At 37.9% G+C, this 276,626-nt stretch overlaps 7 protein-coding genes and 3 long non-coding RNA genes across 15 annotated transcripts; 6 read left to right on the plus strand and 4 right to left on the minus strand.

Annotated features, from left to right (window-relative positions):
• Window positions 1-1,186: 1,186 nt before the first annotated feature.
• On the plus strand, window positions 1,187-24,602 carry FMOD (fibromodulin). Its single transcript, XM_034414527.3, has 3 exons — window positions 1,187-1,546; window positions 10,529-11,536; window positions 22,523-24,602. Exons 2-3 carry the CDS (start codon window positions 10,552-10,554, stop codon window positions 22,672-22,674), a joined length of 1,137 nt encoding a protein of 378 aa, XP_034270418.1. The 5' UTR covers window positions 1,187-1,546; window positions 10,529-10,551; the 3' UTR covers window positions 22,675-24,602.
• Window positions 24,603-27,136: 2,534 nt separating this feature from the next.
• On the minus strand, window positions 27,137-39,380 carry LOC132710666 (uncharacterized). Its single transcript, XR_009621351.2, has 4 exons — window positions 35,526-39,380; window positions 34,906-35,045; window positions 30,232-30,368; window positions 27,137-27,571 (listed from the first exon to the last, which is right to left on the minus strand). It is a non-coding gene; the product is annotated as an uncharacterized LOC132710666 (long non-coding RNA).
• LOC148114573 (uncharacterized) lies at window positions 39,290-41,698 on the plus strand. Its single transcript, XR_015733052.1, has 2 exons — window positions 39,290-39,419; window positions 40,969-41,698. It is a non-coding gene; the product is annotated as an uncharacterized LOC148114573 (long non-coding RNA).
• A 17,164-nt stretch (window positions 41,699-58,862) lies between these two features.
• Window positions 58,863-63,603, minus strand: BTG2 (BTG anti-proliferation factor 2). Its single transcript, XM_034414531.3, has 2 exons — window positions 63,190-63,603; window positions 58,863-61,626 (listed from the first exon to the last, which is right to left on the minus strand). The coding sequence occupies exons 1-2, from the start codon at window positions 63,359-63,361 to the stop codon at window positions 61,289-61,291; spliced, it is 510 nt and encodes a 169-aa protein (XP_034270422.1). The 5' UTR covers window positions 63,362-63,603; the 3' UTR covers window positions 58,863-61,288.
• A 97-nt stretch (window positions 63,604-63,700) lies between these two features.
• On the plus strand, window positions 63,701-69,086 carry LOC117663926 (uncharacterized). 2 transcript variants are annotated; one of them, XR_004590877.3, is made up of 3 exons: window positions 63,701-63,936; window positions 66,749-66,866; window positions 68,588-69,086. It is a non-coding gene; the product is annotated as an uncharacterized LOC117663926 (long non-coding RNA). The 2 variants fall into 2 exon arrangements; XR_004590876.3 differs by having other exon boundaries at window positions 63,702-63,936; window positions 68,593-69,086.
• A 28,479-nt stretch (window positions 69,087-97,565) lies between these two features.
• On the plus strand, window positions 97,566-139,658 carry LOC117663923 (chitotriosidase-1-like). Of its 3 annotated transcripts, none has more exons than XM_087889519.1 (11): window positions 97,566-97,682; window positions 122,812-122,841; window positions 125,300-125,501; window positions 125,874-125,930; window positions 126,491-126,656; window positions 127,705-127,829; window positions 128,377-128,467; window positions 131,353-131,535; window positions 132,166-132,282; window positions 133,219-133,363; window positions 136,924-137,422. In XM_087889519.1, exons 3-10 carry the CDS (start codon window positions 125,425-125,427, stop codon window positions 133,357-133,359), a joined length of 957 nt encoding a protein of 318 aa, XP_087745645.1. In that variant the 5' UTR covers window positions 97,566-97,682; window positions 122,812-122,841; window positions 125,300-125,424; the 3' UTR covers window positions 133,360-133,363; window positions 136,924-137,422. The 3 variants fall into 3 exon arrangements, with proteins under 3 accessions (XP_087745645.1, XP_034270420.2, XP_034270419.2); XM_034414529.3 differs by lacking the exons at window positions 97,566-97,682; window positions 136,924-137,422 and adding exons at window positions 117,882-117,954; window positions 139,253-139,658; XM_034414528.2 differs by lacking the exon at window positions 97,566-97,682 and adding an exon at window positions 117,882-117,954.
• Window positions 139,659-143,154: 3,496 nt separating this feature from the next.
• On the plus strand, window positions 143,155-159,809 carry LOC117663927 (chitinase-3-like protein 1). Its single transcript, XM_034414534.3, has 10 exons — window positions 143,155-143,744; window positions 144,119-144,148; window positions 145,876-146,077; window positions 147,950-148,006; window positions 149,221-149,371; window positions 150,250-150,377; window positions 151,265-151,400; window positions 153,951-154,133; window positions 156,405-156,521; window positions 159,282-159,809. The coding sequence occupies exons 1-10, from the start codon at window positions 143,720-143,722 to the stop codon at window positions 159,414-159,416; spliced, it is 1,164 nt and encodes a 387-aa protein (XP_034270425.3). The 5' UTR covers window positions 143,155-143,719; the 3' UTR covers window positions 159,417-159,809.
• A 1,418-nt stretch (window positions 159,810-161,227) lies between these two features.
• CIMAP3 (ciliary microtubule associated protein 3) lies at window positions 161,228-180,211 on the plus strand. Of its 2 annotated transcripts, XM_034414537.3 has the most exons (8): window positions 161,228-162,243; window positions 162,882-162,931; window positions 166,096-166,263; window positions 170,390-170,532; window positions 172,840-172,938; window positions 174,599-174,732; window positions 177,252-177,369; window positions 179,266-180,211. In XM_034414537.3, exons 2-8 carry the CDS (start codon window positions 162,913-162,915, stop codon window positions 179,335-179,337), a joined length of 753 nt encoding a protein of 250 aa, XP_034270428.1. In that variant the 5' UTR covers window positions 161,228-162,243; window positions 162,882-162,912; the 3' UTR covers window positions 179,338-180,211. The 2 variants fall into 2 exon arrangements, with proteins under 2 accessions (XP_034270428.1, XP_034270429.1); XM_034414538.3 differs by lacking the exons at window positions 161,228-162,243; window positions 162,882-162,931; window positions 166,096-166,263 and adding an exon at window positions 168,291-168,472.
• A 546-nt stretch (window positions 180,212-180,757) lies between these two features.
• LOC117663928 (acidic mammalian chitinase-like) lies at window positions 180,758-199,436 on the minus strand. The gene is made up of 12 exons (XM_034414535.3): window positions 199,311-199,436; window positions 198,966-199,004; window positions 197,846-197,875; window positions 190,900-191,101; window positions 189,474-189,530; window positions 186,852-187,017; window positions 185,515-185,639; window positions 184,834-184,957; window positions 183,773-183,955; window positions 182,889-183,005; window positions 182,097-182,232; window positions 180,758-181,149 (listed from the first exon to the last, which is right to left on the minus strand). Exons 2-11 carry the CDS (start codon window positions 198,988-198,990, stop codon window positions 182,098-182,100), a joined length of 1,164 nt encoding a protein of 387 aa, XP_034270426.2. The 5' UTR covers window positions 198,991-199,004; window positions 199,311-199,436; the 3' UTR covers window positions 180,758-181,149; window position 182,097.
• Window positions 199,437-203,146: 3,710 nt separating this feature from the next.
• On the minus strand, window positions 203,147-213,748 carry TAF8 (TATA-box binding protein associated factor 8). Of its 2 annotated transcripts, none has more exons than XM_034415262.3 (8): window positions 213,658-213,748; window positions 211,322-211,478; window positions 209,766-209,864; window positions 208,812-208,874; window positions 207,754-207,878; window positions 207,302-207,449; window positions 205,845-205,987; window positions 203,147-204,735 (listed from the first exon to the last, which is right to left on the minus strand). In XM_034415262.3, exons 1-8 carry the CDS (start codon window positions 213,727-213,729, stop codon window positions 204,592-204,594), a joined length of 951 nt encoding a protein of 316 aa, XP_034271153.3. In that variant the 5' UTR covers window positions 213,730-213,748; the 3' UTR covers window positions 203,147-204,591. The 2 variants fall into 2 exon arrangements, with proteins under 2 accessions (XP_034271153.3, XP_087745647.1); XM_087889521.1 differs by having other exon boundaries at window positions 213,621-213,723.
• Window positions 213,749-276,626: the final 62,878 nt, after the last annotated feature.

Here is a 276,626-nt window from a genome sequence, read left to right on the forward strand (position 1 = left end):
ATGCCTATTATAATTAAAGAGAAATATATTTAAACCTCTAACTCTCATTATTATTATTGAGTCTGATCCAAAAAATATTGCAACAATTATTATTATTATTACATGTATTTATATGCCGCCATTCTCCCGAAGGACTCAGGGCAGTGAACACAAGTTAAGAAACAAGTACAATAAAATCATAATTTAATCCAAATAATTAATTAGTAGTAAATAATAAAGCTCGGAATCAGTCTCAGCCTATTTGTTTGAAAAGCCAAGTCTTCAAGTCCCGATGGAAGGAGCGGAGATCAGGAGCCGTCCGGAGCTCAGTAGGTAATTCATTCCAGAGGGTAGGAGCACCCACAGAGAACGCCCTACCCCTGGGCACAGCAAGGTGACATTGGCTCGCCGTTGGAACCCTGAGGAGAGCGGCCCTATGTGAGCGAACAGGGCCAGTGAATAGTGGAAAGAGAAGAGGGAAAGATAGTTATTCAACCAGGGCCTCACTAGCCAATAGGCAGCAAGCTCTGAAGAACACAAAATACTCCTGTACCTGGCTCTTTCTTCCTTATTTGCTGTATAGCATGTTGCTGTCCCCACAGCAGCACTAGCCACTCCTATGTTACAGCAACCATTCTACTGGCTTTCTTCAGGCTGCACAATAGAATGTATGTTGTGAGGGCAAGAGATTTTAAAGACAGAAGAAAAACACATTAATGAGCTGTGTGGATAAGCTCATAATGTTAACTGCCTAGCCATCTTTTGTGTTGTACAGAATGGCTGCTAACATATAAGATTCTCCAGAAAATCATCCAGATTCATTAGACAACTTGGTTAAACCATCTTGATTAATCATCCACTCCTGCTGAGGTTTATAGCAATTAGCAGCCTAAAACTGACCAGAGTTATTACAAAGAACACCTTCAACACTTTCAGATCATTGGCTCCAGCCAACCAGATGACCAAACCCAGCATGTGGCTTCAGTGGAGCCAGATACCAATTAAGACAAATCAATGGTTGATCATGGCCAGCATGACATTCTAAGTTACATTTGGTTGGTCAACCTCTCTATGGACACTGAAGAATCCTGGTGCTTGGAGGGAGAGCTGCAATTTCGTATCTTTGTTTCCACTTCAATAACTAGGAGAAAACACAAGTTTGAAGCAGCAAATTTCAGCCTCATCTCCTCCCCACCCCCCACCCCCCAATTACTTCCAGCTTCATTGTTTCTTCCTGATAGAAAATTCAGGCAGCTTTTGAACAAACTCTTTAAAAACAAGGTTCCCCTAACCTATTAAACAGAAAGAGGATGAAAAAATTGCCAAACCTTTTGCAAAGAGAGGGAGGAAAAAAAATCTTGGATTATTTATAACGCCAAACGCTTTAAGGTCTCTTCACTCTGTCTGCAAACTGCCTGCTGCTTAGAGGCCACTCCAATATTTGATCAAGAGTCTGGGCGGGCACCAAGCTTGGCAAATTGCAACTTGCACACACATGGTTTTTAGTACCCAGGAGGATCACACAGTCAAACACTGAAGCTCTGGAAAAAGGAGTCTCTGGGTATAGGTGAGTTGATTTTTCAACCACATACTTTGTAAATTAATAAGAAATTCTTGGTATGCTGCACCAGAAAAATAGTTCTGGTTTCTTATCATGGACTGGTAAAATATTAATCTTGGTGGTCAGCATGAAATAAAATATGAATTGTATATTGAAAGGGTGCAAATGTTTTAGGTTAAGAGAGACATTTTCACTTTGCTAATAATGGTGAGGTTTGGGGGGGGGCATAATTTGCAAAATTCTTGGCAATAAGTAATGACATGAAATAAGCTGCCAATATTGCCAGACCCCCTATTCAGTCTCCTTCCACTGGATGCTCAAATCACTCTGGCTGCATTGTTACTGTAACCATCTGCCTCAGATTATTGGTGCAGATTATCAAACTATAGAGAGGAATTAACATTTAGTAAGTACTGAGTTATAACTAGAAATGATCAGACCATCTCAGGCAAGAAATCAGAATTTCAGTTCAGATCAATTAATTAAAACGTGTTCATTTAATCAGTATGATATAAATCCAATAGCTAATATAATTGGATTGTAGAAGGATATCTATAAGCAGAAGGCAATGCAACTTCCACAAATGTAGGATTGGAAGGAGAACTTGTGCAAGAGAATCCTGCCAGGAGTAATAAAGTAGAGAAGAACCCTTTCTTAATACTGTTTTGAGGATGTGTAGAATTTTTTTTTTTTTTGAGCCAAGCGAAATGTCACAAAATAGTATGCAAATTTTAAAGTACTTTAATGCTCTTCATCAGGCCAGGTAAAAAAAAAAAAAACTGGAGGTGAGAGGGGGAAAATGATTAATGATAAAGCATTTGCATTGACCTGCATTTTTTAACCAAAATGTTGAAGGAGATGTAACTCAAAGAATATGGAATTCAGCAGCAGGATCCTATTGTAAAAGAAAAATAGTTTATGTCACTGAATGAAAGGAGATGATTCCTAAGAATAACTGCCTTCCAATTGCTAGGTACTAATCTCTAAGTAGTAGTTCTCTGATACCCGCACACTCACACGGAAGAGATTCAACAAGAATTCAGGCTGCACCAAAGATAATTTTAGGTACAGCTAATATGGTCAAATCAGAGCAGCTAGACATTTAGGTGTAGCCTAAAGCCAATGCTGGTTGATTATTTCCACCTCCCATCTCATGATGAAATGGCTCGAACATCAATTCACTGGTCACCTCATATGATTACCATGTAGCTTGACCAAGAGTTATGAGGATTCGGAAGCTTGCATATAATTTTAATATTTGAATTGGCATTTAAAAAAGTTCTATAAAAGGGATTTGAGTGTTTTTTCTAATGGCCAACACAGCAACCTTTATACTTCATTTTTTCAATGTGGACAGTAGTGGCACAAGTCCATTTTCCAAGCAAGGAGAGGAATGTCTTGTTTTTTTTGGGCAAAGTGACACTGGAATGGTATGAGAAGTGGCATTTACTGAAAAGCTGTTTGCACATCAAATTTCCCTACAGCATTTAGTCTAAACAACCTATGTAATTCCTCAGATATAGTTGTAAGAGCTTTTTGTACGTGCAAGCAGAGTCTATTCAGAATTAGTAGGAATCGGTGTAAAACAGATGATTAATAGTTACTAAGCCAAATAAAAAGCAGACGTAATATGTCTAAGTAGCATTTTTTTGTGAAATTATATTTCTCTCCAAAGAATATTATTCCTTTGCTTCAAGGCTAGACATCTATTGTAATTGTGAGCATATAGTTGTGAACTCTTTGATGGGCAAATACTGGCAATAAATATAATAATAACTAAATGGACTACAGCTGCATAATTTTTGTGATACTTATTTGGCTAGAGCCTCTGACATTTTAGAGATAGCAGCACAACTTCCTGCTTCCAATTTGTGGGCCTTGTAAAAAGAAGTTCTATGTGTTCTTCTAACTACCACTTCCTAGTCTAATTTTCCATTTTCTTTTTAAAAGATCAAGTGGGGTGTGCCCATTCTTCCTACAGACCTATTGGATCATATAGTGGAGGGACAGGCACTCTGGTGCCTTTAAATAGTTTGGGTGCCACATCAACAATCCCTTGCCTTTTGGTCTTGGTGGCTGGCAGTGCTATATACAAAGCATCACAAATCTATTTCCTCCTCTCTATGCACAATAGGCATTCTTTGATCACCAAGATACATGCTTCCCAAATGATTAAAAATCCAGATTAAAGGTCCAAATTATTTGAGCAGCAGATGCAATACTGCCTCCTGTAAGACATCCATTAATTGCCCCTTCCACAGAATTATATCTTCCACATTCTGGGCTCATCTAATCAACCTCCTTTTATTAAAACCAATCAGTTACGAGGGGGCAGAGATTGTAAAGACATATAGGCATGTATGTATGTATGTATGTATGTATGTATGTATGTATGTATGTATGTATGTATGTATTTCTCTTTAGCCAGGTCCTTCCTATGTAAATCAAGATTTTTATGCAGCCCTAGTTCAGTGAAATCACAATCCACTAGTTTCTAGGCTTTTTTCAGGCAGCCAGCAAGCACCCTGCTGCCCATTGGGAGACTAAGCAGGGTGCTTGCTGGCTGCCTGAAAAAAGCCTAGAAACTAGTGGATTGTGATTTCACTGAACTAGGGCTGCATAAAAATCTTGGTTTACGTAGGAAGAACCTGGCTAAAGAGAAATACACATAAAGCCTACGAAAAGGAAAGAAAACAAATACTGTACCTTTACAGGGAGGATACATGGGATGAGGGTGTAGCTAACTGATGAGGATTTATAAGTCCGAAATAGATCTATCTTAGTCTCCTTAGTCAATATAAACTTCAAGCATTTTGTTCATATTCTTAGGCCTCAAATGCTGGTAAATACTTCATAAAAGTAGATTAGACATTGGACATCTTCGTTTGAACCTGTATGTTCTGTGGCATCCAGGTCACCACTGAGAAGAATAATTTTATCTCTAGAGCACTTTGCAAATGAGCACGGCCAGTGCCTATAGGCTCCAATGTTCATTTGGAGTGATTTATGTTAAATTCTCCTGCAACACATGAAAAAAATTATAGCTGGATGCTACAAGATGAAGTGTTGGCAGTGAAGAAAATCTTTGCTGACTTCTTTTACAACATGCTCCCTCATTCATATTCTGTTGTCTTTGAACTGAATTTTTGCCACCTGTGCTCAAAATGTTTGTTTTGGAATATACTAATTATTCCTCTTGGGAGGATTCTCATCCAAGATTTCCATCTAGAAAAGCTTTTCTAGCCTAACATGAGAGGTTAATAGAAGAGGATTCAATCTCTCATTCTTTAAACAATAGTGAGAAGCTCAAGGGGAAATAGCAATATCTACTTTGTCTACTATACAGGATTCAAATGAAAAAAAAGTTTAAAAAGCCATAAATTTCTACTCCTGGCAAGCCACAGAATTATATGTCAACATAAGAACATTAGAAAAATATGGAATCCATTCTGGAAGGCTTTATGGATAACTGCAGCATTACTCAGTTAGGAATATTCTACAGCTTTTTCATACATAAGAATGAAAATCGTTCTTCCTGCAATTACTTTAATGTGCATGAAAGGAAACTTGTTGGCTAGGATGGTCATTCACATTATACATGCTTTGTTTCTACTTTGTCACAAGGACATTTTTTTACATAAATTGCAGGACTGATGCCCCCCTGCCCAAGTTAGTGTATTAAATCATAGACACTGTGCATTCAGAAAGTATTCAGACCCCTTGACTTTTGTTAATTTTGTTATACTGCAGCCTGATTCTACAGTTGTTGAAATTCATTTTTTCCCCTCATTAATCTACACTCAGCGCTCCATAATAGCAAAGTGAAAACAGAATTTTAGGAATGTCTTTAGAAAAGTCCAACCACTCATTTTATTTTACATATGTACTAGGAGTACTGTTCAGTTTCTGCTGTTAGTGGGTCTACTGTTACTATGTTATTGCACTATAGTTGGGAGTACATTTTGGATGATTCTTTGGAGAACAGGGCATTTATCATCTTGGTCTATATTTCCCTGGGGTACAGTATATCTTTAGCTTGTAGCTGTGTTGTGAGTCTTTGTTTAGCTTCTAGGGCTTCTGAAAGAATCAGGCCCTTGTATTTTTCAGTAGCTGAGCCTTATCCTTCATTTCTACACCCTTCTGCAGTTTCACAGCTGACTAATTTCTCTTTGAGTTGCCTTGATTTTAGCTACCAACCTTATTTTCCAAGGGGGTGGAGAGCTGTAGTGCTGTTCTCCAGGGTTACATGGCTGTACTATATACCAATTCATTGGTTTGAGTTATGATGATAGTAAGGATTGTCATGAGAGTTCTATTGACATCTTCTAGCATACTATTTGATGGAACGTCTCCACAGTCTTGATAATTAGTCTTGAGGGTTGACTATAGTTAGTTTATCCATGATTTTATGCTTTATATCAGCTGCTGTGCATTGTAGTGGAGGGAATGGCTGTGATGTTCCAATGTCAAGTATTGGCTGCATATCCAATTGTTCTTCCTAGTCTCCTTCAATACAGGGTGTAATATGTAGTTGGTCTACCTCAAACTGTGACAGCAATTTCCTCTTACGCTATGTTGATAAATAGGGTAACTAGCTGTATCTCACTGTGGATATAGGTCTTTTGTCTATCCATCATTCCTTCATACATTTTATATCTCCCTTCTCATTAAGTCTACTGTTATAATAGCAGTAAGATTAACAGTAACAGTAATAGAGTTGGAAGGTACCTTGGAGGTCATCTAGTCCAACCCCCTGCTCATGCAGGAGACCTGAACTAGGGATTCAAACCGCCGAACTGCCGACTTTTCTGATCGACAAGCTCAGTATCTTAGTCACTGAGCCACCTAGTCAGAGTAATGCATGCCATAGATTCCAGGATCTCTTCTTTTGTCCATGTATGGTTTGTTCCATGGCCCATTTTTCATGAGATTGTCTTGGTTTGTCTTGGTTTCCAACATCTGATACAGGTGTTGTTAATCAGATTATGTCCAAATTGGCATAAATCTCTTAGTTCATGTCACTCTCATATCCAAAGAAGGGAGGTATAGTGTCAGAGAATCTTTGCCCAAAGACCCCTACTGGTAATCCAGTTGGGATTCATCTCAAAGAACAGTATCTAGTTACTATGCTACCCAGCCACTAGATAGTATACACACATTGCCATGTGCACACATATACACACACACACACAATGTATGTATATATGTATCTACTGTGTATATGTGATTGTGTATATATTTACATACATTGTATAAAATATAAGTTGTATGTTACATGTTGCATATTATATGTGTGTGATGTATGTGTGCGCATATTTATATATGTGCTCAATATACATACGATTTGCTCTGTTTTTCTCTTTTTATATGGGCAAGAATGCAGAAAGATTTACCATAAACTCTCTTGCTCAAATATCAATGACATTCCAGAAATCTGATGACTGCCCAGCCAAATAAAAGTATTATAATAAGGGACTGTGTTCAATTAACCTTTGATGCCTACATCTACTCTAGACAATGTGCTGTGCTAAATATGTCTATCCACTGAAGCAGTTCCCGCCCTACCACAATAACATATTGGTATTTGTTCTCAGTTCCCCAAACACTGAGAAGTTCCAAGGACACTGTGTAACAGGGTCAGGCTTCCTTTGCAAGAAGAGATCATTGGAAATTTATGACACTTGTTATAGTTGAATTTGTTTTCCACATGTTGAAAATAGTGGAAGCAAACAGCACAGCACTTTTTACAATGCAAAAGTCCCTATATTCATGGATATACAGTAGAAGATCCCCCAAAAGTGACCTCAACTCAGTTTATGGAGCGACCACAGTGTCTTCTTCATTCTCAATCTCAAAATTCTCTTTAAATCCTTTTTTCAGTTTCTGAGATGAAATGTTCTGCCAACAACTTTCTTTGTCATGGTGCCCAGTGATAGGAATGGACTTCCCTGGAACTGGCACCTGCATTGTTTTCCTCTGATGATGGCAAAATTATTTCTGTTTTCTTGAGAATTTCACGTATAATTTCAATCTTGCTATGTTTTCTATTGTATTTATTATTTTCTGGTCTTTCATATAATTCAATTTCAGTGTTCATATTTTCATTCTTTTATTCATCTTATAGATTTCTCTGAAACTACAGTTGAAAGATGGAATAAATATATATATACAATAAATAGAGATTGGAATGTATAAATAATAAATAAGGAATGCATTGCTACTGATCATTAAGGTAAATCACCTAGCTGTTAACTTTTTTTAAAAGAAGGATATTGATAGGATGGCAAGAAGTTGCCAACTTTTATAATGATGCTGTCAATCTGAACCTAAAGAAAAAAATTACAATGTATCATCTAAAATAGATAACCATCCTAGTCAAATGTAAGGTTAACCAGAATGCAGATCTTGTCATCTTTGTTGTTACATCTCAGGAAATGAAGTTTGGCATCAGTTAATAATTCTTATTTTTGTATACTGTTTTGCACAACAGTGATTAGATGAAGACATAGTTTCTTATTCAAATGAGGAAGTTTCCTTTGAAATAAAATATAATGGGGAAATAATCCAATAATATAATGTGGAACTCCTAGAATTTCTGGTATGATGGGATAATAATTTCCATCAACCCCCAACCAGTACACCAATGATAAGGGAGGCTGAGAGTTAACACAGATCTCCTATCTTTAGTCAACTCAAATGACAGTTTTACAAGCTTTCAAGCATAAGTAATTGCCCAACATGACTTTTTACTCTAGATGCCAGGGAGTTCCTCAAGCTAATAAGTAGAGAAAGTAGTTTCTCTACTTATTAGTACAAAGGAGCTGAAATATACTTTAGTTCTACTGACCAGAATTAGGGAGATGATGGAAGTCTATGTTTCCTCATTTCATTCCTTAAATGCTATTTTTTTTCTCACTTGCACATTATTCTTAAAACAATGTTGATCTTTTCAAATATCCTTGCTATTTTAAGAAGTCTTTTTGTTGATGTATACTGGTCCATTAGCTGCTAACTGGCTAATTTAAATTCAATCAGCATATCAAAGATTTATTAATCAGATTTTCCAAGGTGATGTTCTACAAATGTGTGGATTGTCAATTCGCATAAATCAAATTGGCAGGGATGACATGAGCTGCAATCCAGTTCAAATGAGTGGCATTCCCTTGAAGAACATTGATATAACTGGTAACATAAGTAACATGAAACTAATTGTGTTCCTTAAAGTGCTCACTTGGTGAGGTTGCCAAGGCATCTTGAAGACATTTAAGGTAACATGCAACATTTTTCAGGGTGAAGACTTTTTTGAGTGGTACAATGAGGTTGCAATAAAAAAAAAATAGAAGGAAGACAAACCTGGATTATTGTAATTTTTTTTATTGAATTTCATTTTATTTTAAACACAATTGAAATCATTACAACATGTCTGCTTAACAAAGTTCTTTTTTGTTACACTAAAAATTACAGTGCTTGAAAGAAGTATTGACCTGTACTCCAAGTCCCAAGAACCTCATGTTATGCACCCCTCTTTTATTGGTATTCCTATCAATATGAAACAGAAGCTCAATCCTTATTGTTTATAGCATCCTATACTGCAATATCCCAAATAGGACCATACATTTGGAATTTATTCTTATAATATGACATGTGATCTGAAAATGGAGGACACAGACATCAATTTGTGGTCAAACATATCTTCATTGCTCTCCCTGACTTCTGTAGATATAGTAGATCAATTAAGATGGTCCATCTCAGGTGTCTGAGAGATCCAAATTAGCTTTTCATTATAGTTCCACCTTGCACCTGGTTGCCAGGTTGAAAATGGTGGCCGAGGTGTTGGGTGTAATTGCTCCTGAGGGGTTTTCCATCAGTTACATATCCAAGAAGCATCTTTGTTTCCAAGGAACTCCAGGAAATTATGTGAGTGAAGAGATGTGCAGTGTAACAATGGTGAAAGAAAGGGCAAGTCCTACTTGCTCTTTCAATACCTCCTCTGCTGTGAAGAAAAGAATGATGAAGCCTGCTTAGTTCTCTTACTCTTATGATGAAGCCTGCTTAGTTCTCTTACTCTTAGTTCACTTGCTCCATCCGTAGATTTTCATTCAGTGGTTGTGTTCAGGATAGTTCACTCCCTACTACAGAAGGCTGGTGAGTTCAGCATCTTAATAGGCTGTTTTGTTGGTCTGCTACATTCTACACTGATAAAACCATAGGTATGTATATGGAAAGACAGAGAATAAAGAAGATAAGCAATATGAGGAAAGTTCTTAGATCAAAATTCTTTTCTCTAAGAATTGGATAGACTACAACACAATGCTCTATTTCTATCATATCCAGTGTGTCTGTGTGCATGCATGTAAAACCAAGATACTGAGAAAATGATTTTAGTCTACTCTTCTGGGAAGGAACATTTTTAAAATACAGTCCTAACATACAAATTGAAAATGGTATTTCCAGAGGTCATCTCCTACATCTACAAAGAAGGGAATTATATATTTCTCAGAGTTGGTTTTGACTGGAATAGTTTATAAACCTTACAAATTAAAGTCTCTATGCCTGACATTAAAAATCTAATAATTGCTTTTATTGGTTCCATAAACCTGACTCAGATTAGTAAGTATTAAAAGCATATATATTTAACTCATAAGTGATCTCAGTCCCTTTTATACACATTAATAGCTGCTAATTAGCAAGGCGCTGTGTGGTACAGTGGTTAGAATGCAGTATTTCAGGCTAACTCTGCTTACTGCCAGGAGTTCAATCCTGACCAGTTTAAGGTTGACTCAGTCTTCCATCTTCCTGAGGTTGGTAAAATGAGGAGCCAGATTGTTGGCGGCAATATGCTGACTCTGTAAACCACTTAGAAAGTGCTGTACAATACTATGACGCAGTATATAAGTCTAAGTGCTATTGCTACTGTGGCTTTGTTTTCCTGAGTTAATATTTTTGATGGTTGTTTTTTTTCTCTCTTTTTCTTACTGTACTCTATAGGTTAAACCAAAGTTTGCAGCACAATGCACTGGGCTTCTGTTTTGATCCTAGTTGGCTTCTGTGGAATATCCTTGAGCCAATATGATGATCAGTACGAGGACATATTCTGGTTACAGCAATATTTACGCAGCCAATCTTCCTACAGCTATTCACCATATTATGAAGATGAGATTCCCCCATATTCTTCTTACTCTTCTGAGCCAGTTGGATCCTATGTCGGAGAGCCTGTCCCTGAACCACCTGTTTCTAGGGAGTGCCCCCAAGAATGTGAATGCCCCCCTCATTTCTCTTCTGCCTTGTATTGTGATACTCGCAATCTTAAGTATCTTCCATTTGTGCCTTCTCGAATGAAATATGCCTACTTTCAGAATAACCAAATTGTGGCGATCCAAGAGGGAGCTTTTGACAATGCAACCAACCTCGAGTGGTTAGCACTGCATGGCAATCAAATAACCAATGATAAATTAGGCAAGAGGGTCTTTGCCAAGCTCAAGAATTTAGAAAGGTTGTACCTTGACCATAACAACCTGACTAAAATGCCTCACCCCTTGCCACAATCACTGAGAGAGATTCACCTGGCTTATAATCAGATCTCCAAGATCCCATCCAATGCTCTTGAAGGCTTAGACAACCTTACTGCCTTGTATCTCAGCCACAACCATATACAAGAAATGGGATCAAATCTCAAGTGGTTAAACTCTCTGATCCTTGCAGATTTGAGCTACAACCAGCTCACAAAAGTCCCCGGTGGGCTTCCAAGCTCCTTAGAACAACTCTATTTGGAGCACAATCACATAAATGCAGTCCCTGATGATTACTTCAAGGTCTCCCCTAAATTGCTGTACGTACGAATGTCTCACAACATCCTGACAAATGAAGGCCTCTCCCCAAATGCTTTCAACACAAGCAGCATTCTGGAACTTGACCTCTCTTATAACCAGCTTCAGAAGATCCCACGAGTCAGTACAAGCCTTGAAAATCTTTACCTTCAAGGGAACAAAATAAATGGTGAGCTTTCATGTTCTGAACAGTGAGCTATTATGGGGTGGCATTGAAGCAGGATAGATTGGGTGGATAAGCTGTTTTGAAATGACAACAACTAGGTAAAAGGATATCAGCTGCTTTCTTGGATGCAATGTTCAAAAATCACTGTACAATTATCCCATCTCTGCCTCCTTAATGGCTTTTTCCTTGATAAAATCAAAGATGGAAGAAGTACTAGGAAAACATGGGAGATTTACAAATAAAAGAGAGGCTGGAGGTTACTAGACAGAGGTGCAATCTAATTTTGACATGAGACAAGGCTTGCTATCTGAACAATTGAAATACATCTCAGTTGTTCCTTGTTAAGGCAATGAATAGAGAAGAAAGGTTACTCCCAAACTTCCAGCTGGGAAAAAGTGGTGCCTGAAGCCCAATGCTTTGTTCCTGAGAATTTACAGGATTCTCACAAAGCAGCCCGAAAAGCAGACAGAGAGAGAGAGGAGGGGGTTGGCCAGGGGGGAAATGCTCCCGGTTCGGACTGAATCGCCCGATCCGATAGCGATGGCAGCAGGTGATTCGGAGAACCGGTAGCAAAAATCCCTGCACACACACACCCCACCCACCCATGCTGAGCTGAGCCGCACGATCATCAGAGGCTTTTTTTTTTAACTTTTAAAAGCATTTTTTCTACAACCTCTTCCGATGAAAGAATGCTTTTAAAAGTAAAAAAAAAAGCCTCTGATGATCACGCGGCTCATCTGGGATCATCAGAGGCTTTTCAAAGCATTTTTTTCTGCAACCTTTTGGCCGAAGAGGTGGTTAAAAAAATGCTTTGAAAAGTCTCTGACGATCCCAGCTGAGTTGCCTGATCGGCAGAGGCTTTTCAAAGCATTAGAAAAAATGCTTTGAAAAGTTTAAAAAAGAAAAAAGTTGGCCACACCCACCCAGTCACATTACCCCACCACCACCAAGCCACGCCCATGGAACTGGTAGTAACAAATTTTACATTTCACCCCTGGGGTTGGCTGCTGGTTGTGAACCACAGAGGGGGCATCCAGCAAAGCTGCTGGAAGTTCTTGAAAACTGACAATCAATATGACTTTCTCCTCAACTGGAAGTTTTTCTTTCCCATATGATAAGGAGGAAGAAAAGGGGGCAGTTCTCGCAAATTTAGTCAGAAAGTACATAAAACAACCTTGAACAGTTTGGGGGTTGGGGGGTGTTTTAAAACAGATTCATAAGGATAAACTTCCCACTCACACAACTGCTCTTTCTCTCTTTTTCCTTGGGGAGGGGGAAATGTTTTCTCTTTGATTAGTTCCTGTTTTGGTCAAAGCACAAAATGACAGTACAGGAAATTGAAACCAGAAAGCAACAGGTCAGTTCTTCTCTTGATTTTTCAGTTTAGGGAATATTCTATGTTCTCCAAAGTCCACAACAGATAGTTCTCAACTTACAACCATTCATTTTAGTGATTATTCACTGCACTGATGATGTCACCTATTTTAGTAATGGAATGTCTGCAGGGAAACAACAAAGTTCAGAGATTCGTGTGTTTGATTACTGGCGTATATTTACGAAGGTTGCAATGTTCTGGGGTTATGTGATCACCATTTGCAACATGCCCAGACAGCTTCTGACGAGTGAAGTTAATGAGGAAAGCTGGCTTCACTTAATTGACTCTGTGATTCATTTAACAACTGTGGCAAAAAAAGGTTGTAAAATCAGTTGCAGTCATACGATGGCTCACTTAACAACTGCATCCCTTAGCAATGGAAGTGCCAGCCCCAATTATAGTCATAAGTCAAGGACTACCTCAACATACAGCCATCATGGAGCTTGATCATTATGGTAATATGTCACAACAGTCATGAGACCAAACTGAATTTATGACTTTTTGCGGCAGTCATTAAGTGAACATAGCAATAGCACTTAGACTTATATACCATTTCATAGTGCTTTACAGCTCTTTCTAACCAGTTTATAGAGTCAGCACATTGCCTCCAACAATCTGGGTCTTCATTTTACAGACCTTGGAAGGACGAAAGGCTGAGTTAATCTTGAGCTGATCAGGATCAAAGTCCTGGCAGTGAGTAGTGAGTTCACCTGCAGTACTGCATTCTAACCACTGCACCACCACGGCTCTCTTGCTTTCCTTAACAAAAACCAAAGCAAATGCCGAAGTCATTAAATGAGCTAACACTATCATAAAATGCGGTCACATGACAGCAAGATACTGCAAATGGCCATAAATGTGGCCACAGTGCTGAGTGTCCGAAGTTCAGTCACATGACTGCAAAGGTAACCCGACCATTAGAACTTCAAATCCAAGTCATACATCTCCTTTTTTGGGGTCAGTCATAACTTGTAAGGGTCGCTAAGCGACCGATTGTAAGTCAAGGACTACCTGTATATTTAAACAGGTCCTTCATGAGAAGGAGGATGGCTAAGAACAAAGGAATCAAAGAATGGCAGACTTGCTGTGGGCAAGAGGAGCTGTTCTCCATCAGCCAATACCGCTGACACAGGAAAAGATCATTCCTTTAATCACTGTCATCAGAAATTGAAGCACAGCTAGAAAGGAGGATGTGGGGGCAGAGTTTCAAAGTAATACAGACTTTGTAGTTCCTGATACTACTCTAAGGTGTTTGAAGGCAATGCTCATTTTCTTCAGCCATTTGAAAGCCACTACATTTAGAGAAGGATGTGTTACAGGGGTGGGATTCAGCTGATTCAAACCAATTCAGGCTAACCGGATGTTAATTTTAATCTGGTTCACCGAACCAGTAGTTGCAAGGACTAGTGACCCCGCCCACCCCGCCCCTCCCAGGAGTCTTCACGCAGCCTGTTTTGGATGCCAGGTAAGTGCAGGGCCCATGCAGTGGGAGGGCAAAAAATTGGGCTTCTGGAAGTCCGGAAACGGGCACATTTCCAGCTTCCAGAGGGCCTCCAGAGCGCGGGGGGCCTGTTTTCGGCTTCCTGGAGGTTCAAGGAAAGCCTCCAGAGCCCAGGGAGGGTGAAAATGGGCCTACCAGAAGTACCGGAAGTCCAAAAACGGGCCTGTTTCCGGCCTCCGGAGGGCCTCCAGAGCCCAGAGGCTGTTTTCACCTTCCCGGAGGCTCAAGGAAAGCCTCTGGAGTCTGGGGAGGAAGGGCAAAAATGCCCACACACACACACACACACACACACACACACACACACATGCAGGAAGCCAGGTAGACCACACCCAGCAACCAGGCAGAGAACCAGTTGCTAAAATTTCTGAATCCTACCCCTGCTCTGTTAGTGCAGGGGTCCCCAATCCCCGGTCCGTGGACTGGCACTGGTCTGCGACATGCCAGAAATCAGTCCACAGAAACAAAGCCCCATCCATGGGATGCAGACAGCACATGAAACCATGTCCCCTCCAGTCCATGGAAAAACCTCTCTCAATGAAACCAGTCCCTCGTGCCCAAAAGATTGGGGGCCGCTGTGTTAGTGTGTAGAAGGCAAGAGATACAATGATTTTTTTCTATCACAGCCCTCATTTGTGGCTTAATTTTCTCTCAATATTTTCCATCTAGATACATTTTCTAAGTTCAAATTGACAGTTGATATCCAATGGCAGTTTTGCCTTAAGGGGAACTATAGTTTGACTTTTTAGCATTTAGCATTTTATGACATAATCCCAGTCATCATGGATACCAGTCAGTAACATACTCAAATTTCAAAAAGAAATTAGTGTAGGTAAAAGAGGTTTTTTTTAAAAGAAAATACTGCCTAGTAGCTAAAACTTATGATGGGTGAGTTAAGTAATTCAAAAATGACAGCATAAGTAGAAGCAAGCGGATAAGAAAGAGAGCTAAAAGTTATTCCTAATCTTAAAATGATTAATGTACAATATAAAGTTCATTTTTTTCACTGATCAATGGAGACAAACATTAGAAAGATCATATTAATAACACATCAGTTATCTTTCTGACATAGTTTTGAGTGTTCATATATGTTGGTTTAACAGGAACCTCCAGGAATGCAAATGAGATTCACACCAGATTATGAATGTGTTAAGACTGCTACTTTAAGCGTTGGTTTTATATCTACTTGCCTGGGAATAATCCTTACTAAATTCAAATGGGGCTTTAAATATGCATGCACAGAGCTCTCTTCCCTATTTTTTAATATTTTAACTGCATTGAAATTCTGATTGCAATAATGTTTTATAGGCTTGATTTTTCTAAAATGTTTGGTTCTGTACAAATAAGATATCTACAACAGGTGAAAAACAATAATTTTGAGTTGGAGAAAATATTTGGTTGTTGCATTCCAAGCTTAGTGACAAATCCACCATAGGCTTTGTGTCTCATGCACCTCTTGAAGAAGAGACAGCAGTCTGGCTTGTTTTAATTATTTCTTTATCTCTAACTGAGGCTAACATAAGGTTATTTACTACTTTGCCTTATAAAGGCATGTCAAGTATAGCTTCATTTACTTGACCTCTGACCCCTGAGAGTTCAACCTCTTTTTTCCACTGCCCAGATCATCTGGACACAGGGAACCATTACTGTTCCCCTGTTACTAATTTTAAGTTCTGTCCCAGTGATTCCAGTACAACCAAAATAGCTACCCACCCCCCACCCCCACCCCCTGCAAAGTAGCTCTATTACTTAGCATTGGATCGCTGGGCAGAAGGGATGTAAGAGAGAAAGAGGAGTTAAAGTCTTCCCTGTTACGAGACCATCTCTGTTCAGTTTGTGTGTATATGTTTGAATGCTTGGGGGGACAGGGAGAAAGAAGAGAAATCAAGTGAGAGAAAATAAAAAATATATTAACAGATTTAGTGTGAGAATGGAAGTCGTAAAAATGTGTATATCTGTGAATGTGAGGTCTGAGTGCACAAGACCATATGTTTTACACATAGTGTATGAGACTTAATCCTGGCTCTGTCCATTGGAATGCAGCCCAATCACACCACATCATTACCCACTCCTGGTATATTGTTAGGCGGATAAGCCGAAATAAGCCATAAATTCACACAGAAGGTGAGAAAATCTGGAGCTTGAGTTTGCCAAGTCCCGTTTTATCTAAACAAAGGAGATTGTGGCATATTCTTAGTGTAATCAGTTGATAAAGCAAGACTTCAAACTAACTATGGACTGTAGAAATCAGTTTAAATAGGAAATGTAGTTTGTAACAAACTGTATTCAGAAGCATTTCTATCCATCAGGAAGGACAAAAGCCTGAAGCCAATATAAGAATATTCTGATAATATGCAATCATATTTCACAATTACAGATATCCTAGCACAAATCATAGCACAACCACACTGCAATTTTTGCTGGTTTTAGAAAAGCACCTTTTAAAAACTCAATGAGATAGTCATTAGTAAATCATAAACTGATGACATAATTCAGATTCTTCTTCTAAGGACTATAGCTTCTAACCAGTGGAACGTCTATCCACAATTTGTGAGATCCTTAGCAGGTAAATTGAAGATGGGGGACATTTTACATCAGAGGTCTGTCTGGACCAGTCCCTGGCAAAGATCCAAAATGTAGCACAAGATGTTGACAAAATCTTAGATGTATCATTAGAATTTACCAAGATCTTTCACTAGATTCCCCCCCTTTTAAAAAATATTTGGGTGGGCTTGGGAGCTGAGTAGACATTCTGATGCCAATCTCTGGCTAAGCTTTCATTTCCAGAGTGGCATCAGCTCTAAAATAAAGTCCTTTTACCCCAAATCAGTTTGGAGTTATTCCTACATCTTTACTGATTATGAATTTCAGACAAATTAACTGTGCCCTCCTATTTTTTCTTGGTTCTCACTTGTTGCATTTATCTGTGTACGTATGTGTAATTTTTATTAAAGAATTTTTTAAAAAGTTGGAAAACTAAGAAAAAATAAGAAAAAAATCAAAGAAAGCTAAAAGTGCAAGGAAGGGAAAAACTAAAAGAAAAATAGAAAAGAAAGAAAAAGGATACAAACAGTAGCTTCAATTCATCTTGAAAGCAGTAATTAGTCCTGCTTATTACTTTGCCTCTTAGTCTATGGTTACACAACATATCCCTCTTCTTTATGTAGCCTGTCTAATCTTCAATAGTGATGACTTTTGATGTCTGTTTATGTCTTTTCTACAAACAAAATAATTGATTTAGCCATATTGGCAAGTTCTACCCTCTTTCCACCTATTCCTCCATTATTAGTAGTGTGAATCTTTCCATCTTACAATAATCTTGCTGCAGTTGCACTGTAGAAAACAAAGTTTATGACTTTTTTTCCCCCAATTGTTTTCCATCAATCCCAAAAGAAAAACCTCTGGTCTTAGTTGTATATTAATCTTTAAAATCCTCTGAATCAGTGTGCCTATTGCATTTATCAAGTTTACTCCTGCCAAGGTCTAAAAAAAGTATCATCAAGTCATGGAGAAAGTTTATAAAAGTTACACAAACTTTTCTTCAAATCTCTGACTCTGTGTGACAGACAATTAAATTGTTTCGCCCTCTTTATGGACTACCTCATTTTTCAAGGAATTCTGTTGTTAACCTTTGACATATTTTTAACATTTTTTCATAAGACAGTTGCTGTTTTTCTTCCCCAAAGTAAAAGAGGAAAACAGCAGAACAAGAAGACACAGGAGCAAAATTAGAGTTGCATATAGACCTGATAGTTGCTAGGCTTTTAAGATAAAGCTGACTTTTATCTCTGACGCAGAATCTTTTTTTTTTTTTTTTGCTTTAATTTATATGAATCTTTTTGTTGTTGTTCTTTTGGCCTCTCAAATGAAAATAGTCCATTTTCTTTCACCCGTTTTCATTTCAACTCATCTGCAGAGTTCAAACTGTAATCTCAGCTAAGGCTCTGAATTGAAAATTTGAAGGCTAGAGACAAAAAAATAGTTATTGCAGAAGGATGAAGGCATTTTGAAAACAGTGTATACAGTGTTTGTCCTGTTGCAAACATTGTAGTAGGATACTATATTAGATTCAGGCAAACAGGCTTTGGGCCAGAACCGTTTGGCCCAAGGCCTGTAATACTGCAAAAATGCAGCAGTGTGTAGCAAGTCAGGTTCCAAAAGCTCTCAGCTCTCTTTAAAAGAGAATGCCTGCTTCCCATTTCAGGCCTTTTCCCAACTCCTGTATATCATTGGGTGCAGCACGAGGCTTAACAGATGGCGTGAGTTACTATTCTACTTTCTCTGGTAGTCCTGTAGAAACATGCAGAGTTCTGCACATACACTGACGAGTTCTAAAATAACAGCAATTTGATAAAATAGAATGGAGGACTTGTGCCAGTGGTGTTTTTACACACCCCGTTACAGTTTACTATGGAAGCAAATAAAAAAAATTGCTCTACTTCAATATGTCATTATATAGCAAATTGAAGTTATGTTAGACTCCCTAATGTTCCCACTCCTGATGATTGCTGCTCCTCCTTACATTTTACCTTTTAAAAATAGTTCTAAATATTGCTGCTTAAAATGCAGCTAATGGTTTTTCTTTTAGAAACTGTTCAGCCATCATGTAGCCAATGTAGTTTGACTACCGAGTGACATTTAAAGGGCAAGTGAAGTTTCCAGTCCATGGCATTGGTTTATCTTCACTCAAACCATAATGAGGCCAAGTCTGATTTGACTATTTGTAGAAAGTGAAAGACTAAAGATCTGTAAAGCATACGGGTAGTCCTCGACTTACAACAATTCATTTAGTGACCATTCAGAGTTACAACAGCACTGAAAAAAAGTGACTTTTGATGATTTTTCACAGTTAGAACTTTGCAGCATCCCCATGGTCAGGTGACCAAAATTCAGGTCCACGGCAACCGGTTCATATTTATGACGGTTGCTGGTCATGTGACCATTTTTTTGTGGCCTTCTGACAAGAAAAGTCAATGGGGAAGCTAGATTCACTGAACAATTGGGTTACCAACTTAACAACTGCAGTGATTCACTTAACAACTGTGGCAAGAAATGTCGCAAAACTCATTTAACAAACGTCTCACTTAGCAACAGAAATTTTGCTCAGTTGTGGTCGTAAATGAAGGACTACTTGTATTTCATTCTTCCTCATCATTACCATCAACAACCATTTTTTTTTTACCTAAGTCAAATTTGAATGTAAAAAGAGTGTAGCAGAATTGACCTACAGACTGACTGATTTCTGTACAACACTGCAGGATTGGGGATTACAGAATAACAAAATAGTAGAGTTGGAAGGGACCTTGGAGGTAATCTAGACCAAGCCCCTGCTCAAACAGAAGACCCTATATCATGTCAGACAAATGGCTATCCAACTCTTCTTAAAAACCTCTAGTGATGGAGCACCCACAACTTCTGAAGGCAAGCTGTAATTAATTGTTCTGGAAATTTCTCCTTAGTTCTAGGTTGGATCTCTCTTTGATAAGTTTCCATCCATTGCTTCTTCAAATGCTTTGGAGAATAGATTGGCTCTCTCTCTCTTTGTGGAAGCCCCTTAGATATTGGAAGTCCCCTTAGATATTGGAAGTCTACTCTTAGTCCTTTTCTTCATCAGACTAGACATACAGGTAGTCCTTCACTTACAAACAACAGTTCATTTAGTGACTTTGAAGTTGCAACGGCACTGAAAAAAGTGATTTATGACCATTTTGCACACTTATGATCATTGCAGCATCTCCATGGTCACATCATCCAAATTCAAACGCTTGGCAACTGACTCATGACGGTTGTAATGTTCCTGTGACAAGTAAAGTCAATGGGAAAACCAGTTTCACTTAACAACCATGTTACTAACTTAACAACTGTAGTGATTCACTTAACAACTGTGGCAAGAAAGATCGTAAAATGGGGCAAAACTCACAACTATCTTGTTTAGCAACAGAAATTTGGGGTTTAATTGTGGTCATAAATTGAGGACTACTACCTGTATCCAGTTCCTGTAATCCTGTTCCCACCTTAGGTCCCACCTAATTCTAGTCCCACCTTAGGCATGAAGACGGGGGAGGGTGTGTGTGACCTTGGGCCAGTCACTCTCTCAGCCTTTAGAAAGAGGCAGTGGCAAATCACTTCTGAAATCTTAGCAAGGTAACTGCAAGGACTTGTCTACACAATTACCAGCATTCAAGATTAATGAAGAGTAGAATCTGTTTCAAATAACTAGGCCTTGGATTCCCTCTGGCTGCTTAAAAGGAGCAATACAATTTATTCCCTCCAGCATATATCTGTCTATCAATCTGCCTTAGAAGCCTTCAGAATTTCACTGTAAAAACCATCACTTAAGAACAGCAGAGAAGAAAACAGGACTGGTTCTTAGATAAAGAGCTTCTGAGTTACTTTTATTCTTCAAGGCCTCTGTGATCTTTGGGCAACACAATACATATATCTCCCAATTACCTATGACGTTTTTAATTCAGTAGTCGTCAACATTAATAGTACAGATAGATTAAATCCACAAAGAGATTCCTGCCCAAATAATTTAAAAACTAAACTCCAATCCAAAAGAAAATAGAAGAGATAGTGAATAAGAAAATAATAAATTATTTAAAACTCTGAAGTTTTTTTTTCACGGAAGTAGTCTAATAAAACACTGCTCCCATAATATATCATTTGAAGTTTCTCAGTAAATTATTTATTTCTCCCCAGAACCCAAGCTAATCTCTACATACAAAATAGCTTTTCAGTTGACAGCTCCAAAGCCTGAATGATGCCTATTTCAATTTACAGGTCTTAAAGTAAAGCTTGCTGGTTTTCTTTTTTCCCCTTGGTTTATTTAAATACAGTTTTAAACTGCTTCTGACCCATTGTGGTGATACTTTCTTTCAACTTTGGTTTTAAATGGATTTTTTGTCATTTTAATATTATTTTCTTAGTTATGTTTCATTAGCCTTTTTGAGTGCTTCTTAGAACGCAACCTATTACTAGTTTGACAAGTGATAAAAAAAAAGATCTTGGAATAATATCAGTGTTTTTTTTAACCTTGGCAACTTTAAGATATCTGGACTTCAACTCCCCATATTCCATAGCTAGTCTATACTGTGGCCATGAAAACATGGCTCAATCCAGGTAGTCACTAGGAGTCAATTTGACTCAAAGGAGATTTTGACTTTTATTTAATATGAAATTGAATTTAATAACCTAATGATCCTTTTTAACTTGTTTGATTCTATGTTCATGATAAAAGCCTCCAATTAAATGTAACAATGATGCTTATATATATATTACATACATATTTCATGAATTATGTGCTGCTTTAATCACCTATGAATAAGAATTGCTTTGAATAGGTACATTGATATCATTAAAGGAAAATGGCACAGGTGGGCTTTCATGATGAAAATAGTTGTGGAAGAAAATTATCCTAGTTTCAATTTTTTTGGATTTATAACAGCATATTATACAATTCAAATAATTTTTCTATGATTTATATGGAAATGTTTTAAATATTAATCTCCTAGTAGCCCCAACTTTGCAGCTAGAAATGCACTGCTTAGCCCAATAAAATCTTGATCAGAAATGCTATTATTACATAAAAAATTGAGCTACCATATTTGGGCTGAAAATCTCAACCTCTAGATGGCAGCAAAGATATACACTGGCTTCTTTTCTGCCATCTGATGGTCATCCAGATGTGTGCAGCCTAGATTGTGTATCAATAGTTAAAGGCCAAGCATAGCTCATTATATATTTGTTGCTTCTTCAATCTCTACCCAATAGGGAGACTAATAGCCTTACCTTACACCACAATCCATAATACCATTGTTGCCTTGCAGACCTACTAGACCTCAAGGTCTAAAATACCCAAGATAATGTCCAAAATCCATACTGACTTAGGAAATTTTGGGGTTTAATCCAATAGTTCTGGAAGGCATTAGGAGAGGAATGCTGATTTATGTCTTTAGAGTAACTGAAGCTCCCTTTGAACTAGCTAATCCCTGAAGTTACATAAGATATCTGAGCTAATGAGATTTGCCTCTGTTGATAAGAATGTGACACCTAATTCTTGAGCTACATAAAAGAAAAGTGTAAATGAGACATAATTCTTTCTTTTTGTTCCCAGAATTCACCATCAAGAGTTTTTGCAGCTTTGTAGACATCATGAATTTTTCCAAGCTACAAGTCTTGAGACTGGATGGGAATGAGATCCGTCGCAATCATATGCCCTCAGATGCCCCACTATGCCTGCGGTGGGCCAATGTCATAGACATTTAACTACTACACTTGTTTCTTTCCTTAGACCACCTCCATCATAGGAACAGGGCCAAATACTTCCTGCAATCCTACGGCACAATGAGGATTCTTCCTCACTTTTTTTTTACTGCTTCATTTGACTGAGCTTCTACAGTGGTATAATGTAGGGAGAATTGGTAACCTGAACGCAGAGGTCTTGTTTATAATAGTCAATTCAGTAACGACGCAAAGGCCAACCAAATCTTTGCTTACCTCTTTCCCACTTTCTCTCTACCGCACTCTCATTTTTTCAGCAATCACTTACCCGGTTTTCATGTCATGCTGTTGGGTGGTGCTCATTCTCTTTGATGAGCAGTACAGAAGTATTATTCTTTACAAGTGTTTCGTGTGTGTAGCATTAGAAATTCAATGCCAGCTAGGATACCTTTGGGATTTAGTTTTCCATGTAGGGGGACTGCAATGAAAAAGTACTGTAGCATGTGTGTAGTGGCAGTGAATGAGACTAAATCCAAACAAAACTAAAACAGATTAAAGAGTTGACCACCCAGCAAGGAACTATTAGAAAGATTAGTTCGGGAAACAGAAAAAAAGCAAAACCAATGGAGAAAACAGTAACAAGTTAGTTGACAGTATAACTCTCCAGGTATTAGTTGCCAACTAAGTAGCATCATTTTGTTTATTCTTCTTTCTTGTCCATTAGTTTTAACATACACAATACAACAACACACATTACCAGTGAGGAATCAAAACTCCAACAAGCTTAGCAACACATAAGAATTGCATATTGAGCTAATCATGATGCTGTACGTCAAATGTCACCATTATATTTCCAACCCCAATAGAGGCTTGTTATTTATAATAGTCATAATTTAGCCCCCAGAAAGACCAAAATATAGTTTTGCACTTAAATAGTTTCAGCAAGACCCTTTGTCACCATCTTTTTTTCATTTTTACTTTGTTCTAATGCTCCTATTTAATCTCTTAATGTTCTGCAATCAGTGCTGTGGTAGCAGAAGGATTTTAAGTAATATTTCCGCCTCAGATTTGGAGACCATTGCACTTTGAGAGATTAAAAGGAGTAACGGAGCCTTCAAACCTAACATTTTCTCACAGTTTGAGGGCAGCCTTACATCAATAGAAAAGCTTCATTCATATCACATCCTGGAGGGGTGGGAAGAAAGAGTATCTTTTTCATTTTCAGGAAAAAAAGAACATTTTACTATGTAAACTTCTGATGGCATTGAGCCCCATTTGTGGCTTCCTACACACTGCATATTATTAACCTTTTCCAGCCAACAGGTTTTTTTTCCCCCTTTCTTCTGTTATAGCGCAATGCAATTCATTACTCAATGCTTTCATCATGCATATTTCATATTCCTTTCCATGTGCTGCTTGAGTGCATATAAACAATGCTACTGTTTGAAGGCATGTTTCTAGATAATAATAAAATGCAATGAGAACCATAAGCATTAAAACGGTTGGTAAGATTCAGTATCATTCAAGCAAGATATTTAGTCAGCATATAATGAAGAACTGAGGATTTTAGGCTTGTACTACTCTGTATGTTCCCATTTCAGCACAATAATCCAATAAAAGGTGCATCCTAAATCCTTGTTATAATAGCATTGCTTTCTTGGTTCCTGTAAGTCTAATTACATTTGCTATAATTCGCTTGCTTGACTATAGAACTGCCTGTATTAAATTTCATGCATGCCATAGTACCAGCTACTGCCATAAGAATCTATGGTGCTTTTGTCTATCATCCACTTTCATTTCCATAAAATTCATGGAGGGAAAAACAAGAACAAGGGAAAAATAGGTCTTGGGAGATTCTGAGATGCTCGAAACCTTTTTGTATATGTAAAATGCATGCTGATAATATTTTTAAAATGTAGATGCATGAACTGTAGATACCATTATTGTTCAATAAAATCCTTTTTATAATTGCATGGAATGACTTGAAAACTACCAATTGTTGAGAGGAAGTCTGAAACATCTGATGTTAATGAGTAATTATCAGGAATTAAATCCACCATGGAAACATTTAATACTGCACATTTGAAAGGAAGGTGTCTGCATTTAGGGGATCAGATATGTTGATTTAGTGAATGGGTTCAGTAAATTAAATCAAGGTTTTATAAGCCATGATTTGCTAGGTTCACATATTGTAAATGTAAAAAAATGGCTAGGTTCATACAATATGTTAAGACACAAACAGACACAAACACAAAATATCTATTATGTTTGGCTCAGAGATAAGCAACTTTTCTAAGCAGACACCATCATCACACGGTTTTGCATGGCACTTGCAAGCATCAAATGATATAAAAGAAAAATAGCAGCTGGAATGTTGTGAGACCTTATATGAGAACACAGGTACCATTGTGATTACTGGGAGATTTGGGGAATGTTAATTTTTTCCCATATTTTGCTATGCAGTGGACTCTCCATTCAGGTATCATAGATCCCAAAAATGCTTCAGTTCTAATCTGATATATTTCCTTAGCAATTTCATTCTTTCCAGCCAGTTGGGAATTAATGATCACCAAGCCTAAGTAAGAGAAATGTTCTCATTTGTAGGAAAGGCTTCCCTCAGTAATATATTCTGGGAAAAGCACTGCTTCTGCTTCTCATGCTTTAGCATTAATATTTGACTGCCAAACTGAATGGTTCAAGGCAGATGGATCTTATAGGGGATCAGTGTAACCATTATAAAACTCTGGTTCAAAAAATCAGTCTTTCCCTTGAAATGTCACCTCCATTGGATTTCCAGGTAAGCCTGTCAGATACTGTGCTGCAAAATCTGAACAGCTAAAATTCTAAGTAGCTCTTCCATCTAGTGTTGGTTTGTTGGTTTGTTGGTTTGTTTTTTAGTTTCTGCAACCCAAATCTGGTAGACCAGTGTTTTTCAATCTCACCAACTAAAATGTTGGCTAGGGGATTCTGGGAGTTGAAGTTCACAAATCTTAAAGTTGATGAAGATGAGAAATACTGTGGTACAGTAGACCCTGCATATGAAATTGTTCAGCAGTAGCAACAGTGATAGAAACAGTGATCTAACTTTGCCCTCTGGTGGCTGAACTATGGAATTTCTTACAACATATACCTATTCTTCCACCAAATAATGTTTCATCTTTAAATGCTAATGTTTCACCATAATTGCAAACAAGCACAGCTACTTTTTAGATTAGGGGTCTCCATCCTTGGCAACTTTAAGACTTGTGGATTTCAACTTCCAGAATTCTGGGAGTTGAAGTCCACAAGTCTTAAAATTGCCAAGGATGGAGACTCCTGTTTTAGATGATATTTGTGTTGAGTTTATGACAATACTATATTGCCAAAGATGAATACCGTATTTTTCGGAGTATAAGACGCACCTTTTTCCCCCCAAAAAGAGGGTGAAAATCTGGGTGCGTCTTATACTCTGAATGTAGCCCCACCCAGTTTCTCAAACGGAGGTGTCAGAGGCTGAAAAAAGCATCAGAAACGAAGCTTCAGAAAAGAAGTCCCCAAACAGACCTTCAGAGGCTTTTTTCCTCAAGCTCAGTTTCAGAGGCTTTCAGAGGCAAGAAAAAAGTTTTTTCTCAAACGGAGTTTCAGAAGTTTCAGAGGCAGAAAAAAAAGCCAAAAAAAGCAAGGCACAGAGCTCACAACCAAGGAACCTGTTGCTAAAATTCATCTCTGGGAACAGCTGATTGGGGGTATTCTGGGAGGCCGATCCACCTGCCAATCAGCTTTTTTCTTATTTTCCTCCCCAAAAACTAAGGTGCGTCTTATACTCCGAAAAATACGGTATTTGCTGGGAGGAACTGTCTTATCTACATTGCAGTAAGAATTCCATAGTGTACATGAAATATGCACAAAGAGCAAGGCTATTTCTGGTTTCTAGTTATGATGGTGAGATGTTTTTCTACCAGTAGCAGAATTACAAATTTGAGAGTGAAATTACACATACTGTAGTCCTTGATTTACAATAGTTCATTTAGTGACTGTTTGAAGTTACAATGGCACTGGAAAAAGTGACTTATGACCAGTTTTCACACTTATGACTCTTGCAGCATCTCCATGGTCACTGGATCAAAATTCAGGTACTTAGCTACTGGTATGTATTTATGATGGTTGCAGTGTCTCGGGCTCATTTAATCACTTTTTGTGACCTTCTGACAAGCCAAATTAATGGGGATTTGCAGTGATTCGCTTAACAACTGTGGTAGGAAAGGTCGTAAAATGAGGCAAAACTCATTTAACAAACAAAAGCAATAGAAATTTTGGACTCACCTGTGATCGTAAATCAGGGACTACTTACTGACTACAGTAAGTCAGGGACTTACTGTCCCTTACATTGTGGCGGGGGGTGGTTTGCAGATTTTCCATTGATTTCAGTTTGCTATTGCAGGTGTAAAATTCTGGAACAGATGACCTGCATTTTGATCCAGCTCAGCTCTTCTGAGATCCCAAAGCAAACGGCAAGGGCATCAAAATCTCATGTTCAGCATAATTTATTTTCTTGTCTCCTAGATAATCTAGCACACACTAATTTTATTCATGCAGGGCACAGGTGTCAAACTCACAGCGTCACATTTCCATCACATGACCTTTTGCAACGTTTTTCCCCTTTGCAGAGATGGGGTGGGCATGGCCTGAGTGTGACGCATCCAGCCTGAGTGTGATGCATCCGGCCCACAGATCACCAGTTTGACACCCCTGATGTGGGGTCTTTCACTGCAGTCCCAGAAAGCATGATGCTGCTCCTTTTCTGGTGCAGACATTATTCATTGGTAAGGTTTCATAATACAGCATTAGAACTCTATCCATAGCAGGGCTTCTGGTGAGGATTATGGTGGACTTGATGTCTCTGAAGAAGCAGTGACGGCTGACCGCGTTGATTGATGGGCAGATGCTGGCTGACAAAACCTGTCTGGATGAAGGAGAGATTGTGAGATAGTCCACTTGTACTCTGAGCAGCTGCTTCTCATGAGTAAACTACAGGACTAGAAGGTTTTGTGGTTGACTCATAAATCAAACAGCTGGGAGTCACAGAATCCCATCTAAGCCCACAGCCAAAGTGTAGCTTATATACACAATAAATTCAGCCAAGTTAATTTTTTAATTCTTAATTTCTTAACCACGTTTCATTTAATCAGTCTACAGATAAACAGATTTTCTTTGTGGCAAGATACCATTCCTCTTGGTGAGTGCAACTTTTTTTTTCTGGATTACAATAAAAAAGAGACTTTGAAGATTTAAAGACTCAAGAACTTTTGACAAAAAAACAAAGAGATGATTTAACAAAGTTTAAGGTGGATAAAGAAAACAGTTATATTTTCATTTGTACTATTTTTACTTTTGGTGATAGTGCTTTTGCATAAACTTGAATTAAACTAGACAAATAGACCAGACCTTTCTGGAAATGCTTTCTGTTTACTACTAAAGAGTGCAAGTGATTGGCAGATTTAATAAAACAAAAGATAAAGGTAATATCAGCCAGACTGTCATGCTTTGTTGCTATGGGTATGTGGATTGTGATGTGGATTGAAAGGCACAGAAAGAGAAAAGCGAGGGGGAAAAATCACGAGATCTTGTTTTTATACATGATAACTACAACCAGACTAGTATTATTGTCTGCACAAAAGTGATATATTTTGGCACTAACCACAATGGTGGAAAGGTTGGTGAAGATGATGGAACTTGCAGAAATGGCTAAATTTATTTCCTTGATTGAAGACATTAGACAGTATCTGTGCTTAGTATTGATCCGAAATCCCTTATAGACTTTTTGCATGAAACAGAAAATAATGAACTTATGATTTATGATTTTGATTATTTAAAAAAAAATAGAAAAAGAGAGATTTTTGTACTATAGAGGTAATTTTGCACTATACTTGTACTTAAAATTGCTGTGAAGAAAATGGAAGCTATTTCTATTACTTTTCATTGTTTCTTATGCTTTTTTTGGCTTTTTCTCCACATTTTTTTCTTTTTCCTTTTATTTACTTTGCATTAGTTCTTGTTAATTTTCATCTCTTTTAAAATATTTAATAAAAATTATGTGAAATAAGAGGGGAAAAGAATATCCGGAGCTATACAAATTAAATGTATTAAGAGCCTTGGTAGTACAGTGGTTTAATGCACCCTGTAATTAACACAGCTGCCTGCAATTTCTGCAGGTTCGAATCTTACCAGGCTCAAGGTTGACTCAGCCTTCCATCCTTTCTAAGGTAGGTTAAATGAGGACCCAGTTTGTGGGGGCAATAAGCTGACTTTGTATAAATATACAAAAGTATGAAGGCTATTGCTTAACGCATTGTAAGCCACCCTGAGTCTCCGGAAAAGGGTGGCATATAAATCAAATTTTAAAAAAAAAATACATTTCAACCACACCACCCAGTATATTCTGGCCATTTTGAAACTGGAGTTTTCCAGATATGCTAGATCATAGTTCCCATCATCTCCTTTTAACATTCAAAGAATCATGAGCAATACATCACATCTCCATCTTCAATTCAAAACCTCTTTATTTCTGCCACAAGATGTCAATGTTGTCATTCAAAAGCAATGGCTTGGTAGGGTCAATGGTAATAAATTCTAGGATCACAGCTGATTTTGCCTGATGCAGCAAAAGCAAAATAGCTTAGAGGTGAAGAAAGATGCATGGCATTTATGTGCCTAGTCTATTTCACAAGCAGAAAAATATCAGGAATAATTGAGTAGGCAAGGAAGCTTTTCTTATGAAGGAAATGCTCTTTTTTCCCTTGATGCTTTATTAATATTGGCTATACCAAAAGACATTACATGAAAGAAGCTCTAGGAATAGTTTTTTGTTTTTTTTTCCTGGAGCAATGATAATTAGTTCATAAAATAATATATATTAGGCAGAATACAGTGTAGAAGTCTATGATTATGTAAGGTATGGGCAAGTAAGACTGGCTCTAGGTCCCGTAAATGAAATTGTGCAAACACACTCCTTGCCACTGTTATCACCTGGGGATTCTCAAAGACTGATGGAGAAGAAGTATTCATAGACTAAGGGCATGCTCTTCCAGCAAAGATCAGTCCCACTTAGAGAAGATTAGATTCCACTTTCCTATTGGCCAATAGCCAGTAAGAATCAGCAGTGCACAGAAGCAGCCAAAAAAGCTAATACAATCCTTGGTTGTATAAACAGAGGCATAGAATTAAAATCACATGGAATTTTAGTACTGCTTTATAAAACCTTAGTAAGGCCACACCTGGAATACTACATCCAGTTTTGGTCACCACATTACAAAAAAAAGATGTTGAGATTTTGGGGAAAAAAGTGCAAAGAAGAGCAACTAAGATGATTAAAGGCTTCGAGACTAAAACATATGAGGAACGGTTGCAGGATTTGGGTTTGACTAGTCTAGAGAAAAGAAGGACTAGGAGGGACATAATAGCAGTATTCCAGTATTTGAGGGGCTGCCACAAAGAGGGGGGTCAACTTATTTTCTAAAGTACCAGAGGACAGGACAAAAAATATTGGATGAAAACTAATCAAGGAGAGAAGCAACCTGGAATTAAGGAGAAACTTCCTAATAGTGAGAACAATTAACAGCTTACTTTCAGAAGTTGTAGGTGCTTCATCACTGGAGACTGGACAGACACCTGTCTGAAATGGTATAGGGTCTTCTGTTTGACCAGGGGGTTGGTCTAGAAGACCTCCAAGGTCCTTCCAGATCTATTCTGACATCCCAATCCTGTTTGTATTAGAAATAAAGTAAGAAAATGAGATTCAGAGACATTCAAGAAGCAAAGAGATAGCTGTGAATTTTTTTTTCCTCACATGTGTGTTTTTCCACATTCCAACTGCCATCAGAATAAAAACATCAAGATAAATGAATTCTAAATTAAGAAATTGTGGATGGGATAGAGATTAAACATCTTCTCTGTTGCTACATTTCCTATATCAAATGTCTCATTCATTTTTTTTCACTCGTTAAAGATTATATGATTGTATGTAATTTGTAGCTGGGCCCCCATTGCCACATTAACTTTTGTAAAGTTTGTGCAGCCTCAATCTTCTGATCTGCAACAACTATTATTTTCTTTGGAATCACTTACAGATAATAATCAATTGCCTGTATGTGGAGAGAAATGCCATCCAACGCCTATATGTTTTCCTGAATACAAAATAAAAATTTCCCTGTGATATTTTAACAATTAGTTGGCTCTGTTAACTGGGAATTGTAGATGCTCTGTTCCCAACACAGGTGGAATATCAATCTGAGGAAGCTTGCCTAGTGGATTTAATAAGAAGTCAGCTAGTCAATTCACTGCTAACTTCACAAATTAGTTTTAAATTGGCTTTATTCTATACAAGGATAAGAAAATCTGGAGGTATAGGAAACTGCCCCAAACAAGTCGGATGTCAGCAGCTACATTATCAAATTCATTGTTCATGTTATTATAGTGTTATAATTTTGTGGTTTCTTTGATTATGGTTTTGCAGTCATTCTAGTAAATTATGAACCAACAGAGTTTTGACTTATGTTTATATACAAGCCCATAGTGACTTAGTCAATAAACCATGGTTAAACAAAACATTGATTCGTGTGTATGAACTCAGTGAGTATATGGATCACATGCTAGGCCATGGCCCTGCTAGGACCTTGCTTATACGTTATTATCCACAAGAAGTGCACTGCCATATATCTTTTTTCCCCTTTAGCTTTAGCAGCATTTGGAACTGTAATAAAGGAGTTGTGGGGGGGGGAATGTCACCTTTACTGGCGTTTAAAAGTTGCATAAAGTTTCTCTCCCCTCTCCTAATCACTGCTAGTAACAGATCATCATGTTTGGCTACTTGATCTTTTTCATTACTTAGTGTCAGTATATTCAGCCTGCATTCCAGCCTAAGTGAGTAGGCTGGAAAATATGCTGTTGTGGGTGAGCATTTGTGTCACAGACTACTTGTGCTTCAAGTAAGATTGCAGATTCTTAGAGCTGCCAGTGCCATCCTCCCTTTTCCTGTGCTGGGAAACCCAATATGCTCTTGCCTTTGTTCCTTGGGCAGAACCTTACCTTTGAATGCCAAGTTCCCTTACAAAACTAACACATTTTACAGCAGCAAAAGAATGTAGACAACACCCTGGCACAAAAATGTACATGTTTCTAGTAGAGGACTCCTCCTCTTCTGAGCCACTCTCTAGCCTTAAGGCCCTCACTTTTGGCTTAAATACAAGAACAGAAGCAAACGGGTGAGTAATATTTTTGGGTTGGGGAGGGGAGAGGAGTTCTACTGTGGTCCACCCATCTTTTTCAAAAGACTTGCTCTAGAAGGGTTGGAGTAGTTGTACAATGTACAACTGTACATTGTACATTGTAGTTGTACAATGTAGTGTAGAGATGACTCGTACCATCAATGAAAGAGATCTTAGAACTTCACACTCTAGATCTTTGAGTAAGAAGAATTTCAGCTCTGAGAGTTGAGTTGTTTCCTTAGCATGAAATCACTGGAGGCTTATTGTGATTTTCTGAGATGCAATTTATTTACTACTTGTCAAGATCTTTACATTAACATCTCAACAAATACCAAACCACTTATCTCTCAATCCTAGACTCACTCCAGTGCAGGCTGTTCCCTTGTTTCCTACTTATACAAAACAGTGCCCTGGCCTCTCCCTGCTGTTGAATCATGATGATTTCTCTCTGCCCATCATTTACTAAATTCTGAGGCCACCTTATCTCCTGCTAATAGACCTCATCTCAATACTATGGGCTATCAACTATCTTATGACAAAGCCCTAAATGCATTGCTTCAGGGCAACCCCATTGCCAGCTCTTTTCTCAGAATGAGATAAGAATCATGGAACTAGAAAATGTGGAGCAGACCGCAACCTATCAAATCTTGCTCAAAAGGATGTAAACCAAACTCAGCTCTTCTTTTTTTTTTGCAAAATTTAACATAAACCATCAGTATAGTCCTTGAGGAGTGGTCAACAATGAAATCATTTTGACCTACACAGAACATGGCCATCACAGTAAGCAAACCATTCTGGATATATATTTATTCCTGAGAACAATTCAAATGCTAATTATTACTCATAATATTCTGGCTTAGTTTAAGTCACCTTGGAGCAGGAGTGTCACATGATGTATCACAACTTTTTTTCCCCTCGCTAAACTGGGCGTGGGCTTGGCCAGCGTGTGATTCATCTGGGCCGCGAGTTTGACAGTCCTGCCTTAGACAATATCTTATCCTTTGAAATCTTTCTGTTTCTTAAGACCTGGTGCTAAAGCATTCATATGTATACTAAGACTTTTTGAGTACCGTATGACTAATAATAACATGCAAAAGGTGTATTTCTGCAACAGTGGTTAACTGTATTATCTCCTGTGAAAAGAATATTCTTTGGTTTATTGGAGTTTCATCCACTTTTTTAAAAAAGAATTATCTTTTGGAAAGCTTTTGTTATTATTCTTTGAAAGTTTTGGCTAAGTAGTATTTCATAATTTACTTCATTTTTAACCATATGTTTTATATGTATGTGTATTATGATTAGGTTTGGAATTTCTTAGCCATTATCAAGAACTTTATTAGAAAAAGAAAGCATAGTAATTCTCAAGAATCTCTTTTTGGTGTCAAGTTACTGTTTTGATATCAGGAAAATGCACTGAAAACAATCACTGTTCCAACTGAGATATAAACTGTATTTCACAGAATATTAAGATTTACAACCAAAAAAAAAAAAAGTAGGAAATTCATGTATTTTCCTTTCTTTTTTCAGGAAATAGTCAGAAACCGTTATATAAATCAAACAATTACAACTATAAAAATAGCAGCAAATTATCACACACATTATTACACAAATCTGTAATAATTCTTCAAATAATCTTAAAATAAATATGCCTTCTCATAAATTTTTTAACCCATGATGAAGGAAGGGATCTTTGGGAGTAGAGGGAATCATTTTAAACTGACTTTTCCCAGCATCACTCAAGAAATTGTGTGAAACCTGGTTGGAGTGTACCCAGCTTAACCTGAATAAGTTTATTATACTAACTAAGACACAGTCTCATATCCAAGTTTAAGATGCAGAAGATCCAGCCAGTCCTTTCTCTAGGTCCATTCCTTATGAAAAAATCTAAGATCAGAAAGTTCAGATATATGTGGAAATCATCTAATCCAATGCCACTCATTGTGGGATCTAGCCTCTGACAACCTCCAGCAGAGAATTCAATCCTTCATGTCACAGCACGTTCCACAGGTTGATGACTTATGCACTCGGGAAGTTCTTCCTGATATCTAGCCAGAATCTATTTCCTTGTAATTTTAACCAGCTGCTTCTTGCTTTGCACTTTGCAGCAACAGAAATATGTTTAGCCCCTCTTCTATGTGACAAGGTAGTTGAAGAATATTATCATATCTCTCCTCAATTATCTCTTCTGTAGGCAAAACACATATTTTAGCCAGTCCTTATATGGCTTGATTTTGAAGCTGCTCACCATCTTGATAGCCCTCCTGTTGAGTCACTTACTCTAATTTGTCATTTTCCTTTCTGAACTATAATGCGCTGAACTGGGGTACAGTTTTTCAAATGGCCTAACTGGAACAAATGGTTCTTATGATCTGGCCCCTATAGCCCAATTAAAGGCACCCAGTGATAATGTTTGCCTTTTTAGCAGCAGGATTCCACTGTCAGCTCATGTTTCACTTGCAACCAACAAGACACCTGAATCTCTTTCACAAATGGTACTGCCAAGTCAGGTCTGCCTATCCTGTATTTGTGTTTTTCATTTTCTACCCAGAAACAGATTTTTACATTCTCCCTTTTAAATACCATCTTATTCACTTCACTCATTCTCCAAACTGTTCTAGACCTTTTTGAATGTTCCTTCTCTGTACTAACCATCCTTGCCAGCTTTCTATCACCTGCAAACTTGGTAAATATATCCCTCATCCAAGTCATTGATAGGCCAGGTTCCCAGACACATCTCTCAATACTTCACTCCATTAATGAGCGCTCTTTGGATACAGTCATTCAACTAATTCTGAGTCCAACTCACAGTAGTTATCATCTAACCCATATTAAACCAGTTTATTAAAGAGAATGTCATAAGCTGTCCTGCTGAAGGCTTTACTGCGGTCCAGGTGCACTATGCTTAAGAAATTCCCATTATGTATTAACCTAATAGCTCTGTCAAAGAAGAGCATGGATATTGAACTGCTCACAAACATACTGTTTAATAATGTGTTTGAGTTTATTTAGAGAAAAGTCCTCTGGAGTTACATACTTCTTTAAACTGCCTTGAGAAAATCAATCCATTCCCAACAACTTTAATTGTATCTTCTTTGGGACTTCCAAACTAATTTCTCCATTCTGAGTGATCCATAGCCACTAACATTCCAGTGCTATTGTGTGAGTTTGTTTCATCTGAAAAGCAAGCAAATAAAAATGATTGTAACAAGACTTGAGTTACTGGGATAAAATATGTACTTTAATTCAGAAAATTCTTAAAATAATTGAATACATAAGTTTTTCTTTTTGGTTTGATGGATAAGTAATTGGAGAAAAAAAACATGAGGCTTTGTTTTTATATATGATAATGGCAGCAAGACTTTTGTATAGATAAAGACTTAAAGATTTCCACAATGGAAGAATGGATGGTGAAATTAATGGAAGTGACCAAGAAGATGAAATTAACTACTTTGATTAAAGAATAGGCTTTGTCTAGCTTTGTTTCTATTTGGAAATCGTTTTTTGCTGGAAACTGTAAAAAATGTTGTATTAATTGTGGAATTATAATGATTAGAATTTTTTTATTATTATAGAAATACTGTTAGTATTGAGTTTTAGATCAAAAAGTTAATATATTTCATATTTGCAACTGTATCAAAGAAAATTGGAAGTTACCTTTTTTCTATTTCTTTTTTCCTTATTCTTTTGAACCTTCCCCTTCCCTTCTCAATTCCTTTTTTTTCTTGTTTTTTATGTTAGCCTTTGCAGAAATTTAGTAAAGTATGTTTTAAAAAATTGATTGGAATGGAAGTAAATGCTTGATCCCAGGCTGGCTGGAGCTATACTCTTCAAGGCTCAATCTAGCTGCATCAGCACAGTTTAGAAGGGTGGGAAAGCAAAGAGGGAAAGAGCCTTTCATGCATAGCTCAATGAAACAAGATTAGGCCTTAGGAAAAGTGGGGTAGAGGTGGGAAAATATGCCTCGACAAGAAGCAGCTGCCAACCACCCCTCCCTAAGCTGCCCATCAGGCTGAATCTGAAAGGCCCCTTTCCCCTTCCATAGCCCTGGAGGAAAAAAAAAAAGAAATCACGCTTCTCCATTTTAACCCTCTAAAGTGCTGAAGCCCCAATTGGCCCACTGGCTTCTGCCAACCAACCAATCATATAACTGTTGCCAAGATAATGCAGCTGAGTTGACTTAGTGTTTGCTGGGAGCGGCAAGGGAGAAAAAAAATCTTTCCCCCCCCCCCCACCTTTCCTGTTTCTGTTGCAGGCAGTCTCCGGAGAGAGGAGGTGCCTGATGCAACAGGCGACCCTGCAGGGTTGGGTTGGGCAAGGCTCCATCCATCAACAGCTTGTCAGCCCAGCAGCTTTGTTTCCACCCTGTGGGGGTGGAGTGCAAGATCTGTGGATTCTTCCGCAAACACAAGCTCAGTAACACATCTCCGCTCCCTGCAGCAACTGAGAAGTTATGTTCCTTCTTCAAGGGGCGTTGTGCATTCTGTGCTTTTAACATTTACATCTTTGTCTAAGTCTCTGATCAGACACTTGTGCTGCCATACAATCCAAACCACAGGAGAAACACAAATGAAGCCCAAGAAACTTAAGCCTCTCGGTCTGGATTTTGCAATCTGATTCGGGAACCCGACTTAAACCCCATCATAGTTTTAGTACACAGATTAGAATTAAATTCTGATTCTTCCCAGTCCTAAATGCTTCATATAATTTTCTTCTGTGGTACTTAAGAACGTTATTTAATCATCAAGCATATGTAATATTCCTCCTGTTCTTGTAAAACAAACAAGCCAAGAAATATTTTTAGACTTTGTCAATAAGAAATTTCCATGTCTCTTTAGTTTCTATTCATTCCTTCTCTCCTTTGTTTAAGTGACCATCTGTCAGGCTGTACTGTACACCATGTGTTTGCTCCATAAACATCAAGATAGGTGCTTTATTTGACTGTGAAAAAGAAAGATAGGTGATCTCTTCCTTGGCTCCAAAAGGGGCCTTCGAAGGATAAAAGGTAAGCACTGGCATCACCTGCAGAAAATCCTTTTCTGTGCTGGCTTTCCTGGGTAATGATACCTGATGGGGGTCAAGATTCTGGCAATGTGGGGCTCATTTATGCTCTTTAACATTGGCAGTTTTTCACTCTGACACCTGGGGAAAGAGGACAATCATTCTGAGTCCCCACTTGGCTTGCATTTGTTTCCTTGCTGCATAACAGGCACACTGCATGAGACGAGTGAAAAGACACCAGCCCTGCTGGCTGGAAGCGTGTATATGTGGCCCCTGTGGTTACCCTTGGAAACGGTGTTTCAGCTAACATCTGCCATGCCTGTTCTTTTAGGGAGGGAGGGGGAGAGAGAGAGAGAGAGAGAGAGAGGCCTTTCTGCCAGTTCTTTTTCCAATGCTTGAAAGCAGAGGTGTGAAAAAGCCCAGTATTTCAGGCTTTTATCATAAATAGCTGGTCTTGTTCAACTTATCTAGGGGTAGCTTGATATCGCTGATCTGAAAACAGCTGCACATGCTCACATACCACTTCTCCAAAGCACCAAGAGCAATGTTACACGAGAATGGTTAAATCGTTAATACAGATTTCCCACACCTCTCATTCAAATGTAAAGTCCACATTGGTTAGAATGGACCTTTCCAAAGGAAAACAGATTCGTTTCTGCATTCCATCCTAGATAAACAATCATATGCACTCAACCAGTAAAAACAGTTCTCAGGATAGGCTTGGCTGACTATTTTCTTGTTTATTTGGAACAATTTTCCCTTACGTCAAATAAAAGAAAGGAGGAAGTCATGCCAACTTTTTGCTATCTTTATCTTTCTGCAAGGATATACAGGACATGATAATAATATTACGACATAGATGAATATATTGATGTGCAAATCTTTTTGAGAAATGTAGAAAATATTTGTGTGCATGGATCAATAGGGATCCAGTGCAATACTCCACTACAGTGTCAAAACACAGAGAAGATTAACTATTTTGCTTCTTGTTTTTTTTTCTTTTTTAAGATTAGCAGCTCCATTAGTCATTGGTATGCCAGATGCTATATTCAAGAACTAGCAAGATCCAAGACAAGGAACTTTATTGGGCCTGGTCAAAAGCCAAAATTTATGGACTAATCCCACCTCAAGGTTTCAATAGTTTTCCTTTTTGCACATTAACATTGGAAACTTTGTAGAAAAATTTAAGGTTCTCTATAGGGAAAGGTTTATGGAAAGGTATAGTTTGCCCATCTATCCTAAAGATTTATGTTGTTTTCCTGGGTAAAACACATGACTGAATCACTCCTTTAAAAAAAAAAAAAAACCCTGTCCCAGGAAGAGCTGTGCCTTTTCTAGACAATAAAACAGAAACCAAAATGTGGAGGAGTCAGTTTTTAGATCAAAAAAGTCCCTGATCTTTCCTGGGTATATTCTGAGTTGGTGATAAACAGGAGCCTGTTTTCCAATCGTGTAATTCCCCTGAATGTTAAATATGCCCAGAAAATTGGAGTGAGATGAGATTGCATTGACTCCCATATGTTAACTTTATGAGAGGAAAGAGTTGGGAAATAGATCCTTAATTGCTGAGGAGAATAATTCCTACAAAAATAACAGCTGAGGGTTCATTGAGGGTGTCTGGCAGTGCCTGAGAGAGGGAGAGCACTTTGATCTCACCTCCTCTGCCAGCTAGCACCAGGTTACTTCAAACTGCCTTTAGGGCACAGGGTGATGTAGTTTCAACGAGTCACTAAGGCAGGCAGAACTAAAACAGGAGACAGAGAAGAGAGCTTGGTGTGTGGAGATTAGTGCAAGGATTACAATGATATCTGCTGAGCCAGGATTCTGAGCCTTAATACCCAAAGCACTCTGAGAAGGGGAAAAAAAGAGGGGGAAAGGTAGAATCAGTGAGGCCCCAGGGCTAAAAAAAAAAAAACCAAAAAAACACGGTCCATTCTTTCTAATTGATAGTTGATTCAGTTTGTGCCTGCCTCCTATACCTCTCTGCTCAGTGGGTTTATATTACCTCTTTTGCCTTCTAAAGATTCCACTTTTTCAAGGTACCTCAGGTTATTCGGATGGGATGAAGATGGATGGGAGATGATCATAAGTTATTAATTTCCTATCTGGACACCTCTTGTGTGGGAAGGGAAAGAAAGGGAAGGGGCCTCTTAATAATTTTATACTGCAAGGAGAATCAACCGAAGAACAAAGAGATACTGTAATTGCAGTATTACCTTGTTTGCCCAAAAATAAGACAGGGTTTATTTTCTTTTGAACCCCAAAATAAGGGCTTGGCCTTATTATCGGGAGTCTTATTATTTTGGGGATCTTCATGGTTGCTGCTGTGTTGCACTGCTGTGTTGCGCTGCTTGTCAGCTGTTCGCCCAAGGCCATGCCCTCGTCCTCACGTCCCTGTGACCAGCTCTTTGGGAGCCTGCTCGCAAGAGAGCAGCCGCCCGGCACCTCCAGCCACTTGGTGCCCACCCAGCAGACAACCCCCCCTCCAGCCAGGCAGAGCACCACTCACTGACCGAGCAGTATCCCAGGATCCTGATGTGGGCAAAGCCGGTGAGCACCAGGTCTCAAGATATCAAATGTCTTTAAATGAAGGATTTAAGAAAAATTATGGCTAGCATCTTTGTTTATGATTTCTGATACAATATTCACTACTTTCTGGAGCAATACCCACAAAACAAATCTAGTTAGCTATTAGTTACATGCCAAATTAGCTCACTATGGTGGGGGGGGGAAACTCTTGGCATCATGGTTAAAAAATGGATTGACTTACATAAAAATACAAGGACTTTGAATGGATTCTGTACTTGGGAGTTGATTAATATAGTTTAAGTAGTTTATTTACAAAACAAGGATTATAGAAATAATTATTTTCATTATGCATTATTTTCATGGCTGCAATGTTGTATCATTTCCTGAGGGACTGCCAAACCCTCAGTTGGAACTTAACTCCCGACAACATATGTAAGACAGTTTAGTGTAAAAACTGTAAGTGCATTTTTGTACATATTGCCACGTTTGCTATTTTGGGATATATATATAAATGTAAACAAGTCAGGTAAAAGGCAGAAAGAAGTCATTTTACAATAAAAGGTAAAATTAAAGAATATAGTTTTATAGAGGTAAGAAGCATGATGAAAAATCTATGAATGAAAGCAATCTAAGTCTTATTTTTTTTTTAAAAAAAGTGAAAATATGTTTAGTCGACAAGAAAATCATTTTTCAAAAACCAGGGTGAAAGTGGGGGATGGGGAGAGAATGTAATGGTATGTGGGAATGACCTTGAAAGACAAGAGGAAAAGCCATAGATTGGGCAACTGTTATATAAAAATATCAGAGCCCACAGAAAGAAGGAAGGCATAATTCAGAAGGAATTTCTGTTTCTAGTTTTCCAGAAAGTAAAAGGAAAGAAGGGGAGAAATTCTTTCAGTCTTGCGAGATTCTATTAAATACATCTTATTAATAAAGGTAAAGCTAGAGTCCTGGTTGTGGTGCTTGTCTGGACTACCTTGTAGGGGGCTAACAGAGAGGCAGGGGGTAATTGCACCAACCGATTTACCCTTCAGCAAAACCTAAAATCTATTCCCAGAGAACACTGTTCACACTTCGATCATGCACATAGTACACTGCTGATCATTTAATTCAAATCTTTAAGAAGAGATTGGATAACCATTTGTCTGAAGTGGTGTAGCGTTTCCTGCCTAAGCAGGGGGTTGGACTAGAAGACCTCCAAGGTCCCTTCCAACTCTGTTATTCTATTCTATAAAGTTATTCTTAGCTATATCTAGGAGATCAAAGGATCAGGCATAGTAAGATGGTTCTGTTGTAATTATAATCTCCCCTCTATCAAATATCTGCCAAGGGCTATATGATCTATGAATGACTCAGAGAAGAAGGATATTTGGCTGGAATATATTAACACTGCAATACTTCATACTCTGTTAAGTATTATGTCCTAATTTTAGAGTATACACTTATTTATTTTATTTATCCTGCCCTTATTATTTGTATAACTAACTCAAAGCAGTGAACATATATATTACTCCTGCCTCCTGTTGAAGAAATGACTAACTGAATTCTGTGTGATTTTCTACTGATTAAGAACAAATATTTAAAGACAACCACCAAACAACAATGAGATCACCAGGTAGTCATTTGCCAGAGTTACAAGATCACAAAAGGGTTTTATCACTTCAGAGACTCCACCATTCCAACTGAAACTGAACTTCTATATGTATATTTGTATACATACAAATGTTATCTGCACCTCTATAACTGTCTGGTTTGGTTCTGCAACCCAACAAAACAGACACAGACTTCAGAGGATAATTAGAACTGCAGAAAAACAATTGCTACCAACCTGCCTTCCATTGAGGACCTGTATACTGCACAAGTCAAAAAGAGGGCTGTGAAAATATTTACAGACCCCTCGCATCCTGGACATAAACTGTTTCAACTCCTACCCTCAAAACGACAGTATAGAGCACTGCACATCATAACAACTAGACACAAGAACAGTTTTTTCCCGAACGCCATCACTCTTCTAAACAAATAACTCCCTCAGCACTGTCAAACTAGTTAATAAGTCTGCATTACTATTAATCTTCTCATCGTTCCTATCACCCATCTCCTCCCACTTATGACCGTAACCTTGTTGCTGGTATCCTTAAGATTCATATTTACTGTTTCCCTATGACTATCATTAAGTGTTGTACCTTATGATTCTTGACGAATGTATCATTTATTTTATGTACTCCGAGAGTGTATGCACCAAGACAAATTCCTTGTGTGTCCAATCACACTTGGCCAATAAAGAATTCTATTCTATTCTATACAGTATTTTAGTCTTTTGACAAACATGAAGACTGGGGGCAGTACCAAAAAGCACAATCTCAGTCATTCTTCCTACTCCACAGATTCATATTGGATAAGATTACTAGTTGGCTCAGGTCAGCATCTCAAATGGAAATGTAACAATTAGCATTTGAATTACATCTGGAAAAAACTAAGGACAAAAAACTAAGGACGAGTTAATGGAACCCGTGCAGTAGAGAAATCACATGGAAAGACTAGAAGTTCCTTGACACCACATGACCTACTGCGTTGTGGATCAATTGAAGTTTCCATGTAATCTTCAAGGGCAGCCCCATGTAAAATGCATTGCAACAGTTCAAACAAGAGGTGTTTAAGGCATGAGTAACTATGACCAACACCTCCTAGTCTAGGAAAAACTATAACTGGCACAGTAGATGAAGATATGGCAAGATCACAATTAGTCACAGTTGCCAAATTATTTTCAAATAGATACATGAAACTATTGGGAAAAAGTCACCTGGAATTTTAACGTTTGGTTTCATACCTGAGAGCTAGTTCTATTTGTTAATTATTGCCAAGGAAACTGCAAATTCTGAGCTTTTGTTTGGATGGAGGAGTTTTTTCCACTTGCATGTAACAATAGCACAAGTATGCCCTAGCACTATCTTTTTCCTGCTGTGTTCCACAACTTTATCTTCATTTTGTCCCCAGCCTAAGAGTAAGAGAAACTTAAATCATTCCTTTCTGAATGCCCCATTGATCTATGATTATGACTTCTGGTTTAATGTATTACAATGTACTATACGATATACTACTAGTGAAGATTATTGGAAATCATTCCAGATGCCAATTTGTTTTTCAGCACAGTTTAAACTGGTGTTTCTTAAGTGGGCTGGAGACAGAATATATGTAAAATATTTAGCAAACCACCAAAAAAATGCATACAAATAAATGTGGACAAACATATGGACTATGTGAATATTACAAGAGTGGATATTACTAGAAACCTTTTTTTTTTTTTGCTTCTTTTTAAGTAAGAAAAGATGAAGGGCTGGTATTTTACCAGGAGCAGGAAGCTGAGAAGGGGTAATAAACTCAGCAGTGAGCAAGTTTATACAGGGAGCATTGATGGCTTCTGGCTAATTTGGGCTCAGCAATAATTGGCGAAAGGTGTTGCCTTGAAGCTCCAAATTCACAACACATAGACAGCACCAAACTGAACATGTCTTTGATCTGCAGATGGTGAGGAGAAAGTGACAGAAATGCAGCTGGATTGGAAATGTTTGCATATGGAATGAATGTGTGGAACAGAGTTCATGAAGTGATAGCTACAAATGATTGCGACTTCACAGAAGTGAGGACAGTGACAGGTGCAATATGGCTTACTGTGACTTTAAAAAAATCTCTCTCTCTCTCTCTCTCTATATATATATATATATCCTTTTGTCCATAATATTAACTATTCCTAGAACCCAAAGTGGGAAAATGGGTGGAATCTAAGTGGTAGTCTTTTCCCAATCTGCACTAGCTTTGAATTAAGAAAGGATTTAGACAATTAGCTTTTTTTCCTCAGTCTGCACAGACGTTTAGAGAACAATGGGGTTTATTTTCTTTGAAGGATCACAATGCTCACACTGCTTCATAATCATTGCTTATTAAACAGCCTATGAAAACTTTCCCAGTGATTACTGGAATCCATTGTGCATTCAGACTATGCTATCCTTGAATTTTTTTAAAAAAATAATCACTAGAGGAAAAATAATTGTGTTCATCATGATGAAATTTAAAAAGGGGCCATAGGAAGTCCATTCCTCAAGGGATGTGCTCTGATCAGTCACAGCTTTACAGTGCTGATTTTTTCCATATAGCTGAAATTAAAACAAAGATGAACTGTTCCTCTTCTAAATGTCTGTGCTTTTAAGAGATCTGCAAAATAAAAAACTCTTGGCAACCACAACTTGCCAAGTTCAACTTCCTTAGTTGTGGATATGGGAAAGGGCTAGATGAAAATCTGACAAATTGTATATTATGTTTACATATCTTGTGATATGCTTCTAAATAGAACTATCAACAACTTTCCATCATGTTAGGGTGCATCATACAACAACTGCCTTGCTGAAACAAACCATCTGGATGGGAAACTGGGAATTCATCCATGTCACCTTCAGATCTATAATGGAAAAGAGATTTGGACATAAACAATCATACCTGAAACATCTCTAATTGGCAAAGCAGTCACATTCCGTTGTGATTCACATTGTAGGTGATCCTCGACTTACAATAGTTCTTTTAATGACTGTTCAAAGTTATAAAAAGTGAAAAAAGTGACTTATGATCGTTTTTCACTCTTACGACCATTGCAGCATCCCCATGGTCATGTGATCCAAATTCAGATGCTTGGCAACTGACTTATATTTATGACAGTTGCAGTGTCCTGGGAGGGGTATCACCTGATCACCTTTTGCAACCTTCTTATAAGCCTAGTCAATGGGGAAACCAGATTCGTTTAACAACTGTGTTATTAACTTAGCAACTGCAGTGATTCATTTAAGAACTGTGACAAGAACAGTCGTAAAATGGGGCAAATTCACTTAACAAATGTTTCGCTTGGCAACAGAAATGTTGGACTCAATTATGATTGTAAATAGAGAACTACCTTATAGGATTCTTTATTTAGATGACATCATTATACATGACTCTAAGACACACAACGTAGTACCTTTACATTTTGGCTTTCATTCCCATTAACTTTAGTCAGTTTGGCCAGTGACAAATTATTCTGAAATGAGAGTATTTTAAAAGAGAAGATACCAAGCTGCCTTTCCCTGATGAGACTTTATAGAGGAATTCTCAGTTTGGGGCAGAGGGAATGAAAAAGCACCAGCCTTTCCAGAGGTAATAACCGCTGTTACTGGCTCAAGAGGATGGGTGGTAAGTTAAATACATCAGACAGACTTCAGATAGAAGAAGATTGCAATAAAAGAAGGGGAAGACAATGGAAGATGGAGCAACAGGGAAGAGCAGCAAGTTAATGGCACATTTTTTTTTTTTTTTGCCCATAAGCCAAATCATTCATTTCATTTTTATTTCATTTTTTTGCTTGTCTAGACCATAGGATCTTTTTCTATAGCCCCCAGTTAACCTTTCGGTTCTGCTCTGGCAGTTTTCTCCTGGCTGGCTGCATCTTTTACTCCCTTAGTACATGAGAGACATGGTGAAACCTGAGCAATCATTTCTGTGCCTTTCTTTATATATGTAGTACATCTCCCTACCATGATTCACACGTGTGCTTTCTAAACTTAAATTATTTTGAGCAATTTTTTGCAATCCATGCTTAAAGATTGTTGCTGTGTTTAAAGACTACTGACTCTTTTTATATTCACCAAATAAGGAACCACCTAAAGGAAAGGTGTTGACATGCTGAATTGACTAGTTACCATCTAGGCAATTCAAGGCACCTCACTTTCATTTCCCCCCTGTACAATGGGAAGAAACTGCCTTTAGCTTCAAAGGGATTTTGGTTAGGGGATGATTAGTATTAAGCACACCCATCTGACTGACTAATCTGCTCTGCACAGACCCATTCCTTGGTTGAGTTCATTTTTCAACAGACCCATAGTATCATTCTAGGCACTGAATGAATCCAATAAACCAGTCTTCTCCACACAAAACCAAACAAGCTAAAAGGAAAAAAAAAAACCTCCCCGAAGAAAAGCAAAGAGGTTGTTTTTTTTTTTTACCCCCTTTAAAAGCTCACCCCTCAAGCCATCTCAGGACACAGAATCAGAGACAGGGCAACCAAATTCAAAAGAGTTTGCGATGGATGAGAAAAGGGAGCATCAGATATGGCCCGGGTAGGAAATGAGGATTGAGTTTTGCCATTCAGCAGCAAGCCCTTGAAACACTTCTGCACACACACATCAACATGCAAATCCTGGAGATGCGAGCAAGCTCTGCTGCCCTGACCTGTATAATGCACAAATAAAAAGAGGCCACTTTGCTCCCAAGCTCCCTTGGCCCATTTACCCTCATCCACCTCCCCAAAAGACAAAAGGTGCAGCTTAGTGATGCATGAAAAAAGGAACAAAAGGAAAAGGCCTCCTCCCCAGTCCTGCTTCTAAGCTCCCCAACTAGACAGATGGCAACAGTTGCCCCCACACCAGTTGCATGTGTCGCAGTGAACAAGCCTCTTTTATCGCCAAACAGGTCATAAATAAGAATGGTGCAGACAGGGATGGTGTGAGGAGGGGGCAGGGAGGCAAGTCCGCTCCTGTTTCAAAGTCCAAAGGAAAATAATTCAAGCAAGCTCAGAGTGGCTTACGTGTGAGTCCATCTGTCTGGTTTGGAACTGATGACTTCTCCCATGTGCTTTTCAAATATATTGTTGTTGTTGTTGTTGTTGTTATATGTCAGAACTCATTTATGTACAAGTGACTGTTCATCAAGCTAAGATAATACTCCAAGCTTGCCTTCCCATTTATAATCTTTTAATTTTCTCAGCATGGTGCCTAATATGATATTGCTTTTAATAACAATCTTAGCTTCCCCATGAAATTTCACCCCCTTTTAAAAGAAGTTCTTATAGCTGGATCAGTCTGGTGGGAAGTTTTGTTCAACTATAATTATATTTGCAGTTGGGTTTCTGGTGATGTTTGAGTTAATAATTTGCTATTTTTTTTACTGCTGTATCCTAGTTTTGAGGTTTGATTAAAAAAAAATGCTGAGATGTATATATATACAATATTTAAAAGCTTCTTAAGGACAGTTTGCAATAGAAAATTAGGAGCTGAAAATAATGGTAGTTTATGCAGTTCAGCCCAGACTAACAGTCCCAATTTTATATTTTCACATTCACCCTAACCAGATAACGAACAAAAGTTAATGTAAAATTAACAGCAGACAATCCCATTTGTGTTACTTAGAGATACATTCCACTGAATTCAATCACACTTACTCTATACATAGTTGGAAAATCAGGCTCACACACACAAACTAAGGGACCTAAACACGTGTCTTGCGTATGAGTATGAATGCATGACTATATGTTGAACTGCAGCAGAGCCTACAAGATCCGCAAATGCACCGAGGCAAACACTAGACACTGCTTAGGCAAAGAACAGGAAAATGCCTGCCAATGGGCTTTGATGTTAAATATGAGACAACTGCTGAGCACAAGGAACGAGACAAAGCACAGCAAAAACAATGAGACAATATAGGTCAGCACAATGAGTGTTAGAAGCCTCTGCTTATCAGCTGTCCAATCTATAGCACTGCTTATTTAATACTGTATTGTTAATGCTCATAAATTAATTTCAAGACTCCTGCTTTCATGACACATGAAATGTATGCATATCAGCCTTCCACAAACTGCTGCCCTACCTCTTATCCCTCCAATTCAAAGCTAGCATAGCTGGAAATTATGGAAATTGGAATCTGACACATCCAGAAGGCACCAGGTAATGATGGCTTATCTTGAATTGAGGGGATAATAATGAAATAAGATCTATACTTTCCTGTATTTCAGCATAAATCATAAAAGATGTGTTTACCATTAAGTGTTACGTTCTGAGTTTGTATATCCAGGAAACCACTAACGGTTGCAAAGTCCTAGTGATGAGTTTGAAAACATATGAATAAAAATGCAGGTGCAAGAGCTCAACAATGTGGTCACTGTCATTATATAGACTTCTGAACTTCTCCAGCTTTTGAGATATTCTTGATGTAGGTTCCATTATCCTAGGGCCGTGATGGCGAACCTATGGCACATGTGCCACAGGTGGCACCCGGAGCCATATCAGTGGGCACGCGAGCTCAGCTGCGGCGCACATGCGTGCTGGCCAGCTGATTTTCGGGCCTTCTGAGCAACCTGGAAGTAGGGAAACAGGTTGTTTCCTGCCTCCGGAGGGGACCGGAAGTCGGCAAATGGGCCATTTCTGGCCTCCAGAGGGCCACCGGGGGGGGAGGCCGTTTTTGCCCTCCCCAGGCTCCTAGAAAGGCTCTGGAGCCTGGGGAGAACAAAAAACAGACCTACCAGGCCTACCATGCCATCACGTGTCAAAAGTGGGGGGAGCACAGGGGGGTCGTGCGCACCTGTGTGGGGGTGGGGCATATAGAATGGGTGTGGGCACGCATGTGAGTGACCCACCCGCACTCCCCCCACTTTTGGCACACGATAGCAAAAAGGTTAGCCATCACTGTCCTAGGGGCACAACTACTAGTAGTCTTGGGTGGGAGTGATAGAGATAATAATCGGAGAAACACATAGATAAACTAGTTGGGGAAAGATTTCATACAATCTGGGACAAGGATAAAAATATTTTGATACTTACCTGAGAACTATCAAGGGAGCCTTGATAGTACAGTGGTTTAGTGCACCCTGTTATTAACACAGCTGCCTGCAATTTCTGCTGGTTCGAATCTCTCCAAGGCTCAAGGTTAACTCAGCCTTCCATCCTTTCTAAGGTAGGTGAAATGAGGACCCAGTTTGTGGGGGCAATAAGCTGACTTTGTATAAAATATACAAAAGAATGAAGGCTATTGCTTAACGCATTGTAAGCCGCCCTGAGTCTCCAGAGAAGGGCGGCATATAAATCAAATTAAAAAAAAACAAAAAACAAAAAACCCGACACTTCTAAGCCCATTTTAATTTAACAATAAAAAGTTTAGTTATACAGTTTGATGTTATAAGATTTAAATTTCCTAACTTAAATTATATATTTTATAATCTTTGCCACCTAAACTGAAAATATTCTGTTCAGTCTCCTTTGAAGCCTTTGAGAGAGGTGATCCACGCATCCACACTTGGTATTAGTCATATGATGCCTCCCTATAACCTCTATTTGAACCAGTTAAAGTCAACATCACATCTACCTATTGGTAGAATAGTGTATTGGCTCCACTTTTTTCTGCACTGCTTTGTTTGAAACTAAAATAAAGGAAGCCTGGCCTGAGGCTCATTATGTAATTAGAGCATGGGTCGAAATCCTGACAATGGTTTTGCCAATTTTGGAGGAATTTGCAGGCAGTTTGAGCTCATGGAAATCCTTCCCTGATATCAGGATCCCTATTTGGAAACCAGATTGGAGTGCAAATTAGCACATTTGCAATTCTTGAAAGCAACCATGTCTTTTCTCCTGAATTTCTCTGCTCTCTAATGCTGCCACCTGACCTCAGGACAAAATGTGGCCACTTTAATGAGCTTCATAGAGGTGTGCCTGCATGCTTTAATGTATATTGTGGATTTGAATCTGGTAATCTGAGGATATTTATTGCTACCCTAAAACTACTTATCAAGAGGCAAATGAGAATTTATGACCAACTAGAAAGGAGCCTGTTTTGAAGGCAAAGAGAATGAAAAGAAGGCAAAGAGTTGACTTCCCTCTCCACAATAAATTCTCTGATATTATGAGTTGCACTAGAATCTGATGAAAAGGAGAGTTTACTAATTATATGAGATTCAATAATCAACTCATTTTCTCTCTGGGTATCCCTAATCTCCAGATAAGTCAAGTAAATTCTGGGTCAATAATAGAGCCCTAAGTGTTCCAACACTCAGAAATGGGATGGGTGCATACGTGCACATGCAGTAATACACAATAAAAAGAGTCAAGCATCAGAATTGCGGGCCCCGCTGTGACCTTGTACTGCAAAAGTTTTATGGATTGTTGTTTTCCTTCAGTAATAAAAATAAAGGCATTCTAATATGGTTCTTCAGTGTTATCTTCTTCAGTGTTATTTAAACTGAAACACTGGGGGAAATACTCATTCCAAAATCATAATTTAGCTACCACTGATGGGAGGATAATTTATGAAATCCATAAATTTCAGGCATGTAAAATAATTCTCATTGGATATTTGAATGATTTTTGATACATTGTTATCCCCCCCCCAATGAGTGGGAAAGGAAGCACTGAAGCCATGTTGTGAATTAAATACTTCCCCCTCCCTAGTAGGTTTCAAGCAGGCAGGTGTTGAAACTGTGCTCTAGGCCACAGACTGATTTCCCCAGATACAAGAGTTGAATGCTTTGCTCAGACGGTTGTCTGACTGGTCTTAATGCAGCCCAGAGTTACTCCTCCTCCTCCCCCTCCCCCTCCCAACTCTCTTCATCGGAAAACAAAGCAAATGCAGGAAACATCTGGAGGCCAACTCTGACTGAATGGAACATGCCACTCGAAAGAAAGCCTCTTCAGCTGGTTTCTCTCTCTTTCTGCACCAGCTGCTTAAAAATACAAGCTGAATCATTCATCAGTGCCCCACTCCAGGGCCATGAAATGTTTGCCTCTGATATGATTACCAGCTCAGACGTGCTTTCCAGGACTCTAATGCGCTCTCTTATGGGAATGATAGCAAGCCAAACACATGCAGCTGTAGTCAAAACAATTGGTCTGGCATTACCAGGTTTCCCCAACCTGAAATTCAGTAATAACAGAATATGCACATAAGTGATTGAAAATATGGAGGTGAAATTATTTCTACAGTGGTCTGATTCTCTGTTTTAATTAACCAGAATCCAAAGCCCTATTTAGAGATTCAAATGTAATGCTATCTTGGTACATAAACTGGTACAGTTATACCTCTTTGGTACAGAGAGCTGAAATATCTACAGAGTCAATATCATAAAATCCTACATATAAAGAGTCTGTCTATGCAAACCTTTACAATGGATACATGTATAACAGTCAATAGGGCTGGGCATATATGATATCTGGACCATTGGCCTTGCTTCATACCCATCTGTGAATTAATACAACCCAAAATTCACAAAGAAAACCATACTGAATGTAAGTCATTTCCTCTACCGTACCATCTGTTGACCCAATACCTAGCATTCCATAGAAATGTACAATAGAAATATGATAGGATGACCCATCTATTTATTATTTCTGAAACAAAAGAATTTCATACATATCTAATCATGAAAGTTTTTTCATTGAAAAGTCTGCTTAACCACATATTGATATGAACTATATAGAAATATAAACAATATAACACAGAGAATCATGGATATCTACAGGAAGGAAGGAATGAAATGTAGATATTGTTCCACAAACTCCTATCTTTATGTCCCTCATACAACATTGCAATATAAATAGAACCTATTCTCCGAAACCCTTGAAGGACAGGACAAGAAGCAACAAATGGAAACTGTTATGAAGGAAAGATTCAAGAAATAAAGAGATATTTCCTGACAGTGAGAACAATTAATCAGTGGAATCATTGGAGGTTTTTAAGAAGAGATTGGACAGTAATTAGTCTGAAATGGTACAAGGTCTCCTGTTTGAGCAGGAGATTGGACTAGAAGACTGCCAAGGTCCCTTCCAAATTCTATTCTATTCTATTCTATTCTATTCTATTCTATTCTATTCTATTCTATTCTATTCTATTCTATTCTATTCTATTCTATTCCATTCCATTCCATTCCATTCCATTCCACTCCACTCCACTCCACTCCACTCCACTCTATAAAAGCTATAATATACTGCTCAAAAAAATAAAGGGAACACAAGCAGAAGACATCCGAGATCTGAATGAATGAAATAGCCTTATTAAATACTTTGTTCTGTACATACAGTAGTTTATACGCTGCTCAAACAACTAAAGGGAACACAAAACTACTGTATGTAACGAACAAAGTATTTAATAAGGCTATTTCATTCATTCAGATCTCGGATGTCTTCTGCTTGTGTTCCCTTTATTTTTTTTGAGCAGTGTAGATTTAAGGAGTTTTCTAATGGGTAACCATGTTGATCTCTTGCAGCAACCAGAAAAAAAAATCTTTTGCATCTTAAAATTTAAGGCAGTAGTTGTAATGTAAACTTGTGAGGATTACAACCCACTAGTAAATATTTAAGGGCATAAATTTATTTGCAGATTTAAGAAGAGGCATTATAACCAGTCTACGCTCTCACTGTTATGATCATTAACTCTCAAATACAAATTCTCTGGGGAAGCTCCCATACATAGATTAAATTCACGTACTGCATTAAATCATGGTTGTTGCAACCAAGGCTTGTTAAATAACCCATAAGATTGGCTAATACACACTACATCAATCTTTAACAGAGCATAAACCATGCTAAAATAGAGTAAACAAACTATATCTTATGAAGTGAATTTTCACAGTCACTTTAAATAATAGAATATATGACTGTCAATAGCTTGTGAATGTTACAGATTTGCTTGAAGAAATGGTTTGTTCTGTCATGAGACTTTGCCTGTAAATTTCATTCAGTCTAAAGAAAACAAGAATAGGGGAAAAAATGAAAAGAAATGCCTGGCTTTTCATTTTCCTGCGGAGCATGTTTTCCTAACTATTTCAGGCGTTCAGACTGGACTACTTCCAGGATGACCAAAATCACATAAAGGATCAGGATTTGCTGAGATGCATTCTATGGTATACATAGCTCTAGTAGATTTCCAGGTAAAGCAAACCTACACCTGTATTTTTCATTTCCAGCTGAAAGCAAGACTGAAAATCATTCTGCATGTGACAAAATAAGAGAAAATCTTTGTTTTACAAATAAATTTTAACCTACATTTTATAAAAATATCAAAATCATGACTGAAAATGGGTTTGAAAGTAAGATAATCTCGTATTAACAGGGCCATCATTATTTCTCACAAATCTCTTTGCATACAGTTTCACTGTTTGATAATAAGGACCTACAGATGCTGCTGTACAAGTACACTGGTCAGAAGTACACTGCTGACTTGTTCCACCCAACCACGTCCTATTTTACTCCTCCTTTCTTGACTCATCTGGGATTTCTGCTACTTACAGATTATGTGGGTGTCTTTACAAAACTAGGCGCCACCCTGTATAATTTAAACTTTGAAGTGTGTTTTTGTAAGGGCCATTTTCTCTCTATCCCACAGATATAAATTCAAACATATATAATCTAAGTGGACTGCGGTGTAGTGTTGTATGGGTGGAGAAGGTTCCTGGAATAGATAAGGATGTGAAAGTCACATGCATCTATATTCTTTATGAATTTAGGAGGCTATAAAGCAGCTCACTACAATAATTCTGGCCCCAGTATTTATTCATTCAGTCCATGTCACATGTTGAAAGACTACGTGAGGGACAAGCTGTTGTACTGCACAGCCTTGTCCTCCTTGCCCCACTGAGTCATGCACTGGCAACATTCCCAGTGGCTATTTGAACAGCCTTTCATAAAGAACTGCCACTATGCATACAGTATCAGGGGTAAACATGTCCACCCTCGTATTGGATGAATAAGAAGGGGAGGAACCACTCATCATCAATTGACACAAAATGAGATAGATTTTTTTCCTGTTGTGTATATGAATAATTTCTCACACTCCCTGAGCAGTTTCCTAAAATAAGTGATTACTCTGCGATGTATCTTTCACCCCACTTGTTATCTGCTGGCATGATATTTCACCAAAAATGGTGAATTCTTGTATCTCACAGGATTGAACAACATATTGGAGAGAAAGAAAAATGGAATAAGGAAGTAAAGAAAAACTAAAAAGTTGGCTCATAAACTTGACAATTACATATTGCTCTAAATTCTAGAATATAAGCATTCTTACTTTTGGGACTATTAAGTTATTATGGAAACTGGGTTTTTTCCAGAATACAAGCACAGATTAAGAAGGTAATTGCCTTTTTCTGGTTGCTTGCATTGTTCATTTCCATAAAGCAATTCTTTAAACAGACATTTATGTGTGTGTGTCTTCTCCTTCCAAGAAACTCAAACATGTGATGTACATGTGATGTACATTTACCATGCTTTATAAATGCCTCTTGGTAATAGAAATATTTACCCATGTATCCCAGTAATTATTTTGTTATCAGTATAGACCAATCATAATCATATTAAACAATTATATGCATCAAAAAAGACAATTAGAGGCATAGGCAGTGACATCGTGGTGTGATAACTATTGTAGAACATACCAGGATGCCTGAAAGAGCAGAAATGCTCCTACAGCATTTTCTTAGTTATGTAAAAACAAGTAAACACAACAAGTCCACTGGCCTCCTGAAATAAGAATGAGACGAGATGAAATTCTTTGTCTGGTATGTATTATGAAAGAAGAGAATATGCACCAAATATTGACCAGGTGGAAAAACAGATCAGCCATTAAAATTAGTGAATCAAGTAGAAATTGAATTGAGCATCTGATCTAGAGCTTAACTGAATCTTAAACTGCTTGCCTGGCATAGAATAATAGAAAAGAGCCCCAGAAGACAGCTCAGCATATGAAGCCATTAATTTCCTCACATAGATGGGGACATAGATACAGGATGCAGCCTATATCTTATTAAGTCAACTGGAAACTCCTCCTGAATTACTGGCTTTAGATTACATTCACATAAATTATCTCTAAGTACATATCAGCAGTAGACAGCTCATGACCTCTTGGATCATCTCTTCAGAGATATTTTCTTACCTACAACTCACAGCATCTCTCACACACACCTTCACCCCTTTGCACACATTCCCCAACTCACATGATGCTCTTGCACACACCCTTGCACCATCCCCAACCATGCAGTGCCTCTTGTACACCCACAGGGACCTTATCTGAACAAAATGCTGCCTGTTGTGCACCTCTTGTACCCTCACACTCCTCCCTGAACCCACATGGTACCTACTCTACACTCCTTTGCACTTCCATGTACCATCCATGCAGTTCCTTGAGCACCCCTGAGCACCCTCACTGATCAACACAGCACTTCTCTCACACCCCCTGCCATTCCATATCTGGCAGCAGCTACTTACTGCTTGCCAGCCTGGGACTTTCTACTCCTGCTGGTTTCCCCAATGATTTTCCTGGTGGGAAGCTGGCAGGTAGTTGGAAATGATCCTGTGACCACAGCTGACCACAGCAACGCAGCAGCACTGAAGTGGCCACAACTTTGCTAAATTTTAAACACATGTGTGCAATGGGACCCATATTTTGCCCACATTTTGTAAATTAACCCACTTGCTCTTCTCTTGTTCTATAACATACTGTTTCTTCCATTTGAAGGTTACAATCAGACAGACACAAGAGTTTTAGTAGTAGATAAATACTATCTAGTAGTAGATAAATACTATCTATGATGGACTTTAGACTCAGAACCATAGTGTAGACTTTAGACTCAGAACCATAGTGTAGAAAAAAGAGCTGGACATAAAACTTTTGTCAATTTGGACAGTGTCCTACATACATCAATTCAGGATAGGGTTATAAGGTACTCAAATAGCAATAACATTTTGCAGACCAAAATCCCCGTAACACTGCTAATGGACTCTCAAAGGTCCATCTATCTATAAAAATCATATACAAGCATGATAAATGTTGATACAGCAGAATGTTAGTAAATTGAGGGAATCATGTTAAATGCTGCGTAAAAACTACTGTATGAGCATAAAACTGCAATTTTTAATAGCCTTGTTCACTAGTGACTCCAGATAAATCATGGTGAATCATTCTGTCAACTGAGATTATTCACCCAAACATTTCTATCAGGTGGAAATTCTTGGTCAATTTAAATAAAGCTTTGATAACTACGGGACTATTGATAATCAACCATTATTTAAAAAAGCCCTATTTCATAAGTCTGTAAAGATTTTTAGCATCCAGGTCACGGTTGTCCCAAAGGTGCTTTTTCAGGAGGCAACTGGACTGGTTTGGTTTTTTGTTTTTTCTTTGAAAACATTTTGCTTCTCATCCAAGAATCTCATTCTTCAAAGAAAAAACAAGGAAGTCTAGTTGCCTCCTGAAAAAGCATCTTTGGGAGTCGGGATCCTATTTAATAAGTTAAGGAGAAGGATTTAAACTAGGGTCTGATATGGAATTGTTAAAAAGTTGACCTATTTTTTGAGTATCCTATTCTAAACTCTTGAATATGAGCATTTCAAACAAGCAATGATAAACCTGTAAAATCTGTAAATGAATATAAATACATTATCTACTTCATATATTTCAAGATTGTTTTTCCCAAAGTTGTGCTTCAATGAGAGATGCAAATTATGTGCTCTGTTGTGAAGCTTCAGTTGCACGATTATAAACTGCCACCCAAAAATGTATTATTGTGCAGGACCAAAATAAGTCAGTACAGTAATGTAATTGGATCTTATGAAAGCAGAGTTGTTTGAATAAATTAATACATGTTATTATGTTGCAAACAGATATATTTGCATGATTTCTTCATAATGATTTACCAATCATTTATCACAAACCCACCTGGACTTTGTACAGATATTACTGCAATGGTCACTTTATGTAGCCTCTTCAGTATGATTGCTATGATATCTATGATATCTAAAAAGCAGATAGGGCTTCTGCAGGGGGAACCTGAACCAGTAGTCTAAGACTGGTTATGTTGTAAGGACTATGGGTAAGCTGCTTTGGCATGGAGGTTAAGATGTTGGACTGATACCAGGAGATTTCATTTCATGTCAACCATAAAAACTCATGCTGATATGTTTAACTAGTCACATTCTTTTAGCTAGAACTACTCACAGGATTGTTGTTGTGGGGAGAAACTGGAAACTGGAAGAAGAAAATATTATGTATCTTGAACAAAAAAGGGGAATACAAATCTAATATGGCACATAATCAAATTGAGTTTTTTTTAAAAAAAATTATATGCCACCCTTCTCCGGAGACTCAGGGCGGCTTACAATGCGTTAAAGTCACCTTATTGCCCCCACAATCTGGGTCCTCATTTCACCTATCTTTGAAAGGATGGAAGGCTGAGTCAACCTTGAGCCTGGTGAGATTTGAACTTGCAGTAATTGCAAGCAGCAGATGTTAATAACAGTGCTTTAGTCCACTGTACTACAGGCTCTTCTCCTGGACCTGAAAGCATATGTTGAAAGCAGCAGTGATAAATGGAGATGAATGCTTATTTACAAAATATTAGATTAAACTCTGTAATAAAAGTACAAATATCAAATATTTTATTTTCATGCTTGTCTTTGGCAGTCGTAATCTTGTATCAGGCACTGTACTAAGTCTTACAGGCCAGATAAGATTTTTTATTTTTATGTGCCAGATCCTATTAATCTGCAGAAAAGGATGCATAATATATTGGCTGAAACAAATTTAGTAATATGTAAGTGGAAACCTACTGAAATGTGTGTTTTAAAGTAAATGATGGCAAATTTACAACTCATGGATTTTAACAGGTCTTATTTAAAGTATGAATTCAGATAAAAATGAAGTCTCTTGTTAAAATACAGGAAAATACTTTTAAGTTCTTTTGATCATTTGCAAATCTGTAAAGTAAATTTTACTTGAGTCATATTTAACCCTTTTTCATCTCTTTTGTTTATATATGTGCATGTATTTTATCAGTTGTAGTTTCTGCCTCTATCCATCATTTTAATTGTATATTTTAAAGGTTACAGCCTATGGGTTAAACTAACAAAAGTCATTAGTTACTACTACTATTCTATTCTTAGAATGCTATTCCTAAAGAATAGTTCTCTAAGGCTTTCCTTAACTAGTTATTTGAAATTGCAGTCTTGGCAAGAAAGTCAGCATAATGATGGGAAAAATAGAATTATAGTAGACATCCAGCTGTTATTTCCATGACAACTGATGAAAGGAATGTGGGTTGTATGTATTTTTTTAAAAAAAGTTTCTTTTGTACTTTCAAACTATCCAAATACAACCTTGAGTTTTGCATCTATATGTAGATAAGTATTTATATGTAAAAGGTGAAAACAAAGGTAAGAGCAGGTAAGCAAGAAAGGTAAAAGCAAATAAGTGAGCCTCTAAGGAATTATTTAAGATTTTAACTGGAAACAGTAACAGCACACATATATCCTTGCAGATAAAGTACGTATCTAAAATAACTATTGTATAAAAGATCACGACTAAGGCAATTTTCAGTGTATTTTGGGGGGGAAGTGCCACTATCTGTTTCCACTGTTTTGCACATATGTGTAGTCCTACAGGACTGTCTATGTACTGGCATCACAACTATGTCATTAGCTTTTCTTTCTATCAGGGACTTGCAGATCTTCTGCAGTCCTAACAGAATACAGTCTATTAGTCAATCTTATCATCCAACATATTTTGGGCTAGTTAGCTGTTTACCAGCTACTTTTTCCCATCTCAAATTATTATGCATGTGTACATGAAGTTAATTGCAATTGTCATACTCTACAAATGAATCTGAAGTTTCTGTTTGGGGTTTTGTGTGCACCGAAAATAGTTTTTTTTTTCAGATTTCATTCACACACTTTAAGCTATGATGTTTTAAATATGGTTAAAGTCAGTGTCAGTATTGTATACAAGCAAAATAATTTTGGGGTGGGGTCAACTGCTGATCTATATTCTTTTTTGTTTTAGCTCCTGTTGTCTTGTACTTCTCTATATTATTTGGTGTACTGGAAGGGACAAAAAAGAAAACCAGGAATGTGGTAGGAAATCATAAAACTTCCACTCACACATCATGCTATGCCACAACTATGATCAATAAGTGAACTACAAATAATGGTGTTAAATTGTGGAAAGGGGTCCTAAATGAAATTAAAGTAATACAAAGAATAAAATAAATGTTATAGATGCACCAAATACATTTCTGAAAGTAATCTCATTTTTTGGGTTCAAACTAACTGTAAAGAAATTCTAGGAGTCATATTTTGCAGTTGCAAACAACTTGAAACCCAAGGCCAGTTATGTGTATTTCAACTATTCCCAAACAATTGTGTAGTAAATAGACATATGTCCTAAATACATACATACACACATGCACATTCTTTAAAAACTTTCAGGAATACTCCTACAGTGCTTGGGACATCAACTGAGGACCACAAAATGTCACAAACTTCCATCAAAGCCAGAGAGAAAGATGGCCTTAATTTACACAATACTCCATGTCTTTGCTTTCTCAATACCCAGTAAACAAGGGCCAGCAACTTGAGTTAGCCAATTTCATTTCCACTGGTCTCTCTAGAAGGTAAAGCAAAACCTCAGACTGAGGAAAAGAAAAACACACACAAAACCCTATCAAATTTGCTAGTTTGTAGGAGGTAGAATTTTGTGTTTTCCTTTTTTATTTCTCAGTCTGAGAAAGAAATGTAATGATTCATCTGCTTTGACTCTTCTTGCTTCCACATAGAGACAGTTGCTTTCCCATCATGTTATTCTTTAAGAACCGAACAAGTAGGACCTCATTTTACAAAGAATGAGCCAATCCCTTTGATCTTTTCAACAATGTATTTAAATTGCTACATTTTTATTAAAGTATCAAAAGTGTACATTTCTCAATATATCTGTACATTTTGCATATAAAAACACCATTGTACAACAAACATCCTTCCCCCACACAATAGCTTACAAATGTGATATTATTTTCACCAGTTATGAAACTAGGTCCCGCTCAACAGTCCAGCTCAAGTTTTGCAAACATCTTTGAAAAGAGGCAGAAAAGACACACACTCACAACCCATAGGCAGTTTCTAGTACACAGTTCTTCAGCACTAGTTGTATCTGACTTAGAATCCGAAGGCAACAAAGAGCACACATCAATTCACAGCTTTTACATGCACAAGTTACACAACAGATTGTGTCCAAATTTGGTTGTCTTAATGTGGGGGGAAAAAACCCTTAATACTAGATTCAATGCCAAGTGTAACACATGGTATTTGGTAACCTTTTCTGTTTCTCTATTAATTCTTCAAGGATAGTAGGAAAGAAAAACAAAAGAGATGGAATAACAGTTTGGTTTTTACAGAACACTTCGGTGGTAATGAAAGACTAAGGGGTACCATCAATTTACCTGTAATCAGAGTTGCTTTCAGCACACCAACCCAATTACTGGCATTTGGGAAACTCTAAATAGTGGCAAGGAGCACAGCAAAACAAACATTTGTTTCAAGCTATCTTACAGTTCCCACTTCTATTGGGTTTTACAATATTAGAGAAGGAACATAGGCAGACTTTGAACAGCAATTTGTCTTGAGAGGGGAAAGCTACAGTGCAGAAAATGTTCCCCTTTGTGCCACCAAATATTGCACAAGTCTGCTAACGGAGTGGCAGCACTATTTTTTTTTAAGCTTTTTTAGCTCATAGGGGACTTTAGTGCTTTACAACCTTTGTAATAACTGAACATAAGCTCTGGCCTACATACAAGAGCTTTACATAATAAATTGGAAAAAATCAGATGGACAATTGTAGCGGCTAACATTTCAATGTTGGAAAATTGGGGGTACAACTAAGTGTCTCTATGCAACCATTGAAATGAACCAAAATTTCACAAGGTGACTAACCATGTCCCTTGTAGAACTCTTTATCTCAATAGGAGTTGCTCAGGAAGAGAACACCCCAGCAAATTCATGCCTTTTCAAAAAGTAAAAGTAAAAAGGAATTGTAATGTGTTCTTTTTAGAAAAAGCAAAAATCTTCACACCCCATAAAAGATATGCCATTGTAGATTTTAGATTGCCTACTCTAACCTCTGACTATTCAAGGATATTTTTGGAATTATTTGAGCAGTTTTCAGGAGAAAAATAGTCATTTTGCAAATAGGAAATAACTCTTCATCTGGGTGCCCAAATTTTAGGATTCTTATTGCACAGTATCTGATAACTCAATTCAAACAGGCCAGGGAAGAGCTCTGGAGAAGCAAATAAAGAAAACCAAGCCGATTATGTGTTCTGAAGACTTAAAAAAAAGTTAAGTGCCCACACAATTATTGGCAGCATTGTCAGGAATTTTACAAGATTGTATTAAAGGCAGTGGAATAGACAAAACTGTGGTGAAATCATGCTTTCAGTAGATACAGTTCATAGTGGCCTGGCCATTGAACCTTTGTTGAAAAGGAGTTAACTGTTAAAAGTAACTAGCCAGCCAGTTACAGATCATATCCTAGAACCTTTTAATCAACAAAATTCCATATACAGAAACCACACGTTCAGGCACCAATAGGGATTTTACATGAGCATGAAATTTAGGATCAAGTGCAGAAAGAAATTGGGTTTTTGTGCAAAATTATGGGCAGATTTTTAGCAACCCATCACCCACTGGACAAAAAAGAAAGTTGCTGTTGTGACTGGGTATCTAGATAAAATGTTTATGCCATAAAAAGACAAAACTGTTGCTGAAAATTGGAACATGATATAAAGTTGGTGATGTAGTGGCTTGTCAGTATAACCAATTGAAAAGGAACATTTTATGGAAAAAAGCGCCACGGCTAGAATGAAGTCATACCATTGTGATCCACCTCCACAGTTCTGCACTTACTACCATCCTGACCTGTAGATTCACAGTTGTAGTAGCATTTACCCCATTATTTCTCACTGTTTAAAAGTGCTAAGCCCTGCCCAGCCCCTGTACTTTTATTTTTAACCCTGCATTTCCCAAACAGGCAGGTCAACATTCCAGAATTGTCAATCCAATGCTAATTAGGTAGATATTGGCTTTTTTTTTAATAAACTTGCAAGCCTGCAGACAGCTTTTAAAAGGCACCTTTGCACCACTCGACAAAAGAGTAGTACCTGCTACTAAATTTCAATTTGGATTTCCTTTTTTTTAAAAAAAAAATATAAATAGCTCTTCATTTTCTAAAAAAATACATCCTCAAGTTGAGGTATACAGTAGCCCATGTCTTGGCAAAGTAAGGATAAGGAGTGCTTAGCTGGAGACGGTCATCATGTAGCTTTTGGAAGGGCTAGTGCGCCCCAGCATCATTTGATTTTTGCAGGTGAGCATCCCGTAGGAGCTCACAGGTGCCGCCGATGCTTCATACAGAACGCAGATGGAACCATCCTCCCCTATTCGGTAAGATACTTCATAAGGGTCTACCCAGAGTGTGAGCTCACTGGGCAAGAGCTGGTAGAGTTGCTGAAGGCTGAGTCCAATCTGGCGAGCTGCTTTGCTGATGATAGGGTCCATTTTATGGTTGATACGGATGCAGCGGTAGCCAGACCCTTTGAACGGTTTCTCGGGGAACCAGTGATGTTTGTAATGCTCTGCAAAGGAACAAGAAAAATATCACAAATGGTAAGAGATCACTGGAGATAAAGGACAAACAAAAAATAGAATACATTTTAGAATGTATTCTACATTCTACACAAAGAAACATTCAACTAAAATTGGTGGCATTTTTTAAAAAGTAGAGGCTCCCATCATGAGTTTTGGGTCTGATCTAATCAAACTCTCATTTTTTTTCCAAGCAATATATTAAAGTTCTAGAATTGGAAAATCGTAAGGATGGAAGGAATCTTAGAGTTCATCTGGTAGAATCCCTTTACAATGTAGGATGCACTGGGATATCTCTGATAGATGACCCAGTCTCTGATCTCCAGGTCCCTCTTTCTTTTATAGAATGACAGCACAATGAAGAGTTAAATTGTTGGTTGAGAAAAAAAAGTCATTTCCAATAAGAACTGTAAAATAATCCCTACACAACAAACAAATAAAAGCAATTTATCTAAACCATGGCAATAAAAAGCCTTTTTAACTCAAATAACAAAAACTCCAAAGCCTGGGGGGAGTCCAAAAGATTTAAACTAAATGCATTATCCATAGCATTTCAGTAATTACTGAAATCTCCTTAGCAGACAATGCAATTAGTATATAGCCAGAGCAACCTCCTCCACACTTCAAGTATATAGCTCTATCCCATAATAAATGTGGTTATAAAGCCTTTCTGAGTATATTTTATACTTAATAGCACACTAGTGTAACCAGATGAAGAGAGCCCTGTAACCTGAAACTAGTTGCAATCTTAAGTAGCATGCCTGAAATTCTGCACTTTTTCCCTGACATGGAAGTCAGGCCTGGTGAACGCAATTGTGCTTTTAAAGGAGCTGTGGGGGAACCTTTCAGATATGATTTAAGATTAGAGCAGTAATAATAATTCCATTCTTATTCCAGGGCTTCAAATATTTTTCTCCCTTTTGTTTTGCTGAGACTGATGTCTCTGCAAAGTCACTTCCCAATGAATTATGAAAGCTAGTTTCCTTGTTCTATCTAGTTTGATCTAGTAAAAATCTAGTTTCCTTGGTCACCAGAACAAAGGACACTTTTTTCCAGTCTAATTTAGGACACAATTTTTCAATCCCAGGGCTGCAGTGCAGCAATCCCCAATGTGGTGCCTCTAGAAGCACTGGATTATAGCTTATTCTCATAATGTTGGGCAAAAACAGATTTGTAAAAGCAGATTATAGTTGCGGGGTGAGGGAACTTGTCACTAATCTGGGTTAGACATATGTTTGCTATCCAGGAGTAGCTATTACAGGAAAATATATTCTAAAGAATGTATTTTTTTTTAAAAAAAATCTCCAACTAAAGGGCATATTACAAATAAAGGACAGGCAAATACTGAATGCTGAAAGTAAGTATTTTGTGTGATAGAAAATTCACAGATGAGACTAATTAAACTAAAGATGGGAAGAAAGTAAAGAAGAAAGAAGAAAATAAACGGTCCGGTGAATATCCCACTTTTTTTTAGGGACAGAAAAGTTAAGCTTGATTCCCCAGACTTGGTCAAAGATCGCTAGGATACACTTCAAGGAGGCGCCGTCTCTCACCTGTAAGCGCCTCTTCAAGAGCCTCACTGAAAACCTGAAGTTGCTGTTCACTAACGCAGCCGCGGGTGCGGAATAAGCTGGACACAAAGCCTACGGCGGCGGCGATCTCCGGTACCATATCCGCCCGGCTGTTGTTAACGTAGCTTCCATTCCAGCGCTGGCTTTGGCTCATGTCTGGCTTCGTATAAAGTTAGCTCGGTGCCCTGAAGGCTCCGCAGTGCTTAGAGAAAGGGGACAAACACCGAAACGATGAAGTAATTGGCCGGTCCGGCAGTTCGTGGCTGACCCGGCTGCGGTAGAAGCGACTGCTTAACGATGGGTTTTGAGAAGGCTTCTCTCACGTCCGCCACTCGCCTTCCATTTGACATGCTCCCACTACAAACAGGACTCTTAATAATCTTGGAAAGTGCAGCCGTCACTAGATGGCTCGCTTCTGATTGGCTGAGCTTTCCTTGATATGCTAATAGTAGGTGACCTCAGCAGGGTGGAAGTAGTGACGCGAGTACTGGGAAAGTCACGCCTTGAGAACATGGTCAAAGCAGCTGGAGGGGGGAAGGGAAGGAAAAATCGCCTGGTTTGGGGCTATTAATAGGGCTTTGCCTAGCAGGGGAGAAATTGTATCTTGTCGGAAGCGCCCTAGTTTAACAGTTCGACAAATAATTACTGCAGCTACTTATTATCAAAAGACCACAGGGAAATCAGGACTTTGTCAACGGTTCCGTATTCCCAAACTGAAACACATTAAAGGTATATCGTCTGTCTGTTCGCCCATTTTACAAAGACTCGTTTCTTTGTAAAATAAAATGGGATGGATCTCACAGCAGCTTGTGCTGGAATACATCTGTTAATTTTTAAGATAGCAATATAGTCTGCTCTTGTGTTTGTTGTGATAGGTTAAGGCTACTGCTACTCAAGAAATTATTCAGATTCATGTGTGGGAATAAGGTTAGTTAGGCTGTCCTTTTTAAAAGAAGAAGTTGTCTGGGGAGATGCTTTTAATTTAAATTGTATTCACGCCTTTGTTTCTTTGGAACATTGTAGCATGAATTAAACTAGATGTGAATGACAAATAAGCAATTTTGAATCTGTAAAAGATTGAAGCTGAGGTTACAATTGAATGGTATATGTTTAAAACTCTACACTGGAAATGTTGCTTAGCTCAACAAGTTGAGCACAGATACAAAACATAATCCAGAATTCAAGTCAAAAGGCATAAAGGCCTGATGATAAACAGCTTTATGTTTTTGTTTGTTTCACTCAACTTCTCCCCCCTGGAACTCAAAGTATAAAGTTGTTGCCTACCCTCATTATATAATAACACTATAATGGAAGTTCCACTGAGAATAATGGTTAGAACATAGAATAATAGAGTTGAAAGGACCTTGGAGATCTTCTAGTCCAACCCCTTACTGAAACAGGAAATCCTATACCATTCTGGAAAATGGCTGTCCAGTCTCTTATTGAAAACTTCCAGTGATGGAGCACCCACAACTTCTGGAAGCAAGTTGCTCCATTGATTTAATTGTTCTCACTGTCAGGAAATTTCTCCTTAGTTCTAAAGATTAAACATCTCTCTTTAATAATCTTCCATCCCTTACTTCTTGTCCTGCTCTCAGGTGCTTTTGGAGAATAAATCAAACCTCTCTTCTCTGCGATACCCCTTCAAGTGCTGGAAGACTATCATATCATCTCTAGTCCTTCTCTTTGTTAGACTAGACATACTTAGTTCCCTCAATTTTTCATCATGGTTTAATCACCATCCCCCTTATCATCTTTGTTGCTCTTCTCTGCACTCTTTCTAGGGTCTCAGTATCTTTTTTGTATTGTGGTGACCAGAACTGGATGCAGTATTCCAAGTATAATCTCATCATCTCATAAAGTGGTAATATCACTTCATGTGATCATGAGACTATCCCTCTGTTGATGCTAGCAATAACCAGCAAGCTCCACAGATGATTGGTCAATCTGGACATTCATCTTTTAACTCTTCCTCTAAAAATGTTAATTTCAACTAGAATTCCAAATATTACATTCATGAATTAACATATCCCACTCTGATTAAGTGTTAGACATTTGTGGTGTTATTTACACTTTCATACCTGTCCTGTCTTTTTCTAATACTTCACTGGTCTTGTCAAAATTTATTTTTTTAAATCTATATATACAATTAGCATTTTGAATATTTCTCACAGACACTTTTTAAATAAAAGCTCAACAATTCTATCAAGATGCTAAATACTTTCAATGTGCTGTTCAAGTACAATTAAATATCTCCATCTTTTTGCAGGTCAGACTATATTCATTTTTACTAAGAGTCTGCATTTGTTTTTATGAACATCCTTTGTCTATCAAGTCAAACTATAAATAGACACAATAACAGCACAGCCATGTATTGTGAAATCCTGAACAGCTTCTTCCAGATTATCAAATAGGAACAGAATATGGCATGCAGTGTCATTCTTTAGGTGTCTGCTCAGTAGTAAGCACCTTGCATTTAAAAATAGTAACTCCTGGATACATAGAGTATTTCAGCTTTCTTATGATTCTGTTTCTTATCTTGATTTCTTTCTGGCCTATTTGCCACCTCATCCTAAAATTTATGAGAACGCAACTGTTTTAGTCTTGAACAGACATCATGGAAACTTTCAGTATTAGAAGTAACTGGATTTAGAACTAAAAGTTTGTATTTTTAGACCTCTGGGTGACAGTTTGACTGCTGGATTTGTACTGGTGCCACGCTAATAAAAAATGGTATGGATTTAGTATATTTATTGCAATGGAGCACTTGAAACAAGGGCAAAAGGAGACAGCAAGATACTATGAACTATGTGGGAATTGCTCTTACCAAGAAACTATGCAGAATGGCCACATATAAACTACAAAGGAAGTACAGATATACATGTCTCTTGAGGCCATTTTTAATCATTTTCTTTTTATTTCTTCCAACCCAATGAACTGTTGGAAATATATTATATAAAGGGGGGGGGTTGAGATGCTGTCCATTTGTTTGTCTTTTGGCAAAACAAGTCTCTGAAAACTGAACAGCAGGGAGCCAAGGTTGCTGTAGGCGGAAAACACCAGCAAAAGAAAGATTGAGTTTAAAATGGGTCATATTGAGCCAGGAGTTGTGAAGGAGGAAAATGAGGAAAGCACCATAATGAACCATACTAAAATACAAGTGTGGCAGTTCATCTATCATAGAATCTAGCAATCAACTAATATTACACTAATATAACACATTTTCAAGTAATAATTCAGAACAAGTAGTTTCAAAAGAGTTTTTGGTAAAACTCTTTCTCTTAAAGGAATTAAAAACACTTTGTGCATACAATAATGTTGATTGCAGATGAGAAAAAAATATCCATGCTAGTCAGTTACAGATCATCCTCATTAAACATAGTGCAAATGGAAAGCCCTAGTTTTCCTTCCTCTCTTCATCATCTGCATCACTGAATTGGAGGTATTAACCCTATTTTTCATGATAACTAGTTTTGTCTCTAGGCTTTGCAACAAACCAAAGCATTAAATTCATTTAATGGCTTTTTATTTTAAATTGTAGCCCTCTCAGGAGGAGTTCCTGTAAGCAATTACAATGAAGACACTGACAGTCATCAGTTGAGGCGCCTTTGTTATTTAGGTTACATTTCTACCAGCAATACCTACAATTGGTCCTTGAGGTAATAGTATGAGTCAGATATTATTATTGTAGTGTGACTTTACCCTAAAATGTTGCGACTGATTGGTTGAGCTTCCTTAGCTTGTACTGTAATGCATAGATTCAATTTTTTAGCTTGTGCCACCAAAATTCTAATTCCATCCATGCAAGTCTCAATTGCTCTTACATTTTCTTGCATATTTAGTAGCAGCATACTATACTTAAAACGCATTCCCACCTCAACATTTTGTTTTATAAACCTATTTCCTCAATATGCCTATAAAAACCTGCAGAATGTTTTCAATTGATACAATGTTATTTGATTCTCCTGTCTTTTTTCCCCTTGCCTTTTATTATACATACTACAAATGTATTTTTGCAAAAGCTGTAATGTGGGTCAAATTTTAGACTGCCATAAAGGTTTCCCTCCCCCCCAGTACCAATAGAGAGTTTCATACTACATTTTTTAAGCTTTAAGATAAATAGATATAGAAAAGGGTCATAATTTAAACCAACATGAAAGTGATGCAAGAATATAAATTTCATTGACCAGTTAAAATGATAAGAAGTCTAACTGGATAATTGCTTATTTTTTGTTTTATCTGTGAAAATATGCTTTGTTTTCTAAAGGGGGAATTCTATGGCAAGATATGCTAACCCCTATATAGTAATGTGGGAGTAAATTCCAATAAATTCAAAGGGGCTTTTCTTTGATAGGCCTGCATCAGGTGATACATTTGCACAACGATGCTATTTACTGAAATGATGAGGAATTCTGATGTAAAGGGGAACACTTTTTAACATAATTATTTTTAAAAAGAACTTGCTTCTAGTTGGAAATTCTTGGACTGAACTGTGGTTTAAATTTTTTTGCCTTTCCCCCCATCAACCATTACCCACTTTTCTTCCTTCCTTAAAAATGTAAAAATATGAGTTTACCTCAACAAATAAAACTGGCTCTGAAACCGGTCCTGTGGGGGGAAGGGAGGATAGGAGAGTCTCTGCAACTGAGTTCATGCTTGTAATTGTGTATATGTTTACCAGCCAGACCAGGTTTAAGGCTGGCTTAACTGGAATCATTTATGAGCATCAAAAATATTATCTGGCCTTCAAAACTGAGGTCAGAACACAATGACAATGAATCAAGTCATCAAGCTACAGAAAGTAGAAGTCAAACAATGGTAAAAAAATATATTACAGAGATTCTGCCTGCATATTCAGGCTTCATTGCCTAAAAACTTTTAAAACAGATCAAATTCTTACCAGTTGTGTTTGTGTACCTATGTGTTGGTCACTGTCTTATCCGAAAAGATAATTTACAAAATTTATAGAACAGATCTAGACATGTTTCATTAATCTATTTCTAGATAAGCGTATATAGATCATAATCTCATACCGTGTTTCCCTGAAAATAAGACCCTGTCTTATAATTTATTGAACCCTGAAATATGCACTTGGCCTTATTGCCATGAGCTCAAAAGCCCAATTGGGTTTATTATCAGGGGATGTCTTATATTGGGGAAAACAGGGTATATACGATCAAAGCTTGGCTGAGGGGAAGCAATACCCTTCAACAAGCTGAAGGAACTCATCAAGATGGATTGTTAGATTCCACATACTTCTAGTAAACATTCTTGAGATTGTCAGGAAGAAAAGATTTTACTTGATGCCTGAAATTAAATAGAGTTTGGTACTACAGTTTAATAATTCTGGTTTGTATTTTGCTATTTTTTTTTATCGTAGTATAGGTCATCCTATGGACTTTGAATAAGCAGAATAGGAAGACCGTTGATCCTTTTGAACTTTGGTATTGGAGAAGACTCCTGAGAATACCATAGAAAGCCAAGAAAACAAAACAACAAATCATTAAACAAATCAACCCTGAGTTCTCAATTGAGGCCCAAATGATCAGTCTCAAATTACCCTACTTATGCAAAGACTTATTCCTCTGGGAATGCTCTAATGCTGGAAAGGTGAAAGGAAAAAGAAGAGGATGACCAGCAGAAGATGGACGGACTTAATTATAGTGGTGATGAATGCACCATTGAAAGACATGAAAGACCTAGTTAAGGTCAGATTGTTATGGAGAAAATTTACCTATGCGGTTGCTAAGTCTTGATACTGACTTGATCATATATTCAGTAATATATCAGCTGATCACAACAATTATAATGCTGGGTTTTTTTTTTATTAAATTACTTTGATTTTTTTTAAAAGCAGCCCAATAAACAGAAATTAAACTGATGAAACTTGTCCCTTGATATTTTTTTCTCCATCCTAAAATGGGCAAAGAATCGTCTCCTTTATTTCCTTGTGTCAGGCTTCAAACAGAGGTGCAAATGAAGAATCTATGAAGTAAGAGAAAGGAAAAATACAATCCTAGTGAGAGTTTTCAAAAAGAACTGGTAGAAGAGTAGAAAAAGGACAGCTGGCTTTTGGGTGGGAGGGTTGTTGCTCATGTTTGTGTTTTAAACAGAACTTGTTTTGATCCCTCCAACCAGGATAAGTCTGTTCATTGTACTCTAATAAAAACGAGGTCAAAAAAGTAATAGATAGAGATGACAGGGCTGTCCTAGATTACTGCTTCAGCAATAATAAGAGCTTGTCAACAGCTCAAGCTTTCATAATATATGACTTCTACTTTTTCAACATGTACAGTGTACTGATTCTGCCTTAAAGACATTTGGTGATACTGGTTTTAGAGCAATCGTCATTCAAATTATGAATTGGTGACATGAGAGAAGGGCAGATGTTCCTGTCTTTAAAATGGGAAAATAGGAGGATGAGGGAAACTATAGAGAAGTTGGTTGACACTAGTACCCTGTTTCCCTGAAAATAAGACATCCCCTGATAATAAGCCCAATCATGCTTTTGAGCGCATGCACTAAAATAAGGGGGGGCTGAACGCCACCACATGTTTATTGGACCCGTGTCCCTCCTGGTTGGTGCTGGCTTCCCGGGAGGTTACACGAGGCTGGCTCCAGGGAATTATCAACGTTTCTTTGAGTGAGGGTGTCCTGCCGGCCGCCTTGAAAGAGGCGGTGGTGAGGCCTCTCCTCAAGAAGCCATCCCTGGATCCGGCTGTTTTGGCTAACTATCGTCCAGTCTCCAACCTTCGCTTTATTGCGAAGGTTGTTGAGAGTGTGGTGGCGCAACAGCTTCCACAGTACCTGGATGAAGCTGTCTATTTGGATCCGCTCCAGTCCGGCTTCAGACCTGGGTACAGCACGGAAACGGCATTGGTCACGTTGGTGGATGATCTCTGGAGGGCTCGGGATAGGGGTTACTCCTCTATCCTGGTCCTGTTAGACCTCTCAGCGGCTTTTGATACCATCGACCATGGTATCATGTTGCACCGGCTGGAGGGACTGGGAGTGGGGGGCACTATTTTGCGGTGGTTCTCCTCCTATCTCTCCGACCCGTCGCAATCCGTGTTGACAGGGGGGCAGCGGTCGACCCCAAGGCGCCTTGTTTGTGGGGTGCCACAAGGGTCGGTCCTCTCGCCCCTCCTGTTCAACATTTATGTGAAGCCGCTGGGTGAGATCATCCGTGGTTTTGGGGTGGAGTTCCATCAGTACGCTGATGATACTCAGCTGTACATCTCCACCCCAAACCATCCCAACGATGCCTTGGAAGTGATGTCCCAGTGCCTGGAGGCCGTGTGGGTCTGGATGGGGAGAAACAGGCTTCGACTCAACCCTTCCAAGACCGAGTGGCTGTGGCTGCTGGCGTCCCGATATAGCCAGCTGACGCCATCGCTGGTTATTGGGGGCGAATCATTGGCCCCCACAGAAAGGGCCCGCAACTTGGGTGTCCTCCTGGACGCACGGCTGTCTTTAGAAGGGCATATGACGGCCGTGGCCAGGGGGGCTTTTTATCAGGTCCGCCTGATACGCCAGTTCGCCCCTTTCTGGATCGGGACTCCCTACGCACAGTCACTCAAGCACTCGTCACCTCTCGTCTGGACTATTGTAACGCTCTCTACATAGGGCTCCCCTTGGGGTACACCCGGAGGCTCCAACTGGTGCAGAATGTGGCCGCGCAGGGGATTATGGGAGCGACTGGGCGCTCCCATGTGACTCCTCTCCTGCGCGAGCTGCATTGGCTTCCGGTGGACTTCCGGGTGCGCTTCAAGGTGTTGGTGATCACCTTTAAAGCGCTCCATGGCTTAGGGCCAGGGTACTTACGGGACCGCCTTCTGCCACCAATAGCCTCCCACCGGCCAGTTCGCTCCCACAGAGAGGGCCTCTTCAGGGTGCCGTCGGCTAGACAATGCCGGCTGGCGACCCCCAGGAGGAGAGCCTTCTCTGTGGTGGCACGTACCCTTTGGAACAATCTACCCCCAGAGATACGAGTGATCTCCGACCTCCGGACCTTTCGTCGGGCCCTAAAAACTCATCTCTTTCAGTTAGCTGGTCTCTCTTGATTTTATGATTTTATGGTTGGTTTAAATTTTGATATTGATTTTAAATTGATAAATTTTAAACTATGGGCCAAATTTAATTATTTTAAATCTATTTTTTAATCGCACTTATGTATAAATGTTTTTTATTTTGGCTGTTCACCGCCCTGAGTCCGAAAGGAGAAGGGCGGTATAGAAATTCGAATAATAAATAAATAAATAAATAAATAAGTGATTTTTGCCCCATTTTAAGACTTTTCTTGCCTCAGTTGTTAAGTGAATCATTGCAGTTGATAAATTAGTAACACACTTGTTAAGTCAATCTGGCTTCCCCATTGACTTTTCTTGTCAGAAGGCCACAAAAAATGGCCACATGAGCCCAGGATTCTGCAATGGTCATATGTATGAACTAGTTGCCAAGCATCTGAATTTTGATTACATGATGCTGAAAGGGGATGCTGCAAAGATCGTAACTCTGAAAAACGGTCATAAGTCACTTTTTTCAGTGCTGTTATGACTTTGAATGGTCACTAAATGAACTGTTGTAAGTCAAGGACTACCTGTAATATAATGATTACCAGATATCAAATAGATTCATCAAGAATAAATCTTGACAAACTACCCTATGATACTAAATATTTAATTAAACATAGGCTGGATAGCATGACAATTAAATGATTACCATACTTTTCGGAGTATTAGACACACTCCTCCCCCCAAAAGTGGATGAAAATTGTGGTGCGTCTTATACACCGAATGTTGCCGAAGCCCCGCCCACCCACTGGCCCCCACTCTTCGGCCATTTTTGGCCTCCGTGCATCGTGTTTTTGGCACGCCCCATTTTAGACCCGTTCCAAGCTGCAGGGATCACCACAGTACATCACCACCAATTGCCACCTCCACACGTCAATTTTTCCGCCTCTGCATGCCCCATTTTTGGCCTCCGTGCGTTGCATTTTCGGCTGGTTCCAGGTGGTGGGGATAGTGCAAAGGCCAAAAACATGATGCACGGAGGCCAAAAACGCTATGTGCAGAAGTGGCGATGGGCTCTGGCGATCCCCACAGCCTGGAACAGCTGATTGGCGGTATTCCAGGAGGCCGATCCAACCTCCAATCAGCTGTTCGTGCTAAATCAGGCTGCAATAACATGCTAAAGCTTACCAGGTTGTTTGCTGTTTGCTGCAAGGATGCTAGCCAGATGAATACCAATGGATGCTGGTAGGCAGAGGCAGATTTTTTTTTCTTGTTTTCCTCCCCAAAAACTAATGTGTGTATTATACTCCGAAAAATACGGTATATATCTGTTTTAAGAACGGTACTCAAACATGCAGATTAAACAAAATTTCAATATCCTAGTAAAAGTAAGAGCAGGGTTGGCAAACTTTTTTGGGGGAAAGGATCACATCTCTCTCTCCTCAATGCATCAAGGATGCTTTTTTAATTTGGAATTCTAAGCTGAAATGAGTCTGGGCATCATGCTTTATAGAATATTCCAATGCTATCATTTTAATATAGGTAAATACAACTTTAAAATCTTGCTTAGCAAAGCATATCATGGTCTTTTCAAGACAGAGTTAATAGTTTCTCTCAAATCTTCCCAACTAGAGAAAGCAAGAACAAAAGCTGGAACCATCTTCAGGGATCAACAATGCAATAGCTTTGAATCAGGCACTGGGCAGTGTAAATTTCTAACAGTGCCCTGCAATGATGCTCCAAGGCATGATGGAAAGTGTGAAATAGTGCTTCATAAGGGTCTGCAACTGCAGCCTGAGGGGAAAATGCTTGACACTACAGGTAGTCCTTGACTTACAACCATTCATTTGTCGACTGAGGCTACGATGACAGTGGAAAAAAATGACTTATGACTGGTTCCCATACTTAACAATTATCACAGCATCCCCTTTTACATACCAAAAGGCGGCGAAAATAATTTGGATTAAGGAGTGGATCATGTTACGAAATAGGAGAATCCTGACATTAGAAGGATATGACCTATTGGAAGGATGGCATGCTCACCTGTGGGACACAAAGAACAAGAAAAAATCCTACTTTTATAAACACAAAATTAGGGAGACACTTATACGCACGTGGGAGGAAATTAGATAGAGGATTTATACTAAGGTACCTAACTGGCTTTCTATTACGGAAGCGTTGGCGGCCCCAAACAGGAGAGATGATTATAAATTGGGCACATATAAAGATATTCTTGATGAAAAGGGGAAGTTCAAATCTTTGGATTTATTGAGGGACCAGGGTTTCAACTTGGATTGGTGGAATTACCTGCAGATTAATTCAAGATTCCAAAAAGACAGAGACCAATTTGGTATAGAAGCTAAATATGGAAATTTTGACAAAATTATTTGGGGAATAGATAAGAAAATGCTAGCAAAAATATATAACTTCTTACTAGATGAGGATAGGGCAGAGATTATAGCAAAAAAATCAGCTAAATATTTGGGAAAAAAACCTGGGATACAGATTAAATTTTAACGACTGGGAGATGGCCTGGAATAGGAATTATAAAATGACGAAATCGGTAACATTCAGAGAAAACCATTATAAAATGCTACCCAGGTGGTATCTAGCACCAGCTAGGTTAGCGAAAATGTTTCCCAATCTCTCAGCCACGTGTTGGAAATGTGGAAAAACGGTCGGCACCTTCTATCATCTATGGTGGACCTGTCCAGAGACCAAAAGGTTCTGGTCAAAAATTCGATATTGGCTTTGTGAAATAACGGGACAGGAGATAGTTCTATCTCCAGAAATCTTCCTCCTGGGTATAATCGGAGACGGCCTCAATAACAACAAAACTCAACTCATAATCCAGATTACAACTGCGGCTAGACTAGCCTTTGCGAAATACTGGAAAAATAAATCCATACCCTCAGAAGAAATACTAATAAACAAAATCCTAGAGTGCGCAGAAATGGCAAAATTGACGAGTGAGATAAATAATGAGGAGAAATCTAAATATTATGAAGTATGGGGAAATTGGTACAATTGGTTGAAGAACAAAACAAAAACATGATTTTAGGATATGACTTGTTATTCCCTGATTTGTAACTCCAGTTTGCAGGTATTTCTAATCTAATGATTGGTATTTAGGGCAGCTTTTTGCAAGCAAAGAAGCTTTTTGTATTTTTGTACAGGTAATCCTTGATTTACAACAGTTACAATGGCACTGGAAAAAGTGACTTATGACCATTTTTCACACTTATGACCATTGCAGCAAACTGTCATTAGGGCAAAGAAGCGATGCCACATGACCACCTGGCCACGCCCACCCAGTCACATGAAGCACTGCAGTTGTGAAATGAGTGACACGGTTGTTAAGAATGCTGCAACGGGCATAAATGATGACCAGTCATAAGTGCGAGGACCAGTCAAAAGTGCGAGGACCTGTCAGAAATCACTTTTTTCAGCCCTCTGGGTAGTCCTTTTGTGCATATGGACTACTCAGAGGGCTGAAAAAGTTATTTTTCGCTGGTCCTCGCACTTTTGACCAGTCCTCACCCTTACGACTGTCCTCACATTTTATGTTTTTTGCCCTATCTTGTCACCATGGTGAAAAGAAGCAGTTGTGAAATGAGTGACATGGTTGTTAAGAATGCTGCAACGGGCATAAATGTGAGGATGGTCATAAGTGTGAGGACCAGTCAAAAGTGCGAGGACCAGTCAGAAATGACATTTTTCAGCCCTCTGAGTAGTCCTTATACACATAGCCACGGCCACCCAGTCACATGATCAGCTAGCCACGCCCACCGTCACATGACCTCCAAGCCACGCCCACCCAAATAAGCCACACTCACAGAACGGTTGTTAAAAAAATTGAATCCCACTACTGGTACTACTCCAAAAAAAAGTGGTGTTATTAGCTAGTTTTAGAAAATATACTTTTCCCAAAAGGTTTCCACAATTTTGGCCACTACTGTAACTACAGCTACAGCTACAGCTACAGCTACAGATACAGCTACAGCTACAGCTACAGATACAGATACAGATACAGATACAGATACAGATACAGATAGATCAGTTATCTCTTTTTTAGAGCATTCCTCATGTCCAGAGACTGCAAAATACAATACCTAGGTATTGTATATATTTGCCTTGGTGAGATGGGTGACTATATAATTTTGATTAATAAATAAAATACCAAGCATAATTACTGGGTATTCAGATACCTACAGTAGATAGATATTTCAACTGAGTAAAAAAAAAAAAAGAAATAAACAAAAAAGAGAAAGGAATATAGTACATACATATAAATACATACATAACATTACAACACCTAACTCATCTATTATTGTTATATATCTTTTTGTTGTTCTTGCTGTTGGTCCTGTCAACAAATATGATGGATTTTTTACACATTACAATTACTGATAAGGTAATTGATTATGCGTCTCATGTGTGATCTCTGTGTAAATTTCTTTCTTTTCTCCCCACACCTCACCCCATCTTAAATTCTATATGAGTCTAACCACTATATGCATCTGATGAAATGAGCTACATCTTACTCCTTTTAATAAAATGTGTTAGTTAGAAAAGATGCTACCAGATTCATTCTGTTATTTTGTCATCTACACCATCCTCTAATAATTATTCCTAGACACTTTCCTTCTCCATGGTGTTTTGCTACTGCTGCTGTACACTTTTTCACAGAAGAAATTTGCAAAGGCACAGGCTTTTAGTTAGCATAAAAAAACTTGGGAGAGCAACTAAAGAGTTGGGGAAGCTTGTTTGAACTAGCTCGGACCAGAATACTTAATCAGAAATTGGGGAGTTGAGAGGGGGAGTGGCCCTCAAGCTACAGGTCTATGAGGGCATTCCACTTAAAAGTAAATGTGACATAGAAAGGAAAGAATCTAGTCTGGTGATATTTTAGACACCCAATAGTTACAAGAAGGCTACTACATATACAAGTATGTGTAGAAAGAATCTCTGGCAGTTCTTTAAAATCTGGAGTCCATGTAAATCATGTCCATGAGACATAATGCAATGCTTGGCTTCTCTGAGTATTCCAGGCTATTCTTTCTACTTAGATACTTCCCTTGCACTCATGCACATTCAACATGACATTTTTACAATATTCTTCCTCAGGCCACAGTGGATAAAAATGATTGTGTTTAGCAGCAGTCATATTTATTGTACTTATTTCTCACCTTTGCTCTGGAAATTCAAAGCATCGTACAAAGCATCAGATTCCTCTCATTTTAACACAAGAACAACTGATAGGTAGGTTGAAGTTCCTTCCTCTACCAGTTCCAAAATAAAAATCCATCAACCCAACTAGGATAGCCTCAACACTGTGGTCCACTTTGAAACCAGTTGAAATTGCTTGTGATAATCTACTGCCTTTGGGGTTGTCTGTGGTTGAAAAGCTGTAATGGAGAAATCTCTTGGTCATCTTATCAATACAGAAAATTAGAGACCTGTGTCTAATTAGCCATTTCTGAGAGATCCAGTACAACTTTCTTTAAAATCAATCTAATAATTACTTTCTTTTAATGAGGAAATACCCTTCCAGGCATTTATGATGTCAGCCAAGATGTCTCTAATAACAGTCAAGCCAAAAGTTGCAAGCAAACTGGGCAAGAATCCAAAGGATTAGTCATGGAATGTAGCAATTCAAGCATATATACTTGGAAGTGATTCCCATCGAGTTTAACTGGACTATCTCCCAAAATAAACATGTGTAAAATTACAGCCTATGCAGTGCAACAGTAGTTAGGGAAGAGGCCATAATAAACGCCATTGTTTTATGGCTTAGCACTTGCCCTACGTCTAAATATAAATCTGGGAAAGATTCTATCTTAAATTCCTGGAAATTAGCTTCCAAATCATTACAAAGTGGGCCAGTGGTCTTAGACAACCTATTGTGTTGGATGAGCTAAATAGCCCACAGATCTAACATAGCATAGTATGTTCTTTTAACATGTATATAGGAAAGAGAATAAAATGTAAGCTATAAGAGATAAGATAAAAAAATTGATTAAGTTTCCTCTTCTACTTAGTTGCTAAGTTAAGGTGCTGATATGTTTTACATCTGGTTGCTGTAGAGCCAAGCACAAAGGCCGGAATTCTACAAACAGAGCAAAGAATGTTATGGCTTAGAAGTAACAGCTGTGGTGATACAGCTATGCAACTACAGAATTTTCCCCTGCCATCGGGCTACTAATGACCCAAGAGGGGCTTAATTTACTGAGCACTGGAGTCATTGGTTTAGCAGTGAGCAAAAGAGCAAGCAAATGCATTTCTCATGTCTAGTGCTACAAAGGTTTCTGTCACAAATCTTTCCTTCTTCAGGGAAAACAAAACTTCTTAGTGGAAACAAAGGTGAAGGAAAAGATTTCTCCAGATGGATGACACAGAATGTCATCCTATTCTGTGCAAACCAGTGAACTATTGCTGAGCAATATCTGCTTCCCTTATGAAGGATTGATGCAAACTCAATAGACTCAAAGACAATCTAAACTTGATGATTTCTAATGAGAAAAGACAATTGCATCCAATCCTAATAGCGAAACATATTAATTTAAGAGCATTGCAGGTTTCCTTACCTTATTGGAGGTTGCCAAATGTGTGGTATGATAATTAAGAGCCGCGTTTGACTAAGAGCTTATTTTGTCACAATCACAGTTCAACATTCAGAAACTCACAAGATCGAATGGAAAGCAATATTTCACTATTGCTCCCCAATTCTATGTGAACATAGAAGAACACAGAAGCAGAGGTGAGACAGGCCCCCACTCTTCTGGCCTTCTGGTTCTGCCAATTGGCATGGGGGGTCCAAGAGAGGCTTGAGGGCACTCCTTCTGTCTTTAGAATCTTTTTTAAAAAACTTTTTAACCTCATTTTCATTCTGTTTTTAACTGTTTCTTTTTATATGACTCTGTGTTTTTATTTGTAAACTGCCTGGAGTTACATAAGTGAGATGGGCACTTGATAAATACATTAGAAAAATGTAAGAAAAAATAACGTGAGAAAAGGTCAGTACATTCTTTAGGAAATTCATGTTGTTTCCAGCAACAGAAGCAGTGGTGGGATTCAAGTAATTTAACAACTGGTTCTCTGTCCTAATGATTTCTTCCAACAACCAGTTTGCCAAACTGCTGAGAAAGTTAACAACCGGTTCTCCCGAAGTGGTGCAAACTGGCTGAATCCCATCACTGAACAGAAGCCCGTGAGTATTAAAGATTAGTTGCTGAGATATATAAATGGGAGGATGCAAATGGTTTCATCTGCTACTCAAAGGTTTCTTGGGTGCTTCTGTGGACAATCATGGGAAACAGAATGTTGTATTTGAGAGGCCTTTGATTTGAAGCTCTGCATGTGTTCTTACAAGCTTGAACCCAGGATTTAATAGTCCTCCTTAGGATAATCTTTTGTGTATAATAAATTTTAACAGTCCAGAGAATCAAGAATTCAACATTTGGTTTCTTGTGGACTTGGTACCACTAAAGTCTTGTGAGCATGTGACTTATACATCTATTACTACCTAATTGTTTGTGGGCCAGAATCAGGGGTAGGTTCTACTTACCTTTACTACCGGTTCACAACGGGAACACGCACTCGCTTCACTCGCGCCTTACTCCTGCGCATGCGCAGATCGCTTCTGATGACATCAGGGTCAGTGTGCGGAGCCTCCCGCCAGATTTACTAACGGTTCTATAGAACCGGTCTGAACTGGGGGCAACCCACCACTGGCCAAAATGTATACTAGGATCCATTTACATGCCGCTCTAAAAAATTCATTTGAACCTAAATGCTTATGAATTCTTAACTGAGAGATGAAAAGAGAAAGAAGTCTGACTTAGTCCTGAAAGTATTTGACAGTTCCCAACACCACCCTGGGATTGTTTAGGGAGAAATGAGGTACCACACCTAGGTACTAGATTACTCTGAAAGCTTCTATTGTCTGCCAGTGACTGTGTAACTGGGCTTGTCACATGTATTGTTAATTGTTTATGAAAACACCTGGCAGGAGGGACTCAGAGCAAATAAGGGACTTCTATTAAAGAAGTGACATTTGTGAACTATTCTGAGAAAAGGGGCAGCCATCCCTATCACTTTGGAGTCAAGAAATGATAAAATACTTGGATGTATTTAACAAGGCTTTTTTTTTAGTTGGCATACTGTATAAGTCTACAACAGTCAAATCCTGTTTCATTATTTTTCCCAGTTCAGGTTTTACTTAGAGAGCTACAAGTGGCAATAGATACTTACCACAAGTAAGAGATAGTCATTTAGATTCACACAGCCTTACCAACAAGGTTCTTTGAATCTCTTAATGATTCCCCAGATTCAGTCTTGTATTTAAAAACTATCTAGTGCAGGAGTGTCAAGCTCGCAGCCCGTGGATTAGATGGGTCACATGTTGGCCACCCCACCATTTTAGCAAAGGGGGGAAAAGTTGTGATACATCACGTGACGATGTGTCATTGCAAGTTTGACACCCTTGATCTAGCATAGAACATAATAATGATATGGATATCATTCACACTGGATATAGTTCACTATAACATGGTATATAATATATCACCTTTTATATTTTGTAATTATAAACTTAATATTTTCTGGGTTACAGATACTAAAATTTTAGAGTCGTTTTGCTCTAGCAATATGACAGGATGAGCTACTTTCAGATAACAATTGCAATTCTTTCACTTTTATGATGAAAACTAGCTTTCATTAAAACATCTGTCTTGCAAAAACAAAATCCGCCCTTTATCAGGTCACATTAACATAGGAAGGTCATTTTTACCAAGTTAGACTGTCTGGACACTGAATGGCAGCAAATACTCCAGTATTACAGAGCAGAGTTCATCTAAAATGTAAAATGGAGTTATCAGGATTGAATCTTCTACATACAAGGCACAAAATATTTTGTTCACCCAATCCCTTTTTCAAGATTGCCACCTGAAACACACACACATTACAGATACCACAATGTAGGGGGTTTTTTTAATTGAGAAAGCATTTTCTTGCATTTAATAACTTTTATTGTTGCCTTTTTCTGTAGAATGATTGCAGTGTCTTCTAGCAATGTTTTCTCATGAAAAAACTATTATCCCAAGTTTATAACTATTGCGGGGTATTAGTACTGTAAGAAAACTACTCATTATAGAGTATGAAAGACTATCATTCTCTCTACTTGAAAAGAAGCATGGGGGCTCATACATTGAGTTCCTGGAAGATTATCAACTTTTGCTGCTGGAACACAATGCTCCCACAATGTTTTCAATTATTACACATACTGTATTTCACTAGTCAGTATTTTGCTGTTCAGAAGCACAACTGCTAATTGGATAGCAGGGTCTACTGACATCTGTGATGGGCATTGCTATCTAAACAGCTGTAAAACCAACATAGACAGATGTTGTATCTCCTTCCCCAATCAAGAGTGCTCAACAGCTGAGCCAAATACCCCTGCATCAGTAGCCACTGCCTGATACAAACACAACAGTTAGTGCATTCCAGTTTCTGTTTTTCTGAGTAAGCCTGACTTCTCTCTCTCTCTTTCTCAAAGGTTCTGTCCCTTTAAATTAATTATAGCGTGTGTGACAACAGGTGTAACTCCCAATCTATAGCAGGAAGATACAGCAAATTACATCTGTTCAACTATGTGTATAAAAAGACATACAAGAAGGGTTTCTCCTTTCCTTTCTAAATAATTCCTCCCAATCTACAGACTCCAAGGGAGCATTGTTTTCTCGGAACCTAAATAAGGGCTGTTTCAGGTTCATAGGTTTCCTTACATCAACCAAGTTCAGTGTTCCAATTTTAATTTTTATTTAAAAAAAACATTTTTAAAGAACTTTCTTTGGAGCTTTGAATTGTCTTAACTGTTCTCGGTTCCTCACGTTATGGAAGGATCCTACTGTTGAACTTGAGAGAACTACCTGCACATAAATATCAGTCATCCAACAACTTGTCCAAGATTAAGGTGACCATTTACCCTCATCAAAGCCAGGAAGACTCAATGTTATATAAATGACATGTGCTACACAATGATGTAATAGAAATAAAAGCCATCTCGCCTTATTGAGAAAAATGGGGCAGGTGGTTTGTATTTCCTTTCATTTACCTCACTCTAACCTTCTCTAAGTGTCTAACAGTAATACCCACCTTCCGTGTGTTTCTCAAGAGATCCAAGCTGAAAATCTAAGAAGGTATTTTTAACTCACCCATGACAACTGGTACAATTTGATAAGATGATTTGTGGGAAAGACTTTGGGATCTAGTAAGTCCAGAATCCCAAGCTGTTCTGAAAATTCAGTTTAAAAAGAATGCATCAGATAGCCAATGCTATTGATTAATCAGTTCCATTTTAGGCAACTAAAAGGAAAGCTAAGATAGGTCTCCACAAAAAATGAAGAGGTTTTGTGAGCAAATCTAGAGAGATTGAAAATAGCCGGAATGGATGCAATAGTAGCCATTTAAGCCATAGGCCAGCAACCTTTCCAGGCTTAAGTACCAGACATCAGATATGCAAATTTAATTAAGCTTCCAAGAACTTGGAAACAGTAGGATTTCTCTTGTTTTGATGTTTGTGTCTAATGGTCTCAGAAGCTATTGTAAGATTTTGATTATTCCAGTGTTGCTTTTTATCTCTTTCTAGTATGCCTATAATAATCAGTCAAATAATTTTTTTTGGCAACCATCAAACCACAACAAGCAGCATGACTGGATCTTTGCTTAAAAAGCAATAGCCACGGTACAAGGAATACTATGGCATCTCAGAAACAGTTCAATCAGAAAATCCAGAATCAAAAATGGGGCAATGTCCTTTTTTTTTTAAAGGAGAAATCTAATATCAACAACTCATACTTATGTAAAACTGTTAACACATTCAAGTTAGTGCTTCATATGCCACATTGTTTGACATTTGTTCCCAGCTTGGCACCTAATAAATAGGGACTAGGCTGAGGAGAGATTAAATTACATGACAGTTGATCTGTATGAAATGGCAGCAGTAACAGTAAAATCTCAGTCACATTGTGCTTGACTTCTGGTGACTTCATGTTCATGTAATGTTCTTGACAACTATATGAAATTAGTTTGTCACTGCATTTTTCTAGAATGTATCCTTGACTTCTAAGCTTAGACTGCAGCTCCAGATGTCCTTATCATCTCCTGTTAAAAAAGTTTTTAGTTTAGGTTGTAGAGGTCAATAAGATCTTGGAATGTCCCAGCAGCTACAATTAAGCCAGATTTCTTTTATCAAGAAAAACTTTAATTGTTTATTTAAAATCAATAAACTATTTACATTTTAAATCACAGAACATTGTCTCTTGGTCTTTAATTATTTCTTAGCTAAATGTGCCTAGAGCATATTCCCTTCTTATCTAGCCATTTTGACAGAGACAGAATGTCTGTTGTTGAGCAGCTGTAAGTCTGTCAGGTCAGTGTATATCCTTCTTCTTCTTTCTCTCTCCTCTCCCTTTTCTCCTGTGTGTGTGAGTAAAGGGGGTCATATTTATAGGGTGGCTAAGCCACTCCCCCTTCAGTCCCTTAGACAAAATGGAGGGAAAGTATAAACACAAAACCATTCTTCCAGTATAGACAGTGTAGTTCAGTGGCACTATTTTAGATTATTATCTGACATCTCCCATATAAGTAATAACCAGATTCAATCCTATTTATCTTTTTTAAGATTGACTAAATGCTGCCAGCTCCTGCACACGTCAAATATTAAGCATACTCTGAAAATGGAAAAGCCATTGATTGAGGAAATCTATGTACTCTCTAATTATTGTAAAATAATTCTGTCTGTCCCTTGATAAAAGGGAAACTTCAACTGGGACTGAATATGTGGAGGTAGTAAATGGTCTCAGATATACAGCAAATATAACATTATTTCTGTGTGAGTTGCATTGGTTAACATTGTATTTCTGGGTGCAACTCAAGGTGCTGGTGGTCACCTTTAAAGCTCTACATGGCTTGGGACCAGGTTACCTGCGGGACTGCCTTTTTCCAAGAGTCTCTACCTGTTCAATCTAATCTAGCAGAATGGACATGCTGCAGATCCTGTCAGCCGAAGAATGTCAGCCGGCAGGAACTAGAGGATGGGCCTTTTCTGCAGTGGCCCCTGCTCTATGGAACATCCTTTCTTCACAGATTAGAATGGCTACAACCTTATTAGCCTTTCATAAGGCCCAAAAATCTGGCTGTTTTTGAACCTGGGGTGTTGAATGTCTTAAGGGCCCTGTTTCCTGGCTGTATTGCTAACTGGCCAAGTATCTCGGTTGCTATATGTATTTATTTTTGAAGTTTTTATTGTTTTGTTTTAAAATATTTTAATGTTTTAATTGTAACATTTTTAATTGTATGCTGCCCAGAGTCATTGAATGAGATGGGAAGCTATAGACATTGAATAAATGAATAAATAAATAAAAGGATATCTATAACGTGAATTGTTATTGATGACTCAATTCACATATCAGTCGAAAACTTGATTTAATTGCTAAACAAATCATAATTATCTAGGTTGAATATACTAGGCTATAAGCTATAGTTATAAACAACAACCTCATACAACATACTATCAAATCAATCACATTAGGATTAGTAGATTAGGATTAGGTATTAGGTAGGATTAGTAGAATGTGTTAACTCCCCCAGTAGATATTTGTTTATTACTTCAAATCATACTACTAAGAAAATAATCTTTGAACAGCAACATAAATCTTTGAAATAAACAGTCCCACTAAATAACAGAGTAAATAATATATGTGACTGATACAAACTACCATTGAGAAAGAAACGTTATCTGAAGGCAAATCCTAATCATTTTAGCATTATGTAATCAAGACTTCAGTCTCGCCACATCTTTCTCAGAACTCAGCCAATAGTTTCTGTCTGTCTCTCAGAACTATGCAGGCTGCCTGCTTTTTTAAGGCTCTGACTTACATCAATGTCTTTCTGACTAGCATAAGTTATATCACCTCTTTAGCTAGAGTTCTCTAGATGTATTCAGACTTCAGCTCCAAGAATTATGACTATTGATTATGTTGGCTTGAAAATCTAAGAATTGTAGTTTCAAGAGCCTTAGAACAGAGGTAGATTTCTAGAAACTTCTGGTGAGGATTCATAGCAAACTAGACATCCCTGAAAGAGAAGGGACAACATTGCGGTGGTGATTGGTAATCAGATGATGAATTCTGGAAAAAGGAAAGATTAAGAGACCACTACTTTTTGTACTCTAGACCAGCCAGCTTTGCTGGCTGGGATATTCTGGTAGTTGAAGTCCACCAAGCTTAAAGTTGCCAAGGTTGGAGACCTCTGCTCTAGACTGCTATTCTTCATGAGAAGACTGGAGGAACTGAGTTGAGCAGCTGGGAGTCAAGAGATTTTCTAATTTCTAAGTTCATAGCCACAATGTAGCTGGATTTGTTAAGAGATGACATTGTGGAAGAAGAGATCATTTGTTGTATTTTAAAAAGTGATAATTACTAAAATTGTTTATAATTTTTGGGATGAAGGGGGAAGTATATAAAGAAATATATAAAGAAATATATTTCTTTATATATTTCTTTTCTTCTTCTTTATTATAGTAGATTCTTTTTTCTTTCTTTTCTATTTTTTTCTTTTGTTCCTTTTCTTAGTTTGTATTAGTTTTTAATCTTTTTAGTTGTAATGCTTAATAAAATTATTATTTTTAAAAAACAGACAATTTCCAAAAACTTAGTCTCAGGTGTCACCTAATTTGTGGGTCTTGGTCCTGGGGAATACAGATAGTTTTCCAGCAAGCTATGGCTGATAATTTGTGCCAGAAAGCAATCAAACTAGAAAGTTCAAGAACTATTCATAGATGCTATGATAAATATGAATGAGCAAATGAACATTTTCCATCTCTTGCCTTTCTTCCATGGTTATCATAGTACTGTAGTTATTGGTTGGACATCATGAGACAGATGGATCAAAGTAAGCAACAGAAAAGAAGGAAGAAGGTGGGTCTTCCATTTCTTCTGATCATGTTCGGTGCCAACAAGCTCTGTCATGCTAACAAAGGCCCTCAGATCAGAAACATTTACCTGCCTATTCTTGGCAGCAAGGTTTCAGTGATGGAGCCAAAGAAAAATGGCAGCACCCGGAATAAAAGCTTGTATCCAATATAAAACCTGAACATTTTTCATATTTTCATGTTTGCTAGCTTATTATACAGAAGGTAAAATTATTACAGGGTAGCTAAGTTAGCAATGGTGTCTGCCCAATTTTAATTTAAAAACTGAAACTTGTCCAGCTACTTAAACTTGGGTTGGGCTATTTAATCTTATCCATTCAGTCAATAGATATGCTACTGGGGAAACACCCAGAGGAGTTGGGCTGACCACAATCTGCTTCACACTCACTACTGTTCCAAGTGTTAGAAATCTCAGAGCCATGTCCCAGGTTAATTTCCTTGAGAAAAATAATCTGGGAGCTACAGAGCATTTATGTAACATTATTTGTTTATAAATGGATTAAACCCAGCAGGCGTGCAGTTCTTGCCTCATTCTCCTCCAGACAAGGGACAAACATTCTATGGCAACATCTTTTTTTTACCATATCTCTCTGGTGACACCAATCCATGTGTGAGATAGTTTTAAATTGTCCTTAGTTCTACTGGGGTTAAATTGCTGTTTTCTCCATTAAACTGATGGTCATCTCAGCCATTCCGAGGTGTAAAATAGTCTCACATAATTTGCCAATTATTTTGTCAATGTGTCAGGTGACACATAGACAGTGGTGTACTTAGAGGTGACTTGCCCCAGCTCAAAAGCGAATTCTGCATGCCAGCTGAGAGCAAAGCTGAACCTCAATGCCTGGTGCCCTAATCAGCTGTTCCATTGTTAGTGGCATGATAATGGAGCCTGCAGTAGTGATGTAAATACATGATGTATTTTGTTCTTCTTGGGATGACATATTTTCACAGGGGCTAAAGATATTAACAGTATCATAGCAAGATGTTCATTGGTTAAAAAAAAGATAATTCTTAATTGTGTTGCAATGGTTTTTCATCTGAACCCTTATGTTATCACTATAAATCCAAATTACAGGTTCTGCCCAGCTAATGCAATTCCAACCCATGTTTTAAAAGATGGCAGCATGTATATTCCTAATAGCATTCTAGGAGTGTTCTACCCAACATACTAAGATATAAAGTAGATTCTGTGCTATTGCCTTGAAGTATTATCTGAATTTACCATTGCAGTTTGTAAAATATGATTTATGGCTTAGTGCAGTGTTTCCCAAACTCAACAGCTTTAAGATATGTGGACTTTAACTTCAAGAATTCTTAGTTATGAGCATGTTGGCTGGAGAATTCTGGGAATTAAAATTATACATCAAAAAATTGCTGAAGTTGGGAAACATTGGCTTAATGTATTGCATGAAGTCAGCTAATAGTAGTTTATATACCAAACACTGGCAACAAATATTGGTTTAATGTGAATTAATTGATGTGACTTCAGACTTCTTGAAACATTGTATGGGGTTTTCCATCTTCTGGAAAGGCTTCCTGGAAGGTGCTTTTGAGTTGAAAAAGTCAATATACTCTTTCCAGGCCTTCTTTCTATAGGGGACTCTACAGTAAAAGTTATAGTGAGCAGAAGTCAGGTGATAGACCATGTTTTATTCTTATAGCTCTTCCATTATTATGAGAATTAAGCAATAATAGTATACTTACATAAGTAGTGCTTTCCTTCATCATACGTAACAAACAGAAACTGGAATCATTAGACAAATGGCATAGGCTAATTATATGCCATTGAGACTGTTTTGCTTAATTTATGAAGCAACCTAAATGTGGTATTTTATGCAGTAATTTAAAGGAACACGCCTCATCTTGATAAATTCATAACAAAGCAAACATCTGGGATTTCACAGATGACAAAGCAGATTTAAATATGCTGGCTTTGACATGATCTTCTTCACCATAGTATAGGAAACAACTTGCAATATCTGTAAAAGACCAAAGTTACTTGGTAAACATACTGAAAACTGCATCTGTCAACCACTTCCATTGGAATGTGAGATAATAACAGTAAATACTCAAAGTGAAAGGTAATAATCAGCAACTGTGAGAGAATGGAGGGAGAGCCAGCATTTTTACTTGTGAGAAAAAAATGTTTATACTGTAACTAAAAAGTAATATTACCTCTTTTAAGAATCTTGCAGCTTTCCTCAACCTAATGTCCTCAGGATGTATTGGACCAACTCCCAACCAGCATGTCCAAACTGGCTCTAATTCTGGGCTTTGCAAAAACTTGTGGAAGATTTAGGTTGGGAGAAGTTGGACTGTATGCTGCTTGGTACAGTACCTCGCAGCTGCTCTCCGACAAAGGCCTTTGTCAGGGGTCTATCATGAATGTTCGCTGCGGCCAACTCGCTACAGCCAACTCACCACAGTCAACTTGTCACAGCCAACTTGCCATGGCCAAGTAGCTACAGCCAACTTGCCATGGGACAACTTGCCATGGCCAACTCACTGCACGGCAACTCACAGAGAGACAAGAATTACACTGATATCAAAGAAATGGTGGAATAGAATCATTAAAGAAAGGATGCAAAAAGAGGGACAAAATGAAATCTGAATGACAAAAATTAAAACTATTTTTTATTTATTTTAAATAATTGAATTGATAAATTGTCCTGCGGCGAGTTGTCCCACAGTGAGTTGTCCATAGCAAGTTGTCCAATGGTGACCTGGCCGTGGTATGTTGGCCGTAATGAAGTGGCCACAGCGAATTGGCTGTGGCAAGTTGTCCCATTCCTTTTGTCAGGCATGCTGGGGAGGAAGTATCTCATTTCGCATATAAAGATGTTTTCTACCACTGCTTTGCCCAAAGCAGCCCTCATTTGTTTGGGGGGGGTGGATTTTTCATTTGTCTCCCACCCCTAGCTTTTGAAATCTTTTTCAAATTCATTTGTTGAAAATCTGTAGTGCATTTACCCCCATTTGAGGGTGGAAACAGAAAATCTATTATATAACTTCTAAAGGAAACAAGAAACTTAAGTATACTTCTTTCCAAAGAAAGAAACCAACTTTACCTTCTAAAAAAATGAGGAAAGTAATGAACATTGATGAACATTTTTTATAATTGGTCTTCCTATTGCAAACTTTTCTTAATTAAAAATTGTTAATGAATCCCCATTTTCCAAAAAAAAAAAACCCTCAGTTATAGTGTGCCATGCATATTACTTTCGTATCCATAATTCATTTGCCTCATGTTGATTTCTAGGCGCCAGTCCTGGCTGGAGAGAATTAATGAGGGATCCATCTGAATCTGTAAATTAATCCAACACCTTTATATAATAGCCATGTGCTCCAGGTATTGACTTGCATTTATTTTGCCAATTATTGTTATTCCCTCTTTGTGCTTGTGCTTTGTGCCCTGTGTGGGAGATTCAATTTTGTCTCACCCCATCCCCTGAGCAAAATTCAGCATTGTCTTCCTGGGGTTGCCTTTTCTTATATGCACTGTTTAGAACTGGGAACTGATCTCTTCCCTCTCCTCTCCTAATCTCACTCACTTATAAACATGCAACCTCACCAGAGTTATTTGGAAAAATATCCATACTATAAGATTTCCTCCACAAGTCACGTTTTTTTTAAAAAACTGCAGGCAGTTGGGTAGTCATGAAATCTATGACTTTGGTATTTTCTTCTCATTGTTTACTATTAAACTTCCTATTCCTTACATGGTAATCATTGCAGAGGGGGTTTTGGGGGGGGGATGCAAACCAGCAGATAAATGCACACGAATACATATAGCTAAAAACATAGCTATCAGCCTATGTGTGGATACTAACAATGTATTTATTTAATTCATTTTTGTCTGGAAAGGGTACGAAGTTTTTTCTTTTTTAACTTGGCCCCCAGTGATACTTCAGAGGGCAAGACCCTGAATATTTTTCATTTCCCTGTTGGTCAGTTGGGAGGAAGATTATGTTCTCTGCATTTCAAAGTTGGGAACAATAGACAATTGGGATTGGTTTCATACTGCTTTGGGTGGATTAGTGGTAGAAATGTGTTCAATTTGAATAGTATTCACAACACATTACAATATGTATACTGCTTAAAAAAATAAAGGGAACACAAGCAGAAGACATCCGAGATCTGAATGAATGAAATAGCCTTATTAAATACTTTATTCTTTACATACAGTAGTTTATACACTGCTCAAACAACTAAAGGGAACACAAAACTACTGTATGTAATGAACAAAGTATTTAATAAGGCTATTTCATTCATTCAGATCTCGGATGTCTTCTGCTTGTTTTCCCTTTATTTTTTTGAGCAGTGTATATAGTTCTATATCGAGAGGATTTTTTTTTCTTATGAAAAGTATTCAGGAAGCAGATGGGTTAGAACTGAGGTTTCACTAAGTATTTGTTAGGAAGTTTCGAAGCAAATGAAATGTTTCCACTGATGAGAAAAGAGATCTTGAAACTTATTGGAAACAATACATTATTCCTTTAGTTTTGGCTTTAACAGCTGCTTTGATATCCTTTTATTATGTACTTTTTAAAAAATCCCTTATTGGAATTTTGATTAAGATAACAGGAATGCTGAAATAGCAAGCAGTTTTTCTTTCCTTTCTCTGCAAAATTTTAGTCAATCACTAAACAGCAGCAGAGATTCAAACCTTTTGTTTTGTAGTGGTTGTTATTTTGCTACTATCCAGTGGCTATCCAGATTTTTGCAGACAAAATCTGGTCTAACAGAATAACAGTGTTTGGAAGGGACCTTGGACGTCTTCTAGTCCAACCCCTGTTCAAAGCAGGAAACTTATACCATTTCAGACAAATGGTTGTTCAATCTCTTCTTAAAAACCTCCAACTTCTCAAGGTAAATGGTTCCGCTGATTAATTCTTCTCTACCAAGAAATTTCTCCTTAGTTCTAGGTTATGTCTCTCAATTAGTTTCCATCCAATGTTTCTTGCTTTGCCTTCAGATGCTTTGGAGAATAGGTTGATTTCCCCTCTTTTTTGGTAGCAGCCCCTTAGATATTGGAACACTGCTATCATGTCATCCCTAGTCCTTCTTTTCATTAAACTAGACATATCCAATTTCTGCAATCATTTTTCATATGTTTTATCCTGCAGTCCCATAATCATCTTTGTTGCTGTCCTCTGCATCTCTTTCTAGAGTCTCAACATCTTTTTTATATTACGGCGACCAAACCTGGATGCAGTATTCCAAGTGTGGACTTACCAAGGCATTATAAAGTGTTACTAATATTTCATGTGAACATGATTCTATCCCTCTATTAGTGCAACCTAGGACTGTGTTGGTTTTTTTGGCAGCTGCCGCACTTATATTTCAATGATTGTCCACTAGGTCTTCCAGATCCCTCTCACAATTACTACTCTTGAGCCAGCTACCACCTATTTTATACCTGTGCATTTGTTTTTCCTTGCCTAAATGTAGAACCTTACTTTTATCACCATCATTCTCTACACCAGTGGTGAAATCCAATTTTTTTTACTACTGGTTCTGTGGGCGTGGCTTGGTGGAAGTGGTGTGGCTTGGTGGGTATGGCTTGGTGGGCCTGGCAGGGCAAGATACTGCAAAATCTCCATTCCCACCCCACTCCAGGGGAAGGATACTGCAAAATCCCCATTCCCACTCCACTCTGGGGCCAGCCAGAGGTGGTATTTGCTGGTTCTCCGAACTGCTCAAAATTTCCGCTACCAGTTCTCTAGAACCTGTCGGAACCTGCTGGATTTCACCCCTGCTCTACACCCAGAAAAAAAGAAAGATAAGAAAAAGTATTGCTTCTCATTAAAAGTCTGCCTAAATGTGGCTTTCAATTATTTTTGAAGAATCAAAAGACATGGACAGAAAATGCTTCCTAAGAATCTAGAATTTGAATTGAACAACAAAGAACTCCACTATACATATAATCACCAACTATTCCCAAAACTGTAATAGTTGAATTCAAAACAATTCCTCACTCATACCTTGGTAGATCAGGAACATGTATAGCACTTGCCCTGTTGTGGAATATTTACTGTTTCCCTCAACTACAATCTTGTTGTCATAAAACTGTAATGATGGATCCGTTAAAATGAGATTCTTTAAAGTTAGGCCAGCTGTTTGGGTGGGGAACATAAATTTTGCCAAACAGTTAACAGGAGAACAGAAAGTGCAAGCCCAGAATAGTGCAAGAGGCAGATGATGTACAGGATTAGAAAAGGCAGATTGTTCTGCCTTGCTCAGAAATTACATATTCTAAAAGGAGTTTTGAACATGGTCTGGATCCAAAAGACATGTTAGATATGCCTAAAAACTTGCACGTCCTATATTTTTATAGCCCAGTCCCACCCTCTTTTGAACAGCAGCCATCCTGCCAAATCATTCTTTTGTAACACAAGTTCAAGTCTTCCTTGGCTGCAAAATGTTCTGGTTTTTTTTTTATCCTGGCCTAATACTTTTGGCTCCAGATATCTAAATTCAGTGACAGGATAAGATGTTCTTTTGGAGAAAGGACATGTTTGTTAAGATTACAAGTCTGTAAAAGTTCTAATGTGTCATCGGAGTTTGAGGCTCAAAAATAATAAAATCTTAAAGGGGCACAAGTGGGAGTAGCTTCTCCACTTTCAAATATTTCCAAGTTTTGAAACAGATCCCAAATGGAAGCATCATATATATCTTGTAAGATCAGCAATTACCACAAATACTCATAGTTCACTTTTTAGTGACACGCTGAATGTCAACCAGAGATCACTGGGTAGCCATTTTTTTCTATACTACACAGAAAAACTATTTTGATTTGCAGACACACCAAGTGTTGATTATTGTGGGGAATGCTCTGAAAAAGTATTCATCATGTGTTGGTATAAAGAAGCCTCCTTTTTATAATCCTTTGTCTTTTTTCAGGATAGTCAGAATTGCTGGGGTTGTACAATATTCTCAAAATGAAAGCAATCAGTCACAGAATCCCAACCCATTAGATCATGGCTAATCATAGACTGCCTATTGAGAGGGAGGAGAACAGAGGAAGAAGACAAAAAGTTGTGCTTAGAATAAATTCTAAGCTTGTAATGGTATACAAGCTTGTTGTAATGGTATAGAACAGGGATGTCAAACTTGTGGCCCGCAGCCCAGATGAGTCATGTGCTGGCCACCCCCGATTTAGCGAAGTGGGGAAAAGTCGCGATACGTCACGTGACAACGTGATGCCATGAGTTTGACACCCCGGGTATAGAAGTAAGGTTGCCATTTTGGGGTGTAAAATTCTGAACATCCACTAGATGTCAGCAAATTGCATCTTTCCATCTAATGGAATCTAAATGGTCTGAACAGTATGGGGGGGGGGGGTGCTGTATGCGGCACCATTTTGTATAAGTCATTAATACATTAAAGGCCTAATTCTCAGCAATTATATCAACAATATACAATCATCAGGATTATATATCCAGATATCTATTTTCTGCTTCTGCTCCACATTTATACAAAGCTTCATATTAATGTTGATAGGAAACTATTCATTTGATAGATACCTAGAACCAAACTGTAGCTAAAACCTTTGCTATTAGAAACAGTCCTGTATACCAGTACAATCCCAGCAACTTTATGCATACTGGCTTAAGAATTCTGGGAACTGAAGTTCACACATCTTAAAGTTACTGATGTTGAGAAATACAGTGGCCTTTGCCACTGATATATTGAGGAGGCCCTAAGTCAGGGCTGCCAAACTCATTGGCCCACAGGACAGATGTGTCAGGCGCTGGCCATGCCCATGCCGAGTTTAGTAGAGGAAAAAAGTCCCAATACGTCACATATGACACTGCTGTAACAACTCAAGTTTGACACCCCTGCCCTAACTCATGGCTTCTGTGAGATTAGAAAGCAAAGCAAAGCCTGTAATTTGTGGCAAAATGGTCATTACCAGGAACCAGTGTTGCAGATTAGCCTCAAAAGAAGAAAGTGGAGATAATTTTTATCTACTCTCTACTAGTTTAGTCTGGTTTCTTTTCAGATGACTTGCAACAAAGCTTTACTTACCTAGAACTGTGAATTCGTTCATACAGAAAAACTGCCAGGTAAATGGATTCAAATCATTTTGGATTAAAATAAATGCATAAACCAAGTTATCTTATTATACTCAGTATATTCAGAAGTAGTTCCACAAAGTCTGGTCTTCTAATGCAAATGAGCTATAATCTATTAAGACATTTTATTTCACTCAGAGAAGCTTGTTTTATTCAGTTACTTGGATCTCACAGAACAAGAAACAGTTTTGAAAGGACTTTCAAGTGGACAGGAAAACCTTTAAGCTCTTTACAGTAACACCAAAATCCCACCGTGAAGGGCTACTATATTGTGGCTGCAAGTAATACCTTTTTAAAAATCCCTGTTCATAATCATTTGTGAGTCATTTCTAATTTGACTTACGTTCTAAGTATCTACAGTACCGGTCCCAGATACTACCAGATAAGCTTTATATTACATAACCGGTTTTCTTAATTCACAGAATTTCATGGGGAACCCAGATATTGTCATCTTCTGCTGATGAATCTCCAGGATATTCCCACCACCATAATATTTCTTACCATGGCATATCTGTCAAGAAGGAAAACACAAAATACTAGCAACAACAAGGTTTTCGTTGTTAGTACAAGCAGTTTTATTTTTTCTGAAAGTGCCCTTTTCCCCCTTAAAAATATAAGTGAAGGTGGCAAGGAAGCTTCTTTTTATGGCTGGGCTCATGCCCTGCACTGTCATAATGAAGTGTGACTTCAAAATCATAATGGTTGGATTCACACAATGGCCTAAACCCCTAAACTAAAGCAAATTATAACATAATAGCATAGATGACTCTATTGTCTCTAAATATGTGGTGCTACTCTGCCTTCGTCATTTGCAGAGGCCTGGTGGCTTGGAAAAGTTAAACTGTAGAATTGTTGATGTTTGCAGACTTTTCACTATCCAACTAGATAACATCAGTGCACAGCAGCACTGATCATGTTACCTACTTGGGTAATGAAATGTCTGCAAGCAAATAACCAAGCTCAGAGAACACCAAGAACTTCACAGTTCTCTATCCTGAATGACATATATTATTTTCTAGAGTTAAATTAACTTAAACAATGAAGAATCAGACACAGACAAAACTGTCTTCTGGTACTTGAGCTGTCACAGAGAAAAGGGGGTTGACTTATTCTCCAAAGTACCTGAGGGTAGGACAAGAAGCAATGGGTGGAAGCTTATCAAAGAGATTTAACCTGAACTAAGGAGAAATTTGCTGCCAGTGAGAACAATTAACCAATTCTCTCAGAGTTGTGGGTGATTCATCACTGGAAGTTTTCAAGATTGGACAACATTTGTGTGGGATGGTATCAAGTCTCCTGCCATGGGCAGGGTGTTGAACTAGAAGTCCTCCAAAGCTCCTTGCAGCCTCATGATTCTATTCTGTTCTTCTGTTGGTTGTTGTTTTATGAGATGAAGGAAAGTTTCAATCAGACTATAGCAAGCATAGAATAGATATTATTGTTTCTATCTTACCGTATACTAGATAGCAAATTAATGATTCAAAAACATGTTGGAATTTTGAACTTTGAAGAGATTCCCAGAGTTTTTACAGGGAATGTTCCCCCAGCCTTTAGGAATCACACTAACAAAATTTATATTCCCAATTGTTGCAAAACTCAAAATCCAGGATAGTTTTTATTCTTTTACTCTAGATTCCAAAGAAACATATATTTTTCAGTATCTTATAAATCTAATTCCTGGTGGAGTTATTGTATGATAACCAATTACAGTACAGCTCAAAGGTTACAACATTTTGTTTTTAAAAAACAAGGCCTCCCTGTTTACACTATATAGTTCAAGTTACCTTTTGTTGAATTGTGTAACGACATACTGGAAAAAAAATAGAAGGCCTATCAGATCTTAAACTGAGCACATTTTTAACTCCTTAATTGCAGGTTTTCTTCCTTGTGGTTCAGCAAATGAGAGAACTAAAAGGAAAATGAAATCGGTTCCCTTTTCAAGACGCTTGCAGATATGCTGGGAAGGAAGAGAAAATTATATTTATTTACTTATTTTTGAAGGACGCTAGAAACAGTCTGCGAGCAAGTAAATTATCAACAGGCATCACCAAAGGCTCATATTATGCTGAGCTAAGGGCGGGGAATTTCCGAGTCTCGGAAGAGTTTATGCACTCCATTGTTGAAAGGATTAGAGTCCAGTAACTGAAGCCAGCTGTTCGCTCACCCGCCCCACCTCTCCTTAGCAGCCAATCAAACGTCGCCCCATTCCGAGCCCAAATTAGGAATTTATTTCCCTTCCTGCTTCTTGACGTGGCAGGCTCTGCGCGTCAGCAGCCACGGCTTACCCGGAGGTGGTTGGTAAGAGCTTTTGAAAAACATGTGACGTAGGCGACAAACAAAACGGGGCTCGCCGGTTGTTAACCTCCCTACTTTTTTCAAATGATGGGAAACATCTTGCTGTAAATGAGAAAGAAATGATCAGTCCAAACTGACGTGCAGTTTTCTTTTAATGCCAATCAGATTTAAAAGACAAGATCTTCTAACGCGAACCTTCTTTGCACCTAGATCTTTTGGGTACAGGGTAAAATGCAAGTCTTGCAAAGCGACCTGTTTGGAACCCGTTCAATTTGATACCCAGTCCCCAAAGAAACCTGGTGACGCAGCTCCTGCCCTTTCTATCCTTGCTCACAGTTGATATTATCTGTAACTTGCAAACTACAGAAAGAAGAGGGAGTGGGTTATTGATTTTGTGTGTTTTAAATCAAGCTGTCAGGTGTGTAAAAGTGAGCCTTGCTATCTGAATAAAGAGATGTTGCCATATCAGTTGTGTTCAATATTTGGAGGGAAATCAAGCTACCGGTACTACAGTGTGAATTAAACAGGCAGCAAGGTATTTATGAAAACCTTGTGCCCACATATATCAGAGCCAGTTTGGTGTAGTGGTTGTGGCATCAGACTAGAAACCAGGAGATCATAGTCCTGCCTTACACACAAAGCCAGCTGAGTGACTTTGGGCCAGTCATTCCTCTCAGCCCTAGGAAGGAAGCAGTGGCAAATCAGGTATAAAATCTTGCCAAAGAAACTGCAGGGACTTGTCCAGGCAATTGAGAGGAATCAAGGCTGACTCAAGTGCACCAGAATGAAAAAAGAAAATTAGACCCTTCTCACTGGACCACTCATATGTAGATCCCCCTGACTCAGCCCCATCCTAGACCCATGCTTGGAGGAACAGCCAGATATTCATGGCCTTCCAGAAGGCTGCAGGATTTTTCCCCATGAAAATATTTTATTTATGGCAATATCTAATATCTAAGTTATTTTTACATGATTCAATAAATATTTTACAGATGCCACCATTTTATTTTTTTAATATGATATTGATAAATATAACCCATACAAGCAATATCTCTTTTTGGGTCTTCCATAATTTTTTAAAAAATGGGAAGGGATACTAAGAGCAGAAAGTTTCAAAACCACTGCCTTAAGGAATCCTTTTTGTGATATGTCCCCACAAATGTGCCTCGGGTTGCAGTTCAAGATGTCCTCAGTCATAAAGCTAATCAGAAAAGTTTAGACCAGCCACTATTTTCTTAGAGAAATGAAGGGTTATAAGTACTTTAAATAAACAATTTGAATTTGCCTTGTACTGGATCACATTACAGTTTCATTTTGCCTGGTATTATCTATTCTGACTCCAGTGCTTTTCAAATAAAGATATCCTCCACTCCTACTGTAATTTGCTTTTTGTTTTGTTTTAATTAAACTAAGGAATACATCAGGAATTTTCTGCCTATACTGAATGATAACGTCATTTCACTTGTTACAATCCCTGTCTTTTCTGCTTGATCTTACTGACCATTGGTCCCACACAGTGTGGTTTTCCTAGCCCATATTGGTGTTTGCCACAACATTATTAGATCTGTGCCTTTGGGATGAGAGAGGTTCCCATGAAATTTAAAGCATTCATTCATAACCAGTATATCAGAAGGAATGCAAAACCAGGCAGAGTTCTTTAACTGGAATCCAAAGAAGTTAATGCAATTTTCTAAACATGTCATTAAACTTATTGCTTGTGAAGTGATGGTAGACATTGTTCTCCAAATCTTTTTTTAATTTCCAGTTACCTTTATCAGTGACTAGGGGGCTTTCCTCACATTTATCTTCCAGGTGTTGTTTGGGCTGTGTTGTTTGGGCTATTTAAAAGCACCCTGAACAATATCTCTTAGGCAGGGAGGGCTGCATTGTGATGTGGCAAAAAGAGGGTAAACTCTCGCAATTCTACCCTCCCGCCATGTCTGTCAACTGTTGTTTACTGTCAGCTCTTCAGATGGATCAGCCTTCAAACTGGGTATTAGATCAGAGACCTGATGGGAAAAGAAGATCTTCTCTGACTTTACCTACCACTCCGTTCATTCTAAACAACTGATCCCCAGATCCATATTGGGAGATTTGGTAAGTGAAATGTCCGGGGAGGGGGGAGGAGGGGCAGGGGCAGGGGCAAGTTCCAACAGATAACTAGACTTGCGGTCTAGTCATCTGGCAAAACAATTGACAAAAGGCTTTCCTGCTGCCTGATGATGTTGCATGCCAGAACACAAGGAAATGGGATTGGCTTTCGGCTGGCTCCTAGACAGGAAGAAAGTGTTTTAGTTAAGGTTTGGGGAAGAGCTGTGTGAAAGTCTTTTAACTCAGGTTTGAGAAGTGCTCTGTAGTAGTGCTATCTAGGTGCTTGAAGGCTGTAAGGGTCTGGATGGGGAGGAATCAGAATCAGAATAGAGCTGGAAGGGACCTTGGAGGTGGTCTAGTTGAGCCCTCTGCTCAAGCAGGAGATCCTATACCATTTCAGACAAGTGACTGTCCAGTCTCTTCTTAAAAACCTCCAGTGATGAAGTACCCACAACATCTGAAGGCAAGCTGTTCCACTGGTTAATTGTCCTCACTGTTAGGAAGTTTCTCTTCAATTCCAGGTTGCTTCTCTCCTTGATTAGTTTCCATCCATTGTTTCTTGTCCTGCCCTCTGGTGCTCTTCTTTGCACTTTTTCCAAAATCTCAACATCTTTTTTGTAATGTGGTGACCATTGTTGATCAGTTGATCAGCTTCAACTCAACCCTGGCAAGAAAAAGTGACTGGGTTTTTGATCCCCCGGGTCCAACTGATATTTCATATCTGAGTCTGGACAAGGTGGCACACTTCCACACTGAGTAGGCGTCAATGTGTAGGTCCTTCTTAAGTTATGGCAGCAGGAACAGGTGGAAGCTCTGGCTAGGGGGTCTTTGCACAGATTCCTAGTGCATTAACTAAGCCCTTTCCTGAACCGGGAGGCCTTGCTCACTTTCTGTTTGGATTACTACAATCCACTTTACATGGGGCAGCCTTTGAAGACCATCTGGAAGTTACAACTGGTTCAGAATGTGGCAACATGTGCAGTAAGGTTTGCCGAGGTTTGCCCATATAACACCTCTTTTGCACAAGCTGCACTGGCTCTGTTTCCTTCCAGGCAATTCATTCAAAGCTTGGGGCTACAGGTAGTCCTTGACTTATGACCACAACTGAACCAAAAATTTCCACTGCTAAGCAAGAGAGTTAAGTGAGTTTTGCCCCATTTTATGACCTTTCTTGCCAAGGCTATTAAGTGAATCACCGCAGTTGTTAAGTTAATAACACAGTTGTTAAGTGAATCTGGCTTCCCCATTGGCTTTGCTTGTCAGAAGGTTGCAAAAGGTGATCCCATTACCCCGGAACACTGGAACCATCAAATTCACTGTATACATACATACACATACACACATACACACATACCACACACACACACATATACACATATATACATACATATACATCAGAGGTGGGTTTCAGGAGGTTCTGACAGTTCTGGAGAACCGGTAGCAGAAATTTTGAGTAGTTCGGAGAACCGGTAGTAAAAATTCTGACTGGCCCCGTCCCCATCTATTCTCTGCCTCCCAAGTCCCAGCTGATCAGGAAGAAATGGGAATTTTGCAATATCCTTCCCCTGGATTGGGGAGGGAATGGAGATTTTACAGTATACTTCCCCTGGAGTGGGGTGGGAATGGAGATTTTACAGTATCCTTCCCCTGCCCTGCCCACCAAGCCACGCCAGCATGCCATGCCATGCCCACCAAGCCACACCCACAGAACCGGTAGTAAAAAATTTTGAAACCCACCACTGATATACATACACACACACACACACATTCTAATTTTGCAATACAGTGTGCAAAAACTTCACACCTGGGACACAGGCATATGTGTATCTTAGGAAAATACATTTACAGAATCACATGGAATCAGGCATGATACATTTTTACCTATTTAACATAATAATATGTTTTTCAACAGACAAGTACTGGTCATGAAATTTATTACAACCTTATGGAAACTGGTGCACCCTCAACAATACAATTTGTTCTTTAACTAACATACACCAAAAATGAGCCTCTCCTAGATGCAAATGCAAACCCATTGCATACATCCCAGAATTAGATGGGAGGACAACTAAATGATAAATTGTGAGGCTACTTCAACCTTTAATCATGCAAATTAAACTTAAGATGACAACAGTGTTTCAGTTAAGATTATTACAGTAAACAGTTGGTCTTTCCAGATCATAAACAACAAAATATTTTTTTCTCAGCACTGGAAGAAACAGGAGGAAAGTCCTATTAATAAGGTATCATAGGATATTGTGCAAACTTGACTGACAAATCTTTAAAAGAATCCATTTATAGAAAACTTGAATTTAATACCATTCACTCCTAGTTATTTTCTACTCCGAAAGCAATTCTTAGAGATTCAGAGCAATTCATATTGTGTTATGTAAATCTAAAGAATTACTCTAAATCCGCACAGGTTTGACTTTGGCATAAAAGCAGTGAATGACAGGATTTGTGTGGGTGTGCGCTTTTCCTAAGGCTAAAGAGTTCATGAGAGGAAAAGTAATCTTCAGTTACATAACTGAAGAAAAGGTAGATTTTTGATAGAAAAAAAATCTTCAATTAATTATCACTCGGCTTCAATGCCTTATAATGGTTGTGTTAGAATTGTTTTACATATATTTTATCTTCTGTCAATATTTGCTAGAATCAATTTTTTTTTATACAACAGTAACTAGGACAATAAGAAAGGGGATATCATATTCTGCTTTATTGTCATACATTTTATTCCTGTAGAAGAACATCAGTAGCATTCCTTACTTCTGGGGTTCTCAATAGTATTTAGGATACTTAATCTAGAATTTTGGCTAGAATTACCTTCCCATGCCTCTCTGCTCCCTCATAAATGGCTATTCCCAATTTAAATCCTAGTGTGTGATTCTGCTTTTTTTGATTTTGCACTCAAATGTCTTGTGTATCTACAAAATGCAACATAAGTATCTAACAGCATCAATTCTAAAGACAAGTTCAGAAGAACACATAAATTGATCCATGTGTACCGTATATTATAGTATTATTCCACTTTGTAATGTCTCATAAAATTGGAGTGTCAAAAGAAAAAAAAATCCATCATAGATTTATTTTAAAGCAAGTTTCATTACAATGGAATCTGTTGCCACATGAACCAATAAAAGATCCTAAGTGTGTTCTAGGATCCATTTAAAAATATTTCCCTTTTCCAAAGGTTAATTATACATACATTATATAAAAATATGTTTAAAGGAGTATTTTTTTTTATTTATATAGAAAAGAACACATTCGTGTAAATTGCATACAAAAGTCCCACAAGGTGTATGTATTGGAGAATATTAAGCACAAAAATATTACTTACAGTTTTTAATCTTACAGCTTTTAAGCTGCAGAATATGAAACTTTGGTGAAAAGGGTATCTCAAATATGTGTGAGATACTAGCATGAAATTTATTATTTATTTTATTTTATTTATTGAATTTGTATACCGCCCTACTCCCGAAGGACTCAGGGCGGTGAACAGCCAAATAAAATACATATAATACAAATGTTAAAAAAACATTAAAATACAATTAAATAATTGACCCGGAAAACGAAATTTAAAACACCCCAAATTCATAAGACAAATTTAAAATTTAAAATTTTAAAAAGTTTTAAAAAACAGTTTAAAAGAGAGGTTAGGCCAGGCCGGCCTGCTGGAAAAGAAATGTTTTGATGGCACGGCGGAAAGTACGCAGGTCCGGGATCCTCCGTATCTCTGGGGGGAGCTCGTTCCAGATGGCGGGTGCCCCCACAGAGAAGGCTCTCCCCCTGGGGGCCGCCAGTTGACATTATTTGGCTGACGGCACCCTGAGGAGCCCCTCTCTATGGGAGCGTACTGGTCGGTTAAAATCCTTTAGATTAAATTCATAAATTATTATTCCAAAAAAAATTCCATAATGTTTTAAGCACAGTGTGGTATTCCAGTTTGAAAAAAAAGCATTTCATAAGGATTTCCATGGGCAAGAGGGGAAAGACAGACCATTTACAGATTTTAGGGGATTGTGGGCAACATGCCTTGTTGAAGGCATGCTGAAAAGCTCCAATTAACTAGTTAGCTAGTTGGAGACTATTATAACTTTAGAGAAGTGAAAACCAGATAAACAGCATATGATTTAAAATAGTTTTGTTATTTTCTTCCCAGCATTTCTAAACAGATTTTTGGAAGTACGTTAAGATTTATGCTGTAGCTCTTCCCCCTTATTGCTCTCCTAGGATTATGGTCTGTTTGCCCTGCTGATCTATAGATGAGTATGTATTTTGAAAAGAAATATTACTGAATATAAATGGGATTATCAGATGTGCTAAAATTAAATCTGCTTAGAGAGTGAATCAGTCCAAAGCTATTTTCCCATACAGCAGCCATACTATATGCCACACGTATATGGTTAATTTTGGAGAATCTTTCTACTCTTATTCCATTCTGATTTATTTTTGCTTTTTTATTGCCTTTGGCTATATACTTTCAGACTAAAAATACTTTCATTTAACTGCATTTGAGAAATATGTTGTTGTTGTTAGTTGCAAAGTTATGTCCAACCAAGGAGTGGGTTCTACTTACCTTTACTACCGGTTTGCAACGGGGCTGCACATGCGCTCTTCTGTGCAAGCACAGAAGCTTTTGTGCATGTGCAGAAGCATTTTGATGACATCAGGGTCGGTGGGCGGACCCTCCCGCTGGTTTTACTACCAGTTCTATAGAACCGGTGCAAACCGGGGGGCAACCCACCACTGGTCCAACCCATTGCAACCCCATTGACAACTTTCCTCCACACCTTCCTGTCCTCTACCATCCCCCAGAGACCATTTAACTCATACCGACTGCTTCAGTGACTCTATCCAGCCACCTCATTCTCTGCCATCCCGTTCTTCTTTTGCCCTCAGTCGTTCCCAGCATTAGGCTCTTCTCCAGTGAGTTCTTCCTTCTCATTAGGTGGCCAAAGTATTTCAGTTTCATCTTCAGGATCTGGCCTTCTAAAGAACAGTCGGGATTGATCTCCTCTAGGACTGACTGGTTTGATCGCCTTGCGGTCCAAGGGACTCGCAGGAGTCCTCTCCAGCACCATAGTTTAAGAAATATAGACTAATAAAAAAAATCTCTTTTCAATGGTTATGGAACAAATATGGATGTCTAATACTATAAGGACTTACTTAAGTAAAAGCAGTTTCTGCCTGGAAATATGGGAAGGGTCATGTTTGTTGAGAGCAGGGCCCAAAGAACTGTTAATCCAACCGTGCCCACACATGGTCTCTTTAATTCACCTGCCAGCCTACGATCTCTTCCAGAATATTTTGTTTTGAACAGATGAAGAGAGATTGTTTATGCAGTGAAAAGGGGTAGATATAGAAACTGTATTTTTCCAGCCTCTTGAATTCACTCAACATTGGAACAACAGGAAAGAGGCCCTAGATAGGTAATCTGTGGTGATTGATCATAAAATGAGCTTTTTTGGATCAATCAAAAGGTGAATAATTCAGCATTCTATTCCCGTAAGAGCCACATGGGGATGTATGAAAAGCTCCATGAGGGCATAAGCACATCATGTGAAACACACTGCATGGATCAGAGGCAGGACAGCAAATTTCATGCCAATATATGTTTCTGCCATATGAAAGAGGAATGGATAGCTTTTAAATTACTAGAGTGAAATAACTCTAAGAGTGGAATAATCAAAACCAAGCTACTCCCCATTTAGATTTAACTTTGCATTCACTTTTACTAAGATTAGAAATCAAGGAAATCTAGATTTTCTTAAGCATCTCAGTCTCACTAGATAGGCTGTGTAAAAGTCAGCACATTTTACATGGGTAAGGGAGCAGGTATATTTGATTCCATCCTTAACTATCAGTAGATAGTTGAGTAGATGAGTAGATATATGAACAGAATGTGATCTTACTTATATTCACTAAAATTACTTTCTCTGATGAAAGTAGAAATGAACCTTTTGACACGCTGGTATTTGATTTCATTAAGTAAGCGCTTCCTTGCAACAAAAATAAGATAGCCGTGTATAACCTATGAAAAATAAGATAGCAGTGTATAACCTATGAATAGTACAGAAGACATTTGAATGTCTCCCACAGAACCACCTAAACAGAATTATTAGGTTACAATCCACAAGTCTGAGGTTCAGACGAACCAAGCCCAGAGACCCATAATATCCTATAACTTTATAATACCCTATTGTTCTGAAAACAGATTTTAACCATACAAAGCAAAGTAAATATTCAAAATATATATTTTCTATTCTAATACTGCAAGTAAAAACTAAGAAACTGAAAAAGGAAGGGAAAATGAAGAGACTGAATGCATGCATGGAAAATGTAGCAAGATGGTATGAATGCCATATGCTTAAGGTCATTGGGAAAATATTACAGATTGTAAGTGCACTTTGCTTATTGATAAGATAATAAAAATGTCACTAATGTCAACTCAGCAAAACAGGTTTGTAGACAGAAGAGATCTTTAAAAAAAAAAGCATTGCCAGAGAGTTAGTTGTCAGCACCTCCTTGTGGTTGATTAGTGAAGCTTCCTGGAAGCACATTTCCATTGTACCAGCTCTCTTCTTGTACAACTATGAGAGCATGAAAACAACACTCAGCAATCAATGCTGACTTGGATGATGGGAGCTTTGACTTTGATTTTTCCATCCCATCCCCCATACAGTTTATATACATACAGGAATCATGACACCAGTCTATTTTAGAAATGATTTATGTGCAAGCCATGATTTGGAAAAAATAGCATTCCATTTCTTGTTCAGCTATGACATTCCAACATTCCAAACCTAATCCAAAATATAATATAAAGAGTAAGGCTCCAAATGTATGGATTTTTCAGGTTTAAAAATACAGAGCCAACATTAAACAATAAAGTACATAGGCCACAAATTGGTTGTGTTGTGTCCAAACTACTATAATATTTGAACAGAATTAGTTTTTTCTGAAACTCTAATGGTATATATAGGAATAGCCTTAGGAGACAGGAGGAAGAGCCGCAGTTTAGATAACAATCTGATAAATAAAATCTGAATTCAAGAGAGGTGGAGATGAAGAAAATGCCTCACCAGAGACCTTCCTTAGTTTTTGGGAGAATAAAAGTAAATGAGGGGAGAGGTGCTTCCAGACTTGAAAGATTCTGTTATTGCAACCTTATAATAAAGAGTGTTTATAGTTAAGGTTGGTGTTTCCAATCTGGATTACCTCAAAAGGCAGACATCAATCTTGCAAATCTCAAAATTCTCTAAACCCCAAAGTTTACCCTGAGCCAGCTTTCTACAATATGGCTGACTTTCAGAGTCTCTGACATATTTGAAAAGTACCAGATTGGAAAAAGATGACTATATTGATTGGTTTAATTATATCAAGTTTCATCTAGTCTTTTGATCACCTTATTTTTCTTTGGAGGGAAGGGAAAAATGCTTATATCCTGTGTAAATGTCATGCTATGAATATATGACATTTTAAAAATTTATCTTCAGATGAATCTCTGTTACAACAGAAGTCCATTTTCTAGCCGTGCTCTACCAGTTTGTTATCTTTAATCCCTGAAGCTTCAATTCACTTTCTTTATGGGTCATAAATGTTCGATAGGAGGCAGCTGATCTATCCTATCTCAAGAGGTGCTTTAGGTTTCCAAGCTTGTCTGCAAGAATTAATTACAAGCTGGCAGATGTTGACTGGCTGCACCATAGTGCTGTTCAGAATAAGAGCTTAATAAGTAAGTAATTAGAGATAATGGACAAAACAGTGTCATTCCAGTTTTCAGAAAGGGAGGGGCAGAGATTACTAATAAGAGGCCTTTGAAAGGTTTTAACTTTGAACAGGTAATTTAAAACTGGAGTCTTTCTTAGACTCCTTTTTCTACCCCCTCCCTGATTCAACTGCATCTTCAAAGTCCATTGCTTGTCACCTTCTTATATGTTTAGACTTTAGGGAAAGGTGTTTCCAGTGTGGTAAATCTATTAAATTTGATTAATTGTTGGATTTTTATAACAGAAAATCAGAGAGCATCTAAAAAAGCATCTAATCATCTATAAAATGAATTTCAACGACTGTAGAAACAAGCTGCAGCATAACAAAATTGACAAAAGTGAAGGAGGTCTGAATATTTTCTGAATGCACAGTATGTTTTTCCCTGCCTGTACACAGAACAGATGTCAGGGTTTTATTGTTATTGTTTTAAGCATGTGTATTATTATTATTAAGCACAAGTAAATCTGCATTTACTTACAAAGAACAAAAGAAGAAGCAAAGTCTTCTCCAATCAGCAAATTTTTTTCATTGAACAGACAAGAAGCAGCCTAGAATCTGGTTTTGCTGACTTCACCTTCACTTTACAAAATTCATGGGAAACCAGCTTTAATTTTAAAAAAAAAACCCCTAAAAGAATGCAATTGTTCTCCTCTTTATCCACTTCAATTCTATCAGTTGGTCAATTCTATCAGTTGGCATGAGTGACTGTGCCCTGCGCACAGTCACTCATGCCCTCGTCACATCCCGTCTGGACTACTGCAATGCCCTCTACATGGGGCTCCCCTTGAAGAACACTCGGAGGCTCCAGCTGGTCCAGAATGCGGCCGCGTGGGTGGTTATGGGTGCGACTTGGCGCGCCCATGTAACACCCCTCCTGCGCGAGCTGCACTGGCTCCCATTGGTCTTCCAAGTGCAATTCAAGGTGTTGATCACCACTTTTAAAGTGCTCCATGGCTTAGGACTGGGATACATACGAGACCGCCTTCTGCCATCAACAACCTCCCACCGGCCAATACGCTCCCATAGAGAGGAGCTCCTCAGGGTGCCGTCGGCCAAACAATGCCGACTGGCGACACCCAGGGGGAAAGCCTTCTCTGTGGGGGCACCAGCCCTTTGGAATGAGCTGCCCCTAGAGCTTCGTCTTAGCCCGACCTGCGTACTTTTTGCCGTGCCCTAAAGACTTTCCTGTTTCAGCAAGCCGGACTGGCCTAATATGACTTTTAAGTGGGTGTATGTGTGTTTTAATTTGAGGGCCAAATTGTATATATTTATTTTTAATTGGTTTTAAATTTTATAAATTCATGTGTTTTAATGTAGCTGTACACCGCCCTGAGTCCCCTGGCAGAAGGGCGGTATAGAAATCCAATAAACTCTAACCACACTGGAACTGGACCAGGGAACTAAATCAGGGTTAGAATCATGATAGTGAGAAGGCAGCAATTATTTCCTTTTTTTTCTTTTTCTTGGAAGATATTATATATAAACTAAATGAAAGATCCAAACAAGTAAGTCATGGTTTTAAGAAGCAAAGAGAAAAACCAAAATCAACAAAGAAAAAACAGTTTAATAAACAGCATTTAGTTTATGAAATCCCTGAATACTAAGGTCATGGCAATGAGGGAGAAAATATTAGTTCCTCTGTGAAATGTCAGCGCATTGCCTAGATACAGAGGGCAGATTTACTTGGGAAAATTGTACCTTGACAATTCAAGCAAACACATTTTGCAACAGTGGAGGAAATTGCAGCCTGTCTTTACTAGACCCTAATTATAGCTGCTCTCTTTGGTATGGGAAAAGATAAATGCCTTATTGAGCTCATGAGACCAAAATGTGATTCTATACATCATTGAGCATTGTGTCAAGTCTCCTTTCCCACTGGGTTTGTTGCAGTGCATATGGTTCTGCACATGGGAAGCGTTCACCTCATAAAATTGGGAGTATTGGATACCCTTCAGAAGGCATTTATGAGAATGCAAGTTTTCAAAGGCAGGAATTCAATGGGTGCCAATAATGGGAACATTTGGCAAAAGTCCATTAATTAGCATTGGTCTGTTACCCTTAATATAGGGAAGCCAAACTTCAAGGACTAAGATGAGCATCCCTTCTTCCTGAGAGTTGGCATTGGGGAAATGGCCCTAAGTGCAGAGTAAACTAGCAATTGCCTGCTACTGTTAGGTGCTAAAAATGATGGAACAAGTAATATAGTATAGCTTTGCTGTGACATTTTCTTGGCAATGTTCAGAGAGAAATGTAAATTCTTGCTTTTTATCCACCTAATTTTTAAAACTGTAATAATTATAATTGACATGTTTCTATCTTACCAATAACTCCTGAAAATATATCCCTTGAATGACCAACAACTAAGCTGAGCAATTTACACAGTTACTTTCACAAGGAAATAACAAATCAAAATTCTGCAAAGGTTCTAATTTCTCCTTACTTACTTTTTCCCCAATTCTTGCCAGTCTGTTTCAAATGTGTGTATTCTGAATTATGCAAAACCTAAAAGTTACACTGAGAAAATATTGTCTCTATGAAGAAGAAAATACAGACATCTATAATAGACTTGGAAAAAGCATGCCTACAAAAATATTTAAAAGCCAATGATTGGGGCCCAGCTTATAAAAAGTTACAAATGCAGACTTGAATAAATGGTTATGTATCTCTATGTATAAATATTTCTTAAAATATTTCTTAATATTTCTTAAAATATCTAATTTTTAATGAAAAAAGCAACATTGATTGTTTGCAGTCAAGAGATATTTCCTTACCAGATTCCTTAATGCCTTCAACAAAGACAGCTTCTACACTGGAAAAGGTGGGCTACATTCAAAGATGTATCTGACTTGAAAACAGCCCTTGTTGAATGGAATAGAAGAGTCAAACATCAGCACAGGAAATGTTTGATGGTATTAACCCACAAACTGTTTGATGATGATGTTTATGTCATAAAATGTTTTATAAAATTTGTCAAATTTCAATTCCACAGGAATCATGGTCCTAGATTTTGAATACATTCTGTAAACTCTAGCTCATTTGACTAGCTTGGTTCAAAACGTTTTGCCTTATGGTGCACGGTTTCAGTTAAAGGTTACAGGAAAGAGTTTTAGTAATATATATATTAAAATTAAAGGAGCCTTGGTAGTACAGTGGTTTAATGCACCCTGTTATTAACACAGCTGCCTGCAATTTCTGCAGGTTCGAATCTTACCAGGCTCAAGGTTGACTCAGCCTTCCATCCTTTCTAAGGTAGGTTAAATGAGGACCTAGTTTGTGGGGGCAATAAGCTGACTTTGTATAAATATACAAAAGTATGAAGGCTATTACTTAACGCATTGTAAGCCGCCCTGAGTCTCCGGAGAAGGGCGGCATATAAATCAAATTTAAAAAAAAAAAATCAGATAAACACCCCCCACCAAAAAAAAACCCTATTACTCTGAATAACACTGTTATTCTCTTCTGTTCTTAAATTAATCCAGTAACTTTGCACATTGCTGGAAATGATGCAAATGTCCAAGATTTCAGAATCTAAAACAGCAGTCATGACTGCTGTTTTGGATTCTGGAATCTTGGACATTTGCATCATTTCCAGCAATGTGCAAAGTTACTGGATTAATTTAAGAACAGAAGAGAATAACAGAGTTGGAAGGGATCTTGGAGGTCTTTTAGTCCAACCTTCTGCTCAAGCAGGAGTCCCAATACCAGTACAGATAAATGGCTGTCCAATCTCTTCTTAAAAATCTCCAGTGATGGACCACCCATAACTTCTGGAGACACCTTGTTCCACTGGTTAATTGTTCTAAATGTCAGGAAATTTCTCCTTAGTTCTAGGTTGGATCTCTCCTTGATTAGTTTCCATCCATTGCTTCTAATCCTGACTTCTGGTGCTTTGGAAAATAGGTTGACCCCCTCTTCTTTGTGGCAGCCTCTCACCTCTTGGAACACTGCCACCCTTTGTTAATCTGATTCCCTCTTAAAAGTTCCAGCATCTTAAAATGGCATGGATAATGACCAATGACATGTTCAAGGTCATCAGATTAAAGAGGGCTAAACTAGATCAATATCTGATTAATCTGTGAACGATCATTTTATATGATTTTTATCATATAAAAATAATTTATATGATAAAGCCTAGAAACTAGTGAATGGGATTTCACTGAACTATGGCTGTATAAAGATCTTGATTTACGTAGGAAAAAACCTGGCTGAGAGAAAAATGCATACATACATACATACTGTACGTACATACATACACACACACACACACACACATATATGTGTGTGTGTATATATATATACATATACATATACATATACATATACATACATACATACATACATACATACATACATACATACATACATACATATATATATATATATATATATATATATATATATATATATATCCTCCCTGTAAAGCCTAGAGAAAAAAAGCCTAGAAACTAGTGGATTGGGATTTCACTGAACTAGGGCTGCAGAACTTGGTTTATGTAGGAAGAACCTGGCTAAAGAGAAATACACATAAAGACCTACGAAAAGAAAAGAAAATGTGTGTGTGTGTGTGTGTGTGTGTGTGTGTGTGTGTGTGTGTTTTGTGAGCCAGGTAGGGACTTTGAAAGATTATAGTGGCGTTATAAAAAGAGCCAAGGTGGCGCAGTGGTTAAAGTGCAGTACTGCAGGCTACTTCAGCTGACTGCTGGCTGCAGTTCAGCAGTTCAAATCTCACCAGCTCAAGGTTGACTCAGCCTTCCATCCTTCTGAGGTGGGTAAAATGAGGACCCAGATTGTTAGGGGCAATAGACTGACTCTGTAAACCACTTAGAGAGGGCTGTAAAAGCACTATGAAGAGGTATATAAGTCTAAGTGCTATAGTGCTATTGCTATAAATATATATAAAGTGTTCTTGTCCTACATTTTTATTTAACTTGCTTTCTGTTTATTTTGCTGGTATGAATTAGAAAGTTATATATAAAAACTGTATGGAATAAATAAAAGAATATACCATTACTGTCATTTGATTTGTGTTATGGTTTCTGGATGCCATTTTTAGTCCAGGAATCAATACAGCTACAGTACAGTAAATTATAGGTATTAGGCATGCATGTTCAATACACTTCCTACTCTCCAAAGCCTGCCCAAAAATATTTAGAAAAAGCAAAGATCCTTTCTGATGTAAAAATGCTCTTTTGTTACTATCCATTTCCCTCAACATATCAATACCCTGATCTTAACTGTTCCAAGGTGGGGGGGTGGGGGGGTTCTGGCAGGGAGAGTGAACAAGTTTATATTTTCAGTTAGTAACAATAGTACATCGCTTTAAGGGGTGAACAGCAGTGGAAGGAGTGCTCTCTTCTTGATTAAGTTCTCACCATGGCTGCAACTTTTAAAGTTACTTAAAGGAAGGACTGAGGCTGCCTTTTGCATATACATACACCTTTCTGTTCTTCAGTGCTATATTCACTGACCCTTTCAGAAAGATGATTGATTTTAAATACATCAATTAAACACAAAGCAAGCATTTATTGCAACTAGTTCAACATTGGTCTTAGTTCATCACGGGAAAGCTGAAGGTTGATTTCTATGATCCATAAGCTAAGTATTTTTAAGAATTCCCCCTCTCCTCCCCCCACTTGTTATATTCAGTTAATCAGTTTGCTGTTTCCCCAGCTGATAATAAAAGGGGGGCTCTGCTGTCTTTTCTTAGGGTTCATCTACCACTGTATAAAGACAATAATTTTAAAAGAAATTAAAAAGAGAATGAGAAGTGTTTGTTCTGTTCCTCTGAGTTTACAGTGGGATAATTTTGAAACCTGGAAAATGTTTATCAGAGCAAAAAGTTGAATGAGTGTTTGTACTTCAGATAATAATATTTAATGGCAAAGCATCTTCCTGGATAAATTATTTTGAAATATGAAAGATTATTTCTGACATGTAGATTGGAATTTGACAGTCCCGATTGAGAATTAGGTCTAGACTTAGTTGTCTCATGATGTAAGGCATGTTGATATACTGTTAAGTTTGCTGCAGTGTTTCTGAAATCACAGCAAAGCTAAAGCTGTCATTTGAAGCATTGAAATTCTGCAGAAATCATGAGTATTCTACTCTCCCACCCATGGGAAATCACTGGGTTTTTGACTCCCATCACCCCTTTAGATATTCAGTGACCATAATGTTGTTCTCAGATTTTTTTGGTGTTGACAGAAGTAAAGATTATGAAATCAATTGTGTTCAGCTTCAAACTAAACTCTTTTGAGAATTAGGGAGTAGAAATGATGACAGTGCAATAGTAGCCAAAGAAAATAAAAGTTCAGTTCTCTTCAGGAATTTGACCAGACTCCAACTATTCTAAGAGGGCATTGTTAAATTGTATCAACAGATAGGTTTTTTAAAATGTGATATCCATTTTCTTGAGCTGTAGGGGAAAATGCATAGTTTTGGCGGGAAAAAAATTAGTCTATGGACATACCTAATTGAAGGACTAATTTTTATATGACCATGAAGTCTTTAAAGTGACCTCACTTGCACCAGAGAATTGGACAGCTATAGGAGAAAAAACTTGATATGTCTCCTTTGTCATTTTTCAGGCTCTTTGCCTCAGTTCACTCACACACTCTGCTAGGACATTATAAGAAAACAGAAATTATAAAAACCAGATGAGCAGGTTTCTTGGTTGCAGGAACTATCGGTACTTTAATTTTTTTTCTAAAAGTTTACAATCCCCAGCTGGACCTTGATGCAAACAACACATACTTAAGTAGTTTTTGATAATTAATTTATTATAAGTTACTGACACAGGTAAAAAATTCACAGTTCAAATATTCTCTCTTAATGACTCTAATATTATTTTCATTTCTATAATATATGGTAAATTACTGAGGAAAAGTAATTTCCAGTAATTATGCTACTGTTTTGGAGAGTTAAATTATGTTATAGTATTTGATTTGCTGCAAAACACCAGTAGATCTATTTTCCTCCCTCCTATCTATCACTTGCCCTTAGATTAAAAACAAAAACAAAAAACTCTGCCCCAACTGTTGTAGAACAGATAAAGCATCAGTAGATGGCATCATTGTGTTATAAGCAGGGTTTTTTTTCTGTTTTCTCTTGTTGACAACTTTATTTAGTAATTTTCTCTTGTTGGCAACTTTATCTCTACTCTGTTCATTTTCATATTTCGTAGTCTTACTTTATAATCTAGGATAACTTTGTACGGGTGGTAGTTTGCTAACATTGAAGAAAGTGTACACAGCTTTTTTTTAGGCCAGTTTATTTGGATCTTCAAGTGACATACCAGGGTCACAATCCAAAAAGTAAATGGAATAAAGAGAAAGAAGAAAGAATTCCCCTGGCTGCGGAAAGAATTTGTCTGGCTGGGGAATTTTGGGAGTTGAAGTCCACAAGTCTTAAAGTTGCCAATGTTGGACAGCCCTGATTTAGAAAATGGTTCGTGAAGATGCTGCTCAGGGCCAGTTCTGTCCACCTTCTTCATTGTCGCCATATTCCAGATGATGATTAAATACTGCCTCTCCAAACTGCCTCTCCAAATCCTTTTACAAAGACAGATGAATCATATCTATGGGTTGTTCCTGTTATGAGGAACAACTTCATCTTCTTGCACCTCTTCATCCCTTTCCATCACACAGCATGGAATTAGTTCCTTCTTTCAGACTATTATTCAACAATGCATTAGTGGATTTTTCCATTGTGTATCTTACTTAATAGCCATGTACACAGACAATTCATTGTATGGTGCAATGATCTTTATTTTGCAACACTTTCTTCTTGGAGTCACCCTTCTCGTGTGGTCAGAAAGGAATAGAATAGGCAAATCATTTTTCAACTTTGATAAAAGACAAAGTAATTGATAGCTAACTCCATTACTCTTTACCTCCTTTACTGAGATTTCCTTCAAAGGAAATGTTATGTTGCTCTCTGCTATTTAAAATCCATGCTGTTCATTTTTCTTTGGCCATTATTCAAATGCCTTGGTTCTGCCTTTCCAGTTTGTTCTAGAAAAGGTAGCCAAGCTAAAAGACTTGTGAAATCCTAGTACAAAAGGTGTGTCATTGCTGATGCTTCCTTGACACTTTTAATACTTTAAATTAAGGAAACTGCTGTGCTTTCTCCACTAATTTAATTAAAGGGAAATCCCCAGGGAGGTTCCAGGATCTGCATGTGATTGTAACTCTGCATCCTGCCAGTAAATAGTATGGAGAAATTCATACTGATTACTGGTCTAAATCCTTAGTGGGAAAACATAGACGGTTTGTAAAGTGTAGCTGCCTTTCTGGCAAATTAAGACCAACGGTGCACAGGTCTGTAGTTTCTGTGAAAATTTTCCATTGCACTTTTCTTCATCCTGATGTCTGTGGGGTTCATACCTGTGCATGTCTGTTTGCGTGTGCATATGCAAACTTAACACCAGACCCAGTCAGAGGTTTGAGTCCAGATAGCAATTTAGCCTGAGCATCATGCTCAAGAGAAAGCTCAATTTTAAAACACTATATTTTAAAACGTTCAAATAATAGGAGGGGGGTCTTTTTTATTATTTGGTCATGTCTTGATTTCATGCATTATTATATTTCATTTTTATTATAGTTAGGAGAGCTGGAAGTCATTTGGACCCCTATAAACCTGAAAGGGCCTGCACAGAGCATCTAGCAATATACAGGTAGTCCTCGACTTACAACAGTTCGCTTAGTGACCATCCAAAGTTTCAATGGCACTGAAAAAAGTGACTTGTGATCATTTTTTACATTTATGACCACTGCAGCATCCCCAGGGTCATGTGATTTACAGATTCTTGGCAATTGACTCACATTTATGATGGTTGCAATGTCCCACGGTCATATGATCCCCTTTTGCGACCTTCTGATTGGCAAAGTCAATGGGCACATCAAATTCACTTAACACTCCTGTTACTAATTTAACAACTGCAGTGATTCACTTAACAAATGTGGCAAGAAAAGTCATAAAATGGGGCAAAACTCACGTAACAAATTTCTCACATGGCAACATAAATTTTGGGCTCAATTGTGGTCATAAATTGAGGATTACCTGTAGTTGTAAGGGTTAATTTAAATTTCCACATATTCAAACAGAGTGGCTCCAGTTTCTGTCAAACTAACTTCCTCTTTCTGCAGTCAAGGTTATCCCAACCTCTAAGTGTATCACTAAGGAGAACCCGGTGGCTACATTGAAAAGGAAAATGCAGAAAAAATGAGTTTGTGTGTATATATAATATGCTTAATAATTTTTTTCATTTTGCAGAGTTCCAACATCAGCATAAAAAGATTTTGGAACATGGCTATCAAATGCCATGCAGTAGCCTATAATTCCATTCTCAACTATGCTGGCTAAAGTTGGGATGCTAAATTGTCACTCTAAGGACAAGTTGCCTGATTTTTCTCTTAGTACAATGAATGATTCTGCTTGAGGAGTTTGAAATTATTTATAGAGCACTACAAAGTATAAAGTTTAGATCAGTGGTGGGTTTCAAATTTTTTTACTACCGGTTCTGTGGGTGTGGTTTGGTAGGCATGGCATGGCTTGGTGGGTATGGCTTGGTGGGCATGGCAGGGGAAGAATACTGTAAAATCTCCATTTCCTCCTGATCAGCTGGGACTTGGGAGGCAGAGAATAGATGAGGGCGGGATCAGTCAGAATTTTTACTACCGGTTCTCCGAACTACTCAAAATTTCCATTACCGGTTCTCCAGAACTGATCAGAACCTGCTGAAACTCACCTCTGGTTTAGATCTAAGATAGTGGGATGATGGGATGCTAACAAGGAAGCTTATGTTTCTTTGTGGATGCAAACAATCACCACAGTGTACATTCACGCTTCCTGGTATAAAATTGCTCTCTTCCATATCAATGCCTGTGATCTTTGGTATGGTATCTATATGCAAAACAATGTTGCATACAGTGTTATATGCAACACTGTGTGGACCAGATAATCTTTAAACAACGTTAGCATTGTCTCATAATATATCTCTTTCCTTATATTTATAAGTAGGCCTTTCTTCACTTGTGTTTAATTGTTACAGAAACATGTGCCAGCAATTCTTTCCCCCCAAAAAAATGTCTTCATAAATTGCTCTCATATCATAATGAGATAGCTTAAAATATTCTTAGCTGTTCTATTAAGCTGTTAGCTGAGCTGTTCTTTAACAAAGTTGTGTTGTCCATTGCATGTAAGCAACACAGCACTGTAGTTTTGTCGTAGGTATATAGTCTGGAGTGCTCTTCCAACTATTTGAATGGTATTAAAGTCAGCTTAACAGTTTGAAAGTATGCAAATGCAAGTAGATAAATAGATATCACTGGGAAGGTAACGGCATTCCATGCCCCTCGGGGTATAGTCATGTTGGTCACATGTACTGGCTCCCTCGACTAGGAAATGAAGATGAGTACCACCTCCCAGAATCGGTCACAAATGGAGAGGGAAAAACTTTTACCTTTTTTAAAGTCAAGGAACTTGCAGGGAGGCAAGTGAGATCAGCATCTAATGTCTCTTTATACTGGCATGAGCATAAACACCGCCCTGTTTTGATTCTGAGAACTCTTTACCAATGCCATTCTGGATAGCAGAATGCCACCTTATATACCATCTGTAGGATGGGGGAAGGGCAGTTCAGTGAGAAAAAAAGAGACCTTCCTCCTTTTCCAGCTAGCTTTTGCCACTCTGTGGATTATCTATAAACAACATCTGATCCTCATGATAGGAAATCTTCTTGTGTCATATCTGTCATGGGACATTGGCGATCATGTTAGCGATCCTGGTTTTGTCCAAACCAGTCCCTTAGATTTTGATGCCATGACGTTCTTCTTCTTCCTGGACCTTGTTTGCCTTCAATCTTTCCCTGGAGGACTAAATGAAGTATGCCGTATTTTTTCGGGTGTCACATCACATGTCCGAAATATTCTAACTTTCACTTTTTAATGGTTTTGATGATTTCCCTTGGCTTTCCCAGTTGGCTTATCACCTCCTCATTTCTGATTTTGTCAACCCAGTTTATACATAACAGCCACCGGTAAATCCACATTTCAAATGCTTCTAGTCTCTTCAAGTGGCTTTCTGTCAGAGACCAACTCTCCACTCCATACAGCAGGATAGAAAAGATATAACATCTGACAAGCCTGATTTTCAATCTTAGGCTTATGTCGTGACTGCAGAAGATGGGTAGGAAATGGATTTTCTAATTTACCAGGCACCTACACTGTCTTACAAATCGTTTGAAGTTGGGAAACACTGTACAGAGAAGCAGGGGAAAAAACTCCTATTTTATTGGGCAACCTTCATCACCCTGTGGATCAGCTTCAACCTCAGAAGCTTATCTGTAATGAGAGGGAGGGCTACCTAATAAAGCAGCAGCATTTTCCTGTTTACTAGGCAAGCCTCATCTGTGTTGCTTGCCTAGGGACCAGTACCTGCTTTTAACAAATGGGTTTTAACAGATCCACAGAGCCCAAGCATCTGTTAGAACCCGCCACCAATCATATCAGTGTTGTGTTTGGCAGGTAGTTTATTATCAGAAGCAACAAGGAGAAAGGAGCAGTGTAGCAACACCGAAGGATTTAACTGACAACTTGGTTTAATAGCTCTTTCACATACTGCATTGGAATTCCTCCATCTGGCAAGGGTGCAAAACAGAAGCTTTAGAAGCAGAACAGAGACTAGTTGAGAACAACCAATTAATGATACTATAGTTTTCTGATTTGAGCTCTTTAACTCAGCAGTGAGGAAAAGCCCATGTTTTGAGACTTCTACATGAGGGTTATTGTTTTTCAGCCTAATGATAACCCAAAAAAGCAAAAAAAAAAAAAAAAACCATCAGTATTGATTATCTGGTACTTGCAGATCACAAGAACTGATCAATATTAATTGACTGTCTCTGTGTGTATTATACCTCCATATGCACATATATACTGTACATACATAAGCCCTGAATTCACTATGTCAAAATTTTTATTATTTGGCTATGACAAGTAGCTCATAGAAATCTGTCAGATGATAGCAAAATAATTCAAAAAAGTTTTTTAAAATGTTTTCAGTTCGGTCAACAGCAACGCCAGCAAACTGACCTTTAAAAGGTCTTTAGAGCTGTTTAAGATATACGGTACATTTCTAGTAAGAACAGAAATTGATTACAGCTTTTGCATTTGTCCCAGATTTCTATTTTTGCTCAATTTTCCTGCATTTTCTGAGAATCAGGAATGTTCATTCTTAAGTGCCTTGATCTTTGCTTTTTTAGCACCAAAACCGTTATGTATCCAGAGCAATACTAATGCCTGTCATGAAATTGCTTTCTCATTGTGATTGTCATTTTGTTGCAATTTTAATGACAAGAGGCCATCCAGGAAATGCTGTTGCAGCATCGTACTCTGTTGGTGTTAAGCTGCTATATATACATCACATAGGTAAACACAAAAATCTACTTCTTTGCAAACAGAGGACTGGACATCATCTGCATTCAGAATGGGTCGAGCTATTATTTGGACTGGTAATCTTAGATTCAATAACATGTTTGTATGTTGGATGTTGATGCTGTGTTAACTTATTTATTAACTTATTTATGCTTCTGTGCAACTATGCAGAATACTTTTTCTATATAAAATTCATAGAAAGATATATTAATTTACTCTAAATAGGTATTTCTATTATAAAGGCCACATTTTAATAGGTTTGTGCTTTCAAATCTGTTTCTATCAATGGAATAGTGGAAAAAGTATAGTGACAAGATGCACAGGAAATACATGACTTCAGTATCTCAGTATCTTTAATAGGGAACTGAAGTTGAGCTTTACAAATGGCCTTTTCAAAGTCTTTCTCTTATTTGTGTTGTAACTTGTAGGGCTATTTCAGTGCAATTTTCAAGGAGAAAAATTCTCCCAATATATTTCTAGGCTGAGGTTCACCATTAGCAATGGTAGTAGCATAGCTTGTCTGATTTCTTCTAGGCAGGCCAATCTGCACAACTCTGTCTTGCAAAGTTCTAATGATGAAGCATCTAATGATGAAGACTTCTTCTCCTTCCTGGTGCAGGAGCCATAGGATTCTACTATAGGATCTTTGGTACAATAAGAGCACTTTGGGAGGTCTATACACCAATATGAGAGATTGTAGGGAAACTGGGAAAGGAATAGAAGAGAATAAAGAGATAGCGGGTGAGTCACTTGACAGTTTATTTTGCCAACAGCAATTTAGCTCAGGTGGACAGGAAAAGCATTCAAAGACACTCTGTCTCATTGTGAAAAAGGCTGAGAAATTCCTGTAACAGTTTTCAGAATTTTGTATTTACCCCAGACTAGAATTCAAGTAAAATCTATGTAGTTCTTGCTTATTTGATCTTCTTCACTCTATCTGGATTGATAATCAGGTTCTCATTCAGGTTTGCAGGGATAGCATCAAGGAGTTTAGGTTTTCAGTAGCTGTGATGAGGATTGATTACTGCCATTATTGTGTGGGGGAGATATCTGTATTTAAAGTTTCAATTAAAAAAATAAATGCTAACACAAACTAAAAAAGAATAGAAAAGTAAAAATATAGTAAAAAAAAAAAGAAGCATATAAAGAAATGTCTTATCCCTTCATCCCAACATGATGGGATGCGTAAACAATTATAAAGTATAAATAAATAAAGAATGTTAGTAACTTATTACCTTCTCTTAAAATGCAACAAATGATCTCTTTTTTCTATATCTTACCTATAAACAAATCCTTAAATCCTTGTTGTTAAGTACTGATCACCAACAGTCAGTTAAGATTTACTAGATGTAACAACATATATATTTTAACCTTGATCAAACCAACCAACTTTATATTCCTTCCTTTTACTTTTAGCAATCTTAATCTTTAGTCTTTTGAAAGAATATCTTAGAACGTGATTTTTTAAAATTTTATTTTTCTTTGTCCCTTTTTACAAACTTCTTTAACCAGTCTTTTTTGTAAATTCAATATAGGAAAATTATCCAGGCCACTCTCTTAATTTGTTATTTATATATACCTTTTAATTATTAAGACATCAGCTGGTTTCTTTTCTATGTCCAGTGTAGCATTTTCCCCCCTATATCATTCCTGTAGCCTGTCATTTTAAAATACACTTTCAGATCAGTATGAATTTTGTCTAGTAAAACTTGTTCCTCTTTTATAACATTTCGAAGCCAGTTTATCTATAGAGGCAGACACTCTTAAAATTAACATCTGGGTCCTTGTTTCAAAAATATTCTTCAATGTGACCAATCCCAAAGGTGCTTTTTCAAAAGGCAACTGGATTTTCTGGTTTTTCTTTGAAGACATTTCACTTCTCATCCAAGAAGCTTCTTCAGTTCTGAAGATGAGAAGCAAAACATCTTCAAAGAAAAACCAGAAAGTTCAGTCGCCTCTTGAAAAAGCATCTTTGGGACAACTATGACATGGATGACTGAGAATCTCCATAGACAAATATGTCTGATATTTAAAATATTTGCTTTGTTTTACATTATTATGTCAAATTTAAGTGTTCTGTAATTGCAATCTTTACTTTCTTTTGGTTCCCTCTAGTGTTTAACCTTCAAAGTATAATCTTATCATTTTTTTTAAAAAAAAAGAGATGATTCTTTAAAAAGAGTGACCTTGAATTTAAATTAATAATAAAAATTCAAAAATGAAAGCATTTTCCCAAATTTTTATAATTAATTTCAAAGTATTATTTCCAATCTATTTAGATCCTTAGTCTGTTCATAACTTCCCAAAAGCCAAATTCTAACATCCTTTTATTGTTTATTCTAAAATATACTTTTTAAAAGTTTTTAAACTTGTATTTAAAACAGCTTTTGCCAAGGATTAAGTAAACTCACATAGTGCTCTAAACCTTATCGATATGTTTCTAATAGCTGAAAGGCAATTAACAAGCAATTTCTGAAACTGATTTGAAAAGGGAGTATGAGAATTCATTAACCTTTTGAAGGCACTGACAACACCTTCAGCAAGATGTTTATTCCCTCATCTCTCAGAGCCCTAAGCCTTCTGGAGACTGCTATCTTGAGATCTCATCACAAGAAGCAACTGCCAGGAGCACTTGTGAGTGATCTCAAGTCCTCTCCTTGTCCAGAGACATATTACAAAGAGCTAGTCTACTTGGTAGGCTCTTCATTTTGTTGTGGTTACCTAAAAGTGGAGCCACCTTCAGTTAACCATTTCCTTCCCAGAAATCCCTTTATATGGGAGATTCTGCATCAGCAAAATAGATTATTAGAGGATCAGAAGTGTATATCTATGTGTTTTATTTCATGGCTGTGCACCGCCCCGAGTCCTTCGGGAGTAGGGTGGTATAGAAATTCAATAAATAAATAAATAGACCTGCAGAGGCTAAGAATGTACCCTTTTGAAAGTAAACTATTTCTTCTGTATCCAACTTTTATATTTTTCTTTTTTTTTTATTGAAAAAGTTTTCAAATACAAAATTTTATCCCCACATTTTTCTCCCCCCCTCCTCCCTAACCCCCCTCACCACCCATTCCCCCATGACTTCCTCACAACAAAAACCTAATTCATAACAGATTATATAATATTTTACCATCCCCTTACTCCCTCCTCTAAATACTGACCCTTATTTACTAATAATATTATTAATATTATTATAACTTTTATATTTTTCTTGACCTACTCAACTTCCAATAATTTCTCTCCTGACATACTCAACTCTCACTAGCTATACAAGAAGTACCATTTTGTATACACAGCCATTTTCATTACTTTCCTCAAACATTCCATATAAGAGACCACAAAAGAGAAAGATAACTCAGAATATTATGTGGTGTGGGAAAAATGATATGGGTGGATGGAGAACAGAAATAAAAATAGGTAATATGTATAAGGAAGTTGAAGATGTATTTATATGTATATAATGTAGTTTTCATAGGAACTGTTAATCCAACATCTATAATAATGACACTGTCATTATTGTATTGTTGTATTGTTGTATTGTTGTTAATGTATTAGTGTTTCGGAAAAGAAAAAAATCACAATAAAAAATATTTTTTTTAAAAAAGTAAACAACTTGTGACAATAAACTTTAAATGTCGAGAAAAGTTGTTAGTTGAATGTTAAACTATTAATAAAAATGAGTTCTTCAAATATTAAAAGAGAGAGAGAGAGAGAGAGAGAGAGAGAGAGAGAGAGAGAGAGAGAGACCACATATTACTTACTACACTACAGTAACCGAACTAGCAGTTGCACGTCAGATTTCACCATGACACACCAATTCATTTACTTGCTCTAAAATGTGGACATGAATAGATTGCAAAAATTAAACAATTTTTCCTGTGAGCTTGGGTCATCAGTATATTTCATTTCAGATTCTTATGCCTCATTGCCTTAAATAAAGTAGTTATCTGACATCTGCCACAAATCATGCAGGTTTGCAATCACAGGATTGTCTGCATATAAAAGAAGACATATATTTCGATCCCAGGCTAACGCACTTCTAACATTCCTCCAATGATTCCTCAGACATAAATATATTAAAGAACTCAAAAGACATCATATATCCTTCTCTTACTACTTTTTTCATTGTTGAAGCAGTCACTAAGCATTCCATTTACTTTCTTACATGCTTTACTTACATTTGTTCCATTCAGCAACCAAACAGCTTTCAACTTCATTTTTATGCATTCACTGTATTAATAATGCATGGTAAAGTTTCCTGTTTGATTTCATACATTTCTCAGCAACCTGCTGAAGAGGAAAACATTAAGTTTGTACACCCCCTACTTGATAGAAAAGCACACTGCACTTCATAAGTTTTAGTTATTGGTGCTTGATGTACTCTTTCAGTTAGAATTCTACCTTCCTACGCATGTTTAACAAACCAATACTTTCTATGAGTTTAGTTTTTGTTCTTATTATTTTTCATTGTATAAAAAGTGTACTCTAACTTCACTATTCATGCACTCTAACTTCATTATTTGTGTGTGTGTGAGAGAGAGGGGGAGGGGGAGGGAGAGAGGGGGAGGGGGAGGGAGGGAGGGGGGAGAGAGAGAGAGACAGTGATTACCAGCACCTGTACCATGCACTACTAATGTAATGTAAGTATAGTTCAGTTTTTACACATCTTGACCAGGATGCCACAATTTTCATCAAATATACTCACAATATTCTTAAAGAACCAAGTTCTTTAGTCTACAGATTACCTTGCAGAGCCAACATATAGTTGCCTTTGGTACTTCACCAAAGGAGATACAAGCAGTTTTCTGGTGCATTCAAAGTAAAATATAAAAAAGCATTGATAGTAAATATGAATCATACTATACATCATAATCTTAGATCCAAAGAGCCTATATTACTTAGCTAATTTGTTTTCTATTTTCTTTTTAATCTAGGTTTAGCTGTCTTGCTGGTTCTTCACTGCAGTAAGTAATCATATAGTACCATCTTATTTCCTAATGAATCATGAGAAAACAGGAAAGATTAAAACTCAATTTATTGGGCTCTAATAAAATATTCCATAAAGGAATCAACAATGGAAAGAGCATGAAGGTTGGTGATGCTTTTCATGAGCTCAAGCAGCACGAGAAGTTAAATTTAGACATTCACCAACTATAAGCAGGACAACAAGTGACAAGTAATTGTTTATGCCAGATAGAGTCACTTTTGTGAGACATAAATATGATAAGTAAAAATATTAAATAAACGTGACACATTATTCCCTCAAACCTAGAAGTGGGTGTAGAAAGAAGAAAGGTAAATAAGTAGAGGACCCAATAGAAACCGTTTCTGGAATCAGAAAAATAATAATAAGCAACAGAGAAGAACACATTCTGATAGGTAGAACTCTGTCTTCAGGAACATATTCTGAACAAAGAATTTTGCAAAGTTCAACTTCATTAGAAAGGTATTTACAGTATTGAAAGTTCTGCTATTTGTGCCATTTGTGTTTCTCCATATTAGCACCCTCATGGTAGCCAACCTTGATATATTTTAGACATTTCCTAAATATTCATATTTTCTTGTCCAAATCTTTTTTATGAATATTATATGTACATGCATGTGTGCATTTTAATAAATGCTTTGGATAAATAATCTTAAAATATATAAGTGTTTTACACGGCTTTATATTATACCGCTATTTAATGATATTGTTATTCAATCAATACACCAAAATGTTTTTATACAAGAAATAATGTTAAAAAGTAAATAACAGAACAAGTAAATAGGACCCTGATGATGATGCACCCAATGCCAGTGAATGATTCCCCCAGTGTCTCTTGTGTTGTCTTTTTTTATTCAGATTGGTCTAAAAATTTAACCCTGCCTCTTTTAAGAAGTAGTCACAATGAAACAGATGATTTTATTCTTCCCCTTCTATTGGACACTTCAGAAAGGAATTCCAGGAAGTGGCCATATTCTGTTTCATTCCCATTACAATTCACTATGTTTAGAACCTTATACAGTTTTTGAGTATAATTTTTAAATTGTGATTTTATATTTTTACAGTTTAAATAACAGATAGTGAGAAACAGATAAATTCATTTATACCTACTGTGCTGTTCAGATGGTGAATTATAGTGAATTAGTTACCTAAGAGTTAAGAGCTGTCTCCTTAAGAGATTGCATTGTGGGAAATGTAGTCCATGACATGTGACCACATCTGTGTGTCTGATTGACCACTGAGGCTCTCTGCCTGGGGTGTAGAACAAAGGCCAGCCATTATGAATTGCCAGGGAGGAGAGAAGCATGCTTTCTCAACAGGGGGACAGATCTACCATCATTTTACACTAGGAAATGGGACAGATTATAAAATATAAGGATGAACCTCACCTTGACTCACCATGATAGTCAGTCAGGGGTGGTTTCTACTTACCTTTACTACCGGTTTGCATATGCAGAAGCATTTTGATGACGTCAGGGTCAGTGGGCGGAGCCTCGCGCTGTTTTACTACTGGTTCTATAGAACTGGTGCGAACCGGGAGTAACCCATCATTGTAGTAAGTTTATGTTTTGAGGATACCCAAATAAATGATATGTATGAAAACCTGTTTGCTAGAGTTTATCTGCCTGTTCCCAGTGGAGCCAGATGCCTGGGGAACAGAACACTTACCATGTTTATTAATTGTTAGAACAATTAATAAGTGGAACAACTTGCACAACTACAGAAGTTGTGAATGCCCCAACACTGGAAATTTTTAAGAAGATGTTGGATAACCATTTGTCTGAAGTTGTGTAGAGTTTCCTGCCTGGGCAGGGGGTTGGACTAGAAGACCTCCAAGGTCCCTTCCAACTCTGTTATTCTATTCTATTCCCTGAAAATAAGACCCTGTCTTATATTTTTTTTGAACCCTGAAATAAGCGCTTGACCTTATTGCCATGCTCTCAAAAGCCCAATTGGGCTTATTATCAGGGGATGTCTTATTTTGGGGGGAAAAGGGTATTTTGCCAATTATCCTTTAAGTAACCTAAAATAATGTACTAGTCACTACTGCATTAAAATTTAAGTATTTTAGTAATTTGCTAAATAGTTTTAATAGGCTAGCAAATTAGTTGTTTATTTTAGGAAGGTTGGGGTACTTTTAATGTTCTATTATATTTATTTTTATCCTGTTTTAAATAAGTACTTAATTTTGGTCACTGATAATGATAATAAAATCAACATTTCTTAATTTGATTTCTTCCAGATAGATTAAACTATTTTTCTTACAATTGACCGTTATGGTTGGGATTTTAGGGAACTGCAAGTCATTATATCTGGATTTTGCTAGCTTGGGAATAAGTCATTAAACAGATAAAGCAACAGAAATATCTTATTTTCTTGGGAGGAGTGATTAACTGAACAGACCAAAATGCCTTTCATATACAATCTCATTTCGACAGGTTCTGCTTTCAAGCTTGTTTGCTATTTCACCAACTGGTCTCAGTACAGGCAAGATAGAGGGAAATTCTTGCCTAAAGACATTGATCCCAAACTTTGCACTCATCTCATTTATGCATTTGCGGGAATGAAAGACAATAAGATCACAACGGCAGAGTGGAATGATGAACAACTCTACAAGGATTTCAATAATCACAAAAAAACGTATGGAGCAAGTTGGGGTGAGGTGGGATAAGAGGTCTTTCTAGAAATTCCTGGAACTGGAATTTTGCATTATATGATAGTAGAAGGAAGTATATATAAATTTTACACAGGGAGCTTTATGGAAGTTGAAGTAGAAATGATTCCAACCCTGAGGACTGCATTAGAAAAAAAAATTGTTTTTAATTCCTTTTGTATACACTGATGCAGCTGGGAAAAACTCCAAAAAGTCTATTTTGCATACATCGTAAAGCACCAACCTGAATCAGGCCCAATTGACTTTTCTAAGCATGAAAACCACATACAGAATGCAAGATCAACTAGTTAAGAAAAGAAAGTGAATTCTACTAACCAATTTTTGTTTTTCTCATTTAGGAATCCAGGACTGAATACACTTTTAGCTATTGGTGGATGGACTTTTGGTAGTGCAAAGTAAGAACCTCAGAGATATCTATGGAGGGGACTGTATTCAATATGCTATGATGAACAAGCCTAGGTGGCAATTGCCAAAACACTGGATTAATTCTTGGGATGCTCTGGCTAGGGTCCTCTTTGAGGGTCCTACTTTGCAATTATTTTTATTGTTGTACACTGGTATTTCCTATAATATTGCTGATAGTAGCAATGACTGCACAAGATTAAAAAATACGTAACTCTAATAAGAAAAAATGGCAAATGTGCATTAAACTGGCTACGATACATAGTTAATCATGTAATATAATATTCTTGTTTCAAAACCTTCAAAACATCAAATATTATTTGGAACTAAAATTTTAAAAAATAGAGTCAAGCTGAAGGAAGATTTGATTGGAAATACATTATTTGGAACTAAGTGTCTTTTCAAGTCAAAAGATTAAGATAGAACCCTCCATGTTCTGTAGTTTGGGTACTGATATTGTGGATGGGAACGCACATATAATATATGTACATGACAAAGCAAATTGGTATCTTGTTTGTTTGTTTGATGTGCTTATATGCAACTTCTTTGGTAGATTCTCTGCAATGGTAGCTACTGCTGGCAACCGCAAGATATTTATTTCTTCTGTGGTTTCATTCCTCCGAAAACATGACTTTGATGGCTTAGACCTAGATTGGGAATATCCCGGTGCCAGAGGCAGCCCTGCAGAGGATAAACAACGTTTCACCTTCTTAGTTCAGGTACTGCAAAACTTTGAGTTGATGATAAATGCAAACAGCAAATAAAAAGTTTCTTGCTGAAATGTTATTTTGTACTAGTAGATTCTATGTACAACAGTGTTAGTGAAACAAAACATCAGGGAATATCTCAAAAGTTGTACAGAATGAATGCTGTTTAATAATTACTTTATTATTGGAACTAATTCATAACAGACTTGCATACGCAACCAGTTATTTGATTCCAAAATGTAATATAGGGATACCTTTCTTTATCTAAAGCTAAGACCCTTCAATGGCATAGTACACATCAGATGTTCAGTGTAAACCCATTAACAAATATAACAAGGAAGCAATATGTATTTTTTTCCTTCTGTTCAATTGTGTGTGATTCTCCTTGAACTACTCTTTGCAGTTTTCTTTACAAAGGTTTTCAGAAGTGGTTTGCCATTGCCTCTTTCCTAGGACTGAGAAAGAGAATGATTAGGCCAAGGTAACCCAGCTGGCTTTGTGCCTAAAACAGGACTAAAACTCAGTCTCCTGGTTTCTAGCCTATGCCTTAACCATTGCACCAAACTGGCTCTCAAACGATATGTAATACTATAGATACCTAAAAATCTTCTTAATAAAAATACAACTCAAACAAGAAGTATCCTGGATTTGCAGTTACTTTGGAGACAAAAGTGACTGAATTGGTATCACTATCCACCAGGGGTGAAATCCAGCAGGTTCTGACAGATTCTGGAGAACTGGTAGCGGAAATTTTGAGTAGTTTGGAGAACTGGCAAATACCACCTCTGGCTGGCCCCAGAATGGGGTGGGAATGGAAATTTTGCAATATCCTTTCCCCAGGAGTGGGGAGGGAATGGAGATTTTGCAGTATCCTTCTCCAAGCCACACCATGCCCACAGAGCCACGCCCACAGAACCAGTAGTAAAAAAAATTGAATTCCATCACTGCTATCCACTCATTAAATCACCTGCATCTTTTTAAGTAACCCACATTTTTAATTTATATTTTATTTTTTAAAAATGACAGGAGTAAAACTAATGTTGTTATCTGCTTATCTTAGGAAATGATGAACGAATTTACAGCAGAAGCTCAGAGGACAGGAAAGAAAAGACTCTTGCTTAGTGCTGCCGTTGCCGCTGGGAAGCAGACTATTGACAACGCTTATGAAGTGGACAAGATCTCAGCGTGAGGATATGCTGGAAAAATTATTAACTTAATTTCATCCGTTAGTTCCAACATTGCAAGTTAAAAAGTTCTTATTCCTTAGCTGTAAAACATCATGCTTCATGGAACCATTCAAATTACAGGAAGTCCTACAGTTCGTTTAGTGACTCTTCAAAGTTACAACAGCACTGAAAAATGTGACATGGTCATTTTTCATAGTTACGATGTTTGCAACATCCCCATAATCATGTGATCAAAATTAAGATGCTTGGCAACTGGTTCATACTTATGACCTTTGCTGTGTCCTAGGGTCATGTGATTTCCTTTTTTGACCTTCTGGCAAGCAAAATCAATGGGGAAGCCAGATTCACTTAACAACCAAATTACTAACTTATTAATAGCAGTGATTCACTTAACAACTATGGCAAGAAAGTTGTAAAATGGGGCAAAATAAATGTCTCACTTAACAACAAAAAATTTGAGTTCAGTTGTGTTGTACGTTGAGGACTACTTGTATGATATTAAAGATGGAATTCACTCAATATATATTTTCTTACTTTCCTCATAGATCTCTGGACTTTATCAACCTCATGTCATATGATTTTCATGGAGCCTCAGATGGAGTCACAGGGCACGTCAGCCCCCTCTTCCCTGACACTGTATGTGATAAATACTTTTTTATCCCATAGAGACTCTTTATATTTACATTTAGAGAAATGATCAAAAGTAATTTACCCATTTAACACTTGTTACATACAGAAAACAATTTAACAAACAAAGAATCAGCACACTGGTTTAAAATATTTTATTCAACCCTTTCCCTTTTAATATATTCATGTTGTGCACCTGAAAAATTACAACTTGGTTCTCTAAACAGTGACTCTCAACAATTACTAGCTCCTTAAAACTACTAGTAAAAAGATCTATGAGAAGTGCTTTTCTTAATAACTATCATTCTACTTCTTTTTTAAGACTTAAGCTAACTGATTTTGCCAGGTTGTTTGTAAATTTCTAAGTGGGCATGAATGCTGGTAAAGCAGTCATGGGCACTGGCCCATCCCACCTGCACCAGCAGAGGAGGCATACTGTGATCCCGTTAGCCAAGGAATTTCAGCTGGCAGGATCCCAGGGAAGAGCCTTCTCTGCTGTGGCACCTGCCCTCTGGAACACCCTATCCCCTTAGGTGAGATTGTTCCCATACTCCTGGCTTTTCATAAGAGCCTTAAGACCTGGCTCTGCCAGATGACTTGGGGTCCAATGGGAAAGCTTCATACTGGAGGTGGTTTGCTAATTAAAACCTATAGTAATCCCACCTTCACCTCCCCTGTGTGTCTGGCTCCCTCCTTTGTCACCTTGTATTAATGATTTTATCTGCTGTTCTATTTTATAATTTATGATTTTAATGTTTTTATATTGTAAGCCGCCCAGAGTTGTTGGATACCAGATGGGCGGCAAATAAATTTCATAATAAAATAAATAATAACAACATACCATCAATGACTGCTAATTAAGGCATAGCAACAGAAAAACTGTATTAGAAAGATCATAGTATAAATCTAATCTGGTGGATATTTAAAATGAGTGCATTGAAGATGCTAGGATTGTACACACTTCAAAAATGATTGTGAAGAAGTACTCAGCACTTCCCTACTATTCACTCAGTCTGCCCCTTCCCTTTTTTCAAGCTTCTGGATGAGAAGAAGGTCTCTACATTAAAGAGTCTTAATTTAGTCATGCCAAATAACTTCCTAATTATTTTTACAATGTGCTAAGTTATACTAGATTCATTTGTATGCATGAATATAAAATATTGAATGTTATTCATTAATCATACCTGTTAGAATTAAAAATATCTAGATTATTCTGTAGGCAATTAAGGAACATATACTATTATTTATAAAGATTATTTTAGTAAAAAGAAAAATCATGAATATGTAAAGTCAGATAGGAAAAAATATATTTCAGAATATAAAGTTTTTTAATATTGTGCCATCTTAGAATATATATCAATCTGTTAAACTATTTGTACCTTGTCTCACATCATCCAGTGAAAATATGGACGAAATACAATTTTGAAATCTCTTTATTATTTTCCAAGTATCTATGTATTTATTTATTTAGCGTATGGCTGGTCACACACAGTATTAAAACACTTCATTTTTACAGGTTAAAAACAATTAAAACAATTTTAAAAAAGCAGGAAGAAAACCTAAAAGGTAAACAGAAATAACATTTCAGAGTTTAATGTCGAGTTTGGAGATCCAGTCAGTAGCTGTCATTGTTATGCAGAGGAAGTCCCTAGAATCTCCTGGATACCTTCTGTTAGAGCAATCCCTCATTATAACGAGCTCCTCCCAGAGATACGGAGGATCCCGGATTTGCGCACTTTCCGCCGTGCCCTCAAGACCTTTTTATTCCAGCAAGCGGGGCTGTCCTAACCCTTTTTAATTGTTTAATTTTAATTCAAATCTGTTTTAAAAATAGGGGTGTTTTACTTAGTGGGCCAAATCTATTTAATATGTTATTTAACTGTTTTTTAAATTTTATATTATATTTGTTTTAAAATATAGGACTTTCTGAGTCCTTCGGGAGTAGGGTGGTATATAAATCTAATAAAAGATAAAGATAAAGATTATATGTTGGATAGTCTATCAAGGGGCCCCGCAATCACATTGTGCTGAAGGTGTCTTTCCCCATTTATACAAGGAGTCAGCACACACCCCATGAGTCATTCTAATTCTGTTCTGTCACCCATATGTGTCGGGGTAGGTTAAATCCTGGAGGTATACTATTAGGATTAATATGATTAGAGATATCTTGGGGGGAATACCGTAGCTACTCCACGCTTCCATCTACTTTTGTGTGGTGTTCTGATGATTGGCCATAAACTTAAGCGCTGTCAAGAGTGGTGGGTTTCTTGACTTTAATCGGCATCTTAAGAGATCAGGAAAGTATCTACATATATCTTAAGCATTTGTAGATGGAGATAGCATATTACAATATCAATGTGTTAACCTTTTTCCTAAAGCAATACAATTTGTTTCTTGCCTATTCCAGATACTTCATGAGTAAAGTAGTGAATGACATACAAAGAGCTTGAGTAGCTCTTACTTAGTTTACTTACTATTATCTTTCTTGCATTCCTTACAAAACTGCTGCATAAATTCATAAGATCCTCTAAAGTAGGAATCAATACAACATTTTATCTGTAGCCTTCCAGATATTTCTGAACTACAGTTTCTTCACAGTTGGCAATACTGATAAGACAACTTTAACTGCAGCTGAAAACGTGGAAAGCAAGGAGGTTCCTCACCCATTTGAAAGGAATAAACTTTTCCTCAGTATGAAGTGAAAGGCTACAGTTGGGAAGCAAAATTACCAGTCTGAATGTCTTAAAATAGAAGCATTTTCCTTGGTATATGTGACAGTATCTTCACCAATATATTTATGTTAAGACTGCAACATAACTGAATAATAAAGGCATTTAGCCTCAAAACCAGACAAAATCGACTGAGGTCTTGTTTATTCATTTATTGCACCAAAGGACAATGCTGTGCAGTACTGGAAGAGCAAGGGAGCGCCACCTAAAAAGATCATTCTGGGAATTCCTGCCTATGGACGATCCTTCACCCTTTCTACTTCACAGAATGGAGTGAAGGCACCAACTTCAGGGCCTGGCACAGCTGGTATTTACACAAAAGAGAGAGGATTTTTGGCTTATTATGAGGTAAGGAAAATATATGGAGTTATTCCCCCTTCACTTCTCCAAACAAGGATAAATTTCAAGAAGACCAACACATGCTCATGTTTGATCCCCTTTGGTAGATACTGTATTGATATTTTTAAATATGCAGGAATGTATTGTACATTTACAAATATACAGATTGATATAGGTGAAAGGATTTAAAATATCAATATACTCACTGCTTCCAAAACAGATCTATAGAATGAAGCATCTTGGGTGTTGTCAGTGAATAAAGTTCAAATGATTGATTTAGATTAGACTATTTCTCTCCCTTTCCCTTTCTCTACCTCCCTTGAAAAAATTTACAGTCAGCCCATTAGTTCTTCAGGGCAGATCTTCAAAGTCCTAGATTACAACTTCCTTATTGTGGGGTTGCCTTCTTCTCTTACTATATCTTTTTTTTTTCTATTGCAAACCTAATCTTAATAGATACAAGGGATGAAAATAGGGAGACATGTGTTGTTCCTTGTCTCCTACAATTTATCTGAAAAGTTTCTAATGAAAACTTTGGCCAAGTACTGAAGAGGCATTCTTGGAATATCCTGAGTTATTTATACTTGTTTGCCAAACCAAAATACATCTGTCTCAAGTCAAATAAATACTTTGTTTCAGATCTGTGACTTTAAAAATGGTGCTACCACAAAAGTGATTGAAAATCAGAAAGTTCCATATTCCTTCAAAGGAAACCAATGGGTAGGATATGATGATGTCAGGAATATTACCAATAAGGTAAGGATTATATATTTTAATTTAAATGTTTGTGTATTCTTCTAGCATAGCTCAGCAACATTTATGTTCATAAATCACAAGATAGTAGCAACATAGACTACTTTAGGGTCCTTTATAACTGAAAGGCATTTTTGTAGAAATTACAATAGTCCTGGTTTTACTAAATGGAAACCTATGGTTAATCATATTTTCCTCAGACATATAACCCTATAAACAAGCAAGGCTGGCTTGAGACATTTTGGTGCTCTAGGCAAGGTCATATTATGGCATTCCCTGTGTAAAGAGGAATCCTTTTGTTTCTTTTTTCACATTGTAAGTGTGAAACTCAAATGTTTCACACTTACAATTTTGAGCCTGGTAATTTTCCTTCATTTTGGGGGGAAGGGGGGAGATTGTCAATATATTTACCCTGAATCACGGTGAATAATTTTAAATACATCACCACTCATTGTAATTATAGGGCAACCATTCTGTACAATTATATTTAACCCTCAAGTGAGTCCATTAGTACATGAATATAACTTTGATTAGCTGATATCATGCAACTTGGTCTTTCTATCAAACTTTGGTCTTGCATCATGAATATTATCAGCTTCCTGAGATCTATAGAGGTAATAATATATTTTTTTTCATGACTTGCAACCTCTGGCTAGTGTGCTATTCATTATTGCTTGACCAACTTTGGGTGTGTTTTCAAAAAGGGTAGAAAGAAAAAGTTCTAAAGCACTAAGAAAGGATTACCAGATTTTATACTAATAATTCAGCAATAATTTTCAATTTTTGCACCTCCTAAAATTTGGTGCCCCAGACAAGTTCCTAGTTGCCAGGCCTAGCACCACCTTCAAGCCATGACAAATTATGGCAGCTGAAACTATTGAGCAACATGATTTCTATTTGAGTTCAAGCCTTTAAATTCCTATTTTCTGTTTCATTCAGGTCCAGTATTTGAAAAACCAAAACCTGGGTGGTGGTATGGTGTGGGCCTTAGACCTAGATGACTTCAGCGGCTCCTTTTGCAAAGAAGGAAGATACCCACTTATTCAAACTCTGAAAAAGCAGATGAGTTCCACAAATTAATTGGGTAATATTGTGCTTCCTTTTCTTGGAATCATATTTTAACCCCAAGGCTAAAAAGGAACTAAGCATTTACCTAACATTCTCATTCTACTGGTATTTCCCATGACAATGACAACGTATGAGTCCACAATTTTCAATACTTCTATAAAAGGGAAAACATTTTCTTTACCATAATGCTCAAGACTTTATTATCACTTTTCTGCAATACAAACATCTATAGCCATCTTAAATAGTAAACATTACTAGTAAGTATTTATTTTGACCTCCAATAGATCAAATATGTATGGTTCAAAAAAAGTGCACCTTTTTTGAAGTCTAGTATTAGAAAGATAAGGGGGGAAATCTTTCTGTTTACTTTGTCAACATCACAGACGTGGGCTGAGTTTGTAAGATTTTGCTCTCCCCTAGTGAAGATATTCAGAGGTCAGTTCTAAACAATGTTTATTCAAAAGTGAAACTTGTGTTTTAATTGCTATACTTGTGTAGCGATTAAACTTTAGCGAGGCACTTGGTTTCATGGGGGCAAGTAACTCCTTCTTGACAAAGAATCCACAAGGAAACAATCCGCTTTACTTCACAAAGGGTCAGGAAGGGGGGCTTCAATGGTGGGTTCCTCCCAGTTCGGTCTGGTTCGGCCGAGCCGGTAGCGGTGACTATATGATGTCACCGAACCGGTTCTCCCCCCCCCACCCTCCCAACCCCCCACCCACCCACATTATTCTTACCTTTTATTTGGTCCCACCCCCAATCTATTGCTGCCTCCTGAGTCCCAGCTGATGACTAGAGGGGAAAAAACTGTTTAAACTTTTGCTGCGGGGCTTCAAAGGGCCGACCTACAGCTGATCAGTGTTAAAAGCAAACAAATGAGTCGAGACGTAAGTGCGAGGACTGGTCGTAAGTGTGAGGACCTTCCAGAAATGACTCTGACCAGCTAGCCATGCCCACCTAGTCACATGACCTCCAAGCCACACCCACAGAACCGGTAGTAAAAAAATTTAGAACCCACCCCTGGGATGCTTCTGTTATTGTGGAAAGCAAAGAAGCATAGTCTCCTTGTCACTGAATAGAAGTGGGGTGCTGGCAGGGGGAAGCATAGAAAACCTTTTATTTCTTTCCACTCAGGATCTTTGTCCCCACTGGGAACAATCAGTACAAAGGCAACAACAATATAACGATTGCATGATCTGTTGAGGGATTATTCATCTTAAAAACAACTGAGCAACAGAATAACAGTGTTGAAAGGGACCTTGGAGGCCTTCCATGCAATATTTGTCAGTCTGCATGAACAGGCAATAAAAGGTTGCCAGCTGTACAACCAATACTGTATAGAAAAGATTCTAGAGCAAAATTTGACATTAGAGAATCCTATTTCATTTCAAAGGAATACCAGTAGCTAGAAGGAATAATATGACATGTTAAGGTTCTACGATGTCCTCAGGTTTTGATTTTCTTTTTGATAAATATAGTATACTTTGAGGAAACACAAATATTTCTAAAATGCCACTTTAACAATACTAATATTTTGTAAAAGATTTTATTGTTTCTTTCTTCTTCTTTTTTTTTTTGCCTTTATTGCTGCCTTGGTAGCAAATCAGATTTAGCCACATGGAATTGTCAGTGAGAACCAATAAACTGAACCAGGTTCATAGAAACATTTCTTGAATAGGCAGATATTTTCTTTTATCTTTACAATGATCTCTCTTCCCAAAAAAATCTCCAAAGTGCTGAAAAAAATCCCCCTTTCCATTTAATCTTACTTTACATCCAGTGGGGTACATTATGCCCTTAATCCATTTGTTGAGCTTAATCATTAAAAACAAGTTTAGAACAACTATTAAATGTCATTTGCCCTCCTATGGCATAATAAATTACTTGAACAATAATTACAACTGTATTATATATAGTACATAGATGTTAAGGGCTAGATTAAGCAAATTTCCTTGCAGAAAAATATTCTACACTGAGAGATAGAAAACACATTTTAAAGTGCTTGTTAAGTGGAGGCAACTCCATGCTGGAGAGATGGGGAAGAGGGAGTGATTTTTTTTTTCTCCATATGATACATTGATGAAATAAGTTTCTTTTTTTAAAAAAGGTAAAATCCTTATATTTATTATGGTTCCTCCGCAAAATTTATTTGTGATAGTGTATTGACAGGCCTTCACACATTTCTAAATGCCATGTCTGAACAAGTGTTTGCAGAGGCTTCTTGTCCTTTCGACGAGACAGATATAAAGCAAGATTTGCTGCTCCATGGCCACCCCAAATCTGTGGAACATTTAGCCCTCCACCAAGTCCAGAATGGACCCCACTTTGCTTGTTTTTAGAAGGGTAGCCAAAATGCATTCAGTTGTTGATAAATATACTTTGTTAATAATAATAATAATAATAATAATAATAATAATAACAACAACAACAACAACAACAACAACAACAACAACAACAACAACAATTTCACAAACTGACTACCTACAATGCCATGACCGTGTTGCTAAGATCATTCACTGGAAATTGTGCCAGAAGTTTGGATTTGAGTACAGCAAAAACCACTGGGAACATCAGATTGAGAAAGTTTTAGAGAATGAGAAACTCAAGATCTTGTGGGACTTTAGGATTCAGACTGACAGGCACTTGGTCCACAACACACCTGACATAACAAGAGTTGAAAAGAAAAAAGTATGGTTCATTGACATTGCAATACCTGGTGATGCACGAATTGAAGATAAGCAGCAAGAAAAAATCACCAAGTACCGGGACTTACAAATTGAAGTTGAGCGACTGTGGAAAAAGAAATCGTGTGTTGTCCCGATTGTAATTGGAGCCCTTGGAGCAATACCCAAAGGGCTACCCCGCTATTTAGAAATTCTAAAATTGCCGGACTTGAACATTTTGATTCTACAAAAAACCACCTTACTCGGAACAGCTTACCTCCTCCGAGGATACCTTAACAGTTCCTAGGTCCTTGGTTAGGACTCGAGCTGCTGAGCTATTAACCAGCCTCAAAGGCTGTGAATCTCACTAAAGATTAACCAATAACAACAACAACAACAACAACAACAATAATAACAATAATAACAATAATAATAACAACAACAACAACAACAACAACAACAACAACAATAATAATAATAATAATAATAATAATAATAATAATAATAATAATAATAATAATAATAATAATAATAATAATAATAAATAATGATGAGGGGTTATTATGATCACCCCTCCAGCAAACTTTAGGCAGCTTATAAAGCAGAATACACAATTAAAAATTTTGAAACCATGACAATAAAACTACCCAAGCTAAAAAGGAGCCATAGCAATTGAAAAAATGAAAAAGACTCCATACACGTGGAGCCAGGTCTTAAAGGACTTCCAGAATACCATATTTATCAGGGGTGCGGGGGTGGGGGGGGTGGCACTGTTGCAGAGGCAGGTGACAGCAACAAAGAAAGTATTTCATAGGCTGTAAGATAACCAGAACTTTAGAGCGGGGCAGGAAATAAAGTTGAGAGAGACTGTGTAGCTTGAAAAATTGCTAAACTAATGTTATTCTTTTGGCAGGTTTCACTTTCACTTTCAGCAGCATTCCTGAAGATGAAATGTCAGATCTAGATTCAACATAAACTGCTTCACCAGTAGCAAACACTTTTTCACTTTGATAAGGCTAAAGGGATCTACGGCATATTAAATTATAAGTTGAATTATATATTAGAATATAAGTAATCAGGTAGTATTTCTGATCCAACAAGTACCATTTCCATATGCTGGATCCAGTAAGGCTAATGCCTGACAATCCATTCAGATGTTGCAACTATTTTAATGGAAGCACTGGTCCTCGCCAGTCCTGAAGATCATTATATTCTATAACTAGCAATGTATTGTCTCTAAATTAAACTATCCATTCTTTCCAATGTATTCATCATCACATTTCTCTAACCTTTAATAAATACATACTATCCTTTGATTCTTTATTCCAGTGTGTACACAACCAAGATACTATTACTTCATAATAATACTAATTACTATTTTATAGTAATAAAGTGGACTACAAATAAACTAATTTCAGTCATAGCAGTTATATTTTTCTTTGTAACCTTACATGTTACAGAATTAGCAAATGATATTAAACAACAATGGCCTTGCTCTATTTGAGTCTATCCGCTTTGCTGCTCATCATCCCCTTCTCTTTCCTTCCATCTCTCCCAGCATTATAGACTTCTCTAGAGAGCTAGTCTTTGCATAATGTGTCTAAAGTAGGATAAAGATTCAGTTTGTGCTGGAGATAAATCTGATAGAAAATTAACTATATTGTTTTACAACAGCATAATGCAGCAAGAAACCAAGCATTGTAGCGCTCTCATTTATGGTGACTGAATGCTGTGCTAGGAACAAGCATGCATGGAGTTTCCATGGCTAAACAAAATATTGCTAATGAAATAACCAATTCCAATCACATTATCTGAAAACACTGTGGGATACATAAGAAGTGCATGTACAAAGTAGATCCAATTTAAAACATGTAGACACAATGTATATAGACTATAGACTATGCACAAATCTATTTTTCACTTGGCAATATATCTAGTCAAGAAATTCCTTTCATTATTTTATTTGATTAATTCATGATTATAAGAGACAGAATAATCAATTACTTAGTTTTACATTTATAGCATCACTTGAATATTAGGTTCTAAAACAAGCTGTGGGCAGTATTTGTCTTAGGATATTGAAATTAGGATGACATCAATTGTGTTTGTGTCATTGGTCAAGTCTGCTTCGTTAAAAAGGGTACTATGTTTAGAAGTTCCTTGCCTATTCTATAGTAACTGACTCTTATTTAAGCTGAATTGATCTTGAAAGTAGTGACCAGACTTGCATAATTTTCACCCATGAGGGAAACATGCCTGAATTATGAATGAACATTTTTTTAAAAAAAATGACTACAGCTTTTATGCCCTGTCAATAAACAATCCATGAGTAGTATTTGATTATTGTTGCTCTCATCCTGGAATTTATGGAATCAAAAATATTACGGTATGCATTGAAGCAATTTCTGCAACTGTTCTGCCTATAATTTTCTAAAAAAAAAAAAAACCAAACTAGGTTTGTGAACTAAGTTCACAGCATTAAAAAAATCTTTTTTAAAAAAAAAATTACAGTAGAAGCTGCCCTGCAAAAGATGGGGGTACTCAGTGGTGAAATCCAAATTTTTTTACTACCGGTTCTGTGGGTGTGGCTTGGTGGGTGTGGCAGGGGAAGGATACTGCAAAATCTCCATTCCCACCCCATTCTGGGGCCAGCCAGAGGTGGTATTTGCCGGTTCTCTGAACTGCTCAAAATTTCCGCTACTGGCTCTCCAGAACCTTCAGAATCTGCTGGATTTCACCCCTGGGGGTACCTCATAAAAAAGATGTTAAAAGGAAGAAAGGAAATGAAAATTGGCTAAATTAATCATATGGTCTTATTTCTGAAATTAATGTATTATTTAACTGTTAGTTTTTAACACTTATACATAATGAACAGAGATTTCTAAATTCATGTGAGCAAAATCCATTCTCTTCAATGCATCCCCTCCATGTATACATGCATGTGCGTGCACACACACACACACAGGAGGTGGCAAATCTTGACAAAGACAAACACTAATATGTGAGTTTGTTATTTTCTGGCAAATCCTCACAGGCTACTCCAGATGTACTGGTCAAAACCATTTTCTTGATCTTGTTCTTATAGATTGGTACTTTTCTGCCTTTTCTTCAAAATTTGAGTTGGTCTTCAGAATTTGACTGCATTTAAACATATTGCAGTTCTCCCTATTTCCCAGGGTACTTCCAAACATGGCACCTCTTGTGCTACATTCAGAAAATGAATTATTTCTGCCTCCCTTTAGGTGCAGAAAGAACTGGTAACAAAAATTCAGGGAATGAAGCAGGGCAACATCTCCAGAAGCACACCAACTGTATCATAAGGAAGTTAAGAAATGATGGTGAAACTGAAAAAGACAAAAGAAAAACCAGAAGCCAGTAATAAGGAAATTGTGGGCAAACGGAGAAACAGTCATAAGGAAACATTGTCTTGATTGAAACCAAAAATTGACAACTTCATACTTATAACCCATTCAAAGTTCACCACATCTGGAATTTTTCTGCATACATTTCTTAATATAAATTTAATGAATAAATGCATTTTTAAAGGTGTAGATGTCAGCAACTTGAAGATGTGTGGACATCAACTCCCAGAATGAGACTTCAGATACATCCTTTTTTCCTTCTTCTACCTTCTTTCTTTCCTCCATTTCTTCCTTCCTCCCTCCTTGCCTGCCTTTCAACTATCTCCATTCAGATCTTGATATAACTTTCTTCTTTCTCTTAAATTAAACCAGAATATTATATCTATTGTTTTTTTTATTTCCTGAATCTGTTCTGTTTACAGTTTATTCCTTTAATTTCCCAACTCTCAATTTTTCATAACCCAAGTCCTCACTAATAGGCCCGTACTGTTGGTCATTGTGGCTTTGATCAATTGAAGCTTTAGTAAGAAAAAGCAAGAGCAGCCTAGCTATCAATCATACTCTTAGCTTCATTCATTGCTAATGGTAAACCCATCATATTTTCTATCATGGCAAAAACATTTAATTCTATATACTGTATATTTGATTCCACTGCATATGAATGCAGTTGAAAAGGCCATACAAAACCTGTGAGAGCTGGCAAATGATGGAGTTTGTTGTCATCCAACATACCTGGAGAACACAAAATTAATGAAAGCTGCCTCAAAACAGTGACATACTGTTTTGATTGTATAAGACTTCATCATAGATATTGGTAATAGAAGAAACCCATTGATAATTAGTGACATTTCATTTTTAGATCAATTTTTCCAACCATGTAATTTTTAAAAAGGAATAGAAAAAAAGTAACATATTTTTCTTTAATAATTATGTGATAGGTACATGTTCATATAAAAAATGCTCATTCAATACAGTTTCCTTTGTTAGAAAAGTACTAAGCAATTAACCATCATTCCAAAATTAGAAGCTAACAATAAATATAATCTGATCCTTTTTTGCATTAATGTCCTTTAACTAAATATATCTAGTCCTGTCTTCACACATATGATGATCTCATTGCATTATGCTAATGGTTAATTTGCTAGTTTCATGATTACTGGCTATTGATCTGTTGTGGTTGTTTTATTGCATTAGGTGTAAGTTGCTTAGCATTTTTAATTAAAGTAGCATACAATTTTTAAAAAACAAATAATTACAGGCTGGGCTGTAAAACAAATACAGGGCTGGGCTGGGCTGGGCTGGGCTGGGCTGGGCTGGTGTCTCTTTGTCTGGTTATTCAGAGACCTGATAATCATTTGCTGAAAATGATTTCAGATAATCATTTGCTGAAAAAATACCAAACTATCATTATGCTGGACCAGGAAAAGTGCTCCCTCAGTTTAAAATCCTTATAGAAGTTTTCAGAAGTTGTCCTGCATCTGTAGCCAGTTGTTGATGAAAAGCAACTAATGAATCCAAGTACTTTAGTGTTTCTGTAGGTGACTGGCCCATTTCTGATTTACTTTTCCACATGACTTCACTTGTTTTTTTCAGTTTCTCTACTTGTGTTGTTTCCACAAGCAAAAGAGAAGATGACAAGATTTGTTCCACATATAGACATTAAAGGACCAGCTACTTAATCTTTCTCCAATAGCAGTATCCTCCACTCCACTCTACTTAAACACAGTAGATTACTTAAGGAAGGTCAGAATGACTCTCCTCTCCAATTTCTTTTGTCTGCTCCTGAGTCATCAGGCTCTGGTTTCTGACATACAGTTTGCTGTACAATTGATCCGGCAACATCTAAATAGAGCCCGCACAACAGTGGTGGGTTCCTCCCAGTTTGGCCCGGTTCTGCCGAGCCAGTAGCAGTGACAATATGACCTCACCGAACTGGTTCTGCCCCCCCTCCCCCCCTCCCCTCCCGCGTTATTCTTACCTTTTATTTGGCCCCACCCACAATCTATTGCTGCCTCCTGAGTCCCAGCTGATCGGCTAGAAAGAAAAAAACTGTTTAAACTCTTGCCGTGGGGCTTCAAACGGCCGCCCTACAGCTGATCAGTGTTAAAAGGCAGTGTGGTGGTAGACCGGTGCCTCCAAAAACAAATGAGTAGACCGGTGCCTGCAAAAACAAATGAGTAGACCAGTGTCTGCAAAAATAAATAGGTAGACCAGTGCCTCCAAAAACAAATGAAAAATAATAATAATAAAAAAAAAATTTAGAAGAACAAAAACAAATGAGTAGACCGGTGCCTGCAAAAATAAATAGGTAGACCAGTGCCTCCAAAAACAAATGAGTAGATCGGTGCCTGCAAAAACAAATGAGTAGACCGGTACAGCTCTGCAAGCAACTAAAAGCCTGGTAGAACAGTACCTCTGCTAAATACTAAAGAATTGTCACATGACCATCAAGCCACACCCACAAATTAAGCCACGCCCACAGAACCGGTAATAAAAAAATTTAGAACCCACCCCTGCCCCACACACATCCAATACATATAGACCCAGACTTTTGGAATCTACCCATGAATTAACTACATAAAAGTTGCTTATTGGTGCTGAGGTTTTGTGTCTAGATCTAGAAGCATGAGCAATTTGCAAGATGATGGGAAGACTTTACTTTCCTCTATGTCAGAAGTAGGCACCCATTCTTATCTTTGTAGCACACTTACTCATTTGTGGAAGAAGCGACTGAGAGCTGCAGTGGGATGGGGTGTGATGTAAAGTGAGCAAGAATTTGACACAAAACTGATCAACTTAGAGAGGGGAAATATGAGCTTCAAAGAGGTGGTCAGATATTAAGACTTAATAAAACTCAGAGTTAAAGCTAAAACCTAATGTTTTTCAAAGTCATAAAGAAACATCGAGAGAACAGCCATCAGAGCATAGGGCAAAGCTTTTTCCTCTCTTGATTTTTTCCATCAGGCTGTTACCAAAGTCTTGGCTCATAGTTCTGTTCTCTTGCCAGGATTTGTTGCTGAGTGTTCAGCTATTCTTCTCATTAGACCTGCTTTTTTACCTACAATTACTGTATAAAAGCTTCCACATAATCACACAGTTCTCATTCCACATGGTCAGGGGTTCCAGTCATGTTTTCATTCATGCAGCTCTACACAGATACATGAGTTGTCGGAGAGGGGCGGCATATAAATTGAATTAATTAAATTAAATTAAATTAAAAATATGCATTTTGGGAATAGCACAGGATATATGAAACCTGGTTAATATTTCCCCACTCCAACATTGACTAATTATGAGTCTTAAAGACTAAATTGGTTATCCCTTACAGTATTGTCTGAGCATAATCTAAGGAGTTGGTTTTTAATCTTTAAACCTGATAAATGATCCTTGACTTATAAGCACAATTGAGCCCAAAATTTCTTTTGCTAAACAAGGCAGTTGTTAAGTGAGTTTTGCCCCATATTACAACCTTTCTTCCCACAGTTGTTCAGTGAATCACTGCAGTTGTTAGTACATGGTTCTTAAGTGAATGGCTTCCTCAATGACTTTGCTTGTGAGAAGACCACAACAGGTAATCACACAAGCCAGGACACTGCAACCATTATAAATACAGTACATGCCAGTTGACAAGTGCCTGAATTTTGGTCATGTGTGATCATGAGGGTGCTACAAAAATCATAAGCGTGAAAAATGGTCATAAGTCACATTTTCAGTGCCGTTGCAACTTCGAACAGTCACTAAATGAATGGTTGCAAGTCAAGGACCACCCTATGTGAGAGATTGTTCATCTGAACTTTTCTGAAAGCGAAAGTCATCAGGAGAAGTCTTATTAAATGTGCCTTTCATTTTTTAAGAGTGATTTGTTGTTCACACAGAAAAGGAGTTTATCTGTATTCTGTGGAATGTTCTCCACAGGACAGAATGCTCTCCACAGTCAGGCTTTTCAGCCAAGCGTTTTCACTCGAGCTTAATTGTATCTGCTATTTTTATGAGTTTTACTTACGGGATGAAAAATATTTTTTTTTTAAATCATTAAATAAAAAGGAATCACGTATGATATTTTCATGGATTTAGAACTGGAAGAGATGTGAAGCCTTAAAACTTGTTCTGCTGTTTTTTCCATTTAGACAGACGTAAAGAAAAATAAAGGAATCCTGATTTCATTGCAGCGCTTGCAACATAACATCAATTGCACAACAATCATTCCTGGAACAGAGAAACAATTCCTCCTAAAAGACACTACAAGCCTGTTAAGTGACTATAAATAAGAGGAGGGCCACAATATAGGTATCATTTTGTGAAGAAGCAACGTTTCTATTGTGGTTCAGTTGCACACTGGGAACCAGGATGGCTCAACTGTCAATATGGATTGGTAAGTCTCTAATCTTGTTCTTTAATGTTAAGTTATGATCTTATATGCAGAATTTCCATGATTTGTACTGGCAGTTCAGATGACACTACAGTTTTCTGCTCATGACATGGATTAGATGAAATAATCTTTTGAACACTGATGATGATATACTTCAAAGTTGATGAAAGAAAATTTGTTGTCTGGGTGGGGGGAAATCCCATGAGGCTGTCCGGTTTAGGAAGCCTGATATATGTTATTATCTAATTAATTTCAAATACTTGTATTAATTGAAGAACTTCCCTTTGACCACAGAAGGGTGTGAACTAAGTATTATGGTCATTGTTTTAGCTTTGCTAGAATTTAATTTTCTTCTCTTGGCTTTGTTTTTGTATTAGGCATTGCTACGCTGATATTTCTTCAAAATGGTATGTCACTATTTCCTGCGTGGGTGGGGACAGGGGGAGGCATTTCAAGTCGTTCTAAATTTAAAATGTCTTTTTTTAAGCTTTATTTGAATGAGAAAGTTTATTTATTTTTTTATTTTATTTGGCAAGCATGAATAAGATAACAGATATAAGTATAAACATGATTATGAATACAGGAAATAGATATGAATAAATGGGGATAGTAGGACAGGGATAGTAAGCATGTTGGTGCGCTTATGCATACCCCTTACAGACCTCTTAGGAATGGGGTGAGATCAACAGTAGACAGTCTAAGGTTAAAATTATGGGGGTTTGGGGATGAAACCACAGAGTCAGGTAGTGCATTCCCAGGCATTGACCACTCTGTTGCTGAAGTCATATTTTCTGCAATCGAGTATGGAACGGTTTACCTTAAGTTTGTATCTATTGTGTGCTGTGCTCGTGTATTGTTACGGTTGAAGCTGAAGTAGTCATTGACAGGTAGGACATTGTAGCAGATAATTTTGTGTACTATGCTTAGGTCAGACCGAAATTATCTAAGCCCAAAATTTCAAACCTGATGGTATAAGGTATTCTGTTGTGAGCAGAGGAGTGGAGGACTCCTCTTGTGAAATATCTCTGGACTCACTCAATTATATTAATGTCTTATATGCAATATGGGTTCCAGACTGATGAGCTGTATTCTGTATTTGAGAAACTATTACTTTCCCTGTTTATACATAATGAAGGAAGGAAAAAGCACAACTGGAATATCTTAATGGAACTTTGGCTGCTAAACAGCACAGCCAAACCAATAATTTGAGACCCACTTTAAGAGCGCTTTTGTCTGAACAATGTTTCATGTGAGATACTTCTTGAAAAGCTGGTGAAATAAAACTCCTAATTCTAAAGAGGAAGATGAAGTAACTCTTCACTTCATTTGATATCACTCCACTTGCAGATGACAGCAAGCATAAGCTTAGCAGATGACTGCTGAAGAGCCAATGTTGTCTCTTCTGGGTCTGCCAAAGGACGCAACTGGAACAATGTGAAATAACTCAACAAAGCAAATTATGTCATTTCTGCTCCCCCCAAAATTGAATAGCATCACTTTTGCTGCACTTTGTGTCTCATTGAGACATATTGTACTGCCTGGCATAGCTATTAAATCAGTACCCAGGAATATAGGTGGTCCTTGCTTAACATCAAAATGGTTGCTTAACAGTACCTGAATGAATGGTATTTATGACTAGTCATCATACTTATGTTCAGCTCACAATTATGACATTACAGCATTGTGTAATTGCCATTTGCAACCTTTGCCATTTCCTACAAGTAAGAACGATAGGGAAACTGGCAGGAGATTGCATTTTTATTTATTTGTTTGCTTATTTGTTTGTTTGATTGATTGTTTATTCCCATCTCAACCAATGCACTGCCCCCTAGAGGTGGAAACAACTGGACAATAACCTTTACCTTTACCTTACCTGTATGACTGTTTGTTCCTGTTTACAATTCATAACAAGCACAAGATTAACAGAAAAAAAATATTTCACCATATATTTGTGATGTACTTGGAATTATCTTAAACCAGCAAATGATAGTTCTGGCACATTCAACTCAGGGCAAGAGTGCAAATTTGGAAGAAGCAGGATAGAATAAGTAGACAACGTCTCCATACTTTAGACTGAATAACTCATGCCTTTTGTTTAACACAACTTATTTTGTTTTCTTCCTCTTTATAACAGTTTCTGCCATTAACCTGGTTTGTTACTTCACCAGCTGGTCTCAGTACAGGGAAGCCCCAGGGGGCTTTGTCACTGAAGACATTGAACCAGATCTTTGTACCCACATCATTTATGCTTTTGCTAATATATCAGGCAATCAAATCACCAAGTACGAATGGAATGATGATACTACCTATAACAACCTCAGGGGACTTAAAACTAGGTAAGTACAGATGGGAGATCGTGTAATAGCCAATGCACCCAAAAATACCAATATCCACATCAGCTACTAATGCCGAAGGGATGCTCAATTCATAGGATACTTGTTGACATGAGGCTCTTCTTAAACTTAAACTGAGAGACTTGATATCTGTGGTTTAACCTCACATCAACATTTCTGATAGAATAACTGCTGCAGGGAGAAGCCATCAGTATCAGGGCAAGAGTACTCGCAAAAGAAGACAATCCTCTACCTTGATCTTCATGTAACCTCTCTTCACACTGATATTTGTACCAGGAAGAAAAAACTTCCTTCCTGATGCCATAACTGTTTGAAAAGAAACAGGTGTTGTAAGAATTATGGTAAAGGAAAAAGATTGACTTCTTCCATGAACAGGTTCAATTGTTTGACTCTGCCAAGCAGTAATTCCAGTGGTGGGATTCGCACCACTTCGGAAGAACCAGTTGTTAACTTTCTGAGCAGTTTGGCAAACTGGTTGTTGGAAGAAATCATTAGGGCAGAGAACCGGTTGTTAAATTACTTGAATCCCACTACTGAGTAATTCTTTTTCTCCTGTTACTTATCTTTCCATCACTTAAAAGTTGTCTTGACTATCACACTTTTCAATCTACAAAGGCACAATGACTTGAGTTCCCTCAGGAAATCTACCCTTGGGATTTAGTTTAAAAATGGAAGAGGGAATTTAGGCATTTCATCCAGTAATCTATTCACTGGGTGATTTACTGGACAATGAATGGCATTTTTCATAGATATGTCTATGATATCCACAGCACAAACTACAAATATTATTGTAATATTGCAATAAATGTTCAATATTTGTAATGCAATGCTCCATTTTATGCACCTCCTCTTACTTTTCAAATCACTTGACAACTTCTGCATCAAAAGTCATCTTAACATTTCACAGGATAATAGAATCAGTAACATTGATTAGGAGGATTTTTGTAGAAAGAAAGGAAGTTTTCAATGAATACACTTTTGCAAGTCAGAAGGGCTTGGGGCACAAATTTTATCTTACAGAAGCTAAAAAAAATTATATTGGCTAATGAAATAATTGTGAATGAAGAAGAATGGAAGAATATAGAGACATGTTCTACTTAATTCTTCCCTCCTGTTACTTTTCAATTTAATATTTTATTAACAATAATAGCAAAAATTTAATGAGATATAATAAGAAATATAAAATGGGATGTAATAATTATGCTTTTAAGGAGTGTCTGAATGTCTTGACCAATGTCAGTTTCTCTTCTTTGAATAATGTTAAAGATGCATAAGTTGCACTGAAGTGTGTGGCAGGATGAGCATTCATTTATCCACACTATTCATAAAATTCCTCACTTGCTTCTAGCAGTTAGATAATTTTAGATCAAAGGTAGGCATTGTAAGCCAGAATCTAGAATTTTGAAAGCATATTTTGGGTGATTGCATAAAATGGTTATCATGGTGAACATTCCCTAGCAGGCAACCAAGTTTGTTTCTTTCTTTTTCCATCTCTTCATGCCTACAGGGATATTCTAATATATGCATCTTTCTTTTTTCTGTTTCTTTTCTTTTTTTTAACACAAATGTGCAGTGCCAAGTAAAGCAACAGATTACAATTACTGCTCTCTTTTCTGCTGAAGGGGTCTTTGTTGAGTATAGGAGCATCTGTAAGAAAAGATGATGGAAGAATCAGTGCTTTGTGTTGCAGATGCAATGACTAGGCTATCTAGCAGACAGCTGTCCAAAGGATCATTGGCACTATAGGCATACCAATATTTTTTACGTTGAACTTAATAGTTAGAAAAAGGATCAGACATGAAAATATGGACAATTATATTGAGTATAACTGAGTATTTTCATTTACTTTTTCAGGAATCCCAAACTGAAGATTCTTCTGTCTGTTGGTGGAGCTAATTTAGGCTCTAGACCGTAAGTATAGAACTGCCAGTTTATTTGTTTGTTTGATTTCCAAACCAGATGTAACTGAATTGTTAATTGAGTTATTTCAAATGAGATTTTCATGATAACTGCAGCACAAAAGGAAAGAGGTACCAATTCCAACTCTGATCAGGGGTCTTATGACAGAGTCACCTTGTAGGGGAAACAGGCGGCATAGAAATTTAATTAACCAAATAAATAAATAAATAAATAAAACTGCCATTGAAAAAAACGTGCATATGCAATGTTAAGCTATATTTGTACTTCAGGGTATAGTTTGGTCATTATTTAGCTTCTCCTCAAAGTGAGCTAATCCCTTAAAATTAACATTTTTTTCCTGCTAAATGCTGCATTTGAAAAATCATAACCTATATCTGTCTTCCCCATCTCCCCTAGTCTCCACTTGTACAAATATAGAGAAAACCTCCCCAAAGTGGTGTCTAAATATGCTGGAAGTGCAATTGCGAAAACACACACACACAGCCTAATGAAAGCTTCTGGCTGACATAAATTGAGTTTTACTTTACAATTCATAAATTGAATTGTTTGCAAAGGGTGCATCTATGAAGATTCTAAGTCATCCAGGTCATGCTTGTCTCAAAGTACTTTTTCAAAAGGCAACTGGGCTTTCTTTGTTTTTCCTTAAAGATGCCCCCCTCCAGTCATAACTGATGAAGCTTCTTGAATGAAAAGTGAAATGTCTTCAAGAAAAAATGAAGAAAGTCCAATTAACTTTTTAAAAAGCACCTTTGAGAGATATTTGCAAAGGGTAATTCTGAACTGAAGCCATTTTGTGCTGTGTAGCAGATCACCACTATTCTACAGCTTTATAAAGCTAGACATAAAGTGAAAAGAGGAGAGGGAAGGTTATAGACCTTTGTATCTCTGCAGAATTTAATAGGCAAGCAAAGTGCTTATCTATCAAATTGAATTCTGAATCTTTAAGAATTCAAGTCCTTTTACACTTTTTAATGATGATGATGTCCAGCTTTTAAATTCTCTTTCCACTAATACCAATGGTACTCTGGAAGCTTTGAATGGTTTGGAGATGTAATAGTGAAAGGGAACTGACAACTTAAATTTCAGTTCAATAGTTGCAATATTAGAAAGCATGTTGCACATCTGGTTAAAATGATTCAATTATATTCCTTTTAAAAATTTTATTTTTAAAATCTGATTGTCTCTCTCTCTCCCATTTATAACAGTTTCCAGAACATAAATTCCTCTCCTGCCACACGCTCGGAATTTGTAGCATCCGTGATCAGCTTTCTTCGGAAGAATAATTTTGATGGTATTGATGTTGCTTGGCACAGACCAAGCCAGAATAATAAAAGGGATTTGGTTAAGCTGGTTCAGGTACATATATTAAATCATCTCTTTGTAAATAGTATAAGGATATGACTTTCCTTTTTCTATGCATATTAGAGATTTGTACAATCATTTCATTCCACCAAAGCACTGCCTCAGTTATTCAAATATACTGATTATCCTTATGAGGCCAGTGTCCTCCATTATTTGTCTCTCTACTTTCTGGTATCTTTTTTTCCGCTCAATCAAATGATACAGGTTTTCTTCAGAAGCTCATCATTTCCAATTTGCATACTTTTTGAAGTGCTACTCCTTTTCTAGTAGACAGTCTTTACATGATATTATATCCAAGAAATCCAAATTTTACTTCAATTATACTTTCCTCTACTCTCACCTATAATTCTTTAGAGCTCAAGTAATCATTCCCTGACTTCCAAATAATTTATGTTCTGTAGACTTCTAGAAGAATTATGAAGGAAAAGGGGGGAGGGAGAAAACAATTTTTAAGCCGCTTCTTCTTCCGTGGAGTTCAGCAGCTCCAGGATTCATTCATGCTTTGATGCAATGGGAAAGGGTTCTGCAGACAGTTGTGAGGGCAGCCTTTGGCTAAATTAGTTGTCAAACTAATCTCACATGGTTGGAGCATAGTGCTGCGAATATCAAAACAATCCTGCTGACAGTCCCAAACCTAATTCCTTTGTATTTACCCTGCATTTACAAGGTTAAAAAATATAATGAGCAGATTATCCAGAGATGTTCCTAACATTGGACAACACAGCCTATTGTAGTAAATAAAAAAAGCTGAAAATATTTGCAATACTACAGGTTCTTGCTGCTTTTCTACCGTATATAACTCAAGAACTTGCAAGTTAAATCTTTTTACCATTTATTAAATCACAATAATGATTTCAATTAATGTCATTTAGGACCTGAATGTAGCATTCCGCTATGAGGCCCGGAAGAATCCAAACAGGCAAAATCTCATATTGAGTGTGGCAGTACCAGCTGGAAAAGAAGCTATTGATAGTGGCTTTGATATCCCGAATATTGCTAGGCAAGTACTCTTATTATCATGACTCATAGAATACATACAGATATGAACATACATTCATGAGCTAACCCAAATAAACATTTCCAAGTTATCATGTTTTTATACTTGCCTAGTTTAAAAGCTTCTGATAAATTTCTTTTATCACTGAAAACAGGACATTTTTAAATAAATGAAAAAAAAAGCAAAATAAATACAGGTAGTCCTCAATTTACCACCACAATTGAGTACAAAATTTCTGTTGTTAAGTGAAACATTTGTTAAGTGAATTTTGCCCCATTTTACAATCTTTCTTGCCACAGTTGTTAAGTGAATCACTGCAGTTATTAAATTAGTAACACAGTTGTTAAGTGAATTTGGCTTGCCCATTGACTTTACCTGTAAGAAGGTCTCAAAAGGTAATTATATGACCCAAGGACACTGCAACTGTCATAAATATGAGTTGGTTGCCAAGCATCCAAATTTTGATCACATAACTATGGGGATCATGCAATGGTTGTGTGAAAACTGGTCATAGGTCACTTTTTTCAGTGCTATTGTAACTTTGAATGGTCACTAAATGAACTGTTGTAAGTCGAGGACTACCTGTAAGTGATTCAAAACCATTTCAAGACATGTGCAAGGAGAATAAACAACTTATTTGCATCACTTGCATAATCTTCTCCTTTAAAGTTCTTTAAGCAGAATGGTGTTAAGGTTTAAATTAAAATTCATATTCCAGAAATGTATGGATCTCATCTCTAATTGTATTAATAAAAGTTAAGTCTGTTATATTTAGAATTCCTACTGAAATTCAATGTGAGATAATGGCTTTTTTCAGAAACTTTACAGAAACCTAATAAAAATATAGTCATTACCAAAAGTTTATTGAATTATTATTTATTTTTCTATAGATTTGCAGATTTCCTTAATGTCATGACCTTTGATTTTCATGGTTATTGGCCAGATCATAGTCACCCCTATACTGGCCATGGAAGCCCCCTTAGGAAGAGCAGAGCTGACAAAGGAGCTGCAGCCTTTTATAATGTTGTAAGTTATCTAGTTGTGAACTTTTTCAAGTAGGTTTGAAATACTATATTTGACTTTGACCCTAATTGACTCTAATGATATAGTAGCAAGTATAAGTATTGTATTGATCTAGTAATTATCTTGAAATCCAGCGCTAATGAATGAAGCCAACACAACAGATTCAACCCCACACCTGCAACCCCAATCCCAGTAAACAGATTGACAATTATTATGGGCAGGAATTCCAAGCATGTTTCCTACATTATCTAGAAGTTTTTGTTTGCCTGGGGAATAATTCATCTTTTCATTGTTATCCTGATGGTGCATAGTAAGGTAAAGGTTCCCCCTGCATATGTGTGCTAGTTGTTTCCAGCTCTAGGGGGCGGGGCTCATCTCCGTTTCTAAGCCGAAGAACCAGTGCTGTCCGAAGACGTTCTCCGTGGTCATGTGACTGGCATGACTAAACGCCGAAGGTGCCTGGATCATTATTACCTTCCCACCAAAGTGGTCCCCATTTTTCTACTTGCATTTTTTACGTGCTTTCGAACTGCTAGGTTGGCAGAAGCTGGGACAAGTAACAGGAGTTCACCCTGTTACGCAGCACTAGGGATTCAAACCGCTGCCAACCTTCTGATCAACAAGCTCAGCGTCTTAGCCACTGAGCCACCACATCCCATAGTATAGTATAGTAAGGACTATAAAGGGTGTATAGTAAGGACTAGTAAAAATGGGTTCTTATTCCATTCCAAGTTCCCTAACCAATGTGACCAGTAATGAAGAAAGATGGGAACTCTATCCCTCACATTTGGTTACCAAGTATATGCATGAGCTCATATTTCCCATTTTTTAAAAGTTCTCAACCAGAAAAACAGCCTCACACAATCAGTCCCTTCTGGTGGAATTATCATCCTTCCAGTGATATTTTATGTTGCTCGCAATTGCCTGGGAAAAAGAGTTAAGTTCTCAGTCCTGGAAAAAGTTGACCATCCAAACATATGAAAAAAGTATTTTGAATAGATGTTGCTTGCAAATATTTATTTAAATATTTATATAGTAGAAGGAAATATACATACATTGAATACATAATGCATATTCAGGATATGGACTAAATGTTGAACATCGAGCCTGGTGGTGCAGTGGACTAAACTACTGTTAAAGTAGTATTTAGCTGCCAGCTGCCTGCAATTACTGCGAGTTCAATTCTCACCAGGCTCAAGGTTGACTCAGTCTTCCATCCTTCCGATAAAATGAGGACCCGGTTTGTGGGGGCAATAAGCTGACTTTGTATAAAAGAGAACACCGCTTGGGGGGGGGCAAAAGCCCTACTAAGCAGGTATATACAAAAGTATGAAGGCTATTGCTTAAAAGCATTGTAAGCCGCCCTGAGTCTCCAGAGAAGGGCAGCATATAAATCAAACTAATAAATAAAAAATAAATAAATAAACAATTCACAAAATCACAATTACAAAAATGGGATAGAATAAATTATTTTTGAGGGGGATTATAAAACATTTAGAATATAATTAACCCATAACTTGAATAAAGAATTTTAGATTAGGATACCATACTGATGCAAATATCTGATTTTAGAAATTATTTCTAGAAATTATTTCAGTGATGAAATCTGAAATGCAGAGAAATACTGCACATTCATTTCAAATTTGGAATAAAACTTTCCTCCTACATATTTATTTCAACACAGGTTAAAACATTTAGAGCACTTAATTATCATCCTACCATCCATAACAAGTATTTAATAATATAAGGGATGTAATAGTAATAGTGCAATATAACAGAACTAATTCATGTGACGTACCTGTCTGTAGAAAGGTAACCTTGAAGCAAATATTGTAAACAAAGAAAATTGAAGCATTCTTCAATGCTTCCTTCAAATGGAAACAGAGATAGCATTAAGAATAGACTTGGGCTGGCCTCTCCTGGGGTGTAAGAATCTGATTTGCATGACTCACTGAGGTGTAACAGCAGACTTGCATTATTCTGTTATTATAGATTAGCCATAAAGTATAAATAATCCTTGTTTATCAACAATTATTATCAGGCTCCAAAAACCAAGAAAAGCACATTGTAATTCTTCCAAGCAATTTTTTTCCCTCAGAAAAATCTTGCCAAACTGAAGCAAAACTACCACCTCCATAAAGCATAGACTCTGGGAAATATTAGGGAGGAGCCATCTTCATCCTCTTTCTCTCACACAAACTATTTGAACAATTGTTTCTTGCTTCTCTGGAATGCATCCCTCCCCCCCGGGAATCCAGATTACATTCCATCAGTTATGATGGCGATGAAAAACTTTGTGACCTATGACCTATCCTCACATTTACAACCTCAGTTAAAGCAAACGAAAACTGAAGAAAGATCAAAGCACAGCTGTGGTTTCACTTAGTGACCATTTTGTTTAATAACTGAGTTGACAGGTCCAATGATCGTCACTAAATGAGGATTACCTGTATAGTCCTAGTCTTCCTCTGGAGTTGATTTATGGATGTAGTCTACCATGTGTGGCTGACACTATCTAAAGCATATCGTGAATAATTATATCTTCTTTTTCAGGACTATGCTGTGAGATATTTGAAGACCAAAGGTGCCCCTAATTCGAAAATCATCATGGGAATTCCTACCTATGGACACACTTTCACTCTTTCTTCTGCACAGACTGGGCTTGGAGCTCCCGCCTCTGGCCCTGGGCTAGCTGGCCCATTCACAAAAACAGCAGGAATCCTGGCATATTATGAGGTACAAATCATTTTAGTGGTTTTCCTACTTGCACCTAAGCATGGTATCATGACAACATACTTTTTCTGCTGTATCCCCTTGAATCTTACCTTCATCTCCTTCCCAATTTATGAATGAGGCAAGTTTAGGTTGTTCTTAGCATAACTAATGATTAACCCAGTATTTTAACATTAATAACTGTCCTTATTTTAAAGCCATTTAAGAATTACTTCAAGGTGTGTAAAATCGGTTAGGTTTTATCATCTGTAACCTGGGAGGGAAATCAAGTGACTTGAAACAGAGGCAAGATTGCCAATTGGGAGAGCAGATTTCGTTCTTTTATATTTTTATCTTTCAGTCAATATCCTATATATGTACACACATAGTACATACACACACTAACTCTAATATATTCATGTGAAGGATCAATAGGAATCCAGCAGGATTATAGTGCACAGTACTGTATTTACATACAGTTACTATGCTTGTCCTGTTATTTATAGTCCCTCCATGCTGAGGATAAACTTATGCAGCAAGGCGCATTTTATATTTGTGTAATTTTCCATTTTGATTATAACACTGACTTCTACTGAGAAAGGAAACTGTTACGGAGAAACAATTTGAGAACTGCTTCCAAATTAAAGGAAGCAAAGAAGGGAACATTAAAAGGAGCAGATATTAAAAAAGGATGGCTTGATAACTCTTTTAATCTTTTGCATTAAGACAGTACATGAAGAGGAAATACTCATCTATAGTTAGATCAAAGGTGGGTTTCAGCAGGTTCTGACCAGTTCTGGAGAACCAGTGGCGGAAATTTTGAGTAGTTTGGAGAACCAGTAAATACTACCTCTGACTGGCCCCGCCCCCATCTATTCTCTGCCTCCCGAGTCCCAGCTGATTGGAAGGAAATGGGGATTTTGCAGTAACCTTCCCCTGGAATGGGGAGGGAATGGAGATTTTACAGTATCCTTCCCCGGCCATGCCCACCAAGCCATGCCACACCCACCAAACCACACCCACAGAACCGGGAGTAAAAAAATTTGAAACCCACCACTGAGTTAGATCAAAAGAAGGAAAAATCAGGTCTCAGGCTACACGATGTTTAGGAAGCAAGAATATTGTGTTTTATGATGCAACAAGAAACAGCCAACTGGAATTCCGAAAAAATCAATTGGCTACTAAAACGACAGCTCTTTAAAAAAAAACAGGAAAGGCTGGATCAGCATGTACATTCTAAGAGTTCTTTTGCACATGGTGTTCATGTGCTAGGACACTCATTTCCTTCCAACTGTGGGCTGTTTTAGGATGTGCTAGTTCTGGGAACCATGTTCCATTGCTTTAAGTTGCTAACATTAATTGACAATTAGAGAATGATTAGACATTCCCAAAATACTATCCATAAAATCTGAATAATTAAAACAAGGGTGGTTCCTCAGAGAAGACCCTTTGTTCTGTACATGCAAAATATACATCTCCTATGGATGGAAAATACGATCCTCCACCGATTATTTTAATATGGAGGTTGATTGATATTGAATCAGACTTTTTCAACTATTTGGGGACTAGAATTAGAAGAAAGTGCAAGTAACTAAACAGAGATTGGCAGCCATATTAACTATTTCAAAAGTATATAATGGTAACAACTACATAGATCAATCAGAATTAGTACAGACTTCTGTATTTATTGAAGCTTCCAAACCACTTTTAAATACTACTTCAGACATTTAAAAAAAATTACAGTGATCCAGTTGGAATAATCTGTGAATGGTCATGGTGATCAGTCTTTCTTAACCACACACACACAAAAAAAAGCTACAGATGAATCCAAGATGGAGGACAGGCAGCAATGGCTGTAAAGAGCTCTTCCAAAAGTAAACAAGTTTTTCCTTTTTCTTTTACATTTTTAATTCTCACTTGACCCATTTTTAATCCATATCTGACTTTTTACAAGAGCACATATAGATGATGATGGCATATCATCTGAAACTGGTAAACAGTGTCTAATTATTTGAGATCACTTGAGCATATGACAACAGCATCAGTGGTGATACCCACCCATTATAGTACAAGCTGAATACAAGGGAGCATATCTCCCATTCTAAACATATAATATACCAATTTTTCAGATCTAGAGATATCAACCCATTTTATATCCATCAGCAATCCAAAGCATTTGCTAAAATGACAGACAGGTAGAAAAAAAATGCCCCAAATGTAGGTAACCTAAGTTCATAAGAGAGCCAAACAATCTACTGATATCACAATATTTATCCTTTCTAATTTATTTGACAGATTTGTAGTTTTAATCATGGTGCCACAATAGAAAAGATTGAAGAGCAAAGTGTCCCCTATTCCTACAAAGGGAACCAATGGGTGGGCTATGAAGATGAAACAAGCGTTCAAATAAAGGCAAGTATTGTAGCATGATTATTTGTTACTTATTAATTAAGTACTAATTGTGGTGATACAAATGGTATGCAACAAGGTTGAAAAGGCTTGAACTTCATTTGTTCAAAAAGAAAGCAAAAAAATGTAGAAAAATCTCACTGCTATGCAATAGGGCAATTTTAAGCACCCTTTCCTGGATTGGGAGACCCTGTACTCATTCACTCATGCCCTGGTCATCTACTGCAATGTGCTCTACATGGAGCTACCCTCAAAGAGCATTTGGAAGCTACAACTGGCATAGAATGCAAAAGTATAGACCATTCTGGGGGGCCCTAGAGTGGCCCATATAACACCACTATGCATGAATTGCACTGATTGCCAGCTTGCTTCTGAGTCCAATTCAAGATGTTGGTTATCACCTTTAAAGCCCTTCTTGACATGGGTCGAGTCTATTTGAGGAACTGTCTTACCCCAATGGAATTAACCTGCTCCACTTGCAGAAGGAGCATGCTGTGGATCCCATCAACCAAGTAATTGTAACTGGCAGGATCCAGGAAAGACTTTTGTGCTATGGCTTCCACCTTTTGGAACATTGTGCCCCTTGAAGTGAGATCGGTTCTCAACATCTTGGCTTTATGAAAGGGCCTGAAAACCTGGCTTTGTCAGGTGCAAAGAATCAGGATCATTCATAAGGTTGCAGCATAAAAGATTTATTCAAATCTATACACCAGAATCTTAAATCCTAAAGATGAAACTCAAATACTTTGGCAACCTAGTGAAAAGGAAGGACTCACTGGAGAAGTGCCTAATGCTGGGAAGGATTAGGGGGCAAAAGAAGATGGGGATGACAGAGAACGAGGTGGCTGGATGGAGTCACTGAAGTAGTAGATGTGAGCTTAAATGGACTCCAGGGGATAGTAGAGGACAGGAAAGCCTGGAGGAACATTGTCCATGGAGTCACAATGGGTTTGACACAACTTTACAACTAACAACAAATATACCAGAATCTAATCAACTAATGACCAGCACTAAAATGGCACTAGACCAGAGGTGTCAAACTCATGTCATCACGGTGGCGTCATGTGATGTATTGGGACTTTTTTCCCCTTTGCTAAACTGGGCGTGGGTGTGGCCACCACATGATGCATTCAGCCCCTGGGCCGGGAGTTTGGCAGCCCTGCACTAAAGAACAACAGCATTCAAGGGGGACAGGATTTAGATGTCTTGTGGCAATGCAAGGACTCTAAAGTGATGACTTATTTCACTCCACCCCACAGTTCTGCCTGCTCTTCTCTTGCAAGCTCTGCCTGCTAGCTTGGGACCCTAATGGAGGCATCCCATTCTGGAGACAGATAATAGATTAGGAGCCCATCTCTGCCCCATTTCTTTTTATCTGGATTTTTGTTAACTTTTAATGTCTTAATTATTAATGCTTAATAGTTTAATGTTCTAACTACTTTACATCATGCTTTTAATTGTTTTATATTTACTTTTATGATATTATAAGCTGCCCAGAGTCTCTTGACAATGAGATAGATAGCATATAAATTTAATAAATTTTAAAATACATACAATACATAAAAAATAAATACATAAACTAAAAAATATTTTATTCAGAGGATAAATTTTCAGATAGATACACAAGCAGACAAACAAATACCTATTCAAAGTAATCATTGGAAATTCCCAGATCCCCATAGAGGGCATATTACCAGTAGCTAGCTGCATCAGAATTACAGCTCTGGCTGTCAGTTTAAAAAAGATGTTTATTAATTTACTTATCAAGCCAATCAATTAAAATTTATTAAGAAATCCAATCATCTTCTATTTCATCAAAGAACAATATTCAAAATGTAAGATGGTCCACTTTTCAAAGAGGTGGTAAGAGGTGATTAGACAATTTATCTTGAATTACTACATGTATAAATTTAGCTTATATTCTGTCCACTTACCCGGATGCAAACCTCCAAAAAACTAAAAAAGTAATGTATACAAATCCTAGCAAAATCATTTTCTGTACAACAGAAGCAGGTATTTTCATGGTATTATTATACTGCTGTGACATGATGAACCATCCACAGTGTAACTTAGACTGTAAATGCTTGAATGAAAATACACTGCACCCTATGTTGACTTCTACTTATTTATTTTAGAAACCTGTCTTCATTGGAGAATCACAGAGTAATTTACAAATAAAAAATTTCAAAGCATTAAAATAAATATTACTCTGAAGGGCTGTAGCTTTGAAGGGGAAAAGATACTTGTGAGTACATGTGGGCACACACCTAGCACCTGTCTGTAATTTCTTAACGTATTCTTTCCTAGAATTGCTCTGCTGCTGCAGAAGGTAATCAAGGAATCTTAAGAAAAGTCTAGATGTTTTAAGGTATTGCAGACTGGTGTGTTATGTGTATTTGTGTTATGTATATTCCCTTGAACAATCCTAAACACCTTTTTACCTTCGAGGCTAAAGCACTACACAATCCTATTTGCAAATTCAAAACATTCTTTTCTTACAAAAATATCTGAAAATGATACCCTTACGACCCTAATACTGTTATCTGTCAGAATGTTATTTCTTGATCTTCTAATGGCTGACATACAAACAAATTCAAATTTTGGAAACAATTAAAGCCCTTTTGCAGATTTGAGGCAAAGTGAAGACTGACAAACTTTATTGTGTGGTTTGTGAGATAAAAAGTTCATGTAAGCTCATATTTGTTACAGAGTGGATATTGTGTTTGGGATTTTATTTCATTCCTTTCTCTCTCTCTTCTTTAGGTTCAGTATGCGAAGAACAACAATTTGGGAGGTGTTATGGTTTGGACACTTGATCAAGATGATTTTTCAGGTACCTTCTGCAAGAACCGCAATTATCCACTACTTGCTGCTATTAAAAAGGAACTAAATAAATAAGAACATGTATTTGCCAAAAAAAAGCCCCAATTTTAAATAGCAATAGAATCTTACAGGTTAAGTCAATTTTGGTGTTCTTTTAGGAATTAAAAACAAATGCTTACTTCTAAATACTATACATGCTTAATATAGCATTATATATAACCAGTTATTAGTTCTGTATTATTTCATGATTAATATTATTCATTTCCTATTAAGTATTGTCTATTTCCATTATTTTGACCTATTTCTGCAGGCAGTATGTAGTCTTTTGACATTATGCCTAGGCCTTTCATTATATAAATAAATAGTTCATCTTGATTATACTGTATTAAAAATGTTCATAAAGTTCATTAAATGTGCTGTCTCAAAAAAAAGTCTTAATACTTTCAATAAAAGATTTGCCTTCCTTTATTTTGGTATTCTATATATCAAAACCTATGTTCGTTCTTTTACTAACTGGAAGATGGTGAGGTGGAGTGCTTTTTCTTCAAAACACACCTTTTCCCAAAATAATTTTGTTTACAGTTGTAAACAATCACCCTCAACAATTCAGCTGCCTCTTCTTTGGAACATCAACAAATTAATTCAATTTGATTTAAGGACAAGCATCATATCACTTTTATAGAATGGATATAAACTAGATGCTGCAACAAATGCTATTTTATCACACTGGAGATTTTTTTTACAAGTAATTCTTGTACTTAACTGTTTTAGTATCATTGAAAGGAAATATCTTCCTTTGAGCACATTTTTTGCTTCAACATATTAGAGAATATCAGTAAGAGAAAAATGTATGTTACTGGGATAATAATATATTGAATTTAAAGAGAAGAATTGGCCACTATTTGAGCACATGGACAAATTGTTTTCTAATTAGTTGTTTTGAAATTAAAGTATAAACTGTGGTGACCTGACTAAACACACAGTGGATAACTACACTAAGCTTTTTACCTACCATAATACATTGGGAAATGCACTCAGTCCTAGAGAATGCACATACAGTGTAGCCTATTTCAAATGATGACAAAATGGTCCTTAATGACTGATCATCAACATAATTCAATTCTGATTTACGTGTTCTCACGAAACCCATATTTATACTTCAGTGGTGGGTTCCTCCCGGTTCGGTCCGGTTCGGCCGAGCCGGTAGCGGTGACAATATGACGTCACCGAACTGGTTCTCCCCCCCACCCCCCCACCCTCCCACGTTATTCTTACCCTTTATTTGGCCCCACTCCCAATCTATTGCTGCCTCCCGAGTCCCAACTGATGGCTAGAGGGAAAAAACCTGTTTAAACTCTTGCCACGGGGCTTCAAAGGGCCGCTCTACAGCTGATCAGTGTTAAAAGCAAACAAATGAGTCGGGTCGTAAGTGCGAGGACCTTCCAGAAATGACTCTTTTCAGCCCTCTGAGTAGTCCCTATACACATAGACATGGCCACCTGGTCACATGACCAGCTAGCCATGCCCACCTAGTCAAGTGACCTCTAAGCCACACCCAGAAAATAAGCCACGCCCACAGAACCGGTTGTAAAAAAATTTAGAACCCACCCCTATTATGCTTCTATATAAGCTCTGTCTGCTAAAATTAATTTGGTATGAAAAGACATATATAAAGCACAAGTATCAGGAAGGCCAGAAACAAATGTGCTAACCCATTATCCCGCCAGCTTTTTAAAAACAACAAATGCAAACTGATAAGGATCTGAAAGTGGAATAAAATTATCCATGCAAAATTCCAAGGTGTGGAAAGATTTTTAAGCACATCCAGCAGAACAAGAAAAATCACCCTCTATCTTCCATTGAAGAAGGAAGTTTGGGGTAGCACCAGTGGGAATGTAGATGCCGGGCCCCAAATGGCATTTGTAGCACCAAGCTCCACTCCTTTATTATTTACTGTATATAGAACATATATCTCTACATATGAATGCTAAACCAATGAAATATTTTGCACATAAAAGAATATGGCATTTTATTATGGCCATAGCTTCTATGAAACAAAACACAGATCCAGAAACAACTAGGTTTGGAAATGACTTGTCTCAAACCTTGAAGACATTCCTGGAAAGCAATGCCATGTTACTAAGAGATAGGAATCTCTCAACAGTGACCCCTTGCTCATATCACTTCTCCACTGGACTATTGCAAGACTCTTTACATGGAGCTACCTTTGAAGATCATTCAAAAGCTGCAACTGAGATAAATTGCAGCAGCTCAACTACTGGCAAGCATTACTGCTAGTACTGTATCACATTGTACCTATGTTTTTGATCCTACATTTGTCAATAATAGGTTTCTGAATACAATAGTAAGTGCTGATTTTGATCTATAAAGTTCTATATGGACACCACGAAGGCACTTACAGAACACTTTTTATCTGAATCAGCTAATTTACCAAATTCTTCCTATAAAAACTGAGTCATACTTTACTTTTGGGAAGTAAGGAGGAGGATGGCTGGGTGCGGGATTTATTTCTCAGCTTTTGCTCCAGGCCCACTCCTGCTAACCAGGAAGTTCCTTCCAAAATTATTTTGGCTTCAAGTGCAGGGAAAGTTGGACAGCTGATTTCTGCACTGACATTTGTCTGCATAATGAATGACCAACGCTTTTACAAGTGCTTAGCAGGCTGTGGTAAATGTTAGTTTAGCACATTTTTGAAAGTGAGCCAGGCCTCTATTCAAAAAGCAGTCTAGAACAGTGTTTCTCAACCTTGGCAACCTAAGCTGTGTGGACTTCAACTGCCAGAATTCCTCAGCCAGCATGCTTTAACTGATTTAAACTGGAAAAAAGGAACCAGGTTCTGCCAGTTGTCTGTTGCTGATTCTGTTACCACTGGACATTACAGGTTTGTAATTGTTTCTGCCAATAAAAGCTTTCATATGGTCATGCTTTTATTTTTTTCATTATCTGGGAGAGGCACCATTTTGCCTCTGTGTTTGTGACATGCTAGTCAGTTAATATAAGAGGCAGCTAAACAAGCCATTTCAAGTACTGATAATAAGCCTTTTAGCACATTAATAGAGCATGGCTGAACTGTTTGATTAACCTAGATTTACATGTCACCCCTTGATGTGGACTCTAATTCTAACTCAAACCAACCTTATCTGTCACAGTTTTCCTATATTTAGAAGGGGGGAAAGGTCTTCCTCAATCAATTTACCTATTGGTGTCCTTATTCTATTAGGGAAGGCACGGTGAGATTGTGAGTAATTCCACTCTCCAATTTATTCTAGTTTTACAAACCCTCAGGCACATTTCTCCCTCCAGGGATTAACTGCTATGATGGTAAGGAAGCCAAATAGTAAATGCCTCTTATATCTCATTCCCATTCTCCCAGTCAAAATGATCCAGGCTTATCATTACATAATCTATATGATGTCAATTTTGAAGATTATGTTGTTCTATAACCACTGATGACTTGAGAAAAAAGTTGTCAGGGAGACATTATTTTGATCTATTCCCATTAAATTTTCTATCATTTAGTTTCTAGATCACCACAAACAGAATTTGTATCATGCTAGAACATCAATCAGGTAAGCTCATAACTATTTCTACTATGAAATCTTTTATTATTTTAGCTAGAATTACTTCCTTTGAACATCCAAGTAATTCCCTTGAATATTTCTCATAAAAGATATATGACATATTGAATAATGAGATTTGTTTAAAATTCTTTTATTTATCCCAGTGGTTTCATTTCTCTTAGTATCTCAAACCTCACAATTAGATCCAATACATTATTTTTTCCACTGCTATAGATAACACAAAGATGAAGTACAAGTAGTCCTTAATTTATGACCATAACTGAGCCCAAAATGTCTGTTGCCAAGTGAGACAATTAAGTGAGTTTTGCTCCATTTTATACCTTTGTCACAGTTGTTAAGTGAATCTGACTTCCCCACTCCAATCAGTGGGGACCTTGTCAAAAGGTCCCAAAAGATGCTCACACGACATTGGGACACTGCAACCGTCATAAATATTAGTCAATTGCCAAGCATCTGGATTTTGATCACATGACCATGGGGGATGCTGCAACAATTGCGAGTGTGGAAAAAAAGGTCATAAGTCATTTTTTTCAGTGTCGTTGTAACTTTGAATGTTCACTAAACAAATTGTCTTAAGTCGAGGACAACCTGTAGTTGGACAACAATGGCTTTGTAAAACACAGGTACAGAAAAAAATAAGAAACAACAGACCAAAATCAATTTGGGAAAGAAAAATCCAATTCAACTGTAGTTAGGCTTTCTGTTTTAGTAAAGGAAATATTTAGGAAATAAACATTTCAACATCTGCCAGATAAACATTAATTGAGGAGCTTACGTAGTTAGATATAACACATGCATAGTCATATACTAACAAAGATAAAAACATAAACAGGCCTGAGAAAGTCGATTACTCAGGTTATTTTTAATCAGGCTTTAGGCCCATGAACAATGCTGTCACTGTTTATGCTTCTGGGTGACCTTTGGCGGGGTTGAAATAAATATGGTGCAGCTCTTCTAGACCTGCTAAATCTCTCTTCAGCTTTCAGTATCATTGTAAATCAACTCCAGAGACTGGGAATGGGAAAACTATTGCAATATCCTCCTCTTTCCTTTAGGGTTAGTTTTGGGAGGAAGGATCAAGCTTGAGGTTCTTCTTCTGCAGGGTCCCACAAGACTCAAGACTCTCCCACTTTTATTTAACATCTACAAGAGCCACTGAATGAAGTCATCTATCAGCATGGATCATAGCCTCAGTATTGGATGGTATCCACCTTTATGTTTCACACCTGTTTGCATAGGTGATGCTCTGGTGATCTTGTCCCAGTGCCAGGAGATGTAAAGGAACAGGATGGGGAGGAATAGGCTTACACAAATCCAAGTGGCTTTGGATTGAAAGACCTTCTATTTTCAAGGACAATTGTTAGTTTTCAAGGATGATCCATGCGTCCAGTTGGAACTCATGTGTAATTTTGAAAGTCTTCCTGGACTCAATTCTATGACCTGATGGCAGCCATGGCCAGGAGGACTTTTGCACTAATCCATAGTGGGTACTAAATATGATCTTTTGTGAAAGGAGGGGAGCTTCTCACAAGCACTCATAACTTAATCATCTCTTATTTGAACACTAACGTAATTTATCCAGGGCTAACCTTGAAAACTATTCAGAAGCTATAGCTAACATGAATAGTTATGATCACTTCTCATTTTGACTACACAAAACCTATACTTTGTGCCCTGGCTATCAGTGAGCTTTTAACTGCAGTTCAAGATGCCAATTGTCACTTGTACAAAAATTCATGACATAAGAACTGCTTTCTCCCATTGTTTCTGTCCAGTGACATCTTATGGGACCTAGGAATCAGGCCTTTGTTGTGCCATGGAAGATCTTCTCCCTTAAGTCCACATGGCACTGACCATGCTCTTTTCTCAAATCTTTAAATTCCTGTCTCTTGCAATGAGCTCTGGGTTGGATTGGGTTATAATCAATATTGGATATATGTCTTATGACGGGGACTAGATTGTTTTGTTTTTTGGATCTGCCATCCAATATTGTTCATTTTTATTATTATTCTACTGTTTTTAATCCAAAATGTAAACTACCTAGAGGTGCCTTTGTGATTGAGACAGACTACAACTTGATTGAATTAATTAATTATCATGTTACCCTTTTATTTAAGTAGTGTATAACCAAATTGTTTAGGATAAGCACATGCTACAGAAGACAGTGCTTTATGGATAAAGAGGTCTCTGATTGGGAATTCCAATCTACCAAACAACTTTGTTCAGGAACAAGAAACACTATTTGCTCACCTTCTCTCAGCTACAGATTTCCGAACCATCTGAATAGCCATTTTCAATACTCACTGTCCATTGTATAAATGGACTATTTTAGGGTCTTCAAAATAATGATGCCTTAATAAAATAATTTCGTTGGCTCAGCCAGCCTTTTATTTTCAGAAGCTAGAGCCATTCTTTTTCCTCGCCCAAGAAAGATGGAGAATATTCCTCCATCCCCCTCAAAAGTGCAGAGTTAAGAGTTAGTTGCCATAGGGCAGGGGTCTGCAACCTTAAACACTCAAAGAGCCATTTGGACCTGTTTCCCACAAAAAAGAAAACTCCGGGAGCCACAAACCCTTCCTGTGCCTGACTATTTCTTGAGCGGCCACAAAACTAGCATATGTAGTTGAATTAAACGTTCTGTTTTCTTCTGAAACTTTCTCTTTTCTTGGATTTATTCATGGTTGGCCTGGGGGGGAGGGGAAAGCACATTAGCGGTTGTGTGAGTGACAGAGAGCTGCAGTAGAGGGATGGAAGAGTCTCATGTGGCTCCAGAGCTGCGGGTTGCTGATCCCTGCCATAGGGCGAGGGAAGCGGAAACAGGTGGCATTTTGTCATAGTCCGCTTCTTTGCAGTACTAACAGAGCTGAGCCCCACCGCCGAAGATATGGGGCAAAATTGAATCTGCTGCGAAAATGATAGGGGCGAGGCTTTACTCCACCTGCCTACCACGTTGCTACTGTCAGGCAAAAGTACAGTTAGCCGTAACCGCGCTGCAAAATCTGGACTATTAGCTGGCAATAAAGAACCACGACAACCAGGCTGCTACATCTAGGAGTCGCCCAGACGTCGCAGCCTGGTTGAGCTCTCGCCCCAGACGCCAGACCTTACGCCACAAGCCTCCCCAGCATTTTTCTCTCTCCCCGCCTTTGCAGATACGGTTCAAGGCCTTGCGTCCCGAAGCACAACAAGCGGCATATTGCCTCAGTATTCCAATCTGGGACCCAGCCCTCTTCTGTTTCCATGGCAAGACACGGACTCCAAACAGGTCGGAACCCTGCAGCTGATCGCCAGCCAGCGCCGCCTCGCGTGGGAGCTCACAGGTGAGTCGGGCGGAGATTGGCTAGAAGGAGCGCGCCACAAGCGTTTTTGCCCCCGCATCGTGGAGTGCCGTGGATCGGCTGGAGAAGGATGCGGGTCGCCCTCAAAGGCGTTCTTCCTTGGAGGAGATGTGCTAACGTGAAAATGAACGTTGGGCTTACCTTGAACGTTCCATCTAGGTGCACTGCTGGAGTGTCCAAGCATGGGTGTTTATCAGCCAGTTATGACATCATTGAGTTGGAATTTCTTTGGCCACGCCTTCCTCCTTCCGGCCGAGCCTCCGTTTTTTTCCACGAAACCAGAACCAGGGGAGACGCCATCAATAGGAAGAACCGACCACTCCTGGACCCCGGACTAGCACAAGCCAGGGTGGGATTTGGACACTCCAGCAGTGCACCTAGATGGAATGTTCAAGGTAAGCCCAACATTCAATCTCCTGTGCACTGCTTGGAGTGTCCAAGCATGGGATATACCCAAGCTAAATTGAAGATGGGAGGGAAGCAGATCGGTCCAGGGTCCCCTCGGCCGGCAGGACTCTCTGTAAGACACGCCTCCCAAACGCTGCCTCTGCTGATGCGAATTGGTCCAACTTGTAGTGCCTCACAAACGGTGAAGGATGATCTGTCCCCATACCCACACACACACACACAGCCAGACGAGGGTTAAGGAAACACTTTGGAACGCACCCAGTTCTTATCTCCCACTTGGCAGCGATAGACACACCGTCTGCCAAGTGACTTTATTTTCAAAGTAAAACAGAAAGACAAATACTCAAGAGTCCAAATGTCCGACACTTTAAATCTTTCTCTCAGCAGCTCCGGACGAGGCTTTAGTGACTATCCAAGGTTTGCTTTGTTCGTCACAAAAATCCTTGACCACCACCCTCTATTATATAGTCTCTGGGATGTGGTCCAGTGACTCAGTTCTAATCCCTAGCACGCCTCCTCAGCTGCTGCAAACGTTTATCACGCCTTCGGAGGCGTGCGTCCAGGAATGATGTTTCTTTATCACTCTGATCCGAATCAGCTGTCTCCTCTCCCTCGGCCGGCACTTGAGACAATGCCAGAGGGGAGGGGCCTGGAGAGGGAGGCCTGGCTGACTCCTCTTCCTCATGCTCGGAGCTTTCTTCCTCCGATGGGACAGGCTCAGAGGGCGGGGCCACAACAAAGGAGTAGTCCAAGTTGCAGCTCTGCAGATGTCCAAAATGGATGCTTGCGTAGCCCAAGCAGCCGAAGTGGCCGCGCTACAGTAGAGTGTGTGGTGATGCGACGCGGCACTGGACAAGCTTGATGTTCATACGCCAAGGCAATGCATGCCTTGAGCCAACGACCAACGGTAGATGGTGAAACTTTCTTCCCCATCGACGTGGGCTGAAATGACACAAATAGGGCCTCCGTCCGTCGAAAGGGGGCTTTCCGCTTGACATAATGCCGCAAGGCTCTGTGCACATCAAGCCTATGCCAGCTACACAGACTCCCAGGCCACAAAAACGCTGATCCCAAGAAGAAAACACAGTCTACTTGCATGTAAAAGGCTCCCAGATTGCAGATCTTCACCCAGCTGCCTTTAAATCTGTATTTTGCTGCGTTGTAAGCCCAAAACAAAATGGCCACCACCAACAAAATGGCGGCTATCGGCCGCGTGGTCAGCGCTCTCCCTTGGACCTCTCTGAGGCTAAAAATGACCTCCTCACGTTCCCAGCTGCTGATGAGAGTCAGGGAGTAATGACTGCCTCCACAGCGATCTTATCCCTGCCTTGCAGAGTACGCAGCGCTGACTCACAGCTCACTCTTATTGCCTCAGCCACCCAAGCCTATTTTAAAGAGGCTCGTTTTTTTGTTTTTTTTTTTACATTTATTTTTAAATTGGGCCAATTATATATTGAATTTTAAAGAAAAATGAAGAGCTAACTCTAATAAGTCTTTCCTCTGGCTGAGTTGGAAAAAAAACTGAGGCTCAGCCGGAAGGAGGAAGGCGTGACCAAAGAAATTCCAACTCAATGATGTCATAACTGGCTGATAAACACCCATGCTTGGACACTCCAAGCAGTGTACAGGAGATCAAGGAAAATCCGGTGGTTTTTTTGCGATTCGTTGTTTTTCGGGATTGCCATGCCTCAGCTGTGGAGCCCGACATTGGGCCGTTCTAACTTGCGGGTGCGAACACGGTTGGATTTCCAAAATTACCTAGATTCGGATTGGGTACTGAGCGGTAAGTAAGCACCAATTTAAAGTCAGAGCTCTAATCGCAGGGCAGTTGCTTCAGTCAAGCGATTTGGGGTTTTAGGAGGGAGCTTTTAATTTCATTTAATTTACTGTGTTTTTATTGCTGATTTACAAAGAAGAGAAAGGCATTTCTGAAATTATTTGTCTTGGGTTCCAGAACAAATTTACATAAGCCCATAATTTTATATAGACTTCTTTTAAAATAACACTATCTAAAGGGATTGTCGCAGTACTAAAGGAATATAGTTCCTCTATTCAATCATTTACATACTAGCAAAATTAGATGGATATGTAACCCCTGCCTGCCAAATATGTATTAGCGGTAGAGTTTCAAATTCCAGTGTCACATTATGGGGCCTTTAACAATATGTTTTCTTTCTTGGGAAATAGCATTGTTTGTTTCAGAACAGATAATAGCAAAAAAAAAATCTTTAAGTTTTCCAGGACAAAACTAATACATTAGGAGTTAATCCTGAAACAAGTGAATGAATTAGAACAGTACTCTAAACTTCCATGAAGTGTCCCTGTCTCTCATCAATAAATTGCCATCGGAGACAACTATCTTGTTAGTTAGAAGGTTTAAGTCACTGCAGAAAAACATTATAATAAGTCGGCTTTGGAATGTATGTTAGAAGTTATCTAATCCAAACCCCATTTACTGTAGCATTCCAAATTCCAACTGCAGCATTCCTTAGCAATGATTGCCCAGCCTCTGCTATGTATTTTTCAAAAAGGGAGAGTTTGCTATCTCCCAGTTGTTGAAGAGTAGAGAGCAGAAATGTAAACAGGCAGTTGCCACCAAAAAGTGAGAGTGGTAAACAAAAAACTAGTTTACACATTTGTACAAATAGTCCTTGACTTACAGTCATAACTGTTCCTGGCACTTGGTCTTAAGTTGTGATGGTTGTAAAGTGAGTCACGTGACCAACCCAGTTTTACAACCTTTTTTGTGGTGGTCATTAAGCAAACAGCATGGTCATTAATTGAAACCATTGTTTGCTATGGGCAATTTTTGCCAGAAACTGGATGTGCATGCCGGGTTTTGGCAAAAATCAGTCACATGAATGCAAGACACTGTAAATGGTTGTAAATACAGGCCAGTTGCTTTTTCGAATAGTTATATACCCCCACTGTATCAGTACTGTGTAGAACAGATCAATACTCTGTAGAACATTCTCTCAGATATGAAATTGTCAATCAGCTAAATTTCGTGTTGCTGCAATAAGATTGAGACAACAAATGATGCAAGTCTGAATACTGTTAAGGATAGTCCTCACTTACTGACTACAGTTCAGACCTGCAGCTCTATCACTAAATGACATCATCATTAAATGAAATGTCACATGACTGTGTTGCACTTATGGCATCAGTTCTGGCTATATTCGTTAAGAAAATCACTGTGGGTTGTTAAACAAAACATCACATGACCATGGTTTGTGACTTCCTGCCAACTTCTCCATTCATTTTGTTTGCTAGAAGCCTGCTATGAAGGTTGCAAATGGCAATCACATGACCATGGGACATTGTGACCATTGTAAATGTTTTGTTGCAAAGTGCCCAAATCGTGATCACATGACCATGAAGATCATGTCATCACTATGGGGATGTTACAATGGCTGCAAGTCATTAATCTATTTTTACAGTGCCATTGTAACTCTGAATAGTCGCCAAGAGAAGTAGTCAATAAATAAGGACTATATTTTTCCTTTCTAATTAAGTTTTTTAAGTAAATACTTGGTAATTAAGTGAAATGAACTGGCTGGCTGTATTCTGTGCTTCACTGAAAAGTAAGTCCAATAGATAAGAGGTATCACTCTGCTATTTTTTAAACTTAATTTTGTACCACATTATAAAATGTTGATGCAAACATTTGACTGACATAAACTCCTGTTGGGGTTTTCAGATGTTCAGATCGGAAATTCATTTGGGTCCTGTCAGGAAAAGAAAATTTTCCCCTTTCATCATGCACCAGACCGATTAGGTAATGCATTCGCACCAATTAAAGGTGATCCTGATCGTGGACCAGGATCTTATAATCATGCAGAGGTAAGCAGTGCTCCATTTCATTTTTCTTTATTTTCTCTCCAAAGAGATCTTTAATTTGAAGTAAAGGATATTTACTATTCAGATTATATTGATTACTTTTGCTTCCAAAATTTGAATGTATTATAAATAAAAACTATGTTTCTGGTCTTAGAAAATAAATAATTTGAGAATATTTGCAAAGATTTGAGAGACCACAGTTGAACCCCATTCATCTATTATTTTCACAAGATGACTCTGTGGCTTGATACTGTCTTTCATTTCTACCTACCTCATATGATTGCTTCCAGCAAAAATCCATGAGTACAAGTTCTGTTATTTAAACTAATGAACCCTAACATTCTGTATAGTGAATGTGCAAGCTACAAACCTCCACCTAATGTTCACTGAGAGACATCCAAATATGGTCAGTGTCTGAGTTTCAGTCCATATCAAGAGGAGAAAAAATTGTTTTTCTTTTGTCATGGAAAGAAGAGACATCTTTGGTCAACTCACCTGTCTCCTAAATCAGAAAAAGTTTTGTTCTTTTAAAAAGTAGGGAAGAACTCTGGGGAAATGGTACAGGAACCATGGGTCACTGTGTTTGGTGCACTTCTGACCGTCTGCTATTGTTAACAAATTCTGGAAATCAGGAGATGGTTGAGGATGGACTGAGTCTGCACTAGGCTTGTTGCCTGGTTGGCTGCTTTTGTGGACCTGGTGCAGGTTGCCCCTTGTATTTTATTTTCATCTCTTTGTGCCAGTGTCTTTCATCATACAGACCAGATAACTACATGGGACTTTCCATTTGGAGAGGCTAACCAGGATTTTGGGACTTGGATTATTGGTGGTGGTTTAGGAGGGATTGATAGCAGAAGAGTGTAATTTGATGTTGACTCTCCCCCACCACCCCCAAACAGAGGCTTTTTTTCTGATAGCTCCAGAGAGGGAGAAGATTATTTTCCTCCCAATTTTGTCTGTCGGCTAAGTATTTTGTTTGTATGCCTCCCCATTTAGGATGAGAGCCTGAGAAAAGGGTTGATGGAGGAAGGTGGGGCTGGGTGCCTGAGGGTGCTGAAAGCCAGTACAGCTGAAGCACCTCAGGGTTCTTTGTTATTATTGGAGGTCCTGGGCCTTTGGAATTTGGGTATCTGGCAGGGAAAACAATGTGGCCATTGAGGGGACATGTGTGGGCTACAATATTATCATGGGCATGGGCATGGGAAGATATGGTGGGAGACAAGCAGGTCATGCCAAGAGAACACAGAACAAATATTTAACATTCCAGCTCCTTGATTTTAGTACCTATGCCCAGTAGCAGACTGTCAGAAGCCCTGACTTCTGCTTGTTGCTCTTAAATGTCAGGTCAGTTTTTAATAAGGCCTTTTTGATCATAGATAAGAAAGCCAAACTGGCATGGTCCCCCTTCCAGAGGTATTACCAGCTGGGTTTCATGTTTGGCACAAACTAACAACATGGAGCAGGGGTGCTGATGTGGCAGTTGTCATCTGAGAATCGTTTATGGATTTCAAGACCCTGCTTATTAAATTGAGATCAATTGGGATTGTTACTGTTGTACCAATTTCCCTGCTGTATAGCAACCACCCTGCCTGAGCTACTTGATTCCATTTCTGGGTTGGCAGTGGGACTGAACAGATTCATGATCATCCTTCCCTAGGGGTGGGGTCCCTCTATACTTGGTTATGCCAGCTGGACTGGGAAACCCAGGAGATGAATCAGCTAGTGAGATAGCATTACCATTCTTAACATCCCTTTGTCTGCTCGTCTCTGTTTTAGTTTGTTTTTTATACCTTAAAATGTATGTATTAATGTTTTTAGTTCTGTTGTATGCCACCCAGAATCTCTTGTTTATGAGATGAGCAGCTATCTAAATTGGTTTAATAAATAATAAGTGGGAAAACAAAAGGAGTGTACCATTTCTTCAACCGTTCTTCTAAGGCTCAAATTATTCCAATAAGCTGGGGGGAAAATTGAGCAATTGCTTTGAGAAAATTCTGTTTAAGAAAAAGTTAAACTTAGGTAGGGTACTACATTATAATTATTTTATTTTATTTACTATTTTATTTTATTTTATTATTCACCATCCAGCTCCAACATTGACTTTTTAGTTATCTGTATATTATAATTAAGTCCCATTTTGTTTTTCTGTTTCTTTATACTCCTCATGCTTTCTCTGAGAGTACCCAAGATTTACTTTTTATTAACTTCTTCTCAGTAGAAATCTTAGTTTTGCAGGCTCTAATATGCTGCTAAACATTTTTTCCCATTATTATAGTGTAGAATAACTTTAGCATTTGTTTTAATATGTAGAGGAACAATCTTATATATAACTTGGCTCAGAGACCACAGAGTACCAAAGGTTACAGCATGGGAGCAAGAACAACACCACGTTTTGTAATAATAAACAAGGTAAAAACATTTTCCTTATATATACTCTATAGTAGGAGTTCTTTTCTGCAGGATGAAATCCTTTAGCAGATACCTCTTGCAGCCAATGTGCCTTGCATACACAGTATAGAAATTCACTTTCTATGCTGTGGGTTCCATTTAAGGAAGGGCTTCTTTGTACTCTAAAATTTAAATTTAAACTTAAATAGAATGCCAAAATATTTCCACCACAGCCAGCATTACAAACCAGAGTGGCTCAGAGACAAGTTTAACCTTTCACAATTCATGTTAGAAGAAAACAGTAAAGGTAGAAATGTTTATATTACTTATATTCTTTAAGTGTTGTCACATTTTCTACTGTGAAACTGACTACATTTGATTTACTGATATACTTGGATTGTGGAATCGGCCAGGGAACAGAGATGCTCACAGCAAACTAATGCTTATATCCCTGTTTATCCATAAGTAAGTTTAAAAGAAACTCTGTAATATTGTGCTGTAGAGACATAAAATAATTAAAATAAATTCATCATGATAGCACAGTACTGGTAGCACAGACAATAATTTAAAAACCCAGTGTTTTGGGGCATCTTTACTAAACATATGAAATTGAAAAGATAAAAGGTTTCTTTTGCTCAGGGTTTAAACAGATAATGTCTGAGCAAACAGACAGGAAGAACACCATTTTTTAAAAAACAGAACTATCTCAATTCACTTCAGAAAAGCCCCAGAAAGAGAAGAAGCTTAGGACCTGAGTACACACGAGACCACCTGCTGCAACCAATAACCTCCCACCAACCAATACTCTCTTACAGAGTAGGCCTACTCATAGTACCATCATTAAAACAATGTCGTCTAGTAGTTCCAAGGGAGAGAGCCTCCTTCTCTGTGGGGGCACCTACTCTTTGGAACAAAATACCCCCTGGAATACGAATAATCCCAGATCTTCGCACTTTCTGATGTGCCCTGAAGACCTTTCTGTTTCAACAAGCAGGACTAGCATAAACATCTAAATTCTATGCCAAGGTCTTAGCAGATACACTAAATTGACTCAATTTATTATTTACTGTGTATAAAAAAAAATTATTATATGTATATGAAATCTTATTCTGTTCACCGCCCTGAGTCCTTCGGGAGAAGGGCGGTATAGAAATTCAATAAATAATAATTATTATTATTATTATTTATTTGTGTGACATTGCCTCACCCATCTTGCAACATTCATACCCTATGTTGGACAATTGTATATACCCAAAACACTTCATCACACATTAAATTATTTTAGTAAGACACATCAAACTAGAAGGGAATCTCTAATATAGCTCTGCAGTATTTTGAATTTATTTAGACAGACATCCTTAAAATGTCTATCTAAATAGAAACATGAAACTAAAGCAACTATGTCTTTTTACAGGATTGCACAGTTGCAATCCTGGTATGTTGGAGTCATCGTTAATGCACAAAAGTTTACAAAAATATTAAATTGAATTTTAATTACCATTCCAGGTTTATTTACAATGTATTAATTGTATTAATTCACAAATTATTCTATTTTTATGGGGTTTGACAGAGTTAAAAATCAAGATTATTCACTCAGTCTAAATTATAAGCTAATTGGAGTGTTTATGGACTTCAAACAACATTCTTTATAATTTCATTTTATTCTTTCTTTCTTTTCTAGCATTTGACCCCTGCACCTACAACATATCAGTCAATATGGATCAAAGAACACAAGCATAAGATTGCTCATTTCCCATTTCTCAGCAATGTACCACGGTTTTTAGAGCAGGTTCAAGATAGAGAACTCTTTCCTGGGTACTGTTTTTCATTTCTTAAATTAAAAACTGGCTATTAGAAATGGAACCTGAAAAATAAAGTAAGTTCAGTGCTAAGGAGGATAGGCTGGAAAATCTTATATTTGAGCATAAACTGAAAATTGTACTGTTTAGTTAGTCATGGATATATCGGAGGAACAAAGCAATCTTTAGCTATCATTAATATGTCTGACTGTCTGAATGTATTCCACTATGGCCCCACTCCCATAGTGTCAGTGGGATTCCTGTACTTACAGATTTTGTTGGATTTATGTGGTGGCATAATTGCCATCATATGCTGTTTGGGGGGCTCTTCAGCAAGTATTTTAACAAACACTAGTAACTCTCCCAAAATTTTCTGTATTGAAACGAAAGCCTGATACTTCTTAACCTTGACGGTATGTAAAAATTATCCCAATACAACAGTGAAATTACTGTCGTACGAGCCAGGTAGGATTTTTTTTCATTTGAAAACAGTGCAGGTGGGGAGGGGGATAACAGAACCCAAATATAAATACCTGTTTTGCTAATCTGAGGCATACTTTTTGCACTAAGTTGAAATGTCGTTTGATTGTAAATTATTGACAGAGACTAATTTTCTAGTAATTGACTGCATGTAAGATTGCATTCTCAGAGCCTTTCTGTCTAAAGAGCTTAATAAAATGCATTCTTTTTCATCATAAAGTTTTAAACCTTTACCCAATTCCATATATATATATATATATATATATATATATATATATATATATATATATATATACATACATACATACATACATACATACATATACATACATACATACATACATACATACATACATACATATATATATATATATATATATATATATAGAGAGAGAGAGAGAGAGAGAGAGAGAGAGAGAGAGATACAGGTAGATATAGATATGTGTGTGTGTGTTTATTTGTTGCTATCAAATGAAGAGAAAGAAAAAGACAACTGAAATACTACAGCAAAAAAAATTAAACCCTATTTTTGATTTATGCAACTTATAAAAATTATTTTGGAGCCCTGATGGTGCAAAAGTTAGAATGCAAATGTAGGTAAAATCTGCCTCCACCCTAGAGTTTGATCCTGACAGGCACTCAAGATTCACTCAGCATTCCATCCTTCCAAGGTCGGTTCATTGGTAAAATGGGATCCAGTTTATTGGGGGCAATATGCTGACATTGTAAACCATCCAGAGAGTGCTCTAAAGCACTATGGGGTGGTATATGAGCCTAAGTGCTATTACTATTATATTGCTATTTTGAATGGAAAGTTATAACTTTTTATAACTGTTTAACCAATCCAGCACTACTATTAAAAAAGCACAATATACAATGATATGTTTATTTTAAGTTATATAGTATATAGCAGTGATGACGAACCTTTTAGACACTGAGTGCCCAAACTGCATGTGTGCACATGCCCAAACTGAAAGGTGGACATGCGCTTGCGCGGACATGCACACATGCGCAGCAGAGACCCAAAGGCCAACTGGCCGGCAGGAGATGGGGCATCCCAACACTAGCAGCACAGCAAGATTTTTTTCTTTCATGAGCTTCTGTTTCATCGTTTGCAGGGAAACAGAAATTCACGAAAGAAATACCACAGAGATCTGACCTGGGACGATGGCGCACGTGCCAGCAGAGAGGGCTCTGTGTGCCACCTCTGGCACGCATGCCATAAGTTCGCCATCACAAGTATACAGCATAAAAACTGCAGTATAGGTAGTCCTCAACTTAAGACCACAATTAAGCCCAAAATGTATGTTGTTAAGTGAGAAATTTGTTAAGTGAGTTTTGCCCCATTTTACAACTTTTCTTGCCACATTTGTTCGGTGAATCATTGCAGTTGTTAAGTTAGTAACATGGTTGTTAAGTGAATCCGGCTTCCCCATTGACTTTGTTTGTCAGATAATCGCAAAAGGATCTGTGTGTAACTCTGCATCCTGCCAGTAAATAGGTATGGAGAAATGCATACTCATTACTGGTCTAAATCCCTAGTGGAAAAACATAGACGGTTTGTAAAGTGTGGCTGCCTTTCTGGCAAATTAAGACCAACAGTGCACAGTTTCTGTGAAAATTTTCCATTGCACTTTTCTTCATTCTGATGTCTGGATGTTGAACATCCTGGAGTTCATATCTGTGTATGTCTGTTTGTGTGTGCATATGCAAATATAACACCAGACCCAGTCAGAGGTTCGAGTCCAGATAGCAATTTAGCCTGAGCATCATGCTCAAGAGAAAGCTCAATTTTAAAACACTATATTTATGACCATTGCAGTGTCCCGGGGTCATAAATGTGAGTCAGTTGCCAAGCATCCAAATTTAAATCACATGACCATGGCGATGCTACAACGGTCATAAATGTGAAAAATGGTCATGTCATTTTTTTCAGTGCTGTTGTAACTTCGAACGGTCACTAAACAAACTGTTTTAAGTTGAGGACTACCTGTATATAACAGAAAATAATACATGTTTTGAAGAATTTATCTGTTCTCTCTCCTATCTCCTCAGACCTGGAACTTACAACCCATACAAATTGCCACACAGACATGTCAGCTGGCCAGGGAAGTTTGGTTCCCCAGACTGGTCTTTGGTTCCAATGCCACAAAGAAGAACTTTCAGAGCTGAGGTGTGAAATTTGGGGTTAAGAATGTTAATAGTTTCGAATGACAGAAATGCTTCATTTCTTGAAATAGATTGATGTATCTTCTTGTCCTTGAGCAACCATTTACAAGAAACCATGTGGTAGCCCAGTGATAGCAAACCTTTTCGTGCTCAAACCAGAACGTGCGGGCGCTTATGTACACGCACAACAGAGCCCTGAAAACTCAAAGACCAGCTGGCAGGTGTGCATGCGTATGCCAGAGCCCCAGAAACCCAAAAGAAACAGCTGGTCTTCGGGTTTCCGGGGCTCCAGCACACATGAAGATCAGCTGGCTGGCGCACATGCACGCACCGGAAACCAGAAGAGCAGCTGGCGCCAGTGCAAGTGCCCACAGAGAGGGTTCTGTGTGCCACCTCTGGCATGTGTGCCATAGGTTCGCCATCATGGTGGTAGCCTGTAGCTACTAGCTGTTTGTTGCAGGAACAGATGGTCTGGATATTATACTGTATTTACTTTATTCGTTTCTTATTGTAACATTTAAAGACTATAATGGTTTGGCATCAAGTTATTTGAAGGTCTGTTGACATACATTTTAGGTTAGTTATAGATGGCCTATTTTCTGCCATAGAAACCAACAGGTTGATGGATACCAAACCAGGGCCTACTAATGGTGGTCCTATGTGTTTTGTGAACTTCCTCTCTCCCTCCAAAAATGTTTGGCCTGTTCATTTCAGATGGGCCCTTAAAATGGTTCTGTCTACAGACCTTTATATGGTTTTGCTGCTCTTTGATACACTCTTGTCCTACAACTCAGCAGGGCAATATTAAATAGAAGAAAATGCTTATTCTAGGCCTCCACCTATATTTGAACCATAACCAATAGATTTATGCTGGGGAAAGAAATATAGAGATTCTGCTGACTCTGCTGCGCCATAGGTAGGTTTATGAATACAGCAGTTGTTCACCAACGAGAAAGGAGAGAGAGAAGAGTGAATGGAAAGGTCAAGTTATATACTGTGGAGCATAGTCATGTTCCTGACTGATACTCCTCTAACGAATGAGATTAAAAACCACCTTTTTTAATGGGGTGTTTTTGAAACAGTCTTGACTTCTGTAACTTCTTGGAAAGATCCATGGGATTTGCTTGCAGAATTTCTTTTAATTATAGAAATGGTTTGACATTACTTTCTACTGGGATACTTTTCAACTTCAGCCTAGTGCTGAAAGGTAGTGGTGGCGCAGTGGTTAGAATGCAGTACTGCAGGCTACTTCTGCTGACTGCCGGCTGACTGCAGTTTGGCAGTTTGATTCTCACCGGCTCAAGGTTGACTCAGCCTTCCATCCTTCCGAGGTCAGTAAAATGAGGACCCAGATTGTTGGGGGCAATATGCTGATACTTAGAAAGGGATGTAAAGCATTGTGAAGCGGTATATAAGTGTAAGTGCTATTGCTAGTGAGTGCCCAACATCACAGTTTAACAAGAACTGGCCCCCAATTTAGCACATTATTATTATACCATGCTAGCTCTAGTACAAAAATTATAATGCTATAATAGTATAAGTTTATATCATAATGTATGTATTGTAGTTATCTTTTAAAAGCTGATAATCACTCATATCTCTTCCTGCAAAATTTCTTTGCCTGAAGTATTTTGTGGTGTTAGGTTCCTTTCCAAGGTAAGGAGGGACAGTCTGGATTATTATTTGATTGGGAGAACCTTCCCAACCTAGACAAGGAATTTATAAAATATTCCAGAAGAAAAATATCAAGCCATATTCATACCTTGCCAACCAAACTACCTTCCAAATTAATTTATACTTTTTAATTATTTGTACAGTGATTGTGTGATTACTACTACTAATAATACAATAGGACAGCAGTTACATACAGTTAATATTTTTTAATTTTGTTTTATTTCAGTTGCTTTCAGATAAAGAATTCAAGAAATATCGGAATCTGGTGGCCTATCTGAGCATATATTATAGTGATTAATTCTTGTGGCTGAAGATATTTCCTCTCCTACTTGCTTAGACCACTAATTTACTTTTTTATCCTTAGACAGAATTAGAGCATTTTAATTAATTTGTTACTTGGATTCAATATAAATACTATTTCATAAACAGTTTCTTTGTTAGCCTTTTAAATGGTTCTATTTTCCTAATGGTATTTTCTATTTTCCTAATCTACTATTTTAGTATAAAACCTTTACTATTTGGAAGTTGCTTCAAATGTAGGAGTTTGGATTTTGCCAATAGCCACAACTGTTAAAATGTTTCTGGTTTTGAACAGTTTAGCTAGAGAAATGCTTAAGAGAAATGCAGATTTTCAAAGTATAATTTCTTTTTATATGTCAGTTTGACAGTTAAGATGGTAATGTTCACAAAAGTCATGCCAAATTGGAGAAATTATTAGGGGAGCAAGCATGTATTAATTAAAACCTAAAATTGAAAATATTTTGTCTTGGTACTCCACTGGCCAATATTTTTTGAAACACAAAGGTATTAGAAGTATGTGCCATATGATCTGATACAGTCTTATGATATCATTTCTTGCATTGTATATCCTGCATGTGACTCAGAATGGAAATTTCATGGAATATATATGCAATGATATGTTTAGAAGTATTTTAGCACAATGTTCTTTTCTGACAGCTGCAGAGAAGATAAACTTCATTCATACTGAACAAGAAACAGAGATTTCCCACTCAAGGAAAGACTTCCATACTATATTCTTATAGGAGAAACCATGTTTTTCATTCAACCTGAACTGAGCTGTAGCTATTATATTTAGGTTTGTATCGTACAGTCTTTTACCTTCTGTACTCTGCAGTATGGGAGAAAACACATAAGTAATAAAAAACATATTAAAATTTCTAGTCAGTTTTGTGAGATAATATACTACTGTTATAGCAGACAATTGCTCTGCTAATGTAGCAGGTTGGTTAAGTATTTTTCTGCACCCCACTGTATAAAAAGTTTTTTAAAATTTCCTTTTATATAATCTTGATTTCTCCAAAAATTAGATTTCATTTAGAAGTTTCATAGAAAGCCTTATGATTCCAATGGAATCCATTGTATGTCTTGTAAACTAGCAGATTTAGATTACAAGGTACACAGAACCACTTGTACCGGTACCAAATGGAAAGAATGTATAGTTTGCCAAACAGAACCTTCAGTTTCAATCCTACAGTAGCCTTCCTCATTCTAGTGTCTTTTAGATGTTGATTGTGTAACTCCCATAACCCCTGCCCATTCATCAAAATTTGGTACAAATTTTGTAAAATATACCACACTAGGAAAACATCTTTACCACATAAATCCTGCCTCTCTCTATCCAGTCATCCACTTATTAAAGTATTTGATAACCAAAATCTGCAAACATATTACTGCAGTGAAAGAAACTTAGAAACTGATTCTGAATCATGGATTTATTAATTTTTTTCCAAAGAAATATATCATCTGAGCAGGAAGAATATAAGACTTGTTAATCTTCTACTGAATGTTATTCTATTTCTTTCAGGTTGGGTAACGAAGCATGCACCACATTTATTTTTTGCTAATATTATCATAAAATGCAGAAAATAAATTTGATATCAGAAGTAACCATAGAAAGGTACCACCATTTTCCCAACAGTACATTTTCATCAGTAATTTGGGATTTTGAGTATTAAAATATGACACTGCTTATTTAGTTACGTAAATCACTCTGCGTTACATCCTACGAAGTATTTATGATCAAGAAATAGTTCAGGGATGTTGTATACAGATGAGGATGGGATAGATTCTCCATTCTTCTTGCAGAGGCCTATAAAACAAATACACAAAAAATTGGAATTTCAGGGCAAAATAACTGAAGTCAGAAAAGACTGGAGGTGGGACTTACAAATTTTTTAAAGTTTAATAGCAACCTTCTCTGAAAAGGGTATAACGTTTGGGCTAAAGCATAAAAGAATCAATCCTTTTGCCTGCTTGCACTATAATACCTAAATTGTCTTGTTGGTTGCTATTTTTTTCTGGGGCTTATATTACAATTATATTAAGCACAACTTATTTTTGCTCAAAAGCAAAGTGGCAGTATCTTAAAGATGTGTGTTCACACAGTCATCAACTTGTTAAGTGAGTTTTGTCCCATTTCTTGCCATAGTTAAGTGATTCACTTAACAACTATCACAAGAAATGGGACAAAACTCATTTAACAAATCTCTCACTTAACAACAGAAATTTTGGGCTCAATTGTGGTTGTACATCAAGGACTACCTATATCATGGCCATTCCCTGATGGACCCATAAATATTAACCTCAGCCACCACCATGGCTTTTCTCAGTTGAGGTTTTCGTGTTATACTTTACATAGTATAAAGCTAAACTTTTATCTACTTCTAATTTTAGTGGATACTGTAATGATTTGTAATGCTGCCCTGGGAATTCACTTCCTACTGTCATCTATTTTTATTAACATTTGTTGTTATTTCTGATAGTTTAGTGTTGGTTATTTTTAATATTCTTGTTAATGCTATAATGCAGATGAAAAAAGTTGAAAAATTTATTTCTGCATGCATTATAACTGGATATTATATAATCATTTTATCTTTAGGAATTGGTAGCTCCCCAGCCTTTTCTTCTCTTATATCTTTTTAGATTTTAAACCTGAGAGCAGGGACTGTCTCTTCTTAATGATCTCAAAATCAAAGTGAGAGTTAACCTGTCTGAAGAGCAGTGGGAAAGATTGACACAATAGTATTAATAAATTACCTCAGTTCATTAGAACACTCTTTATTTTATTCACAAGGGGGTTGATTCCTTGACCACAGAAATTACCAGAGAAGTCATCCAGACCAAGAGTCCAGACCATGGCTCCTCCATACTCTTTCCTCTTCAAAAACTCAGTCTACAAAGATAAACAGCAGCTTTTAGAATTAGCCAAGTTGAAGGAAATTTATATTGAATGAATAATATTAAGAAAAAAACCCTATAATCACTTCTACTTCCACTATGATGACCAAGTGAGTGCTCCAGTTACTGTGTTCAAAACTGACTCACTGAGAAACAACAGCATATTTAAATTGTATAAGAATACAAAGATGTTTAGATTTAGATCTAACACATGGAGTGAATAAATAGTTGGCTGGACATTTGACCAGGAATATTTCATGCTATATTTTGTTATAAAGTTCAGATGTTCTATGTGAAACTTAAATAGGGCTAGTGTATCTGAGCTGCAAAAATTCTGACTATCACTAGATGGCCATAAAAAGCAGTTGCTATCATTTTATAGCCCTTTATTAGTTGTCTGGATTTTTGCAACCCAGAGATGGCGATCCTGCCTTAACGCTCTGATTTTGTTGACAAAAAATTCTTTGTATTATTCAAAGGCATCAGGCCCAGATACGAATTTATACTGTGTAACAGCATGATAAGATAACTTTAATAAGCAGATGGAACTTCTGCTTCTTCCATGTACATTGTATATTGGAAGTTAGTCATTTTATTTAATTGGCTAAACTAGGTTTAACTCAATAATTATTACACAAAATGACAACTTACTTTAAACTGAAAACTTTTTTCATTATCATATGCAACCCATTCTCCATTTTTGAAAGCATATGGAACCTTCTGTTTCTCAATCCATGCTTTGCTAGCTCCTTGTAAGAATGCACAAACCTGTCAAAAGGATCAAAGCAGTTCAGGAGAGAGAACAAAATAAAGCAGAACTGTTTTTACAATATTTCCCCATTGGAATTAATTGCTATTAAAGAGTATTGTGATTCGCATGCTCAAATTTTAACCTACAGCAGTTTCTTAAAAAATAGATCTCTGTAGTATAAGAATAGGAAAAAAGATGACTCAATTGATAGCCAAGAAAATGTTCTAATCATTAGTGGGGAGAGAAATCCCAGTTTAGGTCACTTAAATTACAGTAAACAGAAACAATTTGGTTCTGTAAATATTTACTCAAATGTAAATTCCACTAAATTATGACATTGCTCCTAATAAACATGAACAGAATTATATTGCTAAGATTATATTTTATTATTGTTAGGTTTTGATATTTTTGCCCTATCTTTCAAGTATTTTAGAGACACATTCATAGAATTATTTCTGTTTATTCTTTGAACAAACTCACAAGGCAAGTAAAGCTGAGAGAGAACAATTTACCCATGGCCATTTTATAAACTTACCTATGGAAAGTTCAGCCTTAGGTCTACCTTGATAATAGTATGAAGCTGGTTTCTCACTGTTTTCTTGTGCAAGTTAGTTAGTAAATTAGTAACTTCCCAGCCTAGCAAAGGCCCCTGGGATTTCCTGAAAATCTTCTATCCAAGCCTAAGCCAATCCAAACCTTAGCTTCTGGAGATTAGCCAAGGAAAACCAAGGGTTGCCATCTAGTTAGATAAATTATAATTTTTAATAAAATGAAGGGTGTTTACCTCATAATATGCCAGGATACCAGAATATTTGGTGTAGACTCCAGGACTACCTCCACCAGAGGCTGGAGCACCAACATTAGTATTTGTACTAGAAAGTCTAAAAGTACGTGCATATGTTGGATACCCCATCATGAGTTTTTCAGATGGTGCTCCACTGTCATTCCAGTATTTCATTGCATATTCCTACAGTACATAAACAAACAAACAAACATGGTACACATACAGTCTGTTCACAGTACAGAGCAGGATAGAGGAAGATCAAGAACAGTATGGTCATTTATTAGTCCGACAGCAAATCATACAGCAAACCACACCAAATGGACAAATAAATAGTCCCATCTTTCAGTACCCAATTTTAGTGTTTGATGGGAATGAGAACAGGAGAAGCTATGGTTGGAACAAATGCCTTTTACAAATAAATAATTTTTTAAAAGATTGGTTTCGGCCTCCTTTCTATCTCTCCCTGAGCTAACACACTTTTTCTTTTTCTAAATCCCAGATTATCAATCAGATTGTGGTTTCAAAAAGTGAATTAATGATTAAAAATGCTTTCAAGTGGTTACAGTGCACTTCATGCTCAGTGCATCGTGATCCTTGCATATCATGCTCCTATGTTTAAAAAAATGAGAATTCAAATAGATGAATTAATAAATTTGTGGCCCAGATTCAAGTTACCCATTATTTACAGTACTAGGTTTTTTATATGATGCAAATCATGTTACAGCCAGAGCTTGCTTAATCCTTTTTCAATTACTGTACCCAACTCAAGCTGCCTTCTACTTAGAAAGTATCAGAGAATTCCATTTCTTCTTATGCATATCTTTTACCTTTTTTCAGTGATATAGCAATTTTAGCATGAGGGGTTAAAAAAATAAAGCTTTAGCTAGCATCCTGCTTTTCTGAGACATAGTCAATTCAAACTTGTTTTGATTTTGACATGTACATACATCAAATATCTTGAGTTTCATCAGTATTCTACATATGTTTATATTGCTTAATCAAATTCCCACTATGAGTACTACAAAAGCTATAACAGATCTTTATGTTGCCATTTTTCTTACACAATTGTAGAAGGAAACTGGGTCATAGTCTACTAAACCTTGATGCAGTGGGCTGTTGTGTCCTGTCACTGGAGCCCAACTTCCATGGAAATCATAAGTCATCACATTGATAAAATCAAGATTCCTGAATGCAAATTAAAAATAAAAGTCAAAATTAAGGAACAATAAACAAACAGCCAGTATAAAGGATCAAATAACAATAGCTATTTTGGAACATAAACACATACTGTATGTAATGGTAAACTATAGCAGGATGTAGTTAATGCTGTTTAGAAAGGTGTCAGAAACCTTAACTGAAATACTCCATATCACTTTTTTCCCAATCTGGCCCCAAGAGATAGGATAGATAGAACATCTCATCATCCCACAGTCTGTTATCTGATCTTGCAGAGGTAATATTCCAAACAGTGTTTACCTTGGTATTCAACTGCTTTGAAACTCACTGAATTTGCTACTCAATGCATTTTGACATTAAAATATTGTCCTGGTACTCAATGCACAAGCTAGAACTTGTCAGTGTTGGCTGCCCTGTGACTCACTAGATTATTCCTTATGAGAAAAATTTGTTTGGTACTCATCGTTTTTGGTACTCATCGCACCTCCCAGAACCAATTAAGAATGAGTACCAAGGCACCACTGTAACTTCATAGTGGACCTCTTCTCTTAGATTGCATGACCTACTTCCCCAATGCAGGCACTTCATATGCAGCATCTATGGTTGTTTTGCTTGCAGATACAGCTGCTGAAAGCAGGAGCTGTGGGTTTCCAGTTTGTTCACTCTCTCCTCTAAACCCTGCTGATAGTTCCTGCAGAGGGAAACAGAAGCAGCAGCAGTCGTTACTATTTCTCACTTACAAGAGACCAGGAAATGTTTCAAAGGAAGCTTCTCCGTATTAGAAATTTTTTATAAACACCAATCATTAAGTCATAGGACTATGTAGCTCTGTGTGTGTGTGTGTGTGTGTGTGTGTGTATTAAGATACAAACATAAATATAATGTATATACATACTATATGTACTGAGCTAGATAGTTCTATGATTTAATTATTGTATGTGTGTGTGTGTATATATACAGTATACACACACACATATACATATAGTCTATTTAAATGGATCTTCTTTTTACATTGGGTAATTTAAAGAGCAATATATGAAGAATCTTTGTGGTAGAACTGCTATCATGCTCTCAGTGCAGGCAAAGGAAAATGTTTCAGCGACTACCACATTCCAACCCCTACATTCACATTTTGTTTCCTTTCCCTTACCTTGACAGCAGCCATAAGAAAACTAACTGATACAAGCTCCTTGCCCTTAAACAAGGAATAGAAAATCTAAATAACCCTCCAACATACAGTACTCCTTTTTCACTATCTTTGGAGGTATAGTGGAATCATAAAGGCATAGTGAAATCTCTTTTGCAATATGAGAGGGAGGGTAGAGAAGGTTCTAAGGCAGCTTCCCAGGAGAATGCAGGCCAGATTATAGTTTTAAGCTCCAATCCTATCGCACTTATCTAACTTACATAACTTGGAAAATAAGCATCCCTGAATTCAGTCAAACTTATTTCTACGTAGACACGCACAGAATTGTACTGTTAGTCATGAAAGAGTGTAAGAATATTTGTAAATAATACAAAAACTTAGTTGGAACTTCAGTCCTATCTTTGCTCTTATTATGTATTTTGCCATTCTAAATAAATGGAGGCTAGCTATAAATACAGAGGTACTTCATACATGCTCAGAAATATGCTGTCCTTTTATTGTATATTCTATCAATAAAATATGTATTCTAGGACTGGATTCTAGAGCAACATTGTGATAAGAGCAAAATTCTGAATAGCAAACCTTAATTGGACATTGATTTACAATTCTAATTTTAAAAGAATTTTTTACTGCAGTTTTACTGTTGTTGATTTAAGAAGGGCTTTCATTGCAGAATATCAAACCACACAATTTAAACAGCCTACAAGATTCTTTTATGGAAATTTCAATTAAAAGTTTATGCTTTCAGTGTCTCACCTGAATCAGAATGGTAAAGAGGTGTTTGTCCTCTGGAGGGCTATCTTTAGAACCTGGATATTCCCAGTCCAGATCCAGACCATCAAATCCATGCTCACGGAGAAAAGATATAACTGATGAGATGAATGTCTGGCGATTTTCTGAAGATGACACCATTGTTGTAAATCTGGAAGACATATATTATTTTTGGACAATATAATTTTCAATGTTCATTGAACATTGAACAGAACATCATGAACCATAGTTCATCAGCAAGATCTAGTACCTACCCACCCTTAATAAATAATAACAGAAAATGCTCCATTTGCTTCCAAGTTCAGTCAAATATTTTCAGAGTTAGCAGGGAAAGCTACATGCCCCAATTTACAGTTTAAGTTGGTAAACTACCCTGTTTCCCCAAAAATAAGACATCCCCTGATAATAAGCCCAATCGGGTTTTTGAGTGCATGTGCTAAAATAAGCCCCCCCTGAAAATAACCCCTCCCCAAAAATATTTAACCGCATGCGCAGCCAGTCTCTGCTATTTCTTCTGGTTAGGGTTAGGGAGACAGATCTGGAAATCAGGTAAGATGGCAAGAGGAGCCCCTTCTTGCTCCATGCGCCCCAAAATAAGACCTCCCCAAAAATAAGGCCAAGCGCTTATTTCGGGGTTCAAAAAAATATAAGACAGGGTCTTATTTTCGGGGAAACACAGTATTCTATTTTATTTTTAAAAAGTGTTGTGTGAAAGCCTCAGCTGATCAGAGACTTGATGGTCAATGGAGATCAATATTCATAGGTCTACCCATTGATGACTGTGGTGTATAGAACTCTGTAATTCAGAATGGAATAGGAGTATAAAGGAAGGAAATTTAGAAAAGAGGAAGATGCATGGTCTAATGTCATGGATAATGCAGGGATAAGGTTAGGAATATGTTAAAATACAGATGGGGTTGTGCAGTTTGTGTAACATGTATAAGAAGAATGCTGTTACTGTTCCCTGTTACAAAACAAATGTCAGAAGAGCAAATACTATATATAGGGAGGGGAATTATTTGGTAAGTGTGATGCGGATGGTGTTTCACAGAATTCTGACAGAAATAGTAGAAGAGTGACAATGTACAAACTTTGGAAAGAACAGTGTGGTTTTCTGCTAGATAGGGATTGTCTGGTTCAGATCTTTGTTCCTTAGCAGTTCATTAAAAGTGATGATGAGTATGCATGTATTATATGTATGAATTTGAAGAACTGAGACTTATTATCCAAGTCTGAAAGTCCTTCCTCATGGCTTCATTAAAGTATTATCCACCAATCCTTCAGTCAACTGCAAGACTATACCTGCATAAGATTTCTGCTCCTACTAGTGGTCTCTATCCTGGAAAATGCTGGAAAACAGTGCTCTTTATGTTTACTGTGTATAAGGCATATTAAAGACAGAGATTGGGGGATATCCCAATTTTATTTCCTTCTCCTTCTGCAAAATACCATCAGTTAGTGAAAAATATCTACCATTCACTCTCCTTAATGTGGAATGAGGATAGACTTGGTAAAAAGGTCAATTTTTATAAATGGCTAGATTGCTAGATTTCATGCAAGTATTTTGATGATGCTTCCAAAGACAGCCTAGCAAACACTTGATATCATTTGGGCTCCTTTGCAACATAGAATCAGTGCTATTTTAGAACAGCATTGTGTTCAAAAACACAGTAAATAACAGCAGAGAAATGAGAAGAGCTACACCATGCAAGAACAAACAGACAAATAGGTCTTTCTCTCCTTTACCATGTACAACCAACACTGCCACACAAATGACCTGATCCACATCTCTGAGTTGATGATTAGAAGGAGGAGATATGGCCAATGAATGCCAGGCTGATCCCACTCAGTAAAGAGCACCCAACTGAGTCATTGACAGAATGGAAAGTAAAGTGTAAAGCATATGAGCTTATATCCTTGGTAAAAATCTGTGCTGGGACAGGGGAAAAACATAAAAGACTGGAATGATAAATACATGTAAATCTGATTCAAGCATGGACTGGGAAACAGACTAAGGTAGCAGGGGGAAAAAGTTATCCCAGCATTTTTATACTGTAATTATAATCAAGTAAGGAAAGATTCTTACTCAAGTTCCTCTATCATACCTTAAATGTCACATTACAAATTACCAACAAAGCAATGAAACATGGAGATAGGGATAATGTTGCAGGAAAGGAGGAGTTAACACATGGATCCACTGCTGTTTCCAAGCTAGCTTAAACTGGCCAAGGCAAGAAGTGAGAAGTGTGATTCTGTTAGAGTTTTCAGCTTGTTTTGTTTTGTTTGTTTCCACTAATGAAAGCAATGGTGTAGAAAATTAGCTGTGAAGCCTTCAGGTTGAAAAGCAAAATCCAAACTTTATAGGAGAAATAGGGAAATTGAGGTACTTTCTTTAGACTGAGCAGTAAACATTGTTCGTTTGACTTCCCCATAGAACTTTCTGTGTATGTAAATGTGGTTTCCATCACTTTTTTGCCAGCAGAATTCCTTCCCAGCTGCAGAAATGGAATCTCCATCCCTTCCTATCTCCTTTAGACCAGATTAAAAATCACATTATTACAAATATATGACCTCTTTTAGTGAAAAAGTTTAGGAGAAAAGTCTTACTTTTGGTTATTAAAATTTCCTCCTCCAACAGCCAGCAGTGTGAGTAAATTGTTATTTCTGGAAAGCAAGAAAAATAATATAAATGTTTTATGTATATTGACAATCAACAAAATAATCTATGTCTTGAAAAATTATCCCAAGATTCCCATCAACTATTTCCTTTTATAAGTGTACCATAAGCTAATAGCCTTTGAGCCCTGGTGGCACAGTAATTAGAATGCAGTACTGCAGGCTACTTCTGCTGACTTCTGGCTGCCTGCAGTTTGGCAGTTCGATTCTCACCAGCTCAAGGTTGACTCAGCCTTCCAAGGTAGGTAAAATGAGGACCCAGATTGTGGGAGGTAATATGCTGAGTCTGTAAACCACTTAGAGGGACTCTAAAGCACTGTGAAGCGGTATATAAGTCTGTGCTATTGCTATTGCTTTGACGAAAATTTTGTGCAAAGGTTTTATTGACACAGTAGAGATTATGATAGACCAGGACATAAAAAGCTTTTACATTCTTGGCTTCTCGGGCAGTTCCAATAGAGATAGAGAACACTATTTCCCCTTTCTCTTTCTCATTGATATTTCCAATATAATTTGGATTTCTCAAACAAATCTTATAAACTCAAGGCTTATGCTGGTATTATTTTAGTTAGATTATGATTTACTATGATTCTTTAAATTATTATTTTCTCCTGGATGAAAGAACTTCAGGTCTATCTATCTCACACTCAACAAGCAAAACTCTCTGGCTGGCTGGTTATGTTTGTAACAGGCTAAAGATATATATAAACACTTATAACTAACATTTGCATTTTCCTAATGGTAAAAGAGAGAAAAAGAGCAGAGAACCATTGGCTTTTAACTTAAGACATTCCATTTTATGGGATATATACTAGGGATATATCTGCAAAAAAAGAGTTATTTGCATACATTGGTTTGATCCCTAGGAAATATATCCACTACAAGCAACATCCAATGTTCCTTCCTCCAGAAAACATAAAACATACAATTGGTCTATGTAAAGTTGGTTGTGAATCATCTTGCTCCAGAGTGGGATCCCTAATGGACCGGTGTATCAAAAGAGCCTGCTAAGCTAGGAAGACAAAACTGTAGAGAAAGCTCTTATAATATCCTTAAAATAATTTGAAAAATAAAGAAAAATACCAATACTCTGAGAACTGAGAAGGGGAAAGGGATCTCATTCATATATATGACATAGCCTGCCCTACCTACTTTATATCTATCCTAGGCACTGGGATTATGACCATTTGACAATATTAACAATAACTAACTGTCCAGAGTATATAACTTAAATGATGAGCCATAAGGTCTGAATTAAGAGCTTTTTTTTTTGTTTTATCTGGTTTGATGCTGTCATCTTTACTGATAAAGGCAATATTATTGTTACACAAATATACTTTTTCAGAAAATTACTTGCCTGTTCTTTAGGGCATTGAGTTTTCTGTAAAGTGTAACATCATTCCATTCTCTAGTTCTAATTTGATTGTTGTCCATATCCGCAAAAGCAAAAATCAAGTGGGTACACAGAAATGGATCTATGTTATCTGGGGTGAACGTGGCTGGTTCTTTCCTGTACTGAGCCCAGTTGGTGACATAACAGACAAGTTTGTAGGTAGAACCTAAAAAGAGATGATATTACAAATGGCTAAACCTGCATGCAGTTTATCTTCACCATAACATTTGCCTTCTTCCCAGATGTATAAACACAAATCCACTGTATTTAGAATAGTAGTAAACGACCCTGTTTCCCCCAAAATAAGACATCCCCTGATAATAAGCCCAATAAGGCCAAGCGCATATCTTGGGGTTCAAAAAAATATAAAACAGGGTCTTATTTTGGGGGAAACACAGTATAAAAAATGTAAAGTATGCACATATGCACACTTGACCTTTGAAAGCAGTACTGACTTGTTTATACAATTAAATTGAGTCAAATTAAAAGGTTTCTGAAATAATGAGTTTTTCTAAGTTAAGTGGCTTGTTGTATGAAACAGTGACATTATAAGATAAGTGACTTTTTTCATAAATGAGACATTAGCAACTTCAGCTAAGAACCAGGAATATTTTGGGAAAAGTAGGAACATTACAGGGAAGGCAGAGATTACAAGCTTCAATATTGCTGTGCATTCTTTCTGGAATATTAGTGGATTTAATGCTTTACTTTTAATGTCTTGTTTTAGTTGCAATTACAGAGCTGGAAAAAGCCAAAATTTAACAAAATTTCTGGATCTTTTCATTATAACCCATTTTTAAATTATTCTTTGCACTATCAGTTGACATAGATCAAAGTATCGAGAAAAACTCTATATATGACTCAGTCATGCATATGAACTTTTTCCATCATCTATGTTCTCTGACAACAATCATCAGAAAACAAAAGATTTAAGAATATATGATAACAGATTAACATTTTTTTATTCCATCTAGAATAACCAGTAGGAAAATATAGACGCTAGTCAGCATTTATATACTATTTGTCAGCCTCATGCTGCTTGCTTGCTTTCGGCTGCCATTGTAATGGGAGGGGGGAAGGTATCGATGGTATTTGGGACGGGGGGGAGTGAGCTGGTGGAGATGTCTTGAAAAAGGGAGAAAAATTCTTGCTTTTTAGAGCTGCAGAGAAAACTGCCAAGGTCAACCGTTCCGGCATATCAGATAGATGGGGCTGCCTAAAGAAGTATCCCACATGACACCTTGAAGAGATGTGAATTGGATATTTGCCTTGGGACTGGGGGGGGGACGAATTTGGGGGATGCTTTCAATATGTAATTTTTGCGCCTATTGCCTCAGACATTGCTTTTCTTTCACTGCATTCAGTTCATACTCAGTAAAAGTACCTTTCTCTACAAACCTGGATGAAGTGGTTCGGGAATAACGAGAGGCACAACCAAGCAAGTGACAACAGCTCTTTAATTTACAGTGAGACTTCAGCAAAAACTCAGAGGCTGCAGCCCTCCTTATATACCATCCTGGAGGGACTGTCAGCCAATCAGAAACGTTGGCAGGTTTGAAACTCCCGCTCAAAAGTATCAATACATAACACCCCTCCCTTCCCAGAAGGCACTGTCATTCAAAAATTTACATAAGTACACACAAAATCTCGCAGGTGCCCAGGGCGAGTTCTCGTCCTAGTTGACCTGCGCAGTTCAGTGTTTGGTGGGGCATCGAGCTGGTCGGAGGGACTTTCTGTCTCTCCCGGCTCCGCCAATGGAACCTCCTGGATTTTGTCCGGGGCGTGGTTATCCCCGGTTGGGAGTGGCGACTCACTGGGGCGGCGCTGGAACCAGGGCTTGTCAGCTAAGTATTCTCGCGGACCCGGGCTTGAGTTAGCTGTTTTGGGAAAGTTGTTATGGTTAGGCTCGGATATGTCTAAATTTATGTTTGCTTCGCCGACTACCCTTTTTCTCAGCTGGTCTATGTGGCGCTTCCAGAGTCTGTCTACCCCTACGTCTACCGTATAAGATTTTGGGCCCGTTATGCCCACTATGGTTCCTGCAACCCATAGAGGTCCGCTGGCATAGTTGCGAGCGAACACCGGGGACCCAACCTGAAACTGTCTTAGTCCGGAGGTCTCTCCCTTGAAATTTTCATGCGAATAGTTGGGGTGAAGCCTATCTAACATGCACCGGAGCTTCCTGCCCATGAGGAGCTCTGCTGGGCTTCTCCCTGTGGCTGTGCATGGTGTGGCATGCTGGACAGCTAAGAATTGATCTATCCTGGCCTGCCAGTCCCCGTTATCTAGTCTGGATAGGGCCTCTTTGGTCGTTCTTACAAAACGTTCGGCCAATCCGTTAGAAGCCGGGTGGAACGGGGCCGATAGGGCATGGCGGATGCCCAGTCCGGCCAAGTATCCCTCGAACAGGGTTGCTGTGAACTGAGGGCCGTTGTCAGATACTAGGGTATCCGGTAGGCCATGTGTGGCAAACAGCTTGCGAAGGGCTTTAATAACTGCCTCGGCTGTGGTAGAGGGCATTAGAATGATTTCGAGCCATTTCGAAAAGGCATCTACTACAATTAAAAACATTTGCCCATGGAAGGGGCCAGCAAAATCAATATGGATCCTCCCCCATGGCCCTTTTGGTTTCTCCCACTCTCGGATGGGTGCTACCGGGGGATCAGGGCGAGACTCCTGGCAGGGTCTGCACTTCCCCACCCACTCAGAGATAACTTGGTCCATGTTGGGCCACCATACGTAACTGCGGGCTAAACTTTTCATTCTGACAATGCCCGGATGCCCTTCGTGCAACAATTCTAAGACCCTCGTTCGTAGTTTCGTTGGCACTACTACCCTGTCACCCCACAACAAACAACCACCTTGCGTAAACAGTTCGTTTCGTTTGTTTACAAAACCTTGGTAGTCCCCTCCGTCCACCTTGACCGGCCACCCTTTTAGCACCCACCCCATCACAGTACGAATGATCGGGTCCCTGGCTGAGGCTTTAGCCACTTCGGCAGAGGAAATAGGTCCCAAAGTTAATGTGTCCAGTAGAAGGACGGAGGCCTCAGGTGTTGGATTGGTCAGTAAGTCAGGTAGGGGACAGCGGCTGAGGGCATCCGCGTGACCCAGGGTCCGTCCAGGTCGATGTACAAGCTGATATGAATAGGCCGAAAGAAAAATAGCCCATCTAGTCAAGCGTGGGGACAGAGCAGCGGGGGTGGGCCTGTCACCTGCCAAAAGTCCTAGCAAGGGCCAGTGATCAGTCACAAGTTCGAATTGCCGGCCAAAGAGATATTCGTGGAACTTTTTAACCCCCGCAATTGCAGCCAGAGCCTCTCTGTCCAATTGGCTATAGTTTCGCTCTGCACTTGACAGGGTGCGAGAGTAAAACGCAATGGGCGCCTCTAGGCCGTTCGGAAGTCTATGGCCCAGGACGGCACCAACTCCTACGGGGGAGGCGTCACAAACCAATACAAGCGGTAGCGCAGCGTTGTATTGGATTAGGAAACTGTCTTCTGATAGAAGTCTCTTTACTGCCTCAAAAGCGGCTGCTTGTGGTTTCCCCCAGACCCATGGTACATTCTTCCCCAATAGTTTGTGTAGGGGATCTGCGACGGTAGCTTTGTCTTTCAGGAACATTGAGTAAAAATTGAGCAGTCCAAGAAAGGCTTGGAGCTCAGCTTTGGTCTTGGGGGCAGGTGCGCTCTTAATCGCTCTCACCTTGCTTTCGGTAGGGTGGATGCCTGTGCCGTCCACTCTGTACCCCAAAAATTCAACGGAGGGGACAGCGATCATACATTTATTTTTCTTTAACTTTAGTCCCGCTTCCCTAAATCTAGAATGGACGTTCCTTACTCTGTCCCCTAACTGACGTTCGTCCTGAGCGCTGACTAGAACGTCATCAAAATAGGGCACCACTCCAGGAAGCCCTTGCAGAAGGCGCTCCATGGTGCTTTGAAACAGGCCGGGTGCGACGCTCACCCCAAACTGGAGCCTGGTGCATTTGAATGCACCCCTATGAGTAACAATCGTTTGTGCCTCTGCTATGGCATCATCAACTGGTAGTTGTTGATAGGCCTGAGCCAGGTCTAATTTGGCAAAAAATTTTCCGGGCCCCAGGGAGTGTAGTAGATGATGCGCGATCGGCACCGGATAGGCGCTCGGCTGCAAAGCCTTGTTGATCGTGCACTTGTAGTCGGCACAGATTCTAATTGAGCCGTCAGACTTCACTGGGGTCACTATAGGGGTCTCCCACTTTGCATGGTCAACGGGAACCAGCACCCCTTGTTTAATCAGTTTGTCCAGTTCCGCATCGATCTTTGGTTTCAATGCGAAGGGCACCCATCTGGCCTTGAGTCTTATTTGGGCTACGTTGGGGTCTAAATTAAGGGAGATAGGGGTCCCCACATACTTGCCCAACGTGTCCCCGAAAACGTCCTGGAACTCGGTCAGGAGACTGTCTTTTAACGATGACTTGAGCATCTGGTGGACACCGGTGAAGCCCATGCCGAGGGCTCGGAACCACCCCATGCCGAGAAGGCTGGGAAGCTGCTTCGTAACGATGGTCAGTGGCAGGTCTCTTTCGTAGTCCCCGTAGGTGACTCGGAACGTGCCCACGCCTTCGAGGGGGACTCGGTTCCCCTGGTAGTCTAGGATGCGCAGTCTCTGTTTGGAGAGCTGGTCCTTCCGGAACGATGGCAGGAGGGTCTTTAGGGTCGCCCAAGACATTATGGAGAGAGCCGATCCGGTGTCGATCTCCATTGAGCATGGCTTGCCGTTGATTTCGACCACCGTGCTGACTTTGTCCTCGATTTCCGCACTGGCCTGATCTATGTGAATGCTGCGGCCATCTCGAGGTTCAAATTCGCGCCGTTTTTTCGCGCCGCCTTCTCTCGTTGGTTGTTTCTGGCACGTTGATTCTGGTTGGCTGCGGCACTCACGTGGTTGGTGTTTTCTGGGCAGAATGGCTCTACAGACTCGCGCCAAGTGCCCTTTTTTCTCGCAACGCCTGCAAATAGCCTCCCTATATTTGCAGGACAGTCTGTCATGGTGCCCTCCACAGCTGGGACAGCTTCGCCGGGGGCTGCCTGTGTCCTTTCTCTGGTGCTCCGTTCGGAAGACGTCTTCATCCGACTCGGACTCCGAGCTGGATCCGGCGTCTTCTCTGTGCACCGGGGCAGACTTGGGGTTGTCTTTGCTGGTCAGCGGACGCTGCAGCGTTTCTGCGGCTTTTGTGGAGGCTTCGTGAGCCCTGGCCTCGTCTAGGGCTCCAGCAAGCATTAAATCGGGCTTGGCGAGCAGGCGCCGTTGCAGCCTAATGTCCCGGACACCACAGATGAGTTGCTCAAGCAACGCATCGTCCAAGTCTCTATAGTCGCAATGGGTTGCGGCTTTTCTTAGGCTGGCCATGTATGCGCTGACCGGTTCTCCCTCTCGCTGTACGCGCTGTCTGAGTTGGTATCGTTGCACGAACTTGGAGGGCACTGGAGCGTAGTAAGCCCGGAGCGTGGCCATCAGGGTGTCCCAGGAAACGGTCTGGACCGGCGTTGGCTCGCACAGTGACTCTGCCATCTCGAACACGTCCGGTCCGCAGTGGCTTAGGAAGAGGGCCCTCTTCCGATTAGCGGAGAGCCCTTGCATGTCACTGGCTTCGAGCGAGCATTCGAACCTCATCAGGTACGAGACCCATTTTTCGCGGGTCGGATCAAAAGGCTTGGGCGGAACGTAGGCAGACATGTTCGGTATGCCTCCTGTAGTTCGCCTCGTCGCCTAGCTGAAGCTCGTGGTCTCACTGGTTCGCTTTATTGTGACCTCAATCCCACCTTCGTCGCCAATGAAGTGGTTCGGGAATAACGAGAGGCACAACCAAGCAAGTGACAACAGCTCTTTAATTTACAGTGAGACTTCAGCAAAAACTCAGAGGCTGCAGCCCTCCTTATATACCATCCTGGAGGGACTGTCAGCCAATCAGAAACGTTGGCAGGTTTGAAACTCCCGCTCAAAAGTATCAATACATAACACTGGAGTTGGGGTTTTCCTTTCTTGAGCTTTGAACGGAGGCAAGCCTGAAACTATTTATCAATAAGGATTGCTGCTCTAAATTATGTGTAAGGCAACTGATAAAACATTGTAGAATTATTCAGGTCTTAATTATATGAGGGAAAAATTATTCTGCTGAAAGAATTTGCCTTAAAGCAAATATGGGAGAAAATCCAATGGGATAAAACTCAGAAACTAACTCAGATCTGTCTAGGGCTAATGAAATTGTCAAGGGAAGAACTAACCACTGAATTTAAAATTGTGTCATCAAGTTGATTTTGAGGGAAATCTGAATATATAACTACAGAGAAGTGGGAGAACATCATCAAGAGATTTCAGAAATCATCAGGAAGAAAGAAGAGAGTGAAAGAAAGAAATCAGTCAGAATCAGGAGGCCATTATTAAAACCATTGTAGTTTGGGGAAAAGCTGAGTTTCAACATAGTAAATTAGTCTAAATAGGAAACTGTCCTCTGTATTCCTCTTAATGCTGATTAGTGTCTGTACTTCCTCCTGTAAAGAAGTAAGTTTGCTCTATTAGAGATTTGCATGAATTCTATGTTCCTTTGGAATATAGCACAAAGAATCATATCATTAGAATGTAATTAATTTGGTTGAGGAGAATTGGAAAATCTATAGTTGAGGAGGCAAATTTGATGTATGTTTTAAATAGGGATTCTAACTAATTTCAGTCTCTCTTGCTCTCACATAGAAACAGTATTTAAGAAAGTATATGCAGGCTTAACTCTAGGTGTGCTTTGTTTCTAAAACATTCATTACTTTTACTGTATCTTTTTAAATTCTGCTTCTGATCATGCTAAGACAGGCTGCTTAAGATTTTTTGAACTGATCTCCTCAACTAACAAACAAAAGTAAAAGAGTCCTACCAAACTGCAGATTCAGCAGAACAATGAAACCTGCAAAGCAAAAATACTCAACATTAGGAGTAGTTAAGAGGTAACAATAGACATGTATTATTTATTTCCCAAACCGTAGACAGATGATCAAATGAGTCCATAAAACATGACAAAATAATTATCTGAGATCAACTAAATTCAACAATAAATTACTCATCTTCTTTAAAACTATAGTTTTAATGTCCTGGATTGTAAAAAACAACATTCATTTCTTTAGCACTATTTTGCTTATTTGTAATAAGGCTGATCCCTACTTCCCACTTGCCCAGGCACAAGAATGGGCACTTTCCCCAGTTTGGGAGGGAACAGGAATGATTGACTGCATCCTCAGCCCCTTCCCAAGCTGTTGGGAAGGGAACCACTACCTGAGTTTTCTGGCTCTGCATCAAAAGTAGTGTTTTTCCCTCTATTCTGGAAGGAGCAAGGCAGTCTACACTCTGTCACCTGTCGTTCATTCCATCCTACACAGATGCCTTTGCTTCAGTTGGTTGGCATGTGCTCTGATGGGCCAGGCCCCCTTCCATGGATCTCTGCCTTCAAGGGCCATTTTGTCCAGGGTAGCTGGGGTGCCTGTTGTGAAAGGCTGGATCTTTGATATGGGCTTTTGGTTTCTTTTTTTAAATGCAGTCTCTGGTGGAACTGTAAAAACCTGGCCTCTTCCCCTTTTTCCTTTAACTATTTGAAACTTGACAGGGTTCTGCCACATTTCACACACACACACACACACACAGCCTTTAAAAAAAAGATTGATATTCTTATGCTGCTCTACTCTAAAGTAGCTGCAAGTGGTAGAAAGAACTGTAAAATTGTTGTTTTGTCTTCAGAAGCCTTGCTCACTAAAGAAAAAGCAAATACCACTTGATTTTTCTGGCTTCCAAGGAAAAAGAAGCAGGGGAATTATCAATCGGGGATCATATTGACTATGGTCCAGACAGAACATCTGGCCATCGCTGTAGCCAAAAGAGAGGAAGAAGGTAAAATCCAGAAATGGGTTCCTTAAATTGAGTTCCTTTCTAGCCAGTTTACACATGGAGACGAGTAGGTGAAGGCTGCAGCACAGAAAAATCAATCAATATGCATGTTTACTCACCGGCCCAAAGTTTTTGATGCCTCATTTGGACACCTGCACCTAACCAATCAGATGCATACAAATAAGACAAATAATTACAGAGATGCTTCTGCACTTTCTTAAAAGTTAAGTCCATAATCCTGAATATTAGTGCATTTAACACTTTACTTTTAAAATCTTATTTTAGTTGCAATTACAGAGTTGGAAAAAGCCAAAATTTGACAAAACTGTTCATACCATCCTTTTCAAGATAGCAAGTTTTAATGCAGTTGACATTGTAAGTCATTCTCTGCATTCAGCATAATAATCAGTGTGCAACAGAAAAGCCTAAACACTCAAAATCCATTTAAATAGTTCTTCACATACCTATCAGCTTGAGGAAATATTTGCAATTGAAACAGCCTGATCCTCTCTGCTGTTATGCTTCTGGAAAGGAAGGAACTTCTCCTATCTCCAGCCTCTGTAGAAATTACTTTGTCATTCTCCACACCCAGATTGTTGGGTGTTTTTTTAAAAAAACTTTCAAGAGTTCTTTATGTCCTGATTAAGTAAACACAAGTCAAACGGGAAGTCAAGCAGACCTAAGGAAAATACACATATATCAGCTTGACCTCAATACACGAAACAATCAAGCAGGGGCTTTGCAAACACTTAGAAAGAAACAAAGTGATCACTAAAAGCCAGCTTGTGTTTGTTAAAAACAGGTTATTTAAGGCCAACCTTAACTGCTCTTTTTTAAAGAAAATAAACCAAGTAAATGCTATGGATAGCACATATTTAGGCTTGGGTTAGGCATTGGATTAAGTTGACCACAGCCACTTCCTTCAGAAAGTGGAGCTATATAGAATGGACTGCCAAAGAGTTTCATTGTTGGATGAATGACTATACGCAACACATGGTGTTTAATGGATGTATATCTACCTGGGGAAATATATCTCAGGCTTCTGTTTTTGGACTAAATGCACTTCAACCTTTTTATAAATAACTTAGATAATGTCATAAAAGAGATATCAGCAAATTTGCAGATGATACCATGCTGGGGTTGGCATCCCTAACACCTCAGAAGACAGAATCAAGATTCAAAAGGATCTTGATAGGCTTGAATATTGCGCTGGATTCAACAAGAAGTGTTCAGTGGTGACAAATACAAGGTTTTATACCTGAGTTGATAGTACTTTTGAGAAATATCAAGAGTCCTGACAGGCCACAAATGAAGCATTAGCCAACAGTATGCTACAGCTGCCAAAACAGCCAATGCAGTCTTGGGCTACAACCAAGAGAGCTAACATGCAGATGACAGGAAGTGATAGTTTTACTCAACATTGCAGTGGTCAGTCTGCATCTCCACTTAGAATCCTGTATTCAGATTTGGACAGTTCTGAGAGTAAGTTAAATGTATGGGCTTATTAAGAAGAAATTGGTGAAAACTCCTATAATCTTTTATCAATACCCAGAGCCAGATTCCTTTCTTGCAAACTAAAATCAATTGCAGCGGACTTCTTTCAGGAAGGAAAAGCAAAGCATATAACTAGTAATTACATGGGAGAAGAATGAGCACGCTCAGATCTGCTGCTGGGGATCAGGCATGAACCATCAATTGGCTAGAGTCCACAGTGTTTTCCAGCAGTGTTTATAATAGCAGCCAGATCATTTTATATAAATCTTTGTTCAATGAATGCTCCAAGAGCTGCTTTTGATGCAGAGAATATTACCAGGGGTGTCAAACTGGCAGCCCGTGGGCCGGATGTGTCACGCACAGGCCATGCTCACCCCAGCTCCGTGAATGGGAAAAACATCACGAAAGGTCATGTGATGGCAATGTGACGCAGCGAGTTTGACACCCATGATATAGGCAGTACTTGGCTCAACTCTCAAAGGGATCTAGGTGTCCTAGTTAAGGGAACTAGGTATATTTAGTCTAATGAAGAGGATTAGGGGTGACATGGTAGCTGTCTTCCAGTACTTGAGAGGCTGTCATAGAGATGAGGTGGTTTACTTATTCTCCAAAGTACCAGATGGCAGGACAGGAAGTAACAGGTGGAAACTCATGACCTGGCAGTGAGAGCAATTAATCAATGAAACAGCTTGCCTGCCAGAATTCTGCTTGATCCATTGCTGGAGGTTTTCAAGAAAATATTGAATATCCATTTGTCCGGAATGGTATAAGGACTCCTGCCTTAGGTGTGTGTGTGTGTGTGTGTACTAGAAAACTTCCAAGGTCTATGATTCTATGATCTTTTGTTGCCTTTGGTGACCTTTCAAACACCTGACGTGTTTCTGCATAAATGCTAGAAGATAAAGGAGCTTCTTTCTTCATTTCTTTCACGTCCTGCAAAGCAAAAGCAGTTATTGTTCTCAGGCTTGGATACTCACCTTCTGTAAACAGAAATGTACCCAATATTTCACATTTAGTATAATGTCAAGAAAATATTATTGTGTGAAGAATAACATGTTACATAATGATACTCGACCTAAATGGGCTTAGTTGCATCTAACATGCATTTAATATGTTTTGGTACAGATCTAAATTACTTAGTACAAAATTGCAACTTGTTGCCTTTGTGCATATTTTATTTTTCAGATTGCTGGACTCTCAAAGGATGCGTTGAGGTCACGAGGATAAAAGATGCCATTCAAATCAAATATGGCACACAGGAGGCAGTCAAGAAAAATGCATGGGGGGACAAAGGGGTGTGTGAGAGGTGCTGCACCAGTTGAAAATGGTACAACATGGGATGGTGTGGTTTGGGAAGGTTGCCTGGGGATGCTTAGGATTTTTCAAGAGGTGCTGTACATGTTAAGAGACAGCATTTGGGGCAATGCAAATGTTGAAGGGGCTGCATGGGTCAGGAAGAGTGCCTGGAGTGCACAAGAGGTGTTATGCAGCCCAGGGAAGAGTTGTGGGGGCGGAAAAGCTGCATGGGGGTGCCTATGAGGTGCCATACAAGTCAGGGAAACCACATTGGAGCACAACATGCATCAGGGTGCACAGACAAACACAAGAGATGCTGTATGAATCAGAGAAGGTGCGGAGGGGGCAATGCAGGTCAGGGAAAGTGAACTGGGGGTTCCTTCTTTATTTGGCCCTTCTTTCCCTTCCCCTTCCCCTTCCAGCAGACAAGTTGGGTGGGATTGCAAAACTGGTTTGGAAATTGTCATGGAAAGTTGAAAATGAAAATCATGTGAACCCTAACAGCAGCCAATAGTATGAAGCCGCCACAACGTCCCCGAATTTCATTCCTTTGGGAGTTGTGGGTCCTGGATTTTGGACACGTTCTGCATTTGAGGTCATTCAAATATTGCTGCCCTAAAATGCACTATATTGGACACTTAAAGATCATGAGAGTTTTAGTATAGTATGTAGATAACTGTTACAATTCACATTTGCAGTATAGGAATGTACTGCAAACAATGTGCAATAGTCATGAGTCTGGTTAAGAATTTTCTCCCAAATGATTCATTGCAATTTATCTTACATTGAACAACCTGAATTCACATTATATCTGGAGATTAACAAGTCTTTCCTATGAGTAATAATTAAAGATTAGTATTAACCTGAGTTTTCACAGGTTTGGAACAGGCAAAACAAACCCCAACAAAGATAATCCAGAACAAACCACAGCAAATATAATCTTCTAAACAATAGACAGTGTAATTCAGTTTTGCCTTCAAGATGGAATAATTTGGAAGTTAAAGGCATTTGGGCAATATTGCTTTGGGCAATATTGTTACAGTATTCTTGTTTCCCCTTTCAGATTCAGTTGATCTGAAGTTTTACACTTTATTCTTCTGTTCAACCAGAAACTAGGGATATTTTTTCTGACATTGAGCAATAGCACTTAGACTTATATACCGCTTTACAGTGCTTTACAGCCCTCTCTAAGCGGTTTAGAGTCAGCATATTGCTCCCAACAATCTGGTCTTCATTTTACAGATCCATTTCAGTTGCCCCAACTCTACCCTGATGCAAGTGATTATGGGGTCATTAAAAGACACTTGCGCACACACACATTAATTATATAAAATTGTTTATAAACAGTGCACATATTATATGCTTATAATATGTACACTGTAGCTAAACAACTTTCTCTGATCAAATAAAAGAGTAAATGGAGTGTAACAGCCGTTGTTGGCTCAGAACATCTTTTTTCTTCTGCATTTGATTCTTTTTTAAACCTTTCAGACTCTTGATAGTTTAAACGTATAAGAGAAAATTATTTTATTTTTGAGAGCAGATACAGAAACACACATGGTCAGTAGAATCTAAATTTCTTTACTTAGATTTTAATCAATGCCCCCACCTTACTACCAACCACAGTGCTGAAAAATCAGAGCACTAAGAGAAAACAGAATAAGGAATGGTCCCTTCATTTCGGAGACAAAACATGCTTTGAAGAACATTGCAATATAATGATAGAAGTCATGATATTTTCCTTAATTAAGTGTACATCTTACATTTCAATCAGGGAAATAGCAGAAAATCCCAATGGGCCACAAGGTTTATCAGCCAGTGAAAGCCAGTAACAGAACTGTTTCTGTATACTTTTTTAAAAGTAAAGGCTAAAACTGAAACCTCAAAATTCCCAGACAGCAAGTACCAACTGCTGGAAAATCAACATTAAAGCTTTTCAATGAAATGCAGCTGCTGCCATTTTAGAATAGAAGGGAAAACGTAACAGCTGTAGCTCTATTACTTCTGTCCCCTATAGAAAAGGCATTTTCTGAAAGACACTTTTAAAAATATATTTCTGTTTTCACAAATCAGATAGCAAATGGGATTCCTGAAACTTCAGTTTTTTTATGTGCACCTTGCTTTATAGAGGAATACTGGAAATAAGAGATGGATATAAAATAATTCTGACAAATTACAGAAAATACAAACTTACAAAAACTCAGAATCCAAACAAAATACTCTGGGCTGTATGAAGCCAGACAGAAGAGTTACAGTCAATGTGCTGAACTATAAATGCACTTGCAGAAATTATTCTTAAACTAAATGTGCTAGCAACCTTGTGTCTACAGCTGGACAACACTGTCCCTTCTTTCCTCTCCCAATAGCGCATTCTAGAGGAAGTATTAGTCCAAACCTTCCATTTCAGATATTTCTAGACCTTGAGAAATAGTCAGCCGAGTAATTCTGAACAGCCTCAGTTTTTAAAGGCACAACAGTAGATATCCAGTTGGCACCAGAGGCCACTTCTACCCCTGGTAAATTGTATTCAACAATGTGGGATGAAACCAAAGAGCTAGAAAACAAGAAGGAATTCCAGTTCTGGAGTTCTGTACTTGGCAAAATGAGAGGACAAACTTTTGCAGTGCCCCAAATGATCCATTTGCACTTCTTGGAAAGAAGATTTTCCTGAGGATGAAGAGCTGCAGCAGCTACTGTAAACTAGCAGCATACTATTCTTATGCAGAGACACATTTCAATCCATGTAGCCATCGGTGCTTCTAAGACATTCTTTCAGATTTCACCTTAAATTATCACAAATTGCTTGGAGATAAAGAAAACAGTAACTGGGGAGTCCAGTATTTCCACTTGGCTCTTAACCAGGAGGGCTGTTTTGCCTTTCCAGTGCCCTATTTAAACTGTGCAGAGATCACGAGAAACTGTTCCTTCTTACTTTGCTCCATCGATTTATTCACTTCACTTCTTCCTACGAATCTTGGGCTTCTTCACTGGACGGAGGTAAGGATTGTCTATCAAGTTCTCTTCTCCATTTCGACTGCCAGAAAGGGAGGTATTATGTTGAAGTACTGATGCATTCTCCTTCTCAGCTCCTGAATCATCCTGGCAGATAAGACATAAAGTGAATATTATCAGATTCAAAACTGAAAAATCAGTATCCATAAGAAAAACCAAGATGGAAGAGAAACAAATATACAGGACCCCATGCAACAGGCACACAACCCTGGTACATCCCAGAGAATACGATGCCTTCTGCTGAATAATTAGAAAAAAAAACATTCTGGAATTAAAGTAGTACAAGACTAAGCATTGATGAGGCTCACTTTTTAGGATTCAAAGCTGCTGTTGAGGAAGAGGGGAAAATGAGGTAATCATGCAATAATCCTGCTTTTTATGTATTTTTGATGTGTTACTCTGAACTCCAGTGATCTGGCATCATTTTGTTTTTAAATGGGTATTTTGCCACTTTAACATTTAACCAGATAGCTTCTACTAATGGATGATGTTGCCATAGGCAAAGCTTACCCAACTGCTAAGGGAGATGGAGAATAGATATCGTCTTTCTCAAACAATTAAACCAATGATCCCTATCTTGTAATGCTATATATTTAATTGTCCACAAGTTTTTTTTTCTGGAAAACTCTCCATTTAATCCACCTGTTAACCCACATGCCAGATTCCAGCCAAATGAAGATGGAAGCATAGCTCTCATCTATCATCAGTATAAACCTGGATCAGACTGCAGCAACGTAAGTCTGTTCCAATCAAAACCAAGGGTATGTTTCCTTTCTACATTTCTCTTCCCTTATAGAGCAGGTTCACTCTTCTGTAGATCAAAAGCTGCCCCAAAACAGAGAAGAATATACAGGTAGTCCTCCATTTACAACAGCACACTTAGTGACTGTTCAAAGTTACAACAGCAAAGAAAAAAGTGACTTATGACCATTTTTCCCACTTATGATTGCTGCAGCATCCTCATGGTCACGTGATCAAAATTTGGATGCTTGGCAACTGACTCATAAATTTTGGGCTCAGTTGTGGTCATAAATGGAGGACTTCCTGTAACTTTAAAGCATTTTTTGCACCTGGTATTAAGTAAAAATTTGGACGTGATCCACAAATTTCATTTACAAGGTGGCAATTCAATACAGAATTTGCAGAAATTTAGAGTTTATATTACACCGACTTAAACAAAACATCTTGAGTTCTACCATGCTCATCTGTAGAGCGAGGTTCTCTGTGTCTGTCTGGTCATCTTGTTCAGACGAATCAGTCTCTTCCATCTGCTGCATCTCCAATTCAGAAGGAAGCAGAGCTGTCAGGTAGGGTATTGCAAAAGGCCTGGCAGCTATCACTGAAGATAAAGAAGGAGAAATGATTTTAGAAACCAATCAGAAAAAAGTGATTTCAGATTCTTCTCTCAGATAATCAGCCTAAAATATAAGAAGCAAAGGAAGAAAGTTGGTTTTAAAAAGAAAGAAGCAGATTATTTTGGATCATTTATTGCCATACAAGCTGTGAAGAGCTATACTGCAGCTCTGTCTGTAATGGATGTTATTGTTGAATATCTGTTAACAGTGCTCTACACGGGGCTCTACACAGAGCTACCTTTAAAGAGTATTCGGAATCTACAACTAGTACAGAACACAGTGGCACAGTTCTGGAGCTCCCCCAGGTGATACATGACACTGCTATGTGAGCTGAACTCACTGCCTATTTGTTTCTGGGTCCAATTCAAGGTGTTGGTCATCACCTTTAAAGCCCTGAGATAGATCCAGGGTACCTGAGGAACCACCTGCCCCAATGGGACTAACCTGCCCCTCTCATTCCAGTGGAAAGGGCCTACTTCAGATCCTGTCAGCCAAAGAATTTCAGACCCTTTTCTGCTGCGGGCCCCACCCTCTGGAATATTCTCCCATCAGAAGTGAGATCTGCCCCCATATTCCTGGCCTTCCCCTGAACAATCTAAAAGCTTGACACTTGGCCTGAGGGCCCATCAGGGGGCTTCTACATTGGGGGTGGCTGATGGTGTAGATGGTTTCCATGCTAAAGGCAGTGCTGGAACTTAGGTTTCCCCACTCCTGGTCCAGCACCTTAATTTCTAGACCCATGATAACAACTTATGGCACGTGTGCCAGAGGTGGCACGCAGCGCCCTCTCTGTGGGCATGCAAGCTGTCGCCCCAGCTCAGCTCTGCAATGCATGTGCGCACACCTCCCGCCGGCCAGATGGTCTTTGGGTCTCTGCTGCACATGTGCGGGGTGCATGCGGGAGGCACATGCGCAGGGGAGGGACGCATGAGGGGAGTGCATGTGGGAGGTGCACATGGGGAGCCATGTACGCATGCACGGGCGCCACACGCGCATTGCATTTTGGGGGTTCAGACGCACAGCACGCGCTTTGGGCACTCAGTCGGGAAAAGGTTAGCCATCACTGCTCTAGACCTAACATGCTCTGCTAGGCTTAGTAAACATATTTTACACATCTCAAAAACACACACAAAAGGAAACCTTCCAAAAATTTTAGTTCCCACTATCTCCACCATCTCGACAATATATATAGATGACACTCAGCTGTAAAAAAAAGTGACCTGCCTTTGATCCTAAGCACTAAGCATTGTACTGAAACAATGTATTCTCCCCCCAATTGCAGCTTAGACACCTCTTACAAGGAAAAGTGCTGACATCATCTTTGAAAAGACTCTGTGTCTCTCCAGTTTTTGCCATGAAGCGGGTCAAAGCTCTTTCAACATCTCGTCTCTGTGAAGCAGCTTTTTCTCGTAAAATCTGATAATCCAGTACAGGCTCCCGATAGGTCTGTAGGCAAAGGAAGGGAAAACAGAAATAAGGACTATGCATTAACTTATCACATGCCTTTCTCCCACTCACTGGGGGGGCAGGGGGGGGGGCAAAGAGCCAGTCACTCATGCACATCTAATGGAGAATCAAAGCTTTTTATTCATGGCATGTCTTCCAAAAATAGCAGAAAAGAATTTCTATTCTAGGAAACTGAAATATACAACCACACATTTAATACTAAGGGAAATTTCTACTGCATATAGTCCTGTATCACTTTATGTGTTTTTAACAATACTTTATGACTGTTTTATGTAAGACTTACTGGTGTTTTGATGTAAGTATGAGGATCCGGAAATTCTGGGAAATGGCTAGGGATGTGAGAAGGATGAGGTTTGTTCTGTCCGGCTGTCAAGGCTTTTGGGGTGACAGGATGATTTGTTACAGGTGCTGCAATTGAAAATGGAAATTTGATGATGACAACTTCTACTACGATGCTATCAGTCAACTGAAAAGAAAAATAATGCAATGGCTCTGCCATCTAATATGACAACTTGTTCAGACAAATGGAATAAGAACATTGTTCAGGAAGCAGAATATGAAAAAGCAAAATATTTAATGCACACCAATCCTGAAATAACACATGCTAACTAATTTGAAACCATCAAACCATAGAAAATTCTACATTGAACTCTTTTCCTTTGATCATCAATCCAGTGTCACCATATACTTTTTCCATCTTCTCAAGTTTAATAACAAGGAACATGGATAAAAGGATAACAAGATCCGTATACAACCAGTTTATATTCAGGGCTCAACTGCCCCATTCTAAATTCCTTAATTGACATGATAGGTGACAAGAATGGGGCACAGCTATCTTCTAAGCAGAGGACAGAGGTCCTCTAATGGCTGTTAAAAATGGGATGTTCTAAAAATGGGATCATCCCATACCTATTATCAGTCCTGAATCAGGATAAATAGTCCCACCCTGGACTATTCGACACTCTGACTTCAATGGGAGATTCTTAAAGGTCTGCCAGATGCTCCTTTAACTACTGATTTCAACAGAAGTTTGATGGCCATTAAATCTGCTTAAAACTGCAGATATGTATTGCTTTAGAGTACCACAGAAATTTCTAATAAAAGATTAATGCAATAGCGTGAGAAGCCATGTAATGTACAATAGACATAAGTCAGCTAGGCTAACCTTTCATTCTATATAAATAGTTAAGAAAGGTGATTCCAAGAAAAGCTTACCTTTGAGAATACAATACCATATTAAAGAGAAATCAGCACAATCCTAAATCATCTAAGCATACTTTTGAACCACTTCTTAGGAAATACACAAAGAAATAACAGGATACTAGACAACAGCTTACATACGTGCAGTGATCACCATCCGCTGGGAACGTTTAGCATATGCAGGGAGCATTTCCACATTAAAGCCTAAAATATACAGAAAGAAAAAGCATTTGAGCAAGTCAGATCCAGAATGCATTTGAAATTAATTAAGATGCACTAGTTGGGCTGAGGGAACATACAGCAATATTCAATCTATTCCCCTCTCTTGATTCTACCACAATATTTCCCAACTGGGCAACTTTCAGTTTGTGGATTTCGAGTCCCAGGATTCTTAGCAATGGCTATACTAGTTGGATAATTATGAGAACTGAAGACAATCTACTTGGAAGTTGCCCAGCTAGGAAATATTGCTCTACAGAGTTCTACAGAGGACCCGGGCCAGTACAGCAAGAATATATCCAAATATATTAGTCTGTTCTGACAAGTTGATATGCATCTCCTAAAAAAGCAGTCAATCACATGTATAGTCAATCACAAAATAGGATCTACCTATTTCAACAAAATTGAAAAGGGATTATGTTGTCTTCAGCTGCTCTGACATAGTATCCATGTGCACATGATCTGCACTCAGATGCTTTTCTTTTATCAGATTGCAGAAAAATATGTGTAAAATCTATTTCATACTGAATATTACTACATAAGTATTTACATTGAATATTATATTGCAAGATGTACATCATCTCTCCAAAACCCTATATAAACATAGTTTAGCTCTCCTGCTCAGAAAAAGGGGGACAAATGGATGGACTAAAAGGGCACTCAAAGACCCCAGATTGAAAAAAGGCATCCCAAAGCTCAATAAAATTCTCTGGTTGCTAATCTTCATGATTTGATTCAGTAAATCTAGGATTCATTTTGAAGAAATCAATTGTATATCCTATGTAGATAAGCCATGTCAATAAGCCACAGATACAAATCTACTCCTGCAGCTACAGCACAGGAACATGAAAATAAATCCACTGACTTGGTACTTACCCATTTCAACTAAGGTGACCACAATATCTGAAAGGGTTGGCTGTGTCCTTGCAGTATGTTCACAAAAAGACTTGGCACTCCTCCCTATTTCGGAAATATCTGACAAAAGAGAGTTCACCACAGTACTTAAGTTTGAAAATGAGAGTCACTTACATGTTCAACATCAGCCCACTTCTGAATTAAGGAATCTAAATCTCTGAAAAGCCAATTTGGTCTAGTGGTTAAGGAACTACGTTAGAAAGCAGGAGACTGTAAATTCTAATCCTGCCTTAGCTTTAAAAGCTGGCTGGGTGACTTTGGGCCAATCCCATTCTTTCAGTCCAACTCACATCACAGGGTTGCTTTTGGGGGAAAAAGGAGGAGTGAAGGCACATTGGGATATTCACCTCATCAAGATATTTATAAACCATAAAGATGGAATAAAAACATAATTCTCCTCTCCTCCAGTGTTTAGATTGCCAAGCAAGAGAGATATGGATAAAACTGCTATTAGTCTCCTTATATTATATAAAAATTCATAGTATTTTGGAACATGAGTCTTTTACCATTTTGTAAGATATATCCTTAAAGTAAATACAAAATAAGAAAGGCTGACCAAAGAGGTTTATTTTTATGTTTCAGGAATTGCCAAAAAAAAAAAAAAAAAAAAAAACTAGACTTTAAAGAAAAATGGATATGTTTCATTATAAAGTGAAAGGATTCCTAACTGTATGCATGTATATGTATACACTCACATACTGATAATAGTTTGAGCTGGATGTAACAAACTAGTTACATAATCTTACAAGCATAATCAAGATGAAAACACCATTACACCAAAGAATAATCTTGTATGCAGCAGTTGTGAATGTTTCTATGATTTTACAGATTAAATTGTACATTGAATTAAATTGAAAATTAAAGCAAGCAATGAATTCCATGATTTGTTCATCATAATGATAAATGGTAATAATTCTATAAAAATAATAGAATCAATCAAGACGCCCCATTCTATATTTAGCAAGTCTACAACAATTAATGTTATTAAAGGGCAGAAACCATTCCTACTATTACAAATCCCAAAAGTATGTACACTGAACATTTGTAAAGAGAAGAACAAATTCCCAGTATCCATTTGTCACCAACAAACATAAATGTAAACAACCAGATGCTTAAGTTTATTTTTCTGAGGGATCTATGAGGCAAAAGAACACCACAACAATTCCTTTGTTTAAATAAGAATGTCAAGAAACTGACCAAAGAATTTGAGTTTTTCAAAATAAATGTTGACAGAATAACGAACACAAGATGGAGTAGGAAGATTGCTCAGTCTTCTTCTCATATGCCTTGTCTGTCTTCCCACACAAAACTGTGGTCCTAATTTGGCAAAATCACAGAAGATGTAGCCAACACTGCTGAATTCTTTCAAGACGCTCCAAAATAAACAGAATTACAGAGAGTGGAAGTGCCTGTGTTTTTGCTATTCATTCAGTTTTGGTAATTGTTTTCTCAAACACTAATGGATTTCACAGAGGAAAAATTATTTAAGCCACTATTACATAATTGGGAATACTCACAGCTCTGAAGCATCTCTGTCATGGTTTCTACAGCAGCTTTCTCAGCGCTCTCAAATCCAGCCTCTGTCAACAATGAACTAACTACTACCTGGAGAGTCCTTCTTCGAGCCAGATAGTAATTATCAGCTGGGGTTGTAGAATGTTTACTACCTGATCGCTATTGAAAGAGAAAACAGGTAAAACAGAATGAATGAAAGAAGAACTCAAAAAATGCAGAAAATGACAAGGGTAATTACTGAGTGATTTTGGTTATTAACTAAAAAGTCTACAAAAGTCTGGTTCACACCTCACACTAAAGTAGGATTTTTCAGTCTGATTTGCTGAACAAGACATAATGGATTAACTTGCACATAATATTAAGCCATTATGTGTATGTTTGCACATCCTATTAACCCAATACTCCTGCAAAGCCAACTATGGCTTACTGCTATATGTGAATAGCAGTAAATCATAGTCTGAATAGCAAAAAATCAGGAGTTTCTAACTAAAGTTCTGTTAGTCAGAAAAGTTGCTCCCAAACTATTTCTGATATGACCCAGGCATTTTCTTCTCAATCCACTTTTCAGTGACTATACCTAAAAATTGTTTATATAATTTACATGCCACTCAAATTTCAGATATTCTGATCTGTTTACATAATGTACAATTAAAAATAAAAATCAATTACAAATTATTAATGTAGCACTTGGAGATAGCAGAATCTTATTTAACCGTTAAAAATGCTCCCTCCTACTAAGTCATGAAACCTGACATAAAAACAATAATATTGCTAAAATATGCATTGTTTTCCTCTTCTCATACCAAGTTCCGGTTGACCGATTAGTCTAAGGTTACACAAATTATCCACACAGTTTAGTCACCAGAAGTCAACACTATGACAACTCTGCTGATGGAGGATGCACTTTAAAAAAAGTTTCAAGGAGACACATTGGCAATGTACAGTATTCAGATCCAAAGAAGTCAAGAGATCCTTTGAACCCACCATGGATACCTCCTCTGTATCTGGTTGAGTTTTGCTTTTGTTGATCTTACATGGTAGCCTCGCAGGCTCAGGAAAATATTTGTTTTGAGTATAGAGGTATTAGGCAGGGTGCAATCATATGTCACCACTCTTTTACCACTTCCTAAATGCTGATATATGCAGGGTGTGCCAAAAGTTTGATCCCATAATTATACAAATTACATTTTTTAAATTTTTTTTTTTATTTGATTTATATGCCGCCCTTCTCCAGAGACTCAGGGTGGCTTACAATGCGTTAAGCAATAGCCTTCATACTTTTGTATATTTATACAAAGTCAGTTTATTGCCCCCATAATCTGGATCCTCATTTTACCTACCTTAGAAAGGATGGAAGGCTGAGTCAACCTTGAGCCTGGTGAGATTTGAACTTGCAGTAATTGCAGGCAGCAGATGTAAGTGGATGTTAATTAGTCTGCTGTGCCACCAGAGCAACTTAACTGAATAAATTAACCAATAAATGAATTGGTTGCCATTTTCTTTTAAACACTCCCTTACTTATTTGACCCATGACACTGCTAAAGATTCCTAAGTATAGTATTTTTCTTTGAATAAAATAAAAATATAGCGATTGATCTATGGAGTCTGACTCGTGGTACGCTCTGTACTTTCCTAAATTCCTAAACTACTATGCAATCCCAGGAAAATCTAGGGTTTTCCTCAGAATGTGCCAAAAGGCACAGCTGCACTAAATCTAAATTTCATCTTTTTTGTCATGAAGTTGCACACACGTATGAAAAGGGACAGAGTTTGCATTGCCATAGAACAGCTTTTAAATCTAGTAGCATTTTCGCTCAAGGAGAGATCCATCCTTAAGTTTATGAATGAAAGAACTGTTGCACATTACACCAGGTGGACAACGCTTGTGTAAAGAGCTAGTAAAATAAAAGGGGGAAAGAGATGCATTGAAAGTTTGGGCTTCCTAAACATGCTTGTTTAGGAAGCCGATCTCGGATGGCTGTGCGCCTGTTTGGGATGCCATCGTACCTGCCAGGCGTTTATCACGCCCTTTGCAGACACTCGGGAAACCGACCGAGCAACTTAATTCCGTCCCTCGACTCGGAACCGTTTGAAAGGGGGGGGGAAGATAGACAGTTTCTGGAGCCAATCAGAATCAAAGGATTCCGCAAATCATAAATGGCTCGCCTCTAAAGATTCTGTGTCCGAACAGAAATCCCCTCTGCTCGGAACCTCGCGCCGTCCCAACCGAGACGCTGCGAGGTGAGCCCGAGAAGGCTACTTGATCACACGAACGCAACTTGATTAAGGTACAGGACGTACCACAAAAAGAAATCAGTTTCCCGGAATCCATCCTTACCGTGCTAAAGGTACTAGACCCACCAGTCCCCGGGTCTGCCATCTTGGATTCATAGGGAGTATATATGAGCATGCGCCGCTGCGCAGTGTCTTGTGGAACTTGTAGTTTCCAGGCGTGGAGGGCGGGCTGAAAGCGCGTTTTAGGTCCTACGGGGAATTGGGGTGTGATAACTGTTACTCCGCCTTAAAAACGCGGGATGGGAATGCGTTTAAAGTTAAACAAAACAAACTCAGTAAAGTAATGAGTAGGTTTAACTATCGTTCCCATAAGTCTGAAGCCAAGTGAACCGATAGGAATGTAATTGTAATTGGGTATTGCTGCCCTTATACAGGCGCAGCTCTCGGAATTCCCAGCACACCATTCCGTGCATTTAGTGGGCCATACATTTAGGAAAAGCTGTGATCAGTGTCTTGAATATTTGATTTGGTCGATAATTGTTGATAATTAGCCATTTGATTCCTGACGTATTATCTGTCCTGGGGAGGGGGCAGAATAAATAATGGTCCCAATGAAACAATACCTTCGAAATGCACCGTCGTGAAATGTCAGTGCAAAGCTCGAACACATTTGCAAGCTGAGGACAACATGTTTGTTAGAGAGTAGCTTCACAAACTTGTGCCATGTTAAAACTAATTTAATTCCAGATGAATGCAATGTTTAAGATATTTGCTATATTCATCTGTTACATTTAAATATTAACTATTAAGCTACATTAGAGTGTGTGGCTCTGATAAAATACAGCTTTATCCATATGTATAAGAACACAAGGGACCCTTCCACACTACCGTTGTTTCTACCTCCTGCTGCCTAAAAATGTGTATTATATGTTTTCTTGGTGTCTGTGGTCAGTGAGTCCTATTCTTTTGAATTCTGTTTCCAAGGCTGGTTTGGTTCACAGGGTTTTTTTCCCCTTTTTTTAGTTTGTCTTAGAGATGTAATGTTGATGGTAGTTATCAGCATACTTTTATGTGGTCTGGAGTTATGATTCTAATTGGTTCTTGAAGTTATCATTTGTGTGTTAGTGTTTATGTAGTCCAAAATGAGCACCCAGCAAACCCCATTCTTCATCACACTGATGTTACATAGCCTGGTCATTAAAACTCTGCAAGAAAACAACCCCACTAGAGCACCAAGAACCCAACAGAATTCTCCTTATCCATAAACAGAAGCAAAATAAATTCTTTGTATCGCCTTCCCTTACATCATTACTTTTCTTCATGTTGAATGCCAAAAGATCCAGGCAGGTCTTATAAGAGGCAGCTATGTTTTTCTATAGATTTTTTACTTTTCATGCATAGTACTTAATGAATCCTTTGAGTCTGAGAAAATCCCAGCACTATCACCAATTATTACTGGTTATTTCTTAAACTATACCTAATTAGACTGACCCAGTTTCAAGAGACAAACAAAAGTACTGGGCTTTCTTTATATCTCCCTATAAGGTTTGGGAAAATAGTTTATTTTGTAAAATCATATAAAAGTGATTTGCGACTCTCTTCTATTCTTTTGCAACCCCAAACTATTACTAAGTAATACGTGGTGGGCACCCACTCTCCTGGCCATTGAGAAATATCTGAAGATCTCATTTTTCCGACTCACTTGGGTTCACAAAGGAGCATATAACTTTGGGTTGGTGTCTTGAAGGCCCTTTTAACTTTATTAATTTTATCCTTGTTTTATTTATTTATTTATTTATTTATTTATTTATTTATTTATTTATTTATTTATTTATTTATTTATTATTGCGATTTATATGCCGCCTTTCTCCCTAGGGACTCAAGGCGGCTTACAAAATGACAAATTCCAATACAAATCACAATGAAATAAAATTAAAATCAGCAACCCTATTAAAAACAGTTTAAAATTATGACAGTGTATCCCCAAACAGATCAGTTGAGTTGACGAAAGAGCCACGTCTTCAGCTCGCGACGGAAGGAAAGAAGGTTGGGGGCTATCCTGAGCTCGGTGGGCAATCCATTCCAGAGGGTCGGGGCTCCCACAGAGAACGCCCTCCTCCTGGGGGCCGTCAGCAGACATTGTTTGGCTGACGGCACCCTGAGGAGGCCGACTCTGTGAGAGCGCACAGGGCGGTGAGAGAGCGGCTGGAGATGATCCTGCAAGTATCCCGGGCCTAAGCCATGAAGGGCTTTATAGGTGAGTACCAGCACCTTGAAATGTATCCGGAGCACCACCGGCAGCCAGTGCAGCTCACGCAGGAGAGGTGTTACATGGGAGTATCTAGACGCCCCCGTAACTACCCGCGCGGCTGCGTTCTGGACTAGCTGGAGCCTCCGGACGCATCCCAAGCGCAGCCCCATGTAGTGGGTGTTACAGTAGTCCAACCTAGAGGTAACAATGGCATGAGTGACCGTGGCGAGGGCATCCCGGTCTAGAAAAGGGCGCAACTGGCACACAAGATGCACCTGTGTGAAGGCCCCCCTGGTTACGGCCGTCAGATAGTCCTCTAAGGACAGCCGAGAATCCAGGAGGACACCCAAGTTGCGGACCCTATCGTTTTAATTGCCTCCCATTGGAATACAATTTGTTTTTGTTTTAATTGTACACTGCCTAGTTGCTTATTAGCAAGATGGATGCTTTCCAAATTTAACAAATAAATACCATTACACTATACCATGACAAAGCTTATACTATGCTCTATACTATTACCATTTAATAACTATTATTCTATTACAATTACCTGCTTATAATCTGTTCTATACTATTACTAGCATGCTTCATCATTTCTTTCTTAAGCCTGTTCTGCCTTAAATCCCTTCTTTTTTGAGATTCCTTCTTTTCTTGTTAATGCCCAGGGTACCTTGTTTGCTGGTGGCTGCAAAACTACAAAACACTCTCTTCCCCCACCTGGGTCAACGTTGCAGTTTTATTGACAACTCTGCCATGCTGACCCTCAGGGAAAGGCTTAAATGGGAGGAAAAGAAAGCAGCACAGATGCCTGCAATTTTGTTAAATAGCCTGCTTTTCCACAATGTTGCATGCCAAAAATTCCAAGATCGTACAAGAGGAAGCTGCAAAGGTATCAAGCATCTTTCCTTTTGAAAGAACTACCAAGGCGTCTGAAGCCTCACTAAAGCTCAAAAGCTTGAAAGGCAATGAAGAGCTGATGCTAGACTCTGTGAGGAAGGGTAAGTGGAAAAAGATTTCAAGAGCATATTTCATTAATGTCCTCAGGACTTTCCATGATCTGGAATGTATCCAGATAATGTTTTTAAAATATTATGCAATAGCCATGCCTTGTTTGTGATTTTACAGAGGGGTCCAGATAAATTTTAACCACTTATATAATTTTCTTGTATTACTTATGTCTTATTTTCCAACCCACAATTATTATAGCCCATCTTTTGGTTTGAGTTTTGCTCATAAAATGGCTCTTCCTATTTTTTTTACCCACAACAATCCTATAAAGTTGGGCTGAGAGAGAGAGAGTCTGGTCCAAAATCATCCAGGGAGCTTCTGTGGTTGAGAATACTGTATAATTTAGTCAGGAATAACCAAATGCACAGATATAGAATATATGGTACCTAGTTCAACAGCAGTAACTGTAAGAGGGATGTAGGTGTCCTAGTAAACCAACATTTAAGTATGATCCAGCATTTGCTGCAGCTGCCAAAAAAACTAATGCTGCATCAATAGAGAGATAATGACAAGACAATGAGAAGTGATCCGTTTTACACCACACTGGTGAGATCACACTTGGAATATTTCATCCAGTTCTGGTCACTATGATACAAAAAAGATTTTGAGACCCTGAAAAGTTGCAGAGAAGACAAAGATGATAAGGCTAAATCGTATGACAGACAGTTGAGGGACCTATACATGTCTAGGCTATCAAAGTAAAGGATCACTGGGGACCTGATAACTGTTTTCTAGTACTTGAGGGACTGTTATGAAGAAGAGGGGATTGACTTATTCTCTAGAGCACCAGAGGCCAGGAAAAGAAGTAATGGGTAAAAGCTTGTCAAAGAGAGATACAACCTAGAAGTAAGGAGAAATTTTCTGAAAGTGAGAGAATCAATGGAATAACATGCTTCCTGGGACTATGGGTACTCCATAACTGGAAATCTTCAAATATAGACTGCAACCATTTGGCTGGGATGGTACAAGACTCCTGTCTTGAGAAGGAGGTTGGGCTAGAAGACCCTCAAGTTCCCTTCCTTCCCTATGATTTTGAGTTCTTAACTACTACATCTTGCTAGCTTCCAAATATACATTTGCTTTCATACATATTTTTATATATCTTCTGAAAATTACAAGAAACATGGATTGTTGGGTGGTATTTTGAAATGTTTGCTACATAAATGTAACTTATGTAAGTGTAGATAGTTCAGCAGCAGGATAGTGTTCCATCCATTGATATTGGCCAGTATTCAAGTATTATTTGAAGAAAAAGTCCTATGTATATGGCCTCCCATCCCATCTACTCTGTATGCTCATCTTTGTGTGTTCAGAATTCCTGGAAAATATGCACAGAAAAGAACAAAATTATTGAGCAAATGGCAGAGAACTGTGGCAACATTCCAGTAATATTCTGTTACCTGCCTCCCATGGTCATTTAAAGAAGTGGTTATTTTGAGCCGCTGTTTAGGATATTCTAGGGTACAGAGGGACAAAGCTCCTCTATTTTTAATACTTTTATTTTAAAAAGTTTTTAACATAAGGGTGAAGAGAAGAAACAACCCTTTGTAAAATTATATGTTTTGTATCTCTGTATGAAGGCAGGCTGGAGCAGAAAGGATGGTTGTCTTATTCAGTTACTTGCTGGGCTCCAAAGCCTAAAGGGAGTTTAAGGAATTGGAATGATTGTGCTGCACAGTAGCCTCTTTCCTAGTTCTGTATGGGACAGCTGTGCCTTGGAAAAAGACTCAAATAACTTTTGGCAAAAGCTACAGTGATCATTTATATTCAAAACCAGGAGCCAGTGCATTCAGATCAGTGTCTGCCAGTCAGTACATGATAGTATAATTTGATGTCCCTGAGCCACTTGCTAAGTGAAAAACACAGCTGGAGTTTCAAAAGGGCTCCATTTTTCAAGCTACAAAAAGATGATTTTCCACATCCATCATTTGCTCAAATTTGTCAATATCCATTTGGGCTTGGTTTCAGTCAGTTTTCTTACACCGTATTTCCTATCTAGTCTCATATACTATATCATCTGAGCAATGCCCATTGCTCAGAATAGACTCAAAACATCTCACAATTCAGTAGTAGATGTTTAGGTCCATCATTCTGCAGGACATATGCACATTTTAAAAATTCGTTCTATAAACATCCTCATCTCTCTTTTATGGGGGGGGGGTTGGATCATTGTTGCAATGGGAAAATTACAGTGCTGTTTCATTTTCTCTTTTAGTCAAATATATTATCTTCTGGTTCGCTTTCTCCTAAGTTAGTGATTGTTTTAGCAGAACTCTTCTGAATATCAAAGCATGTATGCGTATATTGCAGACTGTACAACAGGAAACGTTTTACAGCCCCTCAGCACCCCACTTCCTGTTTAACTATCACACATGTGGCAGAGAGAAGGTATTGCTCCAACCAATGAGAATGCTGAAACATAAAAATGTAAACAACTATCAGAGAAAGCTGTTGTTCTGAGTCCATTTAAATTGCAACACCATTCCAAGCAACATAGGTTTAATAGCAGCGAAAATATTAGGAAGTTTGAACTTTGAAAAATAAGTTGGAACATAGGAAATGCTGCTTTTAAAAACAATGGAGAACTGTTGACTGTCAACAATAAGGTAGGAAGCTGCTCAGTTTCTTTAACCTGTAAATAACAAAACACTTGAGTGCATGTTCCAAAAATTAGAAAGAGTATATTCCTTCAAAAAACAGTACACATTTTTTATATTCGGATCTGACATTGGCTGGTCCTAGATGATATGTAATTAGGTTGGAACCAAACTTAGTCATATAGTAGAACCATATGAAATCTATGTGATTTAAATTAGTCATTTTCCATATTAAATCAGCAGTAACTTAAATCCATTAATTTTGGTAGGCTCACTCTTAACTAAGATTTTAAGTTTAGAGACAAGTCATAATCAATTTTATCTTGAATGTATACCAAACTAAAGTGCTTGTATATACTATCTCATGCATTTATTGTTGTTCCCTTGTGTCTGTGTTTACATGCTCCTTCCTGCATGTAAAATATTTCTGAATATTTTGTGAAATATTTCAGAAAAATAAAGCGTTTTCATCTTCAACAGATGTGCATAAGAAATGAAATTATCCATAATAGTATTTGCATGAAAAATGCAGATAATTTGAAAAGGATTATATGCCCATTCTCATTCTTTTTAAACATCAAAATTCTGATTTGTGTATACAGGGCACTATTTACCTAATGTGCATACATACAGTTTAGTATTTTAGCATTTATTTTTGAAGAAAATCAAAACTCCTAAATCCTGATGTACAGCTTACTGCTCCTATCTTGAACATATTTTTTTCTGATCAAACATTTGTGTTTACTGGGCTGGTGGCATAAAGCTGAAGAGAGTTGTTGCTTGCAATTTTTCTACATTATTTTGCTGTGAAAGAAGAGTTTGCTTGGAGATAGGTATTGATGGAGATTTCTTGTGCTATTAGGAACTGTTGCAAAGAAAAGGTAAAGCATCTTATGGTGTGATGTTGGTGAAAGAATTTTTAAAAATAGCCTATGTTCTCTTTCTGTTCCAAATAGTTAAATATAATTTCATTATGAACATCTGCAGGGCTTATGGGATTCCCATAATATGGTAGAGTCATACATTTCTAGGTCATATTTGCCCATTTGTAGTTTTCTGTCTCAGCTATGAAATTCACAACCTTTTATTTGTTATGCTTCTGAATTTTTCTCCTTTTAGAAAGCGATAAGAAATTTACCTCCAGGCATCTAATCTTGACCAGGCATCCTGACTTTTAAGAAGTCAATGGCATGCCAGTTTTAAAATTGTTTTTTCTTGATTGTTAAAGTCAAAAATCCTAAACTTGCTGTCACAACTTTGAGCAGGGTGTGAGATTGTTGATGTCGATTTTACTGTCTTTCAATAACTTCTGTATAATATTCCAATCAAGGGAGCTCAAATTAAGATGTTACCAACTAGTATGTGAGCTATTGGAAACATCGTGTGCCTATTGTCTGATTTGATTTCAAAGTAAGAGTTTCATTTCATGCATCAGAAGGGTATGTAGTGTAGAGAAAAATGTGTTCAAAACATTACAGCTGTGTGTGTTTAGCCGTCTGAATCTTGACTAAGTTTTTAATTTAACAATAAATATTATAGCAATAAAACTGCAGGTTCATGCAGAATGCCTACTTAGCAGTAGTTATTAGCACTCTTGGTGAGTGATTCCTTTTTCTCAAGTTATCTAGAACAATAGTTTGCAATGTTTTCATATCTTGCATCCAGTTTTAAATAGCTTGCAGCACAGATCTAGTCATACAGTTTATACCTACACATATTTACTTGAACTTTCCTTGTTCTATAAGATGTAGAAAACATATTGTACTCATATTCATAAATTTTTATTTCTGAATAGGCATATAGTGATCAAATAACAAGCATGTTTACAAGTGTTTACAGCAGCAGCATGCAGTTGTTTGGGGTTCATAGTGAGCACTGAATGGGATTCCAGAGATCACTTTCCAAAAGATAGGCAGAGCCAGGATGAAGGACAGATGTAAGACAAGAAATAAATTTTAACTGAATTAATTTATACTGATTAATTAAACATAGCAAATAATATTCATCCCAATGAATTAAATCATTTTCCCTTTGTATCACATCAACCTTTTTAATTTCTGGCCTTTAGGGAGTTGTGCTGGACCAAATTGAAGGCTTCCATGAGTCACATGTGGCTCTAGGCTATTAAATTGTGTGTCTGATAGAAAAGAATGTTGTAGCTCAGGGTTGAGTGGTGTGGTCTTGCTGCTGTCTGAAAACAGCCAATCTCAGAGAATATCAAGGACCCCACAAATTAAGGGGATTGTGTCTCTGGATCAAAGCACCAAGCCAAAAAGAGGAACTTCTGAAATGAATACGATCTATTGTATTCTATATCACTGTTTCTTAAAAATTTTCTCTCAGGATCCCAAAATGATGTTTGTTTGTATGGGTTATATTTTTCAATATGTATTGCATTAAATATTGAAATCTAGCAGTGAAGTATTCACTGCTACTGCTGGTTCTCACAATTGTTTGATGGGATTTCAACATAAGTTGGCAAATTTGAATTTTGAGTACCCTTGATTGGTCTTGGGGGACCCTCAGGAGTCCTGAGAGACATTTTAAGAAACATTGATCTATGCTCTTTTGCCAGGTAATATGAAATAGACTGCCTCTGCAAGTGCATTTTAAAAAGATAGCTTACTCTGTTTTGTTGTTTATTTTATTTTTATACTGGAATTCTTCATGAAAAAAATCCAAAAAGATATACAAAAGAATAAGAAGAAAACAATAAAACTAACAGTGTCAGTGAAGACAATACACAAAAAGCTAAGCATAATTTATTTTTAAAAGTCTAAGTGGGAGATTGGTCCTGAAGCACGTGTTACTCTAGAATTGCCTTGGGTGAACAGGCTTGCTTTCAGTTGTTCAAACAAAACAATGTGTAGAGGACAGCTACACATTTCCTAATTTATTATTAAATAATTTGTGTTCTACCAATGGCTTTCAGCAGTTTACAGCAACAAAAATACCAAATAAAATTATATTATCATAAAATCATTGTAATAATTCCACAAAAACAATAAAAAGAAAATCCAGCAATAAAATCATATTAAATTCAAATGGCTCTAAGAAACAGAATAATTTGTACAGCCTTCCTGAATGCATAGCAGATTAGGACTCCTTGCTCTGGAGGAGGTTTCCAAAGGATGGGCACCAGCTGAGACCTTCCTCCTGAGAAAGCCCTATCCTTGTCATGAATGGGATTACTAGCAGGGCCTCTCCAGCAGGTATTTAAAGCTTTGGTAAGATAGCTTTGAGGGAGGTGGTCTTTAAATATTTGGACTTTAAGCTGGTTTTGGAACATCTGTAAATTTGAATGCACAAAAAAATTGGCTATTGGCTTGTTTCCAGATGAGTCATTTACCGTTACAACAGTTATAGCTTGCTTCGCATGCTTTAAGGAGAGTCCCAAATGTTGACATCTGCCATTTATAAACTTCCACTATTTGTCCTATCATTTTTCTTTCTGTAGACAATCTGCGAATGAAGAAACTATGGATGGGAAGGAAGAAAAATTGTTCACTGATTGGTGAACAATCAGTATGCACTACTGTCCCTGGGTAGGCAGGTGATTGGGAAAAAAGACATGCTATACAATAAGCAATAATATAAAATTATTAGAATTTTATAATGCTTAGAGAGGGAAATACTGTAGACTTTTTGGTTAAAACAAGGGGTTGAGTTTAAAAAATATGCCAATATCAGAGGGTCTTCTCCCCATCATGTCAGGAGGGAGGAAAATTCCCAAAACACAATGCTTAAGGAGAGAAATTATTTTCCTGACTAGATAAGAAATTGGCAACCTGAACAGTTCCCTAAAATTCAGAAATAATAATACAGAGAGGTCCCTATTAAATTCACATAGAGGATTTCTCTATCAGCCTTTTTAAAAGACTACATTAAATTATTTGGTAAAATCGATTATGAAACTAAATAAAAAGGCATGTTCAGAGAAAATTTATAGTTTAGTCAATTTGCATCCAGGTTTAAACATAGTAAGATTAATAACAATCCAGCTGGTGCTTAAATATTAAAATGCAAATTCAGACTAGTAATGAATTAATGCAGACAGGTTTTAAGGTACTTTGTGCATTTTTATTGGTATCTTATAGTTGGAAATATGAATTTTGTTCAGTATAAGCAATCAAGATATTAAGGGGCAAAGCAGCAGCTTCAACTCTTCCAGAAAAGTGGGGTGGGAAAGGGGAACATTTCCTACTTCAGAGTGGGAAATGGAGAAAAGAAGGGGATGGGTGTATGGACAGAGCCCACTTGTGCTGAAGGACTTGTGTTGCCTCTTGGATTAGAGAATATAACATTAAACCAGCTAACCTGCTCATAGTTTGGTTCCAAGTGAATACATAGAGCAGAGTAAAATGCACAAGCAGTACTGAATTGGGAGTCAGTTTACAGAAATATAAAGAATTATGTAATAGCGTTTGTGGATTAGAACGGAAACACCATCACTTTTTGGATTGCTACTAAAAACTGAGCTAACGAAGGAGAGCAGTTATTCATAGGGATGGTTTATCTTTCCTACCCATAACAAATATTTACCACTAGAGGGAAGTCATGAAACAGCAAAGTGTTCCTCTTGTTCACATTTTGATTCCATCAAGTATATTACAGGCTTTAAAAACTTCTGTCATTTGTAACTGAAAACAGTTTATAAAACTTTACATAAATTAGCTAACAAGATCAAGTTAATAGTTTGTATGCACATGCAGAACAAGAGACTATAGTTTTACATAACTCATGAGTACTAAATACTTAACATTGTAAAGTGCTTAGTGGACAATTGTGCATCCCAGAGAGCAGAATACAGCAAAGGCAGACATAAAACAAACACAGAAGTTTCCAGTGAGTAACAACAAAACAGGATGGCCTCAGTATGTAGCGTAAATGAAAGTCTAGAGTGCTACAGTCATACCCATTTATGGTATTTAAATCCCATAAAATTTCCTAGTTTATTCTTAGTAACTTCGATCTTACTGCTGTTCACACCATTCTGGGTTTTGTTTTGTTTGTCTTATGTGAGAGTATTCTACAACACCACAATTTCTCATATCTCTATGCTGGGCTCATACCACATATACAGGTACAGAGTCGTCAAAAAAACCAAGATGGCATCTGCCTTGATGCAATGGAAGCCTTGTCCTTTTATCATGTGCATGTGACACATGCAATATATATCTAAAAATGGAGCAGATCTTTGATTGCACAGATGTCATCCTGATTTTTTTGACACATGCATGCACTCTTCTTCCTACAGGAGGTACCCTTCCTCCTACACATTTCTTTCAAAATGGCACATCTTCCTGATTCCATAGCGAGTCTGTCATATTAATTGAGATCTCCATTCCACAGCTGGAGAAATTCTCCTAGTAACTTCTAAAGTCTCTAATGTGTTTCATAATCAGACAAAATCATCCACTCACTAAGTAAATGATGTAAATGTACACAGTGATACTGTGATAAATTATATATGTTGATACACAAAGAAAAGTAACAAAGTTGCCTGCATGTTATCCTCAGCCTATAGCTGAACACTTTAAAACTATGTTCTGATTTCAAAATAGAGGTTTCCCTCTTATCCTAACTCTCCCTCCACCCCTGTGTATACTATGTGGCACCCTTCATTCACTATGTGTTTGTTTCAGTTCCTCCTGGCTATTATACTCAGCTGGTCATCTTCCAGTGGCTGGTCACTGTCCTCCAGGCCATTGTGGCGTTGGCTGCAAGAGAGATTAAGCAACGGGCTTTTACCTGCCTGGTTGATACTTTGCATAGTGCCTATCAGTTTAAGCAGGGTCCTTATGGACACAAGCTAAGCCCTCTTTGGAAAGAGAGCCATCCTACACCACAAGAAGACTGTTTAGATTATTACATTTGGGCCATTCACAACTTGCAATTCTGAACTTTGCCCCAGCACACCTATTCTCCATATTTGTCCCTGGCTACTTCCAGATGGACAGAGATCACTCACTATTGACCAAGTTTTCAGTTAGCCTTCTTCCTTCCAAGGCTATGGGTAGTCCTAGACTTCTTAAGTATGAATCTTCAAGAAAGGTAATCCACGAGATGCTAATGGAATGGCACACTCCGTTGACAATCACTGGGATGACTCCTCCAATGCTCTCAATAATTCTTGCAACCCCTCCCTCATATCTACAACTAGCTGGGCTACTTTTGAACATCATTTTCAGAAGAGTACTATACATTTTCCTGAAATCGCTCAGTTGACAAATTAAATCAAATGGTGGTGAAATTCTCTATATGTCAATCAATGTAATGGCACTGCACATTTAATGATCCAACTTAGTTATCAGGATAAAATTTACACACCAAAATTGCTTTGGAATAATGATAGAGTCAATAGACTGCCATAGAAAGGCATGTGATCAACAGCCAAGGAGTGACTTCATTTCCCTGTCAAGAAGTTTGAGATTTGGAGGTTAGAAACAGCAGTGAATTCATGCACATAATATCAACCTAACATCCTCTTCATGCAATCTATCATTTACAAAATTTAAAAATAACATTTTTTTGTAGTTATCAGAGCGTAGCAAATTAAAAAAAAGAGGCTGAGGTTTCAGAAACTAAATTGGTTAACTATTGTCAAGTTACGGCTTCAGAACATTTTTGCTGTCTTTCCTATGGAGGTATGGAGACTTGGCAGTTTCCCCTTGACTGGCTTGACAGGAGTTCTGGTCTTGCTTGTTCAGGAGACTCCCTCTCACCCAGCACTGGCAAATGAATGGATGAGGTTTTTTAGCTACGTTTCCCATAATTCCCCCTTTTTTTCCCTCACAAGGAAATGCACTGAAGAAATAAAGTGCAGCAGGGGTAAGGCTGGGGCTCCTATTTTCCCATAGTCCCTATGACCATCTAGATCAGGGGTCTCCAACCTTGGCACCTTTAAGACTTGTGGACTTCAGCCAGCTGTGGAATTCTGGAAATTGAAGTCCACAAGTCTTAAAGGTGCCAAGGTTGGAGACCCCTGATCTAGATGTCCTTAGCTTCCCACCACCACCCCTTTCTCCTTTTTCCAGTCCCCAAGGAACAACTGTGAGGATCTTGCACAATGGTGCATGTGGGAGAACCAAGTTAGAAGGACCAACTTTGTGCAAGTGACCTTGCAAGTAGGACTGTAGTTTTCTCTTTCTGCTATAGGATGCATATAGAAAATTCAATGGGCATCTTTAGTTAAAAACCAAAGCAAATTTTGCTGGAGTGTGGAAAGGAAGGAAGTATCCTCTGCATCATCACAGATGAAATGGTGGGTAGGGAGCTAGCTTCCCTGCAATGCTCTTGCATTGCTGTGAAAGCTTTGCAAATAATAAGGTGCTGCAAGGCTACAGCAGGAGCCGCTTTGCTGCCACAACCTGTATTGGCATGTCTTTCTTTCTCAAAAAGGGTCACTTATCTTTGCATTTTACCACATTTGGGTTTCTCACAATGATCTTCAGCAAATCTACGACAAAGCATTCAGGAAACCGCAGAAAGGGTGGAGCACCAGCAGGGCGTGTGTTCCTTGTTGGGAGGGGGGGAATCCTCCTTCCCAACGGGCACGGCATGCAACTGAAGTCTGTTCACTAAGGCAAAAGAAAAAAGAGACTTTGGTGCTTTCAAATAAGTGTTTAGCCTGAAATGGACCCTTACCGTACTTGGCTTCTTGGAGAGTCCAGATAACATCACTGTTGCTAACCAGTTTTATTCCAGCGCAGAGTGCCACAGAGACTTTATAAGGCTGTCTTTGAAGCATAGTTCTTTTTGCCTTGTCCTATCCTTTTGAAATGGCTCTTTGCCTGCTTCTTTGCTCACTTGCATGGGGCCACTGCATACTTGAATTCCCCTTCATCGGTTTCTATTTCTGGATCTCAGTAAATATTTTAATAATTAAATTCTTCCTTAGAGGCACTCTGGTTTCTCCTCACTTTTGTTTAATTCTGTTTTTAGAAGTGCAATTTTACAGTTGCAGGAATGACAAGTAATAAGAAGTAATTTTAGCAGCAAAGCAAAACCCAGCCATTCTGTTTCTGCTAGGTCAGGAACTAATTAGTTAGCAATATCATTTAATGCATGTTGATCTTGAAGGAAACCCCTGAGTGGGGCTTACTCTGAAATAGGGGTTTCCAAACTTGGCAACTTTAAGACTTGTGGACTTCAACTCCCAGAATTCTGGGACTTAAAGTCCACAAGTCTTAAAGTTGCTAAGTTTGGAGACCCTTGTTCTGAAAGGTCACCAAGATTTCAGCTGAACCCAAAGGAAAGTTTACTTTTCTCTCCCAAATTAATATGTTTAGCATTTAAACCTTTGCACCAGTTCATAAATACTGCACCTATTATAAGTGAACGAAAGAAAGCAAGTTAGTTTACTTAGATAGAAGACAGAAGCAAGGAGAAGCTACTCCTGGGAGATTGATATAAGGAGAAATTGATGATTCTATATATTTTTTAATAAGAAAATTACTTGTTTATAAGAAAAAATGCTGGATTTTTATCAGGAAAATAAATGTTACTGGTATATGGAGCCATTATTTTAATTCCACTTCAAGATTATAGAAAAGCAACATTTTAACATCAGCCACGAATCTAATGAGAAATCAGTATTGAATAAAAATGTAGTGATCATTCAATCTTGCTAATCATAGATGTCTGTAACAAACTACAGTGATACAAAAATGACAAAAAAGTCCCACTTTTTTGCAGTTGCGCTGCAATCCAGTAAGCAATTATGTAAGGGGCATCTTGGGTTACAATTTCATAATGCATGTTTTGTCTCTTGCTCCTCCTGCTATTTCTTATTAATCTTCTTTGTTGAATACTGAGGCTGGAAAATTCTTTATTTCGTCAATGGAAAAAAAACCCGCGCTGTTAACTTGCAATTAGTTAGATAAAAGTGAATTCTCAAATACAGTATTTTTTTCCCTAAACTTGTGATTTTAAAGTTAGCCTTGAGATTTAGATGGTATAACGCAAATTGTTTTCAAAGACTGTGATCTAACGTTCATTTGGGACTAAAAGCTATATTTGAGTCAGAATAAGTTTGTCTTCTCTGCTTAGCACTTTGTCTGAAACTAGAATCTCATGTTAGGTCTTTTCCAGTCATACTCCTTTTAACAGAAGATGAATCTGAAAACTTTACCACACAGCTGAGCCCCTATGGTAAAACACTAGAGGTTTGAACCATCCTCTTTCAATGGTCTTCTAAGTTAACACACAACAGCTCTGCCATCACCTATCTTTTAGAAAGCAGGCAAGCTGATGTCCTCTCCCCTTAGGCCAGTGTGTGGCAGAGATAGACTTCTTAGAACCCATGTTGTTTTCTGGCAAATTAAAAGGAAAAAACTAATATCATAGTGATATTTTCTGGCATTACGGTATTAAAATGTATGGCTAGGAAAATCAGCCCTTCCTTTCCCTTCCTTCTATATGGGACAATAGATCAATCTCATAAGGGATAAATAGAAGCAAATTTTGTTTTAAAAATAACAGAGAGGGTAAAAATCATGTTTAACTTTGAATATTATAGTGCAAAGATGTTTACTGACAAAAGACATCAAAGTATAGAGTTATTCAAATGTCAGACAGTAAGTTAAAGGGATCTCCAATAGAAAAACATACAGAAAAATATAAAGTTGCAGCAGACCACAAGATAATGCTGGTCTCCCCTTATTTTGAGGAAACTCTGCTGCAAAGGGAGTCCAAATTGCATAAAAATGCAGAAATACTAATTATATAGAAACAATAAATACCAGCGGCAAGAACTTAGTATAAAAAATACACTTAGTAAAAATAAAAGTAAGTTTACAGAATTCTATTAAACTTCCTGTTTCCTAGGATGACTTGATACCTGATGCTAAAGCCCCTTTCTGACATGGACCTTCCCAGTTTCTTGTTGATTGCATCTGTCTTCAAAATTCAGAAACGCTGTTCTCTGAACTAAGCATTCAGCTTTTTTGCTTCTCTCTTTTCTCAAAGAGTTATTTGCAGTTTTCAGAAGAACAAATGATCTTCCTGAAGAGGGGAGCGAAGGATCTCTCCTTTTGCTACCTGTAAAATAATCTTCTTTCCTTAGGAAGATCCTGTTTGAAATAAATGCATATTCTGTTTCTGGGAAGTAGCCGTCTTTCTTATAAAGGCCAGGTGGCATTAGATCAACTTCAGTTTGAAAAATGTGTGTTTTACTCCTAAATTATACTTTTTCTTCCATATAATAAAGGTCTATAATGGGTTATTGCAGAAAAAAAAATCATACAAAGGAAGAAAGTTGTTTCCTTTTTGAGATAATTTACAGTCCCAAGAATGAATCCTTAGGCTTTGTTTGTATTATAAAATTGCATCTGGTGTCTATCATCTGCCAAATCAAGAGACAATATAGATATATAATACTGTAGATGATAACTTCCAAAAACAAACTGTTTTCTTTCATAGGCAAATGAAATCATAGAGACAGAGGATTTTGTTTACCATAACAACTGTTGGGAGAAAACTCTGCTGAGCATTAATCCTTCCATGAGATTCCTGACTTTTCTTAATGATAACATACTAATTATGCAGAGAGAGAATGGGCTTCCTTTCATTGGCATGTTAAGCAGAAAATAGATAGCCCAGGTGGATGTTTTAATATGGATTCCTGCACTGAGCAGGGAATTAGTTTTGATGGCTTAAAGCAGTGGTGTCAAACTCAAGGCCTGGGGGCCGAATCCAGCCTGCAGTGTCTTAGATCTGGCCCGCAGGGCTGACCTGGAAACATTGAAGGACCAGCCCACAGTGCCTCTGCCAGCGAAAATGGCATGCAGCCTTCCCAAGCTGTTTTCACTGACAGAGGATTGCAGGAGGCTGTCACAGCCTAAAATGGAGCCATGCGGCCCTCCTGAGCTCCGTTTTCACTTGCAGAGGGTTTCAGGAGGCTGTCATAGCCGAAAACGGAGCTTGGGAGCCCATTTTCACTGGCAGACCGCTCAGGCCGCAACAGATGTCCCCAACATGAGTGACGTTGAGCTGGCCATGCCCATCCTGGCCCCCTGAGGTCATACACAACCTTGATGCTACCCTCAATAAAATCAAGTTTGACACCCCTGGCTTAAAGGGTTCCTTCTTTGTAGTGGTTCTATGACCCTCACTGACCCTCACTGACATTGCAGAAGATAAGACAATGGGGATGAGGTGTTTGCAGGGACTGGAGAGTGAAAATACAATAGCAGGATTACAGAAATGCCTTAAATCTGCTGCCTGTGTATTCTTCCTCCCTTCCTATTACTTGTCTCAGGGATAGTTTTTTGAGGACTGTAGGCATTAGAATTTTTAACTGTGAGTTAAAGGCAAGCAGACTTACAAAGCAATTACCATGGGAGGTAAAGCCAATCACATTTGGCAAGAGACAAACACTGGGATGCAGTCATTCACCACTTTGTTTTCTAAGAATGCTTCGGTAATCCATCTGGAGCCCAAAATATTTATTGGAAATTACTTGTTATGTTTGAGACAGGTGTTTTACTGCCTACTAGCTTGCAGTTCATTTATTTAATTTAAAAAAAATCTAAAGAAATAAAAATGGGTAAACGGGGAACTTCTTAGGCATCAAGGAATATCTTGGTGGAGTTACTGATGCTACCAGGCATCACACTATTTACTGAGGAGCTATGACATATTCAGTTAGTTAGAGAAACAAGCCACAAGATTCCCCCTTGATTTCCTACAGTAACTCCTTGGCATGTTGTATTTCTAAGGTTTTGAAGACCACTTTGGAGCCTTTTCTGGTTGGTGTAAACATCTTTAAAGTGTTACTTTTCAACAAATGACAGAGGAGGGAGAGCTTGTTTTTCAAATTTCAAATTGAATTTGAGAGCTTTTTCTCACCAGAGAACTCTTGTACTGAAATAAGATAATAGGGTGACCTGACTTTCCTTGTTACCAGTGGTGGGTTTCAAATTTTTTTACTACCGGTTCTGTGGGTGTGGCTTGGTGGGCGTTGCATGGCTTGGTGGGCGTGGCAGCGGAAAGATATTGTAAAATCTCCATTCCTTCCCTACTCCAGGGGAAGGTTACTGCAAAATCCCCATTTCCTCCTCAGCAGCTGGGACTTGGGAGACAGAGAATAGATGGGGGTGGGGCCAGTCAGAATTTTTACTACCGGTTCTCGGAACTACTGAAAATTTCCACTACCGGTTCTCCAGAACTGGTCAGAACCTGCTGAAACACACCTCTGCTTGTTATCCTGATTAGCTAATGGCATATGCCAGGGGTCTCCAACCTTAGCAACTTTAAGAATTATGGATTTCAATTCCCAGAATTCCTCAGCCAGGAAGTTGAGTCCACAAGTTTTAAAGTTGCCACTGTCAACACTGGTTAGCAAGAAAATAGAAAATACCTGATGATATCATTGGCTAATGAACAGCTGATAGCGAATATCTGCTGTCTTCCCGCTTAAAATAAAGACTTTCCCAGGGAATTTACCAATGACAGATCAAGGCTGGTTTAGAAGTGTAGAGATGAGAGATTGTGCAATGAAGTTTGCAGACCCTAGTTTTCTTAAGCAAGAATTACACTGTAGTACAGAAAATATTGGCATAAGATTGTTTAAATCTTGGACTAGGAATCAAATACAATACAAGGAATAGCATTTGTTTTGCCAAGGTGTCCAGGTGCCAATGTGAATGGCAAGAAATGACAGAGTCAGAAAATATTTAGTACTTATGGATACAAGGAGAAAAGAGAAAAAGTTGTGGGTCAATATTACCAACCAATATAACTGCTCCTTGGAAGAGCAGTCATTTGCAATAGAAGAATAAAAGGACAACAATAGGCAAATATAGGAACACATCACAGCAGTCACATTCCCGCCCTTTTGGGAGCCATACAGTCAGTTGAAAGCGTGAAAATAGTTGCCGATAAAACCTTGTGAAGCCCAGCTGTCAAGACAGCAGCCCGCGAGCCACCCTGGGGATCTGCACCAGCTGGGAGGCTAAGACAAGCTTCATTGACATTTGTCTGTTTACCCTCACCACTCTGGGGACTGTGGTAAATGTATCTCATCCTTCTTTTCTTTGTGCCTCCCCCTTTATATCATCTGCTCTTCCTCTCTGGGTCTATATTTGTCTCCTTAAATCTTGTTAGCAGGTCTCTGAAAAGGCCATGTTTCTTTTCTGTTGAATTTTAAAGACTCATCTCAGTGGCCAATTTTATGGGCCTCTTTGGTGGTTTGTGTAGAAAGATTCCTAACTTCCCACACTGTTGTTGGTTGTTGCTTTTTAAATGAGTTTCAATTATTAAAACTAGGAATGAATGAACACACACACACACGCGCGCGCGCACCCAAACGTCTTATTTATATTTGCACAGTCACGAAAGCCAGCTGGATAACTTTGGGTCAGTCACTCTCTCTCAACCCAACCTCACAGGGTTGTTGTCTGGGATAAAAATAGGAGGAAGAAAGAGTATTGTGTATGTTTGCCACCTTTCATTATTTATAGAAATAATAAAGGCAGGATAAATATCCTAAATAAATAAAAAATATTACTCTGATCAATGTTTTCAAGCTGTAATATTGCCTAAAGCATTTTGTTTAAAGATAAGAGCAATAAAACAATAAGCATGTAATTAATAAATATTGTTACTAATTGGACTTTCTGCCATTTTTTTCATGAAGAAACCTAGCATTGTATGTGTATATATGTGTGTACCCAAAACAATACTGTAGGTGCTAGTGATACTTATACAATCATATTCAGGATAGGTCACAATAGCCCAGTTAGCTGAAGAAACAATCACATTTTCTTAGTAACAATAGAGTTTCAATGTGAATAACAAGGGAAATACAGTATAGGAAATAGTTCTGGGTTTTGAGTAGTTCATGAAGTAGAAATGCGCAATTTTACTTATAAGCTTATCTTTATAATATTTTTTTAAAAAAACTAGCCAAGTTTTTATTGTATCAGCTTTCCTGGAACACAAAAGACCATCTCCACAGTAAGCCAACCTGAATGCTTCAAAGTTTATTTGGCAAATGCCAAAGTGAACTCCAGGATCCATATTAGCACATACCAAGACCCAAAGCTACAGCTTTATAGAAAATTGAAAGCAGTGCAAGCGAAAATGACTGGCATATAAAGATATTCCCAATTAAAATATACACAGCCATATTTGATCCCATAATTGATGGTGATAGTAATTCAGTCAGATTCCTCTAATATGGATTGCTGTTGCCAAATTATCTGCTGGTAATAACTAGAATATCATTTAAAAATGTTAATAGGCATTTTGGGCTACAAGTACCTTTCCACTTGATAAAGACCCAATAGGTGAGTCCAGGAGCACCCTAAGGTTATAATTTGAGTTCCTTGAGGGAGAAGTGTTGCTTCCCCCAGAACAGATTGTAGACATCAGTTTATTCTTATCTGTCCAATGGTACATACTCTACAAGCCAGTATCAAAAATACAAGGAGCATGCACAACAGAGAACCAGGCCAGTCAAAGTTGAGAATGTTAGTAAGAAATAGAAAAACAATACTATATGTGATTCCATTAAGGTATTATCATCCAGTCCTGGCATGACTAGACCAGCTCTGCCTAACCCATATAGTAGAAAAAATTTATGAGTTTGAGTGAGCTTTATTTTTTTGCTCTTATCAAATTTTATGGAACCATAGAAAGACCATTTGCAAAACTTGGACTGGACTGGATGATAATACCTTAATGGAATCACATATAGTATTGTTTTTCTATTTCTTACTAACATTCTCAACTTTGATTGGCCTGGTTCTCTGTTGTGCATGCTCCTTGTATTTTTGATACTGGCTTGTAGAGTATGTACCATTGGACAGATAAGAATAAACTGATGTCTACAATCTGTTCTGGGGGAAGCAACACTTCTCCCTCAAGGAACTCAAATTATAACCTTAGGGTGCTCCTGGACTCACCTATTGGGTCTTTATCAAGTGGAAAGGTACTTGTGGCCCAAAATCCCTATTAACATTTGACAATTTGCCCAACTAATAGCTGGTAGATGCACAAGTGCATGCCTGTGATCTCGCAGGCTACTTATAGAGTGCTAATAGCCAGCTCACAGGTATGGAAAGAGAGATGTGGAGTGAAATGAGAGCGTGATGAAAGGGGGCCATTCTTGACTAGTGCTGTAAGTTAATGGCAGTGCTGATGGTAAATATAGTTTTACCTTGTTGACCAGAAGTTTCCAGAAGTTACCAAAGGAGGGCCATGAAATCAGAATACAACAGTGTTTCCCAAACTTGACCCTTTGAAGATGTATGGACTTCAACTCCCAGAATTCCTCAACCAGGCATACTGGTTGGGGAATTCTGGGAATTGAAGTCCAGGCATCTTAAAATAACCAAGTTTGGGAAACACTGGAATACAACAACACTATGGTGATTTCTCCCCTTAAAAACAGTAAAAGCTATGGTCACACAATGCCTTTTGTTGGCAGAAGCAATGATAAGAATAAACGCGACAACAACCTCTAATGCACACAATGGTGAAAGAATCCACAGCTGGCAGAATGCCTTCTTTTCCTAGATTTAAATCAAACTTCATTGCAGCATACGAGTAGTGCACTCTTAAAAAGAAGGTTCCTAGTCTTATTTGTTTTAAAACAAAGTTTCATTATTCTAATGTCGTGTTGAAAAAAAAAGATCTAATGCCAAACCCTTGGGAAGGGGCAATCTTTTGTGAGTGGATGCCACTGTGGAATCCAATTTGTTCTGCAATCCAGTCCAAAGTGACCAGGGAAGTTGGTGTCCAGAAATGGGATATGTCCACAATAGCCTAACATAATCAGTAGAAGCTGAGCCAGGACAGATCAGACTATACTACATCAGCAACCACATCATTAATGAAGCATGGTAAATTTATATATGGTCAACTTGATATTGGAAGAAGAGGAAAACACTACTTTAAAATTGGAACAGCTATAAACAAATTTAAATGGCCTTGGCTCTGGGTTCAGGGTGATACAGAAGTGATGTCATGAAGACATGAAACAAAGAAAAATACAAAAATGGGACATTTTCATTTGGCAGGACGAGAAGCTGAGTTGCCTGGGGAAGCATTCCAAAGATGCTGTCTCTACAAATCATGTGTCTCAAATCATGCTTTGCCTTTCTCAGATATCATAGAAAATCAAAGAAAAGCCTTATTTTGAGGGGGGGGGTGCGGCTCAGCATTAAGGCAATTCAAAACATAGTAACAAAGCCACAGATTTGATTAAAGAAGAGAGCGAAGCAATGTTATTAGGCATAGCAATTTTTCAGTTTTAAATGCCAAGTCCGCTAAATAGAAAAGTCTTGAAAAGAAAATTATAAAGGTAGGAAAAGATGTACAGAGAAGCACAGAAAGTAATGCATTTATGCCCATTTTGCATTCGAATATCAATACTGTTAACTGGAAGAGGTCCACAATCAATTAATGGCAAATCTAAATATCCAAAAATACATTGTTAACATTGGCATTAGTATATCAAAAATTTAGCTACAGACCTTTTTACCTTGGCAGATTCTCAGTACTGTTTTCATGTCAGCCATATCAGTGGTGGTGAGAACAGGTACTGAATAAAAGGGTATTCATCTCCATTATCTGGCTGTCTTAGAGCAGTGGTCTCCAACCTTTCCGGTTCTGTGGACCACTGGAGGCATCGGCAGCGGAGGGGGGGATGGTTTCGCAGGTTGCTTTCACAAATGCAGTTTTATGCGTGCGCATCACTTCTGCGGCCCAGGTCTGAAAGGGCTGCAGCCTGGTACTGGGTCACAGACCAGGGGTTGGGGACCCCTGTGTTAGAGACTACAGCAAATAAGTACAGTATGTAGTGAGATTGAAGAGAAACATTCTTGGTTTGTGTCAGTTATGTTAGAAGATGCAAGAATACAATGCATACATACATACATATAGATGTGAACAGGCATGCTGTTGGCAGGGAACTGCTTGCTAATTCAGAAATTAGATGGAGTCTGGTAACAGCTATTCAGACTTACAATTTTACTGACCTGATAAACTAAACTATGAATCAACATGCCTCCTAATATTAGAAGTGATACAATTATAATAAATCAGTAAAATGTGCTTGTCTAAATAGGTGCAATAACCCTCCTTCTTGGGTTGTTGTTGTTTTGGCTACCCTTAAACTAAGATAGTTCTCCTCCTATATTGCAATTTTAGGTTGTTTTTGAAGTGAATCCATCTTGCAGAGTTTGTCTTTCAATGAGATTGGCTATTTTGTCCCCATTTTCATTTATTCATCTGTAACAAAGCAGAACAAAACAAAAAAACTAATAGGGCCTCCATTCTTAAAACTAAGCACGATTCTTCAGTTTGTGCCTCACCTGTGAACAACTGCCACTGCCTCTGAGCTCAGTTTCTTTTCCTCTTTGAATAAATGAGGTCTACTCATCTGGCATTGGCAGTTGAAATAGGTTTGTTGATATAATCATAAGAAAAATGCATCTTAGCTGAAAGGGTCAGACACCTGTTCTGTTTGAGACAGTAAGCTTACTTCCATTGAACCAAACACTTGTAAATAAATACCCAAGAAAAGCCACATCTGGCACAGGAGGCATTTGGACAGAAATAGCAGAATTTTTTTTTGTTTGCCTGCCTGTTTTTCTTATTTTGTTTTATTTGTGGAGAGAGGTAAGACATAGGAGCCACTGTAGATCAGACTGCACCACAGGCAAACATTTGGCACAGTAGAATTGTCTTAGGGTAGATAGAGAAAACAACTGACAAAAACAAGACTAAGGGCTAAACTATAGGCATCCTTTATAGAGCTCTATTTCAGGGGTGTCAAACTCAAGGGCTGGGGCCAGATCTGGCCCCCGGGGGTGCTTAGATCTGGCCTGTGGGGCCACCCTGGAAACAGCAAAGGACTAGCCTGTGGTGCCTCTGCCAGCTAAAACAGAGCTTGGGAGGACTACATGATGCCCTCCCAAGTGCCGTTTTCGCTGGCAGAGGGTTGCAGGAGCCCGTCACAGCCAAAAATGGAGCTCATGAGGACTGTCTGTAACTCTCCTGAGCTCTGTTTTCATTGGCAGAGGGTTGCAGGAGGTCATCGCAGCTGAAAATGGAGCTCAGGAACCCATTTTCACTGGCAGAGTGCTTGGGCCACCACTGGCAGTCCTGACAGTGCTGTCGAGCTGGCCATGTCCACCACGGCCACACCCATTCTGGCCCCCCAAGGTCACACAACCCTGATGTGGCCCTCAATGAAATCGAGTTTGACACCCCTGCTCTATTTGAATTTTCCTTGACAGTATTATAATGGGATAACAAAGACTGGGAATTGGGACATCAACATACTAAAATGGCTCAAATAAACCTTTGGAAGAGTCATACCTCAGTATAATACAGTATATCTTGTTTCATACAAAAGATGCCAGATTCAGTTCCTGGCTTCTTCAAGCAGGCTAGAAGCCAATACCTTGGAGAAAGACTAATAGTCTAATCAAGGAAGTATAGGTGACATAGATGGTGAGTACTCCAATCTAAAGCTAATTAATGCCAAATTAAATTCTCACAAAATGGCAATTATCCACAATTTAACTCACAATGAAAATATTGGCTCAGCATTCATTAGAGAAATAAGACTGTAATACAAGTCATTCCCTTCCAGTCTGTCTATTGGGCTAATCTGTGAGGCAGCAGCCTAGTGCTAGAGGGACACAAGATGGCATTGCTGTAATAGATAGGAATTCTGTTTCACTGGGTGTCCAACCTTGGTAACTTTAAGACTTGTGGACTTCTAGACTTCATTTGTGGACTTCAACTATGGAAGTCCACAAGTCTTAAAGTTGCCAAGATTGGACATCCCTGAACTAGAAGGTCCATCTATCTCTACTATCTACTATGTAACTAAGTAATTATTTAGATCAAGGGGAAAAGATCATTAAAGATGCCCCCTTAGCCAAAAGTTCAACTATGATATATTGGAAAGGGCATTTCCTGGGCAGCTCCTTGACTATAGAATGTCACCCTATGGAGATGTGTTTGGTTCCTGCTCACCCCATTTGGATGATAAAACTTGTCTCTTTTGCCAGCCCTTTAATGGTTATATTTAATTTCTGACAGCAATGTTTGTTTTGTTAAAATTTTGATCTATAGGCATGCTATATAAAGCTGTATTTGAATTTATATTTTGTATTTTTATCGTTGTAAGCTATATAGAATGTTAGAACAAACAAGATATGGATCCAGTAATAAAATGAATGGATATATAAATAAATAAAACTGAGCTGCATGGATCACTGACTTGATTCAATTGACAAATATTCTTTACACCGCAAGGATACTGAAGAAAATGTCTGTAATGACCAGTAGAATGATAAGATAAGGGCATATCTGTGTCCTAAGCCAGATATTTTGTGGTGGTTGTGGGGGGAATGCCTTCAGGTTTTGACTCCTGCAAGTTTATGGACAAGCCTGAGGGAGAACTCAGGTGACCACACTCCCCATCCGGCACTTTAAAAACTATACATACTAGCTTTTTTAAAAAAGACAGGTTGGTTATCAGAGTCAATCTGAAGCTTAAAAACTTATCAGAAGCCCATGGAATTGTTTCAGCCCCATTAAGATAAAATCTCATATCTTGTACTGAAACAAGTGCTGATATTTTTTTCATTCTCAGTTACCACTTAGATGACACTTTAACATGTGCATGCAAACCTGGCACAGAATGAATATGCACAAATTAGACTCTTAGTGGATTTAAGCTGTGGGGGTATCCTGAAATATACTAGCACACGCTCCTTGAATCATTTTGAAATATTTTAAAATTAATTGGTTCTTTTTATATAATTATTCTTGACACTAATGCTCAATAAAAAGCTCTTACCTAATTTTTTTATGACAGTGCAAAGAATTAAACTGTACCTTACAAAAATAGTAATGATATTCCCTTCCCCATTATATTGCCTTATCACTGAGGTTTGTTTTTTACTTTCCTTTTTTAAAATATTGTAGTTTACAGTTGTCCTGCAACTGTACAGCTGCAATTGTTCTGCAACTTCTGTGAAATTACAGAGCACCATCTATATTTAAATTTTAGGGCTGCCAATTAAATATTTTACATCAGCTTAAGGGCCAAAATTCAAAACTTTAATGCAAGAGATCAATTCATATTCCTACAGTCAAATGTTTGGGAGGGAGAAGACATCAGAATACAAAGGGTGGTGATGCTTCTCAATTTTGTCTCTTCCCCTAGCCGTCAGATAGCTCCTAAGAGATTGTTCCTGAAAGAATGTAAGCCTTGGCAGAAAAAAAAATGCTTTCTAGGTCCCATTTAAATAGGGGGAAAACATGGCTACCAAGCAATTTCCATCCTAATGTTACTATACTGTGTGTATATTCATACAAATGCTCTGTCTGGGCAAACACTTTGTAGAATGTTATATTTAATTCTATCATCTGTTTTGATTTGACTTTTCTTTTTTGTCCAAAAAGGCTCATGGGCAACTCACTGCAAATACATCTCACCACTTTTAAAGAGTTAACCAGGCTTGGCATGTTCAGTAAAATTTTGAAATCTGATTTTCTTTCTGCAATAGAGATTAATCAACTTCCTATCTAAGAGCAGAAGTAAAAGATGATGAAGTGGAATTATGGGTAGGGTTCTTTATTTCTGTACTAATAAATAATTCAAGTCAGCTCTCCCCAAATTCATGTATATGTTAGAATACTGTAGATAACAAACTTGGTATTATATACTTCGTCATTCCTTCTATCACATTTTCCCCACAAAAACAGTCATTTGAGGTTTTCCCAAAGGTACTTTTTCCAAAAGGCAACTGGATTTTCTTGGTATTTTTTTTTTAAATGTTTTGCTTCTCATTCAAGAAGCTTCTTCAGTTCTGAAGATGAACGAACTGAAGAAGCTTCTTTCATGAGAAGCGAAATATTTTCAAAGAAAAAAACCCAAGAAAGTCCAGTTGCCTTTTGGAAAAAGCACCTTTGGGACAACCATGACCTGGGTGATTGAGAATCTCCATAGACATCCTTTGAGTTTTGTTGTACTGAGAGAGAAGGACTGATCCAAAGTCACCCAGAGATTTTCGAGGACCTTCATTTCTCTGTTACAACCCACCTAGGACCCTCACTGGTTTACTTATGGTCAGGCTTATTTTTGTCTTTTGCTTCTTCTGCTCTCTTCTTGCTCAGTTAGGGCAGACTTGTGCACACTAGCCCTTGGTCATTGTTTCATTATCATTATTGCAAAAGTATTACTTTAGCCTTCCTTCTCTAAGTAGATTTGCCTGAGACTCCCCAACTATTGTCATGGTGCTGTCTATCCTGATTTCTGGATTTCTTCTGCTGCAATAGAAGCATAGCAAAAAAAGAAAAGAAAATCCCATAATGATATCTTAATTAATACCGTAGTACTGAAGAATATATGAGTTGGAAAAGATCTATAAATAACCTGTTTAGTGCAGGAATCCATTAAACTACTCCCTACATATAGCCATCAAGCACCTGACTTTGAATTATCTAGTGAGAAAGCGTATCATGAGGTAAACAGATTGTCCACCACTTAATGGGACTTATCATCAGAAAATTTCTCCTGATAGTCAACTGAATTTCTTTTAATTTGTTGGTGTCAACCTTAAATAGGGTTTTCTTCTCTTGCAAATGGAAGCCCTTCAGGTTTTGTAGATTACTATCAGTCCATTCCTCCATTTTCTCTTTTGCATGCTAAACTTGCTTACCTCTTTCAAGCATTCCTAATAAGATTAGCTTTGCAAACCTCCTTATGGTCCTGGGATATCTCTGAACTTTTAGCTGCTCTATGTCCCTTTTAAATTATGGTGCCATAACTAGGAGTCCAGGTGGGACCGAGCAGAGTATAATGGAATGCTTCCTGCTGCTGCAGGTTCAGTGTTTTCTTAATATAGCCCAAAATTTCATGGTTTTGTTTTAGCTGCTGTGCTATACTGCTTGTTCATTTTCAGCTGGCATCCATTAGTATTGTTGGCTTTTCTTCATCCTTTTTTTTACCATGGTTGTTAAACAAATCACTGCAGTTAAGTGTTTTTCCAGTGAGACTGGTCTATCAGGGCAACCTGGTCTACCCATATATGGGATAGAACATACTGCTTCTGCTTTCACCTTTCAGCCCCAATCCAGGAGCCTTTGCAGGCAGTTGCTTCCACCACAAACTATTTTGTGTTAAATTTGTCGGTAAATTTAAATTAACACAATCACTGCAGTTGTTAAGGGAATCAGTTGTTAAGCGAATCCAGCTTCCCACAGGACTTTGCTTGTTGGACATTGTCTAGAAAGGTTACAAATGGCAATCACATAATCCCGGGACACTGCAAACATCATAAATACATGTTGGTTACCAAGTGCCCAAGTTTTGATCATATAACCATAGAGATGCTGTGACAATTCTAAGTGTGAAGTTTGATAGTAAATTACTTTTTTCAGTGCCGTTGTAACTTTGGTCACTAAACAAACGGTTAAAAATCAAAGACTTACCTGTACTCATATAATATATACATGAAATATTGCATGCTTGAAAAATCAATATTATTTTGCTTCTTTCTCATGATTAAAATAATGATATCAGACTAGACAGAAGCAAAGGTACATATAAGTAGGATATAGAAGTTCATTTAAGTATGGAACTACCTATCCAGTGCTTCTGTTTAGACAGGTTTCAAATGGGTATACAGAAATGTATGCAAGAGGCTCAGGGTTGCATGTCTACTGGTCTGATGCATATTCACCACCTCTCCAAATTACCTACAGTACATTATTTGTGTTCACCTAATCCCTGGTAGTAGAAGCAATACCAAGTGATGCAGAAACATCTACTTACATTCAAGTGAACATTAAGGCAATGCATTTTTTGCAAACCAGGGACCTAGAAGTCAGGGCTGGAACAGCAGGATGTTGAAGATGAGATCAACTATATAAGTGCTTCTTATACATAGATACGCTTCTTATACATAGATACGCTTCTTATACATAGATATCATGTCTGAATATGAGTAGAGACATATGCAAGTCTAAGGGAGGAAATCTTCTTTGTGGAAATGCTTATAGGAATAAATAACTTATCTTTAAAATAATGCTTGCAGTTCAGCTCCCTTTTTAACTTTTATCTCAGGGTGAGGCCACACCAAGTTTCTTACTATTTCAGAGGTGAAGCTACAATGAAATTACTTTCTGTTGCAGAATTCTACATGGAGCAGCCTTAGCATAGAATAAATTGCAATAGCGGAGTAGCCTTTCATTTTAAAAATAGTAAAACCTCAAGCATCCATGTTTCTTTGGTTTGGTTTAGGGTATGTATATGTAACAGCTGTGGCAGGATGGCTTTTGTTCAGGTGCTTGAAGATCTGACATTAATTGTCTAAGAAAAAGCATGGTGCCTAAGAATGGGGTGGGAAACATATTGGAAACTATTTCTAAATTGCAGGTTAATCAAGAGTAGACTGGAAGGGATTTCACATTGCTAACAGTTTTAAAGTCTTCCATTGACTAAATTAGAATCATTCAATTACTTGAGAGATTGATTTCCTCTCCTGGTTACATCTACGGGTTCTATCAGGTCTGACAGGGAAAGGAATGTTATAGGTCCCATCTACTACTGAGTGACATCTGATGGGATCCAGAATGAGAGATTTTTCTGCCATGGCACCCACTCTTTGGAATATCACACATACAGACACACACCCTGGAATTTAAACAATAAATTGTCTATTGATAATTAGTTTGCAATTCCTCTTAGGGATCAGGCTGTCACATAGAGTCTGCTCCATGGATGTACTGAATGTTATGAATACTTTGAACTCACTGCTGATCATGTTTAACATGTTTTAACATGTTTTTAATGTTTTTGTTTTATTTGAATTTTGTATATTATTCTTGGTATTTTAATATTGTATGATAATAAGTAACAGTAACAGAGTTGGAAGGATAGCCACTCAGAGTCACATATATAAAATGGGTACTGTAGTTTTATAATTTGAATAAATTTATACATTTCCTAACCTATAGTAAATCCTAGCTATCTCCGAGACCGCCTGCTGCTACCGACGACCTCCCATCGACCCGTGCGCTCCCACAGAGAGGGCCTCCTCAGGGTGCCATCAGCCAAACAATGTAGGCTGGTGGCCCCCAGGGGGAGGGCCTTCTCTGTGGGGGCTCCCACCCTCTGGAATCAGTTGCCCCCGGAGATAAGAAGAATCCAGGACCTCAATGCCTTCCGTCGTTCCCTGAAAACCCATCTTTTTCAACAAGCCGGGTTGGCCTAAGAAGAAATTTTTAAAATTTAAAAATTTTTAAATTCTTTTAATTAGTCTGTGATTCTTAACTTTCGGGCCAAAATTTATATATATTTTTAAATGTTTTAATATTTGTATCCTATGTTTTTTATCTTGGCTGTACACCGCCCTGAGTCCTCAGGGAGAAGGGCGGTATATAAATTGGAAATTAAATTAAATTAAATTAAATTAATGGAGATTAATGGCTGCCTAGGATTAAGTCTAGGAGGTATATAAAAACCACTACTTTTTATTGAACTCCTTTTCCTGGTGTTATTTTCACAATTCCAATTTTTTAAAAATTGTCAGTCCCATAAACCTATTATTTCAATTAGTAGTGCATCCATCTGGGAATTGTGTCTTTCATTTTTAATCTGAATATGCCTGAGTACCATTTGTTAAAAGCAAGAAATAATTAATGACCATGAACTATGGCCTTTAAACAATGAGTGCTTTTTAAAGGGGGTTGATATGGTTGATGAGCTTTTCAAGCAGGCATTGTGCTTTTCTACTGTGACACTAAAGAGAGCTGCTATGGTCACCATTTAAAAATGTCCTTATCTGTGCTTTGAAAGAGGTGCTGATACACAATGACTTGATGATTTGTGCATGGTGAAATGCAGATATCCATCTAGATCAGATGTAGATTTTCTTATCCAGCAAAAGGTTTATTTGGGAAGTAAGTTCATAGCAATAGTCACTTATTTCTTAATCAATTTTCACAGATGGAAAAGACCTGGGATGCTTCCAGGCAAGGTTTTATTATGCAGCCACCATACTTCAATCATGCAATTTTGCAAGCAATTCGGATATCATCTTCCATTTGTAATTCTTATTTTTCTCATCACTTCTTCCAAATTGGATTCATATTGCTAAGAGTTACCTGAAAGATCTTTGTCTCTAGATGTTCCTTTCCTCACTTAGGAATATGCATGCTTCCAGATGCCTGGAAGTTGAATCACAGCAACCTGGACTTCTTCTTACTTATTTACTTACTTTATTTGATTTATATACTGCCCTACTCCCGAAGGACTTCTCTTGTTTTGAAACATTTTGCTGCTTTATCCAAGTAGCTTCTTCAATCTGAGCCTAGCCAACTCATTCAGACTGAAGAAGCTACTTGGATATGGAATGAAATATTTTGAACCAATAAGAAAACTACCTGGATGACAGAGAATCTTCATGAACACTTACTTCCAAATTTGTATCTCCTACTTCAGTAATCACCAACCAGTGGTCCATGGACCACTGGTAGTCCGTGAGAAAATTTTGGTGGTCCGCAGAAAAATTATTTGCATTATTTAATTGCACTAAGGGATGTGGTGGCTCAGTGGCTAAGATGCTGAGCTTGTCGATCGAAAGGTCAGCAGTTCAGCGGTTCAAATCCCTAGTGCTGCATAACGGGGTAAGCTCCCATTACATGACCCAGCTTCTGCCAACCTAGCAGTTCGAAAGCACGTAAAAAATGCAAGTAGAAAAACAGGGACCACCTTGGTGGGAAGGTAACAGCGTTCCATGCGCTTTTGGCATTTAGTCATGCCGGCCACATGACCATGGAGATGACTTCGGACAGCGCTGGCTCTTCGGCTTTGAAACGGAGATGAGCACCACCCCCTAGAGTCGGGAACGACTAGCATAAATGTGTGAGGGGAACCTTTACCTTTATGCCTATATTAACAACTGAAAATTCCTATACCTATATTGCACTAAATACTATTTATCTTTTTTGAAAAAATCGTATTAGTGGTGCGTGGGATTTAAAATTATGAATTTAGTGGTCCCTGAAGTCCAAAAGGTTGGTGACCTCTGTCCTACGTAGTAAATATAGGGAGTTAATTCAGAGCCCATTCTTTGTTTCCAGCAAGAGAACCAAGATTTTCCATCTTGAAGTTTGAAATGGACTAATAATCCTTTAGCAGTTTCCCCCAATTTTAATTGTTTGTATTGTATTATTGTTTATTCATGTAAATGACAAGCTGTCTTAAATCTGCACGAATAAATTTTAGGTACAAATTGAAATAATAAATAATAGTAGCAAGTGCTGACAGGTTTTTTTTTTCTGTTTTGAAATTTGTATGGAAGAAAATTTCTAGGGTAACTTTTTCTTAACTGTACTATGGATTTCTCCCTTCTGATACTATACAGTAAAGCAGCTTTGTCTCAAGGTCTGTTGGAAAGTACTGTATTTTTTAACATTACTACCTATTATGTATTTTTTTCAACTATAATGTTACTGGAGTTTTTGTTTTTATTAATCATTCTGTTGTGATTATAAATATAAATTGCCTTATTTTTGTACATAATTTCATCTGTATTCTGGCAAGAGAATATTTCTGAAATGTATCGAGAAGCTTCATTTTCACTTTTCCCATAAGAATGAATATTTCTGCTGCAAAGTCTACCACTTTTTAGGTAGAAAAGAGACTTGTTCCTAGATGTTTAAATCAGGGGTGAACTTCAAAAATTTTAGCAAGGGGTTCTCTGCCCGGTTGCTGGGTGGACGTGGCCATGGTGGGCATGACCTAGTCGACTTCCTGCACCATGGTGGTGGGGGGGGTCATTTTTGCCCTTCCTGGGCTCTAGAGGCTTTTCTTGAACCTCCGGGAGGGTGAAAATAGCCTCCCCAGGCTCCGGAGGCCCACTGGAGGCCAGAAACGGGCCCGTTTCTGGACTTCCCAAACTTCTGGTAGGGAAGTTTTTTTCCCCTCTCTGAGCCTCCGTGCGTGCCCTGCACTTACCTGCATGCAAAATGGGCCGTGTGGGGACTCCTGGGAGGGTTAGGGTTAGGGTTAGGGTTAGGGTTAGGGTTAGGGCGGGGTGGGCAGGGCAGAGCCAGCCAGGAGTGGGATTTGGGAGTTCTCTGAACTGCACAGAATCTCAGCTAGAGGTTCTCCCAAACCCTGCGAACCCCCAGCAGCCCAGCCCTGGTTTAAGCCCATCTCTTTCTGTTGCACAACATGGGCCAAATTATCTGTGATGCAAGAATTCTATTACTTGATCAAAGAGCAATTATAGGAAAGTACTAATTTGATTGAAAAAGGTTGTTGGAAAAAAATTATCTCTTTTCTTTCAGTGCCATTTATCATAGCTTGTCCACCAGCTGCTATCAGTCTTACTAGAGGAAGAAGATTATCAAGAATGATATTGATATTTTCCCATAGAGGAGGCTACCAGAAACTTTTGGAGGAGGAGGCTTAAATCAGAAAAAAATCCAGAGTTAAACCCTACCCCCTCTACTCCTCTCTATCCCATCAAAACTTTTATTCTGCAGTGAAGAAGCGAAGAACCCATAAAACCAAAACCAAAGCATGAGATCAGTGAAGGACAACCTGCATCACATTTGGCTCTTATGCATTTGCTTGGAGTAGAGCTCTTTATCTGAATGTAATTAAACATCACATACACTTTATATCAAAAGCCTTAGACAAGCTGAATGCATGACTGGAAACTCCCAAGAACTCTTTCCAATGAGAGCTCTATCATTCTGCAATTGATGCCTTACTCAGATTATATTTATAAAAAAGTAGTAAGCCTGATGTTGGGGCCTGTTTTGAATTTAATTGTCTTTACTTTTGACGAAAACCAAGTGGTTATTGGATTTATTAAAATGTGTAGATCAAAGATGGTTTGAAATAATCATTGAGTTCAAATCTTCCAGTTGTTCTGTGATACATAATTTACTTCTCACAGATGATTATGTGCCATCCAGATGTTTACTACACCTAGCAACCACATACATTTTTTTTCTCACAGACGAATAGGCCCTTATTCAAATCACACTGCACACTGAATAGATTTGTTTAGCATTTTTCATACAGAAATATTTGCAAGAATCCTGTACTTTTATTTTTGTATGTAATATATTTAAGGACAATATAGAAAAACTGTATTCGCGCATGACAAACCATACTTTGCTTAAGCAAGATTTGTAGATTAAACTGCATTTTTAAAATTTAGGCTGCATATTATCTGTAATTATGGTTTATAAATCATAAATATTTTAATATTTATGTTTAATTAATTAAAAGAAAAAAGTATGGACACCTATAACAGTGGGAAAGAAAATTAATACTTAAAAGGTTTCTGCCAGGTTTCAAACTAGTCATCTCTTATACATCAGTCAATTATACTACTGAAAGATTCCTGTAACAGTAACTGTAGTAGACATTATTGAGCTAGATCTGAAAAACAAACAAACAAACAAACAAACAAATAAATGTAAGGAAATTTTATTCTAAAGATGGATGTTGTGTCTGCACATATACACATTTTAATGTTTAACCTTGTCAGTATAAATTTAATTTAACTCCCTTTGCATTTAATTTATATATATATATATATATAAGCATGTGTCCAGTAACACCTGCCCACAGAAAGGAAAGGAATTAGAAATTATTTTCGTGACAGGGAACAGCAGCAGAGGAATTGTCTAGTGGTTAGCCATGGTTGTTGGCAATCCAAATTGAACATTCAGCATGTAGCTGCCAAAGCATCCTGATGAGGTCCCAATTTTCTCAGGCCAGCTCAGAGTCTAGACAGCATCAATACAGGATATGAACAGTTTATGGGATAAACCCTCAGAAGATCAATAACGTAGGATACTTCATTCTCTTTTCTCAATATTCTTGCATGGCGCAATGTATTCAGAATTCTGTTTTAGAAATGTGTTAACTTTATAATGAGTTGAGATTCTGTCTTGATACAATGTGTAATCTATTCAATATATATTATTTACTTAATAATAGTCAGCAAAGTCTTCATTAAATTGTACATCTGCTATTTCAGGTATTGAGAACTTTCTTATTAAAGAATGTTTCTTGTATCTCTATATAAAGAAAGAACTTTCTTATGTAAAACCTGCTCCAAGCTGGTGCCTTTGGTAATACTGGCTGAAAAATATGGGAGCTGAAGTCCAACACATCTGAAGGGCAACCGGTTGGGGGAGGCAAACTTATATACAAATAAATGAAGTACCAAACCAACATTGGCTATCGATTACTCACATGTAACTTCATCAACTTGATATCTTATGTAAAGGAAAGCAGAACTATGTTCAGTTCAGTGGTCTTACATTATTTTTCAATTTACTTCCTCCAGGAGTGCAAATGAAGCAGCAGAAAATAGATATTTAATATAGCTATAAGCAATGGTGTGTTTCATAAACAAATAGTTTTAATCTGTTTCTTTCACTGTTTTATTTCTGTGTTCACATGTTAATCCTTGAGTGAACAAGTGTTTGAAAAAGATGTTTTAACTGCAAAAGAGACTTTTAATTTATTGGCTCAGAAACATGGAAAAATGCACATGTATTTTTAACTAATCAAAAATGTTACAGAACATAGGAGGCAGCTGACCATTTTACATGTATTCTACTAGAAGTCTGGACCTTACATTTAAAAAAATGTTCCTATTTAGCAGGATGATATGGTATATATACAGTATATTCAGGTTTGTGATAGGATGAAAAGGACTAGAAAAGAGCAATGGTGATAATGTAGTAATGTAAAGTGACAGCAACATGTTCTATCCCAGCTACGGACCCCAAAAAATAAAGCACACACAAATAACAAATAACTCAGTCTTTATCAAAACAAAGGCTGTTAATAAACTTTCTTAACAGCCTACAAGAAACCAAAGATAAAATAATCACAATCTTATTAAAGTTGGCTGAAAGCCCAGTAGCAATTTGCAGAGAATCCAGACGCGAAGTAGAGTGAACTAAAGTTGTTCCCTACAACTTGCTTCAGTCGGCGTTCCTCCTTAAATAGGCTAAGGGAGTGGCCAATTAGCCCCAAGCCTTACTCTCGAGGAGACCTCCTCCTGAGGAGCCACTCCTGCCTTTTGGCCACTCTGCGCTCCCGTGCATCAAGAAGAGGCTCCTCCTCTTCGTCCTCTTCACTTAAAGGAACTTCTGGAGGTTCTGAAGGCCCTGGCTGAATCCCTGCCTCTGGCACCACATCTTCTCCAGCCTCCTCACTGTCCGACTCGAGCACCAGCTGCACAGGCTGCTGGCGCAACACCACACCTGCCTCCTCGCTGTCAGAGTCACCTACAACCCGCACAGGCTGCTGACGGGCCACAACACTACATCAGGAAAAAGGAATGTGTGAAGGTCAGGTTCAGAGGGAACAAACTGAATCCTGAACACTGAACTTTTTCTATCAAAAGCACAATTGTTAGAATGCAGTATTGCAGGCTAACTCTGCCTGCTGCCAAGAGTTCGATCCTGATCGGCTCAAAGTTGACTCAGTCTTTCATCTTTCCAAGGTCAGTAAAATGAGGAGCCAGGTTATTGGGGGCAATATGCTGACTCTTAGAGAGGGTTGTAAAGCAGCATGAAGTGAATATAAGTCAAGGGCTATTGCTATTGCTATTCTATAATGTTCTGTAATTGTGTGTTTTCAGTTTAGTTGGATTCGATTTTGAACGTAGATTTCAGTTCAATATTAGCTTTCTTTGTGTTCTTAATGTTGGGCTGTCTTCATACATCCCCAATTGCATCTCCAGCTTTTAAAAACATTTATAGTTCCTCTAACTACAATTGAGCTATGACACAGATCACTAGTTTAGTCTATGTATCACCATAATGGCTTACACATACCATCATTAACTTTGAAAGAAAGACTATATCCTTCCTAATGAGATTAATTGATGTCAGGTTTTTCCTTCTCCTGACTCACTCTGCTAGACTTCTTTGTCACACATTGATCTTTACAACTTTCAGGCTATTATGGAAATTCTGAGAATTAAAATTCAATCCACATTAGGCACTGAGTTGAGAAAATATAATTTATATTGTAATAAATTTATATAATTTATATTTATTTACACCATTAATTCCAGTTTACACACAATATTTAACTGGATTAGTGTGTGTTTATGAGTAGAGAACTAGAGTGTATTAGAATACTGATCAAGGATTCCTTTAATTACTCAACTAGCCCCAAGGGGATTAGATTTAACTCAAAACAGAATTAAAGTAACTTGATCCAGTCAGTTTGTCATGGGAATGTCCAAATCTACTAAATTACGTCATTTTATCTACTTAGTCCTCCAAGAAAAAGAGCTGGAAAGAAAGAGAGGCTGAAAAGGCAATCTATTGAGAGCTTAATGCCAAATACAAATGGTGGACCAGCTTTCAAGCCAAATCAAACATTGCCATGTCTATTGCTATCTGCCTGCCCAATGGGGAAGTGGCTACAGTAATTATATAATGAGATTTTGCCAAAACGTGTTCTACAGTGCCTAGGATGCTAGGCACTTCCTGGAAAAATTGGGTATTACTATTAACTCTATGTTTGTACATGGCAATTGATGACTTATTGTGTTTGTGTACTGCCAGAATCAAAAGTAAGGAGATTTGATGGGATAAGTGGGTTTATGGTAGAAAAATAGTTTTAGATTTCTGGAATTCATTTTCTAGAGAGGATATGATAGATCTAGTGCCACACATAGTTCAAAACAAAACATGGAAGTATTTAGAAGTATGTTAAATACTTAATATTTATTTTTAATGTGCCACAAGAAGCCTAAACTTCTATGACAAGCTACAGTGAAAGTAGTATTGCACATTTGACCCTTAGCCTCATTTGCAAGAAGAAGCAGATCCAATTCTGTTTGACAAATAAAATTCAAAATGATAAGCATTCCTATTTTGAAATATTTCCCATAATTTTCTTCTCTTCCCCAGGAAGAAGGATGGTAGGTTGCCAGGTTTATTTTATGATATTCTGCTTTTAAGGTCAAAACAAGTAATATGGGACACATTTTTGTTTTAATTCAGATTTATGGGCCACCCAACTTGAGTGGATTCTGGGCGTTGTGCACAACTAGAAAAAACAGGAAAAACTAAAAACATGAAGTTAGACAAAAGGCCCAGATAGAATAATCTGATAAATGACAAATATGCAATTGGGTCTCTCAGTTTGAAAACAACTGAGAGTGTTACATGTCCCATTTTGACTCAATATGCAATCCTCATCACCCCATATGCAAAGCCTGGAAGAAAAAGAAGAGCTTTTTTCATAAGGGATAATTAACGTTGGTTTTTTTAGATCTATGTATGTAACTGAAAAGCTACATTCAGTACCCTCCCTATTTGCTGGACTACATCAGCAATCCCCAGAGAGATTAGACATCACTAGGAAGATTTTGGTATGTTATTTTTTAGGATGCTTTGCTTAATTTGCTCTTTGAACAGTAATATTAACTATGAGTAGCTAGATTTAGTTTACTGGTTTTAGATTGAGCTGAGTTGGCATATATAATATTCAGAGTAAACCACAAGTGTATTCAAGCTGCAGCAGCATAAATTCCTTTAATTAAAAAAAAGAAGCAAGCAACAGCTTAGATTACTACAAAGAAACTGATTCTGAAAAATTGAAATGTGCACTTGAATAATGTGTATTAATAATCAAATTGAAGTTACACTAGTTCTGCTAGTAATAATGTAGTTGGAGCTTGGGCTTTTCATGTGGTCAGAAATATATATGCTGCATAGGTCAAATGTGCATTACATAGATATCATATAATTTCAGGAATTGTGTATCAGAGTGTCTGAAGATTGGCCTCTCTGTTCTCCACATCACCAAGCAGCTTATCGGGAGGAAGAACTTGTAACTATTTCATCCTACTTCAAATCTAATTTGGCATCCTAGAAGATGATTTAGCAGATTAAGGATTTTAAGTTATAGAGGAAGTCCTTGATTTACAACAGTTCATTTAGTGACTGTTCAAGGTTGCAACAGCACTGAAAAAAGTGATTTATGAGCATTTTTCACACTTATGTCTGTTGCAGCATCTCCATGGTCATGTGATTTCCATTTGGATGCTTGACAACTGGTTCATATTTATGACAGTTGCAGTGTCCTGGAGTCATATGATCTTTTTTTGCACTCTTCTGACAAGCAAAGTCAAGGGGGAAGCCAGATTCACTTAACAACCATGTTACTAATTTAACAACTGCAGTGTCACTTAACAACTGTGGCAAAAAAAGTTATAAAATCGGGCAAAACTCACTTAACAAATTTCTCACTTAGAAATATAAATTTTGGGGTCAGTTGTGGTCGTAAATTGAGGACTACCTGTATATCTTCTCACTTCTTCAGTCTGAGGACAGATGAAATTATTGGAGGAATGTTCGTGAACACACACATATATATAATCTACCAATTACAATAAGTGATTTCATCATTTATGAAAAGCTCCAAGTAGATTTCAATTTCAAGTGTTTTCAAAGCACAAATAATTTATTTAGGGATCATATGACAGGGTTGTAAATTGGATTTTGCCCATGTTGTATATAGTCTATGGTTTTGACTTAGAAAATCCAAAGCTTGTCCCAAATTCATTTAATCCTTTTGTGCATTCCCTCAACATTTTTTCTTCTTATTGTTAATTATGTCAAACACCCATTTTCCTGAGAAGAGCAGAATTTGTAGAATGTATTAAAGAACCTTGGGTGAAGTCAGGGCAAACAAGATACATGGTTCCCCTTTCAAACTCAGAAAAAGAAAACCAAGTTGTAAATAGGCCTGGAGTAATGAATAGGTGAACATTTACACACTTAAGTGACAAAAAACAAACAGATTAAAAGCATGATAAAGATGATAGGAAGAGGAGGAAGGGAGAGAGAGAGAGATGCAATGCCAAAGCCAAAAAAGAGGTAGAAGCATTTGTTCAGCTAATTTGTCCAGATAGTAGGATATTGAAAATCAATAAAATGATGCTTACTGAAAATAAGCACTAATTCTGAGGTGTTAAACAAGCAAGGGCGTGGTATTTAATTATAATAACTTACATGGCTACATTTTCTACATGGAAGAGATATAATCATGTAGATTACATATGTAATGTATCAATTAATGTAGGTCACAAACATCCACAAACGTTTCACTAAGTATAGGTTGTAGTCAGTATGCAGAATTTGTAAATTTTAAATAAATCAAAATGTAATTTATTTTTTGCAAAGATAACCATAATGTAGGGTTTCAGATATACTTGTTCAAATGATTTTTCCCCAAACATCTATCAATGTTGTCACTCAATATTGGAGGTTTTTAAGAAGAGATTGGACAGCCATTTGTCTGAAATGGTATAGGGCCATGATGGCGAACCTATGGCACGCATGCCAGAGGTGGCACGCATCACCCTCTCCGATGGCACACGAGTCGTCGCCACAGTTCAGCTTTGCTGTGCATGCGCACATGCCTCCTACTGGCCAGCTGGTCTTCAGGTCTCTGCCGCGCATGCGTGAGGGTGGGGCGCATATGGGTGGCTGTGTGTGCATACACGGAGGGCCGAGACACATGGAGGGGCCCACGTGCGCATGCACGGGGCACATGCAGGGGCCCACATGCACATGCACGGGGCACATGCAGAGGTCCACATGTGCATGCATGGGATATATGCAGGGGCCCACATCCACATGCACAGGGGCAGGGCGCATGCTCAGGGCCACACACACATTGCATTTTGGGGGTTTGGGCACACGCTTTGGGTACTCGGTCTGGAAAAGGTTAGCCATCACTGGTATAGGGTCTCCTACTTGGGTGGAAGGTTGAATTGGAGTACCTCAGGTCTCGCTTCCAACTCTCTTATTTGGTTCTCTTATTCTCTTATTCTTTCTATGATCACGTGTATCCATCCTACCAAGCTCAAAGAAAGTCTGGAATGGTTTAGGAAGATCTCCTGCCCATGGGAAGGAGATTGGACGAAAACCTCCAAGATCCCTTCCAATCCTATTATTCTACGCTGTATGTTCTATTGAGAGACATCAGAAGAACAGTGACATTTGAAGAATAGGGCCAAGTAGGGCTACAAAAGTCACGGTACTATCAGCAGTTGCCAGTCAGTTGTAATTCAGGTTTGTTCTCTGGAATTATTATTTTTAAAAATGGTGAAGTTGGAACTTTAACATTTTGAAAGGTAAATTTTCTTACAAAGATCTAAAGGAAATTGAGTAATTTACAGTATATTCTACCTGGTTACTCAACATTTTGTGCAATGATCTAGCAATGAGCCAGTTAACATGGAAACACTGAAATTATTGAAGAGAACTTGGCACTTTAAAACATTATTGAAATAATAATAAAATGTCTTATTATTAAAATATATTACGAATATATATTTTAATTTAAACATGTATCTAATATAACTTGTATTAATTTTCGTGTTTTTCTGCATTTACTTAAATGGCTTGTCCGGCCTTTCTCTTACACACACTCCTGATCGCTACCATAGAAAAAATCCTGGCTGCAGGCTTGGTACCAAATGGCTTCCACAAGCCAGGGAAAATATGACTTTGCATATTTCATAAAAATAAATATTTATTCCTAAACACATCCTTCAGCTATGTGGCTCATGGCTTCAGTTTGCAAGGTTGTCCTGTTACTATGCCTTTCCTATGCAACTTTATGAAGAAGTTCAAGAGGCAGGTAACTTAACAGAAATATAACTTAACAGAAATGTTAATAGTGTGTTTCACAACTGAAGTTACATAATATGACTGTCTTAAGGGAAGCTTCATAAGAATATTAAAATTGCCTAAGAGCATCACTAACTAGTAAAAGGTAACTAACAAAACTAACTCACAGTCTTGGAGGAGAGGCACTATAAGAAACACAACCAGCTGTTGACTGAAGAGTTATCAGTCCCTGTCAACCTGGGGCTGTTTGTTTTACTTTCTTCTTTTTAAAGCAGATGGATTCTAAGAAACAGTGACAACAAATGGGCAGGGGAAGGAAAAGCACCAAAACCCCTTTTGCTTATCACAAGCCTTTCTGTGACAGAAGGGTGTCATGTTGCAGGGTGTCCTCAAGGAAGTTAGATAATGCAAAAACTGGGATGTCTTGATTAGCATAAAGTAAAGGTACCTTCTTCAGGAACTTTTCCCTAAAAGCCTAGAAAGAAGCTCTGAGCTTCTCCCTGAGAAATATTTCTGGATCTGGTGAAGTCATTAGCACCATAAAGAGTTGGGGTTGGGTTAAGGAATGTTGTCAATGAGGGGGAAATGTTTTCTCCCCCCCCCAGGGTTTCTGAACTTTTATTTTATTTATTTATTTTGGACCTCATCCTGACACTTAGGGTTATAGTTGTATTTAATGAGGAAAATGTTCTTGTCCTACAAGGCATCAGTATGGCACTTACCTAGATCTCTTCTACTTCATTAACACTGGTTTTATCTGGTGAAATGAGATGTAGGGAGATTCAAGACTGACAAAAGGAAATGCTTCTTTACACAATGCATAGTTAAACTATTGAACTCAGTGGCCTCAGGTGGGATAGGATTAAAGGAGAAATAAACAAATCATGGAGATCATCAAGCCTATCAGTAACTAATCTTGATAGCCGTAGGCACCAGGCCCTAAATGCTATTTACTATTTATTGTTCATATTATTCATAAGGATCAAGCTCATCTTTCTCTTCTGATCTTTCTGAATAGGTCTGATGGCTATACATGACTTTAATAGTTTTGGTCCTAGTCCATCAGGGCTCTCGTGAAATTGTAACATCCTCATTCTTTAACATTTGGCTGTCAGTTTGTAATATTTGTATTGCAGTATTTCTCAACTTTTACAACTCATAAGATGTGTGGACTTCAAATCTCAGAGTTTCCAGCCAGCCATGAGAGCCGAGGTCCACACATCTTAGAGTTACCAAGGTCAAGAAATACTGTTGTACAGTATTATTTTGTAAAAGCTTTTAAACTAAACTCCTCCTTATTTCCCAAATGAATATAGAATAATATTTATAACTACTAGTTTTGAAAAGAATAGGTGTCTTTAAGCTGTGTTCTTACCTCCCCCCATATTAACCATTTGTTATTTGAAATGCTCATTTTTATTTTACTGCGCACATGTTCTATACCTGTACTTTATGCCTTTTTACAATCCTAATTCAGCAAATGAGACCCTCCATATGGATTTCAAATTTTAAATAAACATATAAGACTGCTAGGAACACAGTTCTACTGCTGGATTCCTGCATTCAGCCACTTATATGCGACTCCTTTTACTAACTTACATACTGAGTTGCCTGCAGTGGTAAACAGGCCATTGATACTGTCAGCTTGGACCACACTAATCTTTTCCTTGGAATTTCTCTCCTGTACAAACAATTGACTGGTGTTGTTAACAATGTCATTTAATTTATTTTTGTTTAAAGAAGAATGATTTTGTGCATATCAGGATGATGACTAGATTCAGTCTTAAGAGAACAATAGGGTGTGGTTCTGGAAAGTTACTTGGCAATGCAGTGCCAAGTATATGAAGATTACACTGGTTTGAAGGTCTGGCAAATATGAGTTGAGTAGCACAAAATTGAAACACAGATTCTTGCTTGAAAAAGTCTGACAGAGACGCACTAATGAGGCAGATACCCATTGATTTCTCTGAAGAATTTAGCAAAAATTTCCCTGAAGCAGAAATATTCTGGATTTCCAAAAGTGTGGTTAATTAAAACTACAGCACTCTGAAATCAGTCTGCCTTCAAGCTCATATCAATTACAGGAGCTGGTGGGTTTTGTGAGGGTGGGAAATAGTGGGTAAATCCAATGGAAGTTTTGGAATTTCCTTTGATCATAGTATAGTTTGCTATGCTGAAGCATACCATGAGTATGGGAACCATTCTCACTTACCCTTTGTGTTGATAATGCTTCAGCATAGAGTCATTTAACACATCAAACACTGCAGGAATGCTGTGGTGTACTTAACAGTGTAGCTGTGCATGATTGCACATTTCATGTAAAACAATGGCTAAATGTGAGAGAAAGCAAAACAAGGTAGAAAACTCTTGTTAACAGCTAATACCTATCACTGTTTTACATGGTATGGAGCAGATGTTCATTCCTTAGCCTGGGATATGTCCTCTTCAACTTCCATAGTTCCAGGCTAGTTTAACCATCTGTTTTGGAAGTATGGACTAGAGTAGAGATTACAGGAATTAAAACTCAACACATTTCAAGACCAGTATTGCGGAAGAATCATATATATTGATCATTTTCTGTTTTTCATCAGCTTTATCTAGTTGACCTTTAATTCATTACTATTGTAATTATATGTATTTGTCTATAGCAGAACAGTATGTTCTCATTATCTTAGTTATATTTTGAAATCACAGTAGCTTTTTGTTAGGATGCTTTAGGAATTTTAACTACCGACTAGTCCTCGTAGTAACAAAAACAATGAGATAATATCATTTTTTCACATGCCCCACACAAAAGCATAAGCTATCCATATTTATTATTACAGTACTATGACGATAAAGTACTAGGGCTACAGTATAGTAATGGTACAATCATATGTTACTATCATTCCCATCTTCAAAGCAAGTATTTGATTTTGTATTTTTTGGAAAATCAAAAAACAACAAGACTACTTAGAGAGCTTAAGGCATTTCAGGCAAGAGGCAGAAAATATTTAGATCTTTAGAAATCTTTAGAATAATTCTATAAATAAAGAAAATCTTTAGAATAAAAAACATTGATCTCAGATTTACATACATTAACAAGTGCCATTTAAACTGATGGAGTTTTCTTATGGAAAATCACGCAGCCACTTTGATTTTTCAAGAGATGCTAATAAGTTTGATTATTTCCCTTTCCGACTATTCATGTAACAAAGTTATTTGCCCATTCATTTCAAGTGCAAGGGTAAACACCAAGTTAACATGTATAATTTTAATTTAAAAATTGAAATGGTTTTTCCCCATTCTGTAATTAGTCCTGATTCAAGACTATGGTGCACACTAAAGGAAAAGGATATGATGGGGAGAGGAAACAAATCCAGAGAGGCAAAATACTTGTGTCATACTCTAACAAGTAAGTTTGTCTATATCTGTATGATTATTTAACCATAGAATTTAATTTCCAAATGGTATTTTTCATCCAAGATACAAACTGAATCATGTTTGCTTCAGATTAACTTAAATGAGCAAACAGATTTAATGGGAAAGAGATGGGGGAATGTCTGGAAGCAGCAGTCTGTGGATGTTAGCCCCAAAAAACAGGCCCTTTGGTATGTATGCATGTACAAAGGGATAAGCTCAATCACACTGTAACAACACCATTTGGAGGGGGATTCTGCTCCTATCATGCAAACACCCATTGGCTGGAGAACAGACAGACATTTATTACTAGAATTTTTTTGAGGAGACAGTTTATTTCTGAAAACATGAAGTTTGTAACTCATAGAAGATAAATTTGTTGTTTCTTTGGAAATCCAACGTTTCCATGTTCAATTGCTTTGAATTTTGTTACACTTCTCGCTAAAAACATTATACATATACATATACATATACCCCCCTCTCTCTCCCTTTGTGTGCCACACTTACATAACCTATGCAATAACATGTTCCCTAGGTACATATAAAATACAAAATGTAAATTGCCAAATATAAAAAGCAATATAAATGTCTTTTTAGGAGGTATTTTGACCTACAAGAAGGAATAACCAATTGACAAGATAACTGAAAAGTAAGTTAGGCAAGATGGGAGATATATAAATTTAAATTTATTAATAAATTTAATAAATAAATAAACCACAGATTACACATTAAGAATGTATTTTAAAAAGTGCATAATATTTAAGACTCAAATAATTCACAGGCCTTGGCTTGGGTGTCTGTGACAGAAAGTAGGATAGGGCTTGATGGGAGCAGATTTTCAATACTTTTTCTTAGCCTTGTAGCTGTTGCTGGAAGGGTTAAACTTTACAGTATTGTAATTAGGGCCCAGATCGGCTCTTACCGTTCTCAGGTATCCTATCTTCTGAAACCTATAGAGACTGGCTTGGGTGAAAGCATCTGTATGTTGATACGTACAATATTTAAGACTGAGGGTTTGCATACCACTAATCAAAAAGCAATAAGCAGTTCCATCTATGTTTCTACGGATAATTCACAGTTAGGAAAAAAAGATGGAGGAAATGTTGAGGTCAATGCAGAAAGATTACAAGGAGAAAATTAGGCTTTCTGAATACACATTCCCTCTAAAATTCTGTAAGGCAAAGCAATGACACAAACACAACTTTATCTTGAAGTTTTCAGACACAGCGATATTATATGTTTCCTTAGTGCAATATGCTACTCTTTAGAGTCAGGTTTTAATGAAAATGATACTGAATTTTACCTACCCACATACCTAAATACATTCCAGCTTTATTTGAAGAAAAGAATTAAAACCTACCATTCTGGCAGTTGGCCAAAATAAAACAATTTGACTGCATTTTCCTTCTGCAACTGATGAAAATATACACATTGCAGATAGTTGATATAAACTAAGTTAGGCATACAGTACTAATCCTGTGTAGGAGAGTGGTGGTTCACACATAAGTAAGCCATAATGTCACCAGTTAAGATCTGGTTTTATAGAAAACAACCCATTGTAGTTTGTAAATCTTATTTTATAGATTGGCTTCATGTATGAACCATGTAATTTATTTAACAAACCATGGATAAAACAAGCCATGGCTTTATGGGAAATACGAATCACATCAGATTACTTATACTTTGCAAACTTGCAAGTCCCATATCAATAACCCTTTTATCTGCAATAAATATAGACAATAAAACTGAGTTCTACATTTTACAATATGAGACTGTGAAGTGATCTTTCTACGATGGCAACTGCAGTTAAAGGACTGTGAGATTATCTCAGTGCCTTCTCTCTCTTTTTCTTTATAGAGGTCATTCAATGTAATGCTCAGGAGAAAAAGAACTTGATGGACTGAAAGGAATTTACTTTAAAAATGTTTCCTTATTTGAAAACTCTTTCTCAGTTTGCATAAACTTACCAGAAAGCTCCCTAATTAACTAAAAATACTCAAGGGGCTTTCCAGTGTTCATTCAGCTTTTACAGTTTCTAGTTTAATTTAACTGGTTTTTGCAGATGTTATAAAGAATAAGGAACAGTCAGAAAGTAGACTATACAGTAGATCATTGGCCTGTTTCTGCTAGTTCCTGATGGCTGGTTGTCGAATTTCTATGGTGAATGGTCGGATTAGAAGGATTCATAGAAAACAGTGTTGGAAAATGCCATGTAGGATGTTTCCAACTTTCTACCTAGAGCAGGAATCCAAATTAAAATAACCATAACAAATGTCTGTCTAATCTCTGTTCAGAAATCTACCCACTTCCAATAAATGGAGGACACATCACCTTCTAGATAATACACTGTTTCCCCTAAAATAAGACATCCCCTGATAATAAGAGCCTTGATAGTACAGTGGTCTAAGCACCCTGTTATTAACACAGCTGCCTGCAATTTACTGCTGGTTCAAATCTCTCCAAGGCTCAAGGTTGACTCAGCCTTCCATCCTTTCTAAGGTAGGTGAAATGAGGACCCAGTTTGTGGGGGCAATAAGCTGACTTTGTATAAATATACAAAAGTATGAAGGCTATTGCTTAACGCATTGTAAGCCACCCTGAGTCTCCGGAGAAGGGCGGCATATAAATCAAATTAAAAAAAATAAAATAAAATAAGCCCAATAAACCTCCTCCCATAAGTAAGACCTCCCCGAAAATATTTAAACACAGAGCTGGAAATCTGGTAAGATGGCAAGAGGAGCCCCATCTTGCTCCACGTGCCCCAAAATAATAAGACCTCCCCCCAAATAAGGTCAAGCGCTTATTTTGGGGTTCAAAAAAATGTAAGACAGGGTCTTATTTTCGGGGAAACATGGTAGCATTTGATCCTGAAGAGTATTATTTTATCAAGAGTAGGTATTCAGGATTGTGTAGCATAGGCTAGTTAAGTCTTTGATTTGAGAGGAGAATTTTGGTCTGAACTTATGTTTCAAAGATATATCAGCATAACTCTATATAATCTGTACCTGAACTAATCTGTATCAATTTTTTAAAATTTATTTTAAAGAAGCCGTTATATAGGACAAGACCCAACTTCCTTTAGAACTCTCTGCAGTTATTCTTTGTAATGAGAGAATGAGTTGTAGTGAATTGTTACGTTTCTCAAGTTGTTCCTGATCTTGAGACTTGCAATACTTGCAAATAAATTCTGAGGAGGGGCACATTGATTGCTACATCAGTACATCCTAATCAAGATGTTGCAATAGTATAACAGGAATATTACATCATAACCTCATACAATAAATTAATGCTGTAGTGCTAGAGAAGACAGATATGCAATTTTATGAAATGTTACTAAACTAGTACAGAACTACTATGAGGAATGACCAAGATTTATTCTCTTTTTTTCTGAACGAAAGGCTAGATCTTGACCATTCTCAATGTGAAATGACATTTTATTTCATTTGGAAACATATTTAGTCTGTTTTCTAATTCACACAATATCAAATGAAATTGATTGTGTCCTTCATTCTCCACCTGCCTGTACAACTCTCCCCCCTCCCCCCACCCCCCATGTAAACAGAAAAAGGGGAAGAACAAATCACTTGCAAGTTAGGTTCAATTCATTATGGTTTATTACATATGGAACATCTGGTTGAGTTCACACATTACACACATATTGCACTGTCACACTATCATACATAAAATCAAAGCAAAATATGTTATAGTTTTACACAATTTGGCGAACCAGGTTAGAATATCTATGAGTTGTGTGGTGCTACATCCACAGCGAACCTCACAGAGTTCTTCCCTGTTTACTACAATTTTGTTACATATTACTTTTTAGCTTGACAAAAATTGCATTTATAAGTGCACTTTTAAATGTTGCATACAGATGATTTGTGTAATTATCACAGGCGCTGCTGGTGCTATTTCAGAAATGATTCAAACATTATCAATGATAATTCATACAACCACACTGCAAGTTCCAGTTCACATAAGCTGAGGTATCAAAAAGGATGAACCTCAGGTTTCCTGAAACCAAATGCATTGCTTATAACTCTGTGAAAATGTGTTTCTCTCAGAAATATAGAATTTCCTTTAAAGCAAGTTAGGACAATCCTTTTTACAAAATGAACAATGACTTTAAAATGTTCTGCTTTCTAAAGTCTCACCGTAGTACCCAGATTCTCAGTACTGTGTCCTATGTACAGAAGTTCCTTACAGTTGCTTCAGTTGGTCTCCTTGCTCTAGCATCTAAAATAATAATAAGAGGACGTTGGCACGCTGTTAAGAAAAATACTAGTCTCCAGCATCATTTTATTTCCAATAATGCTCTTAACATAAAATGAAAGCTGTAAACTTTCTTAAAAGATTAAAAACACTGGGATATTGAAGGCCAATGTTTTGGAAGCACGCTGAATTGCTTGACAAAGGTAAGCATGAGTAGTCTGGAGCTTCTATACAAGGAAAACTAGAGAGGGTAACAGGCACTTTCTGTAAATTAGTGTACTGTAACTGTGGAGATTCTCAGTCATCCAGGTCATAGTTGTCTCAAAGCTGCTTTTCCAAAAGGCTGAACCAGAACCGATGAAGCTTCTTGAATGAGAAGCAAAACATCTTCCTCAAAAAAAAGCAGTCCAGTTGCCTTTTGGAAAAGCACCTTTGAGATAGTGTATTGTGACCAATGCATCTCCCCACACACATTATGTCCCACAATCACCACTCTATAAACCAGAAAGCTCTCTGCAACATATCTGAGAGTGCCCACAAGATATTTTCAAAATTTCAAATACCGGTATGTCCACCAAGTCCTAGTACTTGGGGACTCTGGCCTCCTAGAGCAAAACAGTTGTTCAGATAACAAATACCCTGTTTCCCTCAAAATAAGACATCCCCTGATAATAAGCCCAATCGGGCTTTTGAGTGCATGGCAATAAGGCCAAGCACTTATTTCAGGGTTCAAAAAAAATATAAGACAGGGTCTTATTTTCGGGGAAACATGGTATAGTACCATAAATGATCTAGAATAACAAAAGGCTTGTGGTGGTGAGCAAGACCTATGGGTTTGATTTTCTTTCAATTGCATAAGGTCTAAATAGAACCCTGTTTCCCTTTGGCAACCCTGACTAATGAAATAAAATATATCTGAAGAGTGCCAATAGAAAATAATATATGTAGCTCAGGGCTGAACTGGAGGGTTCTTGATGTTCTCTGAGCTTGGTGATTTTCTTGAAGATATTTCATTACCAAACTAGATAACAACATCAGTGCAACATCAGATGTTACCTAGTTTGGTAATGAAATGTCTGTAAGAAAACCACCAAGCTCAGAGAGCATCAAGTACCCTACATCTGAAGAATAGCATCTGTTAAGCTTCTATTGATGTTCTCCAGGTTACTTCATTTCAGAAATGTATAAAATAAAACTATAATGCTGCTTAGCTATGGCATATTTTATATAGAAACACATTTAAATGTCAACATTTAAGAATATTGCTTTCCTATATATTATAAGATCTTGGAGTAAAAGGTTTTTCCTGAAATTATAGAATTGTGGCTTATATTTAAATTATCTTTTGCCCTACATTAAAAAGCAGCAGAATAATTTTAGAAAACTAGATTCCAATGGCCAATGAATAAATTCTGGCTTCATAAAGCAAATTTGGTTGAAATGATATATAATTTATCAAATACAATGAAGTGGCAAACAATTTAAACAGTCAGCCATATTAGCTGAGACCACTATAAGTAGCATTGAGTTTGAGGCATGGCAAAGAGGAATATTTCATAAAAGTAGAAACAAATTTACCTGAATTTAAAGGAATGAGTCTAGGTCTAGGAGATGAGCTTGCTATCTTATTTTTGAAAATTCTCTATATTCTGAAAATGAGATGATACAGTATGCTTCTGTTTGATCTAGATTTAATTATAACTTAGGAATTGAAACAATTACATATTCTTTATGAGATATATTTTAAGGACTTTGTAAAATTAGTTTTCTCTCACTTTTGCCATATGTAATTTATTTTAATCACAATACCATATCTAGCTTTTCTTTCTTCACTGTATAATCACTATCTTTTTTTCTGTTGACAGTCTATTGTTGGTATTTCATCAGTTTAAAAAAATCTTGTTTATAGTTTCTGTTTATAGATAAACTATAGCAGAAACAGTTTAAACAAGTCTTTTAATACCATAAAAAGCCAAGACAAATTTAAGTAGAATGTAGTGGTTTCTATGTATGTGTGTTTTTTATGTTTAAATATATTTGCAGCATAAAAAAAATATAACACTTGAAAATCCCCTCTGGACTAATACTATAGATATTTGACAAGGTGTATTCTCAATAAGCCTGAAAAGCAATATTGGGAAAACTACACTATAAAAACATCTTTATTCTTTTTATTAACTTCACATGTATTTTGAATTTATAATGGTATGCACATGGGGTTCATGTTCTAGGATATATAACTAGATTGATAAACCTGGAAGAGAAAAAAGACCTTAGCAAAACAGCCTCTAAAGCTAGTTTCTTTTGTCATTCCCATCTGTTATTTTAAGCTCCAACAGGGCAGCCCTTCTTTCAACTTGAAACCTACTTAAGGATGAAAAGAAATATGCTCAAAGAGCATATGTATAACCAAACCTGGAAGAGGAGCATCCTCTCTCACAACTTAAAGAAAAGTTGGGCAATCTTTAGCTTTAGGGCTATAAAACCCCAAATCTTAGTTTAGGAGCCCTAGAGCCCTTTATAATCATGTGCCAAATTTAGCAATGTGTCTCCTGATATTTTAATATATGGAAAGTGTAAAAACTTTTGTGAATTCCCTAAAATAAATTTCATACAGTAAGAAAAAAAAAACAACCTCACAAAAACCAAAGACCAAACCTGGAAAATTCTAACTTTTTCTATGGATCTAACACAACTTTCCCCATTTTGCACCACTGTTTCCCCCATTAAAATTCTCAGATTCATCCAAAATTTAAAGAACCAAAGAGTTAATCATCCTTAAAGAATCCTTTATACTAGAAATAACATAACTCTAAAATACTTTTCCAACTCTTTTGATCCCATATTAAAACATGGAAATCTTCTTGCTTCAAACTAACTCATGGTTCTTGGATTTTGGCTGTAGGGAATGGGGTAGAATGGGGAATGTAGTAAAAGGGGCAAGCAGGAGATTAATATGATTTATTGGGTTAGGGATTTTCTGTTTCCACTGTGAGTTGTATTGTGTTGGGGGGTGCACTGAGGGAGCTCCACCAATCTCATTATACATATGTTGTGCAGTGACAATAAAGGTTATTATTATTAAGTAGCCTTGAAGCAGTCAAGGCATACAATGGTGAAGGAATGTGTAGTTGCCTTTAGGTTGCAACTTTTAAGTTACTTGCTAGGAGTTGAGTCATGTTCAGCATATTTTTGGAATCCATCTATCATACATAAAACTACTGAGCATTTGATGGAAAACCATCACTATATACAGGATGGATAGAAAGCTAGATGATAGAGAGATAGAATAGATTGCATATGAATATAGCCTTTTGTTCTTAGTCATTACTTGGTCATTTCTCTCCCTAGTTTTCAATAAAATAGATATAATACGTTATCATTTCTAGACCGTTGACAAATTCTGATCAGCCTTTTTAGAATTACTTTCTTCAGAAAGATTGCTACTTTTAGCCTTTTCACAGAAGTATGGTTATTATACTGTAAACCTAATGGGGATGAAGCAGACAATAGGTGTCAGAATCAAACAAGCAGCAGATATACTGGCTGCTTCATTCAGGCAGAAGAAATTTTCAAGGGAGATCAGGGGATGCCCTACAGCTGAGATAGCCAAGCAGCTTCTGATAGGTTAGAATGTACATTTCAATAGATACTGATTGGGTGTTAAAACAGCCTCTTTGCTATCAAAGATGTAAAAGTAATACCTTCTTGTTTCCCTGGCCATCCTCTGCAATTCCTGTGTAACATGTTTAAATAAACAAATCCCTGCAGACAAATCCCTACACTATGTCAGGCAGGAGGGTTCCACTCAAACCTTCCCCAATATCACAGTATTGCAGCCCCTATACAATTGATAGACAATAGAAGGGACGCGATGGCTCAGTGGCTAAGATTCTGAGCTTGTCGATCAAAAGGTCGGCAGTTCAACAGTTCGAATCCCTAGTGTCACATAATAGGGTGAGCTCCCGTTACTTGTTCCAGCTTCTGCCAACCTAGCAGTTCGAAAGCATGTAAAAAATGCAAGTAGAAAAATAGGGACCACTTTGGTGGGAAGGTAACAGTGCTCCGTGCACCTTTGGCATTTAGTCATGCTGGCCACATGACCACAGAGACATCTTCGGAGAGCACTGGCTCTTCGGTTTAGAAACGGAGATGAGCCCCACCCCCTAGAGTCAGGAACGACTAGCACATATGTGCGAGGAGAACCTTTACCTTTACCTTTATAAACTGATCCCTACTCTTGCATCCTGCACTTGCCTGCAGCTCTGGCTGTTACTGAAGACTGTGTGCATACCATGTTGCTGATTAGCTTAAATTGCCAACAGCAAATGTTTCTGAATTCACTGGAACTGAGCCTGTTAACTGGTGGTCCTATTTAACATTTCTTGCATTCTGGGGAGAAGGTCAGACCATAGAATTATTATTTTGTCCATGAAAATCTTTCTGAAATTAAAAAGAGAATAATTGAACCTCGTAAATATTTTGGGATCCAAAATGGAAACTTGTAACTCACTTTACCTGTTATGAAGAGTCATCATTTCCTATCTGAGAATTAGTAGTTATGAACACATATGGTATGTGGGGTATATTTTTATGTCCCTTTGCTATATTAAGAAATTTCATTTATTTATACTAATGATATTTTAATTATGTATTAATGGATCTAGACAACTTCATGGAGATCCATATGGAATAATGTTGTTTTTAATAGAATCCATTTAGATTCTCAGAATCAGAATCTAATTAAATGGTGGTAATGGAGCTTGATTTTTATAAACTTTCTGGTAGTGTAAATATACTTTTTATTTTAGAGCACATATTTTCTGTTGTTAGTCAAAGGATGTGAATCAGCCAAACAAAAGGAGGGGCAGCAGTTTTAATTGCAAACCGCTCAGTCACTGGGCAGTGTAGGACAGTGTAGAAATGTGATGAATGAATAAATAAAATTCCTAAGCTAGGTGAGTATATAACATCTGAACTTTTTCATTTTCAGAGTATTTAGCTGAATTTCTCCTTGTAGATTAGCCTTTAGTTTAATCAGAGGTATCTGCAAGGAAGTAAAAAAAGTCCAGACGGTGAATACAACCACATCCCTGGTCCTTTTTTACACACACATGTTGCATGTTAAAAGGGAACATGGCCTCAATCATTGGGTCAGGCCCACCCTCTTGGCTACCTTGACAATCCTTCCCCTTTGGATGCCCCTGGTTATCATATTATGTGAACTGAATCATTATGTTTAACAGTTATGCAGTTTGCTTGTTTTATAATAAAGTTTCATGGGAACACAGCAATGTGTTGTGTCTGTTAACTCAAATTTATGCTTTTGTGTTATGTCAGTTGCTAGGTCAGCAAAATAGCTTAGTCACTAAAGTTTGTTTAATCGGGTTTATAGAACTTCCCAACTCAAGTCTGGGTGGTTTACAATAAAAACAACCAGTAAAAAAATCCCCAATAAGATGGCATGAGCTGATAAAACTTATTACGCAAACAATAAAAAATGAGGCTTGATAATATAATAAAACCAAGGAGAATCACTCCTTATTCCAGCACCTGGGAAAACAGCCAGGATTTCAAGGTTTCTTAGAACAACACAGTCAGAGCAATGTAAACCAATGAGTGGTGGTGGGGACATCATTCTATTAGGCGGGTGCTATGACAAGGAAGACTTACTTCTTGGACCCAGTAGATGAAATGATGTACTGTAACTGCCATGGTGAACTTTACTGTATAGGCCAGTGAGGGCTAACCCTTTTGCCGTTGTGTGCCAAAAGTGGGGGTCATGTGGGGGGGTCACATGTGGACGTGCCCACATCCATTATTCAATGCCTCCCTGCGCCTCCCCCGCGCATGCGCGTGCAACCACCCCCCCATGTTCCCCCTCTGGTTTTGGCACGTGATGGCCCAGTAGGCCTGTTTTTCACCCTCCCCAGGCTCCGGAGGCTTTCTTGGAGCCTGGGGTGGGCAAAAACTGCCTCCCCCCCTCCAGAGGCCCTCCGGAGGCCGGAAACAGCCCGTTTCCTAACTTCTGGTGGGCCCGGATAGGTCCAAAAATCAGCTGGCTGGCACACGCATGTGCACTGGTGCTGAGCTAGGGCAACGCTCACATGCCCACAGATATGGCTCCACGTGCCACCTGTGGCACACGTGCCATAGGTTCGCCATCACTGGTATAGGCCACAATAACTATCTTGAACTGTGTTTGGAAGGTTGCTGGTAATTAGTTTGGCTCACATGGCACTCATAACTTTCATGTCAAATGTGTTGAGTACGAAATTCGTTAAGTTTCAAAGCAGTTGAATACCCAGGAACCACTGTATAACTAAGTTTTATCAACATATCAACACTGGACCCTGGTCCCTCTATTAAAAATGACCTTGCCCAGTGGTTTCATGTAGATCAGCAGTTCTCAACCTGGGGGTCGCGACCCCTGGGGGTCGAACGGCCATTTCACAGGGGTCACCAAAGCCTTCTCTCGCCCCCCCCACGCCTTCACTCACCCTCACCCTCTGCCTCTGTTGGATCGCCGGTTGCCGTTCGCTTACCCCGCCCACTCCCAATCTATTGCTGCCTCCGGAGTCCCAGCTGATGGCTAGAGGGAAAAAAACTTTAAATTCTTGCCGTGGGGCTTCAAAGAGCCGCCCTACTCTCAGCTGTTTTGCGGAGGGCTCTGTTGCTAGCTAGCTGCAAAGAGGTAAATTCCTGGAGCAGATTTTTTTGCCCCTAGCTATGCTGAAAAAGCAAAATTGAAAGTAAGCAGGGTCTTTGCTGTAACATGACAAAATGAGGCAGAGAGATTTCTTTTTCTTTTTCCTCACCAAAAAAGGTAGGTGCAAAACTGCAAACAATGGGAAATTTAGGGCAAAAGAGGAGGTTCAAGATTTTAAAATACAAAAGAAAAAAAGCTCTATTTAACTAGGGAATTGTAATAATTGAGATACTATTAATTGTATATTGTGTTGAAAGCAGAAATGGTTAAGTTGTGGTTTGGAGGAATATATGGGGGAAATTATTTGGTTTATTATTATTGGTAAATATAATTAATTGATTTGTAAGAAATTGGATTGCATGGAAATCCAATAATTGGAATATTCATGTTCATATTGATTAATATACAAAAAAGATAGTTATATAACTAATTGATTTATATTAAAATGTTGAATTTGTATTAAACAACTGTATTACATAATTACATAATTAACCAATGTGAGGATGGATATAAAAATAGATGACAATGCGAAGGGGTATAATATAGAATAGAAGGGAAAAATTGAATTTGATTAAGATTAGAGATGAGGATGAAGGGTAATATTGGCTTTTTAAAAAAATAGATGAGGAATAAATATGGTAAAAAGGAAATATAGAAATTGTAAATTTAATTGAAATGACTAAACACTGTGTTGGAAGAAATATCCTTCTGGGTTCTGCTCCAAGTGGGGAAAAAGACACTGGAAACATGGAGACTGCTGGGAAAGATGGTTTAATGGTGGACAGGATCACATGGCTTGAGTTCCTGAACAGAAAAGGGGCAGATACAGTAAATCCTCGGGTTTTTATGCTCTCTCTGGCTTTGCATTTCTTGGGGCCCCGAAAGAGTATCCTGATTGGTTGTCAGACTCCCAGGGGGTGGGGGTCTTAGCTAGCCTTGCTGGCTGATGGTCACATGTGCTTCCCAGGTCACATGCTTCCCAGGTCACCCGTGTGGTGAGTTTCGGTTGCTAGATGGGGCTCATTGTGTTAGTTTCTGTTGCTATTGTGTTGCAAATGTCCTTTGACAAAGGATTGACTTTCTGCCTCTGGCCCATTAACAAAGGGTGGGGGGCAGGAAGGTGGGAGATGCTTTGTCTGTAAAATATGCTTCTCCATTTCTCATCTAGGGAAATATAATATTCTGCCTTTTTAATATTTCATTCTTCTAGGAAAGGGGTGGTTGCTAACCTCCTACAACTGTTTAAATTTGTGAACCGGCCAAATACTCTGTTCAAAGAAAATACGTTGTATGTTTGTATGTGTGTTTCTAATTATTGCTATTTATTGCTATTTGTTCTCTTTTATTCTTTAAAGTTTAACAATTCATTCTTTATCTTAATATCTTTATATTTGTTTGGGGTTGGCTTTCTTCCCTTTCATCTTTTTTATTGTACAGCAATCTTTCTCCTCAAACCTACCACCTCTGTCTTTTCTTTCCTTCTTACTTTCTCTTCCCCCCCTTCTTCTTCTCCCTACTTCCTCTTCCTTTCTCCTTCTCCTCCTCTTTTCCTCCCTCTCTTACCCTCACTCCTACTCTAATTTCCCTTCCCTTCCTTCATCCCTCTCTATTGCTGTATCCTTTTATACATATGGACTACTCAGAGGGCTGAAAAAGTTATTTTTGACTGATCCTCATACTTTTGACCAGTCCTCGAATTTACGACTTCCTCACAATTTACATTTTTGCCCTATCTTGTCACCATGGTGAAGAGAAGCAGTTGTGAAATGAGTGACACGGTTGTTAAGAATGCTACAATGGGCATAAATGATGACCAGTCATAACTGCGAAGACCAGTCAAAAGTGCGAGGATCTGTCAGAAATCACTTTTTTCAGCCCTCTGAGTAGTCCCTATACACATAGCCATGGCCACCCGGTCACATGACCAGCTAGCCACGCCCACCCAGTCACATGACCTCCAAGCCACACCCACAAAATAAGCCACGCCCACAGAACCGGTAGTAAAAAAATTTAGAACCCACCCCTGGTTGGGGGTCACCACAACATGAGGAACTGTATTAAAGGGTCGCGGCATTAGGAAGGTTGAGAACCACTGATGTAGATAATAATCAGAAGAGGTAAGAGTGTTGCGCCTGCAGATATTCCACTTGAAAGAAAGGGAAAAGTTGGCTTCTTCCCCCTGCCAACACCTCCTGGCACTGGACTGAAAGAAAAGAGAATTGCCACAACAGCATTCTTCAGGCCTTGTAGTCTTATCCATGAAATGCACATCCTCTACCATCAAGGACCCAGTCCTCCTTCCTTAAGTTGCCACCTTATTATGCAATTTATATTCAAGGGACCTGAGCAGCTATGAATTGTTGTTGGCAAATCCCAGCAACCAGGTGATGTGGACATGGAGAGAGCCATATATTAGTACAGTGGAAAGAAATGAAATGCTGTGACATAAAACAATTCATCAATTCACCTGTGCAAGGAATTTGTCTTATTAGTTTGCTGCAAAGAATCTAGAGTAACAAGAGGTATCTTTATGCCAACAGGGTATTGTATCCCACAGCAAGGCCTAGATTCCTCTAGTTTGCTACTTGGGGAAGGCTGTAAGAGTCTATGTTTATTGAACATTGTCTGTTCAGCCTTTTTGATCTTCACTTGATGCTTCTTCTTATTTATTAATTTACTCAATCTGAACTACAATTTATTTGTTCTTTCAACTATTTCTTCTAACAATTATTTTCCTTTTGCAGATCAGTATTTAATTATGTAGTCTTCTGTCATTGTAATTTTATTTGTAGACTTTATATTTTTGGTTCTCTATCATATCACAGTTCTCACTATTACCTTCTTGCAATGTTCCACACCTTCATTTTATTGTAGGCTGAGTTACCTTTTACTCTTTATACTTAGAATTATAATTGTAGGTTAGCTGTTAAGGGCCTAAGTTAGTATCTGTTACAGCTGAACTTTGTGCAATGAATGCTGTCAGTGTTATCCTTGGAAGTTTCCTTCTAGCCACATAATAAACACACACATATACAGTATTTTGGACTGCTTGAATATTCAGCTCCATGCAGTGTAGCAGAATGAAAGCATTTCTTTCATTTAAAAAGTTTTCCCATTGTGTCGTATCGCTAAGTAGAATAAAGCACCACAGCTCTTTAAAATAGTGTGGCAAAGTATTCTGAATTACAACTACCAGCAGCCTCAATCCATATTGCCAATGGGTTGAGTAATTCTATGTTGGTAATTCTACTTCAGCAATTCAGAGGCATATATGTGTACTGTAAAAAGTAAGAAAAATGCCACTGACAAGAGACAGGCCAGATCCATTATTAAAGTGAAAAGTGGAAAAAGGTGTCTTAAATTAGAAGGCATGTGCATTAGACTCAGGCAGACACTTCTGTAATTCACATATTTATTTATTTATTTATTTATTTATTTATTTATTTATTTATTTATTTATTTATTGATTGATTGATTGATTTATTGATTTGATTTGATTTGTATACCGCCCTACTCCCGAAGGACTCAGGGCGATGAACAGCCAACAATAAAATACATAAATACACAAAATTTAAAAACCCGATAAAATCAAATTACCGTATTTTCCGGCGTATAAGACGACTTTTAAACACATGAAAATCTTCTCAAAAGTCGGGGGTCGTCTTATACGCCGGGTGTAGTTCTCCTGTAACCAGGCAGACCAGCCCGAAAGGCTCTGACGAGCCTTAAATGGCTCTGGCGATCCCAGCTCTGGCGATCCCAGCTGAATTCCCTGCAACTCAGCTGGGATCGCCAGAAACCACGTAAAAGGAAAAAAGTTTTTTACCTTTTACTCTGAGGATCCCAGCTCTGACGATCCCAGCTGAGTTCCCTGCAACTCAGCTGGGATGGCCAGAGCCATGTAAAAGGGAAAAAGTTTTCCCCCTCCAGCTTGCTTACCTCAGCTGCTAGTCGCAACGCTTGCCTTGCTTTGCTTGCCTGAATCTATTCAGGCAAGCAAGCAACTCCCTGCCTGCAATCAAGCAAGGAGTTAGTTGTGGACTTCAACTCCCAGAATTCCTCAGCCAGCAAAGCAAAGCTGGCTGAGGAATTCTGGGAGTTGAAGTCTACAAGTCTTAAAGTTGCCAAGGTTGGAGACCCCTGTTCTATTGGGTCAGTTTTTTTCCCCTTTGGGAGCTTTAAAAAAAATAGTCAATTGGGTTTTTTTTAGTTGTTCTTTTTTAGACCTAGCCATTTAAAGTTTAGGAAGTTTTAAATTTAGCTTTCATATAAAAATAAAAAAAATAAAAATAAAACAATATTTGTGTAGCTTTCTGAGATTTAGTGTTTCTGTAGTGTTTCACTCCAACTACGCAAACACACAAAATCTCACAAAGCTGTATGTGGAATTTTGTGTGTGTAAAGTGTGAAAGTTGGTTTTTTGGACTTTTTGTGGCTGTGTGAGGTTCCTGCTTGTTGCAGGGGCCATTTTGGGTCTAGCACAGCTGCTTTTACATTGTGGGTGAGCCAGTTGTGTTGTGTTGTGTGTGTTTAGAGTGTGAAAGTTTTTTTGGGGGGCTTTTTGTGGCTGTGTGAGGTTCCTGCTTGTTACAGGGGCCATTTTGGGTCTAGCACAGCTGCTTTTACATTGTAGGTGAGCCAGTTGATGTTTTTTAATTTTTATTTGGTGTGCATTGGAAGAGGGGCAGTCTTATATGGCGAGTATAGCCCAAACCCTATATTTTAACAGGAAAAGTTGGGGGTCGTCTTATACGCCCAGTCGTCTGATACGCCGGAAAATACGGTAAACTTTTTGGCCCAAATTAAAATACCCCAATAATTTAAAAACAGATTAAAATTTACATATTTTAAAAAGGGAAGAGATCAGGCCAAGCCCGCTTGATGGAATAAAAAGGTCTTCACAGCACGGCGGAAGGAGCGCAGATCCGGGATCCTCCGTATCTCCGGGGGGAGCTCATTCCAGATGGTATGGAGCCACAGAGAAGGCTCTCCCCCTAGGGGCCGCCAGTCGACACTGTTTGGCTGACGGCACCCGGAGGAGTCCCTCTCTATGAGAGCGTACTGGCCGGTGGGAGGCTATTGGTGGTAGTAGGCGGTCCCGTAAATAACCAGGCCCTAAGCCATGGAGCGCTTTAAAAGTGGTAACCAACATAGAGTTGGAGGGTGGGAAAATAAAGCATAGTCACGTTGCAAGATTGTGTTACTATAGTCAGTACAAAATATTGTATTCTAAACCTTTTGTATGGACTTGATTCCATGGTTTCTTTTTTTATATAGAGGAACTGGCTGCACCCCAGGTTGATTACCATCATTTGAATCACACCCTTTTTTTTTAACTTCATTTATTAGATTTACATCTTGCCTTTTTTTTTTTTTTTACAGAAGTTCAAGGTGGCATATATAGTGTTCCATTCTCTTCTTCCTCACAACCACCACCCTGTGAAGTAGGTTAGGCTGAGGGACCAATATAATATTTATAATATATTACAATATTATTATGTGTGAATTTGTAACCATCTCTGTGTTATGATTTGTAACAAGATCTCCAGTTACCATCATATACTATAATGCAATGGGATTGTATGGCAATTTCCTTTGCAAATTGCTAAGTTTTGTGCCAGAAAAGCAAGGAACTTTCTTTCTTTCATCCGTGGTGAACAGTCTCCCCCCCCCCCCTCACCCATTGTTTTCTTCTTCTCAAAGTGCTATTTGGTGCAGTTTTGGAAGTTGCTGGTGTCTTTAACTTGCCATTTGGGTCTGATAATGTATCTTTGGGTATCCTAGTTTTGCAAAGTCATGATCTGGAGGCAGAACTGCCTGTTTTGCAACAGCTTCTTTCTTTTCCCCTCCTTTCTGTTCCCCTAAGTGTTACCAGGTTTAGTTTCAGAATATTCCAGGATCTGTTAAAGCCAATCTGAGTTGGAAGATTGTGGATGTGTATAGTGGATGGCTTGAATCTTTAGTTTCAAAATACTGAATCCAGAAAATGTTAAGTGGCAAAGGTTCAGCATTCTGCTTTCCCAATGTTTGGCTAATAAGTTAGCCTGGTATATTTTCACAGAAAACGTAAAACTTGAATCCTTTGCACAAAGCAGATGATGCAGATCATCAAAAAAGAAAAAGAAAGGAAAAAAAGGAAATTAATTGTAGTTTAAATTCCATTGGTTGGTTTGTCTTAGGCAGCATTTCACTCCTGGATTCTCCATATATTACATCATCATAGAGATTGAAAGATTTTATGAAACTCAAGGAAAAGGTATGGTATTAGAATCCTGGATATGAGATTGATATAAAAATCTTCTCTTTGTGACACAGAACACTTGAACTGATGGATTTATATCTTAATATTATAACCCAGTTTATATTATTCTTGATATTTGCAGTAATTTCTCCATATTTTATGAGTATTTCTTTCATGGCATTGATTCATCTCATTTTTTAAAAAAGCACTGGAGAGAATATTGCATGGCACAATATCCTATTGGCAGTACTTCCTCCTCGCCCATCTGTCAAAAGTTGTTTAAGAGATCTACATCCCAACTTTGGAAGGAACAAAAATCACTGACCTCTGGATTGCTTTAAGTCTGGCAGCACCAAAAATCTCTCACACTCACTTCATACAAAAGGAAAATAAAATAAATTGCATACGCACCTGCGCAGATCTACTTTGTGCTATGTGCATGCACCTGGTTGGCATCAAGTCATCATTTCCCTTTCAAAGGCCTGGAGCTCAGACATCAAGAGGACATGGCAAGGCCAACATTCCTGAAAATGGGGAAAGAGGCTGCCCCAATGCTGCAGTATTTTTGCTTTTTTAAAAGTTAATTTTACTCCTATTTTTAAAACACTGGAGCAGAGCCAGATATAAATCCCGTTAATTCAAACATAGACATCAAGAGATGGCAAATATTTTGAGCTGGTTTTGAACTGACAGTCCTCATGTGAAAGTATTCATGTCAAAGCAACTTGGACAGGAATCAGCCAAATGTATGGATGACTAATATATGATCACCTAGGTTGAAGATTTTATACTGGAATTAGAAATTTCTAAATAGCAGTTGCTGGTGACGATGAGCAAGAGGATATGAATAGCATCAAGTTGACCATTAAGGGAGTGGAATACTTGGTCTGATCTAGCAGGGATGTTTACGGTAGCTCCTTCCATAACTTAGAAGCCCTTTGTCAAGGGATAGCAGGTGGGCTCTATCTCTTTT

The sequence above is a fragment of the Pantherophis guttatus genome, chromosome 3, assembly GCF_059756535.1.
Source record: "Pantherophis guttatus breed Tessera chromosome 3, ASM5975653v1, whole genome shotgun sequence".
In the NCBI taxonomy this organism is placed as follows: domain Eukaryota; kingdom Metazoa; phylum Chordata; class Lepidosauria; order Squamata; family Colubridae; genus Pantherophis; species Pantherophis guttatus.

Excerpts from the sequence above, each read along its gene's own strand:
- FMOD (XM_034414527.3), top strand. The coding sequence starts at position 10,552 with ATGCACTGGGCTTCTGTTTTGATCCTAGTTGGCTTCTGTGGAATATCC. Across the intron at positions 11,537-22,522 it reads TCAAGGGAACAAAATAAATG|AATTCACCATCAAGAGTTTT; the intron begins GTGAGCTTTCAT and ends TTTTGTTCCCAG.
- BTG2 (XM_034414531.3), bottom strand. The coding sequence starts at position 63,361 with ATGAGCCAAAGCCAGCGCTGGAATGGAAGCTACGTTAACAACAGCCGG. Across the intron at positions 61,627-63,189 it reads TCTTGAAGAGGCGCTTACAG|AGCATTACAAACATCACTGG; the intron begins GTGAGAGACGGC and ends GTTCCTTTGCAG.
- LOC117663923 (XM_034414529.3), top strand. The coding sequence starts at position 117,930 with ATGGGTCGAGCTATTATTTGGACTG. Across the intron at positions 127,830-128,376 it reads GAAGTGGACAAGATCTCAGC|ATCTCTGGACTTTATCAACC; the intron begins GTGAGGATATGC and ends CTTTCCTCATAG. Across the intron at positions 131,536-132,165 it reads GATTTTTGGCTTATTATGAG|ATCTGTGACTTTAAAAATGG; the intron begins GTAAGGAAAATA and ends ACTTTGTTTCAG.
- LOC117663927 (XM_034414534.3), top strand. The coding sequence starts at position 143,720 with ATGGCTCAACTGTCAATATGGATTG. Across the intron at positions 146,078-147,949 it reads CTCAGGGGACTTAAAACTAG|GAATCCCAAACTGAAGATTC; the intron begins GTAAGTACAGAT and ends TTACTTTTTCAG. Across the intron at positions 151,401-153,950 it reads CTGCAGCCTTTTATAATGTT|GACTATGCTGTGAGATATTT; the intron begins GTAAGTTATCTA and ends CTTCTTTTTCAG.
- CIMAP3 (XM_034414537.3), top strand. Across the intron at positions 172,939-174,598 it reads GTTTTGTAATAATAAACAAG|CATTTGACCCCTGCACCTAC; the intron begins GTAAAAACATTT and ends TTTCTTTTCTAG. Across the intron at positions 174,733-177,251 it reads GATAGAGAACTCTTTCCTGG|ACCTGGAACTTACAACCCAT; the intron begins GTACTGTTTTTC and ends CTATCTCCTCAG.
- LOC117663928 (XM_034414535.3), bottom strand. The coding sequence starts at position 198,990 with ATGAGGCATCAAAAACTTTGGGCCG. Across the intron at positions 183,006-183,772 it reads GTATCCTGGCATATTATGAG|GTTTGTGCATTCTTACAAGG; the intron begins GTAAACACCCTT and ends TCCTTTTGACAG. Across the intron at positions 182,233-182,888 it reads AAAAAAGTTTTCAGTTTAAA|ACTGAGTTTTTGAAGAGGAA; the intron begins GTAAGTTGTCAT and ends TTATCTTTGTAG.
- TAF8 (XM_034415262.3), bottom strand. The coding sequence starts at position 213,729 with ATGCTCATATATACTCCCTATGAATCCAAGATGGCAGACCCGGGGACT. Across the intron at positions 211,479-213,657 it reads GGTCTAGTACCTTTAGCACG|CGATCAGGTAGTAAACATTC; the intron begins GTAAGGATGGAT and ends CTCTTTCAATAG. Across the intron at positions 207,450-207,753 it reads ATACTTACATCAAAACACCA|ACCTATCGGGAGCCTGTACT; the intron begins GTAAGTCTTACA and ends CTTTGCCTACAG.